At 51.8% G+C, this 253,450-nt stretch overlaps 20 protein-coding genes, 4 non-coding genes and 1 pseudogene across 38 annotated transcripts; 9 read left to right on the forward strand and 16 right to left on the reverse strand.

The window, feature by feature from the left end:
• Nucleotides 1–1,460: 1,460 nt before the first annotated feature.
• LOC140247933 (GTPase IMAP family member 6-like) lies at nt 1,461–4,339 on the reverse strand. Its single transcript, XM_072328134.1, has 3 exons — nt 4,236–4,339; nt 2,859–3,615; nt 1,461–1,544 (listed from the first exon to the last, which is right to left on the reverse strand). The coding sequence occupies exons 2-3, from the start codon at nt 3,576–3,578 to the stop codon at nt 1,461–1,463; spliced, it is 804 nt and encodes a 267-aa protein (XP_072184235.1). The 5' UTR covers nt 3,579–3,615; nt 4,236–4,339.
• A 582-nt stretch (nt 4,340–4,921) lies between these two features.
• On the reverse strand, nt 4,922–6,250 carry LOC140248320 (unconventional myosin-Ig-like). Its single transcript, XM_072328971.1, has 5 exons — nt 6,159–6,250; nt 5,981–6,085; nt 5,790–5,903; nt 5,266–5,420; nt 4,922–5,167 (listed from the first exon to the last, which is right to left on the reverse strand). Exons 1-5 carry the CDS (start codon nt 6,228–6,230, stop codon nt 5,011–5,013), a joined length of 603 nt encoding a protein of 200 aa, XP_072185072.1. The 5' UTR covers nt 6,231–6,250; the 3' UTR covers nt 4,922–5,010.
• A 5,105-nt stretch (nt 6,251–11,355) lies between these two features.
• LOC140247934 (GTPase IMAP family member 6 pseudogene) lies at nt 11,356–24,025 on the reverse strand (annotated as a pseudogene).
• A 479-nt stretch (nt 24,026–24,504) lies between these two features.
• LOC140248319 (unconventional myosin-Ig) lies at nt 24,505–36,051 on the reverse strand. 3 transcript variants are annotated; one of them, XM_072328969.1, is made up of 24 exons: nt 35,932–36,051; nt 35,619–35,671; nt 35,282–35,340; nt 32,608–32,816; nt 32,436–32,529; nt 32,024–32,189; nt 31,877–31,930; nt 31,306–31,401; nt 31,112–31,228; nt 30,334–30,540; nt 30,115–30,260; nt 29,309–29,423; nt 28,940–29,110; nt 28,788–28,858; nt 27,940–28,014; nt 27,654–27,786; nt 27,097–27,263; nt 26,819–27,026; nt 26,072–26,295; nt 25,846–25,990; nt 25,668–25,772; nt 25,477–25,590; nt 24,953–25,107; nt 24,505–24,854 (listed from the first exon to the last, which is right to left on the reverse strand). In XM_072328969.1, the coding sequence occupies exons 1-24, from the start codon at nt 35,945–35,947 to the stop codon at nt 24,698–24,700; spliced, it is 3,057 nt and encodes a 1,018-aa protein (XP_072185070.1). In that variant the 5' UTR covers nt 35,948–36,051; the 3' UTR covers nt 24,505–24,697. The 3 variants fall into 3 exon arrangements, 2 of the variants coding, with proteins under 2 accessions (XP_072185070.1, XP_072185071.1); XM_072328970.1 differs by lacking the exons at nt 35,282–35,340; nt 35,619–35,671; nt 35,932–36,051 and adding an exon at nt 33,275–33,397; XR_011902829.1 differs by lacking the exons at nt 24,505–24,854; nt 24,953–25,107; nt 25,477–25,590; ... (16 more) ...; nt 32,436–32,529; nt 32,608–32,816 and adding exons at nt 34,061–34,411; nt 34,559–34,751 and having other exon boundaries at nt 35,619–35,958.
• Nucleotides 35,452–35,584, reverse strand: LOC140249273 (small nucleolar RNA SNORA9). Its single transcript, XR_011902988.1, has one exon. It is a non-coding gene; the product is annotated as a small nucleolar RNA SNORA9 (small nucleolar RNA).
• A 118-nt stretch (nt 36,052–36,169) lies between the features above and the next one.
• CCM2 (CCM2 scaffold protein) lies at nt 36,170–57,779 on the forward strand. The gene is made up of 10 exons (XM_072327348.1): nt 36,170–36,399; nt 48,422–48,595; nt 49,216–49,299; nt 49,679–49,862; nt 50,920–51,056; nt 51,747–51,882; nt 52,355–52,412; nt 53,014–53,152; nt 53,655–53,793; nt 55,228–57,779. The coding sequence occupies exons 1-10, from the start codon at nt 36,370–36,372 to the stop codon at nt 55,506–55,508; spliced, it is 1,362 nt and encodes a 453-aa protein (XP_072183449.1). The 5' UTR covers nt 36,170–36,369; the 3' UTR covers nt 55,509–57,779.
• Nucleotides 57,780–58,136: 357 nt separating this feature from the next.
• NACAD (NAC alpha domain containing) lies at nt 58,137–65,713 on the reverse strand. Of its 5 annotated transcripts, XM_072327347.1 has the most exons (11): nt 65,536–65,687; nt 64,344–64,380; nt 60,566–63,693; nt 59,956–60,520; nt 59,482–59,730; nt 59,324–59,412; nt 59,159–59,242; nt 58,862–59,008; nt 58,653–58,784; nt 58,360–58,482; nt 58,137–58,280 (listed from the first exon to the last, which is right to left on the reverse strand). In XM_072327347.1, exons 2-11 carry the CDS (start codon nt 64,366–64,368, stop codon nt 58,266–58,268), a joined length of 4,557 nt encoding a protein of 1,518 aa, XP_072183448.1. In that variant the 5' UTR covers nt 64,369–64,380; nt 65,536–65,687; the 3' UTR covers nt 58,137–58,265. The 5 variants fall into 5 exon arrangements, with proteins under 5 accessions (XP_072183448.1, XP_072183447.1, XP_072183446.1 ...); XM_072327346.1 differs by lacking the exon at nt 64,344–64,380 and having other exon boundaries at nt 65,536–65,713; XM_072327345.1 differs by having other exon boundaries at nt 58,143–58,280; nt 59,956–63,693; nt 65,536–65,652.
• Nucleotides 65,714–66,663: 950 nt separating this feature from the next.
• On the reverse strand, nt 66,664–75,120 carry TBRG4 (transforming growth factor beta regulator 4). 2 transcript variants are annotated; one of them, XM_072329162.1, is made up of 11 exons: nt 75,052–75,120; nt 74,084–74,551; nt 73,342–73,659; nt 72,248–72,419; nt 71,085–71,242; nt 70,580–70,690; nt 69,687–69,831; nt 68,766–69,008; nt 68,390–68,501; nt 67,856–67,970; nt 66,664–66,795 (listed from the first exon to the last, which is right to left on the reverse strand). In XM_072329162.1, the coding sequence occupies exons 2-11, from the start codon at nt 74,510–74,512 to the stop codon at nt 66,694–66,696; spliced, it is 1,905 nt and encodes a 634-aa protein (XP_072185263.1). In that variant the 5' UTR covers nt 74,513–74,551; nt 75,052–75,120; the 3' UTR covers nt 66,664–66,693. The 2 variants fall into 2 exon arrangements, with proteins under 2 accessions (XP_072185263.1, XP_072185264.1); XM_072329163.1 differs by having other exon boundaries at nt 74,873–75,064.
• On the reverse strand, nt 66,869–67,006 carry LOC140249272 (small nucleolar RNA SNORA5). Its single transcript, XR_011902987.1, has one exon. It is a non-coding gene; the product is annotated as a small nucleolar RNA SNORA5 (small nucleolar RNA).
• Nucleotides 69,252–69,389, reverse strand: LOC140249270 (small nucleolar RNA SNORA5). The gene has a single exon (XR_011902985.1). It is a non-coding gene; the product is annotated as a small nucleolar RNA SNORA5 (small nucleolar RNA).
• Nucleotides 72,703–72,844, reverse strand: LOC140249271 (small nucleolar RNA SNORA5). Its single transcript, XR_011902986.1, has one exon. It is a non-coding gene; the product is annotated as a small nucleolar RNA SNORA5 (small nucleolar RNA).
• A 60-nt stretch (nt 75,121–75,180) lies between the features above and the next one.
• On the forward strand, nt 75,181–77,671 carry LOC140248433 (cathelicidin-1). 3 transcript variants are annotated; one of them, XM_072329168.1, is made up of 5 exons: nt 75,181–75,447; nt 76,371–76,583; nt 77,139–77,246; nt 77,330–77,413; nt 77,514–77,671. In XM_072329168.1, exons 2-5 carry the CDS (start codon nt 76,416–76,418, stop codon nt 77,598–77,600), a joined length of 447 nt encoding a protein of 148 aa, XP_072185269.1. In that variant the 5' UTR covers nt 75,181–75,447; nt 76,371–76,415; the 3' UTR covers nt 77,601–77,671. The 3 variants fall into 3 exon arrangements, with proteins under 3 accessions (XP_072185269.1, XP_072185268.1, XP_072185267.1); XM_072329167.1 differs by having other exon boundaries at nt 75,215–75,447; nt 76,311–76,583; XM_072329166.1 differs by having other exon boundaries at nt 75,218–75,447; nt 75,917–76,583.
• A 1,094-nt stretch (nt 77,672–78,765) lies between these two features.
• Nucleotides 78,766–79,784, forward strand: LOC140248432 (cathelicidin-B1-like). Its single transcript, XM_072329165.1, has 4 exons — nt 78,766–79,206; nt 79,307–79,399; nt 79,500–79,580; nt 79,662–79,784. The coding sequence occupies exons 1-4, from the start codon at nt 78,766–78,768 to the stop codon at nt 79,782–79,784; spliced, it is 738 nt and encodes a 245-aa protein (XP_072185266.1).
• A 258-nt stretch (nt 79,785–80,042) lies between these two features.
• LOC140248434 (cathelicidin-2-like) lies at nt 80,043–80,984 on the forward strand. The gene is made up of 4 exons (XM_072329169.1): nt 80,043–80,210; nt 80,333–80,440; nt 80,510–80,593; nt 80,880–80,984. The coding sequence occupies exons 1-4, from the start codon at nt 80,043–80,045 to the stop codon at nt 80,982–80,984; spliced, it is 465 nt and encodes a 154-aa protein (XP_072185270.1).
• Nucleotides 80,985–81,630: 646 nt separating this feature from the next.
• On the reverse strand, nt 81,631–87,005 carry LOC140247935 (cathelicidin-3-like). The gene is made up of 3 exons (XM_072328135.1): nt 86,787–87,005; nt 86,620–86,703; nt 81,631–81,726 (listed from the first exon to the last, which is right to left on the reverse strand). Exons 1-3 carry the CDS (start codon nt 87,003–87,005, stop codon nt 81,631–81,633), a joined length of 399 nt encoding a protein of 132 aa, XP_072184236.1.
• On the forward strand, nt 84,843–85,756 carry LOC140248740 (cathelicidin-2-like). The gene is made up of 4 exons (XM_072329735.1): nt 84,843–85,010; nt 85,123–85,230; nt 85,300–85,383; nt 85,652–85,756. The coding sequence occupies exons 1-4, from the start codon at nt 84,843–84,845 to the stop codon at nt 85,754–85,756; spliced, it is 465 nt and encodes a 154-aa protein (XP_072185836.1).
• Nucleotides 87,006–87,338: 333 nt separating the features above from the next.
• On the forward strand, nt 87,339–88,572 carry LOC140248727 (cathelicidin-2). The gene is made up of 4 exons (XM_072329714.1): nt 87,339–87,506; nt 87,957–88,064; nt 88,134–88,217; nt 88,468–88,572. The coding sequence occupies exons 1-4, from the start codon at nt 87,339–87,341 to the stop codon at nt 88,570–88,572; spliced, it is 465 nt and encodes a 154-aa protein (XP_072185815.1).
• Nucleotides 88,573–89,239: 667 nt separating this feature from the next.
• Nucleotides 89,240–90,279, reverse strand: LOC140248733 (cathelicidin-3). Its single transcript, XM_072329721.1, has 4 exons — nt 90,112–90,279; nt 89,603–89,710; nt 89,436–89,519; nt 89,240–89,335 (listed from the first exon to the last, which is right to left on the reverse strand). The coding sequence occupies exons 1-4, from the start codon at nt 90,277–90,279 to the stop codon at nt 89,240–89,242; spliced, it is 456 nt and encodes a 151-aa protein (XP_072185822.1).
• A 2,440-nt stretch (nt 90,280–92,719) lies between these two features.
• On the reverse strand, nt 92,720–107,505 carry KLHL18 (kelch like family member 18). 2 transcript variants are annotated; one of them, XM_072327642.1, is made up of 10 exons: nt 107,241–107,505; nt 101,668–101,798; nt 101,189–101,329; nt 99,289–99,487; nt 98,333–98,493; nt 97,994–98,130; nt 97,212–97,434; nt 96,123–96,227; nt 95,923–96,034; nt 92,720–94,846 (listed from the first exon to the last, which is right to left on the reverse strand). In XM_072327642.1, exons 1-10 carry the CDS (start codon nt 107,382–107,384, stop codon nt 94,460–94,462), a joined length of 1,740 nt encoding a protein of 579 aa, XP_072183743.1. In that variant the 5' UTR covers nt 107,385–107,505; the 3' UTR covers nt 92,720–94,459. The 2 variants fall into 2 exon arrangements, with proteins under 2 accessions (XP_072183743.1, XP_072183742.1); XM_072327641.1 differs by having other exon boundaries at nt 92,726–94,846; nt 97,212–97,449; nt 107,241–107,485.
• KIF9 (kinesin family member 9) lies at nt 107,492–124,416 on the forward strand. Of its 2 annotated transcripts, XM_072327640.1 has the most exons (20): nt 107,519–107,806; nt 108,092–108,257; nt 108,348–108,454; nt 109,079–109,303; nt 109,958–110,041; nt 110,164–110,256; nt 110,755–110,902; nt 111,423–111,487; nt 112,545–112,622; nt 113,218–113,286; nt 113,687–113,791; nt 114,261–114,316; nt 115,133–115,223; nt 116,242–116,366; nt 116,999–117,181; nt 119,305–119,513; nt 120,227–120,406; nt 121,718–121,833; nt 123,455–123,559; nt 124,160–124,416. In XM_072327640.1, exons 1-20 carry the CDS (start codon nt 107,711–107,713, stop codon nt 124,265–124,267), a joined length of 2,409 nt encoding a protein of 802 aa, XP_072183741.1. In that variant the 5' UTR covers nt 107,519–107,710; the 3' UTR covers nt 124,268–124,416. The 2 variants fall into 2 exon arrangements, 1 of the variants encoding a protein (XP_072183741.1); XR_011902765.1 differs by lacking the exons at nt 115,133–115,223; nt 116,242–116,366; nt 116,999–117,181; ... (3 more) ...; nt 123,455–123,559; nt 124,160–124,416 and having other exon boundaries at nt 107,492–107,806; nt 112,571–112,622.
• Nucleotides 124,417–133,975: 9,559 nt separating this feature from the next.
• Nucleotides 133,976–166,853, forward strand: SETD2 (SET domain containing 2, histone lysine methyltransferase). Its single transcript, XM_072328136.1, has 20 exons — nt 133,976–134,017; nt 136,553–140,967; nt 142,233–142,364; nt 143,199–143,327; nt 144,139–144,262; nt 145,298–145,375; nt 145,687–145,784; nt 147,928–148,054; nt 149,268–149,402; nt 149,867–149,995; nt 150,908–151,543; nt 156,706–156,754; nt 157,354–157,531; nt 159,951–160,626; nt 161,192–161,326; nt 161,874–162,013; nt 162,714–162,825; nt 165,601–165,681; nt 165,764–165,865; nt 166,136–166,853. Exons 1-20 carry the CDS (start codon nt 133,976–133,978, stop codon nt 166,295–166,297), a joined length of 7,680 nt encoding a protein of 2,559 aa, XP_072184237.1. The 3' UTR covers nt 166,298–166,853.
• Nucleotides 166,854–167,676: 823 nt separating this feature from the next.
• LOC140247937 (tumor necrosis factor receptor superfamily member 16-like) lies at nt 167,677–172,578 on the reverse strand. The gene is given in 6 exon segments (XM_072328137.1): nt 167,677–168,116; nt 168,947–169,092; nt 169,168–169,366; nt 170,317–170,449; nt 172,104–172,227; nt 172,229–172,578. Coding segments are annotated over 6 exon segments (1,257 nt in total). The 3' UTR covers nt 167,677–167,811.
• A 462-nt stretch (nt 172,579–173,040) lies between these two features.
• LOC140247984 (D-serine dehydratase) lies at nt 173,041–177,855 on the reverse strand. Of its 3 annotated transcripts, none has more exons than XM_072328242.1 (8): nt 177,728–177,855; nt 176,622–176,996; nt 176,246–176,526; nt 175,101–175,287; nt 174,408–174,529; nt 174,142–174,337; nt 173,945–174,050; nt 173,041–173,875 (listed from the first exon to the last, which is right to left on the reverse strand). In XM_072328242.1, exons 2-8 carry the CDS (start codon nt 176,768–176,770, stop codon nt 173,786–173,788), a joined length of 1,131 nt encoding a protein of 376 aa, XP_072184343.1. In that variant the 5' UTR covers nt 176,771–176,996; nt 177,728–177,855; the 3' UTR covers nt 173,041–173,785. The 3 variants fall into 3 exon arrangements, with proteins under 3 accessions (XP_072184343.1, XP_072184344.1, XP_072184345.1); XM_072328243.1 differs by having other exon boundaries at nt 173,652–173,875; nt 176,622–176,789; nt 177,728–177,768; XM_072328244.1 differs by having other exon boundaries at nt 173,652–173,875; nt 176,622–176,730; nt 177,728–177,739.
• Nucleotides 177,856–178,702: 847 nt separating this feature from the next.
• NBEAL2 (neurobeachin like 2) lies at nt 178,703–204,374 on the reverse strand. Of its 2 annotated transcripts, none has more exons than XM_072328240.1 (55): nt 204,182–204,374; nt 199,911–199,999; nt 199,526–199,669; nt 198,618–198,699; nt 198,180–198,292; nt 198,025–198,107; nt 197,433–197,518; nt 196,482–196,755; nt 196,301–196,407; nt 195,803–195,886; nt 195,635–195,718; nt 195,408–195,506; nt 194,100–194,671; nt 193,889–194,021; nt 193,700–193,819; nt 192,866–193,193; nt 192,696–192,778; nt 192,151–192,243; nt 191,513–191,684; nt 190,844–190,977; nt 190,607–190,766; nt 190,427–190,529; nt 189,771–189,924; nt 189,444–189,602; nt 189,205–189,364; nt 188,963–189,048; nt 188,171–188,863; nt 187,914–188,092; nt 187,666–187,825; nt 186,577–186,714; nt 186,167–186,472; nt 185,838–185,987; nt 184,905–185,062; nt 184,698–184,822; nt 184,502–184,622; nt 184,269–184,426; nt 183,849–183,982; nt 183,632–183,739; nt 183,422–183,517; nt 183,216–183,340; nt 183,003–183,143; nt 182,790–182,920; nt 182,606–182,715; nt 182,412–182,529; nt 182,241–182,338; nt 182,040–182,156; nt 181,877–181,966; nt 181,690–181,799; nt 181,397–181,569; nt 181,147–181,241; nt 180,925–181,041; nt 180,673–180,834; nt 180,442–180,590; nt 180,110–180,245; nt 178,703–179,268 (listed from the first exon to the last, which is right to left on the reverse strand). In XM_072328240.1, the coding sequence occupies exons 1-55, from the start codon at nt 204,230–204,232 to the stop codon at nt 179,164–179,166; spliced, it is 8,256 nt and encodes a 2,751-aa protein (XP_072184341.1). In that variant the 5' UTR covers nt 204,233–204,374; the 3' UTR covers nt 178,703–179,163. The 2 variants fall into 2 exon arrangements, with proteins under 2 accessions (XP_072184341.1, XP_072184342.1); XM_072328241.1 differs by lacking the exon at nt 204,182–204,374 and adding an exon at nt 201,347–201,407.
• Nucleotides 204,375–204,377: 3 nt separating this feature from the next.
• On the forward strand, nt 204,378–232,578 carry CCDC12 (coiled-coil domain containing 12). The gene is made up of 7 exons (XM_072328246.1): nt 204,378–204,943; nt 220,892–220,962; nt 229,074–229,153; nt 230,902–230,963; nt 231,046–231,080; nt 231,457–231,533; nt 231,784–232,578. Exons 1-7 carry the CDS (start codon nt 204,722–204,724, stop codon nt 231,861–231,863), a joined length of 627 nt encoding a protein of 208 aa, XP_072184347.1. The 5' UTR covers nt 204,378–204,721; the 3' UTR covers nt 231,864–232,578.
• Nucleotides 232,579–253,450: the final 20,872 nt, after the last annotated feature.

A 253,450-nucleotide genomic window follows, 5' to 3' on the forward strand; every position in this document is an offset into this window, starting at 1 on the left:
GAAGGGAAGGGAAGGGAAGGGAAGGGAAGGGAAGGGAAGGGAAGGGAGAAAATCTGTGTTCTTCAGATAGAAGTGACTGCTTGAGGGCAGCGGTCTTGTAAAAGAGGTGTAAAAGCACAGCTGGTCTGGAGAGGAAGCCCTACAGAATCCACAGAAACAAGGAAATTTTGATTAATATTCTTGCATTAAGCACTTGTATCTAAAGGGGAAAATATATTGAAAGGGGAGAAAGGATGCTTGAAAAGTCACTTAACAGTCAAAGCATGTACTTTGGTTTTGTAATTTTATTTGCAGATATTGCATTTTGTTTATTTCTCAGCCTATGTGCTAATGTGTTTTATTGTTTACTACTGGACATGAGTTAATTATTTTCCTGACCACACTGTCAATTACCATTTAAACAAGAAAATATGCTTTCAATTTTCCATGCTGTCACATTATGGTTATGGGAGATAATTCATAAATTGTGAAATCTTCCAACCAGCTGCTTCAATTTCTTGGGATCTTTCAGCTGCAAAACACTGATAATGAAAACAACGCGGAGCATTTCCATGGCAGGAGCTTTGGGTAAGGCCTGCAGGCTGCTGCCTGGGTGCTGCTCTGAGGCTTAGCTAATGGGACAGACCTTGAGCAGATACTGGCCTCAGCATCAGACTTTGCTGACCGTACATAACAATGAAAATCTGGATATGTTCACACGTAGCACTGTGAGGGATGACTGGATTTCATACACGATAAAGAGGGAGTTGTGGGGCCACTTCCCATGAGATGTGAGTACTGGTGACCATTGAGATCACAAGGCCAACAGGACCCAGGTAATGTGGTGTCCCGTGAGGACCAGATGACCTAAATAGCAGAATCAATGATACCAAGTAGTGCTGTCCATGGTAAGGCCCATGGACAAAGTGCAGTATACCCCTGTGGTATACTTGCAGCCCACTAACTCCCGTCCACAACAAATACCAGCCACTCCTCTTAGAGCACTGCATGAACTACTAGAACTAGGAGAGGAATCACCTGCTCCTTCTGGACACTCAACATTGCCCTCTGTAAATGACCTGACTTCAGGAATGCTGGCAGGTGACCTCAGCTAATGAAGAAAAGTCATTAGTAAAGCATTTCTAAGCAGAAGGCTCGCGAGGAGGTGGGAAAGATGCATTCCCTGGGAGTGTAGCATCCACCTAGATGAATACTCTTCATATTGAACAGGTGAATTGCTACCTTTATTTGCGCTTTCTTACATAGCCAAGAGAAATGGGCAATAACTCACTTTATGAAGGGTGCTCAACCTCCGTGCTTTCAGGATCCCAAACAAACCATTGCCGCAGTGTCAAGCCAATGGATCTTGTTTCCATGGCAGTATGGGCTTATGAGTACTTCTCTGCCCACACAACTGCTCTGAGCAAACAAAGAATGCATATCAAATACAGAATAGGAGAAAAAAAATGACTGGAGTATCATCACATAACACAGAATCCAGTGACCAGAGGTTGTCTGATACGAAACACGTCCATTCTCTGTATTCTCTCTTCCAGCTTTATTAACTGTGGGATAGGAGAGTTCCGTGTGTAATTCAGAGACATCAGGATAGTTATGCAGTCAGACAGGGTGATATAAAAGGGGAGGAAGCAAAAGAAATGGGCTGTCAGTTACCACATAAGGGTTGCACAAAGGAAGAACAAAGCTGGGTGTTAGTGAATGCTGTATGAATACGCTCCTGCTGTTAAGTTGTTGATGGGTGTTGAAACTAATATCTAAAGTCTTGTTAAACGATACACGGCAATAAAACAGAGTCCACTTGGTCCAGAGAGGACCAGATGTATTCTGTCTGTTTCAGTCAGGGAGAATTATACCACATTTCTGTTCTGTATGACATAGAGCTGAAAATCTCCCTTGTTTCCCTGCCAGCTCTGTACAACCCGCTTGTGATCCCCCACACAGGGTTCTGTTAAAAGGGGCTCAAGGATATGGGATGTATAGGGACAGCGCACAGCCATGCAGCCATTTAGGGGGACGGCAGGTGTGCAAGGGGAAGCCACCGTTGGTGCAAGAGCCAATGATCTCTCTCCTCTTTGTTTTTAGTTTCGTTTTCTGTTTCTGTGCTTCTGGGAACCGAGTGCATTTACGGGAAAAGCCTATTTGTGGCACAGTCGGCCTCACCCAATGCATGCAGTTGGGGCAGGGTGCTTCCTGGCTGGGGGCAGGGCTGGGCTGCAGCCCCCAGGCACCGTAAAACACCCGCGCCCCCCCACCCCCCAACCCTGAAGGCTCAGCACTTCCATCTGCCAACATGGGGCAGGGAGAGGATCGGATTGGGAACAGTGTGAGAACTCACGGGTTGAGATAAAGACAATTTAATGCGTAAAGCAAAAAGCCACAGGCACAAGCACAGCAAAACAAGCAATGCGTGAGTACATCCCATCAGCAGGCACCTGTTTCAAACATCCCTGGGAAAGGCAGGCGCATCGTGTCTTATTTGGTTGTGAAGGCAAAGTAAGGCAAAGTGCGAGAACCACAACCAAGACAATGATACACCCCCCAACAACGATCCATTTCCAGTTTCTCCTCCAGAAGCTCTGCCCTCTGCTATTCCTGTCTTCAATGATACACCCCCCAACACCAACGAGCCATTTCCAGTTTCTCCTCCAGAAGCTCTGCCCTCTGCTATTCCTGTCTTCAATGATACACCCCCCAACACCAACGAGCCATTTCCAGTTTCTCCTCCAGAAGCTCTGCCCTCTGCTATTCCTGTCTTCAATGATACACCCCCCAACACCAACGAGCCATTTCCAGTTTCTCCTCCAGAAGCTCTGCCCTCTGCTATTCCTGTCTTCAATGATACACCCCCCAACACCAACGAGCCATTTCCAGTTTCTCCTCCAGAAGCTCTGCTCTCTGCTTTTCCTGTCTTCTCTGTACCTCTTCACGTGGTACTTCACCTTGTCTTCTGTTAAATTGGGATCCAGGTACATCTCGTTCCTGTAGCACCTGCCTTCATTCTCCTGTATCATTTGCAGAATCTTCTCCATCAGCTGCTGGACCTGCTGGTCCCTCTCGGCCCCACTGGACCGGTTGTTGATGCTGCAGTACCTGTATCTGCAGCTCTGGATCAGGTCACGCAGAGCTTTGTTGTCAGTGTAGTTCACGTAGTCATCCAGAGTCCCTGACACCAGCTCTTCTCCACGGGTGAACCCCACGATCGTGTATTCGAGCACGGCACATCCAAAGATGTCCTGCAAGCTCTTCACGGCCTCCTGGTCCTCCTGGGTGAAGCGACCCAGCTGAGTGACCAGCAGCAGCGCGTGGGGACCCGGGAAGGACAGCCTGATGCAGTGCAAGATTTCTCTGTGCACCTGAGCGTTGTCATCCCACAGATAGAAGAGGTTGGCCGTGTCGATCACTGTGACGTTGTGGCCGTTCCAGTTCCCATCTGCCTTCTGGCAGCTTCGGGTCACTGGCTGGGTGGCCAGTTTGGACTCGAAGGCAGATCGCCCCAGGATGGTGTTCCCTGTGGCACTTCGACCCCCTCCAGTCTTCCCAACCAGGAGCAGCCGCATGGCTGTGTCCCTGTTGTTCATGGGCAGCACGGAGACACGCCGGGTTGGTGTGGTTATGCTGTAGGGACGAAAGCAGAGGCACAAGGCTCCAGTTAGGCAGTGCAGGGGCATGGTGCGGAAGCGGTGTGCTGACAGGAACCCGTATCGGTGACATGAGTGCAGCTGGGGCTGAGTGTGGGGCTGAGGGCTCCCCATGTCAGCACTGAGGGATGGGGTCTATGCTGTGACCATGTGGGCATGAGGAGTGGGGAGGGTCATAGGGGAAAACAGAGAGAGGAAAAGGGAGACAGGGAGAAGGGAAAAGGGGAAATGGGGAGAGGGGAATGGGGAAATGAAGAGAAGGGGAATGGGAAAAGGGAAGAAAGGCAAAATGGTAAAGAGGAAAGTGGAAATGGGGAGGGCACAAGAGGAAAGGGGAGAAGGGAAGAGTGGTAAATAGGGAGAGGAGGAAAAGGGAAAGGGGGAATGGGGTTAAAGTGGAAGATGGGGAGAGGGGACACGGGGAAAATGGGCAGAGGGGACAAGGGGGCAGAGCTGATTCCCTGCCACGTTCCTCCTGCACCAGGTATTTATAGCTCCTTCCCAGCTCTCAGTGTGCAAAGTTAGGGGCCTCCCACCAGAGCTGCTCGAGCTGGATCTCACCCCATGGGTGCTGCTCCCTTTTACCTGGACACACACCGTGTGTGCTGCAGCCGCCGGAGACCCGGAGGAGATGGAGCACAGCTTGTTGGTAAGCAGCAGCCTGCAGCTCTGCTGCTTGCACGCTTCCGCACAGCGTGTGACTGCAACACGGCCCGCCCCAGGACACAGATCCGTGTCACACTCACTCCCCCCAGCGAGAGCAGCTGCAGCCCTTCCTGCTCTATAACTGAGTCATAAAATGGGCTGGGTTGGAGCGGCGCTCAAAGGTCGTCTCGTTCCAACTGCTGCTGTGCAATGGTTGCTACCCTCTGGATCAGGTTGTCCGTGGCCTCATCCGTGGCCCTGAACATGTCCAGGGTTGGGGATACCCACACTTCTGTGGGCAGCAGCATCAGAGCCACACAGCCCTTTGTGGGAAAAATTCCCCCAGTATCTGACCTAAATCTCTCCTCTTTCAGTATATCACACCCCACCTCCATCCATGCCGTCCCCACAACCAACTCACTCTGTCCCATCCCATGCTGGGGGGCAGAGTTCCAGGGTACCCCCACCCCACAGTGGGACCAAAGGGACACGGCCACACTTGCAGGGTGCTGAGTAGGAAAGGGACACGACGTGCTGCCATCCACACTGCCACCAGCTCTTTATTCTCAGTGCATACAAAGGCTTTAGCATTACTTTGGAAGGGGGAGGTGGGATGGGGGGATGCAGGGTTGGGGGGATGCAGTGCATGGGGCAGGGATGCAGGACACAGCCGTCCCCTGTCACCACAGCACTGATGGCAGCAGTGGGGGACACGGCGTCCAACCCTTCAGCTCCCAGGCCAGTAGAGCACAAAACCATCACGACTCTTGTGGAAATCAGGAGCAGCCACATCGGGATGCGTTTCCACAGTCAGCAACCTCTTGCGCCCACGCAGGCTCAGCTGGATGTGATCGGAGACTTGGACCTGCAGCTCCCGCTTGGTCCTGTAAGGACACAGCTTCAGCACAAGGCTACGGTCACCCTGGGGGGCTTCACTTCCCCCTGCTGGGTGCCCCTTGGGGTAGGACTCAGCCCCACTCACGTTCGGCAGTGCTCCAGCAGGACGCCCACCAGCTCGCCCACCCGCTCATCTCCCCGCGGCTGTGTCTTGTGCAGGCAGACAGCCATGTCATCGTGGTTCTGCGTGTGGAAGACCACCAGCTGCGCCTGGCAGCTCGTCACACTCAGCCCCGTCACCTGCAAGGGTCACCAGGGGGTGTCACAGTGTGGGGACAGTGAGACACCTCCATCCCAGGGAGCTTTGCTGTGCCAGTGCAGGCAGCTCTACAGCATGGACATGGGGATGATGGAAGGGTCTTCATGCTGGAGAGGGGCAACTAGGCCTCATGGCATGGACACTGAGACCAGAAAAGGGATCTTCATACTGGACAGAGGCAGCTAGACACAACTGCATGACCACGGGGAGCACAAAGGGGTCTTCATGCTGGACAGGGGATGCCAGATCTCATTGGGTGGTGATGGGGAGCATGGAGGGGTTTTCCTGTTGGGTCACCACCTCCCCATGGCAGGTCACCCCCGCCGCCACATGGGTGTGAGGCCACTGACCATGCTGAGCGGCACCTCCCGCATCACCCGGTACTGCTTCCGAGGCTCCATCTTGTAGAGGTGCTGGTCGGTGATCAGGATGGCACGGTCCCGGCTCTTGTTGAAGCGGTTGATCTGTAGGATAGAGCTGAGTGAAGAGGCAGAGCCAGGAGATGCCAATGGGGACACAGCGGCTGTGCCAAACCCCTCACCTTGCGGACATGGCTGGAGAAGAGGACAGCACCAAAATGCACCTTGTCACGTAGGGCCTGCACGCGGCGGGCAAAGGGCAGCGCCAAGCCTGGGTTCTCGCTGGTCTGGGGGGAGCATGGGGTGAGATGGGGACAATGAAGGGGCCTTGGGGTCCTGCCATCAGCTCCGTGCCCTTACCGAGGACAGGTAGTCACGCATCCAGCCCCGCTGGCACCCCCAGTCCTTCCGCAGCCCATGCAGAACCCCCATGGCAGCCACCTTGGCCCGGATCTGCGCCATGTCGGAGGGAGGGATGTTCTGCGTACTGTAATAGTAATTAGAACACAAAAGGTAATAAAAACGTGGATAATTGCATCATGTGCAACATGGCTTAGCTGTTCTCTGCGACAGCCAGAGGAAATTTCTTCCTCTGTGAAGCATCATTTTTTTGCGTGGGAGGTCTGTTAGATATCCTGCTCTCCATAGGAGCCAATGTATCAGTGAGCATTGAATCCTCTTAGGCAAATCAGATTTTGGACAGGTATTTCCGAGTCCTGGTGAGCACAGAAAGTGTGTTGCACTCTGGAAATGATCCTCAGCCCCTGCTCTGAAGCCTGTGTGAGGAAGCATCCTTTGTTCCAGTATTGTGATAGGGTCAATTGTCGGCTAGTCTTCCTTTGGTTGAGGGTGATAACACCAGGAAGTTGTTCTTCCTCCTGAACCATGTCTTTCTTGTGTGAGATCTTTGCTCTGAGGGGTGTTCTGGCTTGTGTTGACCTTGGCAGCTTGAAAGCAAACAGCAACTTAGTTCTGCTCCTGCAAATCCCGTGGTTGATCTCGGTAAGCGCCGTGTAAGCAGTTGGCTTATTAGCCAGCTAACGTGATAAAGGAATTGCTAATGGAGAGCCCAGGGAGCTGAGCACTTATTGCCATAATGAAGGAGGTGCTTTATGTCTTGTAGTTGCTCTGTGAGCCCTTGTTTTACAGTGAGTGATGTAAGAGTACCAATGTCCAACTCTTGACAACTGATGAGATCCAGTCCTACTGGATGCTGTTCGAGAAAGAGAGAAGTTGCTTTACTGACATGCTTTACATTCATCCCAAATGTCAGAGGAAGCATTTTTATCCAGACCAAAGGCTGGAACTGGTCACTAGAACTTGACCTTGGACTAACTGCCTGCTAATAATAACACATTCACATGCTTGCTGGTGCTGGACCAGAAAATGAGTGGATGGGAGCCAGAGCACCAATTCCAATCGAAGTTCCAAGGGAAGCTGCATTTGAAATGCAGCAGCACTGTCTCAAGCTTCTGTCAAGCAATCCAAGGTCAGAAAAGAGGATCGGCTAAAGCAGGAGAGGGATGGGGATGCTCAGGACTGCAATCCATACACCTTTCACTCTAAACCAGTGTGCTGCAGGGCTATTAATAACATAGCTTGTGGTATAGCCTTAGCGTGCCTTTAGCCTCACTTTCACACCATCCATCGTCTGTCTGTCTTTAAGCAGTATCCTCAGTCACTATTATGGCAGGATTCAGCTGTAATTTGGAGCTGTGAGTGATCAGCTCAGAGGGGAGAATTATTTTTAATTAGCTGTAATTGAATTTGGAAGGGATTATACCGGTGGTGCAAAATAAATTGCTCAGAGCAGCCAATGTTTTCTTCTCTTCTGACTCAGTTATCAGAACCGGCCTTGCTCTCTCCGGCACTTTTTAATAACAAATGGGACTGGGATGAAGGAGAATTTCCAATCTTTGCCCTGTTGAGAAGCTCCAGGAGGGCCTGACACAGAAAACCACCACTGCCTTAGGAGCTGTGTTCTCATTCTCGATGTGTTGTGATTTGGTGTGAAAGCCCGCCCCATAGAGCTGATGGCTGAGCGCGCCGATCGCAATGGGAGCTGGAGGAGGTGAAAGCAAGTGAATCGGAACAAATACATTAGAGCAAGAGTAAGACACCCTCAGATGCACCAGCTTAGATGAAATTCTCTCTCCTTGAGACCAGCACTTGTTTATCACTCTCTTAAACTGTGATATGGCACAGCAGACTGGGAATTGTAAGATGAAGTTTCAGTGGTGGAACAGTTCTCAGGTTGGCATGAGGTAGCCCAGCCAAGCCTTATGCTCACTTGCCCTTCCCATTACTTTTTAGTGGGACCAAAGAGGTAAAAAAACTGTGCAGAAATAAAATTCTCAATAAAAGTCTCAATGGATCTCCTTGCATTTTCAAGCATCCCACTGAAAGCAACGACTTGGGGTAAAACCCTTTCATCTTGTCAGTTACTCCCCTGGTGAGGATTGACTACCGCCAGCTTAGTCATAAAGACCAAATCTTGTTCCTCAGAACATATGAATCATTGAAATAACATTTTTAATGTTTCGGAAAATCAGATTTCGTCGCATTTGCAGCAAATTTCTTTTGCTGTAAAGTCTGACCACCGATCCCATTCATGTACACTGGTGTGCACTCCTTTTTGAGGGGTGAAAAGGCCTTTTAGATAAGGGTGAGGTTTAATGGGTCAGGCCATTTTCCATCCACTGTACTGAGGTTCCTGCCATCCCGATGGTGGCTTCTTTTTACACCTATGGGGAAATTATTTGGTTTGATTTGCTGGTTGTTGACACAGGTATCTAAGGTGGAAACCTAAGGCAGGCCTGTGTGGTCAACAGAAGGCTACGATAGCCCTCAGGAGGTGCCAGTACTTCTCCTTTGAGTAAAAGGAGAGATGATGCTCCTAGTTAAGGGTCTGGTGCCACATGTGGTCAATCTGGATCGTTCCCTCTTTGGTTTTACATTTCCTCTTTCATCCTTTGATCGTCTCCCTGACTTGAAATGTTACCCCTTGGAGGAATGATTTCTATCACATGTTGTTTCTATCAGTGCAAAATGCATTGCCAACTTCTGCTCTTCATTTATTTCATCATCTGGTCATTGGTTTCACTCCACTGACTTCAGTGACTTCTACGTGCTGTACTTCTTTATGGGAGGTAGTTGCATCTTCAAAATAGGGTAAGACTCTTTAAAAAACAAACAAACACCACAGAAATACCACAAGTTTTGAAAAGCCCAGAGCATGCCTGTCTGTTACCAAAGGCATGACTCTCTTGTAGAGCAAAACATGTCATCATTCAATTAAAGCACCATTAGTAGGAGACTTAATGATACCGAGGAGGGAAATGACTCCTTTCAGCTGCTGGCAGTAGAAGGTTTCATCCACAAGCGAGCCACTGCTGTTCATAGAATGTATGTCTCTTATATATTTTGTGCACTGATTTGAGAAGAGGCAGATGTAATAAACACAAACTACTTGTGATATTAGTTTAAAAGAAAAAGAAGCTTTAATTGTCTTTATGTTGGGATCAGGTCAAGCGAGATGTTGATATTTGGTCAAGCAAGCTTCTCTTGTTATTGCTGTGGGGCTTGTGTACTACTTTTGTGTAGATGTGGATAAGGTAGATGTAGAAAATGAATGACTGGATTTGCATCAAAGGGAAAATTAGGTGTTCTTCTATGGAGGCCCTAACAATGATTGCTTAAAGCATTCTAATAGGAGAGAAAATAATCTGATTTGTCCCGTGGCTCTGTGGAAATAGGCTGCTCCAACTCAGATTTCAGCAACGTTTTGAGGCTGTGAAATTTGGTCAACACCAAGTTCTGTTAAAAGTGAAAACAAAACCATGGGTACTATTTCCATTGCAGCTCACATCTACCAGAGGGATTAGCACCAAATCGGTTATGAACTGCTCCTTTGCTACTGCAGCCCTTCTAAACATCGGGTTGGTCAGTCAGTGGGTGATAGCCATTGCTTTCTGCAGAAGGCTTTTAGATGGAGCTGCTGATGGCACAGCAGTCAGGCTGGTGTGAAAATGTTGTGTCTGGGATGGTGAGCAGCCCGTATGTTGTGGCTGAAGCATGGTTTTTGGACACCTTCATGTGATGAAAGGCTCTAGGCTGCGGTGAAGAGGCGAGAGGGGGAGTTTTCTGTCTGATGGGAACTAAAGCTCTAAAAGGCTTTACCACATTGGTAGTACTGTGGACAAATAGTCTGTGGCTGTGCTGCAGAGAGACCAGCACTCAGACTTGAACTCTGCTCTCAAGTTGAAGATGTATGCCTTGTCAACAAATATAGAAGAACTTTAATCATATTGCCTCTCTGGTCTTCCATATACAACTAGAATAACTGTTCCTTTCTCTCCCTTATGCTTCTCTCCTTAGATTCAAGTTTTTGGCACCAGACTGCTCTTGAAGCAATGGCACAGCAATTAGCCCACCAAGGCCACCTCTCACTGGGATACCTGATGCAAACACATTACATAGAGATAACCAAAATGAGCAATCATCATTCCCTAGTAAAAGGAACAAATTCACTTCTTGTGGGTATTTGAGTACATTTACATGCCCCATCTGAGGTCGGCAGTATTTTTGGGTCATCTTTAGTCCATATCCAGATGTTCACTTAATCATACCTTAATTCTGTGCCCAAATTTGAGCCCATGTACACTTCCAGGTATTTCCTCACAATGTGACGTTTATGTCTGACGTAGGCTCTTGAATGTCTGTTGTGCATTACCCTTTTATTTTGCACATGTTTCTCATCCATTTCTCTTTTTAAACAATCATACTGTGCACTCAGAGCTCATCACCAGAAGTGTGTGTACAGTTGGAATTGGAACTTTAATACAGGAAGTAGGAAGGAAAGATAAGAATCTGGATGAAAATGGAGTTAAATTTGGGAAACGCTGTTATTGTGTTTCTTTATTGCAAACTAATTGCCCCTGCTGCCAGGAATGAGCATATTAAAATTACCCAACTCTGCATTCTGTGTATCTCACAGCAATAAAAAGCACTTGCCTTCTTTTAGATGGAGCTTGCCTTTTCTAATGTACCTGTGCATTCATAAAGCAGCACCCAGTATCTTTGCAACTGATGTGAAGGTCTACAGAAAATAGAGCCTAACTTTACTTCATTGTTCCCACTGACAGTGCAGGAAGCAATGGGCATGAACTAAAATGTAGGAAATTCGATATAAACACAAGAAAACCCAACTTTGCAGATGTGATTGAACACTTGGTACTTGGTTCTGGGCAACATGCCTTCACTAACCCCCCCGCTGCTTCTAATCACCACTTCTTTTTCTATGGCTTCTCTTTGCTGTTGACTTCTATTTGGCAGAAAGAAAAGGCATTATGATCCTGCCTGCCCTTCCTCAGGCCATACAAGCTCATTCATGCTTTCCTCATGCATTACATGCCCTGGTTTTCAGACCCCAAACAATGTCATTGAGCCCACAGCTCTTTAGTGTCTCACTTGTACCCTGAACCAGATAGAAAGAATTGTGACCTCACAGGTGCCACATGCAGATAAAGTCACTTGCCATGGCAATCAGTATCGTGCCTCAGCGTTCTTTTGCTGTCAAGTCTTGGTCAACAGTCGAATAGTTGAAGACAGATGAAGAGAGGTAAAATGAATTTCCATCTACATCTTGATGGGAATGACTGATGCTGTCCTGGGCCAGTTCCTCCTTAATCACTTGTGCATCCTTCTGGCTGTGCAGTGTTTTAACTGGTACACACAGGCAGCCAAACTTCAGAAGTGAAATCCTGCTGCTGCCCCATTAATGTTCATACAAGTTGACTCAGATCGGGTGCATCCACTAAGTACTTTCTGGGCTCTTCTTTCTGGTCTCTTCTTTCTTTCTTCTTTCTTCTGGGCTCTTCTTTCTTGCACAAAGGTGAGTGTATGAGGTAGGGAAAACCTGAAAGGGGGAAATAAATAACCAGATTTGAGAAACAAAAGCTTGCCAGATAATGCCATTATATCCATTCTGGTATTTGAGAATGGAAAATGGAGCAAGTCAGATGTTTCAAGCAGGAAATAGCTGCTGAGCTTCTGCAGCAATGAGTAAACAAACATAGACTTTCTTCTGCTACTTGCCACACCACACACTGACTAAACCCAAAGTATGTTTGGTGATCAGCACCAAGATGAGGGGAAAACACGATGGTAAATGCCAGCAGATCAGTGCATGCAATGTAAGTGAGCCTTTTTTACTCTGTAGATCCGGAAAAATAGACATGTGCCGTGACTTTCCTTGAAAAGAATCATAGAATCATAGAATCATAGAATTACTCAGGTTGGAAAAGACCTTGAAGATCATCAAGTCCAACCGCAGCCTAACCAGTAGCCTATCTCTTAAAAAACAACCACAAAACAATACCACAACAACAAACCTCTTCTAAGTCATATCCCTGAGTACCACATCCAAGCGGCTCTTAAACACATCCAGGGATGGCGATTCAACCACCTCCTTGGGGAGCCCATTCCAGTACCTAACCACCCTTTCTGTAAAGAAGTTCTTTCTAATATCCAACCTAAACTTGCCCTGGCGCAACTTGAGGCCATTTCCCCTCGTCCTGTCACAAGTCAGTAGTGAGAATAGACCTGCCCCACTCTCACTGTAAGAACCTTTCAGGTACTGGAAGACAGCAATAAGGTCTCCCCTCAGCCTCCTCTTCCTCAGACTAAACAGCCCCAGCTTCCTTAGTCTCTCCTCATAGGGCTGATTCTCCAAGCCCTTCACAAGCCTCGTTGCCCTTCTCTGGACCTGCTCCAGTACCTCCATGTCCTTCTTGTGCTGAGGTGCCCAAAACTGGACACAGTACTCGAGGTGAGGCCTCACCAATGCTGAGTACAGGGGCAGGATGACTTCCTTAGTCCTGCTCACCACACCATTCCTGATACAAGCCAGGATGCCATTGGCCCTCTTGGCCACCTGGGCACACTGCTGGCTCATATTCAGCCGACTGTCCATCAGCACACCAAGGTCCCTTTCCGTCTGGGAGCTTTCCAGCCACACCTCCCCAAGCCTGTAGGATTGCCTGGGGTTGTTATGACCAAAATGCAGGACCCGACACTTGGCCCTGTTGAAACTCATTCCATTAACCTTGGCCCATCGATCAAGTCTATCCAGGTCTCTCTGTAGTGCCCTTCTCCCCTCAGGCAGATCAACACTCCCTCCCAGCTTAGTGTCGTCTGCGAACTTACTGAGGGTGCACTCAATCCCCTCATCCAAATCATCAATGAAGATGTTAAACAGAAGCGGCCCAAGCACCGAGCCCTGGGGGACGCCACTTGTGACCGGCCGCCAACTGGATTCCACTCCATTGACCACAACTCTCTGGGCCCGGCCATCCAACCAGTTCTTCTGGGCAAGCAAGGCTAACAACTGATTTAAGGATGCTTTTCTATACTGATCCACTAGAAAGAGGGAATGTAATGGTGTTCTCAGGTGTCTATATTATATAAAGCTGGCAACTTCTGTCATACTTGACATAGAAGTAACAAAAGACTGAGAAATGTTTTAAGACTGAGAAATGTAGTGACTTCAGCTACTGAACCTTGATTGGCTCCACTGGGTGTTGGAGAACAGCATACTCTTTCACCAGCTAAGCCGTAAATAAGGTGTGACACAGGTGAACGCAGTGTTTGCAGCCAGCAAGTGCTTGACTGTACCAAGGGTAAAGCAGAAGAAACGTTTAGATGTTGTACTGTGGGACATGGTGGGAAATATTTGTGGTAGGTGGGCAGTTGGACTGGATGATCTTGGACGTCTTGTCCAACCTTGGTGGTTCTGTGACTCTATTATTCCCACATCTTCCTAAGTATTCAGATTCCACACATGTGTCTGTATGTGATTGGGTTCTTCATTTCCTGACAGTGCCAAATGGAGCTGATATTAAAGAGGTCAAATGAGGGGGATTTGTTCATTTTGTTGCTGTTGGGTTTTTGTTTGTTTGTGGAGCCTGTGGCCGCTCTTACCATCATCTATTAAAACTCACCATGACATTTCTATGCACACTTCAGCAAAATAAGCCTGAAAACAGTATGTTTCCCACATCCATTTAAAGCCAAGCTCAAGTAACCCTAACTAAACCCGCCATCAGTGTCTGCAGAGCGTGGCCTTTTTGTGACTGAGCCCCCGGTTTCTTTAGAGGAGCTTCAAGTTAGCTGCCAAGAGTAACTTCAGTTCCCATCTATCAAAGGTGAAATAGCAGCCCTCTGCCCTTGGCTATTTGGCTGTGCGTGGAACAGAGCCAAACATAACAAACAGAAGGACTGAAGCCAAGAAAGAAACACAGAATAGAACCTACCATTGCTCCATGGACAGCAGCGGGGAGATGAGGTGCTTCTATCCTGTGCATGATGCAACAGCGCTGATGATGACAGTATTGGAACTGCCTGGACAATGTTTTGAACTGTGGAGTCTGTCTGGAAGAGCAAGGTTTGTGGGGATGGACAATGACCATCAGCATCAAAGGACAGCCATGAATCGTCTCCGCTGCCAACCCCACATGGCGTCATTGATGAGCTATGTGCTATTTTTAATTGATGGCTATTCTGATATTAGCTACCTGTCAGAAGGGAGAGAAACGAGCCGTCAGCTGCTGTTGGAGGTAGGATGGTGCGGCAGCGCTGCTGGCAGAACAAACAGGCACTGATTGGGGTGGAAGGGGTGTTGCAGGGAGGATGCTGGGGGTTAGTATGGGTATGTGATCACAGAGAAACAGGCTCTAACTGTGGTTTGGGATGGAATGGATGATGGAATGGATGCAGGAAGGGAGCTCTGTCCATGGTGATGATGCAGGGTTTTTTTTTTTCCCCACTGTGGAAATAAACTTTGACACACAAAAAGTCCTGCTGATGGGAATGAACAGATGAAGAAAAAAGAACAAAAACCAATGGGTGCCCTATCCGCTTGTGTTAGACAGTGTTTTTAGTGCCAACATTGTGCCACCATTCATTAACTTGATCTTCCGATTACCTCCCCTTGTCTTATCCTCTATTCTCTGTGGGTATTTCATATGGATTTTATTTGTTAGGATACAATCATTGGTTACTTATGTTGTTTTTCCCCTATTCCAAACTCTTATGGTTCTTTGTAGTGCTATTCAAGTTGTATTATCCTGTTGTAACAGTGACTAATCATAGATGTTGTTGGGGAAAAACATACACCGGAAGACATGCAGTCATGATATAACCACTGTGGAAGTCTCCCTCCAAATTCAAGATTAAAGAATCAGAGTAGCTGTCTGTTCACCCTGAAGAGGTATAGATGACTGAAGCTGCTGGATGTCTCGTTTTTGCTACGATGGTTTTGAACATTCAGTACAAGATTTTATCTATCTTTTAAGCTTAGTTTTTGAACTGCAGGAATATCTGCTGTTCTCCAAGGCTTTCTGGTTCTGAGACAGGCAGAGTTTTCAAGACAGGAGGTTGGTTTTGGAAGGGTTGTAGAGCATGCAGTTTGCCCAGAAATCAAAATCCAGATCAATATCCCCAGTGTATGCACTCAAGGGCTAGTGCAAAGAAATAACATGCTGCCTTGATCCCAGTCTTTGTGAATTCATCATTCTTCTCAAGACCTTCCTCTATGAAAAGCATATTACACATATTTTCTAGCTACTTGCACTTCAGAATCTATTTCATTGTTCTCGTGGTTCTGGTCACACACCAAGTGCAACTCTTATTCTTTACCAACTTTGCTAGGGCCAGGTTACATGCAACGTGGCTTCACCAGGGCAAGTCACACCTGACAAACTTGGCGGCCTTTTATGATGGAGTTACAGAATCAGTAGACAAAGGAAGAGCAACTGACATCATCTACCTGGGCTTGTGTGAAGTGTTTCACGCTGTCCCACAGAAAGTCCTTGTCTCCAAACTGGAGAATTAAATGGATTTGATAGATGGATGAGGAATGGGGTGATGGTCACCCTCAGAGAGTTATGGTCTGTAGCTCAATGTCCAATTGGAGACTGGTGATGAGTGGCATTCCTCGGAGATCAGTGCTGGAACCAAGTTATTTAATGTCTTTGTAGGCAACATGAACAGTAGAATCAAGTGCATCCTAAGCAAGTTTGTGGATGACATCAAGATGAGTGGTGCAGCTGACACACTAGAGGGAAGGGATGCTCTCCAGAGGGACCTGGACAGCCTTGAGAGGTGAGTCCATGCCAACCTCTTGGATCTCAGAAAGACCAAGTGCAAAGTCCTGCACGTGGGTCAGGGCAACCCCAAGCAAAGATATAGGATGGGCAGTGAATGGTTTGAGGGCAGCCCTGAGGAGAAGGACCTGGGAGTGTCAGTTGATGAAAGATTCAATATGAGCTGCCAACATGAGCTTGTAGCCCAGGCTTCAAGGAGACCTTCTAGCAGTCTTCCAGTAAATGAAAGAGCCTACAGGAAAGATGGGAAGGGACATTTTATAGAGGGGGCTGGAACCAGGCGATTCTAAGGGTCCCTTCCAACACAAACCATGCTATGATTCTATGATCTACGATATTTAAGGGGCTTCTCCTTTGGCTTACTATTTCACTGCTCTCAAGGTGATGGAACATACTTACCACAGCTGTTCCTTGTACTAAAAGCTTCTGTGTTTTCTTTCTCCCCTATACAATTATGTAATAGCTTGACATTTATTTATATGACTGCTAGATAGAATGGTAATAACAACAGGATCAAAGGCTATACAAAATAAGCTATAGAATATAGAACATGGTGTTTCCAAGGCATGGTACAAAGCTCGCCTAACCCTCTGAGCTTTGTTATGTAGTGCCTAAGTCTCTATCTACATTTTAGAGATACCAGAAATCGAGTTTCAAGCACTTTCTCTCTACCATGAAGTGCCTTGACTGAGAATTCTAATGAAATGCTACTTTGGATGGGTTAAGGATTTCTCCTTTCGTTGGATGTGTGTGGGCCGTTTGCTTCTCGACTAGAACACAGCTGAGATGCACACCCTTGCTCTGCAAGCAGTGATGTGGATGCAGTCTGCTCTCAGGAGCAGCCTTTCCTTAGAGCTTCTTAAACATTATCTACTCCTTGTTCTCACTTTGCTCTTTAATTACTCAGAGGGCACATTAAGAACTCCATTGCCTTTAATTTGCATTAGGGAATTTATGAAAGAAATATCTTTCACAGATTTTTTCCTCTGATTTTTTTCCTAAGCTTTGTGGTAGGATTTGGGCTGCTCTTTGTTTTCATCTGGATCTTTAAGAGAATGTCTTGCCCGGATACGCAATCCTTATGTTTTGAACATACATACTTGGGTATGTGACAATCTATGATAATTTCCTGTTTTGTTTTGGTATTGCTTTGTTTTTAAAAGTCAGAGAGGGGGAAGAGAGAAAGAAGGTCACAGATACATTTAATTGCCTGAGAAGTGCTCCTGCTCTCATGAGAGACAGAGTGTAAGGCTCAAGCTGTGAGCAGAGCTCCCCAGAGCAGTGAGACACACTGCTCACAGTGAAAGAAGCAGGGTAACTCATCCATAAACTCAGGCAGCAAGCTTCAGATATTTCTTGAAGCTCCTTCGTGGTTACAAGTTCACACATTGGTGCTTGCTTGAGTTTGCAATTATAGCGTGAAGTGAGCAGCTGTGGGGATTAATGCAGAGCTAAGCAGAGACTTTCATAGATGGAAGATTAATCCCAAATGCAGTTACTGAAGTCATAATCTTATTCTTACAGTATTTTGGTCACTATGACAATGAGCAGGCAATATAATTACATAGGGAGCTAAACCAAGTTAGGTCTGTGTAAAGGTGCCCATGTGGCTGGGAGCACCTCCTATTCAACCTCACTGGCTTCATCGCAGCTGAATCTGCCACAGCTGCCCTGTTACAGCTCTACATTGCATTTCTGAAAGTGGATTAAGCCCAAACAATTGGAAACGTTTCAGCATTTCATCTTATCTGGATTCGATGCGGTGTGTCGTGGTGCTTTTGAAAACTCAGCAAGGAACTAATTTTAGAGGTCTAAGCATCATATAATCCAGTTAACTACATGTTGGTTTATCGGATTTTGAGCCCTGGGCACAATTATGGAGAAGATGATGTGGGATTTGATTAGTGAAGATTCAGAGGATAGCAACATGATTAGGTTTATCATCATGGCTTCATTGAATATAGGTCTTGTTGGACACTTGATAAGGGGAAATTAGAAAGCTTTGTACATAAATATCCTAAAGCGTTTTTGAGATGTTTTTAATTAGTATTGAGCAATATTTGGGGCAATAATGAGAACTTATGAGTAGATATTCCTTTTCATAGAAACACTTCCAAGCGATTAAGAGCAAGGAAAATAGCAGCTAATGAAACTACTTCTTGAGATACTCTACTGACATTTCACAAGATTGGCACCCAGCCCAGCACCAGTCAACAGTGCCATTAATGATCCAAACGTAAATATGCAATCACAGCTGATAGAATTTGTGGGTGTCAAAATGATGAAGCACCTATAAATAATAATGAAGACAAGACATTTCGAGAGGGCAATTTTGACTGCTTGTCAGCTCGGCCCGTGCTAATGGTCTTTTTATTACAGACAAATGCAATCTGCTGCCTTTTGGAATTCAGGTAGTTCTTGAGGGATAGATGCCAGTGTTTTAAAAAGGAAGGACTCTGAAGAAGATCATGTGAATGTAGTTCTGAGCAGTCCGTGCTGGTAGTTTCAGACTAGCTGCTAAGGGAAGGGGTAAGAGAGAGAAGCAGTTGGTCTGAAAAACAGCAATAGGTGTTGGGCAGACCCACACTTCCAATCCAGTTGCTCTCCCATCAGCATGGTGCTTATGGGGTACTTAATGCCTGTCTCAGAGTAGACAGGCTTTCAGACTGTATTTCATTTATATATCTGTATAAAGGGGTTCTTTTTATAGCTGAAGCTGCTCTGCTTCACAGCAGTGATCTCTATACTACTATTTCATTACTCCTTCCCTGGAGCTTAGATATAAAACCTTCTTGTTAGTTGCTCTTAACGTCGTTGCAGTCTGTTGCGCTGTGTTAACTTGTGAACGTATTGCCTAGCAGGAAGGAATGGGGAAAGGAGAGGAGAAAATAATGTTAATGGAAACAGCAAGACAGGAGCTTGTCAAAAGTAAGGGCCGGCAGTCCTTAGTGCTCTGGTACTCTCTTTTGCCCAACTTCTAACAGTGGTGATTCAGAGTCACTTTGACTCCAGTGACCTCCAGATAAAGCTCTTTGTGCTGAGGTTCCATCCCGAACTCTTGCAGTTAAATCTTGTATTCAGAGCCACCCTCTCAAACACACTTCTGCTCTCCTGAAGGACCATTAGAAGTGACTTCTGTCGAAAGTAACAGATTTCAGGTCTTAGAGCCTAAAGTGCCTGCACGTTTTTTTTGCTGGCAATAGCTAGTGACCCATCCACTGGAGGAGGTAATAAAGTCTGCTGGAACGTGATGGTTTATCTGGCTTTAGCAGCTTCCAGGTTTTGAATGGTAGCTCACAACCTGCTATTGCCACAGGGCCGGGTTCAGTTATAAGTTCCAGTAACCCATGGAGCAGAAACAGTCAGATGGGCAAAGCCCTGCTGAACTGTCTAAAGCTATTTGATATACCTGGTTAGACACTCTTCCCTGGAGACTGGTTCCCCACACACGTTCACTGCTTTTAGTCTGGCACCTAGTGCTTTCTCTGCATTGAAACCGAAGGTTCTTAGGTTGTGCTTCTCTTCGAGGAGAGGAGAGGGGTGGAGAGGAGGGAGGAGAAGAGAAGGGAAGAGAAGGGAAGGGAAGGGAAGGGAAGGGAAGGGAAGGGAAGGGAAGGGAAGGGAAGGGAAGGGAAGGGAAGGGAAGGGAAGGGAAGGGAAGGGAAGGGAAGGGAAGGGAAGGGAAGGGAAGGGAAGGGAAGGGAAGGGAAGGGAAGGGAAGGGAAGGGAAGGGAAGGGAAGGGAAGGGAAGGGAAGGGAAGGGAAGGGAAGGGGGAAATCTGTGTTCTTCAGATAGAAGTGACTGCTTGAGGGCAGTGGTCTTGTAAAAGAGGTGTAAAAGCACAGCTGGTCTGGAGAGGAAGCCCTACAGAATCCACAGAAACAAGGAAATTCTGATTAATATTCTTGCATTAAGCACTTGTATCTAAAGGGGAAAATATATTGAAAGGGGAGAAAGGATGCTTGAAAAGTCACTTAACAGTCAAAGCATGTACTTTGGTTTTGTAATTTTATTTGCAGATATTGCATTTTGTTTATTTCTCAGCCTATGTGCTAATGTGTTTTATTGTTTACTACTGGACATGAGTTAATTATTTTCCTGACCACACTGTCAATTACCATTTAAACAAGAAAATATGCTTTCAATTTTCCATGCTGTCACATTATGGTTATGGGAGATAATTCATAAATTGTGAAATCTTCCAACCAGCTGCTTCAATTTCTTGGGATCTTTCAGCTGCAAAACACTGATAATGAAAACAACGCAGAGCATTTCCATGGCAGGAGCTTTGGGTAAGGCCTGCAGGCTGCTGCCTGGGTGCTGCTCTGAGGCTTAGCTAATGGGACAGACCTTGAGCAGATACTGGCCTCAGCATCAGACTTTGCTGACCGTACATAACAATGAAAATCTGGATATGTTCACACGTAGCACTGTGAGGGATGACTGGATTTCATACACGATAAAGAGGGAGTTGTGGGGCCACTTCCCATGAGATGTGAGTACTGGTGACCATTGAGATCACAAGGCCAACAGGACCCAGGTAATGTGGTGTCCCGTGAGGACCAGATGACCTAAATAGCAGAATCAATGATACCAAGTAGTGCTGTCCATGGTAAGGCCCATGGACAAAGTGCAGTATACCCCTGTGGTATACTTGCAGCCCACTAACTCCCGTCCACAACAAATACCAGCCACTCCTCTTAGAGCACTGCATGAACTACTAGAACTAGGAGAGGAATCACCTGCTCCTTCTGGACACTCAACATTGCCCTCTGTAAATGACCTGACTTCAGGAATGCTGGCAGGTGACCTCAGCTAATGAAGAAAAGTCATTAGTAAAGCATTTCTAAGCAGAAGGCTCGCGAGGAGGTGGGAAAGATGCATTCCCTGGGAGTGTAGCATCCACCTAGATGAATACTCTTCATATTGAACAGGTGAATTGCTACCTTTATTTGCGCTTTCTTACATAGCCAAGAGAAATGGGCAATAACTCACTTTATGAAGGGTGCTCAACCTCCGTGCTTTCAGGATCCCAAACAAACCATTGCCGCAGTGTCAAGCCAATGGATCTTGTTTCCATGGCAGTATGGGCTTATGAGTACTTCTCTGCCCACACAACTGCTCTGAGCAAACAAAGAATGCATATCAAATACAGAATAGGAGAAAAAAAATGACTGGAGTATCATCACATAACACAGAATCCAGTGACCAGAGGTTGTCTGATACGAAACACGTCCATTCTCTGTATTCTCTCTTCCAGCTTTATTAACTGTGGGATAGGAGAGTTCCGTGTGTAATTCAGAGACATCAGGATAGTTATGCAGTCAGACAGGGTGATATAAAAGGGGAGGAAGCAAAAGAAATGGGCTGTCAGTTACCACATAAGGGTTGCACAAAGGAAGAACAAAGCTGGGTGTTAGTGAATGCTGTATGAATACGCTCCTGCTGTTAAGTTGTTGATGGGTGTTGAAACTAATATCTAAAGTCTTGTTAAACGATACACGGCAATAAAACAGAGTCCACTTGGTCCAGAGAGGACCAGATGTATTCTGTCTGTTTCAGTCAGGGAGAATTATACCACATTTCTGTTCTGTATGACATAGAGCTGAAAATCTCCCTTGTTTCCCTGCCAGCTCTGTACAACCCGCTTGTGATCCCCCACACAGGGTTCTGTTAAAAGGGGCTCAAGGATATGGGATGTATAGGGACAGCGCACAGCCATGCAGCCATTTAGGGGGACGGCAGGTGTGCAAGGGGAAGCCACCGTTGGTGCAAGAGCCAATGATCTCTCTCCTCTTTGTTTTTAGTTTCGTTTTCTGTTTCTGTGCTTCTGGGAACCGAGTGCATTTACGGGAAAAGCCTATTTGTGGCACAGTCGGCCTCACCCAATGCATGCAGTTGGGGCAGGGTGCTTCCTGGCTGGGGGCAGGGCTGGGCTGCAGCCCCCAGGCACCGTAAAACACCCGCGCCCCCCCACCCCCCAACCCTGAAGGCTCAGCACTTCCATCTGCCAACATGGGGCAGGGAGAGGATCGGATTGGGAACAGTGTGAGAACTCACGGGTTGAGATAAAGACAATTTAATGCGTAAAGCAAAAAGCCACAGGCACAAGCACAGCAAAACAAGCAATGCGTGAGTACATCCCATCAGCAGGCACCTGTTTCAAACATCCCTGGGAAAGGCAGGCGCATCGTGTCTTATTTGGTTGTGAAGGCAAAGTAAGGCAAAGTGCGAGAACCACAACCAAGACAATGATACACCCCCCAACAACGATCCATTTCCAGTTTCTCCTCCAGAAGCTCTGCCCTCTGCTATTCCTGTCTTCAATGATACACCCCCCAACACCAACGAGCCATTTCCAGTTTCTCCTCCAGAAGCTCTGCCCTCTGCTATTCCTGTCTTCAATGATACACCCCCCAACACCAACGAGCCATTTCCAGTTTCTCCTCCAGAAGCTCTGCCCTCTGCTATTCCTGTCTTCAATGATACACCCCCCAACACCAACGAGCCATTTCCAGTTTCTCCTCCAGAAGCTCTGCCCTCTGCTATTCCTGTCTTCAATGATACACCCCCCAACACCAACGAGCCATTTCCAGTTTCTCCTCCAGAAGCTCTGCTCTCTGCTTTTCCTGTCTTCTCTGTACCTCTTCACGTGGTACTTCACCTTGTCTTCTGTTAAATTGGGATCCAGGTACATCTCGTTCCTGTAGCACCTGCCTTCATTCTCCTGTATCATTTGCAGAATCTTCTCCATCAGCTGCTGGACCTGCTGGTCCCTCTCGGCCCCACTGGACCGGTTGTTGATGCTGCAGTACCTGTATCTGCAGCTCTGGATCAGGTCACGCAGAGCTTTGTTGTCAGTGTAGTTCACGTAGTCATCCAGAGTCCCTGACACCAGCTCTTCTCCACGGGTGAACCCCACGATCGTGTATTCGAGCACGGCACATCCAAAGATGTCCTGCAAGCTCTTCACGGCCTCCTGGTCCTCCTGGGTGAAGCGACCCAGCTGAGTGACCAGCAGCAGCGCGTGGGGACCCGGGAAGGACAGCCTGATGCAGTGCAAGATTTCTCTGTGCACCTGAGCGTTGTCATCCCACAGATAGAAGAGGTTGGCCGTGTCGATCACTGTGACGTTGTGGCCGTTCCAGTTCCCATCTGCCTTCTGGCAGCTTCGGGTCACTGGCTGGGTGGCCAGTTTGGACTCGAAGGCAGATCGCCCCAGGATGGTGTTCCCTGTGGCACTTCGACCCCCTCCAGTCTTCCCAACCAGGAGCAGCCGCATGGCTGTGTCCCTGTTGTTCATGGGCAGCACGGAGACACGCCGGGTTGGTGTGGTTATGCTGTAGGGACGAAAGCAGAGGCACAAGGCTCCAGTTAGGCAGTGCAGGGGCATGGTGCGGAAGCGGTGTGCTGACAGGAACCCGTATCGGTGACATGAGTGCAGCTGGGGCTGAGTGTGGGGCTGAGGGCTCCCCATGTCAGCACTGAGGGATGGGGTCTATGCTGTGACCATGTGGGCATGAGGAGTGGGGAGGGTCATAGGGGAAAACAGAGAGAGGAAAAGGGAGACAGGGAGAAGGGAAAAGGGGAAATGGGGAGAGGGGAATGGGGAAATGAAGAGAAGGGGAATGGGAAAAGGGAAGAAAGGCAAAATGGTAAAGAGGAAAGTGGAAATGGGGAGGGCACAAGAGGAAAGGGGAGAAGGGAAGAGTGGTAAATAGGGAGAGGAGGAAAAGGGAAAGGGGGAATGGGGTTAAAGTGGAAGATGGGGAGAGGGGACACGGGGAAAATGGGCAGAGGGGACAAGGGGGCAGAGCTGATTCCCTGCCACGTTCCTCCTGCACCAGGTATTTATAGCTCCTTCCCAGCTCTCAGTGTGCAAAGTTAGGGGCCTCCCACCAGAGCTGCTCGAGCTGGATCTCACCCCATGGGTGCTGCTCCCTTTTACCTGGACACACACCGTGTGTGCTGCAGCCGCCGGAGACCCGGAGGAGATGGAGCACAGCTTGTTGGTAAGCAGCAGCCTGCAGCTCTGCTGCTTGCACGCTTCCGCACAGCGTGTGACTGCAACACGGCCCGCCCCAGGACACAGATCCGTGTCACACTCACTCCCCCCAGCGAGAGCAGCTGCAGCCCTTCCTGCTCTATAACTGAGTCATAAAATGGGCTGGGTTGGAGCGGCGCTCAAAGGTCGTCTCGTTCCAACTGCTGCTGTGCAATGGTTGCTACCCTCTGGATCAGGTTGTCCGTGGCCTCATCCGTGGCCCTGAACATGTCCAGGGTTGGGGATACCCACACTTCTGTGGGCAGCAGCATCAGAGCCACACAGCCCTTTGTGGGAAAAATTCCCCCAGTATCTGACCTAAATCTCTCCTCTTTCAGTATATCACACCCCACCTCCATCCATGCCGTCCCCACAACCAACTCACTCTGTCCCATCCCATGCTGGGGGGCAGAGTTCCAGGGTACCCCCACCCCACAGTGGGACCAAAGGGACACGGCCACACTTGCAGGGTGCTGAGTAGGAAAGGGACACGACGTGCTGCCATCCACACTGCCACCAGCTCTTTATTCTCAGTGCATACAAAGGCTTTAGCATTACTTTGGAAGGGGGAGGTGGGATGGGGGGATGCAGGGTTGGGGGGATGCAGTGCATGGGGCAGGGATGCAGGACACAGCCGTCCCCTGTCACCACAGCACTGATGGCAGCAGTGGGGGACACGGCATCCAACCCTTCAGCTCCCAGGCCAGTAGAGCACAAAACCATCACGGCTCTTGTGGAAATCAGGGGCAGCCACATCGGGATGCGTTTCCACAGTCAGCAACCTCTTGCGCCCACGCAGGCTCAGCTGGATGTGATCGGAGACTTGGACCTGCAGCTCCCGCTTGGTCCTGTAAGGACACAGCTTCAGCACAAGGCTACGGTCACCCTGGGGGGCTTCACTTCCCCCTGCTGGGTGCCCCTTGGGGTAGGACTCAGCCCCACTCACGTTCGGCAGTGCTCCAGCAGGACGCCCACCAGCTCGCCCACCCGCTCATCTCCCCGCGGCTGTGTCTTGTGCAGGCAGACAGCCATGTCATCGTGGTTCTGCGTGTGGAAGACCACCAGCTGCGCCTGGCAGCTCGTCACACTCAGCCCCGTCACCTGCAAGGGTCACCAGGGGGTGTCACAGTGTGGGGACAGTGAGACACCTCCATCCCAGGGAGCTTTGCTGTGCCAGTGCAGGCAGCTCTACAGCATGGACATGGGGATGATGGAAGGGTCTTCATGCTGGAGAGGGGCAACTAGGCCTCATGGCATGGACACTGAGACCAGAAAAGGGATCTTCATACTGGACAGAGGCAGCTAGACACAACTGCATGACCACGGGGAGCACAAAGGGGTCTTCATGCTGGACAGGGGATGCCAGATCTCATTGGGTGGTGATGGGGAGCATGGAGGGGTTTTCCTGTTGGGTCACCACCTCCCCATGGCAGGTCACCCCCATCGCCACATGGGTGTGAGGCCACTGACCATGCTGAGCGGCACCTCCCGCATCACCCGGTACTGCTTCCGAGGCTCCATCTTGTAGAGGTGCTGGTCAGTGATCAGGATGGCACGGTCCCGGCTCTTGTTGAAGCGGTTGATCTGTAGGATAGAGCTGAGTGAAGAGGCAGAGCCAGGAGATGCCAATGGGGACACAGCGGCCATGCCAAACCCCTCACCTTGCGGACATGGCTGGAGAAGAGGACAGCACCAAAGTGCACCTTGTCATGTAGAGCCTGCACACGGTGGGCGAAGGGCAGCGCCAAGCCTGGGTTCTCGCTGGTCTGGGGGGAGCATGGGGTGAGATGGGGACAATGAAGGGGCCTTGGGGTCCTGCCATCAGCTCCGTGCCCTTACCGAGGAAAGGTAGTCACGCATCCAGCCCCGCTGGCACCCCCAGTCCTTCCGCAGCCCATGCAGAACCCCCATGGCAGCCACCTTGGCCCGGATCTGCGCCATGTCGGAGGGAGGGATGTTCTTGATGATCTGCCGCGCTCGCCACCTGCGGGATGAGGGCACGAGGCGTTTGGGTGTCACTGCCATCAAGGACTTCCATGGGCTGGTGACCCCCTGGCCCCTTCACCTGCGGAAGAGCTGCTGGCTGTTCTCCTGGAAGCGGCCCAGCACAGCCGGTGGCTCTGGCCATGCCAGGCTCTTGCCAAAGTCGGGCATGGAGCGCACGCCCTGGAAGCGCCGTATCAGCTCCAGCAGGTATGACTTCACCTTGTGCCTCTTGTAGTAGCCCATGATGGCATAGGCTGCACGCAGGTACCGGCACCGTCGCCGGGCCAAGGCTCCACGCCAAGCCTGCAAGACACCAGCAGTCATATGACCCCCAAAATGCTGACCCTGCCCCAAAATGCGCTGGTGGGACTGGCTGTGTGTCCCATTCCCTCCTTGTCCTGCTCTGGGTCCATGCCTTGATCTGAAGAAACAACTTAAGTGATGCCCTGGGTTCAGATCCTGCATCCATGTCGTCACACCTGTGCCATGCTTCATGTCACCCCCATGTCACACCCATGCCATGGCCGATGTCACCCTCACATCAGACCCCAAGACACCCTCATTTCACTCCTACCCCATGCCCCATGTCACCCCCACTTCACTCCCGTGCCATACCCCATGCCATCCTCATGTCACCCCTATGCAATGTCCCAGGCAGTGCTTTGCCCACACCAAGCCCATGCTCTGCACCATTCTATGCCTCATTGTGTTACCCCATTCCCAGCCCCATGCCAGTCCCCACCCATGCCCATAGCATCCTTCTGCCCTCACTCTCCTCTACCAAGCCCTGCCACAGCCTGGTTGGGGCTGAATCTGCAGCACCCACCTTCTGCAGCAGCAGAACAATAATGGGGATGAGCTGCGCCCTCTCCTGCTCAAGGGAGAAGAGTGTGCGGGGCGTGCGGATGAAGACTTTGGTGTGGCCATAAGCCACATCGTCCTGGAAGCCATGCTGCTCTAGGAGGGTCTGCGTGGCCTCACGGTCAGTGGCCATCAGGTGGTTGGGCCATGTGTATTCACACGTCATCTTGTACCTGGAGATAGTGGGAATCAGCACAACGGGGTGCAAGGGCTGGGGAATCATTGGGGCTCCCGGGGCCGTACCGCTGCAGGAAGCGGTCGTAGGGCTGGCGGTAGGCGAAGCCGGCACGGCGCACACGCACGTTCTCCAGCAGCCCCAGATAGGCGACCTGGTGCCGGCACCGCTCCTCATCAAACAGCACTGGAGATTTCTGGTCGTTAGGCTTGATGCAACGCACATAGTAGGGCTCCTGTGGGCACACAGCGAGGATGTCAATGTGGGGATGGATGGTGGCCCACAAATGTGCTGGGCTGAGGACTCCTGGGGCCTGGAGTGCACTGGGCATGGCTGGCATGGGGACGGGGCAACTTGGTGGCCTGGGGATAAAGTCATGTGGCTCGTGGACAAACCTGCACGGTTCTGGGACAAGCTCAACTGGCTTTGGGACCAACAAGACTGGTATGGGGACATGTCTAGCTAGCACAGGGACATCTCTGATGCATAAGGACATGCCTGACCAGCTTGGGGACATACACGGCCTGTTAAGGAGCGTGCCCATCTGGATTGGAAGCATATCTAATTAACACTGGGTCACAGCAGGCTGGCTTAGGGACATGCAGGATTGCCCGAGGGCCAGTACCTTGGAAGCAAGGTTTTCCACCAGGGCCACAATGGAGTTCTTGAAGAGCGTGGCGGCGGTCAGAGGGCGCTTGGTGATCTCAGTGATGCTCTGCTCACCATCGGGCCACATGGCACGCAGCACAGGGTCCGTGCTGGGGACAGAACTGGTGTGAGGCTGGCAGTGCTGGGCACTGCCCCACCTCCCCAGTGCCCCAAGTTTTACCACCCCGTACCCCATAGCAGTGTCTCCCTGGTCATGCCCCCAGGCCCCCCAGCTGTGTCCCCTGTCCCTGGATGTTCCCAACCTGTTGTAGAGGAGCCGTTTGAAGTCCTGGAATAGTGTGTCCTTATTCTTGTCCAGGAAACCCTCCACGGAGTACCTGAGGTGGGGGAACACCTTGTTGGGGGCTCCTCCAGCCACCATTTGGTGCTGGGGGACAGGTTTTGGCATGGAGGCTGATGGAGGCATCAGTGTCATGCCTTTGGCTGTCTCCACAGAAGTGATTTGTCCCATGGACCCCATTACCCCGTATGGATCTCTATAGATCTTGATGGGTGCTCATATCCCCATGGCCCCAAATGATCCCCCATAGACCCTCATGGTCCCCAAAACTCTATGGTCCACTACAACCCCAGTCTCCTCCAGTTCCTCATGAACCCCCACAGCCCCATGGCTTGCCCATACTCCCATCGTGCTCCCCATCGTTCTCCAAATCCCAGTGGTCAATCACACACCAGCTAAGACCCTCCATGGCTCTCCAAGACCTCATAGTTAACCACAGACTCCCACAGGCTTCCAAAAAACACTATTGCCCCTGGTCATCCCAGATTGTCCTCCATACTTGCCTAAAGTTCTCTGTGGCCCCAAGGCCACCCACGGATGCCATAGACCCCACTCACACTGCTAAAGGTCTAAATGACACCACCACTCCTCAGTACACCCCCACAGTTCCCAATGGTTCTCCATGGACCCACGGTCAACCATAAACCCCTAAGAGCCACTATAGCCCCATGGTCAACCGCAGACCCTCAAAAGATCACCCCCTACAGCATCATGTCCTCCATGATCCCAAATGGTCCCTCATGTCCTCCCTAAGTCCTCCATGGCCATAAGACCCCCTGTGTTCCCCCATGGCTCTCCACGGCCCCTCACGTGACATCTCCAGCGTAGTGCTTGATGCGGAAGTCACGGTCAAACTCCATGGTCTTGTCGGTGGGGCAGAGCTGAGGAGCAGAGAGTGTCAGGCCCAGCTCCTGGTACCCCCCCCCACAGCCTCAATCCCCACTGTTGTCCCCAGAAATCACCTTGCGGCTGCTGTAGTGTGGGTGGTGGCCCAGGCGAGCATCCATGTTGGCCAGGAAGAGGGCATCAGTGACGGTCCCCACAGCCAAGCAGGCCTCATCCAGCAGTGCCAGGATGCCACGGTGCGGCTGCTCCACCAGCTCCACGATAGGCTCGTTGCTGAAGTACTCAATCTAGGAGGGCAGGGGGCACCCCGGGTTGCCCCCCATGCACCCTCATTTGCCCCCTGGCACCTCAAATCTCTTGCAGCCAGAAGGTGTTCCCCATTTTCCCCTGTGTTTCTATGTGCCCCTCACACTGTGTCAGGTGATGACACCTGTGTCCCCCCAGGTCCCTCCCATGTGTTCGCCATGTCCCCATTTCCTCCTCACGTTCTGCCAGGTGATGCCCTCGCGCTGGTACTCCGCCTGCTCCTGCCTCAGGATGAGCTCGATGAAAAGCTGCTGCAGCTTCTCGTTGCAGTAGTTGATGCAGAACTGTTCGAAGCTGGGGCCGGGGGTTAGGTTGACCACTGTCATCTAGACCCACACCATGCCCCGTGCCCACCATGCCACGCTGGTCCCATCTTTCCATATGCCCTTCTCACATCATTCCTTCCAGTTGTCCCTCCCAAGCCTTGTCACCTCCATTTGTCTCTCCTGGGTCCCATCCCCTCTATACATCCTTCCCAAGCCATCTCCTCCTTGTGTCTCTCTCAGATGTCCCATTGCCTTCCCCATGTTCTTCCCATCCCCAATCCCTTCCTCATGTCCCTCCCAAGCTCTGTTCCATCCACATGTCCCTCCCAAATGTCCCCATCCCTTTCACATGTCCTTCCCATCCCCAACACCTTCCACGTACCTCCCAAGCTCTGTCCCATCCATATGTCCCTCTTAAGTGTCCCCCCATCCTCTCCACTTGCCCCTCTTGGATCCCATCCCCCTATGTGCCCTTCCCCAGCCATCTCCTCCATGTGTTACTCCCACACCTGACTTCTTCACACGCCCCTCCCTGGTGTCCCCTTCTCTCAACCACATCCAACTCATCCCCAGTCCCCTCACATCCCCTCCAAGTCTCATCTCCTCCGTGTGTCTTTCCCATCCCATATCTTCCTTACATATCCATTCCATCCCATCCACCTGTACACCCATCATGTGTCCCCATTCCCCACCCCCTTCCAGCATGGGTTCCATGTCACCTGTTGGTGTCAAAGATCTCGAAGCCATAGATGTCAAGGACGCCGATGACGGTGCTCTTGCCGTGCTGCCGGACATCGTAGCCACGTGCTGTGATGCTGGCATTGATGCGCCCTACAATCCATCCGAACAGCCGCTCATAGATGGCCTGGAGACAGGGGAACCGTGGTCACCTTGGGGACATGGTGCGGGATGGTGGGACCCCATTGCCCTCTCCTCACCTTGGCACAGGCATCCCTGCCATAGGCAGCCTCTGTGGGGCTGTGGCCCTTCTCGATGAGCTCCCCGCCTCCTGTGGCCACAGTGCGGGCCAGCAGTGCCTGGCGGAGCTGCTCAGGTGTTGTTCCTGTCAGCTGGGCCAGCACGGCCAGCTGCTCCACTGCCTCCAGCGCTGCCACCTCACCGTCTGCCACAAACTGCACGTTGCCCTGGGGACATCATGGTGATTGCAGGGGATGGGGATGGCACCATGCCGGCCAGCAGGGGATGAAACAGCAGCCTTGTTATGGGTTGGGGTCCCAAATCACATTCAAGGTGTCCTGGCATCATCCCCTTGACTTGGCTCAGACATATGGGGTCATACTGGTTTGTATTGGGCTGTGCTGGGCCATGACGAATTGTGTTATGCTGGTTCACACTGGGTTGTATTGGCTTGTTCTGGGCTGTACTGGTTTGCCTTGGGTTGTGCTGCAGCATGTGGGAGTGTACTGGCTTCTGTGGGGTTTACTAGTACTGGGTTGCATGGAGCCATACTGGTGCCCAGAGCTATATTGGTCTGCCTGTGGTTATACTGGTGGGGACATACTGGATCGTGTGGTGCCATATTGGCCTGCATGGAGCCATACTGGTCTACCTGAGGTCATACTGGTAGGGCCATACTGGTCTGCATGGGGACATGCTGGTGGAACCATATTGGTGTGGCTCAGACTGTTCTGGTCTGTCCATGGCCATACTGGTGGGGCCATACTGGTGCCCACGAGGCTCCCCTGGAATTCTCACCAGATGCAGGATGGCTGCCAGGATGCGTCGCACAGCTCCCACCTCCTCTGGGGTGAAGCCAATGACTGCCATCGCCTCCTCCACCGCCCGGTAGGCACGCGCATCGTCACAGCCAGCCTGGGAGAGGCAGGTGAGGGACAGGACCCCCAGAACCCGTCACCCCCCCACCCCCCAGCCATCCCTGCCCCACTCACGCTGCCCTGGGTGCCCTGCTGGGTGTAGCAGTATGCACTGGGGTCCCGCTGGAGATGCAGTGAGGCCAGCAGTGCCTCGGGGGCTCCCAGCAGCAGCTATGGAACAAAGGGGATGTCAGCACTTTGCGCTGGGCACCAGAACTCCTTGTGCCATCCCAGCCGGCCAAGTGTCCCCTGGCACATCCCATCCTACACAATCTGGTTGCCATTCTGTACTCACTCTGTCCCATCCCATCCACTTCCATCCCATCCATCATATCCAATCCCATAGATTTCGTGCATCCCGCTCCCATTCCATCCATCCCCTCTCATCCTACCTGTCCTATCCTATCACATCCTATCCCATCCCATCGCAACCTATCCCATCCCATCCCAACATAACACACCCCAACCCATCACATCCTATCACAACGCATCCCATCCCGATCCACTCCATCCCATTCCATCATATTCCATCCCATCGCAACCAATCCCATCCTACCACAATCCATCCAACTCCATCCCACCCCGTTGCAACCCATCCTATCCCACCCCACCCCACCCCAACCCATCCCATCCCATCCCTGCCCACCTGGTAGAAGGAATGGAAGTTCCTCTCTCCCGGCTGCTGCTGGAGGACTCGGGACTGGAAGAGGTGGCAGCGGGTGGGTGTTGGGCAGAGCCATGGGCCAGCCCCCACACAGCCATGCCATGCCCTCACACCCCATGCCCCCCACACCTTCTCCAGGAGGTAATTGTAGATGTGGCCACCTGTAGGGTCTCCCTTGAAGTCAAAGTTGATGTCCATGTACTTGCCGAAGCGGCTCGAGTTGTCGTTGCGGTTGGTCTTGGCATTGCCGAAGGCCTCCAAGACGCAGTTGGACTTCAGCAGCACATTCTTCACCCTGCACGGCACAGCACAGCGTGCCATGGTGTGGCATAGCATGAAGATGTGCCATAGCACAAAGGTGTGGCACAGCACACTGCAGCACCCCAGCAATGAAGCCAATGGATACAGGATACGGCACTTTTATGTCCATGGGTTCCCCCTGGTCCCCATTTCACCCCCTATGGACACAATGCCCCCACAGGGCCACCCCGAATGTCAGATCTGTGCCCAGCCACACAACTCTCCATTGGGCTGGACCCACCTCTCCACCTCAGCGCGCTGCGTTGGGTTGGTGATGGCGGCAATGTACTGCATGATGTACTTGCTGGCCTCTGTCTTGCCAGCCCCACTCTCACCTATCAAAGGCAGGAGGTGTGTGAGGTGTGCACCCATGGGCGCCCTGCTCTCAGGGGTGCCTCTTGCTTGTCCCCTACCTGAGATGACGATGCAGGTGTCCTTGGCACGGCGCTTCATGGCCTTGTAGGCGGCATCAGCCAATGCAAAGAGGTGCGGTGGGCGCTCGTAGAGCTCACGGCCCCGGTACTGCTCCACCACAGAGGGGCCGTACAGCTCCAGTGCCTGGTATGGGTTCATGGCCACCACCACCTCCCCGATGTAGGTGTAGATGCGGCCCTTTGAGAACCTGCACACAGGGGTGGCAGTGGGACAAAGTGTGTCCCCGAGCTTCATGCTGTGGGGCCATACAGGGAACAGGGAGAGCAGCTCTTCCTGTAGGCAGCACCCATGGGAAGTGCAGGGCACCAGGGTGGCACACGCACCAGGACAGACAGACAGACACAATGCACACTGTTGTGCATGATAGTGCACACACAACCCCCCACACCCACCCAGACAGCCCCCACGCAGCTCCAGGGCCATGCCTCCCTTTCCCTCAGCCAGCAGCAGAGTGCTGCCCCACACAGACACTTCATATTGGGTCAGGGTTTGCACCCCAAGACCCACACGAAGGACTCAGGGTCCCCAGGGCTGTTGGTATCCCTGTCACCGTGATGCTGAGCACTGCATCCTGGCTGCACCACCCTGCCCAGGCCTCGCCCATCCCAACCTCACCCATCCTGCCTCTCCCTGTATCCCCCGTACCGCAGGCGCAGGTTCTCCATGAAGTGCTCCATGGTGACCTCGTCCAGCAGGACAAAGTCAGCCTTGCCGAACTCGGGGCCCTCCAGCTCTGCCATGCTGAGCCCACGGCACACAGGCGCCCACTTCCCCCCTCTGTGCTGCTTCCTGCACCTCTACCCGCCCAAGCAGCGGCGCAGGCGCGTGGGACGCGGGGCCCAACCCTACTGTCACCTCCCATGGGGGACAGTGTGGTGATGACAGCGCAGGAGACACACAGAAGGGCAGGATTTGTCCCCACTCCCCAAAGCATTTGAGCACCAGCCCTATGGAGCAGGACTGCACCTCCATGGGATCCAGCCATTGGGATCGTCCATGGGTGCATGGAACACAGCCCAGGGCTGCACACAGTGCCGTGCTTGCAGCAATGCTACAGTCATTCTGGCACCCGGATGCAGCCGGCCCCACACCGCAGCACCCTGAAAGCCTCAAGTCTGCGGGTCGGTGCCTCCACCCACATAGTGGCTGATGAGACAGCACAGCGACAGCCACTGGGTGCACCAAGCACGGTGCTGCTCAGGATGCTGAGCATGGCGTGGCCAGGGTAAGCTGCCATCCTGGGGACACATCCCTGCCCCACAGGCACCAAAACCCAACCTCCTCTCCATGGGATGCACCTTTCCCAGCCCTCAGGGTGGTGCTCCAGGGCTCACAGAATCTCCAAGCAGCAGCTTGGGGACAAACTCAAGCCCTCATTTCCCTATCCAGGAGCAACAACAGTTCAAAGAGCCTACAAGCTGTAAAAACACCAGAGATGTTTATTTATTGACATGACTTGCACTTGTAAAGCAATAAATACAAGCAACTGTACCCCCAGAATATCAGTATGCAGTCACCACTCCCCCTCATCAGCACTGGGAGCTCTGGAGAGCAGGAGCCCCCACTGCTAAGCTCTGATCCAAGGGTGAGGAAATCCACTCAAATCTTCTCCCTCTTCTTTGGCTTGTGGGCGCATCCTGCACTGAGCAGCTCCTCAATGCACAGCACAGCACACAGGTGAGTTGGTGACCTCCAGTTGTGGCTGTTCACTCACTGTCTTCCCAGGGTTCCCAGCTGCAGTGAGCTCACACCCTTCATGCTGGGCACCCAGCACCATTTCACCTGAAGGTAAAGCACAAAGAGCTGCGTTAATCACCAGAAACAAGCAGGATTCACTGCCCCGCAGCCCCACTTAGATGGCTTTCACTCATCTTTGGCTTACGCCCTATTTGCTGCTCAAAGCTGCAGTGTCACTAAAATGCTACCAACCTGGGACAGCGTGACAGGCTTGGATGGCATCAGTAGAGTGATCTGCAAGCCCTCAGCAATCCCCTAGGCTCGTCTTCATGGGATCCAGCAGAGCATCAGCTGTAGGCTCAGACTTCTTCCAATGCAGCTTCATGGCTTCAGCACAAAGAACCAAGTTGCAGTTGCAGAGCCCAGTAGAAACCACAAGCCAGAGCTGGAACCATCAAAGGCAACACTCCTTTCAATCAGAAAAACTGGACTTAAAGCCCTGTGGCAGAAGTATTAGCGGGTGATGGAGGAGGAAAAAGCCCCAGCAGAGAGCAGGCAGAGCTTCCTTGAGGTGCAGGGGAAAAGCCCTGAAGGTATAGGGCTGCAGAATAGCCACACTATGCTGGGAGTGTGGCAATGAAGGACCTGTAGTGTGTGGTGAGTAAGCCTTGCTAGAGAAGGGCTGAGGGGAAGTCCTGCAACCACCTGAACTCACTGCACCCACCAACAGAGCAGACAGTTACACTGCAACAAATGGAGAAGTGACTCAGAGCACGTGGCCTCACTACAGCATCGCCCTGTTCGCTGCAGGAAAGGATGTGGCCCATCTGCAGCCTCAAGCTGCAGCTCTCAGCCCTGAGGGACTCACGAATGAGGAGCAAAGAGGAAACAAGACAATGAAGCTCCTCGATTATATCGAGTATGACTAATTGTGGCAGAGTGAAAAACCCCCTGCAGTGTACACAGTGAACATACCTGAATGCTCCCTGCAGCATCGAGCGTCCGGATCTGCCATCAGACAGGGGAACTGCAAGCTGAGAAGGATTGTGTTGTTACTAAATGGAAGAGGGAAGGGAGGGAGGGAGGGAGAGAAGGAGCTCTGCAAGTCTAGGTGAGTCTTCATAGGAGAGAAGCAGGAGCTGGGGCAGTGTCTGGGGTTTCTATAACCTCCCCCCTGAGAGGCAGAAAGAGGCCTCAAACCACCCCAGGGTTGCTCTGGCAAGCGCTGCAGGAATGGATGGAGCCACAGCAGGCCCCACCATGCTGGAAGCCTTGCGAGGTGCAGCTGAAGGCAAAGGTTCCCCCATCATACCTTTAGGGCCGAGACACGCAGCACAGGAAACACAGGAGAAGAAGCAGTGGATGCTGTAAGGAGAAAACAGTGCGAGGTCAGGTTATGGTCCCCAGAATGACGCCTCCCCCCCCCCCAGCGTTAGGATCACACTCAGGCCTCAAGTCAGGCCCGAATCCCTCCCTCAAGACCCGGCCCGCATCGCTCCCCAGCTGACTGAGGTGAGGTCCGTTCGGATAAATCCGCCTCTCTTACACCTCCACTGCGCCTTCCAGCCCGGCAAGACCGCAGATGGAAGCGGATGGAGGCGGATGGCACCACGCCGCACCCCTACCTGCCATCACCGCCATGTCTCACAGGGCCGTCGCCAGCTAATGACGTCATCACTCCACACGGCGCCCCCTCGCGGTAAGAGGCGGGAAGCGGACACGAGGCGGGGCGGGGTCAGCAGCCGAGTGGGCGTGGTTATGCAAATGAGCTTTGAGGGGGTGAGCGCGGGGCCGAGTCGCACATGCGCAGTACGACACCTCAGGAGGAGGACTGACGTCAGTCCTCCGGGCGCCGCGCGGTGCACGCCGGGAAGCCGCCGCCCAAGATGGCGGCAGGATTGAAAAGTGGTCGGCGGCGCTGAGGCGGCCTAAGGTCTGACCGCAGCTCCGGGCCGCTCTGCTGCCTCCCTACACCGTACAGCCTCACCCCGCCGCCTCAGGGCTGCTGCGGGGATGCCCCGGAGGGGGCCGGGGCCGCCGCTGCAGCCGCCGCTCCCGGAGCCATGGAGGAGGAGGGCAAGAAAGGCAAAAAGGTGAGAGTGGGGCTGGGGGTGCGGCCTGCACCGGCGGCTGGGCCGCTCCGTTGGGCCCTTCGTGTCGTGATTGTGAGGTGGAAGTGCTGCTCTATAAACCTCCGCTTCATCTTCTTAACCTGTATTTCATACCCTGCTCCTCCGACCCGTTTTATGGCGTTTAATTCTGGAGGGAATAACACAGATTGAGCAGAAATGTGTGTGCAGAATGAATCCTTCCTGCGGTTCTGGTGATTATAACCGTGAGGGAATGCGCTATTTTGGTGCTTTCTCAGCTGGGGATGCTGCAGTAAGTGGGGCTTCGGGAGGTGGCAGCAGAGCTTCCAGCTGCGGGCTGTGAGGCGGTGGGATGCTGAAGGAGTTGGAGCCTGTCGTGATTTAACTCTTGAATGACACAGACTACTTGATATGGGGTTAAATCAGCAGAGTTCTGCTTAACGCCCTGAGTAGAGAAGGAAATGAAGCTCCTGGTCCTCCCAGAAGGACCTGCTGTGAGAACTCTCACTTTCAAGGCTTCAAAGGATGTATATGTGTATATATCTATATATTTATATATAGCCTGGGTAAATGGGAAGGCAGCTTCTCACAGACAGAACTCTCAGGATCTGGTGGGAGGGAGCTCTTCCTGTCTGCCTCAACACAGGGAGTGAGGAGGCAGCTGGCTCCTGTGGGGAAGTGGCTTCTCCAGGCAGAGTGCTGGGACAGACTCCCATCAGGTCTGGAGATCTCTAAGGGTGGAAGTCAAAGATCTGTAAGGTTTGGAAGGGAGTTCTGAAGTCCACCCAGTCCAAATCCTGCTGGCTGTTCAACCTCACGCTAATACAAAGTGTTTGAGTGGAATTTGCTGTGGTTTGGTTTGTGCCCTGCTGAGAAGGGGCTGGGTTCTACTCTCTATCCCCATTGGTGTACAGGCTGATATAATCTCACTGAGCCTTCTCTTCTTGTGGATGACCTATTCCCTCTGTGCCAGCTGTTTCAGTCTCTTTGTCACCTCCACAACCCTGTCCATGTCCCAACACATCCCGGTGTCTTACTGGTGACTCCAGACTGGATGTGGCACTGGCATTGCAGTGCTGTCAATGATCCTAATGCTCGAGGAGCATGCTGAGACACACTCTGAAAGCAGCTCAGTACCAAAGCGTGTCTCTGGTTAGCAGATGTCTGGAGAGGTCTGGCACACTGCAGATTTGGTCCCCAGATGAGGGCAGGATTGATCATGATTCAAGCATCTCTGGCTTCATTTCAGTGCTGTGGCACTTCTGAAGACAGGGCATGGCTGCAGTTCTCTCAGTGCTGATTTTTTCTATCTCAATGAAGTGATCCTCAAGCATATCCCTGCAGCTTGGATTACTGTCAAAGGTAGTTGTGGCTATGTTCATCCATTGTGTCTTTATGGTTCCCAGCCCTTGGAGCTTTAGGGGGAAGCTCTTCCTTATGTTTTACATCCAGCATGGATCTTCCTGGGATGCAGGTGGCTGGACACCAGCCAGTGAGCTTATGGGTTGAAGCACAGCAACTGAGTTTCTTTAGCCCTATTAACAAGTAGAATTAGAACAGTTTTGGTCAGGACTGGGAAGAAGCAGGTTTACACTGATGGGGTCTTGGCTGAAACTGGAACTCTATGAATCTTACAGGTATTTGTGTATCAGATGTTAGAGTGATCTTTCTGACTTCACTGGCTCCAGTAAGCCCTGGATCTTTGGTGTCTGTCTCCCCTGTTTCTGGGATGAGTTGATCTGCTGTATGGGGCTGCTTTGGCAGTTGCCAAATCTGCTTGTAGGGCTGATCCACGGCGCTGGATTCTTTGTGCCTTTCAGTACTGGTTTGTATTCAGGATGTTGGCAATTCCTTCTCGTGCAGATCATTGCAAAACGTCTGCCAAAAGAAAGGGGGCTGGTTCTTGTTAACCTTGGATGCTGCAGTATGAACTGCCAGCCCTAACATAAAAAATACGAAGGGATTGGGATAGAGACTCCATCTCTTCAGAGTTTCTGTTATGAGACAGGGCGCTGCTGGGTGAGGAGCTGCAGGATGGTCCCTTGCTATCTTGAGCATGCAGTGTTTGTGCTGGAAGCACCGCCTTCACAAGGCAGCATTCCTGTCTGGGAGTCTGTGGCTGTGGGGTGGCTGTTCCATGACTTCACTGTGAGATTATGCAGGCCGCTTCAGTGATACTAGATCATTATTTTCTTTTAGCTCCGTTAGATATTTTCACACTAATGGCAGCACACAACTACTTGGGCTCTGTGTGGTTTTGAGCATTGGAAGGCTTACTCTGCGTGTGCGTTTCCAGCTGCAGCAAACCATATGGAGAGCATTCCTGCAGGCTAGCTCTGTCACCAATTACTCTTTCTCCTGTTCCAAGACCACTGCAGCAGCCACCGTCTGATCCCCAGCTCTTTCAAGGCCGTTGTGCAGTTTGCTGATTGGGCTGGGATGCTTTATGAGAGCTCAGGCTTCAGCTGCTTGATGTGTGCTCTCCTTGGGTTCTTTGTGCTTTACAGCTGTGCTATGGATGCACTGCAGCATGTAAGAGGTTGCACTGAGGGTATAAGTATGTACCTCCTTTCTCCTCTCTGCACGCACACATTCAGGGGAATGCTGAAGAATAACCACGGAGGACAAGCTGCTGTGCTCTGCTCCTGGTGTGTCCCTTTTACTGGGGTTAAATGTGCTACTTGTGAAGGTGATGCCTGGTCCCATGTCAGGCTTAAAGCACATTCCCTGTCTTCTCACCTTCTCTTGCTACAAGACAGATCAGTCTTGTAGATGAGAACAACCAAAGGAGCCTGGTGTGGCTCTTTGTGAACTGCTGGACTTCACTGCTGTCCTGCTAAGCTTTATCAGCTGGAGCTACAAACGTTGGTGCTGGTTACATCAGCTGGAGCTTGGAAAAACCCCAAGTGCAAATCAGCATTTCCTTCATCTTACTCAGAATCTCCACCTGCATTCAGAAGCTCCATGGTGAGTAAATGTGACCTCTTGCTCCTTACAGAGAGGTGGCCCCTGGGCTGGGAAGCAGGCTTAGTGCTTGCCAGCTGCCTTGGTCTCACAAGCCAAGCTTTGGCAGGGAAGCTGCTGTACCCACTGGACTGGATTATTGCTTTTTGCAGCTGCTTTCCTCTGAGTTTTTTGCTCAGCTCACCATGAGACTTAGCAGGACGATCCTGTTCTTGGCTGCTTTTGACCTCAGTCTGTTTGCTAGAATGGGATGGCAGCCTCTTTTTGTGGAAGGTCTCTGATAATACAAGGAGCAGATGCTGAGTGAAGGTGGGCACGACTTGACTTGAGGCTTGAAGCTTGGAGTGGGGAAATGTAAGGTGAAAGCAGGGGTAGGTGGCTAGAAGGAGTGGGAAGTTGAGGGTGTGAGAGTGGGGCTGGCTTGCTGTGTATAGCAGGTGACCTTCCAGTACTGCTCAGGTACCTCACATGCAATGCAGATCCTTGATATAGGGTGGTCAGAATCTCAGGATCCACAGCTTGACTTGAACCAAAGGATTTTTGATGGCCACTCCAGCCCCAATTGCTTCCTTGGCTGCAGGAAGAGGAAGCACTCTGTGTTTATTTGTGCTGCTTCTGCCACTGCTGCTGTTAGTGTGAGCAGTGGGATGGTGAATGTTTGGGAGGCAGACCCTGCCTCAAGGAGGGTAGCACTAGGCACCAGTGCTGCTTTGCTGCTGAGACATGGGGAAGGGCACACCCTGCAGCAGTGTTTAATGCAATGCATGTTTTCTCTAGGCTCCTATTGCCTGCTTTGGAGTAGTTTTCACTGCTGTGGGTTTTGCTCTGTGCAAAATAACCACCATATAATTTAGTAAATTCTTGCTTTGTTGTCTGGTAAGGGCTGGCAGACAAAACCAGACACTGCAGAGCTCACAAATGGCTGAGGCAATGATACCAGCTTCTGAAAATACAACTTGAACTCAACAAAACTTCCCATTATGGAAGCACTGCATTCTGGTTTCCAGTCCCAGGAAAAAAAGACATGATACATCCCTCACCTCATTCCTCTTTGTTTTATAGAGCAGTATGGAGCACTTTGGTTCTCATCCTGTGTGCTTGTCTAACATCCATAAAGCAAGCAGGTCACTGTGGTTTTGTCCCTCTGGAACACCTGGCTCTATGCTGTTGAAGCTGCATGAAGTGTCGTGATAAAAGGTGGTTCCTGATGAGACTGGAGAACTCCGTGGACTCAAACAGCTGCTGCATCTGCAGGGATATGACGAGGAAGCCCCCAGGTTTGCTTGGGACCTCCGGGTATCTGTAGTGGTAGCCTGATGCATGAAGGTGTAACTGTAATTGAAGTTACACTTGGAACAAGATCTCTTTAAGAAGTGGCTCCAGAGCTCGCTGTGACCAAGGTGCTGCTGAGATCTATGGGTATGAAGCAGATGGGAGTGATCTTCTCTACAGTATTTCTGGTGGAGGTGAACAGGATGAAGCATTAGGAACTGATCTACGTATCCATGTCAGGTTGTAAACCTCCTTTTGGGTTTTGAATGACTTTGTTCCACTTGCTCAAGGCCTCGGCAGGTGGGTCAGCCTGCATTTAGTGCAGAAAGCTTGTGGTAATAGCTTGAAATAAGTGCGCTTTGGCAGCAAGCACAAGGAAGCAAAGGGATTTATGGAAGCTGATGGAACTGCCAAGATAATGGCAGCAGCCAGAGCATGCAGAGCACAAAGGTCAAAGCCCAGCTGACCTATTTGCAAGCTGTGGGTAATGAGAGATCTTATTTCCCCTCTGCAATTGAATTCCTCTGGGCAGGAATATCCGTGGTAAGAGGGTTCTTAAATGGTTGTTTTCTCCACCCCTTGTCAGAACTTGGAGCAAATAAATATTCCTGGTTGGCTTGTAGCAGATGTTAGAAATCAGGCTGAGCTGTGGCTAAAGCAGCCTTTAAGCATTGGCCAGCTCAGACAAGTGCTTCATTTTGCCTGGGGTTGCAAAGCCTGCCCAAAAACAGTTGTTATTCTTTCAGTATTGCCATGCCTCCTAGAGAGGGCTGAGCAATCATGGGTCCATTTTGAGGCAGTCCATCTCTCCTTAAGCACTGAGGCCTCCTAGTGTGCTCCCTCTGCTTCCTAACCTGGCTCAGCATGCAGCCATGCTGAAAGCAAGGAGCTCCAGGTGCTTGTGCTAGCAGCGTTTCTCTGTGCTTATTGAGTAGCTAAGGCTAGGTGAGGATACAGACAACAACAGCTAGGAAGCCTGGACCTTCAGAAGATCTCTATTCAAGTATAAGTTGACTTGTCTAGAACTCCATGTCATATTTACCTACCAGAAGCACATGCACAAAAAGTTCATTTCATGCTACAAAGGGCGAACAGGAGGCAAAATGAACTTCAGGGCTTCCCTGCCTTTGTTTTGTCATTTCTTACTGGGTCAGTGAAATAACTTCTGTAATGAGAAGAGGAAATAGCCACCTTTCCTGCTTTAATTTCTCCTGAGTGTCATACAATGTAAAACCTCTTGGAAGAGCAGCTTGAATGAGAGACAGAGAATGTGGGAAACCTCTGCAGTGTGGCTGATATACGCATGTCACATATATGTGACATGAGGAGCTGCAGCAGCGGGATGCCCACCAACTAACAAGCTGGAAGGTTCTGTTCCTGTGGAGCTGCTGTCCTCCCACCTTCCTCAGAGAGCAGAGGAGGAACAGCTCTGGATGGCAGGAGGTAGGTGACTAAATGCATCCCTGTTCACACCCACACGTGGCACTGAGCCCTTTATCATCCCAGGTGTTTCTTTCAGGGATGCAGGGGCCCTTCTGTTAAGGCAGATCTTGGGCTTTGTTTTTTTAAAGCACACTTCCTGCAACCTCTCTTTGGGAGTGTTTTTCAGCTCTGATTACTCATGTTGCTCTTGGGTGGGAACGTTCAGGACTCCACATCCTTTTCTTGCAGGAGTCGACAGCTGAGGTCTCACTGGCTCTGCAACAGCATTATTAGCATCAACAGAGTACACATGTAGGGCACAGATCACCTTGTGCAGGAAAAGAAGTGTTTGTTACCTCTGCTTCTTAGTGTACAGGTAGCCAGGATGAAGATCAGCTTACTGCTGAGATGCAGCCTGCCTGAGTGGTCTAACACAGGCAATCCTGGCTGGTGTGGGTTTGAATGTCCTGCAAGCAGCTTCTAGGAGGCTTTAAATAAAGTTGGAGCTGCACTTGAAGCTGGAGCTGGTCTGCCCTTTGCTCTCAGGATGTCACTGTGGGAAATGTTCCTTGCAGGACCTGCTCAGAACCAGTGTTCAGTGACAGCAGTGGCACTGGTATTGCTCCATGCACGTGTGGACAGGCAGGCAATGGATGTCCTGTTGTAGAGGCTGTGTGTTTGTGGTATTGCATGCAGCCATACAGTTTGTGAGTCTTTCTTCCATGGTGCCTCTGCTGTCAGATGCCTCTCTTTCAATGAACCTCATGCTTGTGCTCTCCTGTGCCAAGCCATGGTTGGATCTGATGACATTTGAAATCCATTTTCAACCTAAATAGTTGTATGTTTCCTGAAGGGGGCATGCAGGAACTGAAGTTACCTATTGCTAAAAACCAAGTCCTGTGTTAATGTGCAGCTACAACCTGGGAAGGTGGATGGAGAATGGGGGAGGTGAGCCTTCCTCCTCTTGCTTCTCACCTCTGTGCTTCCCTTCTCTGGGGGTTGGGACAAGGATCTGGAGCCAGCTGAGCTGCTGAAATAGAAAGCACAGTAATAGAAGATACAGTTCAGTGAGGAAATTAGTGGGCTCGCCTGTAGCCAGGCAGCTTCAGCACTTCCTAGTTCTTAGAAGTCTGCTTTTCCTGGTCTCATGCACTCCAGCAGTTCTGCAGGAACCCTTTTGATCTCTTGAGTATTGGCAGAACCCCATGGAATCTGTGGAACTACGATATAGTAGCTCTAAAAGTGTGCTGCGAGCACATATTCCTGAATGACTGCGTACAAACCAGCCTCACTGCATTCCCCCACACACACCTCCCATGCCCTAAACGCTGCTGAAGGATATAGACGAAAGGCTCACAATGCATGAAGACCCAGCAGGTCATGTGCTGGAGGTGATGGAAAAGGCTGTTTTTCCCCCCCAATCCCTCCAGCATCAATGTGTTACAGATCCACTGAATTCAAAGGTAGGGGCTGTTCATCCTTTGTCCACACGACTTACATCTGCCCAGTCCCACCTGGACTTGTGCAATGGGGAAGGAGGCAGCTATAGATTAACCTAAGCCCGAGAATTGATATTACACAAGATCAGAGCTATGAGCTGCTCCTGCTGCACTATGGGACAGCCAGAGCTGGAATCTGGCTTAGGAAGCACTGCTGCTTTGCAGAGAAAGAAACAAATCCACTCAGTGGCTGTATTGATGCCTTTGGTATGTTGAGCACAAGGCTGCTTGCTTGGGGCATCAGAACTGCACTGAGGGAAGCCTGTATGCTCCTGCAATGACCCAACAGCATGGATGAGCCTCACTCGGATGCACGCTGGGAGGTGAAAGCAGTGGGAGGAGGAGGCCTGGAGGAATCTTTGGGAGGAGGAACAAGACTCTGCTAAAAATAGCCAGGGAAAATTCCTTTCCTCCTGCCTTAAAGGAAAGTCCTGTCTGTGAGGCTGAAGGCCTGGCTGGCAAGGCAGTCCCAAACATGAGAACACAGCACTGTGCCTTGTTCTGTGGCTGGTTTTCGTGTGACTGATGTGTTAGACTCGAGCTCTTTCATTGTTTGTTTTTCCTTAAGGCTGACTTGGGCACTCGCTCTCTGTTTTCAAGGGAACCGTGTCTCTGCATTACTTGAAATTTAATCATGCTCTTGTTTCAAGAAGCAGCTTTGAAACTGAATACAGTGTTTCTGGCTGAGCTTGGAATCTTAATTCTTCTTGTTTTTCCCCTAATTTCCTAACTTGCTGTGCTGGTGATGCTGCAGCTGGACACATCTCTATCACAGACCTCCCAGCCCCCAAGGAGATGACAACAGATTCCCTGGGGCCCAACAGAAATGGCTGAGCAGGGCAATGAGATCCCCTCCATAGGCTTCAGGTGGGATTTATGATGACCAGGAGGGGCTGAGTGACCAATGGAACTGGGAAGCAGTCAGATCAGCCTACAGCAAGATCTCCTTATGCTGGAGAAGCTGCATGAAGCAGAGATGCCTGACAGCCCAACATCACTGCCTCCATTGCTCTTGTATCTTTCCTCTCCAGCCCTGACTTTACCAGCCCAGTCTGTCTTGTTGATCTTGTTGCTGTTTCACACCAGGTGCATAAGGAAGAAGCACGGAGAGGAAAGCACTTACACCAAGTACATTTAATGGGTGGTTTTTGCTCTTGGTCCCACTCACAGCTTTGGGTAGGAGTGACTTCTTGTCTTTCCATCTGTGTTGCTGTAGTTCTTTGTTCCTTTCCAACCACAGAATGACCAAGAGCCTCTTTGGGCTTGGTTTCCATGCTCTGTTGTTGCCTTATCACATTTTGGCCTCACACCATTGCTGTGTTTGGGGCTGGTTTCTGACCTACTCAGATCTACTGCCCAGCCTGGTGTGTTGTCAGCTCCCCTAAGCCCTGTGCAGATGTGCTGTGGGAGAATTAGCCGTACCGCTCTGCATTGGAGATAATCCACTCAAGTGGATTAAGAAGCTGTTTCTGCTGCTAATAGGAGGGATGTTTTTTCTCCTTTGTGTTCATCTCAAAAAGCTGAATGTATTTAAAGGGGCTGTTCAGGGCCTCAGTTTTGGATGGAGACAAAGAGCCAGGCTGGGCCCTGGGTGAATGCAGCCTCAATCTCTACTGGTGGCCAGCAAGCACTCTGCTACAACCACCTTCATCCCCAACCTGGTGTCTGGACACCATTGAGCAGTCTGGTTCTGTCCATCTCAGTCTCTGCTGGGCTTTATGGCCATGGGTGGGATCCCGCTTAGCCTCCATTTCTCCATGCACTGGGCATGATGTGGAGCTCATCCTGCCCATCAGGAAGCATCCCTGTGCTGTGCAGGTGCCAGTGCCCTGTGTGGGGACCCAGAGGCTGTGGGGTCTTTTTATTGGAGGTCTTCAGTCCTACCTGGATGTGGGACTGGGCACCCTGCTCTGGATGGCCCTGCTGGGGCAGAGGAGGACCAGAAGGGCCTCTAGCCTCAGCGGTGTCATACTTCTGTATACAGTGTATATATCATGACTTCAGGGGATCACAGCTGTGCTTTCCAAGAAGCCCTGAGTTGTTTAATGGCCACCAGTGAGCTCTTCCTAAATCTGCATGCCTCACCTTATCACCTTGATGGACCTCTTGAGTCCCACCAGCATAAACGTGCCTATGGGACACCCAATAAAGTATAGGATACCCTGGATCCGTGAACCCATTTCTTCCTAAATGTCTTATTTTGGGACCTTACAAGAGCCAAGGCAAACTCTTTCACCAGGTCCACAGAACCTGATCCCCACCAGACCCTATGGGACTTGGGGATGCTCTGCAAAGTAATGGTGTCCTCCATTCCTCACTGTCTTCCAATGTAGGTGGGCATGCATTGGGTGGGCTGGGTCCTCTAAAAAGATGTAAACAGAGCTCAGCTACAGCATTGGGATTGAAGTCTGGGGCTGAAGAGGGGATAGAAAGCAAGCTGACTTTGGTTGCATTGGTTTTAAGGATTGCTGAGGAATGCATCCCCACCCGACCTCCTTTCTACCTCTGTTCCGTGTGGCTCTCCTTGGGGAAATCACTTTAATTGATTCTCTCTCTGCAAAATTAGTCTTGTTTTTGTTACTCCTCTGAGCCCCATTTGCAGCCAGGCTCACTCCACGTTCCCCTCCTTCCCATCACGCTCTCTGGGAGCAGCTGATAACCTCATTTTCAAGGAGGCAGCAGCCTCCTTTTTGCAAATGTAAGGGCTGGAAATGCACGCCCTAATAAAGCAGCGCAGCTTTCGGGCTCATGGATGGAGACAGAGCTCAGAGTATGAAAACAGGCAAAGCTTGGGAGTATCACCCTCCTGGCACACAAACCCCTTTCGCTTCCATAGGTGTGTGGGTGGTGGAAACCCACCCATGAGGTGTCTGAGCATCAGCCCCATAAACATCACAGTGCAAACCACCTGAGCCCTCACAGACATACAAATGCCTCCCCTTCACCACTTCTCCTTTTTTTCCCCCTGTTTTAAAGCTTGCTTTCACCAATGACAGCATGTTTTGGCTATTGCAGCGTGTGACAGAAGGAAGCTGTGGTTATCGTGCTTCCGGGACAAAGAGCTGCCAAGCAAATGAGCACACATAGGTTTGCTGGTGCTTAGGCACAGAACACAGAGCTTGGGGTCCCTGGGACCAGTGGGGCGTCCCATCCCAGCAAGAAGAAGCTTTTAGGAACCAGCAGCCCCTGTGCATCTCCTCTGGAGCTGGGTGCTCCATGGAGAGTGAGGTAGGTGTTGGATAAATGGCTCCGAGATGCCGTGGTTGTTCCGTGTTGTGCCACGCTCCATCACGCCTCCAACCTTGGATAGCAGCATCAGGGCTGTTTCCTACTTCAAGGAGGTGTTGGATCTTATATAGGGCTTGGGAGCTTCCCTGTGCAGGCTGCTGTGAGTAAGTGGTGGTGGGAATTTCATCTGGTTTGCTGTGATATTTTGTGTTGGATCCGTGCGCTCAATGTGAGTTGGGTGGTGCTGTCCCAGTTCTGGCGATGGGTTTTGCCATCTACTCTGCTTTCGGGTTCTAAAAGTTATTGTTGTAATGAGATCCTTATAGGATGGCAGCTGAGCTCGGGGTTGGATGCCCTCATATTAAGCTCCGCGGGGTTTCTTCCCGTGCTATTACCCCAGCAAGAGGGCTGAGGAAACCCATTGCTGCCCATTGGGCTCCAGTAGCCAAGCCCCATCTCTCCCCTTTACATGGGAGCTTCTTGCTTAGGCACTTCTTCTGCCCAGAAGAGTTACCTGAGTCCCATCCCTTTGGCAGGAGCCAGCTGGCTTTTGTAGCACAGGAAGCTGACATTCCCTGCTCAGAGCCCAGTGTAGCCATGATGCTGTATTATCTGCAGGCACAGCTGTAGCACCAGGCGAGGCACAGCAACCATCAAGCTGTCTGCAGTCCCATTTGCCCTACTAACTCCTCTATTTTTGTCTCCCTGGCACACCCTGCTCAAAGGGAAGTGTTGCAGGGCTGGGCTGTCCCTGACGTCCTTGCATTGCCTGGTGCAGCCTGGTAAATACTCCTCAACCAGGAGCTTCCTTCTGCCCCTAGCATAATGGCTTCAAGTTATTTAGGTCTCGCTTTGATCTCACTTGTTCCTGAGACCGAGCTGTGGGTTTTGACAAAGGCTCTGCAGCAGTTCTTCGTGGTGCTTCGCTCTTTCATCTCGGTTGCAGTTTCTGTTAAGGTCTCTTTCTGTTTGATGAGCTCACTTTTAAAGCACTTTCCTTTGCAGACAGTAGATCCTTGCATCTCCCATGCCCCAGCTCAGCCCTGCTGCCTCTCAGGTCTATAGGATATTTCCCAGCACAGAGCATTTCCCGAAGTGATGGTGGTGATGCTCCCTCTATGGGAAGCTATGCAGGCTGCTGGGTGAGCTGCAGCTTTGAAATGCCAGCTTTCAGCTGCAAATCGACTCCAGCTCTTCCAAAAAGACCTCTGAATGGTTGGGATCATAAAGGCTGGTGTCTGTGGGTCTGTCCTCATGCTCCTGGGTGTTCCCATGCCCTTGCAACATGTTTCAGCCTGAATCTGGAGGATCTTGCATCATCCGATCCCATAGAATGAGTTATTTGCTTGTGTGCCGTTGCTGGCCACCAGAAGACAATGCAATTTGTAGCTCTAAAACCTGACCCAGTCCAACTCTGGGCTGGTTTGGGTTCATACAGCAGTGTGAGCAGAAATGCATTAGTCATTCTGTGTCTGGGCACTGCAGAGCTGCTGTCCTTGCTGTCCCTTTCCACCACCAGTGCCATGCAGTGTCAGAAGGGCTTTGGGAGCCCACGGCACAGCCCAGCTGCTCATTTTGCTGTAATTTGGTGCAGGAACCCTTCACCCTAACAGCCCACTGTCTCCTTTTTCTCCCCGCAGCCTGGAATCGTGTCCCCTTTCAAGCGAGTCTTCCTGAAGGGTGAAAAAGGACGAGATAAAAAGGCCCAGGAGAAGGTTACAGAGAGACGACCTCTCCATACAGTTGTGGTGTCGCTGCCTGACCGCGTGGAACCAGACATCCTGCTGAACGACTACATTGAGAAGGAAGTGAAGGTAACTCTCTACCTGCCTGCCACCTGAACTCCCCTCTTGCAGACCCTGTGGCTGCCTGCATTACCTCCAGCACAGCTCTTTCACTTTCTTTATCCCCTTATGATGCTGCAGCTTCTGCCTTTGGGGAGGTGCAGAACCTCGGCACGCTGCTATGTTGCTTTCCTCTTTGCTTGCGTAGGGTTTTGGAGTGGCTTTCTCACTGCTGAAATGCAGAAATGGCCTTTTTTCCTTCCAGGCTTCTGGGCTGATGGCATCTTTTTTTTTCAGCTCCTGTGAGATATTTGGTGTTGAGGCCCACAGAGAAGATCCCTCTGATCTCAGGGGTTAAACCCAAAGGAAACGAATGCTTGCTGCTAACTGCAGGGGCTGAAGGGATAGAGAGCTCATCTGTGTGTGAGCTCCGTGCAATTACAGGAAGGAGTGGATCCCTGTATCAATTAAACATTAAGATTACTTATAAACATAGGAGATCTTTTATATGTGTGGGTGCTATCTAGCAGCTTATACAGGGACTGTACACCAGGCATTTGGCAGTGCCCTTCGCTGAAGTCTTCCTTCCTAGGGTTCTGGGGGCTCATTTGCCGTGTGTATGAGATATACTGACAGTTTTTCTTTTGCAGTATTTAGGCCAACTCACATCTGTCCCAGGGTACCTGAATCCTTCCAGCCGCACTGAAATACTGCATCTGATAGATAATGCAAAGGTGAGCGCTCAGCCCTGCAGAAGGCAGCTAATGAGCTGCTCTAGTTCCTGTCATTAGCAACTCAAATACACGCACACAGCCTGATTAAAAGGTTTTCAGGGCTTCCCTGGGGGTGAGTCCCGGTGCGACTGGGGCTCTCTTTCCCTGGGATATAAGTATGAGAAGCCTTGGACAAAAAATTGCAGCCATACACCATTGGAACTGGGAAAGGAAATGTGGGATTCAGAGAGAATTGTGGGCTGACTGGGGAAAGAAGGGGCATCTCCCTCCTCCAGGTTGTAGATAGATGAAGGGAACGGTGAAGGACCTCCATCCAGATATAGGACAGTCACCAAAGGGAAAACAATTCTGTTTTTTAATGGAAATGCATTTATTGCAGAGGGCACATCAGCTTCCAGGGCAGCTGACCCAAGAGCACGACGCTGTGATCAGTTTGTCTGCCTACAACATCAAGCTGGTGTGGAGGGATGGAGAAGATCTCATCCTCAGGGTCCCCATCCATGACATCGCATCTGTGTCCTACATTCGAGATGACTCTGCTCATTTGGTTGTGCTGAAAACAGGTAAACTGGGCCGACGTGGGCAACCAGGTGTTGGTTGTAGGGTTGTGAGTGTGAGAAAGGAAGCCCTGCTCTCACTGACTGTGAGTCTGAGCAGTAGTTCTGGGAGTCAGAAGGGCAGGAGAACAGTACTTGTGGGTTTTATAATCATGGAATCACAGAATGCCCTGAGTTGAAAGGGACCCACAAGGATCACTGAAGCCAACTCTTGACTCCACACAGTGATCCCCAAAACCCAAACCCCATATCTGAGAGTGGCATTCAAATATTCCTTGAGCTCTGGCAGCTCGGGGCTGCGATCAGTCCCCTGGGGAGCCCGTCCCATGCTCACCACTCCCTGAGGCAGAATATTTTCCTAATGCCCAATCTGCACTGAGAAGGGCCTGGGAGTCTGTCCCCAGCAGCTCTGTCTTTGTTAAACCTGCATGGTTTGGGGCTGAAATGTTTGGAGAAGGCTGAGCTACTTAAAAGACCTAACGACAGAGACTTACTGGATTACAAACCCTGTGACAGCAAAGGACAGTCTAGAGAATGAATGAATAACTGACTTACAAGGCTGTAATTCCACTATTGGATTCCTGGGGCTGTCTGAGCCATGGAAATGAAGCCAGCGATTCATGGAGTTGTCAGGAACCTGCTCTAAATTACAGGTTCTTCATTCAGATGCTTTCAACACACGCATCTCTCTATCACAGGTGGAGCTCCTGCAGGCTTTCTCCTCCGGGGTGTTTTCTGCTGGCTGTGGGATCCTGTGCTCCCCTGTTCTGTGGGCTTCACTGTCCCTGCAGGGTTAGAGACCAGAATGATGTGCAGAACCTCCCTAAAGCTTTGCTGTAATTTGTGTTTTCACTGCACAGAAACCTCTGTGCCCAGCCCAAGCCCATGGAGGGGTAATACCACATTATCCTGTAAGCCTGATGTGGCCAGTTCTCTGCTGGTCAGGTACAAAAGCAGCTCCATGCACACTGGTCATGAGCTGCTCAGAAGACAGCCTGGCTTGCAAGGACTGATTGTTTGCTTACTGCCTTGGCCTTTCTGTGATGATTTCTGTGTTTCTCAGCTCAGGACCCTGGGATCTCCCCAAGCCAGAGTCTCAGTGCTGAGAGCTCCAAAGCTCTCACCTCAGGCTCGCTGTCAGAGAGCGGTGTGGTACCCGTGGAAGCTTGCTGCTTGGTGGTGCTGGCTACAGAGAACAAAGTAAGGCTCAAAACACTCCGTTCACACTGTTCCATGGTGTGGTTGTCTCCAGAGTCACACTGGAATTGCACTGGGAATGGGACTGCAGACACAGATGCTATCGGAAGATGGCTGTCCTTTGTTTGTGGTGCCTGCTGCCCAGAGCTTTCTCTGGCAGCAGGAAATCTATGAAGACAACTGAATCTGTCCCACAATAGGATTTGCTAGCTGGGGCGTTTTCATGATGCTGACCTGGAAATTTGTTTTATCCAGCATCCAAACCCAGGGATTTTGATCCTGGCCTGTGTGATTCTCCAGCAGAAACCCTTTGTCTTGAGGCTGGGGTTTTGCTCTCCTTTTCAGCTGCATTTTCTGTACTGTTCCCTGAGGCGACTGCACCTATTTGGGATGTAGGTCATGTAGCCACAGTCCCAGGCAGCAGGAGAAAACATCACACAGCAGGACAAAGCATCAGCATGAGGTGTGGGTGTTATCTAATAGCTGTGAGCTGATTGTTCAGGCGATGGAGCTTCTGATCACCTATGGCCTCAAACTGGTTGGTGGAATAGAGCTGGAGTGCTTGCCTGGCATCACAGAAGGGTGATGAGAAATCACATATGTCTAGCACCAAGGCAAACCTCTTGGGACACTGCAGGAGCTAAGAGAAAAGCCACTGCATTATCTCACCACCGTATCTTGCTCCCTTTCCAGGTGACTGCGGAGGAGCTGTGCTCACTTCTCAGCCAAGTCTTCCAGATTGTTTACACTGAGTCCACAATAGACTTCTTAGATAGAGCAATATTTGATGGTGCGTCCACGCCAACACGGCACATGTCCCTGCACAGTGGTAAGTCCCTGCCCTCTCTGCTTGCTCTGCCCCCTCTGCAAGTCATTCTCATCCTCACCAATGTCTGTTGCCTCTCTACAAACAGCCAGCCAGCCTGGCACTTCCTCTCCTGCAGGGTCACCTCTGTATTGAGAATAAGTCCCTTTATTTTAATTGCTTAGGGTTTAGAGTGGCATGATGACCATCTCCTGCCTGGAGATGTCTCCAGGCTATATGAAGCTAGTAGACATCAGCCTTAGTGTGTCCTTTTCCCTTATACACTTCGCATCTCTATTCATGTTGGGTGGAGGTAGTTAATAAAGCTGTGCCTTGTCCCACTGTCTCTGCTGGGTCTGCCTGTAACCAGCCTGGCACAGCACCATTCCCCTCAACACCATCTGTACGTCCCCATCACAAATCAGTGCGTAGGGCAGTGGCTGGGAAAGCACTCTGCCTCACTAGCAGCACCACAGCACGAATGTCTCTCTTGCAGATGACTCTTCTACAAAAGTGGATGTTAAAGAATCATACGAAACAGAAGCAAGCACTGTGTAAGTGGAAAGCGAACGTGATAACTCAGCACTGGAGACAGTGCCTCATTCATGCAGGTCTGTCAATTTAAGCCCAAAAGCAGGAAGTGCTGCAGTCTGCACTTCGGAAAGTTTCTGATCAGCCTGGTTGGATCATTTGATAGCATTTTTGCTATCTGTGTGCAGGACTGTGATCCTGCCTCCTCAGCATCCTTGGCTGCATTGTTCTGTTACTGCAGCTTTCTGGGGAAGGTCATGTGTGCAGAGCAGAGCTCACAGAGCTGCTTTGTCACGTTTCTTCCTCCTGAATCAGTGACCATTGGAAATGGCAGCAGCATTTGTGGGCTGAAAACCTGACACAGGAACGGGTTGTTCCCTGTTAAGAATCTGAGAGTTTCAAATTTAACACCAGAATAAAGTGTTTGGGGACCTCTTTCCCCGTTGGTCTGAAATGAGAAAGCAATTGGAGGGGATCTCTTCCCCTGTAGGGCTTCATATTCAACATATCACAGGGACAGCCGCTCTGTGCTGCACCTGACCACTCCCCTGAGCTCTCCTATGCTGTGCTCAGCAGGAGGTGCTTAAGGAGCTCTGGATAGCTCACAAGCCATTTGTGTTTCAGTTCCTTTCCAGAAACCTTGGATGCAGGTGACAACTCTCCCTCTTCCTTCTTGACGCAACAGTCTCCACACATCAAAACCATCAGTGAGAGCGAGCTGAGCACTACAGCCACAGAGCTGCTCCAGGACTACATGATGACGGTAGGGTCCCCTCAAGGCTACGTCTGCCCATGGGGAAGGGTGGGAGGGAAGGTTTTCTTCCCTTTTGGTGTTCATGGGAGCACATTTGTGCCCTTGGCATCGTCTGAGCTCCTCCCTGTTGGCTCCAGTGTTGTCTGGGCCCTGCAGGTGGTGTGATTTTGTCCATGCTCTCATCTTTCCCATTCTAAAGCACCTGCACCTTGTTGTCCCCTCTCACTGTGATGGAGAACACACAGCGTTCCCATGTCCATCACTTCATGACCTGCACTTCTGCAGCGTGCTCACAGCTTTTCCCAGTTAAAAAGCTGGACAGCTGGCAGCTCAGGGCAGTTTGTACCATCCCATCCTGCTGGGTTCATCACCACAGCTCAATGGCTCTCATCACAATAGAAGCAAACCCCATTCCCAGGCTTCCCACCATCTCTTCTCCCTCCCATCTCATTAGAGCTCAAAGAGTGCTCCAAAACAATCAGCACCATTTATGGTGTGCTTATGTCCCCAGCTACGAACAAAGCTCTCTTCCCAAGAGATCCAGCAGTTTGCAATGCTCCTGCATGAATATCGCAACGGAGCCTCGATACACGAGTTCTGCATCAACTTGAAGCAGCTCTATGGAGACAGTAGGAAGTTCCTGCTTTTGGGTGAGTGTCTTCTCTTTGTGTTTGGCTTTGCTTTGGCCTGCTGCTGGTTGTTGTCTAGGTTTCCAGATGAGCTCCTTGGCTCCTCAGACACCTTGGTTTGGTGGCTTAGTGGTAGCACTCAATGATGTCCCTGGCCAAGCATTGAGGTGTTCAACACAAGTACAATGTGGGTGTTCAGTTACTTGGACTGATGAGGTGCCTTGAGGACCTGTGCTCTCACAGTGTGGCCTTACAGTCATGGAGGGAAGGTGTGCACCAAGTACAGTGCCAGCAGACATGCTGACACCATTACCAGGGAGGCAAGTAGGACCATTTCCTTTCCCTTCACTAAAAGGAGGCCAGCTGCCTCAGAGGCTCTCAGAGTCCCTCAACTCAAGCTCCTTGCTTTCATTTTGGCTCTAGTAATCTGAAACAACATTAATGGCAGGGAGCAAAGAAACCTCGGGGTTGAGCACAGGGCTCTGCCCCAGCTCTCACTCACAGATGCCTGGTGCTGCTCTCATTTAGATGGAGAGCTGACTGCTTTCAGCAGAGTGACTCAACAGCACAGGAAGGGGGGGCAGTGTGGCCTCCACTCCTTTTGTCCTGGGCACGCAGAAGCAGTCAGGCATCTGCACCAGCACAAAAGCATTTTCTTTCATCCCTGTGCACACAGCCTGCTTGCTTTTTATGTCACTATTACCAAAGCCAACGCACAACACAATCCCTGTGCTGTGAGGCTGGTTTTATACTGACCACGCTGCTGAAAAGCAGCTTAGACTCAGCTTTCCTGTACAGAATCATAGAATGGCTTAGGTTGGATGGGACCTTAAAGATCACAGAGCTCTTAACTCCCTCCTGCATCCCCCAGCAGAGGTCTTGCAAGTTTTCAGGTGTACACTTTCCTTGGTGGGGGTAGAAAAATCACTGTGGCCCTAAAGGTGGGGATGGGAGAGGAGAGGGGTGTCAGCAGCACACCCAGAAGCTGCCTGAGACAGAGCTGTGTTGGCTGCTATCATGCAGCCACTTGCTCCATAACCCCATGCTGTGACCCCGTGATGACAGTGTGTGATGCTGGCCCACAGCAGGGTGCAGGGATGGGGACAGATGGCCCCCAAGTGCTCCACGTGCACTCTGTTGGGGGCCTTAATCTCACGCTGATGCTGTTACACTAATGAGATGAGCAAAGCCCAGCAATATGGCTCAGTGATGAAGTCACAGACAATCCTTTTGAGCTCAGAAATCCCACTCCAGGCCCAGGAACTGTCCTTGGCTCGTACACATCTGCCTTTCTTGGGGCTGTCATCATGACACACAGCCACGAGATGGGAGCACCAGCAGCCCCAAAAAGCACTGCTCAGAGCCTGAACCCCAAATGAGCTCCTTTAGCAACCCCTACCTGCGTGAAACACAGCAGCTCATGTTTTCCTCCTTGTGTTTGTTTCCCTGGGAAAGGTCTGCGGCCCTTCATTCCCGAGAAGGACAGCCAACACTTTGAGAACTTCCTGGAAACCATCGGGGTGAAGGACGGCCGCGGCATCATCACAGACAGCTTTGGGAGGTACAGGAGGACGCTGAGCACCACCTCCAACTCCACCACCAATGGCAACGGTGCAGCTGGCAGCTCGGATGACCAGTCTGTGCCCTCAGAGGAGGACGAGTGGGACCGGATGATCTCACACATCAGCAATGACATCGAGGCGCTGGGCTGCAGCATGGACCGTGACTCCTCCTGAGAGCCAACCGGCTTCAACAGCACCTGCCCAACAGACCCTCGTTTCCAAAGAGGTTTTTGGGGTGGAGCAGGATGTAGTCACTCTCCCATCCACACCAATGGCCATCTGTGCCCTCTTACTGTGAAGGTGTGCGTTGCCACAGGCACGCTGCAAAGGAGGAGCCGGGCAGGAGCCCATCCTCCAGCCTTCCCTGGTTCCGTCAAGCGAGTGGGGAGCAAGGCTGGGAGAGCCCTGTATGGAGACAGGTTGTCTACAGCCCTCTCCCTCCCTGGTTTACAGTTTTGCACATGGTGTCCTTCTTGTAACTGCTCTCCTCCTCCCCTCTTTTGAATGAAGTTTACCACAATGTGAATTATTTAAGCCTAGCCTTGCAGTTGGCACAGCATTTTGCATCCAGGCCTGCAAGGGCTCTGCTTTGCCCCCCTCCATTCCATCCTCCTGCAGCTTACAGCCAGCTGGGCTCACCGGTTTTGTGCTTTCACTTCTGTCCTGCAGGGAGCCTGGATTACAAACACCATCCAACCCACTCCTGCCTTTGCTCCAGCAGTTGGCAGGATGGAGGTAGCACCTGTCCCACGTTCACAGTGGTAGGAGGTGGCACAAAGCCTCTGCTGGCTCCTGAGGTCCTCAAGGACATTATCACACACCCATGGAGGTGAGAGCTGCTCCTGGACAAACACAGTGGGGTCTCCAGCACACGGTGTACATATTGTAAATATTTTACACGTGGTTATAAATACACACTTATTTTTTTAATCTATATCCCTTGCCCAGGAAGCAATCCTGCTTGAAGGGAGGTGCTGGCAGAACCCACAAGCATGCAGCTCTGCTTGCTGGCCACACAGGAGCTGGGGTAGAAACAACCACAGTCAGCACAGGTAGGGAGCAGAACTGGAGCTTCCCATTCTTTGCCCACTGCTGTGGGTACAAAGGGAAGCACAGGCTGCAGCCCATTTAGGGAAGGCCTGTCCCTGTTTTGTTTCATACTCAGGAGCGCTGCTGTGCTCAGCATTGTACCCCCCCAAAGCCCTGCCCTTGCCCAAAGCACCTCCAGCACCATCCTGTGAAGGAGGTGAGATGGAAGAAGGACCAAATGCAGTGAGGAGTAGGGGTGGCTCTGTTATGTATAACACAGGGACACAGAGGTATCCCCGTGCCCTTGCCTGGAGCTGGCTGGCCTCTGCAGCACCCAAACCCAGACACTTGCTCAGCACTTTGCAGGAAAATCCAGCCCCTCCAGCACATTCCTCTGTGCTTTGTCCTGTGCAGGGCTGCGTCTGCATCCTGCACTGCTTCCACTGCAGTAACACATCCCAGAACTCCCACTGCCCTTATCCTCCACAGCCCCATGCAGAAGCTTGCCACCATCCTCCCAGTGCCCAGGCTGCTCCCTCATTAACCAAATGCAGTTCTCTGACTTCCCATTGTGGATCCACGCTCCCTTCACAGCTGGGACAGAGCCAGCAGAGCCAAGCCTTCATCCTTACATCTTCCCCCTCACTCCGCTCTGCCCCTTGGGGTACCTCTTACCCTGCTCCTGTAGGCACAGCAGTCCAGGATCGCAGCCCCAAAGACCCCACAGCTCAGCGCTTCATCTTTAAAAGGTGCACACTCGTGTCCTGCTATGGGGCACTTCCTTTTAAAAGGTAGCTCCACGCAGCAAATCACGGGCCATAAAACTCTTCCCTTTGCCATTTGAGGCTGCTCTATCAGCAGAAGGACCACGAGCAGGAAAGCAAGGAGAGCTGCTGCAAGCCCTGCAGCTGCAGGGTTAGGAACAAGTAACAAAACCTCACAAGTCAGGAGCACAAGCATTGAGCTCCCACTGAGCATGGGAGCATTGCTCCAGCGCCCTGGCTATGCTGAGTCCTCAGTGCCTTCTTACACATGCAGGTCTATAAAGAAGAAACCACCACCAACGACACAGACAGCGTCAGGAAATCTGGAATAGCCCTATTTTTTGGATTGATTGTATACAGAGATGCATTTAGCAGAAGCCGTAGCAGCTCACAGGTATTTTTTTATACCCCCCTCTTCCCCCCCTTTGCTGGGAAATGTGATTTAGTTCTGGACAGAACTGGTTGTTAAAGCTCCATTGAAGTGACTGAGTGTTTCCCCCCCACAAAACCCCACCTGCTGCTCCCCCAACCACGACAAGCCCCCAAGACCCCGAGCACCGTAGGGGGAACCGGGGACACCCCGGGGGTGTTTTGTATGTAATGCTTTCTGTATGGAGTATTTGTTACAGGTAAATATAACTCTGCACCTGGCTGCGGTCTGTCTCCTTGTTAAAACCCTCTCCTGCCTCTCCGCTGTGCCCCAAAGTATGTCATATCATTGAACATGTGGCATGCTAAAGCCTCAAGGTCAAAGGATTGGGGAACTCAAGGCTCCACCAGCCACTGCTCATCCCCCATTACACCCCATTAAGGTAGGGAATGACGCTCAGCCCCATAATAGGGGCAGACGCCACCACCTGCAGCCTTCATCCCAGCCACCCCACACATCCCAAACACCACATCCCCAATTACCTGCTCCCCATCTTGTGGGCCACACACCCCTCCCAGGGCCTTAGGACCCCTCCAACCCTCTGAGAGAGGACCCCAATTACCACGCAGGGAGGCAGGGTGCGATCCAAGTGATACATGAGGCCATTTATTGAGCATTAGGAGGCGGGCAAGGCAAAGGCATGGGGCTCAAGGAGGGACATCAGGGCAAGGAGAACTGTGCACCTATACAGGGGGCCGGGGCCGGCCGCTACATGGTCAGCTCCTGCAAGAGAGAGCACAGCGTCAATGCAGGGCTGGACTGTACCCCCAAAAACATAAGGGATGAGGACACCCCTACTCACCATGATGGCATTGACAATGTCGTTATTGTTGTGCCTGAGTGCTCGCACAGCTTTGGGGCGTGAGACATTGGCCTGGGCCATGACCAACTCTATGTCCCGCACTTCCAATCCCGTCTCATCCACCTGCAGGAGCAGAAATAATGCTGTCACCCCCTGGGCAACCACTCAACCCAAAACCGCAGCCCTATTGGTAGCCTCTCACCACCCAACCCAACACCCCTTAAGCCAGCCCTGTGCCAAACTTGGTTGCCTCCCATCACCCAATCCAACCCCAACAGCAGCCTCCCACCAACCTCTTCTTCTTCCTCGCTCTCCTCCTTGATGGTGAGCGCGGGCGCCGTGTCTGTGATCAGCGGGGAGTGCTCCATGGGCACCTTGAACTTCTCAGCCGCAGCCTTGTGCACCTGCTGCGACAGGTCCTCGATCTGCAGGGACAAGGAAGGTCACCGAATGGTCCCCATGGGTTATGTGACCCCAGGATGCACCCACAGCCCTGCCCCACCTTGGCTTCCCCAAAGACGATGTAGATGTCGGACGCGGGGCTCTTGAAGACATCAGGCTTGGTGATGACAAAGAGGATGTTCTTGGACTTGCGGATGGTGATGCGGGTGACACCGTGGATCTGCCTCAGTCCCAGCTTGGACATGGCCTGAAAAAGAAGACACAAGGGTGAGCTCCATACATTGTGTTCAACATCACCAGGGTCCCCAGCCCTCCAGCGATGGGAGGACACAGAATGGGAACATCACCCCAGTGCCGCCACCACCCCAAAGCCACGGGACAACAGCACCCATCCCACCTTCCTGGCCTTCTTCTCACTGCGGCTCTGCTTGGCTTTACTGATGCTCTCCTCCCCGGTGCCCAGCGAGTGGGTGAGCGGCGCCTGTGGGGCACAGCAGTGGGTGATGGGATGTCGTGGTCACCCAGATGCTCAAGGACAGAGTCCCCAAGCCTGCAGCCTTACCTGAGTCTGCATCGGCCGTGGCTCTGCTCCCTCCGGCTCTTCCAGCTCCGGGATGGACTCATCGTTGCTCTCAGACTCATTGCACGATCCTATAAGGGCCACAGTGAAGGTGACACTCATCTCAACACCCCAAAGCCCCCCAGTACACCACCCCTCACCTTTATGGTTGGCCTCACCATGCCGCAGCGCTGCCTTGTCCTCAAGCAGGGCGATGGCAGGCAGGTGCTCAGCAGGGCTGGGGACACGGTAGGGCAATTCAGCCTCACTGGAGGAGCTTGATTCAGACTGCACTGAGCCCCGGGGTGCACGGCGGGGTCCCCCCTCTGCATCCAGCCCTCGTGCACCCTTACTGCCAGCTGGGACCTTCCTGCCCCTCGTCTTCTCCTTCTGCGGGGATGGCTCCGGGGCTGTGGGGAGGATGGGAGATGCTGAGGTCAAAAGATGGACACCTTCATGGACAATGGGAACCCAGTGTGCTCAATCCCACTGAGTACCTCCCAAAATGGTTAGGACACCAGGAATCCCACCAGTGGCTGGTACACGGGATGCTCACCCTGATCCCAGTACTGCCCAGCCCCACACCTCTTGGGACCCTGGGAGGGCACACAGCAATGAAAACAAGCAGCTCTTACCTTCCAACAGCTTCCTGGAGGCCGGCAGGACAGACGGACGTTCCTCCGGCCGCGTGGCCTCGCTGAGCCCTGAGGTGTCCTCCAAGCACGGCAGCGGCGAGGAGGAGAGAGGAGGCACTTGGATGAGTTTGGAGAGCGGCGGGCAGGGAGCAGGCAGAGGGATGGCAACGGGTGCCACAACCTTGGGAATGGGCTCTGCAACCTCAGTGGGCACTGCAAGCTCAGGAGCGGGCACTGCAGCCTCGGTGGGCTCTTGGGGCACTGGGTCCTCCGGGGAGCTGGGCTTTGGAGAGGGTTCCAAGGGCAGAACAACAGCCTCTGAGAGGCTGGGGGTGGCTTCTGTGCCTTCACGGTCATCCTCAAGGCTAGGTGTGGAGCTGGATCCTGCCACCATCACCACCTCCTCTTCCTCCTCCTTCTTGGGGCTGGATCCTGCCACCTCTTCTTCCTCCTGAAGGATGGAGCCTACTACCATCACCTCATCCTCTTCTTCCTCCTCCTGAGGCATGGATCCTACCACCATTACTGCCTCCTCATGAGAGATAGATCCTGCCACCATCACCTCCTCCTCTTTCTCCTCATGAGAGATGGATCCTGCCACCATCACGGCCTCCTCTTCTTCCTCCTGAGGGATGGATCCTGCCACCATCACCACCTCCTTCTCTTCCTCCTCCTGAGGGATGGATTCTGCTGCTGTCACCACCGCCTCCTCTTCTTCTTCCTCCTGCAGACTGGATCCTGCCACTGTTACTACCTCCTCCTCCTGTGGGATGGATCCTGCCACCTCTACCACCTCCTCCTCCATGGGGCTGGATCCTGCCTTCACTGCCTCCTCCTCCGCATCCTCAGGGGGGGACAAGGAATGCTCCCCCTCCACCAGGACTTTGGCATTGGGGTCTTCACTGAGTAGGAGTGGGGACTCCTTGCTGGGGGGCTCCTGGCCCTGCATAGGGGCTGGGTCTGCCTTCAGTGAGGCTGGGGGAGAACACTGGATGCTCCCTGCATCTCTTGGTTCTGGGGTCTCTTTGGGTTCAGGTGCAGCAGTTTCATCCTCAGAACAGGGAGGACATGGCAGCTCCACAGGGGCTTGGCCAGGGCTCCCCAGGATGGGCAGGTCCCCAAAAACCCCCTGCAGCATGGAGGCCACTTGCCTGCAGTCCTCCGCATTCTCCAACAAGGCACCAGGTGGTGGGAGCAGTTCAAGGGAGTCTGGGGGGGTTCCCACATACACCTCCTGCTCTGAAGCTGTGAAGTGCAGTGGTGGGGAAGCAGGGGCTGGGGGCAGCACGCAGAGGGCCAGGCAGGGCTGTGGGGCTGGAGAGGGGACCCCAGGGGCAGCCTCTTCCCCCGCACTGTTCTGGGGGGTGGTGAAGGACGAGGTGTCCAGCAGCTCTGGGGACGAGTTCTCCGAGGTGGCTGTGGTCTCCCATTTGCCAGGGGTGGGCTCTGGACCCTGGCCTTGCTCCACATCCTTGCTGGAGGCTTCATCCTCATCTGGTTTATCCATACCCCCCAGTGCAGGGCTGAGAGTCTCCTCCGCAACACGCATCACCTCGCTGCCACCATCACTCAGTGCCACCAATGGGGACTCCCTCCCTGAGGCCACCCCATCCTCACAGAGGGACGCATCCTCCTCAAGGGGCTGCTCAACGACATCGTCCTGCACATCCCCACCCGGGGTGGGAGCCCCCAGTGGTGCAGGCACGGCATCTGTCCTGCTGTCCCCATGGCCACCCGCATCTTCTTGGGGTTCCCCGCTGTCATCGCCGTGCTCAGGTGGACACAGAGGCTCAGGGCTCTCCGCTGGGACAGCATCAAGTTCATGGTCACCGTTGGCAGTGGGAAGGGATGGGGTGTCCCATCCCAACCCATTGGGTTGGGGGTCTTTGGTCTCCCCAGCACAGGGGGGCTGCTGTAGGGTAGTGGCTGCAGCCTCCAGCTGGGTCTCCATCATGGCAGCAGGTGACACCTCCTCCTCCTGCAGCATCTCCCCCAGGAGTGCCGGCTCTGTGGGGATGGGGGGCTCTGGTGCAGGACATTCCTCTGGGATGGGGTCCAGCTCCTGCATAGCATCAGGCTCCAGGGTAGAGGCCTCCTCCAGCTCTGAGGAGGAGGAGCTGAGGGTCTCATCCATCCGTTCCACGTTGACTTCTGCAGAGAGGGCCTCAACGGGGACCTCATCTACCTGTTCTACATCAGCTTCTGTGGGGTAGGCCTCAGTGGAGGTCTCATCTGTGGGTTCCATGTTGCCTTCCACACTGTGGGCCTCACTGGGGGCTTTGTCCATCAGCTCCGTGCCGACTTCGAGTGCCTCCATGGAGGTCTCACCCACCGGCTTTGCACTGAGGGCCTCAATGGAGGCTTCAACCACTGGCTCTACGCTGACTTCTATTGCAAGGTCCTCGATGGACGCCTCAGCTGATGGTTCCATGTTGACACCCGTGGTGAGGGTCTCAATGGGGGCCTCATCCGTCAGCTCTACATCAACTTCTGTGGTGAGGGCCTCAGTGGGGGCCTCATGCTGCTCCATCCCCACCTCTATGCATGCATCCTCCTCGCTGCCATGAGTAGGCTCCAGAACCGAGGAACTCGGGGTCACCTCGTGCTGTGGGGACCCCCCCACAGACACCCGCTCATGCTCCCCAGTCCCATCCAGCTGTGCTGTTTCACCACGCAGGTGCAGCTCAATGTCCCCAGAGGCCTCTGAGGAAGGCTCGGTGTCCCCAGGGGTGACGGCGGCCATTTGGGACCCTCCTATTGCGTGGCGCTCAGTGCCATAGAGCCGCTCATCCTCCTCGCCATCGTAGGAGGCCGAGTCAGAGGAGGCCGAGGTGTCATCGCGGAAGGCAAAGGACTCATCCACCCCTTCGTTGATGGAGGTTTCAGAGAGTGAGTGCAGGAAGGAGGCTGAGGTGCTGGCATCCTCCTCTTCTTCTTCCTCCCTCTCATCATCTTCATCCTCCTCATCCTCACCCGAGAGCGGTTCGGCCGCTGCCTGGGTTGGCACCAGGGTGATCTCCACAGCCTCAGCCTCAAAGAGGAGGCTGCCGCGGAAGGGCAGCAGCGCAGCAGGGATGAGCCCAGGGGCAGCCATGTGGGATCGGGGCAGCCTGAAGCCTTCCTCCTGCCCGCTGCCTTCATCATCATCTTCTTCATCCTCCTCCTGCCCTATGGAGGTCACAACCACATCCTCGGAGGAGGAAGAGGAGGAAGAGGAGGACGAGGAGCGGCGGATGAAGGCTGCTGGACCAGGCTCACCATCAGGGACCTCTGCCAGCAGGTTGGGTGAGCAGGAGGGCGATGTGCTGGCTGTGCCCGAGGACCCCCAGCTGCCCCCCTCGGCTGTCATATAGGAGCCAGATGGGGAGGTGGGGGGGGAGCCCAGCCCTTCACTCTCCGCATCCCCTCCATCTTCATCAGGCTTCAAACGGGGCCCTCCCGTCCGCACCGGGGTGGAGGGAGCTGTGAAGAAGAGGTCAGGGTCGAGGCGGGCGGGGGGCAGCTCAGGATGTCGGGGGGGTGTTTTAGGGGGCAGCTCAGGGGGGCAGTGAGTCTCCTCGCCCATCACAATGCGAGTGTCCAGAGGGTCCGTGGGGAGCAGCGATGGAGGAGGCGGCGGTGGTGGGGGGCAGCCCTTAGAGGGGGGGCTGCGCTCAGCTGCATCATAGCTGGCCCCCTCAGGCTGCGGGCGGGCTTCCTCTTTGGCAGGCATTGGGGTAGCGGGGTCCCCTGGGGGGGCTGCAGAGAGAAAGAGGAGGTTAGAGCATCCCTAGGACCCCCCCCCCATCACCAGCAGCTTTCCTCCTCTCCCCCATGGTGACACCAGTGACACTTTCACATGGATGGAGGGTTCACAGCGCCCTCCCCCCCTCCCCTAAAACAAGACAACCATAAACCAGATGAAGACCCCCTCCCCCACTCCATGCCCTCATACCAAGGAGGTGATGGCAGCCATCCCTAGGGCAGGATTATAGGTGCCCCTCCTGCTGTAAGGGAGTATTAAGGAAGGCTGAGCTGGGGGAGGGCACTGCGGGGTTAAGGGACTGTGCCAGAAGAATAAGGGGGAGCAATTATTAACCTCCCTTTCCTCTTCTCCCCTTAACCCCATCCATATACATAATGACATTGAGGGCCTTAGTGCCCCCCTGAAGCATCAGGACCCTCCTAAAGGCACAGGACACAGCATTACCAACCCCCCACAGCCCACAAACAAACCCATCCCTGCCCCCTCCCCACCAGCTCAACAGGGCACTGAGCTCAGAGGGGCTCAGCCCCACCAGCCCTAAAGAACATGGAGATAAACCACTTCACAAACCCATATGAACCCCAAAACCACAGCAGCAACCCCAAAGCCCTTAATAGGGCCCCTCCCCTTCAGCTCCCATTACCTGGGCTCCGTGCAGGTGGCTCCATGGGGCAGAGGATCTAAGAACACACAGACCTCACCAGAAACATCCTACAACACCAACCCCACAACTGCCCCCATATGCAACCTCTGGGGTTTATATAGGGGTGAGGAGGTGTGGTCAGGGTACAGGGGCTGCTGGGAAGGGGGGAAGGTCCTCCCTATGCATTTAAGGGGCTGGGGAGGGGTGGGATGGGGTTATTAGGGTGGGATGGGGTTGTTAGGGCAGGTTCTACCCTGTAAGTGCTGAGTTAGGATCTGAGATTGGAGTTCCTTCCTATAGGGTTGTAGGGGGACACAGGGTCCCTTAAGGCTGTATACCCCACAAGGGCAATATGGGGGCACCCCTGTACCCCATGATATAGTTTGGGGGGGGGGGCTGTGCCCTAAATCTGAGCCCTCTGTATGAGGGTGGGGATTTTAGGGCCCATCCTCATTCTGTCCTAGTTCTCCTATAAAAAGGGGGGACCCAAACACTCCCTCACCGTAGGGATACCCCAATATGGGACTCCCCATTATTGCTGAGCCTTCTCTATGTTTCCCCTTCCCCCCCAACTCAGAAAGGTCTCCTTTAAACCCCACCCTGCCCGGGGAGGGGATGATGGAAGCCCTGAGTCCCACATCCCCTCCTGCCCCCCCCAACCCCCTTTTAAGCAGCGTCCCCCCACCCCCCTATAGCTGTGGGTACACAGAAGGGAGATGGCAGCACCGCTTGGGGCCCCCCCAGGGCACGTTGCTGTGGGGTGACCTTGGGCCAATGTCCCTTAGGGTGGGAGGTGGGGGGGGGGGAAGGTGGTGTGGGATTGGGGGTAGGGAACGCGTGCTGCTGTCACCCCTGGGTGACATGGGGATGGGGGCACAGGGGGGGGTCTTGGGGTCCTGGGGGGGTGTCGGTGGCCCCAGCATCCCCCCCAAGGGTTGAGGAAAGCTTCAGCCTGAGCAACGCCACTGTGTCCTCCATCCCTGCATCTCCTGTTCCCACATCCCCCCCATCCTCCAGCTCTGTCCCTGCAGCCCCCACCCCCATATCCCCCACCCCCATATCCCTCATCCCCGTATCCCCCACCCCCATATCCCTCATCCCCCATCCCCGTATCCCCCATCTCCATACACCCCAATCCCCATATCCCCCATCCCATTATCCCCCCATCCCCACCCCCCCCTCGCATCCTCACCTCCCTCCAGCTGCAGCCCCTGACTCACGGCCGTCTCTCCGGGCATAGCGGTGGGGTCGGGGGGGACCCCAAAGCCTTGGGGGGGGGGGGACCCCAACCCCAACCCCAACCCCAAGCCGGCCCAGCGCGGCGCGGCTCTGCGGGGCGAAGGCGGCTGCGCCGGGCGAGGCAGAGCGTGTCGGAGGGGGGGGGGGGGGAGGGATAGAAGAGGGGGGGGGGCTCAGCCCGGATGATGTCAGCAGGTTCTGTGTATGGGGTTTTTTTTCCTCCCCCCCCCCCCCTCTCTCTCTCCTTTCTCTGCTTTCTTTCTTTCTTCGTTATCGTTTGTTTCAGCTCGGGATGAGAGCAGGGTGTGTGCCAAGCACTGCGGTACAGCCGGGTGGTTGGGGGGGGATTTGGGATGGGGGGGGTCCCTCAGTTTGCTCCATCCCAGCGATGATTTCGGCCCCGTTTTGATGCTCCTTATCATTCCCACAGCGGACTCAGAGCCCCCCCCCCATACACACACACACACCCCGAAGTGATGCTGCACATCTCGGGGTCCCCGAGAAGCAGGATGGGACCCGTGTGCTGTTGCCATGGGAACTGCCCTTCTCCCATCTCCATGGCGATGGGGATGGGCTCCCTGGCAACCTTTACCCCCCCCCCCCCCACCCAACACACACAATGCCATGAGGTTGGTTGAACCCCCCCCTCACTGCATGCATAGATGGACAGGCAGCCCTTTGGGTTGGGTGACAAAGGGGATTCTCAGCACCCACAGGTCACCTTATGGGGTTGGGGGGCACGGCCCACCCCGAGGCTGTGTGTGTCCCCCCCCATCCCCATTATTGCTGCCTCCCACCCCCGACACGCAGCGCTGCCGGCCCCGCCGTGATGCCGGTGCCAGGAGCAGCGCTGAGCCGTGACTCAGCATCCAAACGGCGCTGACTGTGGCCAGAAGGGGCAGTAAGGGATGCACTGTGGGGTTAAACCCTGCCCCCCCCAACAGCCCTAAAGACCATCATTGAGGGGTAGCGATGCTCCCCCTTTATCCACCCACCAAAAACCCCATTAGGAACAATAAAAACCCAACGCAGCCCTTCTCCATCCCACCCCCACGCTGTTAAGGACACACACGGAGCACAATACGGCCACGGGTGGCTTTATTGATGCACATTAAGTAGCCAGCTCTTTGGCCAGCACCTTGTGCAGCTTGTCACGCAGGTACGCTGCCCGCTGCCGCTCCACCTTCAGCTCCAGGAACTCATAATGGGGGACCTGATGAGGAGAGGAGAAGCAGTGAGCAACGAGTCCATCACCAAGGGGACGTCCGGACACCTTCAGCTCCCAGCTGTGTACGTGGCATGTTTTTATCCCCGCCATCCCACCGCAGGGATGTGGGGCCCATGAAGCACATGTGATGCTGTGGCAGCCCTTGGGCCGATGCGTTACCACGGTTGGAGGTGGCATCGAATTTGACCAGGCTGCAAGGAAGGAAAGCACCGTGCCCCCATAGCACAGCATTGGGATGTCCACCCCCCAATTGGGATGATATAAAGCAGAGCATGGATCCTTGTGATCTCAAAGAGACAAAAAAAAGCAGCTGAGTTTTGCAGCCCCGGCTGCTGAGTACGTGCGGGGCTTCATGGTCTGCTTCCTCCTATTTGCACATCATCCCAGCCTGGTTGGGATGCACCACCTTCTTCAGAGAGAAGCTGCAGCCAACCAGGAGGAAGGAGCAGCACTGGGGATGTGACATCCAACAACTCACTTCTACTGATGGCTCCAACCCGCCGGAGGGAGCAGACGAGGGGGGGGGGATCCCACCTCCCACCACTGCTATATTTAGCACAAGGCTGGAGCTGAAGGAAGCCATTCCCTCCTCCTCCTCCTGTCTCCCCACCTGAATCTCTCCAGCCAGTGAATGCGTGGAGCTGAGGGAGCCTCACTTTGTATCAGCATCAAAATCTCCGTGCGAGGGGGATGCAAATATGGGCTGCTCACAAGGAATGGAGGCTGATGTGGGGTGACAGTGCTGGGGGGGACGCGTGGCACTGTCACCCTCCTGCCCCAACAGAGCCATCCCTGTTGGCTGCACAGCTCTGCCAGCACAGCTCTAATTACCTCCGGGGGCTGAATAATGCATGGCCCCAATGCAGAGCGCAGCGCTGCAGCGCAGGGATCAGCGCTCTAAGACCTTGTCTGCTGTCCTCTTCTATTACTGATCCCCTCTCTGTGCCCCGGGGCTGCCTGACAGGTGGCCTGAAGGGGATCACGGTGGCTAATCCCAGCACGGGGCCACGTGCAGCAACGGGTGCTGAAGGTTGTGGCTACTCACATCCACGATGAGGAATCCGGCCGCCTGGATGTGACGCCGAGCCATGGCTGAACGGCCCAGCAGCTCCTTGCTCCTGTTGCTGAAGTTTGGGAATTCCCACCTGAGGAAAGCGACCCTGCAAGAGGGGATTGAAGGAGAGAAGTGAGATTGGAGCCGGGTAACCTCAGCCCCCTAATAAAGCAGCTTGGAGGCACTGATGGCTTCAATCAAGTTGATCCGCAGCCCACGGCTGGATGGCAGACGTTGCCTTTCCCAGGCAGGAAGGAGGCAGCTCAGCCCCCGGGTCCTGTGGCAGACAGTTGGCACAGGCTCTCCATGGAGGATGTGCCAGACAAGGGAGGTGCTGCCACAGCCGCATCCTGCCCCGTCCCCTGCAACGTGACCCACGGCAGCTTGGCACGACCCCCCTTTTCTGTCTGCACAAGTGGATGCAGCTGGGCACGGTGACCTTGGCACACTAATAGCATCCCAGCCACGGGGACAGCACAGCCTCATCCCTCCTACTGTGCCCGGTGCAGCTGAGCCCAAACCCACCTCCTGGCACCAGGCGGCAGCGGCTTTGTCCCTTCTGAGCGGGGCAGATGGGGAGCAGCAAAGTCCTTCAATGGGAGAGGTTTATTTTCACTGTTCAGCACCATTTCAGCATCTGCAGGGAGGAGGAGAAGGAAGGAGACCTGAGGATGCTGTTCTATGGAGGCTGGGGGTGCCCTCGCTGGGAGGGAAGGCCCCAACCACCTCCAGCACAACATGTGTCTATGGCACCAGAGATTGAATTTGACAGGGCTGGTGAGGCAGAGAGATGTGAGGCTGAAGAACAAGAGAACCTGAGGCACAAAGCCTTTACGTCAAACCCCCTGCAGCACGCAGACCCCATTGGAGCCCAGCTGCTGCTCAGAGAGGCTGTGCTCACCGATCTGCCAGCCATAGACAGTGTGCACATCCCAGCGCCCGTTGTCCTGGCTGCCCACGACGCCTGCCAGGGCCTCTCGCAGGCTGCTCTGCAGCAGGGTGACCTTCTCAGCTGCTGGCTCTGCAGCACTCAGCATCTCAGCGGGCAGGAACGGCCCTTGGTACTCAGGGCTCTCCAACTTGGCAGCAGCGTTGATCTGGATGAGTTTCATCCGCATGTTCTGAGCCTTGGGGGATGGATCTCCTGGCAGGAAGAGGAAAACAAAGAGCTGATCCTGCAGCTTGCTCAGCTCATCCAATCAGGATTTCTGCTTCCAATCCCAACTGCCGCTGCTCAAGAAAGGCCCGATAATCCACTAGGATGGATCTGCGACTGCTGGCATCAAGATGCAGATTGCAAACGGTCACGCGTGTGTTGCATGGGCACAAGGGGCAGCAGTGCACAGGGTGAAACCCCGGCTGAGCCCTTGCTTGGAGGGCACAGCCCCAATGTCTGTGGCATGATTTTATCCCCAAGGTCCCATGGGAGGGGACGTGGGGCCCATGGACTACAGATGTTGCTGTGGCAGCCGGCTGGCCAGTGCTCGCCATGGAAGAGACAGAGACTGAATTTGACTGGGCTGCACCTGCCCCATGTTTGGCTAGGAAATACCAAGCCTTCCCCCCCTTCACCTTTAAGTGCTTGGGAAAAACCAGGCAGCACCTGAGCCAAGAACAAAGCTGAGCCTTGGAGCACATGGATCCAACCAGAAGGTTGAGGGCAACGTGTCACCCTGCTGGGCTCAACCCCACAGGCACAATGCAGGGGAGACCAACCCCTCCAGGCTCAACAGCTGAGCTCACAGCCTGTGCTGGCCCAAATGTAGATGCACCAGACCCAGCACTCCCAGCCCTTGGGCTCTGGCTCCACGTCCCACCTTACCTTGTATCACAGCATGGAAGTCAGGTGCCAGCACACGCTGCAGGTAGGGAGGCTTGGCTTGCTGCAGCACACAGAGTGACCAGACCAGGTCGGTCAGCAGCTGAGGTTCCAGGCTGTCCAGCTGGCCCTGCAGCTTCTCGTGGGCCTGCCAGAGCCAAAGCCACAGCTCAGCACATCTCTGCAGATGGCTCTGCTTCTGCAGTGCTTCTCCTGGGCTATTTGCTGATGGGAGAATTCGGGACTGCTCTATGGGAGCTTTGCTGCAGGTTCACAGTTCCAGGTTGCCGGTGTTTTTGAGTGTCGTTTATTTCTTGCAATGCTTCTAAAATCAATATTTTTGCACTTGCTACAACACCTCCCTTCGTGCTGACTGTGATTTACTGCTGGCAAAGAGTCCAGACCCCACTGCCAACCAGGGATGCTAACTCTATCTCTGTGGCACGAGGCTCCATTTGGTCTCATCTTTTCCCCCTGGGCAGGGCAGCAGTGAACAGCTCTATGGATGGCAGCCTCCATCCTTCCCAACAGCACCCAGGGCTTGGATGGGCTGAATGACCTCTGATCTGCTGAGAATGGCTGTGTGACTGTGAGCTTATGGCTTCCTTATGGACTTAACTGCAGCAATCAGAGCTCAGGAAGGCATACCTGAACAAGCACATGCTGCTGGAAAAGCTAGCCTACAGGGACTTGGTGCAAACCAGTTTGGTTATCAGGCAGCACGCAGCCACAAGGCATCAGTATGGGTTTTTCAGCCTGGCCAGAGCTCTGGGCTCCCCATCTCAATTTCCTCCACCCATTTGTTCTCTGGGTTATGCCAGGAGACATGCAGCATTCCCATTGACTCCAAGGAGGAGAAAGGTTGACACAGAGGGGGGGTAAAGGAGGCAGGTTACCATGTTAAAGAAGTCCTCGCTTCCGCTGGGCTGGAAGTTAAGGCGGGCAAAAGACAGGATGATACTGCACAGGTGGGCAATGGACAGCTGCTTGGAGTTATCCAGGACATACTGGAAGACAGAGAGAGCAAAACCAGAGGTTGAGGAATGAATCCTGACAGGTAAAGATTGAAAACATCACCCAAGGAGATGCCCAGACCCATGGTGAGATGGGAACAACAAGGAAAGGATCTTTCAGTGCCTCCCTAGCACTGTAAAGGGAAAGCAGAGCTCTGTGATATTCCCACTCGCTTGGCACAGGCAGAGGTGCAGGCGTCAGAACTGGGGGTAGAGCTTGAGAGCTCCATGGGGAGCGCGGCACTCTGGAGCAGAGGCTCAGAAGGAGCTCAAGCTGATCCCAGAGCTGTGTGGATTCTGACTGCAGCGGAGCATCACGGGATCATATTGGGATCACAATCATATTGGGACCAGCGGGTGCTACCCAAACCCTCCGCCTCCTCCTCACCTGAGAGATGGCCTCAAACAGAGGCAGGCTGAGCCACTTGAGGAGGGCGAAGGAGCGGATGCAGCGCGTCACCTCGACGGGTGTCATAGCAGAAACGTGGGGCTGCAGGTCAGTGGCTATCTTCTGGAAGACCTGGGGCTGGTGGAAATTCAGTTTTCCTTAAAGGAGCAAAAGAAAGTGGCAGCCACTGACACAGAGCAGGAATGGCAGCTGTGACTCTTGGCCCTGTCCCTTCTCATCCACAGTCAGGTCTTGCTGCTCTCACCAGCACTCAATCCCAGTGCTCCCAATCCAGCACTCCCAACACTGAGCTGCTACAGCCCTGTTTGAGCCTGAGAGAGCCAGTACTGCTCCCAAACTACATCCAGCTGCTGGACTCATCCACCTTTGGGATATTATGGGGGCTGCTGGGCCTCACTGTGTCACAGAAGGACGTGGATCTGGAGGCTGTGATGTGGAACATCCACCCTTTACTTCCCTTCAAACTCATTCCAGGTTTATCAACTGAATAGAACGGTGGAAGCAACAACACAATAAGCTCCTCCTTCCAAGGCCAGGTCAAGCAGGTTGATTTCTTTATTATTAAAGGACATCCAACCCACGACAACCACGCTGCCATAGTGTTGGATAGGTCTGTTCCCACCACCAGAAACCAGACATTGAAATGAAGAGCAGCTCTCCTGGTTTCCTTCATCCCAACTACCAGACAGGAGCACACAGAAACACACAGAAAGAAGGGAAGAAAAACCAAAGCACCAAGGATGATAACAGCGGTTATCAGTTAGTGCTGGCCTGTGGATAACAGAGCTGATTTGCACCAGGTCTGTCACCACCCATATCTGAAGGCTTTGGTTTATCCTGTGGCCAGGGATGCAATAAAGGTGGCTGTCACTGTGCTGGTTGTATGTAGCACTTGTACCTAAGGCCACTTCTCAAATGTTAAATCATGTTGCCACTGAGACACCTTGGCTGAAAAGAAACCCAACTATTTTAGTGTGCTGGAAGGAAAACCAAGGCGTATGGTGCCCAAAGGAGCTCAGGGGTGAGAGCAGAGAGAAACAGACCCACACTAAGCACAGTGCTGCCACACAGAGGGCTCTCTGACCTACGCAGGCACAGTAATGCCCGACTCAAAGGGTTCCCGATGCAACCAAGCTGCTTACCATAAGCAAAAATCAGGTCCATCAGGATGCTAAGGCTGAGCTCCGAGTGCTTCTGAATCAGGTGGTACGACATGGCACGGAGCAGAGGTACGCTGCGTCGGTTCTGGTATGCCAGAGCCAGAGTGATTTTCCTTATGTCCTCAGGGCTGAACTGCTCAGCAAGCTCCAGAGCCTGGTAAGAAACATTGGAAGACATACAGGCACAAAGCAAGCTCCATTCAGACACTTTGTGTGGATCAGGATGTGCCATCCTCCAGGACAACGCAGGCTGAGCCCCTCCAAGGACTGAAGGGTTTCCATACACCCTAACACTGTCATATAACAACCGATGCAGGAAAGGCTGCTGCATCACCACCCTGCTTCCCACTGGAACTCCTGTTTCCATCCGCCCAACAGCTCTGCATAAGCTCTGCATAAGCCGACAACCCCACGACGGCGTCTTGCTTTGCCATCATCAGTGTCTGCAGCATTAATTTATCCCCAGGGTTGAGGGAGAACAACAGTGGGGCCCATGAGCTGCAGGGCTTGTTGCTTTGGCAGCTGTTTGGCCGGTCCCCAGCGCCGGGCTGGATAAGGACCGAATTTGACTCAGCTGCAATCGTGGCCCTTATGGCAGTTTCAACTCAATAGACACTTCCCTGCTCCTGGAAGTGCCAAAAAGAGGGACCCGCTGGAGAGCAGATCTCCCTGCAGACTCCTTGCTCACAGCTTGACTTTCACAGAGAGCCAGAGGACAATGCTTTTGGCAGTGCCATTGTGCTGCCTCTGCAAGTTACCGCCTGCCAGCTGAGCTAAGGTAATTCTACCATACAAAGCTAAGGTAATTCTAGCTGCGAGGCAAAGCACATCAGCCCAGTCCATCTCTGAGCAGCTCAGCCCACATGTGAGCTCCCCATCTGTGTGGCTCCACAAAGAGGGAAACGTTTCTTACGAGCACCTTTGCATATGGGAAGCATCCTGCACGTCCTGCTCCTCCATAGGACAGGCTGACAGGTAGGTGCTGGTGGAGCAGTGCCCACAGAGGACATCCCTCATGCTGTCACTGCCCCCAGCTGATGTCCCACCCAAAGGGAACGGAGCACCCAAGCTCGTACCTTGTCCTCTAACCGGTCCATCAGCATTGGGGAGATGTGGCCAACCTTGGCAATCAGCATCACCACGGTTCGGGTGCCTTCCAGCTCCGTCCACCTCAGCTCCAGCTTCTTGATGATCTCATTGAGCAGTTTGCTCTCCTTGTCCTGCTTGACAGCTAAGAACTCTGCCAAGGAAGCGAGCTGACGGAAGGTGAGACGCCGCAACCGCCACAGCACCTCGTGCTCTACAGACTGCATCTCCCTGCTGCTGCTCTCCATCCCCAGTGAGTACAGGCTCTTCAGGAGGCCCACCAAGGTGTTATTCCACACCTGAGATATCTGAGAGGCAAGTGAAAATAGATGAGTAGATATTGACCCTTCTCTGGAGGTGCGTACACCTACATTCCCCCGTGGTACGGCTGGAATATGACCTCAGTGAGCAACGAAACAAGAGGCGGAATCACAGCCAACAATGCTGAGGGCAGGATGGATCAGGTGGCCTCCAGCAAACAGACTCTTTAACTTGCCCTGACTGCCCCCATTCCATCAATGGGGTCACTCTCCTTGCTCTGGGGTGCACTCTAATGAACCACAAACACCTGCAGCCTTTACTCGTGTGCGACCTGATGCTGATACATCTCTATCACCGAGTGCAGAGGAGGCGGCAGCTACGAAAACACACAAGGGAAAGAACAAGGCTGCAACTGGCTGCTTATCCCACACCCATTCGTTCTCCAACCTCCACCACAAGGAAGGAGCTCACCTGAGAATCCACGATCTCAATCAGCTGCTGAAACCGTTCATCTTGCACAATGTCCCTCGTTTCCAGCTTCTTTTCCACTGCAAGCCTGGAAAGCCGAGTAACCACCAGCGAAGCTTGGTTGCTATTAAGAGAGTGAAGTTCACCCAGCTGGAAGAGCTCCTGAGGACTCACGGCCGCATCGACGAGGTTCAGGATCGCTCTGTGCTCCGCGTTACTGTTTTCTTCCACCTGTTCTTTGACAGAGAAGCTGTCCGCGCTCCATGCGGTGGGGATGGAGGTGTGGATGGAGGCCAGAGGTGCGTGTGGCAGAGCTCTGCCTGCTGGCACCTTCCCATTAGGCAGCAATAGAGCGGCCGGGGCAGCAGCGGCAGCACAGGTGAAGGTGGTGAGGTGGCGCCAGCAGCAGCGCTGCACCAGCCGGGCTGCCATGGTGGGGATCTGAGGGGTTCAGAGCCACATTTGGGGATGCTGGAGGAGGAAAAGAAAGGCTTTAGGGGATGGGAAGGTTCAGGGGGGGGGAAAGAGCTAACAGGTTTAAAAGTGAATGACAAGCAGCTTCCCTATGAGCACTGCCATAGAATAAAGCTGACAGGGAGCCGCACGCGGTATCGCTTTGGTGAGGAGACGCCTCCAAGGTCACCCATTCCAAGCATTAGAACTCAGCGCTGCCGATCCCATCGCTGACCGCCGGCCCGCAGCGCATCCACGCGGCCTTTAACCCCCCCACCGTGGGCTCCCCCGCTTCACGGTGCGGCCCGTCCCGCTGCTCTCCCCCTCCGTAATACCCACCTAAACCGGCGCAACCCGAGCCCTGGGCCTCCCAACCCCGTGGGCCGAACCGGCCCGAAAGCCGGACCGAACCCTCAGAGGCCTCAGCCCTTTGGAAGCCCCGATCTGGGCCTGCATACAGACTCCCAACCCCGATCCCGACCGGCCCGGCTCGCCGAACCGCAGCCGTCCACGCTGACCTGGCCCGGCCCCGCCGCACGTTGGCCCCGGTAATGAGACGAAACGCGCATGAGCGCCGGCGCGGTTTGATGACATCATCGCAGCACGGCCATTTCCTATTGGCTGAGCTCTCTGAGCGAATCGAGCGGGAAAGTGGAAGCGCTTCCGGTTCGCGGCTGAGGGGACGCCGCCATTTTGTGAGGGGTGTTGTATAAAGGGGCCGGGGCTGGTCTTGTCGGGTTAGGCCGGTCGCAGCCCCGGGCTGAGCTGTGGGAAATGGGGGAAGCAAACAGAGGTCGGGGAGGTGCTTTGGCAACATTTGGCTGAAGGCAAATAAAAAGAGATTGATGTGCTGGATACGCCCCGTCCCGGGGCTGTTTGTTCAGCTGAGGAATGACAGGACAAAGGGAACAGCTGTAAATGAAAGAAGACACTGAGGTTCGGCACTGTGCGGGTATCACAGCCCTGTAGTGCTCAGTGTGGGCTGGATGTGGCTATGGGGCTGTAGGAGGTGATGGGTGCCCATGGGAGGGCTGGGAGGGCCCCTCCAAGCATTGAGGGGAGGCCTCAGTGCTCCCTGAAAGGAGACTGAACTGTGGTGGGGGGGTCGGCCTCTGCTCACAGGTAACAGCGATAGGATGAGAAGGAATGGCCTCATGTTGTGCCAGGGGAGGGTCGGGTTGGATATAGGGCACAAGTCAGGGCAGTGATGTATTGGCACAGCTGCACAAGGGGGTGGTGGGGTCACCATGTCTGGGGGTGTTTAGAGCCATGGGGATGTGGCACTGAGGGCTGTGGGCATGGTGGGATGGGCTGGGGTTGGAGTTGGGGATCTCAGGGGTCTTTTCCAGCCTTAATGATTGTGTGATTTGTGATCTTTGTCAGGGCTTATTCCTGATACGTGTAGCAGCTCTGAAGCAAGAGGTCGACCTGCAGCCTCTGTGGGAACCTGACCCTTTGTTGAACCATCTCTCAATAAAAACTTATAGAGAATTCCCCGTGTTGGGCCATGACTGGCTTCCAGCCACCTTTCTCATTCTCTTTCTTGTGAGAACATGGTGCTGTTGAGCTTGGAAATGACCCCTGGCAAAACCCGGCCTGCTATGAGGCATCACTTCGGTCTCAGGGCTGAACAAACCCAGCGCTCTCAGCTGCTCCTCACCAGTCCAGCCCTCCAGACCCTTCCCCACACCATGCCCTGTAGATGCAGCCCAAGGTGGGATGGGGCCGCACAGCCCATGGGCACAGCCACGTCCCCACCACAGCTCTTCCCCCACAGATAACGGCCGCGTTGTGGCTGCTCCCCCTGAGTCCACGTTTCCTCATTGCCCAACTTCAGGGCCCATAAAAGGCACTGGGAGCACAGGGTGGGCACGGGCTGAGGATGTGGAGCTGCTGGGCGCTGCTGCTGGTGCTGCTGGGGGGGGCCTGTGCCCTCCCGGCCCCCCTGGACTACCAACAGGCTCTGGACCAGGCTGTGGACTCCTACAACCAACGGCCCGAGGTGCAGAATGCCTTCCGGCTGCTCAGCGCCGACCCCGAACCCGGCCCAGTGAGTGCATGTGGGGACAGAGTGGGGACACCACGAGGATGCTATGGGGACGGGTTGAGGGCATAAGGCATGGGGATGGCGTGCAGCATGATGGGGACAGCATGGGAACACCTTGGGGACATCCTGGGGGCAGCATGAGGACAACGTGGGGTCACCGTGGGGATGGCATGGGGACAGCAGGGAGACACCTTGGGAACACTGAGGGGGACATTGTGGGAACGTCTTGGGAACGATCTGGAGGCATCCTGGGGAAATCCTAGAGACACCTTGGGGACATTGTAGGGTCAGCATGGGGACATCAATGGGACATTGTGGGAACATCATGGGGACATCAATGGGACATGGTGGGGTCAGTATGGGGGCATCAATGGGACATCGTGGGGACATCATGGGTACATCAATGGGACATTGTGGGGTCAGCATGGGGACATCAATTGGACATTGTGGGGTCAGCATGGGGACATCAATGCGACATCATGGGGTCAGCATGGGGACATCAAGGGGACATCATGGTGGCATCAAGAGGAGGCCCCCACGCTGTCCCCTGCCCCACAGAACGTCCAGCTCAGCTCCCTGCACAACCTCAACTTCACCATCATGGAGACGCGGTGCCAGGCGCGTTCAGGTGCCCAGCTTGAAAGCTGCGACTTCAAGGAGGACGGGGTGAGCGCCGTGCTGGGCTGATGGGTGCTGGGGGGCAGCCGTGGTGGGGACAACCCCGTGCTCAGTGTCCCCACTGCTCACAGCTCGTCAAGGACTGCGCTGCGCCCGTGGTGCTGCAAGGCGGCCGCGCCGTGCTCGACGTCACCTGCGTGGACTCCATGGCTGATGTGAGTGGGGACGCAATGGGGGGTGACCTCGGGGGTGTTTGGGACCCTCTAGGACCGGGGTCTCGTTCCCCCCCTTTGATGCCAACACGTCTCCCCACAGCCTGTCCGTGTCAAGCGCGTCTTGCCGCTGGTCATCAGGACTGTGATTGCAGGATACAACCTCTACCGGGCAATCAAGAGGAAATGAGCCGTCCCCAGAGCTGCTGTCACCACTATCCCCTCGCTGCCTTCCATCCAATAAAGGTCCTTCCTGGCCACACTCTGTCTCTGTTCTGTCTCTCCTCTGGGTGACACTAATGGGGACGGTTCCTGGGAGTATCCCGTATTGCCAACTGCTCCCCATCGTGTTCCTGAGCATGAGGTTTGGGGACAGCCAAGAGGATCTCAGGTGTGGATGTGGCAGCTGGGAGTCCATATTTGGAGCCTCATACTGGGAACCCCACATCTGGGACCCTACACGTGCCCAATGCCTCCCATCCCTTTATCCATCATCTTTGGTGTCACCACACGCTCCCCAGCTGCCCCCTGTCCCTTCATCCTCACCCTGATCTCTTGGTGTCCCCAGTGTCCCTATAGTGCTCCCATGATATCCACGAGGTGTCCCTACCATGTCTGCACTGTGTCTCCACCATGTCTGCACTGTGTCCCCACCATGTCTGTATGGTGTCTCCAGGATCTCCACCTCTCAACGTCCCCAAGATGTCCCCAGTGTGTTTCCATGGTGCCCCCATTACACCTCCACGCTACCCCATGCCTTCCCCAGGATGTCCTCAATACATCCCCATGGTGTCCCCGTCTCCATGCTATCACCAGGCTGTCCCCATACTGTCCTCTAGACATCCCCATAATGTCCCCACGGTGTCCCTAAGCTATTCACATGGTGTCCCCATTACCCCTCCATGCTGTCACCGCGCTGTCCGCGCGCTAACCTCACTACACCCCATTAGTGTCCCCATGTTGTCCCCAAGCTGTTCCCATACCATTCGCTGGGCCTGGTGCCAGAGGTGTCGTGCTGTAGGGTGGCTCCTGCAGGGCCGTAGACAGATTTATGGCCTGCAGGGGAACTTCCCAGGTGTGCCACCACCCTTCTTGGCTGGTGTGTACCCAGGAGGCTTGACGCAAGACTTGGCCATGCTCTCCTTGTGCCACAAACATCCTCGTGCATTGGAAATCCCCGGTGCCATCATGGAGATGGGGGGGTTTGTTGACCCTCTATAGAGGTTGGGCTGCCCCCTCAGGTACAGGGCGTGGGGATTCCTGGGAACGCCCCGAGATGTTGGGATGGCCATAAAGGGGCTCCCGCAGCACCAGCACAGCGCTCAGCATCGCAGAGGAGGAGGTTACGGGTGGCCATGGGCAGGATGTGGCCTTGTGAGATGCTGCTGCTTCTGCTGCTGCTGGGCTCATCCACAGCCACCACACCGGGGCTGGATGTGTCCGCTGCGCCGGGGCTGGATGGATCCATCACACCAGGGTTGGATGGATCCATCACACCACGGTTGGATGGATCCGTCACACCACGGTTGGATGGATTCGTCACACCACGGTTGGTTGGATCCATCACACCACGGTTGGATGGATCCACACCAACCAGGATGGATGATGGTTCCATCACACCCAAGCTGGATGGACCCACCACCCCAAAACAGAACGGACCCATCTCACCATCCCGGCCCTGGCGCTGGCCCACCACCTACCTGGACACCATCCTGGCAGCCGTGAGGTTGCTCAACCAGAGGATCTCAGGTCCGTGCACCCTACGGCTGCGGGCGGCACAACCCCAACCCGGCTGGGTAAGCGCTGGGCTGTTGGATCCCAAGGCTGGGGGCTGGCTTGGAGGGTCTGTGGGTCTGGGAGTCTCATCTCATCCCTTCTGTTCTTGTCCCCTCACAGGTTGGGACCCTGAAGCGGCGGCGGGAGGTGAGCTTCCTTGTGGAGGATGCCCCGTGCCCGGCTGGGGTTGACTGCAGGAGCTGCGAGCCGGGGGTGAGGACACATCCCATGGGGGCTGAGGGCTGCTGGGTGGCTAAGGAGGAAACTGAGGCCGCTGTGGGGTCTGCCCCACACAACCCTTTGCTCCCTGCAGGCCCTGCAGCGCTGTGTGGGCACCGTGTCCATGGAGCAGCAGCCCACTGCTGAGCTGCGCTGCGGACCATTGCGGGCGCAGGTGAGAGCATCCATCCCCCACCGTGGGGCCGCCAAGGGTCCCTCATCACCCCCAGGGTCACACAGCCCCCTCTCCCCCCAGCCCCTCCGTAACTGGTGGACCCGCATCCGGGAATGGTGGGACGGCATCAGGAAGCGCCTGCGCCAGCGCAGCCCCTTCCGCGTCCGCGGCCGTCTGAACATCACCAGCACCGCTCAGCCATGAGCAGCCCCAGCATGGCTGCTACACAATAAAGGTCCTTTCTATCTGCTGTGGCCGTGTCTGTGTCCCTGTGGTTGTCCCCGTAGCCATGACCCAAAGGGAGAGGGGCATGGAGCAAAGCAGGGGATGTGCCCCGTGCCCTATGGGGACAGCCACGTCCTCACCGCAGATAACGGCCGCGTTGTGGCTTCTCCTTCCTCATTGCCCAACTCCAGGGCCAATAAAAAGGTGTTGGGAGCACGGGGTGGGAACAGGGCAAGGATGCTGAGCTGCTGGGTGCTGCTGCTGGCGCTGCTTGGGGGGGTCTGTGCCCTCCCGGCCCCTCTGAGCTACCCCCAGGCACTGATCCAGGCTGTGGACACCTACAACAAACAGCCCGAGGTGAAGAATGCCTTCCGGCTGCTCAGCGCCGACCCCGAACCCGGCCCGGTGAGTGAATGTGGGGACAGAGTGGGGACATCTTGGAGGCACTGAAGAGCACCAAGGGGATGGGTTGGAGGGGGCTTTGCTTTATGGGGAGGGCATGACACCGTATTGACCACTGCCTACAGGGCGTCGATCTGAACACACTGCGGGAGCTCAACTTCACCATCATGGAGACCGAGTGCGTCCCGACTGCACGGACACCCATCGATGACTGCGACTTCAAGGAGAACGGGGTGAGGATGGGAGGGCTGTGGTGGGGAGGGCAGCTGTGGAGCGTGAGGTGACACGGTGCGTGTCCACAGGCCATCAAGGACTGCTCGGGGCCGGTGACCATCCTGCAGGACGCTCCCGTGATCAATCTGAACTGCAGGGATGCCTCATCGGATGTGAGTGTGGGGTCTGTGGGGTCTGTGGGGTCTGTGGGGTCTGTGGGGTCTGTGGGGTCTGTGGGGTCTGTGGGGTGGGATGCTGATCCTGCACCCTTCATCCCATCCCACACTCTGAGGGTTCCCCGCACCCAGAAAGCTTTGGGGTTGCTCCGATGTCTCCGTGATGGGGACGATAAAGGGATGAAAGGTGCTGTGGGTGCACGGTCCTGAGTGTGGGGCTCCAGATGTGGGCTCCCATAGGTGGGTTCCCACTGTCTCACTGACACCAGCCTTCACCCCACAGCCCGTCCTCGTCCAGCGGGGCCGATTTGGTCGCTTCCTAAAGAAAGTCCGACGCTTCATCCCTAAGATCATCGTCGCCACCAATGTCGTCTCACGTTTTGGCTGAGTGAATAAATGGGGCCCATGTGAGGCCACCGAGTGTCACCTGCGCTCTTGTCTCACTGCCTGATGGGGAAACTGAGGCATGGGGTGGGAGGGCACTACAGTCACCACGCACAGCCCCAAGTGCCATGGGGGCATTTTCCATCATGGCGGTGATGCCATTGGGACCCCATTCTTGTCCCCCATAGTGGGGATTACTGAGCCACCATACCACCCCCATACCATAGCCCTATCCAGGGACAAACAGTGCTGTCCCCAGCACTTTGGGATGGGGACTTAGGGATGCATGGTGATCCTGTGCCGTGGGAGCTGGAGGGCTGTGGCTCCTCCTCCTGTCCACTCATGTCCCTTTGTGTCCCTTACAAAGGTCCCATGGACTCACACAGCCCTGTGCACACCCCTAAGCGCTGCCTACTGCAGTCTCCCCGTGCCACATCCACATCTGGTGGCTCCTTGGATGTCCCCAGATCCCAAACCCATGCTGAGGGATGGGATGGGGAGCAGGTGGCACCGTGCGGACAGCATGGGGACCATCCCCATCAGTATCATCCAGAGGAGACACACAGCAAAGACATAGAATGGCCTAAAAAACAGCTTTATTGGGTGGGGGGCTGCGGAGGGACAGCGGTGACAGCAGCTCTGAGCACGGCTCATTTCCTCCTGATGGCTTTGTAGAGGTTGATGCCCGCAGCCACCGTGTTGATGGCCACTGGCACCAGCGGCCAGAAGCGCTTGACACGGACAGGCTGTGGGGAGACGTGTTGGCATCAAAGGGGGGGAACGAGACCCCGGCCCTAGAGGGTCCCAAACACCCCCGAGGTCACCCCCCATTGCGTCCCCACTCACATCACTTGGGTTACTTGGGTTGTAGCGACCATGAGATGGTGGAGTTCGTGATCCTGAGCGGAGGAAGCAAAACAAAAAGTAGGATTGCTACCCTGGACTTCAGGAGAGTCAACTTTGATCTCCTCCGGGACTTACTTGGGACCATCCCATGGGCCAGGGTGCTAGAAGGCAAGGGGGCCTGTGAGAGCTGGCTAGCATTCAAACGGCTCCTCTTCCAGGCTCAGGATCGGTGCGTCCCTGTAACTAAGAAGTCAGGAAAAGGTGCCAGGAGACCTGCGTGGATGAGTAAGGAACTCATGTGCAAGCTCCGCAGAAAGAAGAAAGTACACGATATGTGGAAAAAGGGTCTGGCCACTTGGGAACAATATAAGAATGTAGTCAGGGACTGCCGAGATGCGACCAGGAAGGCTAAAGCCCACCTGGAGCTGAATCTAGCTAAGGAGATAAAGGATAATAAAAAAGGGTTTTTTAAGTACATTAACAGCAAAAGGAAGGCTAGGGAGAATGTGGGCCCCATACTAAGTGAGGGGGGTGTTCTGGTAACAGGGGATGCTGAGAAGGCGGAAATACTGAATGCCTTCTTTGCCTCTGTCTTTAGTGAAAGGGCTCTCCCCCAGGAATCCCAGTCCCCGGTGGTTGATGAGAGAATCTGGGGAATGGGAGATTTCCCTTTAGTCAGGGAAGAGGTGGTCCGTGAGTGCTTAGGAAACATTAATGTCCATAAATCCATGGGACCTGATGGGGTGCACCCGCGGGTGCTGAGAGAGCTGGCGGAGGTTATTGCTAAGCCGCTCTCTGTAATTTTTCAAAGGTCTTGGAGAACTGGGGAGGTGCCTGAAGACTGGAGGATGGCCAATGTCACCCCAGTCTTCAAAAAGGGCAAGAAGGATGACCCGGGTAATTATAGGCCAGTCAGCCTCACCTCTGTCCCAGGGAAGGTGATGGAACAGCTTGTGCTGGATGCCATCTCCAGACAACTGGGAGAAAAGGAGGTTATCAGGAGTACTCAGCATGGGTTCACCAAGGGGAGGTCGTGCTCGACCAACCTGGTGGCCTTTTATGAAGATGTCACTGGCTGGGTGGACGGGGGGAGAGCGGTAGATGTAGTCTACCTTGATTTCAGTAAGGCTTTTGATACGGTCCCACATGACATCCTTATAACAAAGCTGAGGAAGTATGGGATAGATGAGTGGACGGTGAAATGGATCGAGAATTGGCTGACTGGCAGAGTGCAGAGGGTTGTCGTTGGCGGTGCGGTGTCTGGCTGGAGGCCTGTGACTAGTGGTGTCCCCCAGGGGTCTGTGCTGGGTCCAGTCTTGTTCAACATCTTCATCAACGACCTTGATGAGGGGATAGTGACCACCCTCAGCAAGTTTGCTGATGACACGAAGCTGGGAGGATTGGCTGACACACCTGAAGGCTGTGCAGCCATTCAGAGAGACCTGGACAGGCTGGAGAGCTGGGCAGTAAGAAACCGGATGAGGTTTAACATAAGCAAGTGTAGAGTCTTGCATCTCGGTAGAAATAATTGCATACACCAGTACAGGTTGGGGGAAGACCTGCTGGAGAGGAGCTCTGCTGAGAGGGACCTGGGCGTCCTGGTGGATGACAGGTTGGCCATGAGCCAGCAGTGTGCCCTTGTAGCCAAAAAGGCCAATGGCATCCTGGGGTGCATTAAAAAGAGCATGGCCAGCAGGTCAAGGGAGGTGATCCTCCCCCTCTACTCTGCCCTGGTGAGGCCTCATCTGGAATACTGTGTCCAGTTCTGGGCTCCCCAGTACAAAAAAGACAGGGATCTCTTGGAAAGAGTCCAGCGGAGGGCCACAAAGATGGTGAAGGGCCTGGACCATCTCCCCTATGAGGAGAGACTTAGGGAACTGGGTCTGTTTAGCCTTGAGAAAAGAAGGCTGAGAGGGGACTTGATCCAGGTTTATAAATACCTGAGGTGTGGGAGCCATAGTGGCGAGGCTGGTCTGTTTTCAGTAGTGCGTGGGGACAGGACTAGGGGCAATGGGCTGAAACTTCAGCATAGGAAGTTCCGCACGAATGTGCGCAAGAACTTCTTTACAGTGAGGGTGACGGAGCACTGGAACAGGCTGCCCAGGGAGGTGGTGGAGTCTCCTTCTCTGGAGATATTCAAGACCCTCCTGGACGCCTACCTGTGCGACGTGGTGTAGGGAGCCTACTTTGGCAGGGGGGTTGGACTCGATGATCTCTGGAGGTCCCTTCCAACCCCTACAATTCTGTGATTCTGTGATTCTGTGATCAGCCATGGAGTCCACGCAGGTGACGTCGAGCACGGCGCGGCCGCCTTGCAGCACCACGGGCGCAGCGCAGTCCTTGACGAGCTGTGAGCAGTGGGGACACTGAGCACGGGGTTGTCCCCACCACGGCTGCCCCCCAGCACCCATCAGCCCAGCACGGCGCTCACCCCGTCCTCCTTGAAGTCGCAGCTTTCAAGCTGGGCACCTGAACGCGCCTGGCACCGCGTCTCCATGATGGTGAAGTTGAGGTTGTGCAGGGAGCTGAGCTGGACGTTCTGTGGGGCAGGGGACAGTGTGGGGGCCTCCTCTTGATGCCACCATGATGTCCCCACGATGTCCCCTTGACGTCCCCATGATGTCCCCTTGATGTTCCCATGCTGATCCCATGATGTCCCATTGACATGTCCTGGGGGCAGCATGAGGACAGCATGGGGTCACTGTGGGGATAGCATGGGGACAGCAGGGAGACATCTTGGGAACACTGATGGGGACACTGTGGGAACGTCTTGGGAACGTACAATAAAGGTCCTTTCTATTTGCTGTGGCCGTGTCTGTGTCCCTGTGGTTGTCCCCGTAGCCATGACCCAAAGGGAGAGGGGCATGGAGCAAAGCAGGGGATGTGCCCCGTGCCCTATGGGGACAGCCACGTCCTCACCGCAGATAACGGCCGCGTTGTGGCTTCTCCTTCCTCATTGCCCAACTCCAGGGCCAATAAAAAGGTGTTGGGAGCACGGGGTGGGAACAGGGCAAGGATGCTGAGCTGCTGGGCGCTGCTGCTGGCGCTGCTTGGGGGGGTCTGTGCCCTCCCGGCCCCTCTGAGCTACCCCCAGGCACTGATCCAGGCTGTGGACACCTACAACAAACAGCCCGAGGTGAAGAATGCCTTCCGGCTGCTCAGCGCCGACCCCGAACCCGGCCCAGTGAGTGAATGTGGGGACAGAGTGGGGACATCTTGGAGGCACTGAAGAGCACCAAGGGGATGGGCTTTGCTTCATGGGGAGGGCATGACACCGTATTGACCACTGCCTACAGGGCATTGATCTGAACACACTGCGGGAGCTCAAATTCACCATCATGGAGACCGAGTGCGTCCCGACTGCACGGACACCCATCGATGACTGCGACTTCAAGGAGAACGGGGTGAGGATGGGAGGGCTGTGGTGGGGAGGGCAGCTGTGGAGCGTGAGGTGACACGGTGCGTGTCCACAGGCCATCAAGGACTGCTCGGGGCCGGTGACCATCCTGCAGGACGCTCCCGTGATCAATCTGAACTGCAGGGATGCCTCATCGGATGTGAGTGTGGGGTCTGTGGGGTCTGTGGGGTCTGTGGGGTCTGTGGGGTCTGTGGGGTGGGATGCTGATCCTGCACCCTTCATCCCATCCCACACTCTGAGGGTTCCCCGCACCCAGAAAGCTTTGGGGTTGCTCCGATGTCTCCGTGAAGGGGACGATAAAGGGATGAAAGTTGCTGTGGGTGCACGGTCCTGAGTGTGGGGCTCCAGATGTGGGCTCCCATAGGTGGGCTCCCACTGTCTCACTGACACCAGCCTTCACCCCACAGCCCGTCCTCGTCCAGCGGGGCCGATTTGGTCGCTTCCTAAAGAAAGTCCGACGCTTCATCCCTAACATCATCCTCGCCACCAATGTCGCCTCACGTTTTGGCTGAGTGAATAAATGGGGCCCATGTGAGGCCACCGAGTGTCACCTGGGCTCTTGTCTCACTGCCTGATGGGGAAACTGAGGCATGGGGTGGGAGGGCACTACAGTCACCACGCACAGCCCCAAGTGCCATGGGGGCATTTTCCATCATGGCGGTGATGCCATTGGGACCCCATTCTCGTCTCCCATAGTGGGGATTACTGAGCCACCATACCACCCCCATACCATAGCCCTATCCAGGGACAAACAGTGCTGTCCCCAGCACTTTGGGATGGGGACAAAGGGATGCATGGTGATCCCGTGCTGTGGGAGCTGGAGGGCTGTGGCTGCAGCAGGGCCCTGAGGTTGTCCTCCTCCTGTCCACTCATGTCCCTTTGTGTCCCCTACAAAGGTCCCATGGACTCACACAGCCCTGTGCACACCCCTAAGCGCTGCCTACTGCAGTCTCCCCGTGCCGCATCCACATCTGGGGGCTCCTTGGATGTCCCCAGATCCCAAACCCATGCTGAGGGATGGGATGGGGAGCAGGTGGCACCGTGTGGACAGCATGGGGACCATCCCCATCAGCATCATCCAGAGGAGACACACAGCAAAGACATAGAATGGCCTAAAAAACAGCTTTATTGGGTGGGGGGCTGCGGAGGGACAGCGGTGACAGCAGCTCTGAGCACGGCTCATTTCCTCCTGATGGCTTTGTAGAGGTTGATGCCCGCATCCACCGTGTTGATGGCCACTGGCACCAGTGGCCAGAAGCGCTTGACACGGACAGGCTGTGGGGAGATGTGTTGGCATCAAAGGGGGGAAAGGAGACCCCGGCCCTAGAGGGTCCCAAACACCCCCGAGGTCACCCCCCATTGCGTCCCCACTCACATCAGCCATGGAGTCCACGCAGGTGACGTCGAGCACAGCGCGGCCGCCTTGCAGCACCACGGGCGCAGCGCAGTCCTTGACGAGCTGTGAGCAGTGGGAACACTGAGCACGGGGTTGTCCCCACCACGGCTGCCGCCCAGCACCCATCAGCCCAGCACGGCGCTCACCCCGTCCTCCTTGAAGTCGCAGCTTTCAAGCTGGGCACCTGAACGCGCCTGGCACCGCGTCTCCATGATGGTGAAGTTGAGGTTGTGCAGGGAGCTGAGCTGGACGTTCTGTGGGGCAGGGGACAGCGTGGGGGCCTCCTCTTGACGTCCCCATGATGTCCGCTTGATGTCCCCATGCTGATCCCATGATGTCCCATTGACATGTCCTGGGGGCAGCATGAGGACAGCATGGGGTCACCGTGGGGATAGCATGGGGACAGCAGGGAGACACCTTGGGAACACTGATGGGGACATTGTGGGAACGTCTTGGGAATGTACAATAAAGGTCCTTTCTATTTGCTGTGGCCGTGTCTGTGTCCCTGTGGTTGTCCCCGTAGCCATGACCCAAAGGGAGAGGGGCATGGAGCAAAGCAGGGGATGTGCCCCGTGCCCTATGGGGACAGCCACGTCCTCACCGCAGATAACGGCCGCGTTGTGGCTTCTCCTTCCCCATTGCCCAACTCCAGGGCCAATAAAAAGGTGTTGGGAGCACGGGGTGGGAACAGGGCAAGGATGCTGAGCTGCTGGGTGCTGCTGCTGGCGCTGCTGGGGGGGGTCTGTGCCCTCCCGGCCCCTCTGAGCTACCCCCAGGCACTGATCCAGGCTGTGGACACCTACAACAAACAGCCCGAGGTGCAGAATGCCTTCCGGCTGCTCAGCGCCGACCCCGAACCCGGCCCGGTGAGTGAATGTGGGGACAGAGTGGGGACATCTTGGAGGCACTGAGGGGACAACGTGGGGATAGAATGGAGACACAATGGGGACAGCATGGGGACACTGGGGGACAGGATGGGTCAGCAGGGGGACAGCATAGGGATAGCATGGGGGTATCAGGAGGGTACAATGGGAACATCTTGGGGACCCCCCGAGGACACAGTTGGAATAGTATGTGAACAGCTTGGGGACATCACGGGGACACTATTGGGATGACAAGGGGACAATTGGGGTAAGCACTGGGGACATCTGAGAGTGCTGCGGAGATACCATGGGGAGATCATAGAGAGACTATGGGAGCACCATGGGGATGTCATGGGAACACTGTGAGGACACTCCGGGGACACCAAGGGGATGGGTTGGAGGGGGCTTTGCTTCATGGGGAGGGCATGACACCGTATTGACCACTGCCTACAGGGCGTTGATCTGAACACGCTGCGGGAGCTCAACTTCACCATCATGGAGACCGAGTGCGTCCCGACTGCACGGACACCCATCGATGACTGCGACTTCAAGGAGAACGGGGTGAGGATGGGAGGGCTGTGGTGGGGAGGGCAGCTGTGGAGCGTGAGGTGACACGGTGCGTGTCCACAGGCCATCAAGGACTGCTCGGGGCCGGTGACCATCCTGCAGGACGCTCCCGTGATCAATCTGAACTGCAGGGATGCCTCATCGGATGTGAGTGTGGGGTCTGTGGGGTCTGTGGGGTCTGTGGGGTGGGATGCTGATCCTGCACCCTTCATCCCATCCCACACTCTGAGGGTTCCCCGCACCCAGAAAGCTTTGGGGTTGCTCCGATGTCTCCGTGAAGGGGACGATAAAGGGATGAAAGGTGCTGTGGGTGCACGGTCCTGAGTGTGGGGCTCCAGATGTGGGCTCCCATAGGTGGGCTCCCACTGTCTCACTGACACCAGCCTTCACCCCACAGCCCGTCCTCGTCCAGCGGGGCCGATTTGGTCGCTTCCTAAAGAAAGTCCGACGCTTCATCCCTAAGATCATCGTCGTTGCCAATGTCATCTCACGTTTTGGCTGAGTGAATAAATGGGGCCCATGTGAGGCCACTGAGTGTCACCTGGGCTCTTGTCTCACTGCCTGATGGGGAAACTGAGGCATGGGGTGGGAGGGCACTGCAGTCACCACGCACAGCCCCAAGTGCCATGGGGGCATTTTCCATCATGGCGGTGATGCCATTGGGACCCCATTCTCGTCCCCCATAGTGGGGATTACTGAGCCACCATACCACCCCCATACCATAGCCCTATCCAGGGGCAAACAGTGCTGTCCCCAACACTTTGGGATGGGGACATAGGGATGCATGGTGATCCCGTGCCGTGGGAGCTGGAGGGCTGTGGCTGTAGCAGGGCCCTGAGGTCGTGTTCCTCCTGTCCACTCATGTCCTTTTGTGTCCCTTACAAAGGTCCCATGGACTCACACAGCCCTGTGCACACCCCTAAGCGCTGCCTACTGCAGTCTCCCCGTGCCACATCCACATCTGGGGGCTCCTTGGATGTCCCCAGGTCCCAAACCCAAGCTGAGGGACGGGATGGGGAGCAGGTGGCACCGTGCGGACAGCATGGGGACCATCCCCATCAGCATCATCCAGAGGAGACACACAGCAAAGACATAGAATGGCCTAAAAAACAGCTTTATTGGGTGGGGGGCTGCGGAGGGACAGCGGTGACAGCAGCTCTGAGCACGGCTCATTTCCTCCTGATGGCTTTGTAGAGGTTGATGCCCGCAGCCACCGTGTTGATGGCCACTGGCACCAGCGGCCAGAAGCGCTTGACACGGACAGGCTGTGGGGAGACGTGTTGGCATCAAAGGGGGGGAACGAGACCCCGGCCCTAGAGGGTCCCAAACACCCCCGAGGTCACCCCCCATTGCGTCCCCACTCACATCAGCCATGGAGTCCACGCAGGTGACGTCGAGCACGGCGCGGCCGCCTTGCAGCACCACGGGCGCAGCGCAGTCCTTGACGAGCTGTGAGCAGTGGGGACACTGAGCACGGGGTTGTCCCCACCACGGCTGCCCCCCAGCACCCATCAGCCCAGCACGGCGCTCACCCCGTCCTCCTTGAAGTCGCAGCTTTCAAGCTGGGCACCTGAACGCGCCTGGCACCGCGTCTCCATGATGGTGAAGTTGAGGTTGTGCAGGGAGCTGAGCTGGACGTTCTGTGGGGCAGGGGACAGTGTGGGGGCCTCCTCTTGATGCCACCATGATGTCCCCACGATGTCCCCTTGACGTCCCCATGATGTCCCCTTGATGTCCCCATGCTGACCCCACAATGTCCCCATGATGTCCCCAAGGTGTCTCTAGGATTTCCCCAGGATGCCTCCAGAACGTTCCCAAGACGTTCCCACAGTGTCCCCATCAGTGTTCCCAAGGTGTCTCCCTGCTGTCCCCATGCCATCCCCACGGTGACCCCATGCTGTCCTCATGCTGCCCCCAGGATGTCCCCAAGGTGTTCCCATGGTGTCCCCATCACGCTGCACGCCATCCCCATGCCTTATGCCCTCAACCCGTCCCCATAGCATCCTCGTGTTGTCCCCACTCTGTCCCCACATGCACTCACTGGGCCGGGTTCGGGGTCGGCGCTGAGCAGCCGGAAGGCATTCTGCACCTCGGGCCGCTGGTTGTAGGAGTCCACAGCCTGGGCCAGAGCCTGTTGGTAGTCCAGGGGGGCCGGGAGGGCACAGGCCCCCCCCAGCAGCACCAGCAGCAGCGCCCAGCAGCTCCACATCCTCAGCCCGTGCCCACCCTGCGCTCCCAGTGCCTTTTATGGGCCCTGAAGTTGGGCAATGAGGAAACGTGGACTCAGGGGGAGCAGCCACAACGCGGCCGTTATCTGTGGGGGAAGAGCTGTGGTGGGGATGTGGCTGTGCCCATGGGCTGTGCGGCCCCATCCCACCTTGGGCTGCATCTACCCCCCCAGCTGTGCTGCAGGGTATGGGGTGCTCTGGTTGAGCAGCGCCAGGGCCAGGTGAGAGGCTTGGATCAGACTCCATCCCATTGGGATGAGGCTCCATCCCATTATGCCCTGGAGCCCAGCGACAGTGGGGGTTTCCCATCACTCCCAGACCCACAGGATAGCTGCCATTGGGGTCAAAACCTCTTCCCATCCCTGTCCTCATCTCTGACCTGATCTGGCTCTGACCCACCCACTCCCACAAGCCATTTCCCATTCCACTCCCCACCATCCCCACAACATACTGTCCCCAAACCATGGGGGCTGTGCCCCCAGGTCCCCCCCCCCATCATGCTGCAGCCCTGCTCCCCTGCAACAGCCCCCCAGGCTCAGAGCCAGCCAGGTGGAGTAGCCCTGTACCCTGCCATCTGTTATCAGCCCAAGGGTTGGCCAACGGGGTGCTGGTGGTTGGGATGGGGATGCTCCACGTTGGGCTGCGGCCACCCCATCATGACCCAAAAGCTACAGGTTCATGCAACACAGCCACAGCTCACACAGCACAGCCTCTGGAACAGCTTTATTTCAGCCCCCCGGTGTATGGGATGGGGGCCATGGATGGGGTCTGCACGTCCCCTCCTGCAGGATGGATGCGCTCATGTGCTTCAGGACGGTGCCGGCTCTTTGAGGCCAACAGCTCGTTGGGTTGCAGGGCTGTGCCGGCTTTGGGAGCGGGGCTGCCCCGAGCTGGTGGGCTGAAGGATAAGAAACAGGGGTGGGCTTCAGCCCTGACATGAGGGGATGCCGTCCCCATAGGAAGGGGGAATTCATGCAACCCTCACCGGCTGCCGGCCGCACTCCAGCAGCGACAGCGGCGCGTCAGGCAAGAAGGCGAAGACGGAGATCTGGGCCACGCAGTGACGGACCTGCTGCAGGGTGTGGGGTCAGGAGGGAGCAGTGCTGGGAGGGGGGTCCCACACCGTACCCAACACCCACCTGTCCCGGCCGGGCTCTGCATGCAGCACGGCGTGGTGCCGCGCAGGTCTCACGGGCGGTGAGATGGATGGTGAAGTGAGTCCCCCAGTCAAACTTCTGTAAGGCAATGGCAGCGTTTTGGTGCAATAAAAAGCCTTCCCTCCTCCCCAAAACCCGACGGGAAACCCAAAGGAAGCTCCTACCGTCCTGGAGACTCCCTGCAGCTTCAGCAGCCTCAGCTCGCCGCCCGCATCGCGCCCGTGTGCCTCCAGCACAGCGCGGGCCAGCTCGCGTGGCGTGGGGGGCAGCGGGGCGCTGGGTAATGGGGCGGTGGGCAGCAGCACAGCCAGCAGCAGCACGGCCTGCAGCAGCACATCCATGGGGGCTTCGCTTCCAGGAGGAACTGCAGGGCTGGGCTGTGAGCACGGGAAGGGATCGGGTTGCCGCTGTTTTTCTTGGATAAGCCATCTTGGGGCGGCAAAGAGAAGCTTTGTGGGCTTTGTTCCCATCCTCCTCCCTCGGCAGCTTGGAGAGGCATTGGGAATGAGAAGGGCTCCGCTTTAGGGCTGCACATTTCGCCACGCGTGGGGTTGGAGGATCCCAGAAGCACAAGGGTTGGGATGGGCTCCTATAGGGAGCCTCCCTTGGGCAGGGTGTACAGGGAAGCACCCAGGTGGGTCCTGAACACCTCCAGAGGAGATAACGTCCCCTCTGCCTTCTCCAGGCTGAACAGACCCGGGGCTCTCAGCCTTTCCCCATTGGTTTCCTGGATCTGGGGAGCCCAGCGTTGAGCCCAGTGCTCCAGATGTGGCTTCACCAGGGCAGGAGAACCTCCATCGTCCTGCTGGCTGCACTCTGTGCAATGAACATCCCCCAGAGTCCCATTGCAACGCACTCAGGGTGAGCATGAACCAGGGACAACAGCTGTGGTCAAGGCTTGGCCGACTGCTCCCCTCTCCAAGCTGTAGGACCCCACATTCACCCTCACCATCCTCCTCTCTGCCTGCCCACGTCTCACTTTGCCATACACAGAAAGCAAAAAACCCCACGTGGAGCCCCAGGGTTGATTCCGAGCCCCCCTCGCTCTGCTCACAGCTTGGAGCCGATGCTTGTACAAACAAACGTCTGTTCCATGCAGGAACCAGGCAGCTCCCAGCTGGAAGCCTTCCCACTTCCTTCCAAACCTCCTGGCAGGGAGGGAATCCTGCAGATCCAGGGCTACAAGTGCTGCCCAAAGCTCCCCACACCCCGTTCCCCATCCCTCCTCCCACCCAGGAGCAAGGTGAGGATGCCAAAGCAGCTTCATTTCCATTGCAATGCTCATGTTTTGTTCTGTTTCTCCTTTTTTCTTAGCAGCAAGGAAACCTCACAGCGAATTGCGAACCCATCCGCTGACGTACGCATACAGAGGAAATACATTACTGACAAACCACATTTATAGCCAGATATGCTCATTATATATACCTAAAAATATACACAGTACCTGAATATATAGACATCCACATATACACCCAAAGTTAAAATCCCGAGCTGGGAGTCAGCTGTGAAGGAGAAGCAGGGGTTTAAATTGGGGGGGGGGGACACCAAAGCTCCTGTCAATACAGGGCAGCAATGAGCCCCCCTGCTGCCTGCAGTGGGTGTAGTGTTGAGGGGCTTCCCTGCCCTGTGGCTGTGCTGGTGGGCAGGGAGCCGTGGCTCTCACCGTTCACATTCATGCAGGGGTAAATGTTGGAGGGTTGATGCAGGCGAGCGATGCTTGGTGGGTTTAGTGCTGGGGAGGACCAAGCTGGCGGCAGCAGCAGCTCCCTTTGGCTGCATTGGGTAGGGGTGAAAATAGCAAAGGGAGAACTGGAAGTGGTGCTGAGCCCAGCGCTGTGCCAACAGGGACATGGGGCAGCACCTGCAGCCCTGCCAGTTTGGCCACAGGAAGTTTCCTTGCGTGGCTGCCATGAAATAAAACGCATTGCCAAGACCTTTCCTGGCGCAGAAAACCCCAAGACGTTGATCTCACACACGCTGGGGAAATGTGGTTTCCCACCAGCCCCTTGCAGGGATGCTGCTGCAGGTATCTCTGCTCCCCAATGCAGCCACGCATCTCCAGCGCTGTCAGAAACGGGAGGCAAGTGATCCCTTTCCTCCTCCAAGATCCCGGCCGCTCCGTGTCAGCTGCCTATTATATCCCAACGTAGAAAAGCCAAAGCTTATTTTTGGTGACATCTCCTGACCGTGAAGCTGCATCCTGACAAACCAACGCCTCGGTTTGCCTCCTCTGTTGAAATCCTCAGGCTGTTGTTGCCTTTGTGTGGTTGACACTCGACGCTCTTCCTCCAACGTGTGTTCAAACGCTCCCATGGTTTAACAGACTTTTTTTTTCCTCCTCCCAGTTTCTCCATCGTGCGGCTCTTGTGGAGAGATTTGCCCCATCTCAGCTGAAGAAAGCACTTGGAGAAGCCAGCAGTGGCTTGTGCAAGGAGCAGCCGAACACGCAGAGCCTGGATATGGTCATATGGGCCTACACTGGTGGGGTTCTGCCTGCTTTGGTAGACTGGGTAAGATCTCAAACAACCCGAAAAAGACCATTGCTGATCAACCCCTTGGGATACTGGGGTCCTTAATGCTGACGGAATGGTTTACAAGCGTTCTTCAAGTCATGGAGGTGGCCGTTGCCGTGTTGCAATTAGGAATGTTCCCTCCTCAACCCACAACAGCACTTCCCAACGTTGGCCAAAGCACAGCCAACGTGGCTCAGAGCTGTCGGAGAAAGGAAGGATTTGCTCAGCTGTGGGTCTGTGCAGAGGCAAAAGCGGGAGGAAGGCAGCTCCTTGCTCATAGCAGCACATTCACGCTCACATGGTAGTTCAGTTGATCCTTCTGGAGCCCTCAGCCCAAGAGCCAAGGGTTGGGGGTTGGGGGGTGATGGTGTCAAGTTTTGTGTGTGTTTGAGCACCTGGAGGTGGATCTCTCTGGCTATCAGAGCAGGAAAGGCCGGCTGGAGCTCTGCCACAATTGTCGGTTCCCAAGACAGCTCCTCGCTGCTGCCTCCTCAGATGGTCAGCAGAGGGATGCAGCCCACCCCGACCCCCCCTTCATGGCACACCATCGGGGCCATGAACGTCCAACGGTTGGTCTCCGGGTCGTACATCTCAACCGAGCTGAGGTTGGATTGTCCATCATAACCCCCGACGGCGTAAAGGCGGCCACAGTTTGCAACCAAAGATACTCGGCTCCTCCGGGTGTTCATGGGGACAATCAGATACCACTGATCTGCCACAGAGCTGTACACCTCGGCGATGCTGAGGAAGGCAGAGCCGTCGTATCCCCCGCAGACAAACATCTTGCTGCCCAATGAGGCCGCCCCGTGGCGGCAGCGCTTGTTGAGCATGCTGGCCACCGGGTGCCAGGTGGCAGTGTGCTGGTTGTAGTACTCCACCTGCAGACACAGGGATGGCACAGCATTAAGGGGAAGCTCAAGGCAGGCGTCCATCATCCAACGGCAAACTGTGCAGGAAAAGGGTGTTAGCGTAGAAGCATGGGATCGTTGGAGTTGGAAGGGACCTCTAAAGGCCATCTAAGTACAGCTCCCCTGCATTGAACAGGGACATCCACAGCTCCATCAGGTGCTCGGGGCCCCATCCAGCCTGACCTTGTTTCTTGGTTTCATATATTCCAATTTCATAACGCTATGAGTTGGGTGCCACCAGCCATTGCCATACAGACCTCGTGAGACTCCCTGCTCTCCCAGGCAGCACGTTGCAGTGGTTACATGAGAAGAGGAAAGGAAAAGGGAGGGAAGAGGAGCAGAGACCCCCCAACCTCCCCCCTCAAACCAACACCATTTTGTATGCCCTGTGTTTCTGGAGAGACCATTAGATGGATCCCTCCTGCAAGAACTTCAGCACTGCTCCAAACTCATCCAATTCAGCAATGAGCTGAGACAAGCAGATTTGCAGATCTTGGCTCTGCGCTACTTCAGGCTGCAGACAATCATCTGCACTTGATCTGCTGGGTGAAGTGGAAATATTTATTGCTGCTCCCTGAAAATCCCTTAATTACAACTTTCTGAGGGCAGCACATTAGTGAAAACCCAACTCGGATACTGCTTCCTGCATTCTCACTCCCAGGCAGATGAATGAGCCTTGTCTGTCCCACACTAAATCCTGCTTCAGGGGACACACAGAGAAGCAGCATTCACACTGCATGAACAGGAAATGGCTGTCTACAAGGGCTGATAGTGACAGGACAAGGGGAATGGCTTTAAACTGAGACAGGGGAGGTTTAGGTTGGATATTAGGAGGAAGTTTTTCACCCATAGGGTGGTGATGCACTGGAACAGGTTGCCCAAGGAGGCTGTGGATGCCCCATCCCTGCAGGCATTCAAGGCCAGGCTGGATGTGGCTCTGGGCAGCCTGGGCTGCTGGTTGGTGACCCTGCACATAGCAGGGGGGCTGAAACTAAATGATCATTGTCCTTTTCAACACAGGCCGTTCTATGAGTCTATGGACTTACACTGTTGAAGATCTGCAGGCCGTCGTGCCCTCCCGACACGTAGATCCTGCCCTCGAACACAGTGACACCAGCAGCGCTGCGGTTGGAGCTCATGGGGGTCACCACTGTCCACCTTGCCAAGAGAGAGGAGAGGTTAGCACGGCAAGCAGCTGCTCCACAGGCAGCAGGAGGATAAGCTGTAAGGCACACAGAGCTCTTACTTGTTTGTTTCTGGAGAATAGGACTCCACGGAGTTGAGCGAGGAGTTTCCATCGTACCCACCGCAAACGTAGATCTGCCCATCCAGCACCACCGTTCCCATCGCACTGCAACAAGCAGCAGAACCACCAGGTGGTTTGGGTTATGGTGTTAACAGTCTACGGGGCAGCAAATCCACTCAATCCGCCTCATGATACTATGATACTATGATGATACTATGTGCTGTCTGCAATCACCAGCTTTACGACGCCGTGTCTATTGAGGGTATTCATTTGGGGTTTGAAGTGGATGGGGCTTAAGGTCTCTGTCCTTGGAGGTGCTCGGGAACAGAGGAGATGTGGTCAGTGGGCATGGTGGGGTCAGGCTGGGAGATGGATGTCACCACTGAGAGCCTCGTGCCTCAGATTCCCCATACTCAGCCTCTTGCAGTGCACCCTTCCCAAGCAATCCACGTCTCAGACCACAAGAAACAAACCAGAGCAACCATGATGATAAATAAGCACTGCAAAGCTTGCAGAACAGCGAGCAATTTAGCAGCTCTCATTGACCAGGCATGAGTGTGAAGGAAACCACAGCGAAACCCATGGAAGCCAGGAGTATGTTTAAACATGGGAGCAGCCCCCATGTTGCGGTGGGGAGGACAATAATCACCCAGCTTAGTAGGTGGGTTATCAAAATAACACAGGCTGTGCTCCCAAACCCAACCACAAAATGATCCCGAGGGTGGTCATGTACTGTGGCAGCTTTGGTCAAAGCCAAACACCTTTTGTTCAGCCCAGACAGAGATATTTACAGCTATCCAAATCTTCTCTTTTCCAGCTGTGATTCTCCAGTGCTTTCTGGTAGGGAAAGACGATCCTTGCAGTGGCCAGAGATAGAAAGTTGTCCCTTTTTACCAGTAAGAATCAGCACAAGAGCCCCAAATGTGGTCAAACAAACCTTTCCTGTTTCCACATCACTCCATTCCTCTGCTCCATTTATTTTTTTACTGTGTCCTCTCATTGGGCATCCACCATCACCCCCCCAGCCTTCCTACGACCTCACTTTAATCCCTCCAGCTCCAAAGCCGCACATTCGGTGAGCCTGCATACCTTCGTTTGCTGTTCATGCTTTCCACTTTGGACCAGGAATCCATCTCAGGGTTGTACACCTCCACGGTGCTCAGCCTCAGCTGCCCGTCGTACCCACCGATGGCGTAGAGCAGCCCATTCACGACGGCCACACCGACACGGCTCCGCGCCGTCGTCATCGGCTGGCACTTCTCCCAGCGGTTGGCAATGGGGTCAAAGACTTCAACCACGTTGAGAGAGTCACCTGCATAAAAATTTGCTACTCAAATTAAAAGGGGGAGACCCATTCTTCAGCCTCTGCAGCACGGTGCTAACGAGCTGCTGGGGAAAATTAATTCAGCTGCACTCCGTGATGCCCGAAGGATTGTAGTGGTGCAAACCCTGCCTGCACTGTGCAACAAGGCTTGATGAGTCCTAGGCTTGAGCAAGCGGGGCCTTCTGTAGCCTCGAAGGGGCAGCAGAGATCTACGCTATGCCACATCCATTGGTGCTTCTGCTTTCTGGAAATACAGCTTCCCTTTAAGTCACCCACGTTGTGGTGTGAAGGAAGAATGGCCATCCCATAAAGCAGCACCCAGCATGGACCCATTACACAGACCCTACCTCAGCGAGCCATTCTTTGGCAGATTTTTAACCCCTCCCTCCCCCCAGTGGACATTTCCCAAGCAAACAGTTTAATACTTCCTGCCCCTTATCACACTTGGGAGTGGTGTCACACAAATGCGTTGTGACTACAGCTGTGATCCTGCAATCCCAAACTGCATAGCTCTCTCTTTACCCTGGGGAGAGGATGTGCAAGGTACCTGCTGAGTTAAGTCCTCCAACAGCATAAATCAGTCCTGCAATGGATGTACAGCACCGAGGACGGGTCTTGAATGCTGGGAGGTGCGGTCGACGCTCTGGCATGAGGTGATAATCTTTTGCTTCATCCACAAGATCTCTGAAACCAAAGTGAGGTATATTTCAAGAGCTTGGCGGATGCTGGTTCCCCCTGTGATGAAAGCTGACCGTCTTAACTCAGGTTCAGGCAACTGATTTTCTGCTACCACAGCTGATTCTTTCAGAGTACAACCACGCTCCTGCTACCTCCATTGACGCCACCATCCACTCTAAGGTCCTTTGACCCCACGTCCAGGCCTCACCTGCACTTGTGGCAGCAGCGCACCAGGTCATCTTGTTGCACTCTGTCAGTGAGAAACTGAGGCCGACAAAGGGGCAGGCGGATTTTGGAGAGGAGCTCAGGCAGGAACAGCTCCCTCTGGTCTCGTTCATAGCGTATCCATGCTAGTGCAGCTTCAAACACCTGCCGGAACAGAGGCAAGGGAAGTTGAAGTTGGTTTTGTTTGCTGCTTTTTTTTTTTCCCCATGTTCCTCCTGCTGCCAGTTGTCTGATGGAAAAGAAACCACATATTGACAATGATCTTCTCATCTCAGATGACAGTTGGAAGAGAACAGTGATGGTCCATGCTGCACCAGAGAACTCTCCTGCAGCATGGCTTTGGCACTGCCTGCTTTGCCTTGGCTTAGTCTGTAGTAACAATGATCTACCCCCGTGGAACGCTCAGCTGGTCTCTCTAGGCTCCCACCACAATCACTGGAGACGCAGACCTCATCCGAATACCATTCATCTGCCCTGTTTTGGATGGTGCTTTGCAGTAAGATGCATTGTGTTCCTGACTTGAGATTACAAAGAGAGCCTGGTTTCCTGGAGACATGTACCCTTGGTTCAGAAGACTCTCTCTGTTAAAACCTGAGTTGTCTGCTGGGCCACTTCTAAGAGATCCATTAAAGAAGCCCCCTCTTACCCTGCATGGAGGTAGTGGTAGGGCTGCTCTTTAGTCACCTCCTCAGAAGGAGCAAGACGGGTTTTCTGGCTCAAGGACAGGCTCTGTTTCTCCTGCACCGACAGATTCTCAAGGATGATGAAACATCCCAGAGTGGATCAGCCCATCTAGAGGAGCTTCCCAATGACATTATAATTCATTATAAAATGATCCAGAGCTTTTTACCTGGGCTGGAAGGAGGCTCCTTTTACCTATACCCTCACCCTCCAAGGAAACAAGTGGCTCTGCTGAGTGCTGTACCCACACACACACACCTGCTCTTCAGATTTCACATTGAGCTCATCCCGAGAAACGAGCTCCAGGACGTCCTCAAAAGGCAGTGCCAGGAACTCCTCAGACATGGACACCTCCACGAAGTGCTGGTGAATGAAGCTGTTGGCAGCATCGTAGAGCACAGCGCACATCATCGTCTCTGCAAACTGCCGCACGCCCAGGCAGTTCTTTGGGTGAAGCCTGGCAAAGGGGAGGGAGAGCAAAAGTAATGGCAGGTTAATAAAATGATGGCAAAATAGCGAATGGGTTCAGGCAGCATCGCAAACAGACCCAAAGGATGGAAACCACAACCTAAAATCTCCCCCTTAAACCTGCTAAGCAGCACTGGGCAGGCTGCTGGCTCTGCTTTAAGGTCATGGGTTGTTGGTTTGGGGGATGTGTGAGGCCATGCCCAGCAATCCCTCTCCCACATCTCTGCCTCCTGGGTTGTGTATCTCTGTAAATCCAGTGTTAGATAAGGCTGCATTCGAGCTCACAGCACAAAAAATGTAACCAACGGGTATTGGTTGTAGGTGTGCATACAACAGAACACAACCGTGACATCCTCTTAAAGCCATTTCCTGATGCAAAGGAGGTTTTCTCACCAGAGATGCTTTTGCAGCTGGAGGTTACATGGTGAGAAGCACTGCTACAGTTTGGAGCAGCTCCATAGAGCTGTTCAGCAGCATAAACAACTGCAGAAGGTGATACTCACCACAAGCAGGTGCTCTACAGAGGCAGCAACGTGATCTGGACACTTCTGTCCCAACGAGGTGCCCTGCCCAGCACTGGCATGTCACCGCTCAAGAAGAGCCACCAGTTGTGTTGCTTTGTGGCACTGATCAACAGATACTGAAGTACATGCTGTTCACATGGGGAAACATTTGGACCCAGCTGTTGGCAGTGGTGTCCAGATGCAAGCAAGGATGTGAAACCACTTGTACTCGCTCTGGGGCAAATGCCCTGATTGAAATTACTGCCCTAAAAGCAACGCACAATGCTGATGGAGGGGGACTTTTACACTAGGATGACCTTAAAAGCTCACACAGCTACTCTACGGAGCTCTGCCTCTTGCATTCCCATGCACTCCAATCTATGCAGGTCCAAAGCTCATGCTTGTGCATTCCTCTTTGGTTTTGAAAGAAAAATATACTCATATAACCTCATTTTAAACAAATAGAAACTCACGATTCACATGGAACAGTAAATTGGAACATCCTGAAACAGAGGAAACAGTTTTTTTCTCCCCAGTCCATAGTTTTCATCCTATTTAGAAGTGATGTAACAACTAGAGGAGACGCTGCATTCAGTATGTGTGTTTAATCTCCCACCATGGAATATAAAGAGCAGCTGCAGAGAAATCAGGCTGAGGAACGAGGGGGAAGCAAAGCACATCAGGTTCCTGGCACTGTCTGAAGCTGTGTGGTATGTTTCCAAGGAATAACCCTGCTTTGTGCTTTCCAGATCGTGCTGCTGGAATGATCTTACAGCCAAACATCAGCTAAAGGACTGGAAAAACTGGAATCAATTAACTCTGCCACTGCTTCCTATCCAACGCTGGGTCTGTTTGTCCCTCCCCTCCCATACAGTCAGCAGCAGGAAGGGGAACTGCTGGGAGGATGGGTTTGTTAATGGAGAGGCAGCGTTGTGCTGGGTACCTGGCTAACCCTGAACAAGGGAAATGTTTGCTCAGTTTTGCTGTAGATAATAATTACCACAGCTGGCCAAGGCCTTATACTGTCCCCAGCTGCAGCATCTTGCAAACAGTGTATTTTATAGACAAGGAGAACAGTGAGCCTCAGGAGATGGAGATCTTCTTATCGTGTTGGCTTAACCCAAGCCACAGAGATGACTTCTGCTGCAGAAGACAAGCAGCGAGCACGCTGACTGGCAGCCCCTTACCTCTCTCTGAGGAAGGTGCAGCAGGCATCCTTGATGTTCTGCAGCTGCAGGAAGCTGGCTCCCATCAGCAAAGACTGCACGTTCTGCTGATCAATCGCCAGGTGACCGTTGTAGGCAAAGTTGATCAGAGCCTCAAGTGCACTGAGCAATGGGGAGAAAGAGTGGGAGATCTACTGAATTCAATTAACCTGAAACAGGGCACTACTAACAGAACCATAGAATGGCCTGGCTTGAAAAGGACCACAATGATCATCCAGTTTCAACCCCCCCTGCTATGTGCAGGGTCACCAACCACCAGACCAGGCTGCCTAGAGCCACATCCAGCCTGGCCTTGAATGTCTGCACAGATGGGGCATCCACAGCCTCCTTGAAAATCCCTCCCTGTGCAGTTCATGGATGGCAAGCTTTCAAGCCTCGCACATGCAACACTAAGTCCTGCAAAGGACTTGTTACCCTGCTCAGTTGCCTGGGGAATTTACCTGGGATCCATCCCCTGCATGACGATCTCATCTTGCTTGCACTCCATCATGTCATTGGTGAACATAGCATGGAAGTAGGGGATGGAAGCTGCCAGCACGATCCGGTGAGCGCTGAATTTATGGTCCCCCACCTAAAAGGAGAGGGGGAAAAAAAGTAGGAGGGAAGGTCAGTACCATCCACCAGCCCAGATGATTCCCTATTGCACAGCTCTGCCAGCCTGAGGGCTGAAAGACAATTTCAATCAGCAAAGAACACTCTGTGTCTTTTCAATTTGAATTTCTAAGCTTGGTTTTCAGCCTCCTAATAGCCACAATGATGGCATTACAGTTCCATAGACAGAAAGCCAGTCACCTTTACCAGCACCACATCATCTCCTTTCAGCCCACATAGGCTCTGCTGCACCAGCTCACATTCACATCCTTTAAAAGCCTCCATGGAGAGAGGTTTGGAAGGAAGGTTCTTGCACCTCCAACTCCATTTCTCACTACAGACGCTGAAAAAGATTTTACCCTCTGCAAAATGACCCCCATCTTTGCTCTGATGACTCCTCTTCATTAGTTCGGAGTTATTTTCCCCCTGATTTCCAAGCTAACCTGACTCACGCTGCTTTACACCTATCTGAGCTTGTACAGAACTGCCTTTTTCTCCCACTTCAGCAAGATTTTCCCTTTTGAGCTTTGTTTCTGCAGGACAAACAAGCTGGTGCAGCGGGTGCTCTGCTCTTCCAGTCAGCCAAGAATCCTTCTCTGCACCTCTTTTGTTGCCCTTTTATGTCCAAGCAGCTTATTAGCAAAAAAATATTACTTGCATTTGAGGTTTTATGCTTAAATCCAACCCAGTGCCTTGTGTCCTCCTTTAAGCCCAGATCTACTGCACTCTGTAAATGTGACTTCCTGGGAGTTTAGAAAGCAAAATCCCCCAGCGCTGAAGAAAAGAAAGAGGAACTGAGCACTGCACAACACGTGTAAGCAAGAGATGGGACTTTCCCCTTCTCTCCCTGCTCTGCTAACTTCACCCTACAGGAGATGACCGTGGCAACCGAATGCAGTTCAGTTTTGTGCAGAGCTGTGCTGCTCCAGTGATGTGCAGCCACAGTTCCACCCCACGATGTGATGCCTCCTTAGAAATAATGCACCTGGTTATTGCAGAAGCCATCGCTTACACAGTCAACACAGCAAGATTCCAGCTGGCTTAATGAGAGCTGTATCATCACAGGGAAGAAAAACCTTGTGCTGGGCAGCACCACCCATCTGCTCAGCAGCTCCCAGGGACAGGCGTGTTCCCTGGTTGGGTTTCACCCTTCTTTAAGGTTTCACCTTGTGGAATGTCCCATTTAACAGGGTGAGAACACTGGGATGACCCCGCACCGGTAATGGCTGGGCCAGCTGCGTGCTGCCATTAGCACCAACCAAGAAGTGCTGGGCAAGAGAAGGCACGTAACACTGTTTTATTTATTAACTCGCTCATGCAATGACAGAAGGGCCCTTGAGGAGATTTATGAGCAGAGATCTCCAGTCCAGAATCCATCATTACGTTTGTACCATCAGTGCTTAATGACAAGTCCCGAAGGAACAGCTCAACTTCTCGCTGCAGGCAAACGGCAATACCTGTTCTTCCTGTACGAGGCGAGAAATACTTCTGAGGTTGAACACGGCACATGCCCTCTCAATTCATACTTGCCTCTTATGATTCAGAATGTGCTTCCCATCTCCAGAGACAAGCCACCTCTGAACACAGAAGTGTGCTCTCCTGCACGTGTTGTCCACCCAATGGAGTCACGCTACACTTTGATGCCAATTTCTGCTCTCCTTGCCAGTGGTTCATAGATCCACAGAATAACCCAACTTGGAAGGGACCCGTATGGATCATCGAGTCCAACTTATGTCCACCTGCTGGCTTTTTAGTGCTGGCATTAGCTGACCATGGAAGAGCAGCTGCTGTAACCTACCTGGACTTGTGCAAGGCTTTGGACACAGTCCCACACAGCTAAATTGGAGAGAGAGGTGTTTGATGCATGTCAACCTCACAAGGTTCAACAAGGCCAAGTGCAAGGCGTTGGGTTGGGGCAATCCCAGCTATGAGAACAGACTGGGAGAAGAACTAAAAACACATGTCTTTCCTGACATGGCACGACATTGGCACTCCAGACTCAGCGATGATGTTGTAGGAATGAAGCTGGTGGCTTTCTGTTAGGGGAAGTAAATGAAAGCAGTGCAGGCACGCTGTGCAATCAGCTTGCTTGCCAAGCACGAGGAAGCCAAGCGCAAAGCTCAGTGCAGAAACGCGTGGTTTCTGCTAACGCTTCAGGTTTAATATCTACACGGAGTGCTAAAAATACTCGTCTTCATATAAGGGAATTGAGCCCAGAGCAGCTGAGACGTGGGGACAGAAGAGAGAAAATGACTCCAGCTCCTTGCTTCTACAGGACAAGATTTCCTTAAGATCCTTACTGTGTTGAGACGGAGTCCAGGACTTCCCGGACCTGGATCCCAAAAGAATGGAGCAATAGCAGAAATTTGGCCTTAGTAAGTCAAGTCCTGTTTTCAACAAAGGAAAATTAACAACGACCACAGAATAAGGTGCGCCCCTGTTTTCTCCCTCCGTTTATTCACGCTTGTTTCTTCCAAATCATCCTAAAATTATCCCTTATGTAAACACTTGAGCTGCTATGGGGTGCTGCCAAAGGGAGACTGAAAGGGCGGATGCTTGCATGGAGTACCTCCAGCAGGAGCTGACTTGCAGCTACTGAGAAGGCAGGAAAGAGAAAGGCTTCTCTGGTCTGTAATCTCAGCCATCCACACGGGGTTAGGAGCTTTAGCACTGCACGGTGCACACTTCCTAAGCCTTGAGGAAGACACAGGGCTCAGTTATTACCCAGTGACGCTTTGCTTTCACATGGGCAACCAGGAGCAGATTTCCCAAGGCTGAGCTGGAATAATCAGAGATCTGACAGAGCCAGGCACATCAGCACTTCTTCCTCATAATCACGTCTTAACCGCGCCGCCTGATGCTGCTGAGGCTCCCATAGAGCAACACAAGCGGTGGCAGTGTGGTTTCTGAGAAAGGAGAACCAATTCCACACCTCCCTCTGGATGAACTGAATGCTCATCTTGCTTGACAATGGGAAATGATTGCAACAAACAAGCAGGAGCACCGATACATCCCCATAACGTTAAGCCCATCTGTACAGTAAACGCTTCTCTTGCTGAGAGAATGGTTGAGCCCACGCCGATAGCAGTAAAGAGGTCACCAAAAAACAGAGCCATGCCACAAAAGCAATGCTGGTTCCTGTTTTAGCTGTGAACTGGGATGGCAGTCACACTCTGAACCCAGTTGCTGTGCTGGGCAGGTGTTTTTCTTTCTTAAGCTGATGGTTTAGAAGCAGCAGAGTGAAAATAAGGCAAGAGACCCACTGCAGCGCTGCAATGTGCACTGGGATCCACTGCAGGCTCTTCCAAGTACCGACCTGAAATGCTGCATCCTATCCCTATTGGGATTCTATGCTCTGTCCCTGCCAGACGATTCCCTTTGCATGCTCCTATGCAGGATTCAGCTTCCTCATCCGATGCAGAACGCGTTCCTGAGCAAGGTCAAGGCAAAGCAGCTTTTACGTCAGCCGTGCCCAGCAAACTGATTCTAAGGCACTTCCGAAGTTCAGCTAAGAATAATTACCCTCCCAACACGCAGCAGTGCGTGCTGAGCAAGCTGGAAGAGACACCTTGTACTGAGCGATGGCTTGGCTCTCATACAGCAGCAGCACTAATTCAATTGCTACGGGACGCGCTGGCCAGCACTGAACAATCTGATTGAAAGAGGCAGGAAATTCTGACACGATGGCTCAGAACAGCCCAAGCCATCCAACTAATGGAGGATTCTGTCCGGTGAAAGCTGGACTGCTATTCGAACCAATGTGGAAATACCACTGCCATCCCTCTGGCAAACACATTACGTGTTGTTTAGGATGTCTCCCAGTTGCTCTGCAAAAAAAATTGTAATTACAACACTGGGGTGTTATCTGAGATGCTCCAGGACCATGACAGTGTTTCTTGTCCACCTCTGGATGAAGCAAAGCAGATGGACTGAGTGAGAGAAGCCTGTTCTGGGCCAGCCATAGCCTCACCGCACAGCTGCAGAGAATCACAAAGGTTGGAAAAGGCCACTGAGATGCCAAAGTCCAACCCCAACCCACTCCATCATCCTCACTGACCACGTCTTTCAGTGCCGTATCTCCACTGCTCTGGAACACCTCCAAGGACAGTGACAACACCACCTCCCTGGGCAGCCTGTGCCAGTGCCTGACCACACCTTCTGAGAAGAACTGTTTCCTAATATCCAATCTGATCATCCCATGGTGCCATCACCTCTCACCCTACAACCTCCTCTCTAGCAGCTGTAGAGAACACTGAGGTATCACCTGAGCCTCCCCTTCTCCAGGCTGAACTACCCCAGTTCCCTCAGCTGCTCCCCATCAGCCTTGTGCTCCAGAAGCTCCACTGTGGACACACTCCAGCACCTCAATGTTCTACTCATAGTGAGGGACCCAAACGGAGTCACCAGACACAACAACACCAAGTTTAATGATGCTAAAGCAGCGCTCCCCATCGCTGAGTGCTTAGGACAGAAAATTACCTACAGCTGCTGTGATGACTGGCACGAGGTGACACATATTGCAAGGTCAGGTTAGTCCAGCTTATGAGAAACGGCCCCGCTCTGCAGGAATGGGAACAGAACCCACGTCCTGTGATCCTGGTTCAGGTTTGCTGGATGCTTCTTCAGGAGCAGGTGAATATTTGCTGGCTGGGGAATGGCTTCCTGCACAGTTACAACTCAAGGCAAGAAGCAGAGGGACTGCAGTTAAGCAGCCCATGGGATGCTGGGCTCTGTCCCAAGTAACCCCACTGCTGTATGTCCTGGGTGCATAGAATGCTCTCATATCCCTTACATAGCCCTACACAGCCTGATTTTGGGGGGGTCAAACAAACTTATGGATTGCTCGGAGCAAGAAAATGGATGTAATACTCTTCATGTAGGGAGGGGGTGGCACCTGCTGCCACTCCACCAAGAGCAGCCCCCAGTTCCCCCCCCAACCCCCTTCCTGGTTCCCAAAGGGATGAGGAGGAGTGAAAACCCTCCTCCCACACTTTCCAACGCCAAAATAGCTGAGAACACTCAGCTCCCACCTTCCCCTTCCCTAAAATGGGGGCACCCGTCTCCCTCAATCCCCAACATGAGGCCTCTTTTCCCCCCAAAACAGGGCCCTATTCAACGAAAGGACCTGAGTGGGGTCCCTCAGCCCCCTCAAAATGGGGGTTCTCACCTCCCTTCCTCCCCCCCCAAAACGGGGCCCTCAACTCTCCCTTCTCCTCACCACAGGGATCCGGGGTGGCCTCACCTCCCCCTTTCTCCTCCCTTAAGGGATCAGTGAGGCTTTCATCGCTCCCCTTCCCCCCCAAATGAGGACCCCCAGCTCCCCTTTCTCCCCCTCAAAGGAGTGAAGGGACCCCACATCCCTCCCCCAACCCAACCCAGCCCCCTCAGCCCTCCCTCGGATCCCCCCCAGGCCCTCCCTCACCTTCAGGGTCACGTCGCACAACTTGCCCTGCCTTCGGATCTCACCCATCACACCGTAACCACGGCTGGGCAAATCGCCCACCGAGAAATGTACCAAATCCTCAGGATCCAGTTCGGGTTCGGCTGCGGCCGCCGACTCCAACATCGTCTCGGCAGCCACACCGCTCCGATCCGCCTCGCTTCGCTTCGCCTCCCACGCACACTGACCCCTCCCGGCCACCGTAGCTCAACCGAAGCCCCGCGGGAGGAAACGTTCCACCTCCTTCTTCCGGTGCGGAGGACCGGAAGTGCGGGTTGCCATGGGAACGGCGCACGCAGCTTCGCGCCGTGGTAGCGGGGTCGCTGCGGCTGGGCCTGGCTGAGGGGGGCGGGGGGGGCAGAAGCTCCTCTTTTGGTAACCAATAACCCTACATTGCATTGTAGGGAAAGAGACGCCGTCGATTATACTTTTTATCTCCCCCTCCATTCAGAATGTATGCAGTAGAAAAGAAAATCCGGGCCTTTGTACGAGTCAAGCCTACGGCTCGGTTTGCTCAAGATGTCATCAAGTTTGGGCCGGACAACAAGGTAGATAGATAGAAACGGGTTGCGAGTGCCAAATGACATTGGATTTCAATGAACGCATTAATACAGACCTTCGTTTGCTTAATGATGGCACATTAAGAAAGATGAGCCCAGCCACGTTTCCTTTTCAGTGTATCTATTACTAGAAGATGCCCCAAGGCTCAGTAAAAACACATTATTTGTGCTCCGTTTCCTGCTCACCTTCAGCTCTTCAACCTTTTTTGGGTTGTATCTCCTGAATCTCTTCACGTCTATTGAAGTTTCCTTCCTTTCCTTCTTGGCTTTCAGAGTATCGATGTGTACGTCAAGAAAGATGCCAGGAAGGGACTTGTGAATAACACACAGACTGACTGGTCCTTCAGACTGGATGGTGTCCTACACAATACCTCCCAGGAACTGACGTATGAGGCTGTAGCTAAGAAATTGGTGTCCGAAGCTTTAATTGGCTACAATGGTAATTTGCAGCCATTCACGTTGATGTTGAGTTTGAGAAATGCAGAGATTCCCTCCTGGGTTTATTCTTTTGCTTTTCGATCTTTTCTAGGTACAATCATGTGCTATGGGCAAACGGGGGCTGGTAAAACTTATACAATGACTGGAGTAACTGCAGAGTACAAGCATAGAGGAATCATACCCCGAGCTGTCCAGCAGGTACAGAGTATGTGAATGGGGAAAGAGACTGGAAGGAATCATAAAGACTCACTTGTATCAGCTCTAGCTGATACCCATAAAAGTGCTTTTACGTGGTGAATGTGTTTCATTTGATCTCCACCGCTCCTTTTCGCTTTGTGATCATTAAGGAGAGAAAGGATCCTGTTACTTTGTACCTTCATTTTACTATGCTGTGACCTTGTGCACTGATAGTGGTGGTATTTCAGAGCGGGTTGGGCTGATACAACAGTGTGGGGGTGTTATGGATACAACCTGAGACAAAGATGGGAGGAATCATGTCGTTACGCTGTCTTGTCATTTACAGAGCTTGTTCCTGTTTGATTCTCCTAGTTCACACAATGGATTGCTTCCCAAATGTAAGGAGGTCTTCAGAAGTGCTGTTTTCAAGAACACTGTTCTGACAAACTAAACTGAAATCAACTAAAAATGTTGACTTACCCCGTCAGCCCTCGGGCAACCACAGTTCCGAATTAGCTGTGCACACAAAGATGAACTTCTAGCTGTTCATAAAGCCATAAATAGCTTCCCTGTAAAGCCGTAAATAGCTTATAGCTCTGTTTGTGAGCTAGCCCTGCCTCTGACTACTTCATTATCCTTGTACAGGTCTTCAGAGCAATCGCACGTTCTGTTGATTCATTCGTCACTGTCCGGATATCCTACTTGGAGATCTACAACGAGACATTGTGTGACCTTCTGTCCACCATGACAAGCAGTGGGGCCAGTGACAGGCAGATGGCTATAGTGGATTCCCCACAGGGTGTTTATGTGAAAGGCTTATCAATACATCCTGTTAGCGACGAGGAGGATGCTCTGAATCTCCTTTTTGAGGCAAGAAGCAACCAATATTCCGCTTTGTCTCTTGGTTATGTTTCTTAGCTTAGCTTTCATGCACTTGTGTAGAGGTTTTCACATTCGTTCTTGATCCTGGATCTAGACTCTCTAGTGCAGTGCCAGTCATTGACTTTCTAGCTCTCACCAGATAGACTGGCAGTCCTATCAAGCTGTTGCAACATCATTTTCAGTGTTGTTTTGTTTCCCTGCAAGTATTATACAAGCCTGTGGCTAGCAAACATGTGGTTTTCTGTGACATTTAAAGCCTGGGGAGCTCTTTGGTTCTCATCAAGAAACTGAAACAGCTGGGGAGGTGCTGAGTCTCCACAAGGCTTACTCGACTGCTCTTTACAAAGCCACACATCTGTGAACTGAGCCTTAAAAGTGGAAATACAGACAACATGGTTTCTGGTGAAAGGCACAGTTACAGCGAACTGATCCTTAGCAATGTTGCAGAAATGCTTTCAGGAGCCTTTGAATAAGAAGGTGAGGCAAACACCATGTGCTGCTGCAATGGTTGCTCGAACCAACCGAACAACAGTCTGCAGAACAAAGACCGAACCATTACTATTCTTATTTCAAATTCCTATTTCTAATTTCTGTGGTGCAGAAGCTTGAAAATAACATCTTCAGTTCTGCCTTCATTTGCAGGGTGAGACCAACAGAGTAATAGGAGAACACACACTGAATAAAAATTCATCTCGATCTCATTGCATCTTTACTATCTATATTGAGGTAAGATCTCCAGCAGCTTTTTCTAGGGACTCTAATGGTTGAAGATCTTTACATGTCTGGCTTTTGCTGTGTTGTCAGTTTTGCCTGCTATTAAGTATGCTTTATTTTCTTTCCCCCTTCAGTCTCGTTTCAGAGTCCTCTCAGATGTCAGATGCGTTCATTCTAAAATCAATTTAATAGATTTGGCAGGCTCCGAGAGACTGAGCAAGACTGGAGTAAGTAATGGAAGAAATGCTTCAGCCCATGGTGGACAGTCTAGCAATTGGAAGTGAAATTACAGGGCTTTCACAACAGGATTCAGCCTCTGACCCAGGCTCAGCTGGTTTATCTGGCTCTTGTCATTCCTCTACGAAGGGAAGTGTCAGAACCATCAGCCTTAACAAGGAGCTCATGATTTTCCTCTTCATTCCATGAGTGACAATGCAAATCTGAAGCCTTGGGCCACAGCAGACAAACTCTTAGAGCAGAAACTTTGATGTTCTTTATTGATCACAGTAGAAATCCCATGTTATGAATACATTCTTTCCCCAGTGTGAAGGAAGCTAGCAGGCCTGGTAGACTTGTAATGAAAAACTGAAGTCTCTGCAAGCTTACGTTTTCAAACTGAAAGGAGTTCTACAGCACAAACTGATTTGAATGAGGTCACCATCCTCTTCTGCAGTTCAAACAGAAATGCCTGTTGTGGAAGCCTTGCCTTTTGCTTTCCCTTGCAGTCTGAAGGGCGAGTGCTGAAGGAAGCTGCGTACGTCAACAAGTCTCTGTCATTCCTTGAGCAAATCATCATTGCCCTGGCTGACCCAAAGAGGGATCACATCCCATTCCGGCAAAGCAAGCTCACTCATTTTCTCAAGGACTCGCTGGGTAAGGGCTGTGGCTTTCAACAGCCCCAGATAGAATACATAGAAAATAATGTTTCAACGAGCCTGTCTACTCTAAAGACTCTTACACATAAACCCATAAACTCAGAGGGATGTGTGAGGTATTCCAAGCAGAAGTGATTCTATGGTTCTATGAAGTCTTGCATTGCTCTTACAGGAGGCAGTGGCAATGTCCTGTCAGATTATCCCATATTAGCCAAGGGCTTTTAAAATCCTCCGCTCTTATTTATCCAATTTCAAGCTTTTACAGTTTGTATTCCCATTTTCTTACTGCACAATCAACAGGTAAAAAACACATTTCACCTGCACTTCTAAGTCATTCTGTGCCACCGTATCTGGAACTTTAGAGGGGCAGTTGCGAACCACCCGTGGTCTTTGTTGTTTCTTCTATTCTCTATCAACACATGATGCATTATTTTCTATTGAAAAATAAATTAAAAAAGGAAACAACAACAAAATTAAACTCTTTACTGACTTTTTTTCCCTCCAATCTGTTGTTCCAGGAGGAAATTGCAATACTGTCCTCGTGGCAAATATCTGTGGGGAAGCTCTGCACGTAGAAGAGACTGTAAGTTGAACTGATTTCTGCAGAACTGAAGTCTTTTTCACACTTCTGTTGCAATTGTGTTGGCCAGAAGTTAAAAGAGTATTCTCTGGAGGGCTGTGGCAGGAGTCCCAGGGAAACATCCTGTCTCATCCATCAGAAAACTTGGATAGCTCCACTTATCTCAACTGCTCAGAGAACAGATTGCTCTTGTCAATCTGCTTTGTGATGCAAACTATGCAAACCACCCCGAATTACAGAAGGTCCAAACAGCTAAAATCCAAGCACGCTGGATGGTATTAATTATTGCTGTTGGACTGGCTCTTGCAAATGTGTTTTGAATGGGACGTGACATCATGAAGTCAATGGAATGGCACCAGTTCGTGTCAGAACTGAAATGGCTTTCAGCTGGTTTTTGGGATGCTGGAACCAGGAGTAGAATCCTAGCGGTAAGGCTTCTAAGCTGTGAAAGAATAAAACTGGCAAAAGCTTTACTGTGTGAAGTGGATCATCCCAATCACATCTGTGACACAGGGAGGGGAATCACCTTTCTCTTTGCCAAGAGCCTTTTACAGAGCGAGAAGGGTAAACACAGTCACCTGCTATGCAGCTGTGATCAAGGCAGAGTGCTGTTCTATCATCTCCTACTTGTGTTGTGGTAGCATCTAGAAACAAGAAAAACTACCCAGGAAATAGGAAGATTTTCTGGCTGCAGGCACAGCTTGCAAGATACAACAATTACAGGAACTAAACCTGAAAGGCTCTGATATATGTCTCGGGGTTATTAGGATGTGCTATTTCAATCAGAATTGAGATAGGGGATAATTCTGTTACACAAAGAACTTTGTCCACACGCAAAACAGAAAAGACAAAGACATCAGCTGAAGCTGGCTCATCACACAGCAGCCAATGAACATTGGAAGATACATTCCTGGCATCAGAAAATCTATAATGCTGGACAGAGTTAAATAGATTTTGCTTTGCCATGTGCTGGGATCTGATACAACTGAATAATAACAGGTTATGAACGTTGTATCCTCACCAATATATCTTTCAGTTACTTAAAAAACATGTTTTTCAGTTGTCTTCTCTTCGTTTTGCTACCAGAATGAAATGCATCACAACAGAGCCAGTCATTAATGTGACATACGACTCAGAGGTACGTAGAGAAAGGCAATTGAAGGAGTTACGTTTTCTCATTTCATTAAGGTTTAGGATAATTGCCTTAAAAACCTGAGAGAGATTTGGTAGTTAAATGAAATACCACTCATCAGCCAGCCTGAGACTGACTGAATTCAGGTATATAAGAAAAAAAATAGATTATTTTAAACTCCTGCCTCTATTGAAGTTAATGTTGGAACCTCCTACAGAGTTCAGTAATGGTCAGAGTGGAGCACTGCCTATTTCTTTGCTTTCAAGATAGTATTTCTATGTCATGAGCCTGAGAATCGCTACAGTACCAGAACAGGAAAGCATCAAGTTAATAAGCAGGTGGCCTTTCTCTTGATGGCTTGGGCTGGCTCTGCAGGCAGTACACCCAGGACACAACAGAAGCTGTCCTGCTGGAAGCCAATCAAAGGCAAAGTGTTTTCCAGGCTCACGATTTCACTAATGCAAACCTGACAGCAAACTCTGGGGGAGCTGGCACACAGCTGTGATGTTATATAGCAGCTGGCTAGATGCTGCTTTTCAGCAGGTGTTTTCTTTCCCTAATGGCATTTGGTCATTTACTTACCCTTCTGTTTTCCTTCCAGGGGACTGTGAAGGCTTTGGAGAAGGAGATCTGTCTTCTGAAGCAGGAGCTGGCCATGCATGACAACTTGGTGAGGAACAGGCTGTGCCACCATGGATGGACCTAATTAGGGCTTTGTCATGATCGCTGTTGTGCTGTGAAATTGGCCATTTAGTATCCATCATGACTGTATTCTTCTTTCTCCTTTCAGCATAATCTTATGCGGTTTAGTCAAAGCTCTGTGCTGAGACTGTGTTGTAGCTTCACTTGTCATCCAGTGTAGATTTGTTTTGTGAAGCTGCCTTCTTGTTTGGTTAAAATCTGAAAGGAATACATTGCTTTCAGCATGTTTCCATGCCCCTTGTCCTGACAAGAAGCCACAATCAGAACTTAAACACGAGGCTGCCCGGGCAGAGGAGACCAATGTCAGCCTGGCACTTGCTGAGATCTCTGTAATCCATTGACACTCAGTTGTTTGCTTTTTGTCTTAGGTAAATCGTTCTTTGGTGACTTATGAACCTCTGACTGATGTCCAGGTAGCAGAGATTAAATCTCAAATCCATAAATATCTACAAGGAGCCACTGATGAAATTGACGTAAGTAGCTTCTTAAGTAGAAAAGGACTTACATACTGCTTCCATCCCATTTTATTCCAAGGCAAGAAGAAAGAAAACCTCTGAAGAGGTTGTCTTTAACCTGAGAGATGCTACAAAATTGCATATATATATATGTATATACATATATATATTCATAATCTGCAGGTTGGGTCAGTAGGTGCCCCCTGTGTCATTTGTAATATTACTGTCAATAATTGCTTACCTTGCTGACTGTGCAGTCCATGGTGCTGACTGTGCACTCCAATCCCAATCTATCAGATTCCTCTCCCAGAGCAAGCAACGTATCCACTTCCAGTCAAGTACAATATAAAGGTATCTCTCCTTGAGTGCTCATACCCGTATATGGGAAAGCTGAGCCCTCACAAGCTGAAATATTTGAATTGATAGAGCTGACCACAGAGCATGGAAACGCTTACTTGTGTTTTCTCTGTATGCATCTTTTCCTCAGATAATGAACTTCAGGCAAGTCCAGGAGGTGTTTAGGCAGTTCAAGCTGATTGTAAGGTAAGATGTTCACGGTTAATACAGTAAGGTTTAGGAACCATATCAACTGGGATATCACACTTACCAGGACATGGGTGGAAAATAATAACAAAGTATAGGGAGTAACTTGTAACTGATAACAGCGTTCTGGATTATTTCTGTTGGCTTTTGGTCAAGAAGATGGCTGCCTTTAACCTACCAGTGCTCGTAAGCCATGTGCAAGGGCTCTTAATGATAAGCTTCACTCATTCACAGCAAGTATTGAGGAGCACAATAAGAACGATGTGGCTATTTGTGATCAAGTGTTCTCTGGCCGTGAGGCGTGGAGGCAAGAAAGTGTGAAAGTTGTCTATTTGAAAGTGTTACTGGTGTGCGAGTTGTTCTTTTGGGCTCAATGAGGGAAGGTAGATGGCAGGCTGGGAAAAATCATGAAGATGAGGGCAAGCAGTTTCCATGTCATGAAACAGAAGAGAACAAAGAGGGATGAGGCTATTAGGGCAGCTAACCAACCATTCCAGTCATGGTCTGGCTAGGCAGCAGATCGCAGAGTCATTCTTCCAAGTTGGAAGGGACCCATAAGGATCATCAAGTCCAACTCCTAGGTGGATTTTTCTACTATAAGAGTGCCAGCAGGTTGCTGCTGTAGAAAATCTGCCTGTTACAACAGGTTACAAAGCTTAGAGAAGGATCAAGACAGGGTGCTTGGAAATGAGACCACAGGTAAAATAGGTTTTATTTGGAAATGTGATATTAGGAGGTATTACAGCTTTTGACATATGAAATAGTCCTTCAGCACAATGGTAAAGGGCTGCTGATGTTTTTTGTTTTTCCCCAAAGACAACAGGAAAATGAAGTGGAAACCAGATTACGAAGCAAGTATGTTCTGATAGACAAAAATGACTTTGCTACTATTGCTGCTGCTCAGAAGGTAATGGCTGGTGCTTGGGCCCTGCCCACAACCCAATTTAGAATGATCTTCTTTGCTTCTGAACCTTGAATTGCCTCAAGTTCTCAACTTCTCCCCATTGAAATCAGAACTCAGAAATACTGGTGTGATGAGCGAGTGCACTAAGCAGAGATGCACCCATTTGCAAAGTAACATTCCCATCAGCTGAGCATTCAGTCCATGATCTGAAGAGAATAATTTATAAGACAGGAATGAATGAAGTCTAAGCTGACATAGGAAGGCGACCTGCCTGTCAGCCAGGCCCAGATCACCTGCATCTGATGAGGCCCCTTTTAACCCTTATAATTTCTGGAGCAATGGAAGTGTATCCTATGGAAACCATAAATGCAGCTGTGGACTCTGACCTATAAGTTTATAATTATTTTTCATTGCAAAATTCTTTCTCTCTGAAGTGGTTATTTCCTCGCCAGGAATGTGGATAAAACAATCATTATCTGCTCTGCAGGGACATCTACTTGTTCTGTGGTTTAACTGTAAATGCTTTGAATATTTGGGAGGAAAAGCACAAGGGAAAATGCAAAGTATTTGCCTAACAGAAAAACACATGATTCCTATAGTGTAAAAACTGTAACTCTCTTACTCTAAACGAAGACTTCTGAGAATGCTTTTCTGTTGCACTGTTGCTGGTGCTGTTTGTGTTATGCTTTGGGATACTATCAGTAAAGCATGATGAATGCTGTCTGAATTGTTCAGAATCTACAACTGCTTAAAGTTTGGGGGGAAATTTATAGTAAAAGTTTGAACTTATTTCCATGACATGAGACCCTCAAAGTCTGTGAAACATTCAGCACATGAATTTGTGGATAATTTTGGCTTTTAATTTGTACTTTATAGATGTAATACATGGTAGTGAACAAAGATTTCCAGATTAGATGGTACAGCAAGATGAAGTCACTATTGGGTATGGGCCGGATATCATGGCCTAGACAGCTGTGAAGCTATACCTCCTGGTCCATGTTTTATTTCTTCCCATGTTCAGGTGGGTATAGTTGATTTGGATCACCATTTGTTGAAGAGGCAAGAAGTGGAGACCAAACCTACCCCAGTTTCACCCAAACCTGAGGAGAGGAAGAAGAAAACCAGGGCAAGCAGTGGGCGGTCCAAGTGAGTTCAGCAGCCAAACTGCTCTCCTCATTTTTGTTTATATTATCTGGACAAGATGTTGTCACACATGGATGGAGGCAAAGAGGAAGCAAGGAAGGGAACAGTCTGGTGATGGCATCAGTGATGGCTAAACCTGAAGGTTATCTTTAAAGCATTAGGTAGAATGAGATCTGCCAAGTGGAAAGGGAGGAGGGGGCAGTGGACTGAGGAGCAGGTATGGAATGAAACTGAGAAGAGGTTGTGAGGGGGAAGGGGAAACAACCAGAAAGAAAGATATTACAATTCATAGAAGTGATGTCCCTAAGAGGACAACTTCTGCAACTGCTTCTGTGATTTGGTTCCTCACTGATATTTCCTTTAAATCCTTGAGATGGACCACCAAGGCTTCAGTAGCTGCATGAAATGGGGGACCTCTGTGTGCAGTTCTTCTTTAGGAAGATGAGGTCTGCTGAACACCTTCCTGGGTCTCACAGAAGCCACACTATCCCAAGCAGACCAGGCTGGTGTTGTTTATGTAGGAGAGCTGAAAGAGGACAGCTTTTGAATTGGCAAACCTAACACCTAGAGAATGCTTTGGCTCCAGTGTCCTCTTAGAAAGAAATTAATCTGGTTTATCTTTTTCTCTCTTTCAGGAAGGAAGGAACTAAAAGATTGTCTTCTGGGAGAGACCTGGCTGCTAACTTACCAGCAAAAAATCAGGTAACAATTCCCATCAAGAATCTGGATGTGAAAGAGAAAGAAAGGAACGAGGATACAGCAGATATTGATGCACAGCCCTCAAAGCCAGTGTCTGAGGAGAATTCCCAGAGTCCCAGGTAAGCCTGTCCTGTAGAGGGAGCATAGTGTGTTAGCCAAAGGATGGTTTATACCACAGTGGTTGCATTGTATCTCCCTAGTGCAGCTATCTGCTTCAAAGTAAACGGGAGAATCAGAAGTCTTCATTGCTTGGATGCAGAAGTACACAGTCACCTAGCAGTGTGCCCAAGTATGTTGGTGGCTGTCATCTTCTCCACCTGCTTTGAGCTGTGCGCTGCCCAGTTCAATCTGTTAAGTGTGAGGTCTTTACTGACCAAGAGTCAATTCCTGACTTAAATGCTGGCATGATTTTTTTCCCCTCTCTCTGGGTATTCTGGAGTATGTCTGCAAGTTTAACCTTCTGCTGCCAAGCTATACCATTTCATTACATTCCCAGTTGGCCCCATGTAAAATCGCAGTACTTTTCACCCTTTGATTAGAGTGTGGAAAGACCTCATGATCAGCCACCCAAACTCCAGACACTCATGAAAAGAGGGCAATATCTGCATGAGGTCATGGCAGGAAGTTTCATATCAGGGCGGAATTGTGGAGAACTGCCAAAAACACAACAGTGTTCCCATCATCTGCTTGCACTAAAACAGGAATATAGCACAGGAGGGCAGCACTGGTTTGCATTTCTTAATTGATGTTGTTGATGGGGTAAAATATGCACAGGGTACAGAGACCCTTTCCATGAGGATGTGCTCAACAGCATGCAGCTGTTCAGCTCCCAGGAGCTCAGCCAGGACCCCACACTACCCAGCCTGTGCACCACTTTCCCATCTCCATCCATCTGCTGTTGCCAAGAGCTCCCAGGAAGCAATGCAGCTTTGAATTATTAGGAGTATCTGCATTGCCCTTGTTGCACATTACTGCTTTTTTCTTGTTCCTGCAGCTGGGAAGAGCATCTCAGGGTGAAGCTGTCCCAGGAGATCTTGCTACTGAAGCACCTTAATGTGTTTGTTATTGGAACAGGTTGTCTAAGGAGGTTGTGGATGCCCTTTCCATGGATGCACTCAAGACCAGGCTGGATGTGGCTCTGGCAGCCTGTTCTGGTGGTTGGTGACCCTGCACATAACAGAGGAGTTGAAACTAGATGATCATTACGGTCCTTTTCAACCTAGGTCATTCTATGATTCTATTGTGTCCTTCTATATCCTCTGCATGCATTTTAGCATGCTTCTCAAAACTGTGGCTGACAGGGAAGGCTGCTTCTCCAGCTGCATATGGCACAACCCCAAGTGAGCTGAGCTGCCAGAGCTATAGCAGTCTGCCCAGTGGCCATTGTGTGGTGCTTTGCCAGCAGTCTGGCATGAAAGCAGTCTCATGCAGCCATTGAAATGCTTGAAAATGCCATTAGGAGATCAACCCGTGGAAAGAGGTGGTTGGTTTTGCTTTGAGAAGTCTGGACTGTGGGACGTGAAGACTTTAAGCTCCATTCTGCTACCAGACCCAAACAACCAGCAGTGCAGAACATCAGCATGTTGGAGCGTGGTATTCCTCCTGCAGTGCCAAAGGTCTCTTGAGATGCTCTCCTTTTGCTGCATGTGCTTTGTGTTGAAGTAAAAGGTGCTCTTTGCGGGGGCACATCTGCCTCAAAGCAATTACAGAGAAAAGTCACAACTGGCAAATGCCACTTTGAATTCAGTCTTTCAAAACAGGCTGAGCTTTAAAGGCCACGGGAGGCAGCACTGTAGAGTAGCCAACTGTATGCAGCTCAGGACTTGGCTTGGCAGACGTGGCCAGTCTGTTCTGGGAATCCAGAAAGAAAAGAACAAAAGCATTTCTGTTCAACAACAGGGAGGAACTGGATTCGTTGTTTTTTGTTTTGTTTTTCTGAAAATTCAAACCATTAGAAATCCTCTTTCCAGGAAAGAACCAATTCTGAGACATCTGAGGAATGTGGCTTCCATGGAAATAACTCTTGAGGGAGTTATGTGTGTGTGTGTGCGGGGGGGGGACAGAAGCGTGAAGGCTGGCACAGAGATGGTACCAGGATGCAGCTGGCACAGTGGGGTCCTCAAAGGTCCCATTGAAATACCATCCACAAACCTCAGCGATGGCCACTCCCATGGTCTCACTGCAGGGCAGAACAGACTGAGCTCCCCACAGCTCCACATGTCTTCTTTGAATTCTGTTGCAGCTCCCCTCCATCCAGGGAAGTGGCATTTGAGCAATTCAAGGAGGAGTGTGGAAGTGAGATCAACCGGATCTTTAAAGAGAACAAAAGCATCCTCCTCGCCAGGAGGAAGAGAAGCAGTACGGTAGCCCGGAGAATCAACATCATCCAACAGGAAATGGAGGACATCAAAAAGGATCTGGAGGCTCAGAAGCAGGAGCGGTTGCAGCAGGGTAAGTCATAGAGAATGACCAGTAAGAACCTGACAGGAGAAGGAGCTTCTGGTTTCAGTGGTGGGATCACTACAGCTCACTGCTGCTTCCCATCCTTTATCCCTTAGTTCTGCACCTGGCCTTGTAGCTTGCCACCTATTCCTTCTGCATTGGAGTCCTGAGCACTCCTTACTCTGTGCTTCGCTGACAAATGCAGGTCAATGCAGTGCAAAAGTCATGGGGAGCGTGCTTGGCCTTACTGCGGCAGAGATTTATTGCATCTCATGTAATCATAGAATTTACAATACAATTGGGCTAGAAGAGACCTTAAAGCCCATCTAGTTCCACCTCGCTGCCATGGGCTGGTTGTCCCCACCAGCTCAGGCTGCTCAGGGCCCCATCCAACCTGACCTTGAGCACTTCCAGGGATGGGTTCATCCACAGCTGCTTTGGGTAGCTGTGCCAGTGCCTCATTGCCCTACAGTCTGATTTCATTTAGATCAGTGTCTGGCTTATGAGAGTCAAAATCCCAAATTGCAAGGTGCTGGAGGAAAAAATAGGGTCGGTTCCTTACTACTCTGCTGTCTTTGTAGAAAGCATGTATAAGGAAGTATCAGTTGTGTGGTTAACCTCAGTGTAACCGGGTAGCTACCGTGTGGTTCAAAGCATCATTACTGTGCTTCGTCCCTCTCCACCCTCATGAGAAACCTTAATTTCCTTTTCTCACCCTCCAGGAGAGTATGTTGATGAGAAAGGACGCCTCATCATTGACGAGAAGGAGTTTCTACTCATCATGAAGTTGAAGGACCTGAAGGAAGAATACAGATGTAGCTATGCTGAACGGCAGGACCTGAAGGCAGAAATCCAGTACTGCCAGAAGCTGGTGGACCGGTGCCGGAACAAACTCATCTCAGGTATTGGGATACCAGAGCAGCTTCTGAGCAGCATCCAGAAGAGCTGGAGTGCTAAGGAACATCTCAGTACTGAAGCACTTCATAGACTCGTTGCATATACAACAAGCTCCTGTCATTCTCTGTTGTGTTTTTTTCTCATCACCTTCCTGATCTGTTTTTTTCTTGATGATTATATTCTATTCTATGTTTATTTATTGACATACCACTGTATTTCTGTAGATTCTCTCTCACAGATAAAGACACACTGCTCCCTGGTCGTGCCACTAAATGCATTCCTATGGGATAAGAGCCAATAGTAACGCTCTCACTGATGGCCCTGAATCCCACCTTCAGTTTTTCTTTTAATATGGATGATGGGCTAAGGAACAACACCTGCCTTTGGCTCTGAGCTACACTCTGTACCCCTGGGAGATCAGCATTACTCACATCTCAGCACTGCAAGTAGGAAGCAGAGCTCAGTCATTTTAGCCTGTTCTTCACACTGAGCACAGCCCTCGTGCTGATGAGTCACATCTCTGCTTTGCATGATCTGGGCAAATCTGTGGCCTGCATCACTGCAGGCTGCTCAGTTTGAGTCTGCAGGACCAAGAGGGTGGTCCTGTTGTATGCCTGGGTTTATGCTTGTGATAGAAAACAGTAGGTGTACAAATGCCAGCGTCCCAAACATTTGGATGCTGTGGATATAGCAACACTTCATTGCCTACCAACTTGTCAGAGCACAACTTGTATCCATCAGTAAATCCCACACTGAAAGAAATACGTGGCTTGTTTCAGGAGGTGCACAGGGTCCAATAATAATTGTACACTATGTTTGCCACCGATTGCTGTTGGACCTGGGTTTGGCATTTTTGGGGTGCTCCGGATGACTGTTGTTTGAAAGCTCAGGCATGGACCCACTCAGCCAAATATCTGTGTCATGCCCACTGTATGGCAGCACCTGTTGTGTGTTATCACTGGCTATTATAGGATGGAATTCGACTGTGCTTCTTTAGCATTTGGGATTGAAATCTGACCCTCAAATGTCCTGACCACTCAAAATTGCAGAGCTCTCTGCTCCCAAGATGCTCGAGGGAGACGGCTGGGTGCAGGAGCACTGCCACCTGGTGGCCTGCTTCTCTTAGGGACTGTCCCCACGGTCATTGCTACCTCCCAAGCAGCAGAACTTTGCCAGCTGACAGTGCCCCGTGCTTATGAACGACTTGTTCTAACAGGTTAAAACTTAGAAGCTTGTAGCACTGAGGTCCTGCCTCATTCACCCTTGTGTCCAGTCACTACAGCCCTGTTTTATTACAACCCACTTTTGCTTTGCAGAGTTTGAGATCTGGTACAGTGAGTCCTTCCTCATCCCCACATATGTGCAGAATGCCCTGAAGCAACGTGGCAACATCAGACCTGGAATGATTCCCATAAACAGAGTTATGTGCCTGGTGAGTTTTCCTGGCAGCTTTACTTCTTCTTGCTACCCCCACGTTGTGTGGTAATGAGGGCACAGCTAAGCCTGTGGGAGGAGGGCACGGCAGCTCTGCCTGGCATGGCACTGAAATGCTATCTGACATGATGCAGAGTGCAGCTATCTGGAGGTGCATCTCGCATTCCTGTCAGCTTTGCCACGAAGAGGCTAAAATAGGACAGAGTGATTGAAGCACCCAGTCATCTGCTGACTATCAGTAACCAGGCAAAGTGCCCAGAGGTGCAAGGGGTAGCGGGGAGGCTCGTTTCCAGACTGTATGATCTGTAATGTTTACAGCCAAACTATTGTGTTGCATGTTGTGGCAACTGGTACTTAGGCAGCCTTCTGCTTAGAAACCAACTCTTTGGGGTATCTGTCATTCATGACAACGGACGTTTCTCTTAAGCTTTTATTTACCAGACTTTCTTCTTTGCGTTATTCTCCTCCGAAGTTACTCCATTCCTTCCTTGTTAAATGTCACACTTGAAATCTTAATGCTGTTGAATAGGAATGTGGTGGCAGGGCTTCCACTCTGACACGAGCAATGGGTGCATCCCACCCTGTCTGCACCATCACTGCCTGACCCCTGCAGACCCCTTCTGGGTAGCTGTGTTGGACATGTTACAGGTCCATGTGTCCCAGGAGGACTGGGGGCACCTGTGGGCAGCTGGGAAGGACTGTAAATGGGACATAAGAGTTTTGAAGCTAATCATAGACAGCTTCCTCCTATCCTACTGAAGTCGTCCCCTTGAGATGATGAATAACAAACATTATGTAAAGAAAAACTGTGTAAGTTTGCTTTTTAAACAGAATGCTGTGATATACCAGCCTGAAAAAGATGCAAAGGAATAAAGGCAACTTCCAAAGGAATAAAAGGCAACCCAAACCCCTTTGAATGAATGTGGTGTGCCTAGTGAGGTCAGCGGGGAGACTGACTGCACTGTCACTCACCAGTCACTTTTACTAAGCAGGGTTACTCAGTGTACTCAATAGAAACTCCCTTAATGCTTTCCAGCCCTGGATTTGTTGTCATCACATCAATTAAAACCCAAAAGCTGAATGAAACGTGCCTTTCAGCAATGTTTTGCAGCTGTGTCAATGATGTCACAGGCAGAAATCTTCACGCAGAGGTTAAGCAATGTCCCTTGGAATGCTGTTCAGCGCTGGTTTCTCTTTCTGCTTTCCCTGGGCAGGTCACTGAGGTTCCCAGTTAGTGCCAGTGCTGGTATTCCTGTAGTGGTTTCCTTCCCCCTTTCAACCATTTTTTTCCCCTTTCCAGTTTGATTCTCCATTGCTCACATCAGGACATGCACCTTTTCCTCACGGTTTGAGTCAGTTTGGCCATTTACCTTTTATTATGCCAGAAAATCACTGTTACCTTCTGCAAGCTGTTCACGATCAAAAGGTGATCAAAGAATCTGCCAGAGCACTCCTTAAACACGAACACATGCACCGGCTGATACCATGATTCTGTAGCTCTAAGAAACCAACCACTTCCAGCTCATGTCTTTGAGGCTTCTGAGAACCAGCGTTCAATGCAACAAATGGGATCAGCCGCAGCGTGCGCTTTTCACATGGCTCTGTCTTTCTGATGGCAGGAAGAAGATGAGCAGGACAGGTTCGAGCGGATGCAGGAGGAGATGCTGCCCTCTGGGCCGGATTCTGTCTCATTCTACAAGGCCAAAATGAAAACTGAACAAAAGGTGATGTCAGCTGGACCCAGATCCCTGTAACACCACCAATGTGTGTAGTGAGAGTAGCTCCGTGCCTTGCTGCAGGGCTTCTGGGCCTGGCGCAGCTTGGCCACAGCCCTTTGGACCACGTTGGATGGGTTCTCCAACACAGCGAAGCTCTTTGAGATGTTCATTGCCACTGGCTGATGTACAGGTCCCGTCCTATTGCTAAAAAACAATCCCAGCACTTTACACCATTTCTTCCCTGCTGCCAAAGGCTCACTATAAATCACCATTGAGGCTGTGAGCTTAGTGGGACTTCAGAAAGATTATTAGGGCTTCACCGTTTTATTGCTATCCGTACATCACAAAACTGATACCTCAGTTCTCACAGCGAGGAGAAGCTCCCAGGCTGAGCCCTAAGGGCTTCTTGTACCCTCCTTCAAGCTCAGTGGCATTTTCCACCATCAAGGCAATGCTGCTGTGATCACGGAGCTGCCATCTCCACGGTTCCTATTTGGAACCAGGTTGGAAAGGGTGTTTATTTTGGCAGGGAAAATCATTTCATGATGAGGTTTCTGTTCTGAAAATAACTGGGTTCTTTTTTGTTTGTTTGTTTTCTGTTGCCAGCACACATTCAACAGAACCATGTCGTCCCTCAAGCTAATGCACAAGAAACCCGGGTACATCACAGCTGCAGGGAAGGATAAAGCCCTGTCATTTCTACATGTCACATAGCGGATTGGGGCTCGCCTGGCATTCAGCACAAGGAGGATGAGCAATGTCACTTCATTTCCACAACTGGTTTATCAACAATAAACAGAAGGGGAACAAACAAAAAAAGACAGTAGCAAAGAAACAAGTTGGTTTTGTGCAGCTGGAACGACAGTTACTGGTAATCAAACCCAGAGCTCCGACAGGATGCAAACCAGGGAGTTGAAACAGCACTGCTTGTTTTTATGGGTGTCCCTGCACTGTGCAGTGTGGTGGCAGAGGGGTGTTATGGGCACCTTGAGCTGCTCCTGTCCTCCTTCCTCCTGGAGGACAGAACCTCCCAGCCTTATTCTCCACCTGTGTGAGCATCAGGGCACGTCTGACTTGCCTCCATGCTCTCCTGACAAGGAGGAATGGGTGAGAACCCTCAGACTGAAGCAGCAGGGTTCTAGCAGCCTGCTCTGGAGATAGGTGCACGCAAGGAAGCATTTCCACCAGCATTAGATCAAGCAGTGTTAAGTTACTGCAGCCTCCCCAGCCCAGGACAGGAGAACTGGGCACTGTTTGCCCACTGCTCTCTAGCAAGGGTAGTTCCGATCCAATCCATGGTGCCCAGCAATAGGAAAGCACTGTGCTGCTTCACTAGGCTGCTGCCACCTCCAGCACTGAGCAGAGCACACTGAGGGCTGCTGAGTCCTCCAAGGGACATCCCTTATAGATCCGTGGCTGGGAAGGGCAACCTCTCCCCCCCAACTTGCTGTGGTTTGCATGGATGACCTGGATGTGGGACATCCCCCCCCCTTTGCAGTGCGACGCACAACCCATCACTGTAACTCTTCTTCCTTCCACCAGCTCCTTGCTGGAGCTTTGTGGGTTGCTCTATCCACCACGAATTACAGCATCCGGAGGGATTTTCACCTGAAACACTGGGAAAATTAATTAATCCAAGCTGTTTGCTTGGCTTTAATTCCTCGCAGTTTAACTTTGTTGCTGTAATATCGCCTGCTCAGCCCAAGGGCTAGTGATAACAGTGTGTGTACATCAGCCTTTTCTTTGTAATAATCAATTTCCAGAGGCTTATAAAGCAGCTGGAAGTTCAGCACAGGCAGAATTTCCCAAGGAAATGAGCTCTCCCCCAAGGAGAAATAACATCATCTTTGAAAGGGGCAAGAGCAGCTTTTAGCCATCTTGGGGTGTTCGTGTGCAAGGGGTGCTGTGTCCTGTGGTGTGATGGATCAAAGTGATTCTGTGGGTCCCAGTGATCCAGGTTGTCTCGGTGGCGTGGTTGTCCCAGGGGTCCTGTTGATCCCAATACCAACCCCTGGGGTCTCAGAGCTGATCCAGGGGCTCCCACTGATCTCAGTGGTGATCCTGGAGTTCCTGGTGACCCCAGGAGTCATGGTGTCCCAGTGCTGATCCTGGGGGTCTCATTGATCCCAAAGGCTCTGGTTATCCTGTTAGGTACTGGTTGTCCCGGTTGTCTTGGCAGCCCCAGAGGGAGGCTGGTTGCTCCACTGAGTCTCAGTTGTCCCATTGGGTCCTGATAGTCACATTTGTCCCAGTAGGTTCTGGTTGTCTTGGTTGGTACCAGGTTATCCTGGTAGGTGCTGGTTGTCCCGTTTAGTCCCAATGGATGCAAGCTGTCCCACTGAGTCCTGGTTGACCCAGTAGGTACCAGCTGTCCTAATGAATGTTCATTGTCCAGGTTGCCTTGTGAGGTCCTGGCTGTCCCAGTTGCCCCGTTGGATCCCAGTTGCCCCATTGGGTCCCGGTTGTCCTGTTGGGTCCCGGTTGTCCCGTTGGGTCCTGGTTGTCCTGTTGGGTCCTGGTTGTCCCGTTGGGTCCTGGTTGCCCTGTTGAGTCCCGGTTGTCCTGTTGGGTCCCGGTTGCCCCGTTGGGTCCCGGTTGTTCCGGCTGTCTTGGTTGCCGAGGGTGGTTGGTGTTTGTCCCGGTGGGTCCCGCTTGTCCCAGTGGTACCAGCGGGCCGGTCGGATCCCGTCAGTCCCGGCGGGTCCCTGCGCCGTTCCGCAATCCCGTTCGGAAGCGGGGGGGGAGCGGGAGCGGCGGCGGCGGCGCGGACGTCGCGGCGGGGAGGAGCCGGGCCGGGCCGGGGCGGATCGGCGCTCGGCGGGCGGGCAGGGCACGGCGCGGCGCGGATGGCGGGGCCCCGCCGGCGGCCGCTGCAGCGCGGGGCCCCACGGAGGATGTGAGGCGGCGGCCGCGGAGCCGAGCCCCACCGGGCTCGGAGGGCGGAGAGGGGGCTCCCGGGCCGGCCCTGCCCGCGGGAGGGGCCGCGCTGCCCTCCCGACCCCGCGACGGCGCACGCCCCACCATGGGGGACTTCTACGACCCGGAGCACCCCACCCCGGAGTAAGCGCGGCCTGCGGCCTGCTGGGGATCTCGCCCCGCGGGGAGGCGGTAGGCCGCGCATCCCCGGCCTTGCGTGAGCGCCGCGGCCGGGCGCCGGCGGGGGGGGGGGGAGGCCGGGCAGGGAGCGCGCGGCGGCGGCGGGGCGGAACGGAGGGAGGGGACGGCGGACGGCGGTTGGGACGGGGGGGACGGCGCGGCCTTGGCGGGGTGCGGGCGGCTGGGCCACGCGGCGGGGCCTGGGCCGAGCAGGCCGGGGCGGTGCGGACGTGTCCTGGGCCTCCGGCAGGGCCTTCTGGTCGGTGTGCGGGTGTAACGGGGCCTGAGCTCTGCGCTTTTTGTCCCTTCAGCCCATTTCCTGACAGCAGGAAGAGGTCACCGAAACGCTCAGGGAGGAGGAGGGGAGCTGCCTTGTTGTCTGTGCATTCCCCACCGGGGAGCAGCTCCCCACGTCACGGTTTTATTGCTGCGTCCCACGGAGTGGTTCAGTAGTTGGTAGCGGCGTCTCCTTTTTTTTTTCCCTCTTTTTATTTTCCTCTCTCGTTGGTTCTGAACGATATTTGTGTATTTTTAGCCTTCCTCCCTGCAGGATCGGGGAGCTCAAATGTGTGTTTGCAGCGGTGCTGACGGGCACTCAGCTCCGGGCTGGAAGGAAGAGAGCACTCAGTACAGGCACCCCGTGCTGCTGTGTGATGGAGGCAGAGCTGGGAATGGCACGTCGGGCAAGGACAGCAGAGCAAACAGCAGAGCAAAGAGTGCTGCGAGCCACGTGCCTGCCCAGCTCGAGTGGCTGAGGGTCTGTTTGCACCCAGCTGAGCGATGCCCTCATTAGGATCCCCTAAAATGAGGGGAGAGGTGGAGGATTTTGTGTTGGTTTGGGGTTGGATTTGCTGGTTCTGGTTCTTGGGGTTCTAGCAAGGCGTGACTGTGGGGTGGGGGGAAAAGAAGCACAGTGAGCATCACCCTGCTGTTCTGGATCTGTTCTGGCTGAAAGCAATGCTTGGCTGAGCGATTTGAGTTGGCTAAAATTAGGGAGAGACGGAAGGTTTCATGTTGGGTTGGGGTTGGATTTTGCTGGCCGTGATTCTTGGGGTTCTCCCAAGACATGGGACAAGAAACAAGAAGGAGGTGGGCACCACGGTTGTGGTCATTGTGAGCTTCCCTGGTTCCTAGCAGCCCAGGGAGGGGCTGTTGCTTTTAAGTGGCTTTGCTATTAGGCAGCAAAGTTTAGCTCTTGGTGTTCTGCGTTTTCAAGCTTTAGAGTGAACCAAATGCTGTCCCCAGGGGCTGGAGAGACACGTGAGGTTTGGTATCATTGTGCTGCAGGTCGGTTCTAGGACACCTTTGCTCACCTCAAACCATCCCCGTGCATTGCAGTTATGGGTTGCTTTGGAGAAGCCAGAGCCATTTGCTTAACAGCTTTGGGGCTGCTGTCGTGTGGGGTGACGCGAGTTATCCTGAGTCCTGTGGATGTCCTCACCTCGTGTTCGGAAGCAGGAAGCACAGCAGCATGTCCCCATACTGCACTGGTGTCACCCATCTCTTGCTTTGCTCTCTCTTACAGGTGTAGGCATCACCAACGTCCAGTCAGCTCCTCTTGGGGGTGATGCTGTCCTCAGTCTCTGGAAGTAGATGCTGTGAAGCTGGTGGCACTTGGGGACAGAGGACACTAGTCCAGGTGGTTTGGCAAGGCCAGGGCTTGTTGTTTGCACGGTTTTATCAGTGTACCTGAAATGAATCCAAGCAGTCTGAAATCTCAGGCTTTTCTTGTGGCTGTTGCTATGTCACAGTTGTAGACGCTCAGGCCTTTGGCTGTTTGTGGGCAGAAAGAACAGTGAATGGTGATGCAGTGACATGCTCAGGGAGGTGGTGGGTTCACCTTCCCTGAGGGGGGGTGTTCCAGAACCATGGGGATGTGGCACTGAGGGATGTGGGCACAGCGAGGAGCTGGTGATCTCAGAGGTCTTTTTCAACCTTAATGATTCAGTGATTCTACTTTGGGATGTGATCGGTTTGGAGCTTGGGTTTACACCTTCATTGCCTTTATGGAGGAGACTCATTATGGCCTCACGGGGTGGAAAATTGAGTGTAGTGAAGGGAGGAGCTTTGGTTTTGCTGTCTGGGTGTGGGAGAGAAGCGACATGCTTGTGAATTACTACGTTCTGCGTGCATCTGAAAAGCCAGCTTATTGATGGAGAAGTGCTTTCTAAGTGTTCAGATTTACCTGCTGAAAAGGCGCATGGTGCGGCCCTGTGCTGTCTGTAGGGCTGCCTACAGGCCTGAAGGGAGCAGGTCAAAGGAAAGCACACTTCAAATGAATACGTGACGTCACCGTCGCTGCCATGTCCTGTGTTGGAGAATGTTAGTGGAGCGCTAAATATATCATCCTTGTGCATGTGTCGGACAGAGGCGGGGATTGCAAATGGTGGTAAGGAATCATAGAATGGCTTGGGTTGGAAAGGACCCCAAAGATCATCCATTTCCAACCCTGCTGCTGCTGCCATTGGTGTCTTTAGGGCAGGAGAGTGGCTTTCAAAAGGTGTCTTTTGCTGCTGGCTTAACCTGCTGGGCGGGTTTTGCCATAGAAGATTAAGCTTCATCCATAGTGGCATAGGAAATAAACGTGGTAAGGATTCCCAGTTGGAATGTCCACTTAAGCTTGTCTCATATATGGCAGTATTGTAGGCTACAGGGCAAGAGATGTGATTTCTACCCTTTGGATCCCATTTGTAAGCAGAAGACGTCGCTTTGTTGCTCTGGATCTGAAGGTTGATGAGAAGACACCGTGTGTGTGATGGGATGGAGAAAGGAGGTCTCAGGTGGGGATGGGATGGTTTAGGTAGGGAGATAATGACTTCAGCTGGGGTTGGATGTACTCACCCTGCTCAGCTCCCTGACACTAAAGTGCACGCATGGGAAGCAGCATCTGGATGCCTGCAAATACCTGCTTGGCTTCTGTGAGCCCTCCAGTGGGGGAAAGAGGAAGAGAAGGAGGAGGAGGAGCAGGGATAGAAGCCCCTGCTGGTGGGGCTGCCCCAGGAACTGGCCTTCTAGGGGAGGGGCCGCCTTTCCTTCTTGTTTTTTCCTCCCCTTTTAGCACACAGCCCCCATTGCTCAGCGGAGCCGTTCGGTCAGTGCTGAGCCCTGCATGGTGCCCACGCTGCTGACTCCATGATGCCAGCCGACATTGAAGCCGGTAGCAGTGAGTGTAAGTGCGCGTGGAAGTTTGAAGTCGATTTGCTTTTTAACTCGGTGTGCTTTCGGGTTCCTCACCCTCCTTTGCTGCAGCTTTGGGGTTGAGTTTTGTGCTGATGGTGCTCAGGAGCGTGATGTAGTGATTTCATTTCAGCAGGATTTACACACTGCGGTTTATTTCCTGCTATGTAGCATCTTTTAATTCAGGTAAAGCAGTTCATTCTCTCACTGGCTCCTACTGGTTTCTCCTATTATCTGATTGAAATCAGAGGGCATTTCTATCAGCTTGCACTGGGGTGTTGAGGTGTTTGCTGCTTCTCTGGGTGGGATGCAGCTTTGGATCTCAGGGTTGTTACCTTCTGGCATGCTGGAGCTTTGGTGAGAGGTGCAACAGGAGCTCAGCTTCAGTGCTGGGGGTAAAAAACGTGCTCCTAGTTGTGCCATGGCAATGAACCTGCCTGAGGGCTGGCAGCGAATGGCCGCGTGTGGGTGTAGGAGAGGTGGGCACAGGAAATAGGAGCCCTGCATGGACAGACTGAGTGCTTGGAGGACAGACTGAGTGCTTGGAGGACAGACTGAGTGCTTGGAGGACAGACTCACTGCCTGGGGACACTCTTTACTTTTTCAGAGTTAATTGCATCACTTTGAGAAAACAAAAACTGCAGAACACTCTGCATGCTGAAAAACATTCCCTTTTATTGCAGCTTGTACTACCCGCTAACGTGCCAAGGAGGTGATTTTGCTGCAGGGATTATCTAACAGAGAGATCCCAGTTAGTTCTGCTGATGAGGACGCCAACTAAACACTGCTAACAAATCCCTTGTTCCCTGCTCAGGGAGCAGAAGGCTTCTCAAGGACAGGTGCTCCCTCATACTGTATAGAGCCTCATTTTAAAGTGAAGCTGTGGGCTTGTGCCCTCTTTTTGTTGCTGAGAGCAAAGCTTGCCCCTCAACACCTTATCTCATTGCCTCCCCACCCTTTTGTTGCCCTCCTGGACCTCCTCCTCTTTGGGTGACATGGGGGATCTTCTTTCATCTGCGTCACGTCTTTGTTTTATGGGTTTCTTGTCTACCTGGCGTGCTGAATTCTCAGTGGGTTTTTCATATTTCAGGACAGGAAAAGCGGTTCGTGCCCCTGACCCCGTGCAGCAGCATCCAAACAGAAAGAAACCAGTACAAAACCACAGAGTCACACCATCGTGGAAACAGTAAGAGCAGGGCTGGGGAGGCAGGGATGTGAGCAGGAGACAGGTCCATGCCTACAGCTGCACTGACCTCATTTTCTGCACTGGCTTGGTTTCAAGCTTCTGTTTAAATAAAAGGTTTGATTTCTTCTTTTACCTCCCCCCCCCCCCTTCCCGCCTGGATGTGCTTTAGCTGTTCCTCCAGGAGGTTTATTTGGGGGAAGGAGCTGGCTGTTAACTCCCTGCTTTTTTTCCAGTCCCAGTGGTGTGGTATTAATGGAAGCAGGGGGACACGTGGGAACCAAAAGCGCAGTGCTACAAAAGAGCTGGCAGTAATTGAGCACCATATTTGTTTCAGTTAGTGCAGAGGCTGCTCCTAATTTGTCCTAGTTTTTAATCCCTAGCTGGATGTATTAGAGGTTAATAAACCAAGTGTGCGCTGACGCTTCAGACCTATAAGGTTTTATGGAACCGTTTGGGTTCAGCTCTGCCAGCAGCTGTGATGTGTCCCGTGCAGAGATGTAACTGGTTTGGCATGGAGATTTCCTCTTTGGCATTACCATTCCGTTGGAATGAGGAGTTTCCAGCCAAGTTCTGGCCTGGTTGTGCCGCCTGCAGTGTTACCATACCTGGTGAGCAAAGATTTGGAGGCTACAATGGGATTTTGCATTTTGGGGCTGCAATTTAGGAGCTGCATTTCTTCCTGCTGAGTGCCCAGGTCGGGGATTTGGGTTTTGCATTTTATTTCCCTAAGAAAAGAAAGTAATTGTCAACCAGGTAGGCTTTGAGATGGCCCAGTGCTAACGCTTGCAAATGGACAGCCTGGAGCTAGGGGTGCTGAGAGCACAGGGGGAGGCTTTTTGCTCTTCCAGGATGGTTAGCCCTGCAGATGTTTAGATGAAAAGAGCTTTAGACTGCCTAGTTTCTGTCTTAAAAAATAGGAGAAAAAAGGGGGGAAAAAAAAGGGGCATGTGGGAGGTGAGGAAAAGTTTTGTCTTCAGCCAGTGTTTGTCATGCAGAGTTCGTAACCCTGAGGGCATTGTATTTGTTTGCTTTTGTAGCATAGGAGGTCCTGCTGGGGGGGGGGTTGCACCATAAGGAGATCAGTCTCATTCATAAAAGCCCATTCAGGCACCTCAGAGATGCTGAACCTCAGAAGAAAGACACACCTTTATTTCTTATTACCCAGGGCAAACCAGAGAGGTTGGACCAGAGGTCTTATCCAGCCTTAATGATTCTGGGAGTGGGCAGAGTGATGATGGGTTCACGGTTGGACTTGGTGATCTTTGTGGTCTTTCCCAACTTTCACGATGATATGATACCATGGTAAACCATTGCATATACCTTTATTTTCTGTTCTCGTGCCCTGGACAAGATGCGGACCCTTTGTCGGCTGTCATCAGGTAGGCTTCTCTCTGGCCAAATTCTGGCCCTAAGGCAGCAGCCTGCAGCCCTGCTCCATCCCAGTGCATCCCAGTGCTGCGCTCCTGCCCTGCTGTCCCAAAACAGAAGTTGATGGGAAAGGAAGAGGTTGGACAGAGAGCTTCCTTCCTTCTGCAACACTGCTGCTTTTTCTGGAGTACCATCACAAGATAGAGGAAGAAACTTCTGCTTTATTTAAAAGCTCTGTGTCCTTGCCAGTATCTTAATGCTGGTTTTGTGCAGCTTTCCAGCAAGGGGAACAAAAATGGGTTGTTAATTCTTTTACCTTTGTCATAGAATCATAGAGTGGCTTTGGTTGGAAGGGACCTCTGAGATCATTGAGTCCCAACCCCTTTGCCATAGGTGGTGTTGCCAGTCACTAGGTCAGGCTGCTTCTGTCTTCTTCAATGCTCTGTGTTGAGTTTGCAGTGTTCCCAACCCCACTAAATCATGGATGTGCCCTTTGTGTTTCCCACAGCTCGTTTAAACTCACGGTTCATGTTTCCTCAATAAAAAGCCCAGTTGCTACTGCTGTAAGGATAATTTATTGCCTATTAATAAGGTTTATCAGTTGCACGTGAGCTTGGTAGTATATTGCTGCTGGTGATAGGTCTTCTCCTGATTCTGCATTGATGATTGCTGAAATAGGAACATACCTGGCTGCTGCCGTGCCGTCGTTGCATAGAGTCCCTGTAGGGTTGCACTAACCAAGAGCTCTGGTTTCTTCTCCAGAAATTGGTTCTTGGAGTAGCTGATGCCTGAGGCCCAATCTGTGAGCCTTCCTGTGCAGTAACTTGGACCATGTCAGCACAGCAATGCCGAATTATGAGTCAGAATCTCATTAAATTTAGCAAAGATTGTGTTGAAAACTTCCTCTGTATTTGTAGGATATAGAAGGGAAAAGGCTGCCTGTGTGCAAATAGAGAGGTTACAGCGTGCTTTTGAGGAGGAAATACCAAAGTCAGATGAGTTTTTGTTATTAAACCGTACTGGTAACCACTGAGCAGTGGGCATGAAACTTCTGTATTGTTTCATGTAGTTTCCTAAAGGAATTACACTGATGCTCCCCAAGGCTGTGCCCAGCACCAGCTCATTGGGGAGAGGCTGAATGCTAAGGAGCTGTGTTTGGGAATTCTGAGCAGTGTGGTGGTACATGTTAGCCAGGGCTGGTGGGCAGAGCAATACAGCCATAAGGGCTGCTTGTGAAAGTGTTGGTGAACATAGAAAGGCAGTGAGAGAGGAGATGCTTTCACTATTCCCCACCTCCTAAGGAAAACGCTAAACTGCGCCTCATTTTCCAGACTGATATCTGCGTTATCTTTGCGACGTCACCTCTGTTGAAATGATTCCTGGCTGCTGTGCCAGCCATCAGTGTCGCGCTTGCTGTTTGCTCTTGGAGGGTTTGCAGAGGTGCCAGCACCCAGGGCTCTGAGCTTCCCACCAGTGCTGTGTCCCTGTGCAGTGGGTGACGCCAGTGACACAGGGCTTCCTGTGCAGCCCTTCCTGCTTGCAGGTGCATTCTTGTTTCTGCTTGATGTTTACGCCTTCTTTCTGTTTTCTTTTGCATGTTTTCTCGGCTGGATTGCAATAGAGAAGAAGAAAATGAGGTGAGTGAAATTCATTCCTTTTCCTGTTTTGTTCCTGCGATGTGTATAGTTACCTTCACCAATGGATTTTATCTGGACCCAAGTCTCAAGAAGCTTTCTTGAGCAGCAGCACGAGGCATCTTCACATACAAATCAGGTGTTTTCCTGGGGTGTCACTGGGGCAGCGATGAATTCTGGAGGGAAGAGAGCATGCCTGGCACTGCTGCTGCCACCTGCAAGCAGCTGATCGTGTGTAGGGACATCCTGCTTCCTGCGTCATGACAAAGTGAATCTTTAAGCATTTTGTCAGGGGAAAAAATGAGTTTCGTTGCGTGTGGCCCAATTAAATGTTAGGGTAAAGGAGCAAACCTCCAAGGATAGGAACACTTGATAATACCCCAGTGAGTGACCGGTAGAATGGTGCTGCTGATCATTTTTGATGTGTTAGGACCATTTCTGCTCTGATTGAACGTACTGTGTGTGCTGCCACGGTGATACGAGAGCTCATTCATCTCTGCTGAAGGCTCAGAGTGAGCATCTGTTGCCTACCTTGGGCTGCACAACACCCACAGCAGCATTCTGTGGAGCGTTCACTGCCTGTAAAACATTAAAGCAAGGAGAACTTTTCTACTATTTTGCCAGTAATTGCTCCCTGATACATTTCAAAAGCTACCTGTGGGATGTTTTTTAGATTTATGGAAGTCGTGTTTTTTCAGCGTGGTGTTATTTAAGAAGAAATCCCTGGAAGGCTGAGCATGAGATTGAAACATTTGTTCTGAAAGGCATCGTCCCTGCTGAATGGATATGAAAAGCAGAGGAATGGAAGTTTAGCAGCTCTTTCATCCCTTCCAGCCTTTGTTTTGTGTACAGGTGGATGTATCCAAACCCCATTATTCATCTATAAGCTCAGCTTTCAGTTCTGCGGCACTAGAAGTTAGGAAATTTTTAATCAAAACACTGTCATATTTTCATAACTGTCGGTGATTTTTGCACACGGAATAATTCCACTGAAGTTTTAGTAAGAAAACTCTTTGACGGCTGATGTACTGGTTGGGGTAGAAAGGTTTGAATTGACTGGTTGTGTAGGGGTAATAAACAGCCCAACAACCCCAACCCAACATGCTCACAAGATGACATCTCCTCATTTTTTAGCCGTGCCCAGCACCTTATGTGAGGCTCTATGGCCTCTAGCATTGAGCATCTTGAATCTCCCTCCACGTGGGCTGAACGTTTTGTCCTTTGTGCTCCACTGAATTTGTTCCTATGCGTTTGTGTGTTACGCTGTTGTTAGAATTAAAAAATGAGTCACTTCTGCAAACAGAGAGCATTTTCAGCAGCCTTTCTATTGAGTGTGGGACAGCGCTAGAGAAGAGATGGACAGACGTGTGGATGTGTCCTGTCCCCAAGGTCACTATTTGGATGCTCTTTCAGCAGTGGTGGTCACTGAAGTGCCCCCACAAAGTGGCACCCATTATAAAGGAGTCAAGAGTTGTGGAAAAGAAAATGTGGAAATAGCATGAGGTGGGGTTTCTATTCTGCCAGCATCTTACTTAATAATTTACCATGGTGCCTTTAGCTTTAGCAACTCTGCATTGTTTTACAAGAGTTAAACAATAACAAAGTCTTTAATACTTGAGAGTGGATGCAGGAAACCACTGCAGCAGCCAAAGACGTGTTCATGCAATAGTTATGGAGTAGAACCTTCCCGTATACAGCATTCAGACTGCTAGAATAGTCCTCAATGAGTTATGCCTCTTGCACAAAGTGTGATTACATTAATGCAGTCTGGATTTATGGGGATAAGGAGTATTGACAGAAACACCCTTTCAACACAATGGGATGACATTCATCATTAGGGATTGTGCTATCGTTACGCTGCGGTAGATAGCGATAGAGTCTTTGCAGAGACAAGCCTGGAGCTTAAAAACAATTGGGCACATGCCAAGGCAAATAAACACACTGTGCTTTTTGCTCTGAAAGCTGTTAATCTCAGGCTTTGATAAATGCATTCTGGAAGGGAAGACATTCCCATGTCGAAAAGAGCTTTGTTGCTCTAGACTTGCGCCATGCACTAAGTGACATCTCAGTTGGGAGTGTCCTAGAGTAGGAGGTGACTTTCAGCTTAGTTGTGTCCCAGACTGCCAGGCTTGCTGGGAAGGACTCCTCAACAGGACAGCGGATTGAGATAAGACGCATGTGTAAGGTGTTAGGGTCCATCAGCTTGGAGATATCAGTCACCACGTGTAGCTGAGCACTGATGGAAGTTCTGCAAACAGTGATGTGAACGCTGATCTCTTTGTCAGCCTGCGAAGCCTGAATACCAAAGGAGGTTTTGTTTGAGACTCAAAAGGAGCAGATAATTGATTTTGATTAAAAGAGAGGCAGGTTGTGTGGCTGTGCTGTCCCAGTCTTCAGCCCAGGATATCAATTTCTATTTTACCGTCATAAAAAATTCACCAGGTGAAAGAAAACTGTTCAGTACTTGCGTAGAACAGAATTTAAAAATGAACATTTCCACTAATGGCATCTTTTTTTTCTTTTTCTTTCTTTTTCCAGAGCAAGACTGAAACCGTGCAGAAAGCTGGCTTTATCAAAGGCCCGGTGTTCAAAGGTGTTGCTTCTAGTCGCTTTTTGCCCAAAGGCACTAAAACGAAGGTTAACCTTGAGGAGCAAGGAAGACAGAAGGTGTCTTTCAGCTTTAGTTTAACCAAGAAAACCTTACCGAACAGGTTTCTGGCCGGTCTGGGAAACGAGAAACAAAATGAAACTCAGAACTCCCCAGCAGTACCCCTACAGACTGATTTTAACCCCAAAATTAAAATGGACCTTGGGGATGCTGCTGGTTCAGCGGAGGAGTCTTCACCTCCAAAACCGAAGGTAGAACTGGGGAAAATCCATTTTAAGAAACATTTACTTAGTGTCACAACCAAACCTCCCCCACCAGCTGCAGCAGCAACTTTATTGCCGCCGCCACCGGCTCTGGCACCGGTAACAGAACCAGTGGCAGCGGCCACGGACTTTGCATCGGCACCACCACCTCCACCAACAGCATCACCAGCAGCACCAATGCCTGTCCCTGCTGCAGCAGCCTTGCCACAGCTGCCCGTCACGCTCATGTCAACGCTGCTGCTGTCGCCACCTGTAGAAGCAGAAGTCCCAGCTTCAAAGGAGCCGTGTCACGTAGTCCCTAAGGAGGCTCCTGAGCTGGACCTTAAGCAGGATGTTGTATCGCACGGTTTGGAAGAACATGTAACTCAACACGTGGCTGAGCAGGTGGAAGTAACTCCACAGAAGGAAGATTCCCATATTGGGAAAGATGATGAAGTTTCAGACAGCTCCAAGGGTGCTTCTTCGTGCTCTAGGAAACAGGGCTCCAAAAGGAAGTTCTCCCAGTCCGATGGCACGATGCTGGGCTCTGAGTCTGATGAAGATTCCGTGAGGACTTCTTCCAGCCAGCGCTCACATGAGCAGAAGATATCCAGTGCAGAAAAGGAGAGGGATCCCAGGAAAAGCTCTTCCTCTCTCAGAGGAGAAGAACTGAAGTCCTCCTCACGCTCCAGATCGGATAGAGATGAAAAGTATTCTAGCTATTCGAAATCAGAACGAGATTCGCGGTATTCATCTTCCCGATCCAGGTCAGACAGAGAGAGAAGGCGAAGCCGGTCCCATTCTCGGTCCCGATCGGATCGGAGCTCCCGAACCAGCTCTTCCTACTCGAGGTCAGAGCGCTCACATTACTATGAATCTGACCGCAGGTATCACCGGAGCTCCCCGTACAGAGAGAGGACAAGATACTCCCGGTCGTATGCAGACTCCAGAGGGAGGGAGAGCTCTGATTCGGAAGATGAGTACAGAAGGACGCATTCCAGATCCAGCGACTCGAGGCGCACGTCGTCCCACTCCTCCTCATACAGAGAGTCAAGGACTTCTTATTCTAAATCAGACAGGGACAGCAAAGTAGAGTCATCTCATGCTGACATGGAGAGGAGAGGAAGGTCTTCTTCAAAAGCAGATAGAGATTCAAAACGGACTTCAGAAAGTGAAGTAACCAAAAGGTGCTCTCCCCTTAACGAGCTCGGGTATCGAAAGGGGACTTCCCATTCTAAGCCTGACAGTAATGTGAATTCTTCTTCCCGCTATAAGTCCACCCCTTCAAAGACCCCTGCACCAAAGCCTGATAAATTTAAAAGTTCTTTCTGTTGTACAGAATCAGTTGAAGAAATAAAACAGCAGTCTAATTCTCTAGATTTAGAGACCTCTTGTTTAAAAAGCAGTGAGATCAGAGTGTCCATTGCAAAAAAATTTGAAAGGGAAAAGACGCTTTCTCCATTAAATCAGTTAAATGATTCCCCCACTTTTAAAAAGACAGATGAATCAAAAGCTGCTTTTCCTCACTCAGGGTCTGAGGATCTTGCAAGCAGTGAATGCCATGACAATGTTCAGGAGCAAGAGACTTTAGTAAGTATAAAGCACGAGCAATTGAGATCATGTTTCCCTATAGAAATGAATATAAATGGGTCCCCAGAGGGTAGCTCTGACGATCTGGCAGCACCCAGTGCCTCCAAAGCAGAGGATGTTGCAGTGTCTTCTGATGATAGTTTGTGTAGGTCGGAAGCATCACACGTTGGGAGGATGAGTAACTCGTATCCGCTGGCGTCGAATGGATTTGAGAGCACGTATGTCCCTAAAGAGCACGAGCCTGACTATTCTCACGTACAGTCCAGCGAGTGTAGCAGCCTGTTCAAGGAGGAAGAGGCTCTGGTCCCGGAGCAACAAAGTGAAGCTATGCCTTCTCCAGTTGTGAATGTAGATCATCCCAAAATTTCAGTGAAGAAGTTGGATGATCAGGCAGCTCCCTGTGACAAAACCAAAGAACCAATTTATTGCTACATTTCAGATGATGCCACTCCATCTTTGTATCATTCAGAAGTTGAAATAGAAGTTGAGCCAGCAGATGTAAAAGTGACTTCCGAGGCGTTTTTGGACCTGCACGTTGAACCGCAGACGGTGACGTGCGACTATGAAAGCACAGAGGATCCAAATTCAAAGTCTGCATGTGAAGAGGAGCAGTATCACATTGACCCACCTCACCAAGTTGGCCTGGCTGTGGATAGTTCAAGCAGGGATTCTGCTCAGGGCTGCTATTCCCCCGACATAAGGCAGGATGGTCCTATGGTTACACAGCATCTGGAGGAAGATATCCCCTCCGAGGGGGATGGGGCCCCGCCAAGCTGCTCGGGCACCGGGGAGGTGCTTGAGTTGGATGTTCAGCATGTTGACCTGGATTCAGCACGGGGCAAGATGTTGCTCAAGGATGAGCATTCCTATTATTCCCAAGTGCCACTGGAACACTGCAGCAGAGAGGAGGCAGTGGAAGAAATGGCTGTTACCACAGAGAAAGTCAGTCCTGATGATCTGGAAGAGCAAGGCCAGGGAGTTTGTGCCGAGGATGACGGAGGGAATGAGCCCATGGTGGCTTCGGCTTTTCCAGACGCTTCGTTTCCATCTTGTGATGTTGTGGTGGCTGCAGAAGAACCAGAGGCTGTAACACAGGCCCCAACGTGTGACAGCAGTGGTGGTACCTCCGAATTTGCTCCCGCTCCCCATGAGGACTATTCCGACACGGCTGAAAGTGACAGCGAGCCGGGCAGTGATGACAGTGACACAGAGGATTCTGATTCTGATGATGGCGTGCCGCGAAAACGGCTGCAGTCTGTTGTGGTTGTCCCGAAGAATTCGAGCATTGCGATGGAAGATAGCAGCCCCTGCTCCTCACGGAGCAGCCAGGGCACACGGCGCTACTCCGACCACTGGGATGATGAGAGGCCGGAACCAAGCAGGCCCTATTATGAGGAGAGGCCAGAGGCTACAGAGAGTAACAACGGGCCCCAGGCTGAGAGCAGGTGCTCTCCAAGAGGGATGGAGAAGAGTCCGGCCTCATCTACAGAGCTCGGCAGGAAGGATGGTGAAGAGCTGCGGGCAGATGCCTGCCAGCCGCAGAGCGATGGTGTGGACAGCACGAGCCAGGCAGACCTGACGGTGGATTCTCAAGGCAAACCCAACCCAGATGAGAGAATGCTTAACGTGCTGATGTCCATCAATAGGCCGCTTGGCCGGCAGGAGGAGCAACCATTTTGTGTGCCTGAGAGCTTTGAGAGCACTGATAAGTCTTGCCATCCGATGAGCTTTTCCAAGCCAGACAGCTGGCAGGGGAGTGGGGGTCTCCATCAGTCTGGCCTTGGAGACTGCTCCAGGGAGGATAGTTTCCATCCAGTGGAGGGTATGGGTGGCATGAGCTGGGAGCTGCAGGCGGAGAAGCCCAGTAGCACTTATCAGCAGCCAGATAGCAGCTTTGGGGTCTACTCGGGCTATGTTTACCAGCCAGGCACAGGAGCCTACAGCAGCTCTCAGAACTGCTGGCAGGGCAATGGCTACTGGGATGTGAGGTCTGCTGGCCGGCCTGCTGGAGGCAGCTATGAACGAGTTCAAGGACAAGTGCCGGATTCTCTAACGGAGGATCACGAGGAGTACGAGGATGACCGCTGGGATGATGAGTGCAAGGCTGGCTTCCCCAGCCCCTCCAGTAAGTTCCAAGCTCCTGGGCAGAAAGAGACAGGCTCCGTGCAAGCCCATGAGATCAGCAGCAACTCGAGCAAAGAGCCATTGTCTGGCGCTGAGAAAAAGGAGGAGGTGAAGGCTTTGGAAAAGAACGATGTGAAAGAGCGAGGCCCTCCCAAAAAACGACGGCAAGAGCTGGAGAGCGACTCCGAGAGCGACACGGACTCCAGGGAGAGGAAGAAAGTAAAGGTGGAGGGTGAGCAGGAGGTGGCACCGCAGGACTCCTCCATGGTCGGCCGTCCGTGCATCATGGACGACTTCCGCGACCCGCAGCGCTGGAAGGAGTTTGCCAAGCAGGGGAAAATGCCCTGTTACTTCGACCTCATTGAGGAAAATGTGTACTTGACAGAAAGGTAACCGAGGCTTTTTCATTTCATTTTAATTATTTTAATTCTTGCATATAACTGTTCTAGATTTCAGCTTCTGTTTGGTTCTGTGATAGCTTTCTGAAGGCCATACTGGCAACTGGTACAGCAGGGAGAGGAGGCATGGCACATTCCCTGCATCTCAGCACTGCTTTTAGAGGACCAGATGCTGTACCAGAGCTGTAACTGTGCTGGATCTCCTCCCAGTGATGGGCCCAGAGAGATGCTGGGGTTGGAAGAGTACAGGGGAAGAATCACTTATGAACTGTATACCTTATTCCACGTGGCATCCCCTATAGCTTGTGTGATGAGGGCTGCAAGCAGGATTTGTACACCTGAGATTCCTGCTGTCAGCACTGAGTAAACACTTTGTTCTTGTAGCCATGGTACTTTGTTCTTGTAGCCATGGTACTTTGCAGAAGTGATTTTCTTCCAATTTTTTTCTTCCTTTTTTCTTTTTCCTTTTGCTGTTCTCTCTGTTGTTTCCCATTCATGGGAACATGGTGCGACCACATTAGAGCCCAGAGCAACGTAGAAGCATCATCTCTGGGCTTGTCCTGCTTTGTTCTGTGTCCCCAAAGGGAAGTCAGAATGCAGGCAGAAGTTTTGGATACGTATTTTGCCTTTCCGAAAGCTTTGGGTAATTGGATATTTGTTGTCTCAGACAAGTTAGTTCAGCTCTAACAGCTGTGATATAAAATAGCAGAGGGTACTGACTGTGGATTATCCTTTAGTGGGAATATTGACCAGGATGGGGACCTTTGAAAGAAAAGCCTTATTTTAGAACTTTAGGGTTATTTAATAGGAGCATTACCTCAGAGCTCAACAACCTCCAGCTGTGCCAAAAAATACTCCCTCTGGATTTAACATGTAGGTAAGAGTCCTTAACGAGTCTGTAACCAAGTCTTATTCTTCTGATAATTCATGCCCGTTTAACACCTTTGCATGTTTAAAATCATCTTATTTGACAGTAAAACAGGGGTTTAATTAGCTAAACCATTCGGTTTGCTGTATTAAAGCAGACCTGTTTTAAAATGGCACGTGTGCTCTCTAGTGGTTTATTATGTTAAAATTATAGAATATAGATTTTCTGCTGGCTTTGTGTCAGTGAAGTCAAAGAGGGCGTTAGAGAAGACTGGAAGGGAACTCTTGGAGGTTGTCTTCATTATTTGTGCTAATAGAATATGGTATTTCGAGAGAGGCTAATCAAAACCTCCTATCTTTGTAATATAAACCTTATAATTGGTCAACAGGAAGAAGAGCAAATCCCACCGGGATATTAAGCGAATGCTGTGTGAATGCCCTCCTCTCTCCAAGGAAGAACGAGCACAGGGGGAGGTTGCTTGTGGTGAAGACTGCCTGAACCGCCTGCTCATGATCGAGTGGTGAGTTGTCCAGAATTGGCCCTTGTTGTCCACAAGATGACTTGGGAGCCCCTGGAGGAATTCACACCTTTCTGCTTGCTGGCCACAAGCTGTCGTCACGCTCCTGTTTTCACTGACTGGTGTGGATTTGGCTTCAGAGCCTGCAGGGAGCATTTAGATCTGACCTTAGGTCTTCCAAACCAAGTATTTTTCTTAGTGCCCTCCTGTAAAACTGACTGCCGAGGCCTGGAGTCCTCTGCTCCAGAGGCTTCATTCAGAAATGCAAATACTGCTCTCTGTGAGTTGCTTGTTTCCTTCCATTTTTCCTTGTACATCTGTGCTCTCTCCAGAGCCACGTAGGCTTCTGCTGTCATCTTCTTTCCCCTCCTGGATGGGATTAGGAGCCAAGGGAGCTCCTGCACGAGGCAGGGACTGATTGCCTGGGCTGGGGTTGGTAGCCATGATTTGCAGGGTCATACAGCTGAGTTGAAGGGAAGGAATGACCTAGCAGAAGTCCTGCTCTTAGTTGTTAATTTAGCTCAGTTGTAATGGAGGGGAAGATCTTGGGGGTGAGAACCCATGAAAATATGGAGAGAATTGGCCAGTTCAGCCCTCTTTGATTATACGATGTACAAGTGCAGTAGCATTTGCATTGGAAATGTTTTTATCTTCATTCCAGAAATAGTCTGCATTTACGTGTTGACAGTCAGATGGTTGCACTTTTTATAGCAAAACACGTCTGAAAGTTTTACACTGAATTTATTATGGTCCCATGGCATCTCTTTCCCATCTGAGCTGTTTCTGTTGCCGGTGTTGTCATGATGGGAATTGAGTTGTTCCATTTCCTTCTCCTAGTTCTTCCAGGTGCCCAAATGGTGACTACTGTTCCAACCGACGCTTCCAGAAGAAGCAGCATGCAGATGTCGAAGTAATCCTCACTGAGAAGAAAGGTTGGGGGCTCAGAGCTGCCAAAGATCTCCCATCGTAAGCTTTTGCTGCTGTACTTCTGAATGCTAGTTTTACACTGAGGGATGTCACCAGGGATGGTGACTTCACCATTTCTTTGGCACCTGAAGGCAGACTATGGGGGCTTGCAAAGCCAACGAGGGGTGATGCAACCAGAAGGAGACTGCTCCCACCAGGCTGGGGATGGTTCAAAGTCATTTCCAGCTCTGCTCTGCTCTCCTCCTGCCCCCAAGTTTCCAGGCTTGGGAGTTCTGTGAGCAGGAGCTCCGTCCAACAGGGAGCGGGGCAGGAGCTGCTGCCTTTTGCAGTTAGAACACAAGGGAAGAGCTGAAGGACTCAGGGTGTCATTAAGCAAGGTGAAACAGGACAAGTAGCATAGCAATGTGTTGTGATAGGCTGGAGTTGGGATAACTGGTTGTTCATCTCTGATTGAAGGTTCACCTTTCCTAGGATCAAAAAGGGCTTTTTATCGGCCCCACGTTTTGCCCACCATATCAACAAGGTGCAGACAGGTTTTCCATTTCATATTAGGAAAGCCATCCACCAGCAGCTTATTTCCTTAATTTTCTCTGTTTTCCTCTGCCTGTTGCCCCCAGAGTTTGGTTCTTTTAAGAGTACGATCAACCAGTGCTCGAAGGGAAGTGTTCTATCCTCTGGGCCTTTCACTGTTGAAGAGTCAAAAAGGAGTTAATCTGAATGGCCTGAGATGAAAGCTGGTACAGAGTGCTGTACCAAAAGGACAAGCTTGTCTCAATAGCTGTTAATTTCCATTCTCTGGTACTAATTGCTGACTGATAAATGATGCTTTTTTCCCCCCTGTCCTTTCCAGAAACACTTTTGTGTTGGAGTACTGCGGAGAGGTGCTGGATCACAAAGAGTTCAAGGCACGTGTGAAGGAATATGCCCGCAACAAGAACATCCACTACTACTTCATGGCTTTGAAGAACGATGAGGTGAGCAGGGAGCCCATCAAAGTGCTGGGCATTAAGAGGAGCTGGCTGGTGGACTTAGCCCCAACTCAGTGTGAACACCTGGTGTCCTTAGAACAGGTGATGTGGGAGAAGTTGTCCTTCTGTCTCCCAGCTTGGGAAAGGATAAAGTGATGAACTCTGTTGGGAGAAACCACATCTCTGTGAGGTGCTTGGAGCTGAATTGATTTATGTATTCATTACTTAAATAAACCAGTCTAGAAAACATCAACAGGAACCCAAGTTTTTCTGCTTCCTCAGTTTACAGATGAATACTTCATTGATCCACCTTGAACCAGTGGAGTCCTCACATATACCAGAAGTTCTTAATATGCTTCAGCTTATCAGTAGGTTTGGGTCTATGGAGTGATGGAGCTGTGATGCAGTGCTGTGGCACTGCCTACCTTGAGCTCTGGCTCACTGGGAACAAGGAGTATAAATAGAAATGCAGTACCCAATTCTGCTCATCAGTTCTGTCGAGATTTTTTTGGGTCTTGGGATTTTTACAGTAAATGAGCTAAAAATACTCCTATATTCTTTTTTCTCTTTTTTTTTTGCCCTCCACATAAGCAGTTCTGGAAGGTGCCATGGGATGGTGATGTGATCATGAGGAGGCACAGAGGCATCTTGCCCAGTTAAGAAAGGGAGAGCACAGTGATCCATGGGATGATCTTCCCATTAAAACACCATCTATGGGGCTCCACCAGCCCTAGTACTCATTGTGCTCTGTAACAGAGGGTCAGAAACAGATGCTTCAAACTCCCACCAAACCAAAGAACTCAGTCTGTAATGAAAACTAAGAACCACGTATCACTTTCTTCTTTTTGAGGGGCACTTATTATCCCTATAAAATCCATTCTCTCCCAGTTAAATAGTGCAGGAGGAAATGGTGGTGACTTCTGCAGTGATTATGTTCTCCTTCAGCCGTGCTGTGTTCCTAGATCTGCTGCTCAATATTTCTGCCTCGTGCCTAAGGAGGGCAGTCTGTTTTATTCTATTTGTTGTTTATTTCCTTTCCAGATAATAGATGCTACCCAGAAAGGAAACTGCTCTCGTTTTATGAACCACAGCTGCGAACCAAACTGTGAGACACAAAAGGTAAACTGCTGGATCAAAGCTGCTGCTGCTACCTCTCACTTTGCTGCCCTGTGACTTAGCAAGCTCCAAGTGAAAGGCGTTTCTCCTTTATCTTTCTATCTCTTTTGTTGTATTTTTTTTGATGTAGCTTCTTGTTAGTCGAATGTAAACAGCCACCATTGAAATGGGCAGCTATGATGGGTTCAGTTAGCAAAGTTTAAATGTAGCGCTGTTGCTTTGAGAAGGGTTTGTCTTGCTAATTTCATGCAAAAAAAGAAGCCAAGCCTGGCTACTTTAATAACCATTATCTCTTTTTTTTTCCCCTGCCTTAGTGGACAGTGAATGGGCAGCTCAGAGTTGGGTTCTTCACCACCAAGCTGGTCCCATCAGGCTCCGAGCTGACCTTTGATTACCAGTTCCAGAGATACGGGTAGGTTCCATCTCTCTCTCTGCTTCAGGTATTGCAAGTTAGAATTGTTGTGAGCACTGATGCAATGAAGGAATCGTGCTCCAAAGCAGAGCCTTACCAAGCAGAACAGTTAGAAATGTACAGGTATTCAACTGCATGAAACACTACCTGGATAAAGTTTCTCTGTTTCAAACAGAAGAGGTTTGAAATCACTTTATTCTACTTCATACCATCTCTCCCCAGTGGTAACGTCCCAGATAATGGTCTGTTTCTTTCCTCGATCTAACTATTAATTGCCTGAGCTTTCGACTTTGCCATGTGCTTAAATAAAGCCTCTTCATTCCTTCCCACCCACTACTGTTTTACAACTTTGCAAATACTTGCAAGAGCTGTAAAAGCCCAACAGATAGCACATTCCTTCTCTCTATCTGACTGCACATGTGCAGACTGCAGTGTGGGCTTTGCTCTCTTGTGTGCACTTGAGCTCGCTCTTTTCTATTGCTGCTCATCCAGGCGTACTGCGAAGTATTTCACTCTCTTTGCCATAGTTAGCACAAAATGGCATCTGGCAGTTTTGAAATGTGCAATTATGAGATTAGCTGTAGATCTATTGTATAATCCCTGGGCATCTTTACCAAATATTGTGGTGGTTTTTTTTTATGAGCATTTCTTCCTTCTGGATCCTGCTTTCTGCAGCGATGTAAGCAGAAGGATCAGAAGTGAATTTTTAGTTACAGATTGATTCATGCTAAGATGTCAGATACTGCCTTGTGGTTTTCTGTTCCAAGTGGTACTCAGGCATAGACCATAGAACATTGAGGTTGGAAAAGACCTATGAGGTCACCAAGTCCAACCCCAACCCATCCCCACCAGGCCCGCTCACCCATGGCTGTTAGTGCCACATGTACTCTTCTCTTGGAAAGCTCAGATCTCTGAAGATGAGACAGAACTAGGCCTGATAGCTCATTAGAAACCCCAGCTGGGATTCGTCCATCTGAATTTGCTTATCAAAAAGTATATCAGCCCATGCAAACCGTCATGGAGCTGTGTGCTGTGAATGGTGGGGACTAGGCCTTGCTAGGGGCTGATGGTCTTATCCTAAGGTAGGTGGCCAAGTGCGTCAGCCCAGGTTCCAGGTGGCTGCTCATAGCACTCATCTTCCACCTGGTCTGGTCTTTTGCTGTATTGGCTGACTTGGTATCGCCTGTATTTGAGGTCAGTCAGTCTAGTTTGTTTCTCACTGGAGAGATATGATTTTTTTTAGGTGTGATCTCATAGATCTCCTTCCTCATCTTCTGCTTCATATACGACACTGCAGCATCTCTGTTAGTTACTGCTGGTACTGCACAGCCGACTTCCTCCAGTCAGTTCTGCATGTTATGGAGAATGATAGAATCATTAAGGCTGGAAAGGATCAACTCGGATCACCAAGTCCAACCATCAACTCATCCCCACCATGCCCACTAATCCAATCCAAAAACATGGCGTATCATCATAGAATCTTTGAGTTGGAAGGGACTCTTAAAGCCCATCTGGTCCAACTCCCCTGCAACAAACAGGGGACACCTACAGCTCGATTAGGGTGCTCAGAGCCCTGTCCAGCCTGACCTTGAATGTCTCCAGGGATTGGGTATCCACCACTGTGTAACTGTGGTTGATTGCAAGGTGTGGTGTGAGGCGAGTGGATCCAACTCTCCTGCCTTTTCCTTTCTGGATTTTCTTGACTTGGGGAGGCCTAGAACTGTACCAGGTTTTGGCTGTGTGTGGAAACAACAGAGAATCACAGCAGCTGCTTAAGAATTGAAAGGTTGATTTGAATTTTTAGTGGCTAGAATGAAAGGCCTCACCATGCAGCTCCATGCATGGAGCTGAGAATTGTGCAAAGAGCAGAGAATTGGTGAAGTACCAGTTGGGTCTGGGCAGCTTTGCTTTGCAAGACAGCTCGAACCATCTGAGAAGATGAGATGTGAATGTTTTCCATATTTTCTTCTAGCTGCTTAGTAGGAATTTGAAGAACAATGGGAAGAAAAAGAGGAAGAGAAGTGTCAGAAGTGTGTGGGCAATGTGGTTACTGGTCTTTTCTCACTGTAGTATCAGGATTAAGATGGAACAACTGGCTGCGAGTGCATTTGTTATTTAACTGTTCACTTCTGTCCCCAAACAGCAAAGAAGCTCAGAAATGTTTCTGTGGCTCAGCCAACTGCCGGGGTTACCTGGGAGGAGAGAACAGGGTCAGCATCCGGGCTGCAGGGGGGAAGATGAAGAAGGAACGTTCCCGTAAGAAGGATTCGGTGAGTGGGATTCACCTGCGGCTCTGTATATTTGTTGGTTTTGTCACTGAAATGCAGCTCACTGTTGAGGACGTTACCTGAAACTGGAAAGCTAAAATGCTTCCATCCCCAAGTTGGGGATGTGAAATCTGAACCTCTTATTGCTTTGGCCTAGAGGCAAGTCAGCGCCGAGGAGCTTGTGTGAACACGGGCTGTGTTCTCTCTGAGTTAGCTCCGGTTGTGTCTGCAGCTGGATGTGAATGAAATAAGGAATTGAGATCCAGACCTTTTAAAACCTTCTGATAGCTCCTCCCGCATATAATCCTCTTCAAGTGGTTACGTGAGCCTGTTCCCTGCACTGAATGGCACTGATGGGTTTATGGGTGCAGGAAGCTTTGCAAAACGCAGTCAGGAGGAGTTTTTAGAAGCACTTTGCGCTCCTTTTACCTCCTCTGAAACAGAGTTTTTCTCTGCTTGAGGAAAGAAAAGCCCTGTTCCTACCAATAGTGTTCATTACCTGCTCTTTTGGGAGCTGCTGCTTCATTTTCCCATGCTGAAATTTTGTGAGTCAGGAAGCCAAGAAATCAGAAGTCATTTGTAAGTGGTTTTAACATGCTTATTAGTGCCACTGAGCAGCGAGCTAAATAGGGAAGGTTGGTGTATCGATGTCTGCATGGAGAGCAATGCAGACGCTGGTTGTGGTTATAAATATGAATTGGATGTTTAAAGAATCATTGCAATTAAACAATTACGGTCATTTGGTGCACATCTGTTTTCCTATGTGAAAAGGTAAACTTCTAAGCAGAAGCATTTTGGGCGCACGCTTGGAAATTGCCCTGCAGAGCACTCTGCACATGGCATGGATATATATATATATATACGTCTCAGATGTGCTATTCATTAGGAGTAATGCTCGTTAGGGCTGGGGATGCCTTGGTGTTGCGTGCGGGTACGGTTACAGGACAGGCTGCCCTCTGTGCCTTCCATTTGGGGTGGTGTAAACAGAGCTGGTGGGAACAGTGCACTTCTGTATGGTATTTCAGGTCTAAACAATGTTGAATGAAAACCGTAATATTCCAGATAAAAGCAACCCGACCAAACTGAGTCAAATTAAAACCAGATTTCTGTCTTGCAGTTGAGTCGGGAGGGACTTGTGCTGCCTTTCAGGGCCGAGGGAAGGAGCTCTTAGCATCATGTAGGGTGGCCTGGTCATGGCTTTCTGTCCTCCCTGTAGGTGGATGGGGAGCTGGAGGCACTGCTGGAGAACGGGGAGGGCCTCTCAGACAAGAACCAAGTTCTCAGCTTGTCCAGGCTGATGGTGCGCATCGAGACCCTGGAGCAGAAGCTCACCTGCCTCAAGCTCATCCAGGTGAGCAGCTCCAGGCTGGGGTGGGAGGGAATTGCTGGGTAAGCAGTGTCTCATAGCCAGCGTTTGAAGAAGGAGAAAATAGGATGAAAAGGGTCTCTCAGTGGTGCCAGCACCCCAAGCATGAGCTGAGTGGCTCTGCTTCATTCATAGGTGGTGTGTAATTTTGTGATTCCTCATACAGGGCAGCATGTTGCCTTGTGAACTTCTATTCTGCAGTGTGAGCCACTCGTTAATAGTTGTAAACTTGTGCTGCGTGCCTTGCTGCTCCCAAACCAGCAGCCACATCCACTTGAGATGCATCAAACACATGCCAGTCTTGGCTCTGGCTCTGTGCTTCGTGTGCTTTCTCACTAGCAGGGAGTCTTAGAGGTAGCACCCACCCAGCACAGCATTAAGATGTGGATAATAAATGTAGCTTTTGTTGGTGAGTTGTTGACCCTTCTGTGTCGCTTTGCCTCATACAGAACACTCACTCACAGTCCTGCCTGAAGTCCTTCCTGGAGTGCCACGGCTTGTCACTGCTGTGGATCTGGATGACAGAGCTGGGTGACAGCAGGGGAAGCACAGCCAACAACCTCAAGCTGCAGCTGGAGGTCAGTGGTCTCCTTCATTCTGTCAGGTTTGAAGCATTCATAGTGATTTTGCTAATTGCTCACAGCACGTCCATTACAATATCGTGTTTTTGGTAGGCGTATTGCACACCCAGTGTTGATGCAAACAAACTGCAGGTATCCCTGCATCCACAGCCTGAAACTTTTGCTTTAAGGGATGTTCCGAATACATGGAAGGAATTTGCCTCTGTGGTTTTTCTTATGTTTCTGAGTTAGTGACATGAGCCAGACTTCAACAGCAGTGGCAGCGATCTTTATTTATTCCATACTGAACTACAGAGGCTGTTTGAGGTATTGCTTTGACGGGCTGAAGTGGAACTTTAATACTTCTGTCTTCTGGATGCACTTCAGCATCGCATGCAAAAAAACATCTGGAAGTTCCTTTCTTAAAGACGCATCTACAGAACTTTGCTGTGGATTTCAGAGAGGTCTGCCCAGCCCTGAATCCAGGGCCAGAAAGCAGAGCTCAGGGTGCCCATCCTACCACTAACTCCTTCTTCGTGTCCCCGAGGTGGTGGCACTGCCTGGCAGCTCTTCTTCCTTAGCTCAACATGGCTTTTCTCCTTCAGCATTTCTGAATGAGTTGTGCCACGCTCATTTCCTCCTTATCCCAAGAGGAATGTTGTCTCACAGCCCCGTAACCCATACTACTGAAGAGATGGCATTGATGGCAGGCCAGCTTTTGGCAGCCATATATTTCTCCTCTTCAGAAGTATCAGCACACTGTTCTGATTAGGACCTTAGAGATGTTTTCTGACCATAATGATGCTGTGATTCTATTCTGTGATCCTGTTTGATACATTAGTTACCTCTTGAGAAAGGGGAGTTGTTCCAGGTGGGAGAGAGCTATGAATTCTTCAGCTCTAACACCCATAACCTTGTCTTTGCAATTAGATTATGAAGACCCTGGAGCTGCTGCCCATACCCACCAAAAACATGCTGGAGGAGAGCAAGGTGCTTCCCATTATCCAACGCTGGGCTCAGACCAAGAGTGCCATCCCACAGCTCAGCGAAGGCGATGGATACTCGAGTGAGAACACGTCGCGCGCTCACACACCGCTCAACACACCAGAGCTGTCTGCCAAGCAGAGTGCTGAAGGAGACACGGATACCCCCAAGAAACTGGTATTCCGAAGGCTTAAGATTATAAGTGAGAACAGCATGGACAGTGCCATCTCGGATACGACTAGTGAACTGGAAGGGAAGGAAGGCAAAGAGGACTTGGACCAGCTGGAGGTTGCCCCAACGGAGGTGTCAGAGGAGCAGCAGCCTCAGCAGGAGGTGAAAGCGGCCGTGGACACACCGGTGGAGAGCAGCAAGCCGCAAGAGCTGGAGGCTGAGCCTGAAGCAGAGGTGAAGGAGAGCAATGGCACCAAACTGGAGGAGCCCATCACGATGGAAACGCCATCTCAGGATGAAGAGGAAGGCGTATCTGATGTCGAGAGCGAGAGGAGCCAAGAGCAAACAGACAAAATTGTGGATGTGAGCGATTTGGCCACCAGGCTGCTCGACAGCTGGAAAGACCTGAAGGTAAGAAGCATCCTGCTGTGCATCTGCATCTCCAGCACCTCTGCCCTTGCTGAGCAGCACGCAGTGATGTTGTGGCTCAGTGCACGCAGGGCTAAGATGCGTACTGTTGGTAAACTTTGACTACTGGGATTGCTGTTTGTACATAAGGAGCTTTTCTAGGTGCTTTCTATATATATCCTTTCATTGCAAGCTACCCTGCCTGTGACTCACAGTAGGTTCATATATATTCCTGTGCTGGACACTGAAAGGAGCAGATTAGTATGGCCACCACAAAGATGTCTTAACCGCTTAGTTTTAGGTTGTTCAGGGGGAGGGCAGCTCTGACTTCTCAGCTGGTCAGAAAAAGCAGTGGTTGGCATTTGGTTGGAATGGCCCAGTATCCATCAGTGCTGATACAAACCTGACCATCCATCAGCTCTCAAGTTGTCAGAAGATTGTCAGTGTTTCCTGTTCTGCCAACATCTGCTTTACATCTGCAACGTAGAAACCCGTTGGTTGGCAATTTCCATGCTCTTGATGGCAGCTTAAAGCTGGGTTCTCCTTTAGGTGTTTGTAGCTGGTGTTTAGATCAGGTAAATACTTAGATTTTTGGATGGTAATCTGAGCCTTTAAATGTAGCTGCTCACCGTTATGTTTCCACTGAGCTCTTCTTAGAGCAGATAACTCAAGAGAAGGGTTTGTGGACTACTGGTTGCCTTCTCCAGGACTGAGCAGTTGTCCTTCAGCACTGTAGATGGCCTCCTTGGCCACTTGATCTTTAGCCAACAGCTGTGTTGCATGAGGTTGAGGACACAGTTCTGTAACTTGCCACTCAGTACTTGGGGCATTTTCCAGGGGTTTCATTAGGTCTTTGGGAGCTTCTCGTCCATCGACTGTTTCTATAGGATTCTATTTCTTGAACCTTCACTCGTGTTGTTTAGCTGTCATAGGTGCATTGGTTAACATTTATAAGACGTACCTAGAGTTCTACTTAAGATAAATCTTACCTTAGTTTTTCAGAACAATCTCATGCTCTTCAAGTTATGCAGAATTGTTTGAGCACTGGAACAGGTTGCCCAAGGAGGCTGTGGATGCCCCATCCCTGCAGGCATTCAAGGCCAGGCTGGATGTGGCTCTGGGCAGCCTGGGCTGCTGGTTGGCAACCCTGCACATAGCAGGGGGTTGGAACTGGATGAGCACTGTGGGCCTTTTCAACCCAGGCCATCCTGTGATTCACAGTCATTCCTCTGATGGGGGGAATCAGTAAGCCTGTACCATATAGAATGTGAACTGAAGTGTGTATCTGTAGAAAAGTTATGCTGTGCTTCATGTTCCTTCCCCTCTCCTCCACACTAAGTGGATCTGTGGCATATCGTTCTCTAGGTTTTAACCTGCGGACTCTTTGTGTGGGCCTCGTGTGTGCTTCATTTAAGTGACACTATCAGGTTAAATTTGGGGTTACCTTTAAACAGAGCCCTTTCCCATTCACCACTAATGCTTGGGGTTGTTGAAAGATGCACCTGCTCTGGTTCACCCACACAATCTTTTACTTGCAGCCAGAGGTTTTCACGTGCTGCAGTGTTTAAACTCTGAGCAGCAGACAGTGCTCAAAAGCACTCAGAAAAAGTGGGAAGTTGCATAAGATGAGGAACTTCCTTTGAATATTGCTCTGTCGTACTAACTCCATGTGCTGGGTCCCAGCCTGAGTTATCTCAGGAGCCAGGAGGAGCTCAGGTTGGACACAACGGGAGCCCTCAGCCATCAGTTTGGGATGTGGACTCTCATCCCTTCTGTGTCTGTTGCATGGGATTTATTATCGTGAGGATGCCACCAACCCACTGCGGTGTATGCGCGGGGTGAGGGTGTTTGTGGTGCATTCAGTCAAGCAGAATTATACCAAAAAAAGAAGTCATTTTTCTCTTGCAAACCATATCCCCACTCGTGGCACTCTGAGTTAACTGCTTCTGTCCGCCTTCCACTGTTGGGTCGCTGCTCAATGCTAATGATGGTGCAGCCCTAAACAACCAAAAGAAGCTGGCTGGGGTGGTTGGGAGGGGGGGGTCTGAAACCTCGGGACTTAAACTTTGTCCTCTGCAGTGGTGCTGATGACCCCCTTTGTAATTTCACCCATTTCCATCCAGCTTCTCAGGGCAGCGAGGAGCTTGTTAACATCACCAGCTGACCATGTGTCACCTTTTCTCAACTCCATTTTCAACTCCGTGCTGAAGAAGGGAGAGAACGTAGCGTGCGTGCTGTGAAGAAACGGGAAGATGGTTGGGAAGCTGGATGGTGCATGAGCAATTTAATAGGTGAAAAGAGGACAGAGGTGGTTAACTCAGTGATGCCGACGTTATTTTGCTGCGTCCATTGCCGGCAATGGACGTCGCTCTGGGAAAATCCCGACCCCTGGCACAAAAAGGATTAAGTGAGCTATCTTTTTCTATACCTCTACACGCAGGCCGGCTGCCTTGGCTCGCAGGGCTGCTCCTCGCCCCCATAAGGAGCAATGCCACCGCTGTACATCCACCACATCACACACCCATTGTGCCCCATGGGGAAAGTTTTCAGCCTGGGCTTGTGGCTGCGTGCCCTGCTCTCCAAGCACGTGGTGAGTGCTCTCCCCAGGCTGAAATCAGATCCCGCTGCACCTTGAGGATCATGCTGTGGTCCTGTGCAGGTAAGGCCTCAAGGACAGCAGTCAGACCCACAGCAGAACAACAAGTGCTGTGATGATGGAGGGCTCTGGTGCTCTCACCTCTTGGCATCTCAGAACATCTTCCAGCATCACCTTCACCTCCTCAGTAGGGGTTGGCATCACCAAGGGGACGTGCACACCTCTGGTGGCTTGGATCTGAGCTGTCAGGAACCTGCTGTGAAGCTTTTCTCCTTTTGAAGATTGAAATCTTTGAGGGCTGTCTGTCTGTCCATTGGGTTCCATCACCAATTGCCCAAAGCTGGTCTGCAGGTCCTGCAGCTCCACATCCCACTCCATAGACAAGCAGTGATGGTCCGCCATCTGCACATCTAAGCTCTGTCCTTTTAGAGAACCAGAGCTTTCTCTTTGACCATCAAAGCACCCTTTCTGTGACCATAATTATTAGCCTGATGGGGATAGCAGAGCTTGGGTGGCCCCTTCTCCCAGTCACACAACACAGCCATCCTGGAGTGACTGGCTACCATCCCGACACGTGCATCACATGCCCTAATGAGGACGGTTGTTATTTGTTATAACTTCCAGCAGTTCATGGAAACAATAGGCGTTGGTGAGCAGCCAGGCTGTTGCTTGCACTGAGGTTTATTTGATCTTTACATAAGGAAGGCTTTGGGGTCAGTCCTTATTACCTCGGCACCATCTTCTAGCCTTCCTGCTTGTGTGCAGGGTTGGAGGTCCTAGAATCATCGAATGACTTGGGTTAGAAGGGATCTTAAAGGTCACCCAATTCCAGCCCCCTGCTGTGGTGCCCCCATCAGATCAGGGCTACCCAGGCTTCATCCAGCCTGGCTCTGCACACCTCCAGGGATGGAATGGGCATCCACAGCTCCCATGGAGCAGCATCCACAGAGAAGAGCTGAGTTAAGCCCATTCTTCCTTTCCTTGTGCCACTGTGTCCTTTGAGACTAGGGGGAGTTCTTTCTTGGCTCAAGGATGGTGTGTGTGCACCCAGCGCTTGTGACGCTCATATCACTTCACTTTCAGTATCTAATTTTCTTTCTAAATCATTAAAAATAGTTCTCAAAGGTATAGAACCCTCCGGGCTCTGCTAAAGTTTCTCCCATTGATTTATTTAGCAACGAGCAGCTTCCGTTTCCCAAAATAAACCAGGCTCTTCAGAGCGTCTGTTTGGCCACCATCTGCTCTTCATAGCACGGTGCTGACACATCCCCTCTGCCTGCTGCACTTTCCAAAGGCTCTGCTGCATCTGCTTTTCCCCAGCCCGCACTCCGCATCCACCAACCAGAAATAAACAACTCGCTGCCATGCAGCAGTTCACAATTAGCTCAGATGGTTTCTTTTCCAGTAGTTTCATGTTGCATGCTCCGCTGTTTAATAGGAGACTTCTTTCTTGGAGCTGGGATGTCTGCTTCAGTCAATGTCTGTTCTCTTCTTGCATGCTGCTTTATCCTTAAGCAGTCTGGGTTGGCTCACTGGTTCCAGTTCAGTGTGGTGGCGCTGCTAACTGGGAGCCAGCAGCTTCGGTTTCATCGCGTGCTGCTCTCTGAGGATCAGCTTTCAGGGGCCGGTGGTGCAGAAAGGAAGAAAATAAAAGGGAAAGGAAGAAAATAAAAGGGAAAAATGCAGCACTTAACCTAAGCCTGGGCTCTCATTGACTGTAGTCCTGGAGGTGGGCAGGTTGCTGATGCGACATGCTGCAGCTGGGTGGCCCTGTAGAGTGGTCATTATCATTTCCAGCCAGCTGGAGTCAAATAAAGGTTTATAGTTAAACGTTTGGAAAGAAAACAGTTTGTTTCGCTCAGAGATTTTCTCTATGCCGTTTGCAAAGCTGGTTTGCCAGCTTCAGACCTGAACTTGGTGTTATTTCATCACTGTATTTCTTCGAAACTAAAGATTACGTAGGGGTGGGAATTGTACAGGCAACATCCGTGCCCTAAATGAAAGGAGATTTTGCTGTTGCACTGAAAGCATCATGGTCTTTTTTTCCCCCAGAGGCATCACAGTGCTGCTGCTGCATGTGCTGTTGGGTTAGGTACAGAGGATTAATGCTGCTCATGGAAGGTGGCTTTGCTCAGGTTTGGGCTTTGCTGTTGGTCACTAAACAACACTGCAAGCCAAGCATTGCTGCCATGGGGCAGGAGTCAGGAACCCAGGGCTGCTGGGGCACTAAGCCTTTAGAAGTGATGTCACACCTTTTATTAGTGACGTAGCACCTTTAAAGTGGGGCTTAGCAAAGCAACACTCAGCCAAAATCCAGGTGTGTACAGAGTGGGATGTGCCTGATCAACAGCTGCCCTGCTTGGCACAAAAGCCCCGTAGACTCCGCAGGCACAAATTGCTTTTGGAGGACAATATATAGAAAGCACCACAATGGCTTGCTTAAAACTTTGCTTCCAAATAACCCTTTGTGATAGAATTGCTAGAACGATGAGTTCTAATTCTTGCAGCCCTGTAGACCCAGAGATGTTCTCACTGAAAACCTGACTCTGTCCTCTGCCTTGTTTTATAGGAGGTGTATCGAATCCCAAAGAAGAGTCAAGCAGAAAAGGAGAGCAGTGGTACGTACTCATGTTTTTCCTCGTGTTTCCCAGTGTGTGATGCCAGGAGAGGTTCCTGATTGGTAGCTGAGCTGCTGATGCCATGTCGCAGCCCTAAACGCAATCCAGTCTGGTCCCTAAATCCATCAAGTATTTCACTGACCTGAAAGCTGCTTCTTGAGGCCTGAGCCCACCAACTCTGTGTCTTTCAGTACAGACTCTTGTGTCAGTAACAATAAGCACAGGGAAGCTCTTGCTTTACAGTCAGGGTGTCAGAGCACTACAGGAGATCCGTGCTACGGTCTGGAGCCTTTTGCACACTGCAATAGGTTTCCTGCTGAAAGAATGCAAGCAGGGGAAACGAGTGAAATGAGTGACGCAATTTCATCCATTAGGTAACGGCTCAGAAGTTGGAGTAGTGTCTAAAAAATAAGATATGAAAATGGAAGCTTTATTTTAACCACTCTTGCCTAGTCCTGAGGCTGATTCGGGACAACCTATAATTTGTTTGAATGAATACTCTGTTGGCCAACACAAAGGAACCACTGAAACTCCAAGAGGGAGTCTAGGAAGATGCTGCATTCTAACAACTCTCTGTTTTTACCCATCTTTCCCAACAGCTGAGCGAGGCAGAGAGGCAGCTGGCCTCAGGGATCAGACTCCCACACCGAAGAACCCCGTCCTGAGCCGCACAGACCCCGAGTGGCAGAACCTGAACAAGGAGAAGAAGAGGCGACGAGACTCGCTGTCCCCTCCGGCATCAGCGTATGAGCGGGGCACCAAGAGGCCCGAGGACAGGCAAGTTGGACCGTGCCAAGGGTAAAACAGTGGGAAGTTGGCTTAGGTGTCCTCTGGAAACACATAGGGATGGGGAAGAGAATATCTTGTCTGAACGCTCTGTGCGTAGTGAGTTGTGTTCCCTGGGAGTTGTGCTGCTCCTTGGTGTGCTCTACAGTCTTCCTGTGGCTCTCATGCAGCAGTGAGCGAAGGTGCAAAGGGGTCTTGTGTCATAGAATCATTAAGGTTGGAAAAGAGCTCTGAGGTGATGGAGTCCAACTGTTGGCCCATCGGCAGCATGCCAACTTGGAGAACCATAGAGGCTGCAGAAGATCTCTGATCAAGGCTAGCCATCGACCCATCACCACCATGCCCACTAAACCACGTCCCTAAGCCTGTGCCCTTCTACCCTGCTTGGATACTCACTTGGATCGTGCAGAAATTCAGCTTGCAGCAGGCCCAAGCCAGACAGGACTTCTAACACAAACCAATCTGCTTGGGCAAAGCACGTGACCTCCTGTTTAAGTTGCCCCAGCGGCACTTCTGCTGTTGCCATTTTCTGTGTTCTCTTTACTCGAAAGCTCCCTTATTCATTAAGAGAAGGAATTTATCACGTGTCTCGTGTTTCAGGGAGACTTCAGATCATATTAAAGGCAGTGCCAAGGAATCTCCTTTACAGAAGTCAGCTTTCCATTGTCCCTCTTAAATAGGATCTCAGGCAACGTAGCAATTACAGAACAATTGCTGGTGAGTCAGCCATGCCAGCATCCTTTTGTCCTCCTAGGGGGAAAGTTTGAGATGTCTGCATTAAAAACAAGCCACAAATCTATGATACTGTAATTACCCATTTGGAGGATGTAAACATCACGGAGGGCTGGGGGCAGGAGAGAGCTGAAGAAAGTGCAGTGTTTGTGAAGCCAGGAGAAAGGATGGAGGGAATCATAGAATGGCCTGGGTTGAAAAGGATCACAATGATCACCCAGTTCCAACCCCCTGCTGTGTTCAGGGTCGCCAACCAGCAGCCCAGGCTGCCCAGAGCCACATCCAGCCTGGCTTTGAATGCCTGCAGGGATGGGGCATCCACAGCCTCCTTGGGCAACGTGTTCCAGTGCATCACCACCCTCTGGGGGAAATTGGTGTGCTCCAGTGAAGGAAAACAGGCTGGAGGGGTGCAAACAAGCAGCTCTTCAGCAAGCAAGGTAGGAAAAGGTGAGCAGGAGCTTTGGGAAGCTCCAGCCAGCAGTCCCGGGGGTGCTGCCTTTTCCCTAAGCTTACCTCAGTTCTCCCTTATTGGTTAAGAAGGCTCACGGCAAAACCACAGCAATGGGAATCCGCGTGCAGGAGGAAGGGGTGGAAAAAGGAGTGTGAAGGATTGGAGCAAACAGAAAACAAGATAGAAGGAGAGGGATTGCCTGGACACAGAATGCTGCCACTCGCTCTGTGTTCAATCCTCAGTTCTCCTCTGTCTGTCCTTCTGCTCCAGCTGCCTCCCATGTAAACTCCCGAGGCAGTGCCAGGAAAGACTTTAATTATTTAAATGGAGCTCTTCATGTCAATAAGGTTCACATTAACAGATGCTTGCAGCTACTCTGGGAATGTGAGGAAACTTCTTAAGCGCGTTGGTAGCAATGTGCTTTTGATATGTAAATTGAACACATGAACACCAAGTTAGTATATGAAGAATATATGGGATGCTTTGTGGAATCCACTTCACTTAAGGAGCTGCAAAACATTTCTGCTTGTAATCCCTGTTTTACCACACTCGTAACTTCTCAAAATACCCACCTTTGATCTGAAGTTTTCCATGGTTGAGGTCTGATCAAAGTCCTTAAGCTTTTCTTTCTTTAATAGTTTTAAGTCCTTGGAAAAATCCTTCCAGCTGCTCTGCATCTCAGGATGAAAATTCGTACTCTTTAATAAAGAAATAACCCATCCACACTTTATATATATATAAAGCAGGAAGGGCGCATGGCTCCGCCGTGCCTGGGGCTTTGCCTGCAGTGGGAGGGATGCAGGGGCTCAGCCTGGCGTAGCTCGGAGGGTGATGTCTACCTGGATGCCCAATGAATTGAGCCAAGGAGATAAGGCTGTGGGTCATTTGGGGTATGTTGACTGGTGGGGAGGAGGTTTAGGTTGGATCTTAGGAGGAGGTTTTTCACCCAGGGGGTGGTGATGCACTGGAACAGGTTGCCCAAGGAGGCTGTGGATGCCCCATCCCTGCAGGCATTCAAGGCCAGGTTGGATGTGGCTCTGGACAGCCTGGGCTGCTTGTTGGTGACCCTGCACATAGCAGGGGGGTTGAAACCAAATGATCCTTGTGGTCCTTTTCAACCCAGTCCATTGGGTGATGATTCTGTGATTCCATAGTTTTGTGATCTTCAAAGTCCCTTCCAAGCCAACTATTGTCTGATTCTGAGGTTCCCTTTTCTTTCTGTTGCAGGTATGACACGCCAGCATCCACAAAGAAGAAAGTCCGCCTCAAGGACCGCAACAAGCTGTCGACAGAGGAGCGCAGGAAGCTCTTTGAGCAGGAGGTGGCCCAACGGGAGGCCCAAAAACAGCAACAACAGCTGCAGAACTTGGGCATAACGTCCCCCCTTCCCTACGACTCCATGGGCTATGGCACACCGCACCACAGCTTCATGGGCTACCCGCCCGGCTACCCCATGCAGGCCTATGTGGACCCCAGCAACCCCAATGCGGGCAAGGTGCTGCTGCCCACCCCAAGCATGGACTCCATGTGCTCCCCAGCATCATACGAGCACCCTCAGCCCATGGTGGGGCACACGGTTGAACCCAGCCTGCCCACTCCCCAGCCGGTCCCAGTAGTCCAACATGTAGCAACGCCGATGGAGGTGACGACTCCTCAGTATGTAGCACAAAGCGACGCCGTGGTCCACCAAGAACCCAACGTGGCTGTCCTGCCTGTGCCCACCACGGCACCAGTGCAGGGGCAGAACTACGGGGTGTGGGATTCCAGCCAGCAGACGGTGGCTGTGCAGCAGCAGTACTCGCCAGCCCAGTCCCAGCCTGCCATATATTACCAGGGCCAGACTTGTCAGACTGTTTATGGGGTGACGTCCCCCTACTCACAGACGACCCCACCGATTGTACAGGTAACCCATGGGGGAAATGTGACCTTTTCAGTGTGGTACAGGGAGCCAGCCTGCTACTGGAGTGCTGTGTGTGCTCACTGTGCTGGGGGCCGTTCTGATTTGCTTTAGCGTTGGGCAGCATTACTGATATAACTCCATCTGAGAGTCTGTGTAAAGCACAGCTTTGCTTTGTGGTTACTGCTGCTTGGTTGGGCTGTGATCTCCCATCAGTCCTCATGAGAATTCCCTCATCACCCTGACGTGGTGCATCACTCCCATCATCCCCCATCAGTATTATTCTTTCAGGGTGTACCTGGTTTTCATTTCACATTATCCAGTGCTGGTGTTCCTGCTGCACATCTTGCTAGCTTCATTCCAGCGAGGAGCATCACAGGTTGCTTTAAAAAGAACAAAAGTGGAACGTTGCCTTTCTCTTGATGCTGAGTTCTTCCTGGTTGATGGCTTTGAGCATTGAAGCTCAGTGTCACCCAAACTCACTTTCCTACCTGGTTGGATGTTCTGTAGGCTGTCCCCTTTGGCTCCTCAGGGCAGGATGCTGACCCCAACCCCTTGTTCTCTATTGCAGAGCTACACCCAGCCAGGCCTGCAGTACATCCAGGGGCAGCAGATATACACAGCCCACCCGCAGGGAGTGATCGTCCAGCCCCCACCTGCCGTCACCACCATCGTGGCAGCTGGGCAGCCACAGCCCATCCAGCAGGTATGGCTCACACACCATTTGAGCTGCCTCACCTCTGTGCATGGACTGGGGCACCAGGCAGCTGGCAGAAGGACTGGGGAGCTCTCCTACCCAATGCCCCATCCCTACTCAAGGCCTGGCCTGGATGGACCTTGGGCAGCCTGATCTGGTGGGTGGCAACCAGCCCACAGCAGGGTTGGGGCTGGATGGGCTTTGAGATCTCTTCCAACACAAGCCGTGTTGTAATACTGTGGTTCTGTGACCTTTAAGGACCCTTCCAACCCAAGCTGTTCTTTGGTTCTATGATCTTTATAGAACCTTCCAACCCAACTATCTGCTATCTAAGAGCCCCTGTGACAGAGTGCTTGTATTCATATGGTCAGGGTTTGAACAAGTAGCTACCAGTGGCTGTTGGATAGAAATGGGTGAAATGTTCTACTGTCAACTTCCTGGGGCAATGCTGATGTCCCTTTTGAGTTTTACCTTCAACAGAGACTTTGTTGCAGGGAAACAGAGCTGTCAGACTGCTCTGCTCTGCCCTCTGCCATTGGTGCTTGTGTGTTTTCAGCCAGAGCTTGTGGTGACCAACAACCTCCTGGACCTGCCTCCACCATCCCCTCCCAAACCCAAAACCATCGTCCTGCCTCCCAACTGGAAAACAGCCCGAGACCCCGAGGGGAAGATCTATTACTACCACGTGGTAACGAGGTAAGTGATAACGAGGTAAGCATTGAGGTGAATGGAGAACAGATGGATGCAGTGGCATTGTGTACCTCCAAGCCCAGGCCATGTAGGGTGCTGCTCTGCTCGAGTCTTGCTGTGAGATGGGGACAGCAACTAAGCTTGATCGTAGTATCATTAAGGTTGGAAAAGACCACTTAGATCATCAAGTCCAACCTTACCTGCGAGTGAGGGGTGCCTCCATCATCATTCTTCTGCAGTGACACCAGAAATTGCTGGTTGAATGCAGAGATTTTTAGAAGCAGGTCAGCAAACCTAAGAGGCTCAAAGCACTGACTCAGTGCAGCCCTCGGGTTCTGCTGTGCAGAGGAGCTCATGTCCCAGCTTCCCAGAGTTCACAGCTGGGAAATAGGTGCTGTGTAACATCACCTCCGTACCTAACGATGCTGCTGCAAGGATGCTTCCCATCCATTTAAGTGCTTTTCAGTCCTGCTGTTAGATACCTTCAGGTGCTGCTGCCCTTTATTCTGCAAAAACAACCATTAAACCCATCCCCTCCGTCTGATGGGATGTCTCCTGCCTTTCCTCACCACAATCATGGACCTTCTGTGTTTCATATCCATGGCCAGCTGCCCCCTTGGTCCCATTGCAAGGGCAGAAAATGGTGCAAATTCTGTTTTAAAATGGCTCCTTTTCTGAGGGTGATGTGCTCTGTTCTGTTCTCCAGGCAAACCCAGTGGGACCCTCCAACGTGGGACAGCCCAGGAGATGATGCCAGCCTGGAACACGAAGCTGAGATGGACCTCGGGACCCCAACGTATGATGAAAACCCAATGAAGGTAAGTGTGGGGTCAGTGAGGGACCAAACCAGGTGTTAAACCCCACTCCCATCCTCTAAGTCATGCCATGGGTGTGCCCTGTGGCACTGTGGGGCAGATAGAGGAGCCAAGAGTTTCCCAGCTCTTTTCCTTGCCGGGATGCTGAGGGTTAATTCAATCCATGTAATGCCTCCAGGCACTTCACTTGGGATTGTTGGAGAGCTGACTTAAGCAATATTAATTGCAAATCTTTATCTGCCTGTAAAAAAAGTTAATTAGAAAACAAACGAAGGCCTGGTACACACTGCTCTGCCACTGAGTGCTTCTGTGATGAGGGTTGTGGTCAGTGGGCATGGTGGGGTTGGTCATAGTTGAGCTTGGGGATCTCAGAGGTCATTTTCAACCTTAATGAATCGACAGTTCTGTGCTTCCATGCCCCATCCAGCCCAGCTTTGCTCTGCAGCCTTTCTGTAAGGCAGCGAAACTCGCATTGTGGATGTCCTCAAAGCACTGCGTGCCTTTATATTTATGCATTTCCTTGCATTACAGTTTTCCTGGCAGGCAGCAGTGCTTTAGAGGGGCTCAAAGGAATGAGCTGTGGTCAGACCAAGGCAGGCCAAAGCCTTGGAACAGTCTCTGAGTAATGGTAACCATTACATTGCAAGCCCACTGCTACTGTACTTCTGTCCTAAGTGCAGCTTTCAAGCAGTGAGCTTTCCATAAGGCTGAAATCAAGATTAATCTTAGCATGGAGGGAAATTATCACCTTTGCATCAATAGCAGCTGAACGTTTCTCGTCTTCACTCTTGCCCTCATGCCACAGGGATTCCCCCTGCGTCCCACAGAGCCTGCAGGGCAATGTTAAGCTCTCATCCTCCAGTGTGCTCTAACTCAGAGGTAACCATTGCAACCACCACCTTTCCTGCACAGCACACAGGGCCCTGCTGAGCTGGGAAGTCAGCTGGGTTGCCTTCACAGCCCCTTGTAGGACCACAGCCCTGCCCCTGCTGAGTGTGGGTGGATGGCAGCAACACAAAGCTCTGACCCGGACAAGCGTGGGAGCTCAGGATGGGGTTGGGCCTCACTGTTTGTTTTCTTGCACTGGGGTGTTGTGCTCTCCATGATGGCCTTCCAGCTGGAGCTGGAACCTGGGACCCACAGCCAGGCTGTGGGGAAGGAATGAGAGAGGGATGGGGCTGCCCAGGTGATGCTGGTGGGTTTTGTGTCTTCCATCGTTGGCTCCTGCATGCCTGTGGCCACTCTAGAAGTCGTCTATGTCCTCCCTCTGTCTGCTGCTGGCTGCGTCGGGGGTATAACAAAGCCTTATAGGTATAAGGCTCACGTTGGGGTTGTTAATGCAGAGCTGAGACTTGTTGGAGCTCGCACCCTGAGCCCTGCGGGGCCATGCTGGCTGCTGGCTGCTCCCCACTCTGCAGCCTCTCTGCTCACAGCTGTGCTTCCAAAATAGCTTCAGTGAGCTCCAGGAACTGGTGTGGCCGGGCTGGGAGGAAGGAGGGGATGGGCTGCACTGCCCTTCTCAGTTTGGGCAGAGGGAAAGCAGCAGCAATCGGGAGCCTTGGGTCTTCGCTGGGGGGAGGGTTGGTTCAAATCACACCATAAAAGCCCCCGTTGCGGTGCTCCCCACTATAGGGTGTCACTGCCAGCCTCCTGGGACCTCATGGATAAACCCTGGCTGAATGGGAAGCCCATTTCCCTGCTGCCATCCTAATGTTGCCGTCCTACTGTCCTCTTGCACTCAGGATGTTACGGGTCCCTTCCAAGTGGGAATGTTTGATGATCTGACCCCAGTTGTTGCTCCAGAGCTCATTCTCAGCTCCAGCCAACCCCAGGGCTGCCTTCCCACACCCCCTTTTAGGACCCATCCCAAAAGCCGAGGGGACCCCGCGTGGCACGCAGGGAGTGGCGCAGGACCATGTGTTCCCCATTAGGGCCCTTTGATGGAGGTACCCGGCACGAGGAGCCAGCAGAGCTTTGATGTGCAGCCAGCAGGGACGCCCCGGCCCTAATTCACTGCACTCAGGGATTGCTCTCAGCCATAAAACTTCCACGGGAGCGTTTTATTGAAGCTCAGAGCTGCTTTTACTGCGGGACGTCGCGGTTCTGCTGCGCTTCCCCATCCCTTAGCAAAGATGTTGCTCTGTGGTCACCCCAGCTGGGTGCCCGGCGTGGCCGTGCCCTGTGCCACCGAGCCATGCTGGTGGTTAGGATGAAGCCGACGGATCCTAATTAGGCTTTCACAGGCCTGAAAGAAATGGGGGAGGGGGGGAAGCTCCTCTTTCCTCCCCCTCGCCTCCAGCTAAACATATTTCAGCACTCATAATGCCGACCGCAGCGCTCGGCCCCTCCCTCCCCAAAGCAGCCCCAGAACCAGCTCTGGCCATTCTGCTTTTTCCTAAAGAAAACAATAGGGTGCGAGTCGAGCACCGCAGCCCTGCTCATCCCATTGGGTTCATTTCGGCATGGAGGGGCCGGGTTTGGGCAGGGGGAGCTGGGGAGGGGGGAGTTGGGGAGATGGATTTGGAGGAGTGGATATGTGGAGGGAGATATAGGGAGGCAAATTGAGAGCATTGGGTTTGGGAAGGTGTGTTTCTGTTGGAGGTGGGGTATGGCTGTAATGCCAATGCAGCTCCGCCGTGGGACAGGAGGTGGTTGGGGAGGGAGGTGTTGCCCTCTTTGCTCTCACGCTTCTCCAAATGCAGAGCTGACACAGCGAAGCTGCTTAATTAACTCCCATTTTCTTCTCCTTATCCTTCTATCTCCCCTCCCTCCTTCCAGTCTTCCAAGAAGCCCAAGACTGCAGAAGCAGACACATCGAGCGAGCTTGCCAAGAAGAGCAAGGAAGTCTTCAGGAAAGAGGTGAGTTATCCCTGGCCAACCCCAAACCCCAACGCTACGGGGGTGGGCACGGCTGGGGGTGACCTCTGTGCCTCTCCCCTAGATGTCCCAGTTCATCGTGCAGTGCCTCAACCCGTATCGCAAACCCGACTGCAAGGTCGGCCGGATCACCACCACGGAGGACTTCAAGCACCTGGCAAGGAAGGTGAGGGCACCCTGTGGGTTATGGGATGGCCAACGGGGTTTGGGAGTCATGGAGGAGCAGGGGAGGGAAGTAGGGATGGTTTCCAAGAGGGAGGTTTAATAGGAATACCAGGGAAAGCGGTGCATGGGATGATGAGAGGTGATGGCCTCGAGGTGTCAGTGGGCACGGAGGGCTGGGTTGGACTTGGGGATGCGAAAGGTCTTTTCCCAACCTTCATGGTTATGGGATCCTTCAATTCTGTGTTCTCTTACCAACCCATCTGTTGACCAGCTGACTCACGGCGTCATGAACAAGGAGCTGAAGTACTGCAAGAACCCAGAGGACCTGGAATGCAACGAGAATGTGAAACACAAAACGAAGGAATACATCAAGAAATACATGCAGAAATTCGGGGCCATTTACAAACCCAAAGAGGACACGGACTTGGAGTGACCGCCTCGACCCCCAACCCCCAGCTCTCCCAATGCCCTCAGATGGATGTGCTGCAATCTTGGGGGGGGTCCCCATTCAGCCCCTTCAGTGCAGCACCCACCCGGCGGTGCTCCCCGCCACCGAGCTGTGTATCATATTTTAACCTCCATGTGAATATATTGAAGAATTCCTTCTGTTGGTTCGTTGCTTCTCGTTCCTTTTGGTTTTCCTTCCTTGCTTTTAGCCCTACACGTGCTGTTACCACGGGAACACTTTGTAAGGAGAGTTTCAAGGTTGGGGGGGGTGGGTGGGTTTGGGGGGGGAGGGGGGTCGTTTTTTCTTTCCTTATGATTTGTGTTGTTTTTTTTGGGTTGGTTCTGCTGAAGTTTCCCATTCTGTTATCATGTAAATATTCCGGATTCGAAGCCGCCTCCGTCCTGTTGGATTTGGGGCAGCTTCAGTGCTATGTTGATAAAAAAAAAGATTGATTTTACTGCTTCGGAAAAAAAAAGAAAAAAAAAAAAAAAAGAAAAAAAAATCATTTTACTTTATCCGATTTTTACTGAACTTTTTATGTAAAAAATAAAAAAAAATAAAAGAAAAAATAATAAAAAATAATAATTAAAAAAAAAAGAAAGAAATGAAATAAGATATCGGTGCTGTTATCCGAGCTGGGAGGTGCGGGCGGGTTGAGGATGGCGGTGGGGGGTGGAGCTTTGAATGGCAACAGCTGTGGGTTCAGTATGGAGATGGGTGGGCTGGACTATACGGTGCTGATGGGACAAGTCAAGGTATTCCATGATCCCAACTAAGACAGGGGAGGTTTAGGTTGGATCTTAGGAGGAAGTTTTTCACTCAGAGGGTGGTGACGCACTGGAACAGGTTGCCCAAGGAGGCTGTGGATGCCCCATCCCTGCAGGCATTCAAGGCCAGGCTGGATGTGGCTCTGAGCAGCCTGGTCTGCTGGTTGGTGACCCTGCACATAACAGGGGGGTTAAACCAGATGATCCTTGTGGTCCTTTTCAGCCCAGGCCATTCAATGAGTCTGTGATCCTCAGCAGCCCTCTTGTCATATAGGGTTGGGATCCCCATCCCCCCCTCCGTAACGCATTGACTTTGCCCTCAGGATGAAGGGAATGGGGTTTTGCTGGCAGTGTGGGGGGCACCTGGGGGCTAAAAGTGCTGAGCTCGGGGCTGTCCCCAAAGGAAAGCCCACAAAGGGGATGGGAAACGCGGGATGGGAGGGAGCGGGTGTGACAAACGAGAGACACAAAGGCAGGTTGGCTGTTTAATGCAACCACCGCATGCAACAAGCACACAACACCCCATCCCCAACGCTGGGACCCCATAATACAAAAAAAAAAGGGCATTTCCCCAATTCCCATCCCAACAGCCCCCCCAAAAGTACAAAAAACGACTTAAAAACCCAACAGAGTATAGGGCAGGATAAAGCTGCTGGTGGCCAAGGGCTCACCCATCCAACGGGACCACACATCCCCACGTCCCATCCACCTCCTCTTCACCCTATGGGGGGGTCACACCACTGAGCTGGCATCCCCCGGCCCCGCCAGGCATTCAACCACGTCCTGCCGTCCCATAGCAGCCAAAGCCCTACACAGGGCTTCCACTGTGGCCCCTTCTGTGGCTGCCCACGTGCTGAGCAGGGTGCGGGTGGGCGCCTGGCCGCGGGCGAAGGTGCCGATGGCCTCATCCCCGTAACCCAGGCGGGCGGCCAACCCACGCCAGTCCCCGCTGGGACCACCACTCTCCAGCAGCTGCTCCACCTCCTCCCGTCGCTGTTGTGGTACTGAGCTGTAGGGTCGGGAGTCCAGACGGGATGCTGTGGGTTTGGGGTCAGTGTTGGTGCATCAAAATTTGTCTTGGTGACCCCACCGGTGTTGCCGCTTCTGTAGCATCTCCTGTTCCCTGCATGGGTGCTCCCAACCCTATCTGGGTGCTCTCCAAACTATGGGTGCTCTCCGATCCCATCCAGACCATTCATAAGGATTAGGTGCTCCTCAACCTCACTGAGATGATCCCCAAGCTATGGGTGCTCCCCAGCCCTATCCAGATTATCCCTAACGTATTTGTGTCCCCCAGACCTATGGACGTGATCCCCATATATGGGTGCTCCCCCACCTCACCTACATCATCCCCAAGTATTACGTTCTCCCCAACCCCATCCAGACGATCCCCAAGGGACGTGTGCTCCCCAACCCCAACAGATGATCCCTGTTGTGTGGGTGCTCCTCAAACCCATCACCATTATCCCCAAAGATTTGGGTGCTCCCCAACCCCATTAGATCACCCCCAAGCACTGACTGGCCCTCAACCTCACCCCTAAGGCAGGGGTGTTCCCCAGCCCTAAGAGGATGATCCCCAAGACATGGGTGCTCCACAGTCCCAACAGATGATCCCCAAGACATGGGTGCTCCCCAGCCCTATTTGGACTATCCCCAAGGACGAGGTGCTTCCCAGCCCTACCTGCGTGATCTCCATATGACGGATGCTTCCCAACCCAATTTAGACCACACCAACCCCTCCACAAGACCTCCACCTCCCTTAGATCCATCCAAACGCGAGCTGCTCCTTCACCCCCATCCCACCACAGCCAAAGAGCTGTCGGGACAGCCCACCGCCCCCACTATGGATACCCCCGATGGCGCTCACCCTTGCCGATCTGGTGTGGCTCCTGCAGGCTGTGTGTGTCCAGGAAGACCCCGCTGTCGCTGTGCAGCTTCTCGCCCTCGGCCGCCGTCCCCAGCTCTGCTGCTCGTGCCTTGGCCAGCTGCTGCTTCTGCCTGCACGTGTGCCAGCTGCGCCGCGTCACCCGCCATCCCCTCTTCCCCCATTACCCTCCCTTCCTCCCTCCCCAGAAAGCCCAAACCTACCACTTGAAGGCCACGTAGGCGAGCAGACCCACCACCACGGCAGCCAGGAGGGAGCAGTACACGGGGATGATGTTCTGCCCCACGTCCTCAGGGAGGGGAGGGACGAAGGTGGAGGCGGAGGTGGCTGAGGCGGTGGGGTCTGCGCTGCCCTCCTTGGGGGGGTTTCCTTCGGCCCGTTTTGGGATCTGTGGTTCTTCCTCTGTGGGGATGAGGGATTAGAAACCCTTTGTGCCCCCGCTGATGCTGCTGCCTCAGTTTCCCCTTGGAATGGGGTGGGGGTACCCAAAATGGCACCCACAGGTGGGACCAGAGTGGGTTTTGGGATGGGATGAAATCAGATCCAGTGCTATGGGGTGAAAGGGAGAAGTGCCCCCTCCCATCAAACCTCCCCCATCCCTCCCCAACCACATCAAAGCCCCAACGCCGGCACTGCCGGGAGCATCTGCTGCATGCAGGGCGTGATGACAGCCGTGGGGCAGCAGCTGGCGGTGATGGGGAGGGGGGAATGTGGGTGGTGGGGGGCTTCAAGGGGGGCTCAGAGCTCCGAAAGAGTGGGAATGTACAGCAACGGGCTGCCCAGGGCTGGGGGGTCACTATCCCTAGAGGTGTTCCAGCGCCATGGAGATGTGGCAATGAGGGGATGTGGTCAGTGGGCACGGCGGGGTGGGTTGGGGTGGGACTCTGGGATCTGAAGGTATCTTTTCCAACCCTATTGATCTGGGGGGGCTCAGGACCCTACGCAGAGTATGGGATGTGGGGATGAAGGGGAGCTGTGGGTGGCACATTGCACCTCCACTTTCTCTGCTGTGCACCCTGAGAGCGAGGCACACGCCTCAGAGCTCCACATAGGGAAACTGAGGCACGGCCCCACAGTGTCCCATAGGGGCTCACCCATGCAAAGCGTGTCGGAGAGGCGGCTGCACGCACGGCGCATCACTTGGCCAGGCCCACAGCTGGGCTTGCAGGGCAGGCAGGGTGGCTGGGCACTGAGCTCCTCCGAGAAGGAGCCCTGGGGACAAGGCTGGCACTCGGTGTCCGGCTCTATTGTGCTGCTCAACGTGGCCGAGGTGTGATCTGTGGGCGTACAGAGAGGGGTGAGCAAAGCGGGTGGCAATAGGGGACGGCGTGGGGCCGTGGGGTGGCACTCACTCTGGGCGCAGGGCTCACAGCGGGTGTTGGTGAGGCTGCAGGGCACGACTGGCCTGAAGCCTGGAGGGCAGGAGCAGCACTCGCCGGATTGAGTGGAGGCAGCGCTGGGACACGGCAGGCTGCGGGTCGATACCTACCCAGAGACATGGGGGGAGTCATGGGGGGTGTCCTGCAAATGGCCACGGCTTCCCCAAAATGACAGTGCCATGTGCACTCAACAGCCCATTGCATCCCCTTAACTCTGCCCATCGCATCCCCTTAACACTGCCCATCGCATCCCCTTAACTCTGCCCATCGCATCCCCTTAACTCTGCCCATTGCATCCCCTTAACTCTGCCCATTGCATCCCCTTAACTCTGCCCATTGCATCCCCTTAACTCTGCCCATTGCATCCCCTTAACTCTGCCCATCCCGTCCCCTTAACTCTGCCCATTGCATCCCCTTAACTCTGCCCATCCCATCCCCTTAACTCTGCCCATCCCATCCCCTTAACTCTGCCCATTGCATCCCCTTAACTCTGCCCATCCCATCCCCTTAACTCTGCCCATCGCATCCCCTTAACTCTGCCCATCCCATCTCCTTGACTCTGCCCATCCCATCAACTCTAACTCATACCCTTAACTCTGCCCATTCCATCTCCTTAACTCTCCATCCCATCCCCCCTTAACTCTGCCCATTGCATCCCCTTTAAGTTTGCCCCATCCCACTCCCTTAACTCTGCCCATCCCCATCCCCTTAACTCTGCCCATCCCATCCCCCTAACTCTACCCCATTCCATTAACTCTGCCCATCCCAGCCCCATTAACTCTGCCCCATTGCATCCCTTTAACTCTACCCTACCATCCCATCCCCTTAACTCTGCCCATCCCACCACCTTAACTGCATCCCCACTCAACACCCACAAACTCTCCCCCCATCTATCCCCCAACCAAAGACCTCCCCCCCCACCCCCCAATACTCACACACAGTTTGGGGCTGCCCTCCCCCAACAAACAAAGCCCCCATTTGGCCTCACCATGGTTTTGTGGGGCCATATCCTGAGTGGGGCTGAGCTGGGGGGAGGGTTGAAGGGGGGGGGGGGGGGTCCCAGTCCCATGTGGGTCCCACACGGTGCCCCTGACCCTCAGCTTGCAACCAGATGGGGTGGGGGGGGGGGGGGGGAGGTCCCATGCATGGAGGTGGGGGGGGGGGGGGAGGAGGGAACATGCAGGGAAATAATGGGGGGAAATGGGGTAAAACGGGGGTAAAATAAGGCAAAACAAAGTGAGAGAAATGAAAGATAAAATGATGTAAAATAAGAAAGTAAAACAAGAGGGGAAAAATAAGAGAGGAAAACAATGAGGGGCATGAAGAAAGGAGGAAAATCGAGTTGAATATGAAGGGAAATAGAGGAAAATTAAGGGAAATTAAAGGAAAACGAAGGGGAAAAAGAAAGGTAAAGTAAAATAAAGTAAAAAGCAGGAAAATGCTGTGAAATAAGGATAAAAATGAAGTAAATAATAAGAGAAAACGAAGTAAAATACCGGAAAGAAAGGGGAAGGGGAATAAGTGAAGTAAAATGAGGGAAAATAAGGGAAAGAAGGCGAGTCTTAAAGTAAAACGAGACGAAGTAAAAGGGCTCGAAGGAGGCACAGCGATGTGCAGGGCAGCACGGGGGCGAAAGAAAGTGAAACGCGACAAAGGAAGGCAAGGAAAAGGGATAAAAGAGGAGAGTAAAACAAACCGAAATAGGGAGGAGAGAAAGGAAGCAGAATAAAGCCACGAGAGGAGAGAAAAAAAGAGCGGACCTGAGGGCAGAGCGGCGCGGATAGCAGCAGGCAAAGCGCCCGCGATAGGCGCAGCGCCGCGCAGCCCCACTGCATGGCGGGGCCGGGGCCGAACCCCCCCTGGGCGCTGCTCAGCTCGGTCCTGCTCGGCTCGGTTCGGCTCCGCTCGGTTCCGTCCGGGCTCGGCTCCGCTCGGCCCGGCTCGGCTCGGCGCGGCCCCGCAGGGAGGGGTGCGGCGCCACGCTATTGGCTGAGGGATGGGGGCGGGGCTAAGGGAGGCCACGCCCCTCGCAGCTCGGCTCGGCCCGGAACGGTTCGGGTCGGGGTTCGGTACGGGGAGGGTGGGATGAGTTGGGTCGGATCTCAGCGGGCTCAGTTTGGTTCGGAGCTGTCTTGAACCCAGTTTAGCCTTGTTCGGTCCAGGTCCGACCCAGTTCAGATGGTTCTGTGTCCTGCCCAGCTCAGCCCAAGCCCAGCCTGGTTCAGCCCCATTCATCCCAGTTCAGCCCAGCTCATCCTGGTTCAGCCCCATTCATCCCGGTTCAGCCCAACTCAACCCCATTCAGCCCAGTTCAGCCCCATTCAGTTGGACTCATCCCAGCTCAGCCCAGTTCCCCCCCATTTCAACCCAGTTCAGCCCAGTTCGGTTGGTTTTGGGTTGGATCAGGTGGGACCACCTGGTCCGGATATATCCATCCCAATGCACACACACCTCAGCATCCCCTGTGCACCCAGATGTGCTCCCCATCCAGATGTGCCCCCAGATGTGCTCACTCCAACCCCACTGTGCTCCCTATTCCCCCCCATATACCCATCACCATCCCCACAACCCACCCTGCTCTGGGCCAGGTGACTTCAATGGGGCAGTTATAGGGTGATGAGTAGGGTGTTGTCCTCATGGCCTCCACCGTGCCCCCAGAAAGACCCAATGCTGCCCCAAAGACCCCAAAGTACCTGGAAAGGGGAGAAGCGACTTTTATTGATGCCCTCCTGAGGAAGAGGGTGCAGAATCTCAGCACAGATATAGGATCTCAGCACAAATATAGGATCTCAGCACAGATATAGGATGTCAGCGTGGGTGTAGGATCTTGGTGTAGGTGTGGAATCTCAGCATGGGTGTGGGACCTCAGGGTGAGTAATATAGGGTCTTGGGTGTGGGACCTTAGGATGCGTATAGGATCTCAGCGCTGATGCAGGACATTGTTATGGGTGTAGGATCTCAATGTGGTTGTAGGATCTCAACATGGGGGCTGTGGATGCCCCATCCATCCCTAGAGGTGGTCATGGCCAGCTTGGATGGGATCCTGGGCAGGTATTCAATGTGGAGGTTGGTGGCCCTGCCTACGGTGGGGGTTGGAGCTTCATGATCCTTTGGGTCCCTTCCAACCCAACCCATTCTATGATTCCATCATCTTGGTGTAGGTGTAGGACTTTAGGATGGGCATAAGAGCTCAGCGTGGATGCAGGACGCAATCGGGGTTGTAGGATCTCAGTGTGGTTTCAGTATCTTGATGTAGGTGTAGGGTCTCAGCTGGGGTGTAGGGTCTCATGGTGGCTTCACGACCTCGTGATGCTCGTGGGATGTCAGGATGGCTGCGGGATCTCATGATGGCCGTGAGGATCATAGTGGGCACAGGGCCTCGTTATGGGTATAGGACCTCATCATGGGCATGGGACCCCGTTATGGGCAGTGCTATGGGGCCCTACCATCCACGCACGGGATGCCACAGGGCCACCACCTGCCCCTCCTCATGCACATAGTACACAGGGTGCATGGCCGCTGTGGCACACGCCTGAAGGGGGAAAAGAAGGTGACACACAGGGTGACACTATGGGCAGGGGGACGGGGGGGCAGCACTCACATGGTATGGGATGAGGGCCAGCACGCTGCCCACGGGGAACCTCCCGAAATCCATCTGCCCACCAGTGTGCTCCAACAGCCCGTGCTCCTGGGTCAGCCCCACCAGCCTGCGGGGTCACACCGTCACATCCCTGCCCAACCACCCCCAACCCCATCCCTCACCCCATCCCTCACCCCATCCCTCACCCCATCACTCACCGCAGCTCCGGGTGCCCATCGATGGCAGCACAGCCCTGGGGACCCTGTCCTGTTCCTGCCCCGTGCAGGCTGAGTGCTGCCCAACCGCAGTCCACCAGCAGCTGCCCTCGGTGCGAGTAGTGCCCGATAACCCGCGTGAGGACACGGATGGCCACATCCTGGGGCTGGCAGGAGCCCAGCTGTGTTTGCTGCAGGTCTGCAGAGAGCCGCGGGGTTGGGGATGTGCTGGGATGCGGGCGGTGCAGTGGGGAGCTGTGGGCACTCACCATAGAAGATGTAGTTGCCCGGGTGCAGCTCGGTGAGTTGGGACATCTCAGGAACGGGGTGGCTGCAGGAGGGAGTGGAGCCGATGCTGGCATGGGGACAGGGCACCCCAGCCTGCCGCAGCCTTGGGGGGAAGAGGGGGAACGTCACCCATTGGGTGTCACTCCCCCCAAATGCGCCCCATGTATGTCACACATGGCACATTCAGAAGCTGGGGTTGGGGGGCTGAACGTGTCCCAGATGTTGAAGAATAGGGGCTCATAAGGGGACTCCTGCACAGCTGGCCTTGAACCCTTTGGATGTTTGGGGTATTTTGAGCTGATGAATGTCCGCTGTGCACCCGGAGATCCCACTGAGCTCAAGGGAAGGGAGAAACATCCGTCTGCAATTCACTCCGGGATGTGAAACTCCACTCGGCTCTTCCCCGAGGGACAAAAGGGAGGTGGGCAGGGGGGGACGGGACACATCAAAGGGGTTTGGGGCCATCCCCTTCGGCCCCCTGGGGCTCAGGGCTTTGTGGGGCCGCGCTTTATGGGGCCTGCAGGAAGAGGGCGATTTGCATTTACAACCGGCTGGGGGTTTTATGGGATGGACAGAGAGAAGGACTCAGCCCCTATAAAAATTCCCCTTAATTCTAGCCAGGTTTAGGGCCGGGTGGTGGGTACAATGGGGTCCCTATGGGGGCACGCACTCACGCAGCCACAAAGCTGAGGACAGCGTTGGTGGTGGTCCTGGCAATGCCTTGGATGGCGTCTGCCCCGCTGCAGCCATAGGTGTTCCCACAGTGCGCATAGACCCCAACCAATGTCACCTCCTCGGGTGCATCGTTGGCGATGGCCCGGGCCAGCTCCAGGGCAGCGGGGTCTGTCGGGCGCATTCCAGCTGCCAGCAAGGGAACAGGGTCATGGGGATGTAGGGATGGGAGTGGGATGCTGCTATGGGGGGCTGGGGGTGGGAGTGGTGGTGCTGTGATGGATGGGGAGGGTTGGGGATATCCTTCCCACGTGGAACATAAATGCGAACCCTATATGCTAATACTACCCCTTACCATAACCCTAACAGTAATCCTAATGCCCTACTCTCAGCCTATCCCTAATCCCTAACCCTAATCCTGATGGCCTACCCTAAGCCTATCCCTGAACCCTAAACCTGACAATAACCCTAGTCCTAATGGCTAACCCTAAACCTACAAGCTTTTGGGGACTCGTGGGACATCTCTATGCATGGAGCATCCTTGGGGTGGATGAAAAAAGACTTTTTGGGATTATTGGACCCATATTGGCTTGAGCTGCTGTGGGAACATCCCTCTCCCATTGACCATCCAAACCTTGGGGTGGTTACACCTTGGGTGTAAGAGAGAGTTTTGAGACTCATGGACCCATATTGGTAAGCTGGAGCCAGGAGTTTTGGGGGCACAAGGGACTTCCCTTCCTCATTGACCATCCTTGGGTTGGTTGGATGCAAATAGAGCTTTTGGGGCTGACGGACCCATAAGTAACTTGAGCTACAGGAAGCTTCATTCCATAAAGCAGCCCTGGAGTGGGCACAGAGGGGGCTTTTGGGATTCATGGGCACGTGGTGCTGCAAGAGCTGGGGGCTCTGAGGACACACAAAACATCCCTCCATGGAACATCCTTGGGCTGAGCGAAAAGGTTTCTTGGGGGATTAATAGACGCATGTTGGTTTGAGCTGCTTTTTGGGGGAATGTGAGCCACCTCCTCATGGAGCATTTTGCAGTGAACGGTGAGAAAAACATTTAGGAGACGTTGACCCACCCCATCATCCCCAACCCATGTGAATCAGGGCTTTGGGAACCCCCCCTCCCCATCGCCATCCCCACCTCTGCCATTGCCGCAGTCGAGCTTCATCCAGACGAGCCAACGCTTGCCATGGGTCAGCGGCCGCCGCCGTAGGCTGGTCAACGCCTCGGGGTGATCCAGCAGCACGTGGAAGGCATCGAGGCGCTGCGCCAGCCCCGCACACTCCTCCAGCCGTGAGGTGGGCAGCGGGTAGGCCAGCAGGATGTCATCAAAGCCACCATCGGCAAAGAAACGAGCTTCGGCCAACGTGGAGACGGCGATGCCGCGGCGCGTGCCGCCGGTGGCCAACAAACCGCCCTCCCTTTAGGCACCATCGTTGGGATGAGGGTGATATTGGTGGGAAGGATGGGGATAATGAGGATGTTGTTGGGGATGGGGGGTGTGGGTGGCACTCACAGTGTTTTGTGGGTCTTGACGTGGGGTCGTAGGCGGACTCCCAGGGTCTGGCAGCGCTCCCGCATGCGTTCAGCATTGCGACGCGCCACGGTGCGGTCGATGGTCAGCGCTGGGGTGGGCAGCGTGTCCAGGAGGGCACCCAACCACATGGTCACTCTTCTGGGGGCACTATTTTGGGGTGGGGGGGTTCCGAGGTGATTGGCCAATACTATCCACCTGAAAGCTGAAGGAGTTGGGGTGGGGTGGGAGAGCTGGGGGGGGTCCCGGTGGGATGGGAGCAGGGATGGACAAGGACAGCTGGAACACCTGCGTCACCTGGGTCAGGACAGCTGGATCTGGGATAGCAGACAGCAGGGACACTTGGGTCTAGGATACCTGGGGACAGCAACAGCAGGGAGATGAGGAACAGGGACACCTAGGGACAGCACAGCTGGAACAAGAACACCTGGGACTGGGACACTGGGAATGGGGATATGAGGGAACAGAGGCACCTGGGTCACCTGGGTCAGGGGTATCCAGAGACAGGAACAGTTGGGACAATGGAAACAGGGACACTTAGGGATAGGGAGACCTGGGGCTGGGATTTCTGATGCCAGGGCACATGGAACAGCTGGGTCATCTGGGATAGGGACAATTGGGTCTGTGACACCTGGGGACAGGGACACCTGGGACTGAGACACTCACAGACAAAGATAGCTGGGAAGCTGGGATAGTGGGAACAGAGACAGCTGGGGACAGGGAGGGTTGGGATGGGGACACCTAGAAGTCAGAGGGGCACCTGGGACAGGAATACCTAAGATAATGGGATCGGGGACACGGGAGACATCTGAGACAGGGACACCTGGGAGTTGGACACCTGGAACACGTGGCAGAGGGTCACCCAGAGCATGGACCTATGGGACTGGGACAGAGGGACAGCCGGGCGCAGAACTAGGGGTCAGGGACACAGGGACAGTGCCACCTGGCACTGAGATGGGGTCCTCCCTGTCCCTGCAGTGGCAGAGGTTGTTGGTCCTTGGGGAAGGCCCTGTGCCTCAGTTTCCCCAGGGGTTCCCACCGAGGCCATCCCAGCAGCACCCCAAACCCTCCCACCCGTCTGCCCGTACCTCACTGCCGTGGCTGCTCCCGGCTCAGCTCTGTCGGCCTCTGGCCGTGGTTGTGCTGGTGCAGCTCCACGTGATGCCGTGGGCACCCGCGGCCAGCCCTGCCTGGGGACAGAGGTCGCTGCCAGCCGTGGGGCCCCGGTGGTGGCAGGGGCAGGGGAGGACGCAGGCACTGACAGTGCTTGGGGACAGGCACGGGGATGGGATGCCAGCGAAGAGGTAGGGAAGGGATTTGGGGTCGCTGAGACCCTGAACACTTGTGACATGCGGGGACCTCGCTGATGAGAGCCCTGCGCTGGTCACAAGTGGGGACACAGTTGAGACCCGCACGCCTGTAATATGTGGCCGAGATCCATTACACTCCTAACACGTGGGAACAATGCTGCTGAGTCCCTTACACTCGTGACACACGTGGGGGCGATGCTGTGGAGGTCCTGCGATGCTGACATGGAGCTGCTGAGCTCGGCACAACGCACGGGGATCGAGATCCATCACACTCGTGACAAGTGTGAACACAGCAGACCATCACATTGGTGACCCAGAGGGACTCAGCTGAGACCCCCCCCCCTCAAACAATCATGACATCAGGGGGATATAGCTGAGACCCCCGGCACTCATCACACCAGGGGACACAGCTGCTGACACCCCATGATGGTGACACGTGGGGATACAGCTGAGACCTCCCATGCCTGTGACACGTGGGGATACAGCTGAGACCCCCCACGCTCGTGACATGGAGCAAAAGGTGGTTGCCACGTGCCCCCGTGTGCCAGGCAGGCTGGGGACAGCACAGACAGCCTGCAGGGACACTGGGGCCACTGGCCCCCAGCCCGGAGCACAGTCAGTGCCAGGCCAGCCCTGCTATGTAGGGCAGGAAGAAAAGAAGGGCCCCGTGCCCTCACCGCATCCCAAAAACACAGCATGGAAGGGGGGGGGGGGTGGTGGAAAGAATGTCCCTAACAGACACAGCGCGGGGCAGACAAGGGCCTTGTGCACATTTATTTCTTATAGACAGATATATTATTCATTTTCTTTCTTTTTTTCTTTCTTTTTTTTCTTTTTTTTTCTGTAAAAGAGCTAGAAATTGATAGAAAAAACACTTTGGGGAGGGGTTAGGGGGGGGGAGTGCAGCCGGCTCCTGGCCAGCGGGTGGGGGGGGGATGTGTTACCCCCTTCCCAGCAAGGGGCCCCCCCCCCAGCACCTCCTCACCCCCCGTATCCGTGCTGCTGTCCCCCATCCCAATGGGGCTGGATAAGGCCACGGCATGGGGCCGAGCGTGCAGCCCCCGCGGGGCTCAACCCTCCTATCCTCACCCCCTGGCTTGCAAGGGGCTCGGGGTGCTGCTGCAGGAGGATCGGGGTCCCCCTTCATGCCGTGCCCCCCCAGGAGGGGCCGGGTGCTGTAGGAAGGCCATTGGGGCCGGGTGTGGGGTGCCAGCCTAGGACTTGCCCTCGGTGGGGTTGTACTCCGTCTCACCGGCTGAGACCTGGGAGATGCGGCGGGTGGAACGCCAGAGCCGCCGGTGGAACTGGCCGGGGCGCACCTAAGGGACAGGGAGGTCAGCAACTGCCCCACAGCCCATCCCCATCCCATTCCCATTCCCTTCCATATCTCCATCCCCATCCTCTTCCACAGCTCCAAGCCCATTCTCATCCCCTTCTGTATCCCCAGCTCCATCCTCATCTCCCATTTCTTCCACAACCCCAAATTCATCCTCACTCCCCCATCATCCCATTTGAAGTTCCCATTCCAGTCCTTCTTCCATCCTCTGCATCCATTTCCTGACCTGCATTCCCCATCCCCATCACCAATCCTTTCCTCAAGCCCACCCCACAACTGCCCCCCATCTCCCACTTCCATTCAAACCCCATACCCTTCCCTTGGGTGGATCCTCATTCCCATCCCCATCCCACCCATCCTGTCCCATCCATCCTGTCTGTCCTACCCCACTCCAGTCCATCCATTCTGTTTCAACCCAACCCATTCTGTACCAATCTAACCCATCCATTCTGCCATGCCCCATCCCATCCCAACCCTTCTGATCCAACCCAACCCAATCCATCCATTCTGGCCCAACCCAACAGTCCCCATCCTCACCCAATTCACTCATTCTGTCCCACTCCACCCCAAACCAACTCAAACTTCTGTCCCATCATCTCATCCCAACCCAACCCATCCATTCTATCCCATCCCATCCTGCCCAATCTCAACACACCACATTCCCTCCCAGTCCAATCATACCCTACCCCATCCCTATTCCTCTCCACTTTGGGAGTGAGGAGGACAAGCAGAGCTCCCCAGCCCAGCTGAGCACAGGGGATGCATCCCTGTGACCCTCCTCCACCTCCTGCCCTGACCCCTTCTATCCCTATGGCTGTGCTCACCTCTGCGGGTTGCCCGGCGCCCACCACGATCAACTTGCCATCCTCCAGCCCCACAAGGATGTGGCTCTTCTCCTTGGTAACCGACACACTGTGGATGGGCACCCGCATGGGCACGGGGTTCACTGCTGGCCGGAGGCTGCAAAGAAGAGGAGATGTGGGGGATTGGAACCCATGGGAATCTCAAGGGGGTGTCAGCAGGATGGGCACAATGACATCAGATGGCATGGTGAGTGATGCGGTTCAGTGGGCAGGGTGGTGATGGGCTGATGGTTGGACTTGGTGATCTTAGAGGTCCTTTCCAACCATAATGATTTGATGATTCTACCCCTCACCTCTGGAGGTCACGGATCTCCAGCCCACACTGCATGGTCCCCAGTACCACAAACTCCTCCATCACACACATGGCCGTCACCTCCTGGTCCAATGGCACAGAGGCAAGGTGCTTCCCATTCACTGAGTAGAGGTGCAGCGTGAATTTATCCTTCAAGAGAGAGCAAAACGAGGTATAACGGAGAGGAGGGAGTGGGGGACGTGGGGACACCAGCCCTGCCGTGCCACCTCACCTTCAGGGAAGCACGCTCGCCCACGGCGCTCTGGGTGACGATCTGCCCCTCTGGCCCCACAGCCAGGTGGGTGATGGCAGCAGGCAGCGAGCTCTCACCAGGAGGCCGCAGGGACTTCATGAAGAGCCCCCGTTGGATGGTGTGGATGATGATGGTGCCATCCTAAGGAGAAAGGGGACAAGGTGGTGGTGGTTGGTGCTGCTCGGTGGCTGTGACACCTAGAGATGAGCCACACCACCTGCCCCGGCTCACCTTGGAGCCTGAGACAGCCATGTCCAGCTCGGTGCTGATGGCCACGCACGTCACCTCGTCGTCGTGGCCGTACAGGACCTGGATGGGTTTGGGGGCCAAGCCGCTGGAAAACCCGCCCTGGTGGAAGGCACACAGGGACCTCAAGGACCTTGGAATGACACTGCACGATCCCAGCAGTGACTGTCTTCATGCTAAGAGCTGGCACAAGGTGCAGCCACCTACCTGCTGCAGGACCTGCCACACCATGCAGGTGGTGTCTCGGGACCCAGAAATGAGGTAGATGCCACACAGGTCGAGTGCCAGGCAGGTAACAACATCTGTGACATGCAGGAAGATACTGTGAGCTGCTGTTCCTGCACCAAGGTGTCTTAGCATCAGGTGGCAACAAGACAGATATAGAGATGGGAGTCCGGGGAGATGTCCCTGCATGGTCTCAGGTCCCCCTGGCACCCTGCGGAGGGGGTTACTGTACCTATGTGCCGGGTGATGTGCCCAATGACCTTCCCCTTGCCCAGCGAGGTAACACGCAGGCTGTTGTCCCAGTGTCCCCCGCTGAAGAGCAGTTTCCCATCAGGGGACACAGCCAGAGTGCGGGAGCACAGGTCGGCACCGGGGGCAAAGGGGCCCTGCAGGAAACGCTGGGTCCTGGAGTGGAGGAACATGGGATGGTGACAAGGACACAGGCAGGTGAATGGCACCACCAGCACCCCAGGACACTGTGTGACCCAAGGAACCCAGGGACAGAGGTTATCCTTGCGAGCTCACTTTGCATTGGAAACAGTGGGGTCTTTGGTGAAGCTGAAGTAGTTGGAGATGTTCTTGTCATAGGGCAGCCAGCTGTGGGTCCCCAGCAAGCCGTTGGCACTCACGGTGACCTGGGCAGAGGTGGTGACAGCTGTGACACATCCCAGGGACACCCAACACTGGCATCCTCTAGTTCCCCTTTGCTCACCAGGACGTCGGGGGATCCCTGAGTGATGAAGGAATGAGCCTGGTTCTTGGGGACCACAGCTTGCACCAAGGACACACCATCACTAATGCCCTGCAGGGAACACACAGTCAGTGGGTCCCCTCCTCATTGGTGCCTCCCTGTCACCCCACGTCCCTGTCTCCACCTCTACAAAGAAGGACTTGAGCTGGTCCAGGTTCTCAAAGACGTTGGGTGGACGGGTGTCCAGGCGCGCAAGCCTTCGGGCTGCGCTCTCAGCCGACATCCGGGCAGGATGGGGCTCCTGTGGGGGAGAAAGCCATGAAAATGGGGTAGCACCTCCTCAAATGAGGCAGGGGGCTTTGGTTTTTTGGAAGGAATGAGCCACCTTCAGCAGCTGGCAGGGTGTCTGCCCAAAGTTGCTGATGATACCCTCCAAAGCCTTCCTCTGTGTCTCATCAGCGATGGCATCCAGGTCCACAGCACCTGGGGAATGGGGGGATGGGGGCGTCAATGAGGCCACCCAGAGGGCACCCCCCACCACGTCCCCATAGCTCACCCTCATATGTGCAGTAGTAGAAGACGTTGAGGGCCTCCACAGCGGCCGGGCCTCGCTGTTTGTACCCAAAAATGAGATCGATCCACTCGTGGAGGTGGGCCGAGACGTACTCTGATTCCTGAATGGGCACTGGGTGTCAGGGGGGCTGGGAATGCCTGTTTTCCCCCCAGAATGACCCCACTCCAGCATCTCACCAGGGCTTTACGGTGTTGGTAGATGAAGTCCTCACGGGAGCGTGCCCACCGCGGCAGCACCACATCGCTCACCTTCTCGTTGGATATCTGCAGGCAGCCCAGATCAAAGCCTGTGGGCAGAGTGCAGACAGCAGTCAGGGGTACAACCATCCTGTCCCCATCCCCAGCCTGGTCCCTCCATTACCATTCTGGTTCTCCAAGAATTCAGGGAAGTAAAAGAATTCAGGGATGAGCTCCTTGACGTCCACTGGGTTCTCCATGCGGGCTTGCCATGCTGCTGGCACCGAGTGGAACTGCCGGTCTGAGCAGTCGAACCTGGTGGCACGGGGCATCTGTGGGACCCTGGGGGTGACAGTGGTTCTGTCCCAAGCCCTGGGTCCCACTGTTGGGTGCTCACCGGCCGCTCTGCAGCTGGATGTGCAGCGTGGTGAAGGGCTCAGTGCGGATCAAGTAGTGCATGACGCCTGCTGCATTAGAGTAGTGCGTGCCGTAGTGAAACTTGTCCACAGTGCCCGTGGGGTCTTCAAAGCTCTCATACCTGCGGTGGCAAAGCAGGGGGAGTCAGGGCCGGAGCTCTGATCCCCTGGTTCTTCCTTTTGGGGTTACTCACTTCTCCTTCACATCCCGTGCGTGCCTCTCGTTGGCAACCCCAATGGGTTTGGACAGGTCCCGAAACACAGACGGGTTGGTGAGGTCAAGCGTCTCTGAAACGTAGTCCTGCAGGATCCAGGGGAACTGGGTGGGAAAGGAAGAAAGTCAGGCTGGGGGGCTCCCATCGTCGCTATTCAGCTTGGGGAGGGGACACAGATTGCTCACCACAGGGTACTGTGAGAGGTCATTGTAGGTGCGTCCTGCAATCGTATTGAGCTGCATGAGGTACTCAAAGTTGGAGATCTCCCGCAAAACCCATTTCTGAAGCAAAGAGATGATGGCAGAGGTGGATTTAGGGGGCAGAGGATGGAGCAAACCCCGTATCTGTCCCCACTAGGGGCAACCCTTTGTCCTCTCTCAGGAGGATATGGATACCTGGGTGAGCCCTGAGGCTTTCAGAAGCTCCTGGGGCGAGCGGCTGCCAAAGTAGATCTGGTTGGGGGGCCGTAAACCCAGGATGCAGGAGTAGACCTTGTTCCTCACCTGCAGGGATGGAGACAGGAGCCCTGGTGAGCTCAAGGTCCCCACATAGACACTGACATGGCCCTAGGACACTGAGGAGATGCCTAGCTGGAGAATGAGGTGCTGTCACCTTCTTTTTAAAGTTGAGGAAGTAGTTGGCCTGGTCGATGAAGAAGAGCTCAAGTGCAGAGCGGCGCAGGTTGTAGCGGCGCAGGTGGACCTCGCGCAGGTGGGACAAGGGGCGTTTGAAGTCATAGCCAATCCCTGCAGGGACAGCACAGAGCACAACAGGATTCACCGACAACACAGCATGGAGACAGGTAGGGGATGAGGCAGAAATTGGGGACAGCATCACCCCAGGGAGCAGCATGGGGCTGGCCCACACTGAGGAGAGAGCACCCCAAAAGGGTCAGCATCCACAGAGATGGACTTTAGGGGGGACAGGGGATGGATGGAGGCATCTTCATCCCACTTGTGCTGCAAGGACCCACTATAACCTTCCTAAGACCAGTGATGAGGTAGAGATTGAGCCTCAGGCACATATTGTTACCTCCCTCTGTCTCCTCTTTTTCACTGCTGCCATCGTAGAAGTAGACGTGCTGAGTTGTCACCTCCAGACGGCCAGGGACAACAGCCACTGTTGTGATGAGCTCGCAGTCCTCTGAGACCACCAGCTTTTCCCTCTGGTTCTGTTCCTTGGGCTCAGCCCTGGGTGACATGGGGTGGTGAGAACACTCCCAGCCTGGGGGACCAAGTGTAACAGAAGGGGATAGGGGCACTCACTGGGTGTCCAGGATGGGGAGATCCTCCTCGGCCAGCTGGTCATCCTCCAGCTCGCTCACCTTAGCCTCCTTGGCCATGGCGAGTGGGAGGGACTCGGCAGGGTTGTGGAGGTTATCAGCTCCTGAAATGAGGAGGGGTCAGTAAGCACCCCACTGGCAGGGGGAATGAGGGGTCAAGGAGCCCCCATTTGCCTCACCCAGGTTGTCCCGCAGAGCGCTGGCCTCCAAGTGCTGGTCAAAATTCAGGTTGGGCACCAGCTTCAGCCGCATCCTGGAGTAAGTCTCAGCACTTGACAGCTTCCAGCGAACCTCAGGTGGGTTCCTGAGGGTGGAAGGGGATAAGGCAGCCCAGGCCCCCATCTGTGAACCCCTGTATCCGAGGAGGGGGGGCAATGGGTACTCACCGGTCAGCCCAGGCAGAGCGAGGTGAAGTGAGGAGGCGGCACAAGGAGCGCCACTGCTTCAGCACTGTGCTGTGGTGGTTGTTGGCTTGCTTGAGCACATTGGCATGACGGGCATTTTCAGCCTTGGTGCGTTTTGCCACTGGCTCCAGAACCAGCTCCTGCCAAGGGAGAGGAAGGGTGATGTGAAGATGGGATTTGGGGAGGTACCTGGGGCAAGGAGCTCATCCCTGGGACAATATCTCAGAGCTGAAGAGCATATCACTGGGACAGTATCTCTTGGGGTAAGGAGGATGTCTCCAGGATAACACCCCTGGGATGAGGAGAACATCCCCAGGATCGTGTCCTCATGCTGAGAGGCATGACCCTGGGGTGACCCTCAGATGATGTTCCTGGTGTGAGGAGCATGTTCCTAAGGTCAGGGATACCATCGTACAGCTGTGCCCCAGGGATGTGGAGTACACTACTGGGATGAGATGAAGAACACATCTCCAGAATCATGTCCCAAAGATGAAGAGCATGATGCTGGGGTGGGGAGCATGTCTTTTGGACAATGTCCCTGGGACAAGGAGCAAATCTCTGTGATGACATCCAGGGGTGAAGAGCGTATCACTGGGACAATATCTCTGAGGTGAGAAGGATGTCCCCAGGATAACATCTCTGGGATGAGGACCACATCTCAAGGATCATGTCCCCAAGGTGAGGAGTATGTCCCTGGGGTGAGGAGTATGCCCTCAAGTTAAAGAGCACAACCCTAGGATGACATTCTGGAGTAAGGAGCACATCCAGGATTACATTCCCAAAGTGACGAGCATGACCCTGGGGTGAGGGAAAGAAGCATGGCCACAGTATGACACCCTTGGGTTTAGAACCATGGCCACGGGACAAGAAGCCCGTCCCCATGGTGATGTCCCTGAGGCCAGGAGGAGGAAATACCTGGAACATTTTCCGGCTGTCTGCCTTGTCCCTCTCCCTCCGCAGGGAGCTGCTCATCATGGCATCGTAGCAGGCGTTCCAGAAGTTGGACATGTGGTCGTGGCTTTTGGCAAATGTGTCCATCTCAAACTGGGCCATGGTGGGCTGCACCTAAAGAGCAAGTAGAGAAAAGAGAGCTGTTGTAGGGTGAGCTGGCACCAGCACCATCTATTGTTCATCCAGTTATGAGCATCTCTTTTGTTGAAGGTCAACCCAGTTCCGGCATGTTACTCAAGTTTAAACTTCCCCAGCACCCCCAGCAATACCACCCCATACCCCGTGGCACCCACGTGCTTCTCAATGAAGCTCCTCCACTCAAGGGTGGTGCAGAACTGCTGGAAGTCCTCATAGAACGTGGGGCTGCCATTGGTGGGAGGCAACGAGGGCAGGAACTGCTGTAACTGCAGAGTCTCGTAGCACTGATCCATAAGCGTGCGCACAATGGGCACCAGCCAGGAGAAAGTCTCTGATTTGGCATCCAGTGAACGTTGCAGTGGGGTCTCCAGCTTGCCCAGCAGGTAGCAAGCTTCATCTTTTTTGGGGGCTGTGGCAGTCTGCAGCAGACTGTGCAGCTTCACGTAGGCCAGTGAGTGCAGCTTAGGGTGGTGGTGGGGGAAACACACAAAGAAAATGGGGCATTAGTTGGGGACACCCAAAAGTACTGAAGTCTGCTCTGGAGCTCAGGGAAGGGGTGACCTACCTGGGGGTCCTGCAGTAGGGTGTAGCCCACCAGGATGCGCAGCCCTGTCTGGGCCATCTCCTTGAGGTCAGAGGTGCCATTGGCCAGGTGATACCAGACGCCCAGCTTGTCTAGCAGGCTGCTCACCCCCTCGTAGATCTGAGGGGGATATGGGGGGACACGGTGAGTCCTCACAAAGCCAGCAGGTCTGTCCCCAGCTCCCAGACATTGCTGACTTTGCTTGATGTGGGTTTGCATTACGGGTCGGGGATGGGATGAAGGGTTGGCGTTAGGACAGGGGGATTAGGTTAGGGCATGTTTGACATCAGGGTAGCAGGTCGGAGCTTATGGTAATGGTGTAGGGCTAAGATTAAGTGTTAGGATTGGGGTTAGGGTTGAGGTTTAAGGTTCAGGATTCAGATTTAGGAGGTCTAAGTAGATTTCCAGGTTATGAGTTAGGGTTAGGGTTTAGAATATAGGGGTAGGGTTATGGGTCTGATTATAGATTTTAAATGATGGACAGGGTATAGGATTACAGATTGGATTAGGTATAGGGTTTGGGCTCATGGTGGTTGTGTAGGGTTAAGGAGTTAGGATGAGGGTTTAGGGCTAGGTTATAGGATTGGGGTTCACAGTAAGATTGTAGTGTTAGGCTAAAGGTTTTGAATCTGGTTTATAAGTCAGATTTATAGGTTATGGGTTAGTGCAAGGTTTTAGAATTAAAGCATGGGTTAGTTTCTAGGATTAGGTTTACAGGCTACAGGTTAGGGGCAGGGTTGGGGATCAAGTGTTAACAGGGTTAGTGGTTAGCATTAGGATTAAGTTTACAACAGGGTGTTCTGTTAGATTTAGGGTTAAGACCTATGGTTAGAGCTGGGGCTTATGGCAAGTGTGTACAGATGGGACTAAGGTTTAGGGTTAGTTTTAGAGTTTGGGGCTGAATTTACAGGTTATGGATTAGGTTTTAGGATTAGGGCATGGGCTAGTTACTAGTGTTAGGCTTGTGGTTTACAGGTTAGGGGCTGGGTTTAGGATCAGGGCTGATTCCAGGGCTAGAGACCAGCACCAAGGTGTAGGGTTCAACCTGGGACCATGCCTGCAACCACACACCTTCTCACTCCACAGGGCTTGGTTGTTGTGTCCCTCAGAGAACAAGAAGTCCTGGAGCAGCCGTAGCAGCTTAAGTGCATTGTGGGTGAGACCGGGTAGCACGGCTGGCCCTGACTCCTTCAGGTCCGTCAGCGCTGATTCCAGCATCATCTCCAGCAAGCTGTGGGACAGCAGGTGGCTCTGCAGGGTGGCCACCACCCCGGGACACCCTACAGTACAACCACAGAGCCTGCATTCCCCCTGCAAACCTGCGCTTGATCTCATCAGGGGACCGCACCAGCTCACACGCTGTGCCCAGCTTGGTGAGGACGGAGAAGACCTGGCCGCGTTCCCTCCATGCAGCATCATCACAGCCCTCCACCCCACGCCACGTCACCGAGAAGATGATGTTGGTCAGGAGGTTGCACAGCTCCTCCTCAGGCGTTTGCTGCCAGGGGAGGGGGAAAAGCATTAGAGATTCCCAACGGTATCACCTTTCTGGGCAGCGCTGTGAATTGCGGCTCACCTGGGGGTTGCTGGTGTTGGAGATGTTGTCGCTAGGCAGAGCGTCCTGGTAGCTGCTCTCATCCAGCACGTTGGAGAGGCTGGAGCTCTTGCGGTTTCGCATCCCTGGAAAGGGTTTGAAGCTCTCCAGGGGTGAAGGAGTTCCAGGGCCGCTGGCGGGTGTCTGTGCACCACTCTCGGCTGTGGCGATGGAGCTGGTGCTGGCCAGGTCGAGCCCCAAGTCGAAGGGTGAGGTGGAGAAAGGTGAGAGTGGGTGGTAGACACCATCAAAGGGGACATCCCCAGGGTTGGAGGAAGAGCGGCTCGCTCGGTCGGAGGAGTCGAAGGACTTGAAGTTGTAGGAGTGCAAGGACTTGGTGCGGCCGCTGGGCGAGATGGAGTGGTCGGAGAAGCCCTCAGAGAGCTCCTGGTCCGAGGCTTCGTAGCCCAGAGGCAGGAAGACATCCACCTCCTGCAGCTCGGCTGGCAGTGGGCTCATGCTGCCCACACTGTCCTTGCCCACCTCAGTCTCCTTGCTGGGGTGGTCTGTGAAGCGGAGGAGCTCGAGGCAGCCCCCACTGCCCGAGTGGCTGAGGCTGTGCTGGCGGGACTCATAGGATTCCTTGACGTACAGCTTGGTGAGGGTGTCCTGCCAGCCTGCCAGCCTGGCCAGCTGCCTCACCATGTCCTGCTGTGCGTAGATCAAGTGGAAGAGCTGCAGAAGGAGAAAGGGAGGGATGCAATGGAGTCACCTCAGCTCCTCTCGGGGTGGCTGGACACTCTGAATTGGCTGGGGATGGATGGCTCTGCTTACCTTGCGGCAGATATCGAGCCGGACGGTCAGGTCAGCCCGGTGAGACAGGTAAACCACGGCCACCAAATCCTTGTAGTTAGGAGGGTCTGCAGGCAAGGAGAGAGGGCTTTTTGTCTCCAAAAGCCATCAAAGGCCCCCAAAGCTTACCCCCAGCTGGTTGAGCCCTGTGGTAAGCCAACAGGATGGCCCTTGTGGTATGATTCAGGATGGGACAGGGTAGATTTGGGCAGGACACACGGTACCTGCCCCAAGGACCTGCTCTGAGAGGCAGCGGAAGAGCAACATGGAACAGGGGATGTCGCTGAGGCAGGCAATGAGCCCCTGGTACCCAATGTCCTTCAACTTCAAGCGGCTCTTGCAGCGCTCAGGGACCTTCTCATACTTCAGCATCTTGTAGAGCACCTGGCAAGGTAGAAAGGGGTGGTGATGCTGCTGCAGGGACACCCCAGCCTCAAGGGACAATACCAGAGACAAGACTCACCCTGAAGACTCTTTCCCGTACTTCATCTGAGAACTTCTTCTGTACCAGCAGTGAGAAGAGGACTTCCACATGGCCTGGCTCAAAGAGGAAGGCAAAAAGCTGCTCCTGGGAGGGTGAGCCCTTCAGCAGGCTGTGTATCACCTCCAGTGCTCCGCAGACCTGCAGGCAACGGGGATGGCTGCATGCTGTCCTCCATGCACCCCACCAATACCTCAGTGTCTTTTCCCCACTTGCCTGTTGACCACTGCCAAGAGCAGGGCCAGCCCTAGTTGTCTGAAGACAATGTTGGGGGTGGTGTGGTGGGACCTGGATGGCCAGAAGTCATACCTGTTGCTCATCCTGTGCTGCGGCCACATAGTTCAGCAAGCTCTGCATCTCCTCTCCAGAGAAGCTCCTGCAGAAGAAATCCTTCACCAGGCTGAAGAGGGATGTCTGTACTGTTTTGATGTCATCAGTAGCTGTGGACTTCTCCCTGGAGGAACTGAGGAAGAGATGCATGTGGAGGATGCCCCATCCCTGCATACACTCAGTGTCAGTCTGGAGACGGCTCTCTGAGCAACCTATCAAGCTATAGGTGTCCCCTGTTCACTGAAGGATAATTGGGTCAGATGGCCTTTAGGGGTTCCTTCCAACTCATATTCTATGATATTCCCACTGGGGAGTACACAGCCACTCTTTTTCTCCTTGTCACTCATCATAAGCGCAACCCCAAATTCCAACAAGAAGCCTGAGCAGCTCCTGGACAATGAACATCCCTTCAGGCCAACTATGCACACAAGGAAACATCCACTCCATGTACCGGGCCTCTGAAGGGACAGGGCATGGGGAACAGGAGTGCCTACCACAATGCTTCCATGGCATGCTTGCAGGGGGAGTATGATCTCAAATAAAAGCATCTAATTCAGTGTGCAGCTCCCAAAGACCAAGCCCACCATGGTGCTGGTGTCTGGGGGCTGATACCCCAGCTACAAGCAGCAGCTCACCCATAGTACGTCCGGATGGAGTCGAGAATGTATTGTACCCCATATTTCTTGCGGATGCGCTGCTTGTGGTCCTTGATGACGTTGGCCAGGTACTGGATGTGACCTGCATGGAGAGGACATGAGTGGCCCCGGTGGCCACATCACCACCCCAGGGTTCCCTGTAGGTGCCCCTGCTCCCACCTAATCGGACAGCAAAGTCACTGTTGCTCCAGATGCGGAAATCAAAGAGGAGATGCTGGTAGAGGAGGTGCAGCAGCAGTCCACTGCCCTCAGAGGCCACTTGCTCCATCAGGATTTGCGAGGCCATCAGTGTGCTCATGTCCAGCAGCTGGCTGGACACCTGTCCAGGGTGAGAAGGGAGGTTTGTAGCTTGGAGAGTGATCCAGGATGGAGCCTGGTAGCTGTGGCAGCCCCCACCTTCTGCAGCAGAGCACCGATGATGGCCGGCCCGTGGCACTGCACCAGGCTCTCCTGGTTCACTGGGTGGTTGCGTATGAAGTTCTTCACCAGCAGCAAGAAGGCAGCCACGCTGTTCCTTTCCAGCCGGCTCTCTGCAAGGCATAGGGCAGAGCTGGGTGCCATCAGCCCTGCTCCCTGCAGGCTCCTTCCCACATCTGGGCATTCTGGTGACCCTGTCACTGCCTTTTCTCCATGCACTTGCCACCCCATTCACCCATTCCCCTTCAGTTTAACTGAGTGGAAACCTCAGCTGCTCTGAGCTACCTGAAAGTTAGTAGGGAGAAATCTCATGTTTCCTATGGGGTGTAAGGCTTCTGCATGAACCTAAGTCTACAGTAAGACACCAGAGATCACAAGCAAACTCAAAACTGGAGGTAAGCAACACTGAACCACCTTCATCTTCATAGAACTTCTCACTTATGACTAATTTGGTCATAATAACCTTAAAATAGGTTAGCAAAGGCAAGGCTTCTCCATAACCCCATGAATCTTGGGTGTTCTAGACAAGATTTCTCTTGTTTGTAATAAATACCAGCCAGGTGTAGGCAGCACCTACATGGCAGTGGGGTTATGTCCAGTTACCCAAGCAGGGTGGCTCCTGCCCCACATCCCCCTCAGTGTTCTTACCTGAGGACCTGCCCAATGGGATGAGCATGCCCTGGGCATTCCTGGAGGACGTCAGCTCTGGCCCTACCAGGTCATTGGTTTCCTGCTCATCCTCAGCTTCCTCCTTCTTGGTCACCACTTGCTCAAGGAGGGGCAGCAGGACGCCCATCCCACCCACGCAGTTGACCACGTCCTACCAAGAGAGGTGAGAAGCTTTGCTGTCTGCCCCTGGGTGCTGCGTGGTGATGGTCGTGTATGGAAGGCAGCTGCACATCCACCCAGGGCCAGGGATCCCCAGGATCTATCCTGCCCAAGGCACAAGGCCCTGTGGCCAGCAAAGAGTGAAATGTGCCTTGGGCTATCCTACAGCACACACCTCCAACAGGTTGCTCAGAAGCATGTGTTCCCCTGCAATAACCACCCATGGAGCCCATTCTGGACACTAAGGACCCACAAGGCAAAGAGGTCCTTGGGAGGGCCATGGAATAGCTGGACTTTGGCGGACCCATAGGTCCTTGGTAGAACCAATACCATGTACTCCCCCAGCCCCCCTGCTAGGGAACTACCATGGCCATGTAACACCCCACAAGGGTCCTGCCCTGAACCCAAGGGTACCCTAGGCCATGGGGTCAGGATGGGCCACCTGGCACCCAACGTACCTTGACATCCCAGTTGACCACCTTATGCCCCGTCAGCCTCCCGTCCAAGCCATGGCTGGGAGAGAGGTCCAGGCAGATGTTATTTCTGCAGGCCTAGAAGAGAGCATCCCAATCTATGAAGACAGTGGACGCTTGTTGGGCACAGGACAAAAGGGATATTAAAAGAGGGAAGACTTAAAGATGTTAGAAGGAAATTCTCTACTCAGAGAGTGAGTGGTGAGGCACTGGAATGGGTTGCTCAGAGAAGGTATGGATGTTCCATACCTGGCAGTCCTCAGGGCCAGTATGGTTGGGGACTAGGGCAACATGATCTGGTGGGTAGTGACTGCCCATAGCAGGGGCTGGAAGTAGATGGGCTTTAAGGTCCCTTCCAACTCAAACCAGTCTGTGATTTTATGGTTCTATGATATGATCAGTGCGTGACTCCAAAAAATCTCAGTGGGAAAAGATGGGAAGATATGGACATGGGCTCAACATCTCCCATACAGAGGAAGGTCCTGGTGAGTTCAGGCAAAGTGGGAGCATCTTCATGGGTCTGTCCTCACCTGTGGGGTGTAGTACAGCAGGAGCTTGCTGCTGAGCTCCACCAGGTCACCTTCCAGTGTAAACGGTGATGCGATGTTTGGACCTGAGTGAAGAAAGAGGGGTCAGTGGGGAAGGGCTGGAGATGTGTTTGCCACCAGCAGCCTCACTGATGTGCCCAGCCCCTACGTACCCAGGCAGAAGAGTGCCTTGACCTGGGTTTGCTGCAGCACTTCACAAAAGATAGCCACAGAGCCCAGGTGGCCCTCGAGAGAAGTAGGGGTGCCCCACTCGGTATCCTGGCTGCCAGCTGCCGTGGTGGACACCACCCCCTCAGTGGGGGGCTGCAGGGGAGTCCAGGCGTGGGGACCCAGGGTGGCAGGGAAGGACTGTGAGCGGCAGAGCACGGGGTGTGGGGGGAAGGTCAGCTCCAGCCCATGGGACGGCGGTGGGTGGCTGCTGCTGGAAGCCGTTGTGGTGGTGCGGTGCCCCGCAGAGCCAATGCAGCAGGAGGTGAAGGACTGCATGGGAGGAGAGATCATAGAATCATTTCAGTTGAAAAAGGTTATCAAGTCCAACTGTGACCCTAGCACTGCCAAGTCTAGCTCAGTACCATAGCTCCCACTGCACCACATCTACAAGTCTTTTAAATACTTCCAGGGACGGTGACACGAACTACTTCCTCGCACAACCTGCTCCACTGCTACACAACCCTTTCTGTAAAGTTCCTCCTAATATCCAACATAAACCTTCCCTAGCACACCTTAAGGCCACTTCCTCTTGTCCTATAATTTAGATATAGATAATTTAGGCTGGAAAAGACCTCTGTGATCACAAAGTCTAATCCCTTCCCACCCTCACCATGCCCAGTAAACCATACCCCCAAGTGCCCAACTCTCCACAGTTCTTAAAAACCTCAAGGGATGGTGACTCCACCACTTCCCTGGGCAGCCTGTGAAAGAAGCAGTGCTCATTTCCCAGCCAGTGTCACAGAGCAGGATGAAGCAATGCTGGGGATGGCCCTGACCTCATGAAGGGATGGGAAGCGGAGCTGTGCTGTCTTCCGTAGGTGTCCATCCGCGTAGATGCTGACCACGTTCTGGCCGAATGGCCGGCGGCCAGCGACATGGACAATGTCAATGCAGTGCTGTGGGAACAAGCAAGAGGTGTGAAGGGTGTCCCAAATCACGAGGATGGAGATGAGGACATCACTCACCCAGGATGAGTCGTTGAAGGCCACCTCCGGCAGTGCCACCGTCATGTAGTCCTTCTTGGTGCAGACAGCCACCACCAGCATGCCGTCGGTGGTGAAGAAAGCCTCAAAGCCTGTCCCACTGGCTGTGAAGAAGCTGAAGAGAGGACAGAGCAGTGGGGACGGTCGCATCTTAGCATCCTCACCCTCACCACCCCATCCTCACCATCCTCACCTGTAGAGCTGCCTCCTCTTTGGCCTCGCCGGTGGCCCGAACTCCTCCTCGCTGAGGCAGAGCCAAGCATGGAAGGCGAAGGCACCTCCAGGCCACTTCTGGACGGCAGGCACCATGATCCCTGCCATGCCAGGTGTCAGGTCAAAGTACTGCAGTGCCCGTGGGGGTCCCTCAGCCCGTGCCATGCCTGAGAGCACCCGCAGGACAGGTGCTGTGTATGGGTGTGCACCTCGGCCCCGTTCACGCCGTAGCAGCCTCAACAGCTGCCGTAGCTCGCCAGGTCGGATAGAAAGCCTGCCCAGCACACGCAGCAGCTCCAGCAGGTTTTCGGAGCAGGCAGGTGGGAGCGCTGGTTCTGAGGCCAGAGCAACCAGCAGGCTGCCCACCATGCCTGCCTTGACACAGGTGAGGCGGCTGGGCAGAGAGGCTTCACATAGCTGCCGCAGCCGCTCTGAAAGGAAGAGCTGCAGCTCACGGCATGCCAGTGCTGGAAGCCAGGCCAGAAGCAGGAGCAGGGGCTGCTCGTTGCAGATGGGACGTGCTGGGAAGGAGCTGTGGTCACCTTCTACCGCCTGCCGGAATACAGAAGATAGTTGGTGAGGTCCTCACCATATGGAGAGAGAGATGAATCCTCTCCTAGCCAACTTGGATATGTGGTGGAGACCCTTGTGCACCAAGCACTTTGGGAGACCCTCATGAGCCAAGTGTCCTGGGAGGCCCTTGTGCACCAATCATTTTGGGGCCCCCCATGCTTCAGGTGTGTTGGAGACCCTCATGCACCAAGCTATCTTGGAGACCCCCCTTCATGAGGCATCCTGTGCACCAAGCATCTTGGGAGAGGCCTTGTACATGACCGCTTTTGGGGGACCTCCCTGCACCAAGTGCCTTGGAGACCCTCTGCAAAGCAAGCCCCTTTGTGCATCAAGACTTTTGGGGAGCCCCCTTCACCAAGACTCTTGGAGACCTTCATGCAACAAATGACAAGACATCCCTGTGCACCAAGCAACTAGGGAGAATCTCCTGCCTGCACTGAGAACCTTGGAGACCCCCACACACCCAGCAGTCCCACAGCAAAGAGCACAGCATTTAAATAGGCTTGAATCTCCCAAAGCTGAGCATAATTCAAAGTTGAAGATGGTGTGATCACCCTGGGAGGGAGACCCAGTGGAGACTGGAGATGAGAAAGAGGGCTGAGACCAGCCTGTCTGCTCCACTGAGATGCCAGCACAGAGCAGTTTGCTTGGAGTGAAGGAGAATAGGGCTTATGGGAGATGGGGGGGCTTCTGGATCAGTTAAGGGAGTGTTTACCATATTGAGGAGCTCCTGGAGCAGGCGCTGCGTGGGCTGGCCCTGGCTCCTCAGCACCTCGTAGAGATGGGCATAGCCGATGCGCTCCTTAAACACCTCCTGCAAGCATGCACGTACATGAGGTCCTACAGCAGCTCCAGGGTGAGCTGCATCACCCCAAAGCATCTCTTCGGGTTGAAAAACCCCAAAGCCATTTGTGCTCGGGGACATCCTCCACCCATTCCCACCTTTGCAGAGGGTGAATTGCTCATGATGGCTGTGAGCACACTGATGGCATGGACTGCGATGGCATCGGCACTGCTGTCTAAGACCTGTGGGACAGGTGATAGGTCAGCTGTGGGCATCACCCCTAATCCTACCAGGCAGATGAGCTGTGGGGTAGCTTCTCAGAATACCTGCTGGAGCCCATTGCTGGCTGGTGGCTGCACAGAGAGCTCATTGTAGGCTTCACTTGCATCCTGTGGACTGTTGAGGTAGAGCTGGGGTGGGGAAGACAGAGACCAACAGGGGATGGTGGGGGGAGAAAAAATAAGGTTATGCACCATTCCAGCCTTGCTCTGGGGTAGAGGGATGGTGTTGGAGTGGTTCCACCCTGGCACTGCTTGCAGTGCAAGCAAGAAAAAAATGCAAGAATGACTTTTAACATGGGCAGACACTGATAGGACAAGAGAAAATGGTTTTAAACTAAAAGAGAGGAAATACAGGTTGGATATTAGAGGGAAATTCTTTACACAGACTGCTCAGAACAGCTGTGATCTCTGGCCAGGCTGGCTGGGGCTTTGGGCGCTTGGTCTATGGCAGGTGTCCTTGCCCAGGGCAGGGGGTTGGTACTGGATAACCCCATCTCAAAGCCCAACCCTGCTGTGTGCAGGCATGGTGCAGCACTTTGGTACCTTGCTGTTCTGGAGGAGGCGGATGATGTGCTCAAAGCAGTTATTGCTCAAGAAGACAGCTTGCAGGACCGGCCGGTCATCGCAGCTCAACATGGCCGGGATGGCATCTACAATGGGCAGAGCAGGGAACAGGGCTCAGCACCCACCCTGACCCCATCCTGCTCCCCAAAGCCCAACTTACCCAACATTTGCACCCGCAGTGCGATGAGCCCTCCGGCCGCCTCTGGTGACACGGCAGTGGGGTCGGCATTGAGCACTCTGAAGTACCCATCCAGCAGCATGCGCAGGGGCACAGGACCGGGGCTGCTGGCATGCAGGGCATGCACAGCTGCCACCACACTGCGCAGTGTCAGTCCCAGTAGCCCAGAACATGGTGGTGGCCCTGAGCTCACCCGGCGCAGCACTCCCAGCAGCACCTCCAGTGCCGCCGGCGTAATGGCTTGCAGTGCATTGGACTGTCAGGGAGAAAAAGAAAACAAAACAAAAACCAAATCTCTTTTTTATTTGTCATAAAATCCCACATTTAAGCTATGTTAGGTGTTCAAAACCAGGTTGGATGCGGCCCCGGGTGGCCTGGTCTAATATTAGATATGGAGGTCGGTGGCCCTGCCTGTGGCAGGGGGTTGGAGCTTGGTGATCCTGGATGCCCCTTCCAACCCAAGTCATTCTATGATTCTATGAATCTCTGATATCTGCACAATGCATTGCTACTTTCCTGCCTGCTTCTGATATATGCAAACTAACTCCAAGCACATTTAGGAGATGTTAATCAAACTCTGCTTTCTTAAGCACTGGGTTGATTAGAACTTGTCTGTGTTCAGCTCTGATTTTTCCAGCTAAGATGATCTCAGCTGCATCCCAGATCTGAACTTGTTGTTGCTGGTGAGCAAACTCTGCTGGAGCGGTTTCAGTTTAGACAACTCCCTACCTTCATTTTTACTTTTTAAGGTTAAAAGCATGAATTTTGGCTTGCAGTTTTACCTATGATTCTATAAAGCTTTGGAGAATTAAGGTATCTAATTGCAGCGAAGCATCTCGCTTGTAATAAATAAGGCTTTGCAGTTTAGTCTCAGCAAAGTCTGAGGAGGGAAGGTTTGGCAGAGCAGCATTGTCTCCCATGTCCCCAGCCCACCTTGGCCCCAGAGAGGATGGCTCCAAAGAGGTGGATGAGTCGGAGCTGGAGCTCATCGGGGAGCTGCCCACCAGGCTGGAAACATTCTGCAAGTACAAGAGAAGCAGCAGAAAATAAAAGGCAAAAATTCCCTTTTCTATCCACCCCACAACCCACCCTTAACCTTGTTGCTGATGAAGGGGGGAGGGAGCATAAACCCCTCAGCTATTTTCAGCTTTGGCTGCAGCACGAGGAGATTTCTGTTGTAAAAATCTAGAGGTTTTGGTTCTACAACAGGGCTCAGCTGGGGAGTGGGGATTCACAGTCAGCACCACTAACAGCTCTCCGGGACTTTAGGTGCTTTCTGCAGCCCCCTAACCCGGAGGGGGTTTCTATTTCACAACTCAGTGATGGGGTTTTCAGAGCTTCCCCAGCCAAGCTTTGTTTCTGTCAGGTGTTAACCAAAATAGGCCCAGCGCTGTACACCGTGGTGCCCAACAATGGATTTAAAACTCAGAGTTAATCACAGGGTAATAAAAAGACTTCAGCCTTCAGGGATTGCTGCTCAGATCACACAAAGCAGAGGGGCTGCAGGGAGCAGTGATGGGTGTACCTTGGAAGAAGGCGTCGAACTCTTGGGGTAAAGCAGCAGGGGCGAACTTGTATTTGTTCTTCTCCTTCGTGCTGACAACTTCTCTGGAAGGAGAGAAATGAGGAGCAGGGAGAAGAAGGGTACAGGATACAAGGATCCATGGCCCTGGTGCTCACCCGCTCAGCTGCCGTCGCCAGGTCTGGTAGGGGTCAAAGAGGCACTCGCAGAGGTGCAGGCCATACAGCATCACGCTCTCCAGCTGTGCCCCATCCTCCTGGCCACAGCGCAGCTGCCAGGGGCAGGAAGAGAAAGGTAAATCCTAATTAACACCCCCAAATCCCTCCTATTCCAGCTTTGTCCCGCTGGGATTCATCCCTGTGTACAAAGATGCCACGAAGTGGTACCCAAGCATCCTTTTGCCCCCAGATGATACTCAATAGGATTTAAGCTTGCAATCCAAAACGGTGCCCAAACGTTTGCCCCCATCCCACTTCTTTCCTCCTGTCTGCTACAATTTGGAGTCAGGTGGGTACAAAACAGCCCCTTCCTCATCCTGACCCCATATCTGCCCTCCCAGCACTGAGGATCGGGGTCGTGGTGATGGCAATGCTCACCTTGTTGGCACAGATCCGCAGCAGTGCCAGCACCTCCGGGATGAAGCCGGGGGTTTTGTCGGTCTGGACATTTTCGAGGTTCCTGCAAGGTGTAAATGCCATAGGGAAAGGGTGGTGAGGGAATAACACACCTAGAGAGTGGGATAACTGCCTACCAAGGCTACGTCCTGGGCTGACCCCATCCTCCCACGCTATGCAGCCAAACCCAAAGCCCAGTGCAGTCCCATTGTTCAGGACCTGGCTCCCCTCCAGTGCTAAATATAAAGGCTTTGGTGGCTGGGAATGAAGGGGGGGGGACAAAAGGACAGTCTCCTTGCCGGGGGGGCCTCCAGGGATGTTTTGGCTGCCAAGGATCGGGTGGGAGCAAGTGGAGACTGCCATCAGCACAGCCTTATCTGCGGTGTGCAGGCAGCGGCGCCAGGAGAGCAGTGGACAGGAAGGGGCCAGGCAGCCACAGGGCCCCCCCCCGGGAGAGGAACAGGAACAAGAAGGGAGTGTCTGCTTAATGGGAAGGAGTACAGAGAGGGATGCGATGCACTTGGGGGGCTGTGATGCACCTGGGGGGGGGGACATGAAGAATTTAAGGGGATAAGATGCATTGTTTTCCAGGGAGGGGGATTGATGCTTCTTTTCTGTGGGGGGGGCACAGTGCTCAATGAGATTTTAAAGGAGTATGATGCACTTTTTGGGGGGGGTCAGAATGGGATGTGTATTGAGGGGGTGATACGATGCACGTGCACAATGCACACTGGGGACACAACATGATGCACTTTACAGGGGGGGGGTGAACACACAATGCACTTTCAGAGTAGACTTTTGAGAAGGGAATATGTACTTTTGCAGGGGGAGTGATGCAATCTGGGGGGGTATGCAGCTGGGATCTGTACATGATGGGGTCCTGCACCCACCTGCAGATGATGATGAAGAACTTGAGGAGCAGCAACGCTTGCCCGAGGCGGGGGCCCTGCCCCACACACTGTGCCAACCTCTGGCTTAGCACCTGTAGTACTTCTCGTGGCAGCACTGGGATCTCTGACACTGCCTCCTCTGGCCTGATGGGGGCAGGGGATGGAAAATAAGTTAACAAGAGAAGGGGAAAACAGACAGGATGGAACCTACCCCCACCCCAACCCGGTGCTAAAAACCTCCTGTCTGGGGCCGGATGGCTGCAAACCGCAACGGATGAGCTGCAGCAAAACCCCAAAGCTGAGTTCTGAGTGGTTGGGGGGAGGGGGGAGGAAGGGAGAGAGGAACGGGTGGATTAGGATGGGGGGAAAGGGGGGTCATCCTCACCTGCGGGGCTCCAGCGAGGGCACGGCTATGACCTTCTCGAAGTTCATGACAAAGGCCTCCAGCCACTGCTGCAGGTACGCCAGGTCCTTCTGCAACAGGGAGATTCCAGTCATGTTTGTTCTTTTATTGGGGTGGGGGATAGAGACCCTTGTAGTGCTCACCCCAAAGGGGTGGCTGGATGCTGGCCAATCAGCTCCTATTTGGGGGAATCCATCCTCCAGCCAATCAGCACAGCCCCTTGGGAACTGTTGGCCAATGGGTGTTTGGCAGGGATCCAGTGCCATGAAGACTGGCCAATCAGCATGCAAAACAGTCACAACCCCAACCCCTCCCCCTCTCTCAACCGTTGACCAATCAGCACAGCAAGTGGCCACACACCCCTGGAGCCACCAGCCAATCAGCACGCAGAACAGCACAACCTGTAGATCTGCTGACCAATCAGCACGCAGAGAAGCAAAAAAAACCTGTAGAGCTGCCAACCAATCAGCACACAGAGCTACCAGCCAATCAGCAGCAAGAGCACCTGGCCCTTTAGGATGACGCAGCCAATCAGCAAGTAGCATACGGGCCCCACTCCTCATAGGGTTGTGCAAGGGGTGATTCACCCAACGCCTCACAGCCATGGTTCCTGGGTGTCCCTGTGCCCATGCAGCACTCTGGGGTCACCCACGTCCCTCTGCACCCCACAAAACGCCCTTGGGGTTTCCATGTACCCCACAGAGCACTGTAGGGTCACCTCATCCCTGTGCACACCATGCAGCACCTTAGGGCGACCCATGTCTCCATGGAGCAGCCTGGAAGCAGACCCCATAAAGCACCATAGGATCACCCAAGCCCACATGTACCCCACAGAGCACTTTGGAGCCATGCATGACCCCATAGGGCACCCCATGGTGTCCACAAACCACAGCAAGTATATTTCAATCACCCATGCCCTTGTGAACCCCACAGAGCAATGTGGGGTGACCCACATCCCTGTGCACCCCGTGGCCATGTGCAGAACCTTGGGGTGCCCCACAAGTTTTGGGGTCACCCCTGTTCCCATTCACCTCATGAAGAACCCTGGGATCACCCCATCCCTCTGCACCCCATAAGCACCGTGGAGCATCCATACCCCTGTACACCCCACAAAACACCCTTGGGTATCATCCACACGGAGCACCATGGGGTGATCCCTACGCACCCCATAGAACACACATGGATGTCTGTGCACCCCATATGGAGCACTCTCTGATCCCACACACCCCAACCCTTGCAAGGACCATCCCTCCACCACCACTTGCATGTCCACGACCCCCCCAGCACCAGCCCCTTAAAGCCCAGCATCCCACAAACACCTCACCCCCCCCATAGCAGCACGCAAACCCACCACCGGAGGGAAGCGCTCCTCCCCAGCGCCCCAAGGAGGGGGGGTGGGTGGCCTCACACCCCATTACCTGTATGGGGGACGTGGTGATGGGACACCCGCACGGCTCCATGGCCCCCCGGTGCCGCCACCGCCAGAGCAAGGACGGGGAGCGGAAACGCGCGCGGGGACACGCGACAGCAGGGCGCAGGAGGAGGAGGGGGGGGGAAAGGAGGGGGGGGGGTTGATGTTATTATTATTTTTTTCCTTCCACTCCACCCCCCCCCCCATCCCCTTTAGTTTGCTTCAAGCATACGAGAGACTCAGGAAATGCCAAGTCACTCGTGGCCCCAACGACATTTCCTCCTGGGGAGGCTCACGCGGGGCTGCTGTCAGCGCTGTGCGCACGGAGCATCCCGCTGTGCCACGGGCAGCCCTGGGGACACCCAACCCCATGGGTTGCAACGAGTCGGCCCGTTCCCAACATCCCACCTCAGTGGCATCCTGCTGTTGTCCCCCTTGTCCTGCTGTCAGCACCGCCTTACCGTGTACCCCTTATCCCCATGCTGGCGTCCCATGGCGCGCCGCTCGCCCCCGCCGTGCCCGCCCCGCTGGCAGAGCCTGTTGGGTGGCTTTAGGGCTCATGGCGCTGAGCCGCCTGGGAACGGTGCTCTCAGAGCCAGCACCTCTGTGCCATTGTCCCCGAGGGGTGACCCATGTCCCCACACACCCTATAGCTCAGTCCCTATGGGAGTTCAGGTTAGGGTCTGGCCCCCAGCAGTCTTACAGTGCGGTTTGGTACCCAATGGTGACGCCGTGCCCACTGCGAGTCGGACCCCATCCTCTCCAAAGCCCCCTGCTCAGCTCAGGTAATGAACAGGCTTCCTTCTCATCACAGACACATCCATAGGCAGCAGGCAGGGTGGCTGCTTGGGGTTGTCACTGTGGTGACTTGCCTTGGGGGGGTGACAGCCCTGGCAGCACGGCCCCATAAGAGCACACACATCCCAATGACACGGCACTGTGCACACCCCGACGGCACAGCACATGTTCCCATAGCAGTGTGCACAGCCCGACAGCATGGCACCTGTCCCCATAACAGCACACACACACCCTGACGACACAGCACATGTTCCCACAAACACCCAAATGCTATGGCACACGTCCCCAAAAGAGCATGCAAACCCCAAAGGCACGGCACACGTCCCCAGACAGCAGTGCAAACCCTAATGACAACGGCACGTGTCCCCATAGGAGCACACAGACCCCAATGGCACAGCACACGTCCCCACACAGCCCCACGGCGTGGCACCTGCCCCCTTAAGAGCATTCACATCCCGATGGCGACGGCACCTGTCCCCATAAGAGCACACACATCCCTATGGCACGGCACATGCCCCCATATAAACGGGCATACAGCCCCCCCAGCACAGCACCTGTCCCCATGTGCCCCCCCAGCTTGACCTCCCATCACATCCCAGTTCCATACTGGCTCCCCCCTTTACTGACTGCCATCACTTCCTCCCCTGTATTTCACCGTTCCCATATCCCTTTTTCTGCCAATATTCAAGGATTTCCTAACAGCGCTTCTATTGGGGGCGGGGGGGTAGGGAGGAAGAGGGGAGACCTGAAGACCCCCTGTGTTCTGCGCAGGGATAATCCCAAATGAGACGAAGCCCCCCCCCCCACCTTCACCTAACAAGCCTGGATCCTAATTACACCGGTGTGAGACCAAAAGGCGTCACCACTCGTCCCTAAAAGCCATGCTGGGTGCTAACACCACCCAAAATGCAACGTTTGGACCCCCAAAAAAGGATGGGGTGGGTGGGGGGCAGCTGGAGGAATCCCCAGAGGTGATGGCTGTGAGGATTTGGGGAGGGGGGTTAAACCCCATGTACCCAAATCGTTGGGGATGCCCGCCATGTGGGGATGAACAAATGAACAAAGCTTTGGCAGCTTGAGTGGAATTAAATCTGATGGATGGGGGTGGGAGGGGGGGGCAAGGACGCAATGAAGTGGGACTCCCCCCAAAGCATGAGACCCCCATAAAGGTGTAGGACGCCCCCCCCCCCCCCCCTTCCTCCTCCCCGACTGCTTGCCCCAATGGAGAGCAATGAAGCCCGGACGTGGCTCCAATGTCATCGCGGCCGCACCTGCTGCTGGGAGGGGGGACCGACACAAGCAAAAGGGGGGACGTTATGGAGCCTTCCCTAAGTGGGGGTAATGGGGTGGGGGGGAGGAAAAAAGAGGGTCTGCTTCCCCCTTGGGCACGGAGAACCAGTCTGGGGAGGGAGGCACTGAAGCCCTGAATGGGGGGTGGGGAGGATAGAGGGGGTTTCAAGGCTTTTTTTGGGGGTGTGATTTAGGTAGGGGGGGGATATCACTGAGTCCTCGATGAGGGATATGGGGAGAGCACCTGAATGAAGAGGGTGAGGAGGGTTTGGGGTGGGGGTCTCAGAGCCTTGAAAGTCTGGAAGGGTGAAGGGGGGGGGGATCAAATCGATGGGGTGAAGGTATGGGGGAGAATGGGGGTCACAGAGGCTCCAATATAAGGGGGGAAGGGCATGGGTAGGTGCTCACAAACTGGGGGGGGGGGTTGAGGGTGGTTCTTGAGGACCCTCAGGTGCAAATGGGGGAATGCAGAGCCCCCAAATTGGGGATGAGGACTGGGGAGGGGGGGTCTCAGAGCTGTAAATATGGGAGTGCAGGTGTAGGGGGGGGGGATCTCAGAGCTCTTAAATTGGGGGGATATGGAGGATCCAGATCCCAAATTGGTAGAGATACAGCCGGGGTGGGGGGGTGGCAAAAAGGAGGGGCGAACATAGAGAAGGGGCTGAGGGGGGGGTGCAGGACATCTGAACTGGGGAGGAGGAGGATTGGGGTTGGGATGGGGGGGGGGGAAAGGAGAGATGGGGGGGGGTCTCACCTTGGCGAAGTACAGCATCCAGAGCTCGTAGAGCCGCTCCCGGGACGCCATGCCGGGCCGGGCCGGGCCGGACCGGGCGGAGCTCTCAGGGCCCTGCGGCCCCCGGGGGGGGCATAGCTGGGGGTGAGGGGCTTAGGGGGAGGAGAAGGGAGAGGGGGGGCGGGTTAAGGTTGAGGGTAGGAGGGGGCTCGGCGGTGCCCCGGCACGGCTCGGCACGGCTCAGCTCCGCCCCACAGCCGGGCCCGCCCCCAGCTGCTGGGGGGGCACCTCCACGCCTCCTTCCCCCCTCCCCATAGGCTGCAGGTGGCCCCCAGAGAGCGGGTAGAGGTTGGTGGATGGGGGGGGGGCTGCCTACCTCAGCTCCCCCCCACCTCCACCCCATTCTCCCTCAGCAGCGATCTGAGGGTGGGGGTGAAAGATGTTTCCCTCAGTGCAACACGGAGCTTCCCCCCTCCAGTTCAACGAAGAGAAGGATTTGGGGTCCTTTTTTTCTATCTTTATGGGGTTTTATTTGGGGGGGGGGGGGGTTATTTTTGATTAATGTTTAATTTTTGGAGGGTCCCCCCCCCCCCCCCCCCTTCCACTCCTCGGGGGCCGCGCATGCGCGTTGAGGTTGGCGGGGAGGGAGGGAGAGACAAGATGGCGGCGCCCGGCGGAGGGAGCGTGGATGATGATGAGGCTGAGCCCGTGTTGGGGCGGTTGGAGGAGGAAGCGAGGCGGAGGCAGGAGAGGCTGCGGGCTCTGCGGCAGAGAGCGATGCAGGTGGGAGACGGAGGGGAGGGGGTGCGGCTGGGCTCCGGGGTACGGCCTGTAGAGGTGGGCCTCGCTGCGGCCTGTGTGAGGGGAGGGTCGAGTCTGGGGGGGGGGGGGAGGGAAAGGCTCCGTCCTGTGGGGGTACCTCAGTGAGAGATGTGGTCAGTGGGCATGGTGGGATGGGAATGGACTTGGGGGTCTCAGTGGTCTTTTGTAACCTTAATGATTCTATTCTGTGCGCTGCTGAGAGCAGGAAAGCCGTGATGCTTTGGTGATGACAGTTGGGGCACGGAGCAGATGGAAAGAGATAAGGAGGGGATGATGGGGAAGGCTGAGGCAAGGAGGAAGGTTTGGTGTTTAGGAAGGAAAGATGTGTTAGATAGAAAGGTAAGGCAGGCCAAAGGGAAATGATTTTCAGTTCAAAGAGGGGATATTTAGATGGGATGCTCTTTACAGTGAGAGTAGTGAGGTGCTGACACAGACTGTCCAGAGAGGCCGTGGGTGCTCCATCTCTGGAGGTGTTCAAGGCCAGGTTGAATGGGGTCCTGGACAACCTGGTCTACTATTAAATGTGGGGGTTGTTGCCCCTGTCTGTGGTGAGGAATTTGGAGCCTCATGATCCTTGAGGCCCCTTTTAACCCAGGCCGTCCTATGATTCTGTGGTTCTATGATTAGCCATCTGTTCATTGGTAATGGCAAGAAGATCTCTGAGTGGTGACCAAACCCTCTGAGGTTTCAGCTTGTGGAGGATGGGTAAGAAAAGGAGACTGTCTTGTGTTTAAGGGTGTTTGGTGGAGGTGTTTTGTTAGGGTGCTTGGACTGTAGGTGTGATGTGGGACGGAGTTTGTGTGAGGTGGGCAGGCAGCTTTTAGGGGTGTGGGGATTAAGTAGGGGAGTGTGGTGAAGGGATGACTGTGGGGCAGCAGTGGAAAAGTGGGTTAGGAGGACGTCCTCAGTGTGAGGAAGGGGTTCTGGAGTGAAAGGGTTTGATAAAAGGTATGTGAGCACTGAGGGAGTGGGGTAGGACTTGGGGTTCACTGCTCATCAGTGAGGAGCATCGGGGCTTTCTGAGGGGAAAGAGTGGTGTGGAGAAACACGGTGCTCTGGAGTGAAGGCTTTTGTCCCTGGATGCAGGGATGGGAGGAGCAGAGAAGCAGGCATGGTGGGGATGCTGTTGCTGTGTTTCTCCTGGCAACCTGCCTCTTGTGTGACCAACCCTCTTGCTGAACCCCAGTGCTGATACTGGGTCTCTTGTCCTGCATTTTCGCCTATTTTAGGTGAAAGAAGAGTGCAGCAAATAGGAGAAGCTTGGCAGTCATTGCCTCAGCAGTGGTACCAAGGAAGCCTGCAGTGATTCAGTGTCTCTGCAAGCACTTGTGTTGCTTACTTCTTTTCTCACAGGCTAATAAGGCTCTGCTCCCCCTCTGCCACATCATCCTCAATTTGTTGATCAGAGTTAGTCCAGTAATGTGGGAAGGTGTCCTGTCCCTTCTGTTTGGGGTTTGATACCTTCAATCAGAGCTGTGTGGACAAGCCAGGGGCAAAGTGGGATACTGCTCTTCTCAGCCCCACTGGGGAGAAAGGCTATTGAAAAGAAGAGTTTCTTCCTTTCTTCTAGCAAGTTTAGAGGGAGCAAAGCTTCCTGAGAAACGCATCCTGGTAAATAATATGCCCACATTAGGTTATCATGAGTGTGAGCTAAATGGTGACTTCTTGTTTTTACTGACAGGGATCAGCTGGTGGCTGAGAACCTTCTGAATTGTTTCAGAAGAGTCTAAAACATGCAGGGCCAGGGAAGGCAGGAATATATGGTGAGCTCCGAACTGCCAAAAGCAGCCCACCTTGCAGCAGGTAGGAGCGAGTTCCTACAGGGGGAAGGTAGAGACTTCCTTAGTCACACCAAGGTGTGTTGTGATTAGTGGCTCTTGGTAGACTTGTCTTGCTGAGTTTATCCAAGCCCTTTATATCTCTGCTTATTCTTGGCTTTTGCAGCATCCTAAGGCAGAGTTTTGCAGTTTAATGGAAAAAAAAAGACCTGTAAATTCATTAGATGAGAGTTGCCTGGAGTGTTTGTTTTGCAGATGTAATGAGAAGCATTAAATAATTGTTCTGTCTTCATGATCATACAGCACAATTCATCTCTATTCCAGGTTCAAACTGTGGTCTGTGAGGTCTGTCTTGATACACAAATATCTCTGAACTGGGGAACCCGTTCCCCATACGAGTGCAGCCAGAGTTGTTATTTTCCCACGTGCATCGCTTTACATCAGGCTCTGAATTTCACTTGTTGCCTTATTGCTCAGCGATGCGTCCTTGTAAAACCCTTCTGCAAGACTTGAGTTGCTGCTGGATTTCATCGTGAATCATCTCGCCTGCAAGCGTTGTCCTCAAACCACTCATGCCTTTCCCAAGCCTTCTGCAGTTCCCAAACCCTGGAAGGAACTGCTGCTTCTCTCCTGCCATGATGGTGCAGTGCTTGGGTTCTGAGGAGGGCAGATGCTGCAATTCACATGTTGCTTGAGGTCAGACAAGGAGCATCTTCCAGTCTGCTCTGCAAATTAACTCGGTGCACTCAGTTTTGGTGTGAAGGTGATGCTCATCATTTCCTAATTAGTAAGGAAATCAGTGAGATAATGCCCAAGCTTTGATACCCGATGCACGATCTCATGTGCTGCTGTGCTGCTTTTTATTTATTGCCAGGAAATATATATATATATATATATATATTTTACTCCATAAAAATTGGGATTCTTTGAGTTCTGGGCATAGTTTCCACGTGAGACGTGTCAGTTGATGTTTGCTTATACAAATGTAATTAAAATAGCATAAAAGGTGATGCTGAAGTTCCAGACTAAATGCACGGCCTTGGCATCAGCAACGTTTACAGTTGCAAGGTAATACATTGAATCAGGTACGTCGTCAGAGATGTCATTTCCTTCCTAAATTTAAACTGAATTGGCTTTCAGTTGCAAGTAATCACATTGTTGCTCTGACTTCTTGGCATACAGAATATTACTTCCTGTTCTGGCAAAGAAATGTAGTTCAGAATCGTCTGAGTGAAATATTTAATTTGCAAGCTTTCCTCCTTATTTTTTTCCCTCCCAAGTCAAGTCAGAATGTCTCACAGCAGCTGCTCCCGAGCTTCCACATCTGTCTTACCTGCTTGGATGGCAGCAAGGCTTCATTTGGTGCTTTGAAACCCTTGGTGTCAGGGTGTCATCCAGACTGGCTTTGGGATGGGTGTGATTTAGGCAAAGGAACTTGTTTTCTACAAGCTGCAAGAGTTCTGGCAGCTCAGGGATTGTCCATCCCTGTGTTATACCCAAACAGATCTGAACTGGAGGAAGGCGAAGCGAGAGGAAAACAAACCCAGCAGCCTTTATCTAGAAGCCTGCAGGAAGCCATGGAAAGAGCTGTTGGGAGTTGGCATGAAGGTAAACTTTGCTTCTGTGCTGGGGAAGAGGAAGTGAGCCGGGAAGTTGTGCAGTGTTGGACAGAGCTGTGCACATTTTTGCCTGTTAGGGATGTTTGAACAAGTCTCTGAAGCCGGCCAGTTACGCAGCCCAGGCTTGGCTGATGTTTTCATTGCCGCCCTCAATGAACAGGAAAACCCCACCAAGTGTTTTGCTGGGAGCTCTGTGAAAGTCACGCGATGACGTTGGCCTTTCCCAGCGTAAGGGTTTTAGGTTTGGAAGGGAGTGAGGAACGAGCAATGCCGGCTCTTGGTGGGGAGCAGTGGGGAAAATGGAGACTTCTCCTTAACGTGGGTCTGCGTTGAACTGGTTTTGCAATGCTCTGTTTGCCTGAGGCTTGTGCTGATACCAACCAAAGCTAAGGCTTTATCCTTGTATTGTGCAGTAAACCCTGATTATCTGCTGGTTCCTATGTCTGTTTTTCTTGCCTAATGGCTGAAAATCAGATTAGAACATCGTGTTTCTCAGGAAGACTTTTTTTTTTCCCCTCTTTTTGCAGATTTTGAGCTTCGACTTCACTTACATTTTTATTTCACGTCTGTAATGTAGCTATTTCTTACCATTACCCAAGGATCTGTTTTGAAGCAGAACCAAGAAGCCTGGTTTCCTGAACCACTCTGAATCTGAAAAGCTGAGGGTTGTTGCAATTCCTCTCCTTAGCATTCAGAACCAGGCAACTTTCTGCTAAGCTTGTTGATAATTAACTGCAGTTATTTGTGTTTATGAAATGCTTACCCACAGGTTGCCCTTGAAACCAGCTCTCTGATGTGTCCACATCTGCTGCTTTGGAGCTAGATGGACGCTCACTTTAGTGATGGAGACCCATAAGGATCATCGAGTCCAACTCAAGGGGAGGGAGGAGACCTGAGGCCTCTCATTTGGCTTGAATGTAGCACCTTAAATGCTTTTACCTTAGGAGTTTGGTTTCAGTTAAGTCTGTGTGTATATATATTTAGTGAAGGACTTGAAGGGCATTTTGCATAGCACCAGTGGAGCAAAGAAGTAGTGAAATAAAGAGGTACCTGTGTTATCTCTTGCAAGGAGCTGAGTGCTATCCCTGCAGCTGCTTATTTTTAGCAGTAGATACTGGAGTGGTGGAGAACTCTGTGTTGGCCGTTGCGTGTAACCTGGCTTTGCTCTTCTGTTTCAGCTGTCGAAATAATTTCTGCTGTTGAAACGAGAGGAAATGCAGTGGCACATTGCTGCTGTGTTAATTTGAGTGGCGAGGGACAGCGCTGAGAGAAAACTTCCTAAAACTGGCTTTGTGATAACTGCGAACAGAGGTTTCAGCTTGGAGATGACTGGGTGAATTGAGCTCCGTGGAGGTGCTGAGAGATGCTTTGCTCCTCTGCTTTTTCTCCACCAGATTTTAGGTTTCATGGTGCTTTTTCCCCATGGAAATCCAGTTTGTGGGGTGTAGCATTTGGCCCCCACAAAGAGCAGGAGGCAGCTAAGGCTGAAGTGCTCAGGCAAGGCAGCGGGAAGGGGCAGAAAGTCGATGAGCTCTGATTTTTTTCCCTGGTGCTCGTTAATCTTGAGTTACTTTTGCATTGCCATGGTAATGGACAGAGGGTTTTTACATAATTTTTCTCTTTTCATCTCAAGCCATGGAAAAAAAAAAAAGAAAAAAAAGAAAAACGATTAACTGTTCCTTTTCAACACCAACCACGGTGCTAAAACCTCGGCTCCTTTAATCTGCTGCACAGGAGTCCCAGCTGTGCCTCCCGCTATGGCTTTTTACTGGAGCTTTTGAATGGCTCCTTGGAAATGCTGAGTGACACGGAGCCTCTTTTCATCCCCAGCTGATAGTGGGAGCTCCAGTGGGATGTGCTGCACTGCAGCACTGGCTCGGAATGCAGCTGGGGAAGACCGTGTGTAAGCTTTCCTTTGGGAAATCTCATTTAGCATTCAAATAAATGAACTCATCCCTAAAATTCATTACTTTGTAGGTACTTCAGCTACCCATGAGACAAATCCAGGAGGAAAGCAGTCCTGCCTGCTGCTGAATGCAAACATACAGCAGTTCCTGCAGGAATTTCCCTTGGCATCTCTTCTTGAAAGAATGTCTCATACTGGGAATGCAGCTTCACAGAATGACCTGGGTTGAAAAGGACCACAGTTCTCATCCAGTTTCAACCCCCTGCTATGTGCAAGGTTGCCAACCAGCAGCCCAGGCTGCCCAGAGCCACATCCAGCCTGGCCTTGAATGCCTGCAGGGATGGGGCATCCACAACCTCCTTGGGCAACCTGTTCCAATGCATCACCACCCTCTGTGTGAATCCTGAGCTCTTAAGCTTTTTAAATGATAGTAAAATTCAAGGGGGTGTTCTCTGAAAAAGAATAATGTAGTTAAATGCCAGTTGGAAACTTGTATTTCCATGTAAGTGTTTGATTCCTTTTCAGATTCTCTTTGGGTGTTTCCAAAGCTTTTCTTTCCTTTGACAACTCACAGTTTCATTTTGGTGTTTCTTTACCTGGGGCTTGATGCTTGTTTTCCTGATGCCCTCTGTTCCAGAAGTACAACAAATGCAAATCATTTTTTGCTACTCAGCTCGTCTGGCACAAAGTGGGAGCATTTCAAGGGTAATGTGCTTTCAGCTGGAAGAAAGTGATTTGAAATACAAATGCCGACAGGAAAAGTAACGTATCTGAACTTCACACAGTCCTTAAGCTGCAATCATGGCTTAGAAATGGGGCTCCAGAGCTGATCTAAGCAGCGAGTGCATTCCTCAGTGGATTTGGTACAGCTGCAAAGGACACTTTCATAAGCAATAATCAAGTGACCTTTAGCAGCGAGGCATTTGGAAGGTGTAATCGGGGGTGATAGTGAAGGCAATGCGGAGATGTAAGGCCAGACAAAAGCTAAGGACAAGCCGAAATAAGAAAATGCTGTCAATATCCAGTTTTTACCCACGCAGATGGCTCTTTTCCATTTGATCTTGTGTAGCATGTATGACAAGACACACCACTCTTCCCTTTGCCTTTGTTCTCGTCTCTCTTGGGATTGAGATGGCTTTGTGCCCAAAGCTCCAGTATGTGGCAGCTTCAGGTTATTCCCATTGCTTTGTGCAAAGCAAGGTGTGGGGGAAAGCAGCAGCAGTGCCTGTGGGGAGACACGTTGGCTCCAGCTTTGCATCCTCAGCTGTGCTGCAGAAATCCACGTTACTTGGGACTGTGGGAGCATTAGGTGTTAAGGCACAAAGAGAAGAGGCAAAGAGACCTTTACAGTCGTGGATAGATGTTACCATGGATGTGCAGGCTTTTCTCCTTTTTGTGCTTAGCTTTGCAGCTATTAAACTCGTCTCAGGCAGCGTTTGATTATTATTGCAGCTAAACGCTGTGGATCCCCTCTGAGATAATCTTCCCTTTAAAAGGCCTGCCTGTTTCTATCCTTTCAGAGCAGAATATCTGCTGTGGTGGCACAAGGGAATGCCACTCATTTTCCATAGGGAGCCATCAGTAAGAGGGTGCAGTGCACTGTATGGAGCAACCTGGCTTCTGAGGTGATGTATGGACTGACTTGAGAAGAGCAGGGGCCTTTCTCCCCACCAAGCCCTTGTAAACTGAGCAAATGTAACAACCACTGAGCTGTTATTCTGCTCTTTTGGCCAGAAAGCTTCAAACAGAGCTTGGAAAACCAGAGGAAGAAAAGCAGAAGCTTTCTTGATGGGACTACAGCATTCAGGCTGCGTGTGGTGGGGAAGGAAGGACCTCCACCTGCTTTTCTCTTTGCATCCCCGTGCTGCCACGAAAGCTTTTTGTGGCTGTGTCATGCGTCACATAGGAAAAAATCAGCTTGGCTCACACCCAGCCCTTTGTTTCTGTTCAACGTTGCTTTCAGTTTGCAGCTCCCTGCCCCTCCACGCCTGCATGGGTTCACAAGGGGAGGCAGGAGGGAGGCCACAAAGTTGACACTTCCTCTACAGGGCTGCACCGAAGAGATTTACCTCTCCTCGCTCCTTCTCCTTCAGATCCCATCGCTGCTGTCCCTGAGGTCAGTGAATCCATGAGTGCCAATGAGTGACCGAATGGCTCACGGTCCTGTCCAGGGCGGTCTGTGGCCCTGCAGCTTGGCTTGCTGCCCTCCCCTCGTGCTTTCTGCTAGGCTTTTATGTCAGTGGAGCAAGCAGCCTGCGTTCCTGGAAGCGAAGGGACGAAGTGGCTGAGAAGACAGTTGCTGTGGAAACAGAGCGTAGTAAGGTTATTACAGCGAGAATAAAGCACACACTTAGGGCTACAAAGGCTTCATTTCTATTCAGGCTTTATTAGGAAAGTAATAAACTATCACTGCAGTGCTCGAATGGCTGGAGATAGAAGCCTGCAGACAAAATGATCGTGCTTCCACCAGGCACAAATAGACAGGCGGCTGGGAGCGGGTGGATGGCTTTGGGAAACACTCCTCAGCCCTTTTGTCTCTGGGGCTGCTATAGTCAATGCTGTAAAATGCCACTTGGAGAGAAGCAGGTCCTCCACAGACTGCCTCAGGGTCTGGGGGACGGTTGTTCATCCCTAAGGTGAGCAGGGCTTGGGCACTATTTAGTGCTCAGAGAAGTTGTGGTTGCCCCATCCCTGGAAGTGCTCAAGGTCGGGTGCCCTGGGCAGCCTGACCTGCTGTCTGATTTAATGATTGGCAATCCTGTCTGTGGCAAGTAGGTTGGAACAGGAAAACACTGGAGATTCCTTTTCAACCAGTGGCTTTCTATGATTATCTCGGATCCGGAGCTTGTTGGAAGTGCTTCTTGGCAAGGCAAACTGCAGGCAGCTCTTGCTTTCCTGCTGTCCACAGCCAGAGCTGTTTGTTGGAACAGACTGCCCAGGGAAGTGGTGGAGTCACCATCCCCAGAGGTTCTCAAGAAGAGGATGGATATCACTCTTAAGTGATGTGGTTGTCATGGTGGTGTTGGGTTAGACCAGGTGATCTTGGAGGTCTTTTCTTAGCTATGATTCTGTGAATGGTGAAATCTAAAAAGCAATATAGTCTCAAGATCTCACTTTGTTTGTCCTGCCCTGAAGCTGAGCAGTGTTCTGTCTGCACACCTCTGCAGTCAGCCCCATGGAACAAGGTGCACTTGTTAGGATAGCAAAGTACATCTGTTTCCTATAGGAGCATATAAAGTCAGTGGTTAGAACCAAGGCAAAAATTCGTGTCTGCTTATTCCCAGCTCCTTGCCATGACAAACAGTGATAGTAATAGCTGGCTCCTCTGAGCACTGTTTGCCAGGTTTTATGCAAGGGGAGCCAAATAAAGACAAGTTCTTTGCTTCTGCTCTGATTCCCAAGATGTTTCTGTGCAGATGTCAGCCAGCTCTGCTAGGTCCTGTGCTGGGGAACTGAGCTTCAGCCCAATGGGATCGGCTGGAAACCAACCCAGCAGGAATATGAAACGCTTCTGTCTGCTTTGATTCCTGGAGCTGACTTATGGGGAGGATGCCCACCTTTAAGCACTGCCTCTTTTGGGTTTTGTGCATTGGTGAAAGCTTTTGGGCTTGGTCTGATGACCTGTTGCACCTTTCCAGCTGATATCCTGTGTGTGACCCTGGTACGAGCTTGTTCAGGAAGCTTAAGCAGCTATTTTTTTGTGTCTCCTTTTTGTTCCGTTTGTTTGGCTTAGGGTTTGTGGGAGGGCGAGTCCTTGAAGTGGTTTCCTATGGGGTGAGGTGAGGTGTGGCCAGTAGAAATGAATGGGGATGGATGGGGACATGGGTGCTGGTTTGGTCACCTTGGAGGAGATGAGGGGAGGGTGGCAGTGCGAGCTGGGCTTGTGGGAGCTGGGCTTCTCTGCAGGGCTGGGCTGGGCTTGGTGTGCTGGGAAGGTGACTTGTGTTTCTTTTCTAAACCAGAAGCCATATGCAAGTAATGGAGTGTGATGGGGTTAGTGCATGGCTAGAAGGGCTCTGTTGACTGTGACCTTGCATGGGGCATGGAAGAGAACTGCAGTTGTTAAAAGCTGGCATCCCTGCTATGCCCAATTACTCCTGTGTTGGATGGGAAGGCTTGGGTTGCACCTCCTATGAAATCACTGTTTGATAAGGCTGTGCACATTCAGCCTCACAGTATCTCTGGAGTAGTACTGAAGCACCCTCATTTCATGGATGGGAAATTAAAACCTTATTGCTGGTATAACGCACGCATCATAAAGAGTGTGAATGAATGTCTTTGTGTTTCTGGGCCATCTTTTAGCTACCGAAACATGAGGCTGCTGTTCAGTAATAGCAAAGTTTTCTCTTAAACGTTGTTTATTACCCTTGTAGCCTCCAAGCAATTAATAATGCTAACGAGGATGATCCTGGTGATCTCCACAAGCAAGCGTGTTTGCCCAGCATCCTTCTGCCTGCCAGATCAAATTCAGATGCAAGGTGCAGAGAAGAGCACAGCTGAGAAGTGATGCCTGTGCTGCTGCCATTGCTTTCCCACCGCCTTTCTGTTTAATTTGTGAAGGGGGAAAAAAACAGACTCCAGAAAACAGGTTAATCATCAACTGCAAAAATGCAGAGCGAGGTTTGTCTTGCACCCAAGCAGCGCTGTGTAATTAACGTGAAATGCCTGCTGATTTATTTAACTTCTTTTTTTCCTTGGTATAAATCTGGAACTGGAAAGGTGAATGCATGGATGTTCTTCCCTCAGCGGGATCCTGGTGTATAAGCACAAGCCTGGCTGTGGTCTCTTCTCTTTCTCTTTTTAGTTTCTATTTCTTCTTGAGAGAAATGAAACTGCTCACGTGTAGCGTTTGGTTTTGCTTCTGCTTTTGTCCTGGAACAACTGAGGTGACACATTAACCCGCTGCAACATCTCTCAACTCCAGGCCAGCCAGCCTGCTTGGCTTTCTCTTCCCTCCCTCCTTGGGGGTAAACCTGTTTAGTTCTCCAAGATAACTGGAGCATTGTCCAAATCTGCTACAGGCAGCTTGAATATCACTAATAGGTGTTTTGTGATGAATCTTGCTATTGTGTGGAGGGTACTAAGTTGTCCCTAAAGGGCATTTGAAGTGATGACTTTAGTGGAGGCTTCCTTTTGGGAAGCAACTTCAGGTTCATATGTTCTTTGACTCTCTATATCAATTAATTGATGCTTTGTAAATCAACAGAGACGTGGCTTTGCTGTGAGCGTGCATACACAAGAAGGAAAGCCTGGCACGGGGGCTAATAGGATAGAATATGGTATTTGCTTGGCATAGAGACTGGGAGAAGGCTCCCAGTAAGGTGTGAGCACCTAATGCATGTCAGGGTGCCTGGATATCCCTAGGAGGGTGACAGCAATGCTGGAGCAGCATTTGGTGTTGCCATGATGTGGATCAATGCCATGAAGAATAATGGAGTGAGGATGGAGAACGAGACATAGCCTTAAACTCAAGAAGGGCCCAGAATTAATCTGAAATGTTCAGATTCCTCATTGCCTGTAAAAGGGTTCCAGCTTAGCAGTGAAATGTTCTTCCTGCTCAAGCTTTCTGCGTCTAACTGTGAGACTCGTGTTTTTGCTCTGGTGTCCTCAATATAAGGTTTGTGGTTCAGGTCTCGGGGGAACATTTATGACACCGATCTCACTGGGGACGGCAGTTTGCTGCCTGAAATATTCACCAGGCTCTGCTGCTGAAGAGCTGCACTCAAAATGCAAACACACTGGGTCTGATATTGTCAAAAAAGGGTATATTTTGAACAGCAAACCGCAGCCACTTCGGTGTTCTTGTGGCTTATTGGAAGGGAGAAAATACTTGTGATTGTTTGCTACATAAACAATGTAATTATGTATTGCAAAAAAAAAGTAATTCTGTCATAGAATCATAGAATAACCTGGGTTGAAAAGGACCACAAGGATCATCTGGTTTCAACCCCCCTGTTATGTGCAGGGTCACCAACCAGCAGCCCAGGCTGCCCAGAGCCACATCCAACCTGGCCTTGAATGCCTGCAGGGATGGGGCATCCACAGCCTCCTTGAGCAACCTGTTCCAGTGCATCACCACCCTCTGTGTGAAAAACCTTCTCCTAATATCCAACCTAAACCTCCCCTGTCTCAGTTTAAAACCATTCCCTCTTGTCCTATCACTGTCTACCCTCATAAACAGCCGTCCCCCCTCCTGTTTATGCACTCCGTTCAAGTACTGGAAGGCCACGATGAGGTCACGAAAGCAGGTGTTTAATTTTCAAGCAGTTTTGTTCCTTGTGTTTGTTTCTCACATGAAGCTGTGCTGCTTCGGGTGCTGATTTAACCATTCCTATAGTAACCAGCTGGGATTGAACCAGGATTAAGGCTTCACTATTGAAAAAGCTGCAGGGACAGAGGAGCTCAGGCCTGGTTTTATGCAATTACCATGAAGACTGCTGTGAGCAATTGGCTTCCAAACAGCTTTTGGAAAACATTGGTGAATCTCAGGTTCTAAATATACATTGTTATGTTCAGAACTTTCTTTTTTTGGCTGCAGAATTTCTATTAGATCCTTTTAACATTCATTTTGAAGACGTGCTTTATCACTGATAGGAAACCTTGGTGACGTGCAGAGCATTTAGTGACGTAGCTTTTTTTTGCCTTCCTGGAGCTGCTGGCATTAAACATCCCGGGAAGGGCAGTGAGGTTGCACGGCAGCACCTTGCCAAGCTTCAAGGACATCTCAGCTTCAATCTTGGCCAAGCAGAAAGCACAAAGTACCAGCATGTGCTGTGCTCCTTGCAGGACACTGCGACTCCATCCTCACCGCATGGCTGCCCTGACCACTATGTGCAGAGGTTGAAGAAACTGAGGAAAACAATGACTGTAACCATTAAATAGGTGAATGCTCGGTTCCTGGATGGTGTTTTCATAATGAAAATGAGATCTGGGTGCTTCCCAGCTGGACTAGAAGTGAAGATGGGCTGCTTTGAACACCAGCTTAGCTGGTTGAGTACTGAGCAATCAACCCTGCTTTGTTCCAGCACTGACCTCTCCTGAACTCCTCCATAACTTCTCCAGCCTGGAGAAGAGAAGGCTGCAGGGTGACCTTCAAAGAGACATTGGAAAGAAAAGAGGGAAACAAATACAAGCTTGGCTTTATCAAGTGTTATTTGGGAAGGGGTTAAGTGACACGGTTGCCTCGTAGAGGACTGATGAGCTGCTTTCCAGACCAGAGTGATGAGAGGATGTTAAGACATCTAGGAAAAAACACTTAAATCATCAGTTGTAGGTAATTTGCACCCAGGAATCCTTAAATAATCAGCTGAAGAGATTGTTAACCTGCTGTGTTTTGATTTAAATCTTGTTCTGAATGCTGGATGAGTTTCAAAGGGCTGGAAGAGCGCTAATAAAACGCCACTGCTTGGAAATAAAGGCAAGAGGGGTAAGTTGGGTGAAGGCAGTTTGCTGTCAGTGCGGAGCAGGAGGATGAAAAGAGTGATTTGCAATGCATTTAATGGGGAGTGAGGAGAAAGGGAGTGCCATTTTTGTCATGTCAGTGTGATTTAGTGAAGGAGTAGTGGTATTGCACAACACGCTGCTGAAAAATGACAGCTCTGAAATAGGTAACTGATACTTACAGCTCAGTGGCTGTCAAAGGATTGTCACCCAGCAGAAGTGCTGCTTTGCAGGCCCGTGGCTTGTGCACAAGTGTTCCCTTTGCTCATCTAGCTGCTGAAGGAAAGAGTGGCTGCTCTTCCTGATGTCTTTGGGTTGAGGAGGGATGGCTGGGTGACACGCGGCAACAGGCTTCACTGGAGAGAAAACAAATATGCTACGTGTAATGCTTGTCTGTGCTTACAGTGTGCTTCTACTGAGCTGTCAGTGTCCACCTCGACTGCATATGGAACTGTCCTTCTTCTGCCTGCTGCTGGAAAGGAGGAAAACAAGCCATCGTATCTCTGCTGACTGAACACCATGGCTTGTGTTATGCAGGATCCAGGCTCTCAGCCTGGCAGACATCACATAATTCCCACCCATGTTCTGCTGGGTGCCTGGGCCGTTAACTCATCCCCTGTCAAGTTTGCTGTGCCTTGTAGGTATTGGAGAAGGCAGCTGACACCCTTCTTTGTACAGCCCGATGCAAATCTTATTGGATTTCTGCCTTGAACAGGCAGGGGATGAGATTCTTTTAATCTCAGAGCTCTTTGTGAAGAGTGGCAATCAGGCAAATAAAAGTCTGCAGGTTGGTAGCTACGGGGCAGGGGTTGCCAGTTGCCATGTCTGCAAATTAAATAGCTGGGAGACTCCAAGCAAGAGAAAAAGCTTCTTAATGCCTGAGCTTCATCTTATGACTGTCTCCTTGCTGAGGCTGAGGGATGGGAGTGACTTTGTTTGCAGGCAGTTGGCAAACACTCTCACAGACCACAGCTCCAATCTTAGGAGGTCCAGCTGGTAGCAAAAACCTTGCCTTGAAAAGAGGAATTGTGAGAGTGCAAGGGATGGGAGGGGGGGGGGGGGGTTGGTTTTGGCTCCCTTTGTGCCCTTAAGTTTTTAAATGAGAGGAAAAAAGTAGAAGCGAAAAAGTGGTGAAAGTTGAATTGGTGCAACGCTGGGGGGAAGCAACCACCGATGAGAAAAGGGAAATGCTTTAGATCACTTGAAGCAGGAGGTGGTGATGAGGCTGAGCCCTGAGCGCTTCGACACAGCTGCTGGACATCAGCTTTATGAAGGGGATGGCAAAGGGACAGATCTCTGAATACAGCAGGGAACCCCAAAAACAGCTGTGCTTGAGCTGTCGGACCGATCCTTTAAAAGCAGAGAAGAAAGAAGAGAGCTGGGGTGGCAGTGAAACACAGAGCTGTAAGATAAGATGCATCCGAGAGCCTGTGCCTGTATCAATAAATGATCGTGGTAATGAGATCCGACACAACACATGGCTGCAGAGCTGAGTCCCATGCAGTGCTGCCAGCCCTGCTGCCCTCCAGCTCTCTGTGCTCCCTGTTGTACAGCCCTGGCTGCTGTGCTGCATCCTCACCCTGAGCTCCCCTGCCCCTACAGCAGTGGTTTTGTCATTCAGCACTATGCAGAATACCCAAGGAATGCCATTTCCCTACACACCCTCCAGCTACTGCTGTGCTCAGACAAGGGGCTGTGAACAGGGAAGCTTAACACCTTAACCCTGTTAATTTGTGGTGAATGCAGCCTGAGCTGTCTCTGTGCTGGAACAGATGGGCATGTACAGCTGTGCCCGCTGGTTCTGTGCATGAGGGCAGTCATGGTGTGAAGCATTTCAGGTGCAGATCCCAAGGATTTCAAGTAGCTATTCCCTTCAGGATTTGCACACTTTATCATACCTTTCTATTGGAGTTTGGCTTGCTTATACACTGTGCTTTGGTGACTCCAGCCTTCTGCTGGGGTTTTTAGGAGAGAGTAAGAGGATGAATCTTCCCTTCATGCTCCTACGTAAAGACACGAGGATTGCTTTGAACCAGCTGTGGATTCAAAGCCCAAATTTATACGTATATTTAGAAACCCCATGATGGCTCCCTGCACTCAGCACTGGGTGGAAGCCTCCCTTATCTCATCACTTTGCCTTTTCTCAGCTTGCGTGAGCTCAAAGGCATCCCAAGAAGCCCTTGTGGTGAGCTGTGCATATGAGACTTAGACAGGCTGGAGGGGAACCTTATGAGGTTTGACAAGGGCAAATCTGGAGTCCTGGGGCTGGGGAGGAGGGAATAAGAAGTTATTGTAGCATATGGGGGAAAAGAAAGATACGCAGTGCTATGGGACGTGCAGGCTTGTGGTGGGAAGAACAGCCACTGCTTGGCGTGAATATTGTTGCCAAATGTGCTTCAGGACGTGTTTATAAACCTTGCTGATAAAATACAAACAAGAATGAGGAGGATGTGGGCCGAACGTGTGTGTGTGTACAGAGTGTGAGGAGATGAAAGGGATGAGAAAGTGAAAGAAGGCACTTCCCACACCTTGAAATAACGTAGGCTGAGCACACACTGCCCGTGCTTTCCTCCAGCAGAGCTCTTCATTGGGCAAGAAACAGCTGCACGAGTGATGGGGAACTTCTTATGGGCTTGGAAAAAACTGAAGCCTGCATTCAAACAGGGAGAGCAAACTGAATGGGATATTGATTGTAGGAATGACCTTTTGTTTTTTAAAAGGCCAAACTGTTTCTCTTGCACTTTGGTCAGGAGCTGAACCCAAACAGCTCCATTCACTGATGAGCTTGGTGGCCCCATTTTGGTGTTGGAGGTGGGATGAGGTTCCCCAAGCTCTGTCGTTGATTGCAGCCTGCTGTTTGCTTCCTGAATTGATGCAGTTGCTCTGTAATAAGGGGAATATCAAAGCTGAATGGTGTGATTGCCTCCAAGGGGAAGATTGGATTCTCCTTGGCAGTTCTAATGTTTGTTTATCGTGCTATCTGGACAAGCAAAATAGAGGAAAAAGGAAAGCAGGCTTAATTTCAAGGTGTCCTAACTGAGCATTAACTTCAGGCCTTGTGCTGCTGCCTGCCATGTGCCCTGGGGAAGGTTTCTGTGCTGGGCTCCTATTTACTCCATGGTATTTCCAAGGGCTGAGGCTGACAGATAACTTCTCATCCTTCCAGAATAATAACAGTGGTGAACCTGAGACCAAGAAGTTCAAAGAAGACGAGGAGGAGGAGACTGTCAAGCACAGGTATTTATTTATTTATGCTGACTTCTCTCTCTTGTGTGGATTGTTCAGGCACAGCTCACCTGTTTGCTAATTAGGATCTTCCTTGGCTTCACACCTGCAAGTTTTGTGGGCTTTTTCTTTGGGGTGTGTGTGAATAACTTGCTGCAAATAGTTTGAGATAAGGAATGAAGAGAACCTTCTGGCTGGCAATGCAGTGGAGTGTTGCAAGGGGATGGTGATGTTCTCAGAGGTACCTGGAGGACGGATGCACTTCAGACTCCCCTTAGTTGGAGAGCCATATACAGGATCATGGAGGTCTGAAGGGATCTCTGGACGTCTTCCAGTCCAACCTCCTTGAGTATCTCCAGAGAAGGAGACTCCATCACCTCTTTGGGGATCCTGTTCCAGGGCTCTGTCATCTTCATAGTAAATAAGTTCTTATGTTTGTATGGAACTTTCTATGTTCCAGTTTGTGCCCACTGTCCCTTGTTCTATTGGTGGATCTGGTCCCACCTCTTGACCTCCATGCTTCAGATACTGATAAGCACTGATCAGATCCCCCCCCCTTAGCCTTCTCTTCTCCTGGCTGAACAGCTCAGGGCTCTCAGCCTCTCCCCATCAGGAGATGCTCCAGCCCCCACCCTCCCCCCCATCCCTGCAGCCCTCTGCTGGGCTCTCCCCATCAGTTTCCTATCTGCCTGGAACTGGGGGCCCAGTGCTCCAGATGTGGCTTCACTAGGGCAGAGCAGAGGGGAGAAGAGCCTTCCTTGCCCTGCTTCCATGCTCTGTTCAGTGCACCCCAGGTCCCATTGCCCTTCTGGGCTACCAGGGTACACTGCTGGTCAACCAGAACACCCAGGTCCTTCACCACAGAGCTCCTTTCTAGCAGCTCAGCCCCTAACCTGTACTAATGCATCTCGTTATTCCTCCCCAGCCAAAAGACTCCATGCTTGCCCTTGTTGAACCTCATCAGGTTCTTCTCTGCCCAACTCTCAGCCTGCCCAGGTTTTGCTGAATGGCAGCACGGTCACACTGCTGTGCTTTCTGTCACTTACACGTGTGTGGTTTGGAAAATGCAGTTCTTTTTCCATGAGCAGAGACCTGAGGGCTTTACAATGTACACATGGCCGTTTAACTGCAGCTCACCACTGTTCCTTCTTGTCACTGGAAAATATGAGCACAAAGCTAACCCAGGCAGGGTGCTGCTCCTGTCGGGACCAGCTGACTGTGTTTGGTTTCCTGCTGCTACCAATGCTATCAGATCAGCTTTGGAGACAACAGGGGGTGAAGCTTGCTTAGAACTTTTGGGATGTGAGTTTTTTTTCCTCATTGCTGCTTTTCATCACAGCATTTGAGTGCATCAGAGCTTCTGCTGACGGAACAAGTGGAGCAGAATCTGTGCATCTCTGCCTGCTTTAGGTTCTCTTGCTTCAGGGGATAACTCTCAGTAAAAGCTACAAGCCTTCCCCAGACTGCCAGCATCAATTTTGTTCTGGGAGAGATACTCTGGTGTGATCATTGAAGCTGAGCTTTTACTGTAGGCACACCTGGAGGGTTTTGTGCTGAAAGAGAGCGAGGTCTGGGCTGTAAGAGGTGTTAAAGATCTTGGAAATGGTGATGAATAATGAATCAATAGCTCTTGATTTCCAGCCCTGCCACTTGATACACTGCATAGCCCTGTGCTGAGGAGCATCAAGCTAGCAGTGACGCTCCTGCACCCGAGCTGGAGATGTGAATTGGCCACTGAAATCCCTACAACAATCCTTTTCTCCACTGAGGCTGACTTTCAGCATGGGGTCTGCTTCTTTTTAACCACTGCTGAGCATCCTGAAGCATATCAGAGGTGATTTGGTGCCATCCCAAATCTTCAGCATCACTGCTGCCAAGCTAGGAGGTCACTAACACTGTGCATGTTGGTGAGCTCTCCTCTTGCAGTAAAGCCTTCTGCCCGTGGGAGATGCCTTGAAGCTTCAGTGAACTTATAAAGATCGGAGGTTATTGGGTGTGAACCTTCTACTTCCAGTCAGCCTTGTACTGATGCATCATGCTGATGTGGGTGGAGGGAATAACACCTTTAGGGGACGGCAGCAGCTTTTGGAGCAAAAAGTTCCCTTTCCAGATCAATTTCCCCTCAGGATTCTGCAGTTCTATCCAACCGCTTTGTGTTTCATTAGGATCCCAACATTGATTTGCAAGGCAAATGAGAGCAAAAGAAAGAGAGCTCTGCAGGAAATGTTTGAATCACAAATTTGGCTGAGACGATTCCTAGGTTTACAACTGAACTCCATCCCATCTAGGGCTTTTGTTGCTTTCTGCTCGACTTGTTGAATGCTCTTTTCTCTGTCGCTGAAATTGGACGTGTGTTTTTAAGCAAGCTGCTAACTCGATTTCATCTTAGATTTTCATTTCCTGGTAATGAAGCTGAGCTTTCTCAACCCTTTGAAAAAGGGAACTGCTTTGCACTAATGCCTTGTGTGCTGGTGATGAAAGGTAAGCTGAGCTAATGTGAGCAACAAGGGGTTCTGGTAGCCTGAGTGTGCCTTCCCTGCTGGCTCTGCTGCTTTCTCAACCTGAAAACCACCACGCAAACAACCAAAGGCAGTGAAACCCATAACTGATCTTGTGGCCCATATATAGACTTTGGGTGACCTGGAAGTCGTTTCTGCCTTTCTCGAGGGCAAGAACAGCTTTGCCTGCTGCTTCACCTCCTTGCAGCTTGGCTTTAGGGCTGGTTTTCACCCAGCTGAGATGTTAGTGAAGGGCTGAGCCCATGTTGGGGACCGGACTTCACACCCTGCACTACAAACACAACCGAATATTTTCTTGCAGCCAATGCACCAAAACAATTTGCAGCAGCTTCCTGTTGGTTTTTCTTGTTTCTGACCTGCTAAATCCTCCCCGCCCTGACTGAGTTTTGGTTTTTTTTCTTCCTTGTTTTTATCTCTCACACTGCAAGATACCACCGCAGGAACAAGTGCTGACGAGGCCCTCTGTGAAAAATGCAATCTGCTTGCAGCAATTTCAGCTCCGGATATCTCTCATCTGCCTCTCAGGGGAGCTTATATCTGTAATTGCTAAGAGCTTGAGTTATTATTATTATTATTCTTTTTAACCAATTTTGCTTAACCCAGTGACCAGGAAATGCCTCCTGCTGTGGGGCAGCCTGCCATCAGCTTCTGCTCTTGCAGGGTGTGGGTGGACTTCGGTCCTTCTGTTTAGTTCCTGCAGGAAAAAATGAGCTGCTCTGCTTTGAGCTTTGAAGTTCAGCCACAGTTCTGCAAGCAGAGCTCGTCAGGGATGTTAAAAATGTCAATAAATAGCCAGGGTAGGGCTTGGAAAGGGAGGGGGGGGGGACCCAAAAATCTTTGCTTTAACTAGAAGTGAAGCTGCTGCAAAGCTGTTGTTAATCAGCTGCATGGATAACTACTGTTCAAAGCTTCCATGACCACTGTGCAGAGCTTCCATGCGTCCTGTGGTACAAAGAGATTAACAGACAATAAGAGTAATGGTGAAAGGAGTTGCTTGTGTAGGCTGAGCTTGATACGTGTGTGACATGTGGTGTTATTGATAGGAATCTGCATGGGCAGCTAAACCTGTGACTTGGGCTGATGGGGAAGTTGTGTGGCAAGTCAGGCTCTGTTGTCACATTGTGTCACTGAGGGATTAAGTGCTTGTCCTGCAGCAGGGAAGTGCAGAGCCCAGGTCAGGAGGTGGCCAGGGGTGAAGCTGGAGCCTCCCACCTGGTGGTAAGTGATGGAGAAGGAGGAAGTGCAGAGCTTGGCACTGTTATGTGGCCAACAAAAGGAATGTCAGCATCCTGTAGCTCTTAGAATACCTTCAGGACCTCTTTGTGGCTTGAGCCTCAAGGGTGGCTGATTGTTCCTGACCTTCCACCAGCTGAAGGAGCTGGAGAAACCCCATAAAGTGTGGACAAATCCCTTCTGCCAGCTGCAGGGCCCATCGCCAAGCTCCTGGTGCTGCATCCCATGCTGCAGCTTTGAGTGCAGGTTTCTACCTCATCACATTTACTAATTTACTGCCTGGAAAATACTCATGTGCCTTCTAAAAGCTGCGTGGGAGGCCAGACAGCCCCGTGGCACCTGCCTGCATTTGAAGTGTTTCGCAGCTCTCCTTCTGCAGCACTCAGTGATACATCCTGGTGAAGTACATCCTGAGAAACCAGCTGTTGGGGGCTTGGAGAGAAGTGCTTGTTTTTTGGCATTCCTTGAGTGCCTCTACAGCAGCCAGATGGGGAGGAGGATGTGCTTCAACATGCTCAGCTATTTGAGCAGGAGCAGCACACAAGGTGGGTTGCTGGTGGGAACCACTGCTCTCTGCCTCTGCTTGTTGTTCGTTCCTTTTCTGCCCCAGGTGAGGAATCCGGGGACAAAGGGAACAGCTTCACACCATGATCAAACGACAGCTCTGGACTTGTGTGTTGTGTGCTATGGAGGTGCCTCGATCCTGCTGCAGGATGGTTTAGGGGAGCCTTCACCAAATGCATGGGGCATGGAAGTGGTGTCTTGGTTTCTGACTTGGAGTAGATGCAGATTGCTAGGAAGGTCACCGTATACAAAGAGGCAACCTGGAGATGCATGGATCTTGCTATGAGTTAGTCCAGCTGCAGGGAAGCTCCCAGGCAGGCTGCTGTAGGAGGGGATGCTCCCAAATATCAAGGAGCAGATGTCAAAGCTGTCTGCAGGAATGGAGAGTGTGAAAAAGAAGGCTTTGTGAACTGACGTCTGTACCAGGATGGATGAGTCCTGCACAGCAGAGTCTCGCAGTGCCACTCAAGGGTGATGGTGCTGTGGCACATGGAGCTGGGGATGGTCCCCCAAATCATCACTTCTTCAAGGATTTGGGACCCTCACCCATGTCTTTTGTAGCAGTACCTTCTCGACATGTTCAAACAGTGCTTCCTAGGGCCAGCCTGCAGAGTAGAAGGCTCTGGAGCAGTTTGAGGTTGTCAAAGGTTAACAAATTGTCCAACCAGGTAGTATTTCTCCAGGACTTGAGAAGAAAATAAGCCAAAGTAGCTAAGGTGAGAGTGGGAGCACTTCCCTAAACTGCTTCTGAAGAACGAAAAGCCTCTTTTGGGGTATCTGGGTGTTAAGAGTGGCTTCTTTTTTTGCTGGTAGGTTGGTTGCGGTAGAGGAAGCATCCTTACAAGTGGCAGGTCATCAGCTTGTGAGTGCTTCACCCACCAGACTGAAGAAGTCTCCTTATCAGTTACAGAGTCCCATGCAGTTTGCTCCGTAAAGCCCTTGAGGCTGAAGGAGTAAAGCAGAAATAACTTTGAAGTCGGCTTTGAGTGTCCTGCTTTGCATCGAGATAAGTCTGCATTCTATGCATACCCTGCATGCCCTGCCACTTCCAACACTCCTGCTTCAAGGAAAGGCTGATGTTCCTCCTCCTCCTTCCCAGGAGTAATCACAGAATCATTAAAGCTGGAAAAGGCTTCTAGTGTCCAGCCTGAACACAGTGTAAGACCATCACTTTTCATCCTATCACTGTTACCTGGGAGCAGAAGTTGACCCCCACCTCATCGCAGCTTCCTTGGAGACAGCACTGAAGTCTCCCCTGAGCCTCTTCTCCACACTGAACAACCCCATCTCACTCAGATGGAACACTCATGTGTTCCAAACCCTTCAATGAACCATAACAGATCTGAGGCATCTTTGAGGGTGAAACAGGGAAACTGCCACCACCGTTGGGCTCTAGGGAGGCACCAAGAGATTTGTGCATCACTTCCCTTTGCAAACCCTGCAGTTTCCCCAAAGCTTGTGCCATCCCAACTTGCTGGTCCTGAGTGAGGATGCAGGTTGCTGTGTTATCTACGTGGGGGTGCTGTGTTCCTTCCCAGCCAAACCATTATTGCTGGAGCATCGCACCCTGCAAGCTGTTCTTGCTAACCTGCCTGCTGTGTTCTTGTCCTGCACAGGGCCTGTTGTTAACTCTGTTGTCTTTGTTGTCGTGGGAACTTTGATAATTTGAGAAGCATGCTGGGCTGTCTCTGTGGAACAGCAGCGCTGGAAGAACTGCTGACACCTGAACTTTATTTAACCCACTCTGTGGAAGGCCAGCAATGTCGTCTTAAATACGTGCTTTTGACCCTTGCCTCCCTTCCTTCAGATTGTTAGGGGTATAGCACCTCTGGCTCCTCATCCATCTGCTCATTTTCAGAGATGCAAAGAAAAACAGGCAGACCACAGTGAAATAGGGAGACCAAGGCAACAGCTTCTGCTGCTGGGGAGCACAGCACGGCTGGGTTCACTCATGCCAAAACCCCTGAGGAGTAAGCATGGGTGTGCTGGGTGCCAGCAATGACTGGAGGCAGGTGTGAGAACTCCTCCTGCATCGTGCACCTCATTAAAGGGATCGATCTGCATCTGTTTTCTCCTACAATTGGGCATGGCTTTAATAAGGATCTGAAAGCACCAGGGGGAACTTGGGACTATACGTGAGCTAAAACGAGCAGAAAGTGTAGGAGAGGTTGCATGTTTGCATTCTGCAGGGTCTGATGTTGTCACTCGGTATGATAAATCCTCTCCAGTGAGCAGGAGGCAGCCCATGGCCAGATGGCCAACATCACTGCCTGACATCCCATCACCTCCAGGGTGAGTTAGCAGCTTCTCTCCCTCCTTAACAACTCAGTCCCTACTGAGTGGAGCTTGTAAAATCCCCCCTCTTTTAGTTTGAAACAGTTTCCACTCATCCCATCAAAACAGATCAACTGTCAAAGGCCTTACTGAACCCCGGATGGATGACATCAGTGGCTCTTGTCCAATGATGCAGTTATGCATCATAGAAGATCATTAGGCCTAAAAAGAACCACCATGCTGGTTAGGGAGTGATGACAGTCCAGGTTAATGTAATAAATGCCTTCTCCCAGGGCAGTTTAACATAAAAATACCCATAAAACTGCACAATGCAAGGCGACTGCTTCCTCCTTCCTTTCACAAGTGCTGGGGAAACCTGGGCTATTGTGGCTAACGCTGGTTTGAAGGATTGGGCAACCTGGGCTTGACACATGAGGAATTTCTGCAGTGTCCTAACCTGCCTGGTCCTGCTTCCCAACGTGCCAGTTGCATTGCTCTTGAGTTACATGTTGCAGATGGGACTGCAAGAACAGAATGTGAGGTGTTGGGGAGCTGACACAAGAGAAACAACTGTACTCATGTCGGACTTGATGGTCTTCTTGGGTCCATCCCAACACAGAATATTCTGTGGCTGTGCCAGGGTAGGTTCAGGTTGGATATTAGGAACAATTTCTTGTCCAAAAAGAGTGTGGTCAGGCGTTGGCACAGCTGCCCAAGGAGGTGGTGAGTTCGCCATCCCTGGAGCTGGAAGACGTGGTCAGTGGGCATGGAGGGGTGGGCTGGGGTTGGACTTGGGGATCTGGGAGCTCTTTTCCAACCTTAATGATGTTATGACTCTATGAAACCATGGTAAAGCCAAATTTGCAGAGGGCGTAGCGGTTCAATACTGTGAGTAACCCTTAAACTCAAGCTGCACCTCCCCACCACCTCTGTGGGTCAGACCCTTTGCGTGTAGGTGAGGCTGGCAAGCAGGGTTTGCTCAGTGCAGGATACTGGAAAGGTGTTGGGCTGAGACGAATGTCACTACAGAACCCAACAACAGCACCTGGCAAAATAGGAATAAGGCAGAAAGAAAAACAAGGTGTTGCCTCTGGGTATGGTGGCAAATGACAAAGGTTTGCCCTTTGTGGAAATTAGTAGGACGTGCGGCTGAAATCCATGCATTTTGTGTGTTCTGAAATGGCTCTGTTAAATGTCAGTCACTTCAGGCACCAACCTGAAATGATATTTCAGCAAAGAAACAAGCAAACACCTTGTTGTTTTTCCATCCACTCAGTCTAGCAGGGAAGTGACTCAGGTAAAAGGGGCAGAATTAGCATCTGAATAGGGGGGAGGTGTATGCAGTGAGGAGATGGTTGGGTTGTGTTTGGTTGGGTTTTGTGCAGTGTGGGGGAGATTCTGGGTCACCATCACCTCTTGTACTTAGAAATACTCTTTTGTCCCATCCTTCCCATGTTGGGATTTCTGTGTCTGGGTCATGGCTGTTCTCTGGCTAGCATGCACATGTCTCATTACCGTATACTTCTTTCCTAGGGAGATCATACTGCGAAACTATGACCCTGAAGATGAGGAGCTGAAGAAGAGGAAATTGCCCCCAGCCAAGCCAGCTTCAGGTGGGTGAGAGGTGGGAGCTGAAATGAGGGAGGAGCAGAGCAACAGCACTTCCTGAGATAGCGCTGATGCCTCAGCAAGGATGCAAGCATGCAGGGCGCTTTGTGGGTGTGCACTGCAGAGGTACACTTTAACACTCCATAGAGATAGAGACCTTCAAGATCAAGCAGGACAGGGCTCTGAGCAGTCTGATTTAGCTCTTGGTGTTCCTGTTGGCTGCAGAGAATTTGAACTAGATGACCTTTAAAGGTCACTTTCAACTCAAACGTCTCTATGATCTGATTCCCTCCCACTGCTGAGCATTCCTCCCACCAGCACTCGTGGTGCTGTGGGCATATAAAGCAGCACAGTGCTCTGCATCTAGCCAACCTGTTGCAAAATGAATGAATTATACCTTTTTTTTTTTCCAAAATCAGATGGCTGGGAAACCTCTGTGCTCCTGGGGTGTAACTGCAGCCCCAGGTAGAAGAGTCACCAGGACGTATTCTGGTTGCAGCTGCTGACTTCAGATACTGGGAGATGTGTCTGCATGCCCAAACCTAGTTGGGAGTGAGAGTGGTGGTGCTTGCAGGCTCCGTTGCTTCATCATCCCTGTGGGGTTGCACACCCTGCATTGCACAAGTGGGGTGTGTGTCTGAGCACACACAGTCCAGCCCAAATGAGAGGGCAGATGCTCGGAAGAGCCGGGCTCTCACTGCACAATTCTCAAGGAGATTGGGGCTGTTATGTTTGAATTACCTTTAAACAAATATTAGTCATGAGTCTAAGGGCGTTCAGTCTGTTGTTTCCTAGCACTGAACTGCTGCATAGCTTTGAGAAGGGAGGTAAAGGGTAGGAGTTCCCTTGATCTTGTGATATGAAGTCCTCCTGGAATATATCTCTTTAAAAATGCCCTAAATAAAAAGGCTGTCTTTGGCAGTGATCTGCTAGGTAGGAATGCTGACACTGCTCTTTCTTTATCCTTTTGTTCAAGTTACAAACTTCTTCAGCTCTTCCCCTGTGTGTGGGTTGGAATTGGAACAGCAGTTGTGACTCTTTCCAGTAAAACCCATGTTCTCTTCCAGTCTGTTCGGGGCTGTAGTGCTGCTCCTGCATCTGAAGTAACCTTGGGTACTTTGGGCAGGGAATAGGACAGGAAATAGGTGCCAAAGTGGGTTCACATTGACTATCCATTGGGCGTATGCTGGAGCAGGATTTTGTTCCTCCCTGATGGATGTGCCCTATCCCTGGTGGCCACGCTGTCACCGTGCACAGAGCTGGAACTGATGGATGAAGGCTTTTCTCATTGCATGCTTTGCCATTAGCTCCCCAGTATCTGGAGGCATTTGTGTAAGGGCTGGGTTGGAGCTTGGTCACTTCTGGAGCATGGTTTTATGCCGTGGCCTCATAAATGAGTCACAGTGAGTCAAATTGCAACTTCGAGTCCTATGGACATGCAAAGTGGCAGATGGATGCAGCCCTTGCCAACATGGGACCTGAACCCAGTAGATTTCCTGCTGCTGTTTGTTGTGTTTAATTGTTAGTTTTGCATCATTTGCAGATATTTTTTACAAGTCTCTGGGGAGAGTTTGGGGGTGAAGGTATATGTGCACCCATGTGGATTCACACGTGGGTACTACCTTATTAAAGTGATGCTGTTCAAACTGGGCTTTTATTGTAAAAGCTTTTCCAAAGGGCTCTGATGGGTCTCCCCATTCCTTGTTCCCTTGGTGTCCCGCTGTGCTGATGCTGATCCTGTTTCTCCATCTAGTGGAAGACAATGTGAAGGACCAGCTGGAGGCAGCTAAGCCAGAGCCCATCATTGACGAAGTGGTATGTATAGAGCTGCTCTGTGCTGGACATACATCTCTGCATTGCTTCCAGATCTCACTGGATGTCTTCTCTTAATCCCTAGGATCTGACAAACCTGGCCCCCAGGAAGCCAGACTGGTGAGTGTCTGCTGAGCTCTGCCCCTAGAAAGGAGTGTTTGCATCACCAGTGTGTTGCCATCACCTGGAGGTTGTCCAGATTGGACTAGAAGTGCTTCAACTGGGAAACCTGTTGAGGGAAACATGAGGCATGGGACTGTTCTCTCTTTTATTGCATGTGGCTCTATTTGTCCCTTTGGGGTACTTGTCAGCATGGTGGCTTCAGTGCCAGGGTTGTCATGTTGGTTTGCTCATGAGCTGTGTTGTTTTGTTCTGCTCCATGATGTTCAGAGGAGAGCAAAGGAGTTTCTTTCCTGCTAGGAAAGGTGCAACATGGGTGCATTCACAACTGCCTGGGGGTAAGGATGTGTTCTGATGTCATCATTTTCCTCCCTAGGGATTTAAAACGAGACGTAGCCAAGAAGATGGAGAAGCTGGAGAAGAGGACTCAGAGAGCCATTGCTGAACTGATTCGTATGTGGTGGTGCCATGGGGATGGTGTATGGGGCCACCAGTTGTTCTGGAGGGATGACACACATACAGTCCTTGTGGGGAGCTCAGTGCCTTACTGTTGGGCAGGGAGGAGCTGGTAAAGCTTAATTCCCTTCCCAAGGGGGAAGGTTTGAATGATAAGGAAGAATGGTTTGCAGACATAGGGGCTGCAGTTTAGCTTTTCTACCATACAAAGGGATATTATGAGGTAACTGCTTTTTCTTACTTGCAGGAGAGCGCTTGAAAGGTCAGGAGGAGGAGCTGGCAGCAGCTGTTGGGTCAGCAAAGCAGGATGGAAGCGACTCTGACTGATGTGCTCCATCTGGACATGGGCTCTGCCAGCAACACTGATCCCATCGCTGTCAGGTAGAGGAGCCTCGTTGCTGACCAGCACTTTACCAGGAGCCCACGAGTCCTGGAGGAAAGGAGCAGATTTGAGGAGCAGCGTTTCCATCTCTGAGAGACTGTGGCTGGTGGATGAAGCACGTTGCACAGACCACTTTTTAGGACCATGGAGGGTTGATGGGAGTGGGACAGGCATCCAGTTTGCCTTGAACTTGACAGGAGTTGGAGCAGGGAAGATGTGGGCAAAGGGACCAAGTGCCAAAGAACGTACATCCAGGAAACTCTCACTTCCTTGGTTAAGAGATCCTCACACAGCCTCCAGCATCCCTTAGGGGCAGTGCTTTTTGTCAGGGTGCTCCTTCCTGCAGAAAACTGATGTCATTGTTATAGAGAACAACAGGGTCTCTTGCTCTGGAGAACATCTGCTCAATATTAGGGAATTTTTCCCCCATGGTCATACCCAGCATGTAGAGAGTGACTGTCCTGGAAGAGTTGCGTGCTCAGAACTTGTTGACTGCTCTGTGTTGAGAGAAGTGTCCAACTGAGAGGCTAATGTATGTTTCTGAAGCTTCCAGACCCTCCAGGCTGTGCAACGTGCACCGTTCCTCTGTATGTTTTATAATTGACAAAAGTTTGTCGTAACAAGTATTTTTCATAATAAAATTATCCCACCGTGGAGGAAGCTGTTGCTTGGTCTGTGCAGAGGCAGCTCACTTCATCTTCCTCATATCTGTGGTGACTTCAGGCCATTTGCTGGTTCCTGTTTGCCTCCAGGATGGGGACCAGGTTCAGCTGGTGTAAGTTTGGGGTGGCTGAGCTTGTACCTATTGCTCTTAGAACTCCTGGGTCTGAGCTGTGCTGTGTGTCCTGCACCTCTGGTTGACACCATCACCGTGTTGGTGGCTCTTGGCAGTGGGGAGTGTAGGTATGTTGCAGGTTGGGTGCCCAACAACGTGGGTTTCTGAGCTGTCTTGCGTTTGGTTGGAAAGCTTTCTTTGCCTGAGGTGGAACATCTGGTGCGTACAGCCTTGCTGGCAGTATTTAGAGAAGAGTTAACCTGTGATAAAAATAGCTGACCCTGTTAATGCATGCGTCCTGCTGCTTTTAAAAGGCTGCTGGAAAGCACTGCTGGGCGAAGAGGTCCTTAAGGTGGCTACCCTGAGTGAGTAGAAGCAGCCTGTGAGAGATGGGGATTGCGTTTCTTACCATGATCATTATGGGTTAAACCAGTCCCTTGCACATGACATGCCCTGCTCTATTTCCAGATGGATGGACAAGTGAGCCTAACAAGGAGACAAATGTTGTGGCCAGAGTATGGAGTGAGATCTGTACCCCCTTGGGCCAGAAGGCACCCCGCAGTCTTCAATGTTGGTGTGTGAGCTCCCTCTGGGCTCTGTGGTGGAAAAGCACCTGGGATGAAAGCCCAACCACCTTCCCATGGGATGCTTTTAGGTCATTCTTATTGCTTTGTCCCATTCTTCCCTTGGCAGGAAACAGCCTTAATGTCTCTTATGCTTCTGCCCATACTGTTTCTGGACAGAAATCCCAGAAGGTCTCCACCAAAGTGAAGGTGCTGCTTAGTCATGCCAGGTGAGCAGCTGCTGGAGTTTGAGAAGTGTTTGGACAATGCTCTTTGACATAAGGTTTGGGGTGGTCCTGTGTGGAGCCAGAGGTTGGACTCAGTGGTCCTTAAGGATCCCTTCCAGCTCAGGATATTCTGTGATTCAATGAAAAATGGGCCACAATTGGCTGGGGACAGAAAATGTGATATTTCTTAAAGCACGGCTTGCTTGAAAATGAACAGAACCCACCAGCTTATGACAGTGATGGCTTCTCCATCCTCAAAGCAGAGCTGTCTGCTATTGCTACCGGCCTTCCCTGCTGATGAACAAGATGCGTGTTTAATGGTAGCTGTACCATCTGTGTGTATTTGTGGTTATCAATTACCACAGCCAACATGTATTTGTAATGTGCAGTTGTTCACTGGGGAGGAAACAGGAGCGTGATCCCACACATCCCATGGAACCGCAGCCTCTTCTCCATGAGATGCCCTGTAGATGTCAGCAAATCTCCACTCACAGAGCTGCACTGCATCCCAGCTGTTCCCAGCTGCTGGACTATGTACACAGGATCCCAGTGGCCTATGCTTTGCAACACATGTCCAAGGACCTGGAAATAGGAATAGGGGACAATCCTCTGCTTTACAGTGTTGTACAGCAGAAGGATTTTGTCTCATTGACTTTAAAGGGACGTAAGTTCCCTTTTAAGCTCTGGGCGAACCTGTGCACTGTCTGATGGCAGAAGTGCCTTTCTTGCTCTTCCCTTGCAGGAAGAAAGGCGTTTCTTGAGCTCATTTGAAGTAGTTATTTCCCCCAAAGCAATTAAAAGCTACTATTCAGGTCAAAGACATTCTCCAAAGAATTGTTTTTTCTTTCAGATCTCAGTAAAAATGACATTTGGAAATGAAAATTCATAACTTTGTCTTCTAGGAAAAAACAAAACGTTTTCCCATGAACTTTCTGCTTCTGTTACTGGCTCAGAGGATGCAAGGATCAAGCCCAGACTCCTGGGCTTGGAGGTGGGGCTGGGATGAGGGAGAGGCTGGATCCCAACTGAAACATGTGGATCATGGACACCAAACCTGCACGTGGGAGCTGGGACCTCATCCCAGGGCTCAGTGCTGGAGATACCGGCTCTTTGAAGTCCTATCCAGCCATGCTGCAGTGCTTCTGCCTTCCTCAGGCTTGAGTACAACGTCAGTCCTCACTCATCCCTTCCCAAATGGGTTGGTATCTTCTGTCTTGCTATAAAAGCAGAAAGTTGACCAGTGTTCCTCTTGGAGTCATGTGGCATCCATCTCAGCATCTGCCTGTGACTGGCCTGGAGGAAAACAGGCTTTGTGAACTGGCTATGCTGAAAGAGAAAGAAAAAAAGCTTTCTTAGCATCCCAGAGTTGAACACATCTGTTAACGCAATGAAATTCAGCCACCCAGGCACTTCCTGCTAGCAGGCTATCGCAATTACGACTCAATATTTTATAGGCCATGTATCTTTGTATATATTCATGGAAAGCAAAGGACTGAGCCCTGAATACAGATGGAGCTGGGGGGAGGCATCGTGAGAGTGAGGTGTTTTGGAGGCTGGTCCTCATAGCCCAACGCTGTTCAGAACGTTGGCATCCTGCATTGGTTGCGTGCTCCCCCAGTGCCAGCCCAAAGCAAAGATCCCCTGCTGGGTGTCCATCCTTAGGGGTTCTAATTCTTGAGTTTTACTTCTTCTTGCAGGGAGTTGTGTTTTGTGACTTTTCCCCCCCACCGCCAAGATGGATTTTTGACCATTAAAGTTGGCCACATTGGAAGATGCCTCACTACTTGCAGTTTTTCGTGCGTTATTCTATATATGTATATATTTGTGTTGGTACCCATATGTTTGCTCTTCTTTTTTTTTTGCAAGAGTTTGTTAGCTTTAGTAGCAGGCACAGGTCTCAGGATAAGACTTGGACCTTGGGCTTGGAGAGGCTTGAGCTTGTCTTACTTGTGCTCTATGAAATTCATAGAATCATAGAATGGATCGGAAGGGACTTTAAAGCCCATCCAGTTCTAACCACCCTTAGAAATCTCTCCTCTCTCCAGCCCCACTCCTTTTATCTGCTTTGGTTTTGGGTTACATCTGTCCCCGTTTCTCTTGGCCCCTCATAGTGATCTTGGTTGGCCCTCAAGGACTCAGTGCATCTTCCCACCAGCCTGCTTTGGGCAGTGCATGTGGGAATGTTTGGAGGCAGAGGGAGTCCCATCGTGTGCAACCAGCAAAGCCATTGCTGGAGCTCTTCTGGTGGCTTGTTTCCCAGAACGTGATCCCTCCACACAGCTTGTACCTACATGGTTTTCCTCTTGGTGACTTCATTCTCCAGCCTTGCTCCACGAAGGATTTGGAGGTTAAATTTTCATGCAAGAAGGTTCAAGGCTTGATTTTGAGATGTAATTTAGAGGAGATCACGCCTCTGATCTGCAGGTGAGAGTTTCCAACCTGCTCATGGACCCATCCTCTAAACAAACCAAGTCCAGAAGCGTTGCCTTCAGAAAGCAGACCTATGGCCAAGGCCTGGAGATGATTGTGCACTCTGAGACCAAACGCCTTGCTCCGAAATGTCCAAAATATAACGCTTCCAGGGCATGGCATTGCCATAGGTAGATCATAACCATAACCTGAACGTGCCCTGCAGTATGCATTGCTGTGGGAGCATCTCCCACAGAGGTGATATTGCTCACAACATTGCATTCGGTGCCCTGTGCACTGACCGTGCTGTGCAAAGCTTGGGATTCGCTGTGAAGATTTGCCTGTGAAGTGCTTGTGGCTTGTGGGTCGTTTCGGATGTCACATTTCTGCCTTATTCTTTCAGCAGGAGCCTGTTTGCAAATAAACTGCGAATATTTATGGGCAGATTTTCAAACGAGCACTGGGATCCTTCGGGAAGCAGCTTCTCATTGCTGAATAATAGAAGTCGGTAGGAAACAAGAAGAGTGTTGTGTTTTTTTTTCCTGTTTTGTGGGAAATCTTATGATTTTGGATTCTTTTCCCCAAACCAAACCAAATTCAAAGCTCTCCGCAAGACAAAATGAAATGAAGAAAGTCATATTGGGCCAATCAAAATGCCATTCTGAAGCTGAGCTGTGCGCTCTGTGATTTGCCGGTGCCAGAATCCATCTCTATCAAAAGGCTTCGTTTGGTTTTTTGCTTCTTTCCAGAAGCTGTTCAGCCACAACGTGGAAATGCTGGAAAAGCCGTGATTTCAGACCCAAGGAATGTGTTCTTTATTGAGGAATACTCAAATCTGGCTCTGAGAAAACCCCGCTCAGCTGAGCTCCAAAATGACTGAGCCCTTCTGAGCTGCAATACTTTTAAGTCGGAATAGACACTGAATATGGGTTTGTCCCATCTGACTGCAGCACCTTTCCTTATGGCAAACTCCCTGGGGCTGCAGTGACCCTCTGAGCTTTAGGCTGGGCTTTTCTCACTGCATTTCTGGTCTTTCCCATTGTCTGGAGTAAACCAGCCCATGGTGGAGGCAGAGGTTCTGCTGCTGGGTGGTGCAATGGTTCACTCTGGACATAGAAGGGGAGAAGAGATTACATAGGAATCAACACAAGCAATATGGTAAATCAGTGAAGTTAAGCATGAATTGTAATCAAATCATAGACCCACAGTCATAGAACTGTGGAATGGTTTGAGTTGGAAGGACCTTGTGCTGGTTGATGCATTTATTACTTTGTTTTTAATGTCTCCTTATTTCTTGGATGTAATATTTCTTCTTCCTCCATCACTGAGGTGCCAAGTACCCCTTGGGTTAAGGGCGCAGCGTATATCAAATATTACTCTTCCAAATGGGCTGTTTTTTCTTAAATAATTAAGCAGTTCATGGCAGATATATTGTGCCATGGATAGCCTGGTGCCATACATATTTTTTCCTTCCAGGCTATGAGCTCTGCCTCAGAATCACTCTAAAGGTTGCTGTAGACTGGGAAACTTCATTTTTACTCCTATAAATCCTAGTAAACAGACCAAAAAATGATTTCCTCTATAGCGTTGCCCACAGTCCCGTATTCTATGCGTTTACACATAGAAGTATGTCTAGTAGCTCCCAGTTTGGGGCTATATTGATGAAGTGGGACTAAGGCTGCTAAACCAGGGCAGTTCTGTTGTATAGACAAGGTCTGGCTGGCCACCTGCATCCCTTTTTCCTTCTATTCCACTTGTGGTTGTGCCTGAGAGGGAAAGTGGGTGGTTCATCAGCCACCTTGGACAGTGCAGAACTGCTCATTGGGTACGAAGAGAAGGGTGCCCAAAGCCTTGGGACAGGTTGGCATGAATCATAAGGATGTCTTCCCTGGAGGACCCAAGGAATGACCTCCTGTTGAATGCCTTACGCACCTTAGCATCATCACTGCCCCATCTACGTAATTAAGTGCATCTTGATTCAGTAACCACACAATGGTTTGGGAAGTGAATTTAGCTGAATCAGATTAAGCAACTTCAGTTCTGAATAAGAATGTCCTCACAGACTCCTAATGCAGTTTAACTAATATGCTGCAGACGTTAAATCAGATTCATTTTTCCCGGTATCTCTGGGTAGATGAGCCCTCAGAACCAAAGAGGCCTGAATTTGTTTCAGGCAAATTTATGTTAGGTATGAGTTACATAAATCAAATTATGGATCTTTGGACTCATGGGTAGGAATGGTGGGTTGACATGATTTGGACTGGATCGCTTTGAGAGCAGACCTGGAGCTCATCTGCACTGTTGGGCACAGGGATTCCTGAACTCAGGTTTTGAACTTCTACCCAGGAGAGGGCCCAGAAACTGGGGAAAGCTCTTCTGTCCCCTGCTGTGGTTGGAGACATCTGGGAGTCTGCAGGCATTGCTCCATTTTAGTGGGAGCTATTGGTAATAAGTGAACAGTTGGACTGGATGATCTTTTAGGTCTTTTCCAACCTTGGTGATTCTATGATTCTATGTGAAGAATGGGTGCCATCAGGTTGAGTTCTGGGTTCATGGGGAGGGGTGGCAAACAAAAAGAAAACAAACAAATATGAATTTTGTGAATGTTGGGGCATTTTGAGGATGTGAAGAGGGGGATCAGGAAATGGTGGAGATGAGGAGTCGCCTGGTTACAAGGGAGTCATGGACTTCCTGATGTGCCATCTAAGAAGATGATGATGGTAATGAGGTTGTGGATGCCCCATCCCTGCGGGCATTCAAGGCCAGGCTGGATGTGGCTCTGGGCAGCCTGGACTGGTGGTTGGTGGCCATGCACACAGCAGGGAGGAGAAACTACGTGCTGATTGTGGTCCTTTTCAAGCCAGGCCATTCTATGGTTCTGTGATTCAATGAAAGAGCGTGGCTCAGCTCCATTGCCTGGGCCGTCATTTATAATCAGCTGAAACGTGACTAGGGAGAAGTGTTGGCCATGAGATGGAGTGGACTGGATCCAGGAGTTATATTTAAGCTGCAGAGATTTTCAGTGGGATTTTGCCAACGCTTTGCTTATACGTGCATGGTAATTCAGCAAAAAATACAGAAGGATATGAAAAACAAGCAAACAAACAAGCATCCCCTCCCCCCCCCAAAGAAAAAAACCCAACATTTTAAAGCTTGCTATTTCTGCTCGTGTTTTGCTTGGCTGCTCTTCCATCTTGGTACACAGCTGGTTAATAGCGCAGCTTGCTCTGCAGCCCCGCCAGCAGCTGGAGGTGGCAAATCAGTGCAGCAGGGAGGAGGAGCAGAAGTTTGGGTGGCATCTGCTGGGGATGCCTTATTTGCTGTGGAAGTGCTCCCTGTTACAGGGAGATTCATGTGCTGGGAAATTCATGCACCTTCCACATGGATGAACTCAACTAGCAAGCTCTGGAGCACACCGCCTGCCTATAGATAAATGTATCTATCTCAAGCCCATCTGTCTAGAAATTAATACAGGATAGTGGGATTTGGTCATGCTGCTCCAGATGCTGGGGAAGCTTTGGGACCTTTCCTTTACCATGGGAATGTGGACCCAAAATCTTATTGCTGGTTGGCCCTGAGGCACCTCATGGGATGCCTCCACACCTCCGCCTCTGGCTCCATTTTTTGCAAACACCATCTGCTGATGCTGCTTCTCCCTCAGCCTTGTTCTGAAATAACGTGCACTAGTCAGTTTTCCTTTGGTCGATCTGGGGTCTGATCACTTTACTGCCATTTTCCAATGCAAAAAGTGCCGATACGCTGCAAAACTGGCAACGATGTGAAGTGCATCTCCATGGGACTCTCCTGGTCACGCGGTGTGGTTAATCCTCAGCCAACATGCTGCCCTTTTGCTGGTTGTGATGTTTCTCCCACTCATTAGAAATGCCACCTCCTGCCTCTTTTAATTGGCTTCACTTCTGAGCAGTTTGTTCTCCGGCGTTGATGAGTGACATGGCATACAGCAGCATTACACCCTTCTGTTGGCTGTACAAGGAGCATGGATGAGGCCAGGCTTTCAGGCATCCATCTGCTGCAGAAACATCAAAGCAAAAGGCCATTTTTTGACAGCAGCTGAAAAAAATCCCTTTTTGAGATCCCTGGGCAAACTTCTCTCCAGATGAGAGATTCTGTTGGCTGCCCCCATCCATCCTTGGTTTGTCTACTATTCCCATCCCACAGGATACTGGGTTACTGGAAAGTGAGAATGACCAGATCTTTCCCTTTCTTTTCCCTGTAGCCTTCCTATATATTGCACTTCCATCCTGTCACATACATACATACATACATACATACATACATACATACATACATACATACAGCCTTTTGAGTTGGAAGGGGCCTTTGAATGACATCTAGTCCAACTCCCCTGCAATGAACAGGGACATCCACAGCTCCATCAGGTGCTCAGAGCCCCATCCAGCCTGACCTTGAGTGTCTCCAGGGATGGGGCATCACCACCTCTCTCTGTGCCAGTGCCTCACCACCTTTACTGTAAAAAACTTCTTCCATGTATTCAGTCTAAATCTACTCTCTTTCACTTTGGAACCATTTCTCCTTGTCCTATCACAACAGACCCTCCTAAGGATTCTGTCCCCTTATTTAGTTAGGAGCACATATGAGGTCAGAGCTCCTCATATTTTTTGTATATCTGGAGGACTTCTTAACATCAAGATGTCCCCATTCAGCTAGACAACCAGCTCTGCCCTCCAAGTGTCCTGCTTTAACCAATGTCAAGAAGTTGGCATTGGGAAGTGGATGAGCTGTGAGGTCCCCTGCAACCCACGCCATTCTGTGACTGTAATTCTATGTTCAGGGCTAAATATGAGGTGGGCAAAGAGAAGGTAATCCTTTACATGCACAGCTTTTGGTATTCAATAAACCCTTACTTAGAAACGTGTCCTGCAAAGTCTGGCAGTGCAGAATATGACTCCAGAAACACATGTGTGAAGAAAACACCCTCTACAGCAGAAGGATGCAATTTTACTGCAGAAGACAAACCCCGTTCTCTTGGCGCAGTAAGACAATTCCTAAACAGCGCTTGTCATCTTGTCTCTTCCGAGCAGCTCTCCCTTTTCAACTATCTTGTTAAAACAAGGAGCCAGGAAGTGCTTCAAGCTCTCTATAGTTCTTCATTTTTTTTTTTTTTCTTTTTCATATTACGATATTTGAAAGAAAAATACCCCAAGCGCTCTAATAAAACTCCCGCTGAATTTATTACGTGATTGTTAGAGGGCTGAAAATGTATAAGACAGATTTCAACAACAGGAGAGCCAACGTGGCTCTTCACAGCCTGTGTCTGCAGCAGATGAAGCTGCGTTAAATAGAGCAACGTCTGAAAGGCATTTGGGTACTGTAGATGCACGAGGTCTGCTCTGAAAGTAATGCCTCCTGTTTTTATGATGTTGGCCCATGGTGTCTGAGGCAGATGTTGGTGATACAGCAGTAGATGTTGAGCCTTCCCACCAATATTTGGTTGTGAAAGATAAGCCCTGTTCTGGATGGCCACGCACAGCTGTCATGCCATGAAATGAAGAGCTTCTCGATCAGCTCATCTGTGCAAAGCAGCTGGTTGTGAACAGGGAGCTGTGCACAGAGATGAATATCAGCTTCAGTGCATTGGAAATGATAGTGCAACGTTGGAATACTGCAGGGTTTGCACCAGAAGGGTCCCTTGAATGCTCACACAGGATCAGAAGGAACTCTATATGCAAGTGTGTCAGGACCTATTGAACCAAGACAAGGCTGGAGGTGACAGTTTCCTGGATCACATCATTGCTGGTGATGAGATGTGGTGTCACACTACAAACCAGAGTCAAAATGGCAGCCTATGGAGTAGGAAGCTGTGAGTTCCCCATTGAAGAACGAGCTGAAGACACAGCCTTTATCAGGTAAAGTGACGTGTGACCCTTTGGGGTAGGAAAGGTGATCCTTCTGGATATCCTGGAACCCAGACAAACCATCAATGCTGACCACTACAAAGGCTCAAAGTTCCAGCCAGGCCAGAGAAGAAGACAACATTTCCTTTGTAATGCGATAACGCCAGGCCCTATACCAGTCTGAAGACTGTGGAGCACATTGTCAGTCTTGGCTGGACTGTCCTAGCACACCCATGGATAGTCCAGATTTGGCACCTTCTGACCTCCATCTATTGAGGTCAATGGAAGATGAACTGTGTAGGCAATGATGCTGTCATGGCAGCTGTGATACAATGCATCACCTCCGCTGATGCAGATATTTACAAGTGTGGCATTCAGGCTCTTGTTCATCACAGGCGAAAATACGTAGCTAATGGTGGTGACTACATGGAAAGAATAGTGCTTTGTAGCTGAGAATAGGCTGTATCGACTACTGTTACTGTGTTTTCCATGGAAATAAAACAGGAGGCATCACTTTTGGAGCAACCCTCCCAACCAATAGTAGCGGATCCTTCCTACTGTTAATGATTTTTGCCTCTCGGGTGTCTCAGAAACTGCAAAGTGAAGATCAGGCGATATCACCCCACCTCAGATCCAGCAGCAAAGGTGTGACGCGGCTTCTTGAGGGAACATTTCAGCTGCCTGGCTGCAGGATTTTGACCTATTGTTTGCTCAAATAATGATGGAGAGAAAAAAAAAAGAAGAAAGAAAGGCTTACTGTTCATCTGCATTTAATGGAGTATTATGGTTTGTAAGCTGAGGGTGGTTCACGTCCTGGGAGTGCCTGGCAGAAGTAACCACGGCTTGATGTTTTGTGAAATGGTTGCTTGAGGCATTGGTGCTACTGAGACTTTGTCCTTCAGAAAGCTGCAGAACAGCTAATGTGAAGAATTTCTTAAGGACCTGTCCCTCTCTCTGCATGAAGCATATCTCTTTGGAGTGCCAAGCGTTTTGTATGGAGATGTAAGGAGAGGAGCCTTCCCATGCCTGTCAACGCTTGGGTTGCAGAAAAGTTTTTCAGCTGGTCTCCATTGGAGCTGGGAATAAATCACATTGAATAAAGAGAAGATCCGGAGAGCTGATGCTGTGCTCCAGCCCCACAGGCAGCTCAGAAGCACACAGCCACTTGCTCACTGCCTTCAGGTGGGATGGGGAACTCACAGGATGGGATAAAGGCAGTTTAATTGGTGAAGCAAAAGCCTCACGTGCAAGCAGAGCAAAGCAAGGAATGCAAGTACTGCCCATCAGCGAGAAGATGCTCAGCCACTTCCAGGGAAGCCAGGCTCATCACACGTCACCGTTTCTTGGGAAGGAAAATGCCAGCATTCCCAACATCCCAATGAATGCTATGAAGGTCATTCTAGAAGACAACTTCATACTGACACCCCATGAAAACGCTGCTCCCCTTTGTGCATGTGCTGGCGACGTCTTGCTGATGTCAGTAGGAGTTTGGCTGGTGGAGGACCCACAAGCTTGGCAGGAGGTGTTGTCTGAGCATTCATACGCTCTGCTGATCAAATGTATTTGGCTTTATTGCCCCCAGTGAGAATAAAACTCTGTTTTCATTCCATGGAAATAATAAAACCAGAAGGAATATTAACCTTCTTGCAGCTTTTATAATTGCTATTGGCGTTGTGGAGATGGAGGCTGCAGCCAGGCATCTTGCTGCAAAGTGATAAAGAGGCCAAAGCCTTTTCAAATTCATGGAAATAAACTTCCACTGCCTTTAATGAGTTTGAATTAAACTCTGAAACGTTGTCCATCTGGATCCCATTTCCAAGCAGAGCGAATGCCGGGGTGGAAGGTAAATTAGCCTCATAGCAAGCTTACTTTAAGTACAGATTTAGCAATGTGAAAGCAGTAAAGCGAAAACTCATTTTTAAAAATAAATATCACAACTTTCTTATGTGTTCGAATAGCCAAGGCTGGGAGAAATAGGGTTGTTGGAGCCACCATAAACTCCAGTTACTTAAGTCTGAGCCTGTTAGACTCAGATGTATTCAGCTCATGAGCACAATGAATTCCATAGCTCCATTTAAAGGCATTTTCAAGAACATTAATAAATGAGCTTAACTAATAACTAATAACTAAGACAGGGGAGGTTTAGGTTGGATATTAGGAGGAAGTTTTTCACCCAGAGGGTGGTGACGCACTGGAACAGGTTGCCCAAGGAGGCTGTGGATGCCCCATCCCTGCAGGCATTCAAGGCCAGGCTGGATGTGGCTCTGGGCATAGTAGGGGGTTGGAACTGGAGAAGCATTGTGGTCCTTTTCAACCCAGGCCATTCTATGATTCTATGATTCTATGTGCTACCATATGATGTAGGGGATCTCGCCCTGACCTCCACTTGGTGCAGATGACCATCCCTTGCTACCAATTCTAGTCTCCATTTTAGGGTTATTTTGACATTTGTTATATGGAGATCCAATTTCAAGGGTGTTGCTTGTATGTCAGAGTGCAAACCAAAAGAAAACCCCAAACATTTGATTCTGTTTTACATCGTTTTAAAAATAAATCATTTTCACAACCAGTGGATCACAAGAAGTGATGGGTGATGACATTTATGGCGGGTTTGGACGAAGGAGGTGTGGATTTCCTTTGCTTTCATTGAGCAAAGAGCATAGCAGTGCTTCAAACATCAGCATGTTTTGCAGAGGAGCAGAAGAAAGAAACAACCAAAGACCAGAAAGGCCGTGCTTGGGGAAGACAGGAGAAGAGTGAAGTCCCTGTTTACTTTTGTGACCACAGTTTAAAAACAAAGGTTAAAAAAAAAACTTCATGCTTTTGCATTTCTGAATTGTGAATACTGAAATAAAGACCCTCATTCAGCAGAGCCTCCAGTGGGACTGGGCATGGAGCTGGAGATGGACCCCAAAGGAAGGATATGTAACCCATAGCCCTCGCCGCTACCTGAGCCAACACAGCACTCTGGTGCAACCTATGGCAGTAGACAAAGACTGAAGACGTGTCCTCTCTCCCCATGCAGACAGAGCCCAGGAGCCCTGGCTTTTAAGTGTCCATGTCAAGATTCACCCCTTCCTGTTACAACTCCTTCAAACAAGCTCTCCATAATAAATAAAACAAATCCCAAGCCCTCCGTGCAGGCGTGCACATACGCACACATGCTCGCTGTTGCCAGCCAAGAAAGAGCCTGCTTCACTAATGTCATAACTGCTAATTTATGCAAAGTGTCTTGTTTTGCCATCGAAGGCTTTTCATTCCTGACTGTAGTCCAAGCAAAATCCCATTAGGTCCTAAAAATTAATTTAAGGCACATTTCCCCAGTTGTTTACAATTACCCTCCACACTAATTCAAGCAGCATGCCGATCCCCTCCTGCTGGCTTTAATTTATTTATTTCAGCTTAATTTCCCACCTCCCTGCAGTCACTTTATGTACACTGGAGAAGCAGAAGATTCCAGAGCTAGCTGCATTGCAATGGACAGAGACTTTGTGCTTCTGCAGAGCTGTGTGAGATGTGTGTCCTGGGATGTGCTCAACTCTCTGCTGTAGCACCTCGAGAAGGTGGCAATGGAAGAAGACCTGGAGCAGGTGGGGAGGAGAGGACAACTTTTGTGTCGTTCTTGCTATGTTTTGGGTGTGGAGTGGGATGAAAGGCTGCTTAGTGGGTAAGGTATTGGGTTGGGTGGCAGTGAGTGACACCAGCCCCTGGGGTAGAGGTCTACTGATGTGCTGAGATGTCTGAACTGGGAACCTGGGTAGAATCCACCTGTTCTTTGTTGAGTAATAGAGTTATTTGTGTTGGAATAGACCCTTAAGATCATCAAGTCCGACTGTCAACACAACCAAGCCCACCATCTTCCAAAGTGCCACGTCTACCTACACATCCCTTAACTACAGCCAGGGACAGTGACTCCACCACCTCCTGGGCAGCCTGTGCCAATGCATTACCTCCCTTTCCATGAAGAAATTCTTCCTGTTAGCCAATTTGATATCCAATCTTTGCAAGAAAATCCTGCTGGTAGCCTTAGCACTGACTGGGTCCTGACACAGCTTGGATCTTCATTAGTGACATTTAATGAGAAATGGAATCCTTCTGGAGGCGTTTCTCAGCCTGAGCAGTCCCACTCCCTTGACGTGGCTGGAGGCCCTAACACACCTCCCTTGTTCTGTATGGCTGTAATGCCATTTAAAAGCAGTTTTGTGCAGCAGAATCTTTAGTGCAGAGGCTGTTTGCCAAGAGATGCTGGGGATGGGGATGAAAATACGATCTCAACTTGAAGTTCTCCTTTCCTTGAATCATAGAATCATTAAGGCTGGAAAGACCACTAATCTAGTCCAACTGTCATCCCATGCCTGTGAACGCTCTAAACCACATCACTCAACTTGTGTAGTTAATCACCAGTTTGAGCTACTGGGAGAGATGGTGATGTTCTTGCTTTTGGTTCTCTGCCTCATTCCCAATTGAAAGCTATTCTGTGCTGCTCAGGTGAAGGCTCTCCAATAGGAGATGCTGTCACTCTGCCCTGCTTGCTCCTGGTGGCACTTGGCTATGTGCACACAACTGACTCTCCAGAAGACCAAGGTCATCATCAATGTTTTAACACCCCTGTCAGTAGGACTGCTGCCAACTTTGGAAGGTTTCTATGCCCCCAAATCACTGCAGCTTTTTCTTTCTCTCATTGATTAAAGGACAGAATAAATATTCAGGTGTAGCTGCTCAGCTGCAGAGTCATCCTCTATGTCTGTCCTGTAGGATCCTGTAGTCAACCTCTGCATTTCCAGCTCGATCAGTTCCAAATGCTTCTCTGCACAGTGGAACACAAAGTTCTCCATGAGCAGCTTCAGCGGGAGAGAAGGGGACTTTCACCCCTGAGAGCCCTAAAAGCTGATCTATGGTGCATAGGAGGTCTTGGTCAATAACAAGGCTCTGATGTCCATGGAGCTGTTAGCTAGTAGAAATGAAGCTGAATGGCATGAGTCCTTGTCTAGTATTTGATTCCCATCTGCTGCAAGGTTTTCAGAAATGGTGTCTTTTCTGTGTTGTTTTCCTTTTTCAGACAAAATAACATCCCCTGGAGGAGAGTGTACTCAAGCCTTGCACAGACTTCAGCAAAACCCTCTCTAATATTCTTTATATTCCCAACCAAGCTGTAGGCGTCCCCGTTCATTGCATGGGAGTTGGACTAGATGATCTTTAATGGTCCCTTCCAACTCAAATGTTTCTATGATTTTGTATTTATTTGGCTCTCCTGTTTTCACCACTTGATCTTCTTCTTGCCATTGCCACCCTGATGAATAAGCAGGTGATAGATCTTTTCTTCCTAGACACCAAACTTCCTCCTTGCTTCAGCCTTCCCCATCATCCCCTCCTTATCTCTTTCCTTCTGCCCCACGTTCACCTGTCCCCAGGGTATCATGGCTTTCCTGCTCTCAGTTACACATAGAATCATAGAATGACAAGAACCACAGAATCATTAAGGTTGGAAAAGGCCACTAGAATCATCAACTCCAGCCCCAAACCACCCCATCATGCCCACTGACCATATCTCTCAGTGCCACATCTCCATGGTTCTGAACACCTCCAGCAACAGCCAGGTGGGACAGAGTTGGAGAACAGTTTGGGTTGGAAGGGACCTCTTTAGTCATTTAATCCAACCCCAGCTTTCCTCAGACATCTCAAACTGTGCCTTAGGCTGAGCTTCTGATGTCGCTCCCCAAGAGAAGCCACCAAAGCCTTTTCAATGGGACAATTTTTCTTGTTCCCGCTCCCTTTGGACTGTGTGCAGCAGGGAAGGGTGAGGAAGCGTGGTTCCCACTGGCACCCGTTGAGAGTCTGCAGGGGTGGTTGGTGCTAAGACAGGGAGCTGCCATTGAATGGGTTCTTCCAGGGCTGTCCTCGCCTTCCAGCAACAAGAAACCCTATGGAGTTCCCAGCCAGGAGCCAGCCCTTCATTGCTTTAAAGGTTTGTTTTTCAGCAGCAAGGCTTGAACTAATTTGCCTGTGAGGCCCTCCAGAGACAACTACTCACCCACTGAGATAAGTGGTTGTAATTTAAACAACAAGTTGTCCTGGTTTTTTCCATGTCATTTTTTTTTCCATTCCATCCCCTCTTCCCCCCCCAATCCTGTTTTTCTCAGAAGGTAGTTTGCTCCTCAAAGAGGTTTTAATAATCTGAAGTGCATCTAATCTCTTTCTCCTGTTTGAATCGTTACCATTGATGGAAGTCAAGAGTATTTGGTAAAAATGGGGCTTGGGTCCATCTTGCGCATCTTCTGATGTAGGTTACGTGTAAGTATGAAGAGCAAGCTCTTGAAAGAGGGCCAGGAGTTTACAGCACCCTGTAGTGTGCAGTGGGGTGGTGGGGTGTGATATGGGGTGTGGTGTGGGATGTGGGATGTGTGCTGTGGGTTGGGGGAATGGGATGGGGTGGGATGGAATGGGGTAGGATGAGATGGAATGGAAAGTAATGGAAAGTAATGGAAAGGAATGGAATGGAATGGAATGGAATGGAATGGAATGGAATGGAATGGAATGGAATAGAATAGAATAGAATAGAATAGAATAGAATAGAATAGAATAGAATAGAATAGTTCTGTTGGAAAGGACCTACAAAGATCATCTTGTCCTACTGCCTGATGACTTTATGTCTAACTAAAAACTAATGCATATGAATGAGGGCATTATCCAAGTATTTCTTTGCTGTGATTTAACCTGGTGGGTTGCTGAGCACCACACAACAGTTCTCTCACACCCCCTTTGCCCCTCACTTGTTTGCAGTGCAAGGCAATGTGCAAGGTTTGATTTCCAAATATTTCAATAGAGTCATAGAAAAGTGTGAGTTGGAAGAGACCCTTAAAAGCCAGCTTTTCCCAGTCCCCTGCAATGAACAGGGACACCCACAGCTCCATCAGGTGCTCAGAGCCCCATCCAGCCTGACCTTGAGTGTGTCCAGGGACAGGGCGTCCACCATCTTGTTTTGTGCAATGTGATGCCTCCACGTGGCACGACCCTACCTTAATCTTAGCTGCTGAGCTGATTTTATTTCCTAGGAAAACAGTTCCCAAGGAAAATCTGTGCTTTCACCATAACCCTTTTGGATAAATATCCAACACCAAGATTCTTCTGAAATCAATACAAGCGCATTTCAGTGAGAACACATCAGCCAACTGTAAAGTGCTGTGTAGAACTGTAATGCCATTTCTTTATGGTCGTATAAATCTCTATATGAAGATTTCCAGCATGCTTTATGACAGCGAGTTGAGAATTGCATTTCCATGGAGCTAAATGAATTGAGAGTGCAGCGAGATGCGTACAGAAGTTTATATAGTGATGGGATTTTGGTGAGAGCAGTGTTTTAGGGTGGATGTTGTACTCCTTCTTTATTCAAGGTTTTATCTGGACTCAGAAGTTTCTACTGTTCTTCATGCTGCTGAATGCCCAGGCAGGAGGAGATGGACTTGATCTCTGTTAATAATACAACGTCATGGCAGAATTCAGTCAACAAGGGTCAAACCACAGAGCCCTCTTTTTAAAATTAATTCTTTATAAATCCTCTCTGTTTCTATCAGGCACTCATAATGCACAATTAAGAGCTGTGTACGTTATTCAAGGTCTGCCAGAGAGAGCCTGCCCTAACGAAGCAACTGAAGTTCTCCTTCCGCTCCTGTAATTTTAATTAACATCAGCAGAAATAATCTTAATGAACTCAGCTATTAATCTTTCCTAGCTGGCCTCCTTGCTATTAATCAGCTCCATGTTAGCAATTAGTTACCGTGTCTGGTGCATCAGACAGAGATGACTTCTTCTCCATAGGAACAGAGGTCAAGTCCTACAAGCCCTTGGGGAAACAGATCAGATCCTATCTATGAGCCCATTATCTTCCCACTCCTATCTGCTCAATCCCCACTAACGCATCAACCCGCACATGTTTTTACAATCAATTTATTTGATAAAATGTAGAAGCAAGAAATCCAGTGAAAACTAAACTGCTTCATCTTTTCCTTTCAGTATTTCATGTGAACAAAAGACTCAGCCAGACTTTCTGACCAGTGGATCCTCCAGACTCAAAGCCTTCTGTCTTATTCTCAAGCATCTCCCTGGAGCTGCAGGAATAGCTGAGGAGACAGTAGGGGAACTGAAGAAATCTTTTAAAGGAGCCTGATATAAATAACACACTTCTTTGGCTTCCTTGTGCTCAGTGGCACTGATGAGACTCACAGACTTTGGTGTGTCAGAAATGATGCTGATACAAGGAAGGGATGAGATTCTGAAGAACTTTCTGTCTTTGTTGTTCTTCCTCTGGAGCTTCTGTTTTCAGTCATTTGTGATCACTCAATAGCTAGAATATGACAAGAGTTCACCTACTGATCTGCTCTTAAACTGATATTAGACCCACTCCATCATACTTCATTTGAGCAATGGACAGCAGTCTACCAGTTACTGAACACTGTGGTACCAAGAAACACATCCACAATATCCTGATGATCAGTGTAATTCCCCTTCCCTTCCCTTCCCTTCCCTTCCCTTCCCTTCCCTTCCCTTCCCTTCCCTTCCCTTCCCTTCCCTTCCCTTCCCTTCCCTTCCCTTCCCTTCCCTTCCCTTCCCTTCCCTTCCCTTCCCTTCCCTTCCCTTCCCTTCCCTTCCCTTCCCTTCCCTTCCCTTCCCTTCCCTTCCCTTCCCTTCCCTTCCCTTCCCTTCCCTTCCGTTTTTCATGACCTTTCATGCATTTTCTTATTCCCCAAAGGGGATCTGTTGTGCTATTGACCCACAGGAGGAGCTCTGAGTCTCTCTTTGAAGCTCAGGTTTACGGCATAAAGCAAGCACGGTGAAAGCATCTTGTTCTCAAAAATCCACAGTGTAAAAAGCAGGTACAGCTCATTCATCCCCAGGGTTGCACCCTCTCTCGGATGGGTCTCCTGTGGCAGGATACACCTACTGGAATGCTCCAATCCATACTGCTCTCTCACAAGACTCAGTTTGTCCCCCCTGAGTCTAATCTGCAGGCAACAACACCTCCTTCAGTTCCCTGGCCACTTTCTCTCCAGGATGCAGCTTGTATTTCCTGGCTGGCTCATGCTTCAGCACATCTGAATCACCCTTCTTCACTAAAACTGGCAGCACGAAAAAGCTGTCTATCAGCCCTATGTTTTAATTAGATGGCTGCCAAGCTATCAGAGAAATGGATCAGAAACAGCAGCTCTAGCAATCACAGACAGCATTTATCCATACCCAAGAGGAGGGAGCCATGAACTGCCTCATTAGTATCTGTTGCTGCAGAAAAACTGCATTCAGGTATCTTGCTGACCTCAGTGGCTGTTTCTCCATGGGTTTGTGTTCCTCATTGCCTCTCAAGGCCTAATGCTTTGACATCCAGGTGTCTCATCCAAGTCAAGGTGTTGTCCAGTCTCCTTTTGGAGAGGATGAGCTGACAAAGGTTGATGCTTCTTTATCTCTAAAGATCTCTTGTCGCATGAGAGTTAATGGAACAGCAATGAATCTAACGGTGTCCACCAGGTCTTCCTTCCAGCCACAGTCTGGGTGGAATCCCCTGGGGATCCTGAGTGCCAGGCTACTCTTTGGGTTGGCCACTCTGCCAGCAAAGAGTGACAAGATGAAGGACACCAGAGACATGGGCTGAAGATGGATTTGTGCCACCATCCCATGGCCAACACTCTATTCTGCAGTACAGCGGATAATTCCCATCTGTACATGTCCTCTCCTCTGTGCTCTCCACCAAAAGACCAGACTTATGGTTTGCATGGAGCTCCCTAAACCTGAGGGAAAGGACAGAGAGTGAGGGGCAGGAGGAGATCTCAGCTGGCTGGTGGTTTGAGGAGGAGGGAGGTGACTCAACAAGTGAGTGAATAGAGGGACCAGCCCATGCTTTTGTCTATCACAATCCATCTTAACCAGCTGGTGTCCCCGGGAGGAATGAAACATCAAGGAGACGCATCGCTTTGGTTCACAGCTCTGTGAACTCTGGGAGACGAGGCAGAGCGTGTGAGATTGTCCAACATGCCAGTACAGAGGGGACGTGTCATTCTCACATCACGTCTCCCTTCAGGCTCCAAAGTTCTGTCCTTTTAAGCTGGATTCACACGGCCTTTCCCAAACCAGTTGGGAAATCTAGAACATGACTCTGGGGAATTTCTATGGCTTTCCCAGAGACTTCTGAAAATCAGTGCTTGCTTACATTGGCAATTGTTACAGAATCCAGCATTTCTGTGTGCAAAGATGTGCCATTTCTGGGTAATTTCTCCATCTTGGCTGCTCAGATGCTGACAGAGAAACAACACACACCTGGAATGGGCTCCCTGTGCTCCCTGCCACATCTGCATTCTTGTCCTGCCATGGTCCTTATCATAACACTGCCCAGCACTGAGCCCATGCTGCCCCATGTGAGGTCATCTACCTCCAACCCGACAATCAACACGTCTGTCATTACTCCCGAGCTGTGGGTCAACTCAGTTTGCAGCCAGCTGAATTGTGTACCTGATTAGCAGGTGTAGTCATTTACACAGACTCAGGTGGAAGATTTATTAAGGATCAGGGGCTGCAGTTCTGTTTTCCTTTCTTGTAGCTGCCATCACATTACAGGGTTTTTTTTCTACTATTTGATTGCTGTTGGGGTTCAACCCAATAGATGCTGTGGATGCTTCTCCTGCAGCCTGAACTCTGGCTGTGGGATGCAGCAGGGCTCTCTACAGTGCAGCATGGGGCTGAGCTACTCCTGACCATCTGGAATGCATCAGAACAACAGGATTTAAGGGAAACTATCAAATACCTGTGAACCCTGAGCCAAAATTAGGAGCTGGTCCGGCACGGGGCACTCTGATCATTGTGTCCTTTTCTCCATCCATATTCCAATCCTGTCTGCCCTGTGGATTTCGGATGCAGGAGGAAAGCAGCTCGCTGGCAGCTGAGCTGAATATTCTGTGTGAGTGAATGAGTGTATCCAGCAATCTGTAGAGGGCTGTCTCCACACACCAACCGAGCGCCTGGCTATAATGAGCAACCCTGGACTTCATCCCAGGAATTCAGCAGGGTAAAATAAAGAAGGCTGGGGCCGTGATCAGCAGCTGGGGTTTTATGATCGCAGGGTAATAAAATTTGAGGCATTAATATGCAAGTGAAACATTAGTGCTAAATATTGGAGACGTGCGGAGGCTCAGACGTTATGGTGAGCTGCCTGGGAGAAGGCAGCATCCGTTCCTATGGCTCATACTGGTCCAGGGATGGAACAGGAAGAGGTGATTGAGGTGTTTTGTGTTGTCTTTGGGAAGGAAAATCTATGGCTATAGGAAAGTTAATTTTACCAGGAGAATCGTTTTATCAAGGAGGAAAACAGTGAGGAAGACCACTCAAGCCTGTGTGCTGCTGTTAAATGACTGCGTCTTCATAGCTTCCACACGTGAAATGAGACATCAGCCATTGCTCCGTGTGTAAATGGGGTGGGCTGAGATGGAGAGAAATAGCTTTTTCCTCTCTGTTGAAGGAGGTTTTCACCTCTTGGAGTGGCAAATCCCAGTGCAAGGCACCTGTTGTTGGCTTGTGCCCATGCTAAGCGTGAAGAGGAAATGAATGGCAGAAGAAAAGCAGATTGTACTTATGTATATCTCACCAAAATTTTGAGTCTATAAATATTGACATAATTATTAGAACTAGAAGTATTAACATATT

Source organism: Excalfactoria chinensis, chromosome 2 (assembly GCF_039878825.1).
Source record: "Excalfactoria chinensis isolate bCotChi1 chromosome 2, bCotChi1.hap2, whole genome shotgun sequence".
NCBI classification, from domain to species: Eukaryota; Metazoa; Chordata; class Aves; order Galliformes; family Phasianidae; genus Excalfactoria; species Excalfactoria chinensis.

Excerpts from the sequence above, each read along its gene's own strand:
- LOC140247933 (XM_072328134.1), bottom strand. The coding sequence starts at position 3,578 with ATGAACAACAGGGACACAGCCATGCGGCTGCTCCTGGTTGGGAAGACT. Across the intron at positions 1,545-2,858 it reads GGAGAAACTGGAAATGGCTC|TTAATAAAGCTGGAAGAGAG; the intron begins GTTGGTGTTGGG and ends CCTATCCCACAG.
- LOC140248320 (XM_072328971.1), bottom strand. The coding sequence starts at position 6,230 with ATGGGGGTTCTGCATGGGCTGCGGAAGGACTGGGGGTGCCAGCGGGGC. Across the intron at positions 6,086-6,158 it reads TGCGTGACTACCTGTCCTCG|ACCAGCGAGAACCCAGGCTT; the intron begins GTAAGGGCACGG and ends TGCTCCCCCCAG. Across the intron at positions 5,904-5,980 it reads TCTCCAGCCATGTCCGCAAG|ATCAACCGCTTCAACAAGAG; the intron begins GTGAGGGGTTTG and ends TCTATCCTACAG.
- LOC140248319 (XM_072328969.1), bottom strand. Across the intron at positions 32,817-35,281 it reads ATGCTGCAGGGAGCATTCAG|GTTCTCAAAGGGCCGCATCT; the intron begins GTATGTTCACTG and ends CCCTGTGTGCAG. Across the intron at positions 31,402-31,876 it reads ACTTCCATTCCTTCTACCAG|CTGCTGCTGGGAGCCCCCGA; the intron begins GTGGGCAGGGAT and ends TTTGTTCCATAG.
- CCM2 (XM_072327348.1), top strand. The coding sequence starts at position 36,370 with ATGGAGGAGGAGGGCAAGAAAGGCAAAAAG. Across the intron at positions 49,300-49,678 it reads ATCTGATAGATAATGCAAAG|AGGGCACATCAGCTTCCAGG; the intron begins GTGAGCGCTCAG and ends CATTTATTGCAG. Across the intron at positions 49,863-50,919 it reads TTTGGTTGTGCTGAAAACAG|CTCAGGACCCTGGGATCTCC; the intron begins GTAAACTGGGCC and ends TGTGTTTCTCAG.
- NACAD (XM_072327343.1), bottom strand. The coding sequence starts at position 65,581 with ATGCCCGGAGAGACGGCCGTGAGTCAGGGGCTGCAGCTGGAGGGAG. Across the intron at positions 58,785-58,861 it reads TCGTCTTTGGGGAAGCCAAG|ATCGAGGACCTGTCGCAGCA; the intron begins GTGGGGCAGGGC and ends TTGTCCCTGCAG. Across the intron at positions 58,483-58,652 it reads AGAGCGAGGAAGAAGAAGAG|GTGGATGAGACGGGATTGGA; the intron begins GTTGGTGGGAGG and ends CTGCTCCTGCAG.
- TBRG4 (XM_072329162.1), bottom strand. The coding sequence starts at position 74,512 with ATGGCAGCCCGGCTGGTGCAGCGCTGCTGCTGGCGCCACCTCACCACC. Across the intron at positions 70,691-71,084 it reads TGTTTGAGGCCATCTCTCAG|TATGTCCTGGATAACTCCAA; the intron begins GTGAGGAGGAGG and ends TCTGTCTTCCAG. Across the intron at positions 69,832-70,579 it reads GCGAGGACTTCTTTAACATG|GCCCACGAGAAGCTGCAGGG; the intron begins GTAACCTGCCTC and ends TGGCTCTGGCAG.
- LOC140248433 (XM_072329168.1), top strand. The coding sequence starts at position 76,416 with ATGTGGAGCTGCTGGGCGCTGCTGCTGGTGCTGCTGGGGGGGGCCTGT. Across the intron at positions 76,584-77,138 it reads CCGACCCCGAACCCGGCCCA|AACGTCCAGCTCAGCTCCCT; the intron begins GTGAGTGCATGT and ends CCTGCCCCACAG. Across the intron at positions 77,247-77,329 it reads GCGACTTCAAGGAGGACGGG|CTCGTCAAGGACTGCGCTGC; the intron begins GTGAGCGCCGTG and ends CACTGCTCACAG.
- LOC140248432 (XM_072329165.1), top strand. The coding sequence starts at position 78,766 with ATGGGCAGGATGTGGCCTTGTGAGATGCTGCTGCTTCTGCTGCTGCTG. Across the intron at positions 79,207-79,306 it reads CACAACCCCAACCCGGCTGG|GTTGGGACCCTGAAGCGGCG; the intron begins GTAAGCGCTGGG and ends GTCCCCTCACAG. Across the intron at positions 79,400-79,499 it reads GCAGGAGCTGCGAGCCGGGG|GCCCTGCAGCGCTGTGTGGG; the intron begins GTGAGGACACAT and ends TGCTCCCTGCAG.
- LOC140248434 (XM_072329169.1), top strand. The coding sequence starts at position 80,043 with ATGCTGAGCTGCTGGGTGCTGCTGCTGGCGCTGCTTGGGGGGGTCTGT. Across the intron at positions 80,441-80,509 it reads GCGACTTCAAGGAGAACGGG|GCCATCAAGGACTGCTCGGG; the intron begins GTGAGGATGGGA and ends GCGTGTCCACAG. Across the intron at positions 80,594-80,879 it reads GCAGGGATGCCTCATCGGAT|CCCGTCCTCGTCCAGCGGGG; the intron begins GTGAGTGTGGGG and ends TTCACCCCACAG.
- LOC140248740 (XM_072329735.1), top strand. The coding sequence starts at position 84,843 with ATGCTGAGCTGCTGGGCGCTGCTGCTGGCGCTGCTTGGGGGGGTCTGT. Across the intron at positions 85,231-85,299 it reads GCGACTTCAAGGAGAACGGG|GCCATCAAGGACTGCTCGGG; the intron begins GTGAGGATGGGA and ends GCGTGTCCACAG. Across the intron at positions 85,384-85,651 it reads GCAGGGATGCCTCATCGGAT|CCCGTCCTCGTCCAGCGGGG; the intron begins GTGAGTGTGGGG and ends TTCACCCCACAG.
- LOC140247935 (XM_072328135.1), bottom strand. The coding sequence starts at position 87,005 with ATGCTGCCCCCAGGACATGTCAATGGGACATCATGGGATCAGCATGGG. Across the intron at positions 86,704-86,786 it reads GCGACTTCAAGGAGGACGGG|CTCGTCAAGGACTGCGCTGC; the intron begins GTGAGCGCCGTG and ends CACTGCTCACAG. Across the intron at positions 81,727-86,619 it reads GCGTGGACTCCATGGCTGAT|CCTGTCCGTGTCAAGCGCTT; the intron begins GTGAGTGGGGAC and ends GTCTCCCCACAG.
- LOC140248727 (XM_072329714.1), top strand. The coding sequence starts at position 87,339 with ATGCTGAGCTGCTGGGTGCTGCTGCTGGCGCTGCTGGGGGGGGTCTGT. Across the intron at positions 88,065-88,133 it reads GCGACTTCAAGGAGAACGGG|GCCATCAAGGACTGCTCGGG; the intron begins GTGAGGATGGGA and ends GCGTGTCCACAG. Across the intron at positions 88,218-88,467 it reads GCAGGGATGCCTCATCGGAT|CCCGTCCTCGTCCAGCGGGG; the intron begins GTGAGTGTGGGG and ends TTCACCCCACAG.
- LOC140248733 (XM_072329721.1), bottom strand. The coding sequence starts at position 90,279 with ATGTGGAGCTGCTGGGCGCTGCTGCTGGTGCTGCTGGGGGGGGCCTGT. Across the intron at positions 89,711-90,111 it reads CCGACCCCGAACCCGGCCCA|AACGTCCAGCTCAGCTCCCT; the intron begins GTGAGTGCATGT and ends CCTGCCCCACAG. Across the intron at positions 89,336-89,435 it reads GCGTGGACTCCATGGCTGAT|CCTGTCCGTGTCAAGCGCTT; the intron begins GTGAGTGGGGAC and ends GTCTCCCCACAG.
- KLHL18 (XM_072327641.1), bottom strand. The coding sequence starts at position 107,384 with ATGTTGGAGTCGGCGGCCGCAGCCGAACCCGAACTGGATCCTGAGGAT. Across the intron at positions 101,330-101,667 it reads ATGCAGGGGATGGATCCCAG|TGCACTTGAGGCTCTGATCA; the intron begins GTAAATTCCCCA and ends CCCATTGCTCAG. Across the intron at positions 94,847-95,922 it reads GCCTGCAGATCTTCAACAGT|GTGGAGTACTACAACCAGCA; the intron begins GTAAGTCCATAG and ends CTGTGTCTGCAG.
- KIF9 (XM_072327640.1), top strand. The coding sequence starts at position 107,711 with ATGTATGCAGTAGAAAAGAAAATCCGGGCCTTTGTACGAGTCAAGCCT. Across the intron at positions 107,807-108,091 it reads AGTTTGGGCCGGACAACAAG|AGTATCGATGTGTACGTCAA; the intron begins GTAGATAGATAG and ends CTTGGCTTTCAG. Across the intron at positions 113,792-114,260 it reads GAGCCACTGATGAAATTGAC|ATAATGAACTTCAGGCAAGT; the intron begins GTAAGTAGCTTC and ends TCTTTTCCTCAG.
- SETD2 (XM_072328136.1), top strand. The coding sequence starts at position 133,976 with ATGTTTTCTCGGCTGGATTGCAATAGAGAAGAAGAAAATGAG. Across the intron at positions 145,785-147,927 it reads TACCAGTTCCAGAGATACGG|CAAAGAAGCTCAGAAATGTT; the intron begins GTAGGTTCCATC and ends GTCCCCAAACAG. Across the intron at positions 149,996-150,907 it reads ACCTCAAGCTGCAGCTGGAG|ATTATGAAGACCCTGGAGCT; the intron begins GTCAGTGGTCTC and ends CTTTGCAATTAG.
- LOC140247984 (XM_072328242.1), bottom strand. The coding sequence starts at position 176,770 with ATGTGGTTGGGTGCCCTCCTGGACACGCTGCCCACCCCAGCGCTGACC. Across the intron at positions 175,288-176,245 it reads CGACTGCGGCAATGGCAGAG|CTGGAATGCGCCCGACAGAC; the intron begins GTGGGGATGGCG and ends CCTTGCTGGCAG. Across the intron at positions 174,530-175,100 it reads GTCCTCAGCTTTGTGGCTGC|GCTGCGGCAGGCTGGGGTGC; the intron begins GTGAGTGCGTGC and ends CTTCCCCCCAAG.
- NBEAL2 (XM_072328240.1), bottom strand. The coding sequence starts at position 204,232 with ATGGCGTCCCGGGAGCGGCTCTACGAGCTCTGGATGCTGTACTTCGCC. Across the intron at positions 181,242-181,396 it reads GCACATCACCCGGCACATAG|ATGTTGTTACCTGCCTGGCA; the intron begins GTACAGTAACCC and ends TGCATGTCACAG. Across the intron at positions 180,835-180,924 it reads TGGCTGTCTCAGGCTCCAAG|GATGGCACCATCATCATCCA; the intron begins GTGAGCCGGGGC and ends CTTTCTCCTTAG.
- CCDC12 (XM_072328246.1), top strand. The coding sequence starts at position 204,722 with ATGTTTAATTTTTGGAGGGTCCCCCCCCCCCCCCCCCCTTCCACTCCT. Across the intron at positions 220,963-229,073 it reads GAGGAGACTGTCAAGCACAG|GGAGATCATACTGCGAAACT; the intron begins GTATTTATTTAT and ends CTTCTTTCCTAG. Across the intron at positions 229,154-230,901 it reads CCCAGCCAAGCCAGCTTCAG|TGGAAGACAATGTGAAGGAC; the intron begins GTGGGTGAGAGG and ends TTCTCCATCTAG.